Below are 284,730 nucleotides of genomic sequence, written 5' to 3' on the forward strand. Positions count from 1 at the left end.
TGGGGGCTTTTTGCTTCCTGTCCCTAGAGCTGAGTGAAGATAAGATATCTGATCTCTGTTGTTCCTGGGTGATAAAAGCTACAGTAAAGTTGAAGTGAAGTGTTCCTACCTGATGAAAAGTACCTTCCCTTACTGAGAAAATTAAATCAGAAGGGTGTAAGGGCTTGCCAGATCAAAAGATAGTGTTGATCTAAAGGCCTAAGGCAAATCCCAGTGCCTGCCCCAGCTGGGTTGGACTCAGTCATCAAGAGTTCAGTCCTTGGCCATCTAAACAGTATTTCATCTTATAAACCAACTGGGAGGATTAGTTCTATGTAGGTGTAGTCAGTGAGATTTGGGGAATTTTAGTCAGAGATACGCCAAGGCTTAGGGAGCATCAAGCAAATGAAGAATTTCCCATGAGGGAAATTTAGAAGGGGGAGGCTAGTGAGATTTCTTAGAGATAGGGAAACCCTGTTCTTTAATCCTCTCTTCCTAATCACTTTTTCCTTTTCATCAATACTGTCTTTAAGGCTTTATCACACTCTGGTCCCAAGTGAGTGAGGCCATCAGCCTTACTTCACTGAGGGGTACTGAGGGTTCAAATATACCTCAGTATATGAACATTATTTCAAGAGGTAGAAATAGAAATTCAGGTTCAGATATGTCTATATAGACATATAAATGCATACACATATTCATATGTGTTTTTATGTATTCTTTATTGACTGTTTCCCTTAAAAAGTCCTAATCTGTTGTTTCATTGTGCCACGTGTAAGGGTAGATTTAGGGTTGTTAGACTAAGCAGGGTGGAGTAAATCTAAAATTCACACATGGAAGTGACCATGGGTTTTCGAAGGCTCTTATGTAGAGTTTAATTTATAACAGGATCTACAAGGCTAGAAATCCCTAGAGGATGGACACTCTGGACCAACCTAGCTAAGTTTGGGAAGGCTTACTACCAAGCTGGTCACAAAGGAATGACATTTTTGGCAAGGTCATTCTCCAAGGCACTCTACTGTCTTGAAGAGTTATAATCTGGGTCAGTGGAGGGATAGACCATGTGAATTAAATTTCAGGCCCTTGAATTTTATTGAATATGAATATTAGAGCACTAACCATCAAATAATGCCCTTACTCTCTAGTTTTATTCTCAAAGGAGGCACAGGAATTTGATGGGGATGCGGGAAGTTATGTGGTGAGTTCTATACTTTAAGGAAAATCATATTAGCAGCTATTTGGAGGATGGATTGCCATAAGATAGAGTTGAAGTGGAATAGAAAACTATTAGAGAAAATTAGAATAGAGGTGGTTGATTGTTGTCCTCCATACTTGATGAGAAACAAAATGACATCACTGATGATGTCTTTGGAGCATAAACTGAATTCAAATGAGTCAGAGTTGCACAAAAGTCTTCAACTTCACTCTCTTCCAGTCATCTAAGTCTAGGGACAAGACAAAAGCCAAGACATCTAACGATGGCCCAGGATACAGTGGATGACCTTAGTTTCTTTGATGTTTGACCAAATCCTAAATGTTTCCATTGCTTTTATGACCACTGGAACAAAATATTCTCATCCACCCCTTCTACTGGGGGAAGTCTTCCCATGCCTCAGATAGACACCCCCCCCCCAACTCACCAACAGATTTGAGGCCTGTTGGTTATCCTCAACCACATTTAGCTTACCTGCCAAAAAAGTTTATTGGATGTGGCCTCTGTACATGCTACAGCTTCTTGGTGCCATTGGTGAGAGTTGGGTGAAAGGTGGAGTTGAAACATGAATGAGCAGTCTTGCCACCCACCAAAGGTGCTAGTCTTCCTGGAACACCCTATATGTCTCAGACAAGAGATGATGAGAACCTGAAATATCTAGAAAGATCCTACTACTGGACTCTCATGTTCAACCTAGCATGACTTTCATCACCAGATATTCAAATGCTTTTAAAATCAGAGCAAACCATGAAGACTGGGTACAAGAATAGATAGAACTCCATTTGCCTCAGTGGAGAGAATGTCCACACCAAAGTAATCCTAGGCCCTTGAAGTAGATGTATATAATTTTGTTTTATTCTTTGAGTGTAGGAATAATCCAAATGTGCTATTTCTTTGACACAGGGAAGTTCTTCTGTAACTTAGCCTCAGAGAATTGCCTGGAGCCCTGAGAGGCAAAATTATTTACTCACAGTCACACATCTAGTACGTGTCAGAGGGAGGACTTGAATGAATTCAGTCTTCCTAATCCCAAGACCAGTTTTTTTAACACTGGACCACATTGCCTCTCATACATCACATATTAATTAAAATAAAGCACAAATTTTAATAGTGTATTATAATAATAATCACAGAGTTGCTCATTCTGTTTTCTTAATATTGTGACAAAATACACTTTATAATCCAGCTAAGTTGGTCTTCTACCAACTTTTCTCTATACCTACCATTCCATCCCTATCTACCATGCTTTTCCAAAAGTTGTCTCTGCTATCTGGAATGCTCTCCCTCCTCCCCCTTGCCTCTTGGAATTCAACTCAACCAGCATACATTTATGGTCCTGAGATCAAAATCAGAGAAAGATAAAGCAGGGAATTTAAAAATATATATCTAATATTAGTCCCAATTGACAAAAAGTACACATTAAAAAAGAGGTGACTGCAACATATTTTGTTTGATTTCATTTCGTTATGTTTTAGAGTTACCAAGTATATATTTTTTTCACCTTCCTTCTAAGCCTCCTCCACTGAACAAAATAAATAAATGAATGAATAAAACTCTCATAACAAATATGCCTGGTCAAATAAAGCAAATACCCTCATTGGTCATGCCTAAAAATGTATGTTTCATTTTGCATTTTGAATCCAAGAGATAAGTAGCAGTTTAAAAAAATGTTAATGACCAAAGAAAATCAACTGCTTGATTACATAGGTCTAGGGGATATGATTGGGGATGTAGACTCTAAATTATCACCCTAATGCAAACTTCAACAACATGGAAATAGGTTCTGATCAAGGATACATGTAAAACCCAGTGGAATTGCATGTTGGCTATGAGAAGGGGTAGGGGAGGAAAGGGAGGGAAAGAATATGATTCTTATAACCAAAGAATAATGTTCTAAATTGACTAAGTACAATTTTCAAAATAAAAGGATCCATACTTAGTATAGACTCAAAGACAGAAAGTAAAGATTTTTTAAAAGAAATAAAGAAATAGAAACTATCATCATAAAGAAATTTAAAATAAGTAAATAAATAAATTGAGTAGAAAAAAAATGTTAATGTTTTACTCACTATGATCAAGCTGGATTTTTACCAAGATTTCAGGGTTAGTTCAATATTAGTAAAACTATAAACATAATGGACTATACTAATACAGAAAACAAAATCACATAATGGGATAAAGTCACATCAATAAAGGAAAAGACTTTTTTTTAACCAAAAGACTTTTTTTTAAACCCTTACTTTCTCTCTTAAAATCCATACTAAGTATCATGTTCAAGACAGAAGAGCTGTAATGGCTAGGCATTTCATGTAAATAGATTTACCCAGAGTCAGACAGTGTGAATTTTAGATTTTCTCCACCCTGATTAGTCTTTAAAATCCTAGCAACCAGGAATGTATACACCCCTACTTAAGGATTAAGTGTTGAGGAGGATGGCCTATGACAGACATGTGCTAGCAAGTGACAAATAAGAAACAACTGAAAGACCCCCTGGGCTGTCCTAAGTCAAACTTAAGCTACCATTGGTACATGTGAGATGCAGAAAGTTGTTCCTGGCCCTGGAACTGGAAAATAGCCTCTCTCTCTGTCTCTGGATATAAGTGCCTCTATTCCTGAATTTCCCAACTTTGTGCTCTACCTGGATCCTTGTGATAGTATCATCAGATAAAAGGACTTAAGGGAAGCAGTTTAGACTGTAAGGCCGGTCTTTAGGGGCATCAGCCTGAAGAGACAAGCCCAACTAGCTCTGAAAGTCAGAACTTTTCTTCCTCTTGCTGTCTACTGCTGTAAAGGTTAAAATTATGGTTGAGACTGAAAATCTAAATTTAAATGGTTGCCAGGGGAAATCCCAAATAATAAAATACCCAAGTCAGCTGGAATTTTTTATGGTGATTTAATTGATAGTGGAGGAGATTAAGGAGAAGGAAGAAGGAGAAGGAGTAGGTTTTTTTCTCTCCCTCTCCCCCCACCTGGATAGTATTGGGCAGGGAGATCAGGAAATAAGGAAGTAAGGTTTTAGAGTATGACGGAAGAAGAAGTCAGATGGAACTCCAGAAAAAGAAGGGCTAAACCCAGATGCCCGAACTGAATCAGCTCAAGGCAAACTCACCACCATCACTCCAAGATGTCAAAATACCTAGCACACTGCCAGCCAGAGTTGCCTCTCCAAGGAAAGAGGAAGAGACAGGAAGTGATGTGCCTTATATAGATGGTTTTACATAACTTTTCTGCGTCTCATTTTTACCAATGATTGCTTAGCTTGAATTAGGACAGCCCAGGGGTCTGTCTGCTTTTTCTGCACATGTCTGTTGCCTTTGCCTCAGATACTTAATCTTTGAGTTTGGTTCAGACCTTCCTAATCTTGTTAAACTAAGGAGGGTGGGGAAAATGTGGACTTCCCAAGACCTGATTCTGTTATTCCAAGTATCTCTATTGGTATTAATCATGAAATAGCTAAATCAAATCTTCTAAAGAACAGTCTGATTAGGGTGGAATAGTTTTAAAATTCACACTGCTAAGACTTTGAACTTAAGAAAGCTAGAACAGATATAGCATAGACAGGAATAAAAGAAACCCTCCACCAGCCTGTGAGGCCTGGCCTCAGCTCAAAAGCTGAGAGAGACTCAAACCTCATCTAGGGAAATCCCTCTTCCCTCTTCCCTGATAACTCCTCAATCCAAACTTGTTATTAAAATTTATCTTATTTTGACTATTGCAGTCAGATAACAGGACTAACATTTCAGGGAACATAGAAGGAGCTGAACCTCAGGACAGCCATTCAACTATAAAAGGTCCTTATTAGACCCCTGCTGGGTGACCTTGGTCTGGGGGGAGGCTTGTCCCTCAGGAGGGTCCATGTTTACCTGTTCTGGGGTATCTGCAACATCAATCTATAGAGAAGATGTCCCCTCAGGCTATCATAAGTAGCTCATTTCTCAGAAACCCCATTTTTCAAAATATAGCCTCTTGGCAGGGAGCATCTCTCTCCTTTTACCTCACTGGCAGCCATTTTCCCTCTCTCCCTTCAACTCCTCCATTCCCTGCTACAAAACCTTCCGTATCCCCTAGTCAATCCACCCATTTTCCCAATAAATATTACAAAGTGATGTAAAGAACGGTCTATATATTTCTCTCTCTCTCAGAGACATTGGTCTCTGTCAGCAGCGTGGGGAGCTCTGGGCAGTGTTTTGGCATTTGCGGCTTGCCGGTGAGGTGACTGGAGAAGCTCTGTAGCTTGGGTTAGATGAGGCATCTTCCCTGAGCAACCTGGATGAGTGGTTAGGCTGATTCCTCCTTTCCTTTACTTCCTAAAGCACTATCCTCTTAGGAGGTTCCTCATCTCAGAGTAGACCTCGTGACTGGAAGCTGAGCTAGTTTTAATCTTCTGAGGAGGCCTCATGGCTGAGTTCTCTGAACTTCCCTTGGCTTAGGCTAGGCCAGAGAAATCTTATATCCTTTTCTCTCTTCTTCTTCTTAATTTCTTCCCTCTATTGTAATTAAACCACCATAAAAATCCCAAACTGACTTGAGTATTTTATTAGGATTGAATTAATCCCTGTTGACCACTAGTATAATATATTCAGTCAATAACCCCTAATTTTACCCCTTTCAACAGCTAGGAAGGGTCCAATTTGAACCCAAGACCTCCCATTTCCAGGTTCTGCTCTTTATAGCCACCCCTCTTTTTGAAAGAATATTAAAATGCATAGAGACAAAAACTTTTCCTCAATATAGTAAGCTATCTATTTACTATCAAAATCTAGTATTATTTATAATAGAGACATGCCAGAGGACTTTCCAATAAGTGCAGAAGTAAAAAACAAGATGCTCACTATCACTGCTTTCATTGGATATAATTCTAGAGATGCCAGCTATAACAATAAGACAAAATCAATTAGAAGAACACACTTGGGCAAAGGGTAAATAAAGTATTTTTTCCTGTAAATGAAATGGTTGTTTAGTTAGAGAACCCTAGAGATTCAACAATGTAATTTGGTTGAAATAATAACTTCAGGAAAGTAGCAGGATATAAAATAAACTCACAAAATAATCCGTTTTACAGTATTTTGCCAATAAAACACAACAGGAAGAAATGGAAAAATAATCCCATTAAAACACCTACAGAAATTATAAGCATCTGGGTATCCATTCATCAAAATACAAATATAGGAATTGTTCAGCTAAAATATGTTATACCATTTACAGAAATTAAGAATGACAAGTAATTGGAGAGACATTAATTGTTCATAGCTGGACCATGTTGATATAATAAAAAATGACAGTGCTATCTAAATTAATTAAAAGATTTTACCCAGTACAAAACTAAAGAAGTTGCTACTTGGAACTTGTCAAAATAATAAAAGAAAAGTTATCTAGATAGGCAAAAAAAAAAGTGAAGAGTCTCAAGGGAAATTATTTTTTTCTAATGGGAAGAGTCTAACAGAAACAAGCCTCAAATGATACTACAAAGCAATGGTCATCAAAACTGTTTGGTACAGGTGTTTTTAAAAATAGACAAGCTGTTTGTGTAAAAGATGAGGTACATGGGACCCAGAAGGAATCAAAAGTAGAAGCCTAGTGTTTAATAAACCCAAGGGCACTGAGTAGTAGTAGTCTCTCGGTAACCGAGGATGACTATTGTCTTTGTGTGTTTTTGTGCACAAAGACACCTGTGCATGAAGATTTAAGTGGAAAAGTTGATGCACAGAGACAGTCCCACTCTCTCGGCGTTGGAAGCCTGGGTCCAGTGGCACGAAAAGTCGTTACACCTGGAGACTTCATCAGCTGCATTGGATGGCCGTGTTGTCCTTTGTGCTCCAACACGCCCTAAGCACTCCATGGTGCTTTGCTGCGTCACCATCTCAGCCGTTGAACCTTCTTATTGGTTTCTTCCATCTATTCAGCCGAAACAGTCTTCACATGCTGGGTGAGCAAAGCCTTAGTTCACCAGGGGTCGACAACGACCCGATGGCTACTCTCACAAGGTGTAGCCGGCCTGTCGAAGCTGTTGCCTGGGGTGTGGCCGCTGCCGCATGCTAGCAGCTACTAGGAGCCACAAGTGAGAGATGAGTGTCAGGTGAGGGTCAGAGGCTGGAGAGCTGCCCTAGGAGGGCACGACAAGCCCTCTATACCAAAGATATTACTCCTCCCTGAGCACCCCATACACCCCTGAGTGCACTGAGTACTGGTGTAAAGACTCACTATATGACAAAAACTACTGGGAAAATAGCCAGGCATCATAGTGCATAGAGTGTGTGTCCCAGAGTCAGGAAGGCTTATCATCTTGAGTTCAAATCTGGCCTCAGATACTTATAAGGTAGTTGACCCTGAGCAAATTGCTTACCATTGTTTGCCTTAGTTTCCTTATCTGTAAAATGAACTGGAGAAGGAAACAGCAAGCCACTCTAATATTTTTGTCAAAAAAACCCTAAATGAGGTCACTCGGTGTTGGAAACAACTGTACAACTGGGAAAACAGGCTGGCAAGAATTAAGTTTAGACCAACACCTTATACCATATACCATCTTTAACTCCAAAGTTATATAGGACCTCTATATTTAAAAATCATATCATAACTTAAAAAGGGAAGGAAATCTCTGTAACAGTTATGGAATAGGGGAAAGATCTTGACCAAACAAGTGTTAGAGGAGAGGTTGAAGGGATGTTTTTCTAATGCAATAGCTCACAAACTTACAATACTTATCAGGTCCTAGAAATTAGTCAGCTGGATTTAATTAGCTTTTAGAAGTGGGTAATTATAACAGTGGTATGGTTAGTACAAAATATCTCACCAGCAGTCTGTGACACATTTTTCTGCCAATACATCTTGTGAATTTTAAAATTATTCTACCCTAATCAGACCATTCTTTAGAAGGTGTGATTTAGCTATTTCCTGATCAGTAACAATGGAGATACTTGGAATAACAGAATCAAGTCTTGGAAACGCTACATTCTCCACCCTACTCAGTTTAACAAGATTTTGAAGGTCTACATCAAACTCGAGATTATCTGAGGAGATGGCCTTCAACAGACATGTGCAAAAAAAAAAAAAGGACAGACCTCTGGGCTGTCCTAAGTCAAGCAAGTCCTCATTGGTACAGATGATATAAATGATGTAAAAACGTCCATATAAGGCACGGTACTTCCTGGCCCCTCCTTTTTCCCTGGAGAGACGACTCTGGCTGGCAGTTGTGGGGTTTTCCTTAATGGACTTCCCTGACCAGCAGGGTCCCACAAGGGAAGGGGCTCACCTTTGTGATGGGACCCGAGGAGAGGTAGGAACCGAGAACCAGGGTGGAAATGAAAGACACCGACAAATCAGTGATTGGATAGGGCAGGCAACCCCTATGATTTTCCTTAAGGCGGAAAATGAGGATAATGGAATACAAGGTGGTTGAGGAGATTAAGATAGAGAATGCAGGCCGAGATGGTTACAGCCTCGGGGAAGGAGAAGGTCAAGAAGAGAGAGACATAGTCATAGAGGAGCCCAGTGGAGCTCCATGGAAGGGAGAAAGGCCAAGAGGAAGTTCATGGGATTGCCTCTGAATTTATTCATGTCCTGCTTGGGCGGTACTCCCAAGGACGTAGTAACCACATCACAAAGTATAGACAATTAAGATTGGGTGGCAAGGTGGAGGGAACACCTTTTGGGCGTGTAGGACATAACCACACTTTCCCGGTCAAGTCTCCGAACATGTTAATGGACTTGTGTTGGGCAATAGGTCTCGTGATCAGGTCAAGGTTACCTTCACAAAGCTTATCGGTAAAGCCTCATGCTTGGAGACACAGTAGTAATACAGTCATCTATATTTCATAGATGTGAATATGCTTGGGATGCTACATATCCCCCTTTTTTTTTTTTTTAATGAAAGGTGGTTGATATAGAATATTTCTGTCTGTTTCTGCAGCAACAGACAGGGGAGAGATAGCAAGGATAGATCAGTCAGCTGAAGGAAGTGAGTTAAGTATATTGTTAGTATCTTTAGAGAAAGGAAGAGCAAAAGACTGAAAGATAAGTCAATCCTCCTTGTTTAATGTAGCACTTTAATCAGAATCCATGTGCTCTTAGCAGCAGGTAATATTTGTCTTAATTTCCAATTATCTGGTGTAAAATTTGTTGCTATAGAGTTTTGATCAGCTCTGTAATGCTGAGAGCTTCCCATATTTTTGCATGCTATGGCACAATCTAGAAATCCTGCTTCTCCTTTGCAGGGGGCTCTCTGTAGCCTCCTTATTGCTGTTTTGGCTTGCAGAGTTCTGTGGGGGAGGGGGCGGGCTGCACTAGACAAGAAGCCTTAAAGGATGAATGTGGCTGAAGAAGACTGAAAGCTTCCGAGGAAGAGACTTCCTCTTGCATTTGGAAAGATCCTTCTACCTTATGATCGGGATGCTGAAATAGCTTTGCGTTTAACGCCCTTTGCCTCATTTCCCACGTTTTAAAAGGTAGAGGAGGGAGCAGTGAGCCAAACGCATTGAACGTCATGGCTTCTGCGCTTTTTAGAATGGAATCCTCCATAGTGAAAAGATTAGGAGAAAGTGTTAGACTTGCCCATGGCGCTCTCTCAGCCATCTGCCCTAAGAGATAGGTTTGAGCAGAGGCTTTTTCCTCCACAGGTGGAGGGACCTTCGGCATTCTGAGAATTAGGGTTAGACTGAGGCTTGGCTTTCCAGCACCTGTGATGCCTAAAGTCTGCACAGGTTGTGCCATCAAGGCCATCCTTGTAGTTTCCCAAGTATTCCAACTGACTTGTGATATTTTGTCTTTCTTTCTGATACTGCCTCGTTTTTTCTTTCTTTCTTTTTTTTTTTTTTTTACCAATCAGATCTCATAGCTGCACTTTGGGAACTCCCCTTGCTGGGAATTCAGATTTTGCTTCAGTGCCTATTTAAGCAATGTTTCAGAGATCTCAATACCTTTCTGTTCAATCAGAGACATTAACCATCTAAGGTGACTAGTATATGATGAGGCTTATGGACCCGTGGTTCTGAATAATTTCTTAAATTAAGAAATTGAAATAAAAGACGTTTCTTACCGTCAGAGGCCACCTGCAAGGTCACGCCTTTGTGATTCCGTACCTCAGTGATCGCTCCTCAAGTTGCACGTGCTTGAATGCCTGTGACAAAGGAATTTCGCTCCCAAATCCGGGGTGCCAAGTGTGGGGTTTTCCTTAATGGACTTCCCTGACCAGCAGGGTCCCACAAGGGAAGGGGCTCACCTTTGTGATGGGACCCGAGGAGAGGTAGGAACCGAGAACCAGGGTGGAAATGAAAGACACCGACAAATCAGTGATTGGATAGGGCAGGCAACCCCTATGATTTTCCTTAAGGCGGAAAATGAGGATAATGGAATACAAGGTGGTTGAGGAGATTAAGATAGAGAATGCAGGCCGAGATGGTTACAGCCTCGGGGAAGGAGAAGGTCAAGAAGAGAGAGACATAGTCATAGAGGAGCCCAGTGGAGCTCCATGGAAGGGAGAAAGGCCAAGAGGAAGTTCATGGGATTGCCTCTGAATTTATTCATGTCCTGCTTGGGCGGTACTCCCAAGGACGTAGTAACCACATCACAAAGTATAGACAATTAAGATTGGGTGGCAAGGTGGAGGGAACACCTTTTGGGCGTGTAGGACATAACCACACTTTCCCGGTCAAGTCTCCGAACATGTTAATGGACTTGTGTTGGGCAATAGGTCTCGTGATCAGGTCAAGGTTACCTTCACAAAGCTTATCGGTAAAGCCTCATGCTTGGAGACACAGTAGTAATACAGTCATCTATATTTCATAGATGTGAATATGCTTGGGATGCTACAGGCAGTGTACTAAGTGTTCCAACATCTTTGAGTATTGGGTGGTGAGTTTTGCCCTGGAGCTAATTTCAGGTTCTGGCATCTTAGCTAAGGCCTCTTTGGAAGTCAGGCTGATTCTTTCCTCCTCCACACTCAAAACCTTACTTTCTAGATCTCCTATCTTCCTGCCCGGTACTAGCCCTTTCCTTCCTCCTTCTTAAAATCTTCTCTCCTATATCAATTAAATCACCATAAAATTTGGCAACTGACCTGGGTATTTTATTATTTGGGATTTCCCTTGGCAACCACTTAAATTTAGATTTTTTTTTCAGTCTCAACCATAATTTCACCCTTTACAATCTAGCATTCCAGGAAAAACAGACTCAAGCTTAGATAAAATATATGACAAAGGAGTAACTCACAGCTTCTGGATGTCCTTCTTCTGGATCCTTAAGATGTTTTCTTTTAATATGGTGGAGCATTTCTGCTGGGCTCCTTGTAGAGCCCTGACCCTGCTTTTCAGCAACACACCCTATCTATCCTGACTTCTAGTGCAGACTTTGCTGTCAGCTGATCCCAGGACATTGCTAGAAAGGAAAATCAAAATCCAGAGAAAGAAAGAGGAAAAGAGACCAAGGCAAAGACTGAGAATGAGATTGTGATTTTTCTTACCCACAAGCCATTTTGGACCTCTCTCTTCTTTCTGCTACCAAATGTTCATTCTCTAGAATCATAATTCCAAACTAGCTTGATTTTTGGACAAAACCCACAATGAATAGGAGTCAACACAAACTTTTTTTTGTATGGCTTTATTTAATTTCATATAATTGCCTTTACACCTTCCAAAGGGAAAAAGGGTTTCTTTGAATTTTTTCTCTTTATTCTAAAATCTGGATTGTTGACTCAATAGGGAGGTTTAGACATGCTCACATCTGATTCGTACCTCTAAAAGACTGGTTCATCATTCTCACCTGACAACGATATCTAGTAGCAACTTTTCATTTATTTTAAATGGAATATTTAGTTCCTACCCTTGTAATTTTATACAATATTTATATGTGCTTCTCTGTGTAACTGTTACTTCTGTTCCCTAGAATATATTCTCCTTAAAGGCAGAGGCAGTTTCAGTTTTTAATCTTTGTATCCCTAGTGTTTTGTGCAATTCTCAGAATGTAGTAGACTCTTAGTAAACGGTTGTTAAATTGATCTGAACTAAATCGAATTGAAGATGTTCAAGGTCCAAAGCAAGTGATCTTCCATTTGAACTGTTTGCCTCGTGTTTCAAAATCTATCAGTTTCCGAAATGAAAAGCCCTACTTTATGGGGAGTAGGGTAATAATTCTATACTGTTTGAGAATGTAGAGCTTCTATTAACAACTTTCAAACAATGGAATAAGCCGGACCTATGTAGAATTGGTCTGATGAGGAAACATGCTACCACTAGATGGCAGGCTTTACCAAGTGATTTAACAAGTGGCTGCTTATTTGTCCAATCTTTTTCTTTCTTTCTTTCTTTCTTTCTTTCTTTCTTTCTTTCTTTCTTTCTTTCTTTCTTTCTTTCTTTCTTTCTTTCTTTCTTTCTTTCTTTCTTTCTTTCTTTCTTTCTTTCTTTCTTTCTTTCTTTCTTTCTTTCTTTCTTTCTTTCTCTCTCTCTCTCTCTCTCTTTCTTTCTTTCTTTCTTTCTTTCTTTCTTTCTTTCTTTCTTTCTTTCTGTCTCTCTGTCTGTTTTTCTATCTATCTATTTATCTATCCATCCATCCATCCATCCATCCATCTATCCATCCAACTATATATATATATATATATATATATATATATATCTGTCTGTCTGTTGTCTGTCTACCCATCTACCCATCTACCTACCTATCTTTCTGTCTATCTATCTATCTATCTATCTATCTATCTATCTATCTATCTGCCTGCCTATCTCTCTGTCTCTCTCTCTGTCAATATATATACACATATAATTTTGTAACATAATATATAATTTGTTATAAATATGTAATAAATTATAATAAATATGCTTATCCAAGAGAAACAAACTCTCACATTAACTATGTCCAAAAATCTGTCTCATACCCTAGGCCACAAAGGGTTTTAAGTGAGGAAGAGTCAGGATTCAAATCCAAAGCCTCCAACTCTCAGTCTACTTGTCTTCTTCCCACTGTGCCACACTGTGCTGAGAATAGAATGCATACCTCCAAATTTTTCCTTTTTGTTTGATAATATGATGTTTCAAAATTTCAGGCTTTAGAAGTTAGCCGTTTCTTAATTAACCAATTAAATAACTTTTTAAATAAGTTAGCAGGTCTTTGTATGTAAATTTGTATGAGACATCAAGAAATTACTTCTTTGAGTTTTTCTAAATTTATTCATGTATAAATTATTCCCATTGATCATTGAACATTTACATCAATAACTGTGTGGTAATTTCAGCCCCAGACTGAAATTTTCTATAACTCTATGTAAAAGTTTATGGATATCATTGAAATCCCAAACTAAACTTTTGAGAGAAACAAGCTCTGTGACTCCCTACTTAAAGAAAGACTATAAAGCGTATCAAAAAATCAAATATTTATTCATAAGTAATAACTCTACTAATAAAGTTTTTACTATGTTCCAGGCACTGTATTAGGAGTTGGGGAAGCAAATATTTTTAAAATGGCACTTGACTTTCATGTAATTGTTCAGTCACATTGTACTCTTTGGGACTCTATTTGAGACTTTCTTGGCGATTGGCCATTTCCTTCTCCAACTCATTTGACAGATGAGGAAACTGAAGCAAACAAGTGGAAGTGACTTGCCCAGTGGTTGGAGAATTTCAGGTCTTGCTACAACATGAGGAACTGTATTGCAGGGTCACGGCATTAGAAAGGTTGAGTGGGGCAGCTGGGTAGCTCAGTGGTTTGAGAACCAAGCCTAGAGATAGGAGGTCCTAGGTTCAAATCTGGCTTCATCCACTTCCTAGCTGTGTGACCCTGGGCAAGTCACTTGACCCCCATTGCCTAGCCCTTACCATTCTTCTGCCTTGGAGCCATTACACAGTATTGACTCGCACAGTATTGACTCCAAGACGGAAGGTAAGGATTTAAATAAAAATTTTTTTAAAAAGAGTTTAATAGTATTGAAGAAAAATATATAATAAATCTAGAAAGAGAGATTGGAGCCACATTATGAAGAACTTTCTTTTTTAATCCTTACCTTCTGTCTTAGAATCAATACTGTGTATTAGTTCCAAGGTAGAAGAGTGATAAGGGCTAAGCAATGGGGGTTAAGTGACTTGCCCAGGGTCACACAACTAAAGGAATTTAAATGCCAAGCAGAGGAGTTTTAGAGGTAATTAATAGCCCCTATAATTCAGTGAACAAGAGAAGAACATGGTCAAAAGTAAAATCAGAAAGTAAAAAAATCACTTTGTGTGTGAACAGATTGGAGAGCAGAGCTGTGTGTAAACCTTAAAATTTCTTAGACTTATGAATGTTGGAAATTTCCCCATTGGGAAATTTCATGCTGGAAAAAATTTCCTACTGATAGTAAGAACTCTATTGGAATGTGAAACCCCTTGGGATGGGAGGATCCTTCTCCTCCCTACTTAAGACTACTTTAGGACAGAAACCTTTTGCTAAACAATGGAAAGGGTTTTGACCTATGCTTAAGCATAGAACAGGAAGTTCTTTGAGTCATGATTGATTTTAGAATTGATACAATAGAGATACTTGGAATGACAGAACCAGGTCTTGGAAAATACAATCTCCACCCTACTTAGAGTAACAGGATTTAGGAAGGGCTGCAGCAAAGATCAAGATTTAATTATTTGAGAATATGACCTTCAACAGACATGTGCAAAGGGGCAGACCTCTGGGTGGTCCTGGGTTAAACTAGAGCCACCATTGGCACAGGGGAGACATGGACAGTGATTGGTAGATGTGAGAACTGAGGGGAGGGAACATAGATGGTTTCCTTAAAGATAGAGGGGTCTGAGGACAGAGGGAGGAGAGTTTTTTGCTCTGAGAGTTTTTGCTCTGAAGGAGTCTGGAGGTGGAGGCCCCTGAGACTGTTTCTCCATTTTGGTCACGTGAGTGATAGGGACTGATCTCTTTTCTTTGCCTCAGCTATCTAAGGACTTGGGCCTTTGGCCCAGCCTAAGGAGAGGGAGTATTTAAGTCCTATTCCCTTCTCTCGCCCTTTCTCTTTCTCTCTCTCTCTCTCTCTCTCTCTCTCTCTCTCTCTCTCTCTCTCTCTCTCTCTCTCTCTCATACCTTTCTTCCTCCTATTTGTAATTAAAAACTCCAAAAGGTTGACTGCTGACTTGAGTTTTCATTTAGGAATTACATAGCTGAATTCCTTGGTGACCTTAAATGAATATATATCAGTCTTTTAAAGTGATTTCAATATCACATGTGTTAGGCATAGAGACCAATTAGGAAGCTAATTCAATGATGCAGCAAGACATAATGAGGGCTATATCTAAGGAAGTAGTCAAGGGGGGAGGAAAGGAGGGAGGGAGGGAGAGAGGGAAGGAGAGAGAGAGAGAGAGAGAGAGAGAGAGAGAGAGAGAGAGAGAGAGAGAGAGAGAGAGAGAGAGAGAGAGAGAGAGAGAGAGAGAGAGAGAGAGGTGAAATTTACTCTGCATTCAGGGTTGAAGCCTTTCACCAATAATTCCTAATGAATGCATTTCAATTCACAGGTCAAAAATGAAGACATAACATTTAAGGTTTTATCTTCCACCACTCTGGTGAATGGTGTTCTTCCATTCTTAAGACAGAGTCTAGTTTCCCATATCTGTAAAGGTACTAGGAATCAGATCATAAAATGAAAAACTGAAGGAACCAGGGATTTTTTTTTAACCAAAGGATAACCTGGAAGAATATGATAGTTGTCTTCAAGTATTTGAAGATCTATCACCTGAAAATAGAAATGGACTTCTTCTGATTGGCCCCATCACTTTGACTCATTGAATCATAGCTCTAAAAATGGAAGGGACCTAAAAGGTCATCCAGTCCAACTTGAGTATTTGATAATTAAGAAAATTGACCCAGGGAGTTTAAGTGAAGTATGGAAGGTCACACAGGTGATAAGCAGCAAGAATAGAAAGGATTTTCAAAAACATACTATCCCAGGAATTCAGCATGTTTATTTGTAAGGAGGAAAAAAGACTTGATGAGAGAGCTAGGGCACCCTTAAGGTAGACTGTAAATATTTTAAGGTCTACCCTGTGTGAATCTTAAAACTGCTCAGACTCTACTTCACAAGATTTGATTAAGCTATTCCCCTATTGTAAAAATGGAGATACTTAATCAGGAATGTATTGAGAACTTTTAAAATTACTCCACCCTGCTCAGACAATGCCTTAGGGGAAGATAAAGTTGTAAACTCCTGATTGAACAATGAAAAGTCCCCAACTTATACTTATAGTGAAGTAAAAACCTTAAACTAGGTGGTCTATTTTTAGATCTAATACAAAAGGGTGCTAAGTACCTATAAAGGCTAAATTAGTACCTAAAAGGTCAAGCAACTTACAAAAGGCAAGCTTAACAAGAGGTGTGAAATACTCAGAGGTTTTTTTCTAACCAGAGAAGGTGAGGACCAAAAAAGATGAGAACTAAGAATGGGAAGTGCTGGGGAAAAGCATCTACTGTGATTGGTTGACGTGAAAATTTAGGGGAGGTGACATAAGAGAAAAATCTCTTTAAAAGGAAGCGAAGGAACAAGTTCAGGGCAATTGAATTCAGTTAAAATTTGAATTCAGTTTGGAGGCTAATTTCTGTTCCAAGTGGAAGAACCCAGCTTGAAGATGATCTTGTGAGTGATAAAGACTGACTCACTCTCCCTTAGGCTCAGGTCTAAGCCATTTTGGCCTAGGCCCTTTCCTACTGCTTGGCTACTCTCTCTCTCTTTCTCTCTCTCTCTTTCCCTTAATTACTTCATTTATATTAATTAAAATCTCCATAAAACCCAGCTGACTTGGGTATTTTCATATTTGGGAGTTTCCCCATGGCAACCACTTAATATTAGATTTTAAATCAAGACACTAAAAATTATCTTTACAGTTTGGCCAAAACCTTTACAGTTTTGGCAATTCACAGTCTTGGCAAAACCACATTTTTACGGTTACACCTGTGGAAGCAGTGGGGAAGCCTACTGTAGTTATAGTTGATAAAACAATGGACTTGGAATCAGCAAGACCCAGATTCAAATCCTTATATAACCCTGAGTAAGCCAATGAACCTCTCTTGGATTCACTTTACTCACATCTAACATGAGGATAACAACCCCTATAGTGCCATCCCAGAGCTATTGGGGTGATAAAATGAGATCATGTATAGAAAGTGCTTTATTAACATCAGTTATTATTTGGATTATTATCAGATTGATTTATTCTTTTTCAAAAGGCAGAAGTAGTGACAATAAGGATGATGTTACAGGGACAGGAATCTCAGCTCTGTTTACGAAGGAACTTCCAAACAACTAATGCTGACTTCAAATGGAATGAGCTGTCTGAGAAGGAAGTGAATTTCCCTGGGAATAAGCAGATGACCAGAAAAGGGAATTCATACTTCTGATGAGATAAACCATATGACCTCTGAAGCCCTTTCCAACTCTAAAATTCTATAAGTTGATAATTAAAAAAAAAATCTAAAGCTAACTGAAGCAGGTATAACATCTAAAGAATCATTATTACCAGTGTTTTCATCAAATTGATTTTTTAATTTTACATAACCTAAAGATTTATAGTATTAGACTAGATTTCATACAAGATCTAAAATGCTGGGCCCTAAATAATGGTGAGGGAATAGTTCTAACATTTTTAGCAGGTGGTTTGGTGATTAGTGAACCAGAATCTAAAAGACATGAGTTCAAATCCCAACTTGGACCCTGTGCCAGTAACCCTGAATAAACTACTTAACCTATCTCAGCCTGAGTTTCCTCATCACAAGGTTGTACAGATCAAAATACAAAAGCACTTTGCAAATGTTAAAGTACTATATGCATGCTGGCAATTAATATTTTCATTCAACTTCAAAATCACACCAAATTTTTAAGGAACATCAATGAATAATCCCAAAGATCTCAGGAACATCCCTAACTATCCCATTTTAAAGTGATTCCTCTCTCCTCTGCATTCCTAAAGCAATTGTTATCTGTGTAAGAATCACATTTTCAAGGCTTAGACTGGCTGACTCCTGATCACATGATGACTTCCTCAATTCCTGACCTTGAAAGAAATTCAACTTGCAAGGTTTTGAGTGACTTAGCTCCTGCTTGCAAGGCAACTGATCTCAATTTTTCTGGATTGTCATTTGGCAATTACTCTTATCACAATCTCAAAATTGGAGAGACTTCAGAAACTCATTCATACCTGAAAAGAATCCTGCCTATAACACACTTGACAAAAGGTTATCGGCCTTTGCTTTAAGACCAAAAGGAGGGGAGTTGTAGTAAGGGATTTTAGCAGGGGCAAGCTGACAGCAAGAAATCCTGCAAACCAACTTTCCACACAGAACCCCCAGGAGCTGAGGAACTGGACACACAGGCAGTTTCTGGGAGCAGTTGGTGGGCTCCTCTTTTTCTTTAGCAGTCAGGAGAGCCAAGAGGGTTTCTGTTTGGCATTTCTGGGGTGGACCCAGAGAGCCAGTGATTCCCTCTTCTTTGGCTTTCTTGATATTATTCCTGTCCTTGCTGCTGCTGTCAAGTGGATTTCAACAGAACTATTACCGGGACTACTGCTTGACTCAAAGAGGTTGTGAGATTCTTTGGCCCTTGTCCTTGTTCCTACCAAACCCCCCTAACCTTAATTACTACTTCAAGGATTTTGTTTAGAATAATTATAGTAGTTATAAGGGTTTTAATCTCTGTTTGGGTTGAGTTAGTTATTCCCTAATTCCCTTTCCTTCCTCCCTTTAGCTAAATAAACCTGTTATTTATATATATATTTAGTTTTGAACCCTTCTTTTAACCCACCAATTAAAGAATCCAGTATTTACCAAAGCAGTCTATTCCATTTTGGTATGTTAGTTATAATTTCTATGATTTGTTATTTGACACATTCATTTTTCTGCATACCATTACTTTGACACCATTTGGGTTATTTACTTTATTAATAATCATGTTTATATTTAATTTACTTATTAATAATTCCACTGTATACTAGATCTCCATGTCACTTCCTAGTCACCATTTCCAAACCATGCTACCTGTATTCTGGCCATCATACTGATCTTCTTCATCCCCATCCCATAAGAACCTAGAACTCTGACCCTAAAAATACCCTGGGATCTTACAGATCAGCTAAACCTTGCTAACATCCAGGTCTTTTCATCAACTCTCAGCTACTATTTGAAATTCATGCCATTACCCAAATCATACCTCACCCACTCCCCCTTCCATCGACCTTGAACACAGGGATTGCTTTCCTGTATTTGATTACTCAGCCCTGAGCACAGCAGCTGGAACATGTTAATATATGTTTTTAATTTCTTTCTTTTCATTGTAGTCTCTAGGATGCATTAACTCTGATTTCTTAAACATGTTTGGTTTCTTTGTGCCACATGAAGTGATCAGTTTTCACAAAGATGCTATTAGAAGCTAGTAAAGTGTCTTCTTTAAAAGTTCCATTCATTAATAACTAAATCAAATCAAGTTTACCAAGCAATTGCAATTTGTTGAGCTATGTAAATTCTTTCTTATCTTTCTGTTAAAGGTATTCAGCACTCAAAGAACATTATAGTCTTCTACTACTACTGTAGCTTCTTGATTAACCTCATTGAAATTTACCTATCTTTACTTTTAATAAATTAGTTACTATGCCATTAGATGCATAAACATTGTTTTTATTTTTTTATTAATGTAGCATAATGTAATTGCTTGTTTGTCATTTTAAAAAATATTATTGTTGCCTTATCTAAGATCATGTTTGTAACTCCCACTTTCTTTATATTTGCCTGAAACATTATAGAATTTTTTCTATCCTCTCATTTTCACTTTGTGTGAAAATCCATATGTTAAATACAATACTTGTATTCAGTCAATTGTGAGGTTTTGTTTTCTTATTTATTGCTATATTTCATTTCTTTTCATGAGGGAATCTCATTCATTCACATGTAAGGTTACAACTTTTACATTTGTATTTTCTCTCATTAATTATTTATATAACTACAGGCACATGAACATATAATAAATTGACCTCCTCTCATAAGTTAACTCTTGGTTTATGATATTTGTTATTTTTATTATGCAAGTTGAAATCTTATCTCCTTCCTTGATTCACCTTCTATCTCACTACCCTGCCCAATCCCAAGTATCTTGCATTATTTTTAGTGTTATTCTTTCTCTCTTTTGTTCATTTATTCCTTTGATAAGTGTAATGCAATTATCATCTCTCTTCTCCTCATCCATTTTTCTGTTTTAATAACATTAATTTGTAATGGTCCTTTCCAAGAAATGTTAGTTTTCTTCCCACCCATTTCTTAATTCTTAACATTTCTCTAGAATCTATTTCCAGGAATATTCTTCTCAATGGAGTCAGAAGGATACAGTAAGAAGTATTTGGTAATCAATTTGGGGGTTCTGGCTCTATTCTTTATCCTTTCCTTCTCTGATAACATCCTATCCTCCTTTGGTTTGCCCACTCTTCCAACCTATTTTCTGTCTTCCAATCTTGCCGTTAAAGTTGGCCTCTGCCATACTTGTGGAAGGAAAGTCTGGGCTGGACTTTTTTCTGTATTCTTAGGGTATTAAGTATTTTGTCATTCCAGGATCTTAGGAATAGACTGGAAGCCTACAGGCTTTCAGTGTTCCCAAAATTCCCAGTTTCCCAGGGCAAAGTCGAAATGCTGTCCCACTAGTCTGAACTTTATCATTTGGATTTGGATCTAGGCAAGAGTAAATTGCTGCTAGACTTCAGCCCATTTGCCAACCAGAATAATTATTGGTTCAAAGTAGTAAAATTGTAGGCTTCCCTTTGGTCTGGGACTCCTGCCTTGATTATTCCTTTGCAGACTGGGTTAGATACTGAAAATGAGACCCAATTTTGTGCCTGAGTCACATACCACCATTGCAGCTACAACTGGCTTTGGAAATTCTTTTTCTTGGTACATTGCCCAGGGCCTCCCTACTAGGAAACACCAAAGCTGTGTGACAAGGAAATCACTTTAAAAGACTGATATATATTAATTTAAGGTCACCAAGGACTCAAAGAAATTCCTGTTCTATGCTTAAGCATAGGTCAAAGCCCTTTCCATTGTTCAGCAAAAGGTTTCTGTCCTAAAGTAATCTTAAGAAGGGAGGAGGAGGAACCTCCCATGCCAATGGGGTTCACATTCCAATAGTCAAGACCCAGTATCAATAGGAAATTTTTCAAGTATGAAATTTCCCAATGGTGAAATTTCCAACATTTATAAGTCTAAGAAATTTTAAGGTTTACACAAGCAAAGCTATACATATTAATCACTGTGATCTTTTCTGGATTTCCCCATCAGAATTGTCTGGTACATTTTCTCTATCTATATGGAGGAGTTTGTGGAAGGGAGCCTACCACAATGCTTTTCTATCTCTCTGCTATCTTGGCTCTGCCTTCCACCCTCCTTTTAAATCTATGAACATTTATATTCTCTTTAAATGGAATATTCCCAAACACATAACCTTCCTACATCAATGGAGAGTCATGATCCAGTCTTGTCTAAGCTGATCACCTAAAGTGTGTGACAAGCCTTCTCTGGAACGATCCATTAAAAGATTCTTCCTTCGCCTTATTTAGAGTATGAAGTGATAGTCTCATGTTCTGTCCAATTGCTTCCATTCTGCTGACTATGCCCAATTCCCACTCTTCTTCCCTACCCATGTCATATCATCTGATGTCCTTACATCTTGATTCTTTGGTTAGCCTTGCTGATTGTTTTCCTTAAGAGCTCTATTTTATGCCCTTTTCAACAGATCATAGCTTTAGGCCAAAGATCATTGATTTAGAGCTAGAAGGGGCCTTAGAGATCAAGTTCAAACTACTAATTTTACAGAGGCCCAGAGATATTACTGCTTATCCAAGTCATTTTGAGAGGTCTCGGAGTTCAACTTAGCAGAGTGTACCTAACAATTTATACTCTTAATGACCTTTCTTTGGAAATGGAACTAAAGATTTGTTAACCATATGTAATTAAAATATATGTTGGTCAAATTGGAGGAAAATGTTCACAATTCACAATTTTCATTCATTCATGCACATTCATATATACAAAAAATTTTCCCCATCAAAACAGGTATGAACTCAAACAGGGGAATATTCTGCCTTGACAGCACCTATTGGTAAATCCACACCATTCAGGCAGAGAAGACATAGACATAAGAAACATGACCAAAGCTAAGAAGCTCATGTGGCAAATCTTCCAACGAACCCTTTGAATTTTTCCGTATTTGCTACAGTGCAGAAAGGATCCATTCATCAATATTCTCAACCATTTCCCACTCCAGGGTATAATTTCTAGCTAATGCAACATTAGAAAGTGGTAAATTCAGGATATCTGCAGTTTTCTGTGCCTAAAAAAAGGAACTACAGTATTTGGTTATGATATTGAAAAAGATGAGAAATTCAATTAAATTTTTATCAAAGGCTTCCTCTAAGGAACTCTAGAAGCAAAATTTGAACAGTCTTTTATAGGAAAAGAAATATTACATTATAAGGTACCTAAGACATCCTTTTGAAGGGTTTTGCCTATATGGAATCTAAACTAAATTTGTTGAGTAAAAGCTCATTGACACAGAGAAATAATACCTGGAAGAACTGTTTTTTCTATAGTGAAACTAATACCCAGATCAAATGTCATTTTCCCAAATGGTCAATAGTTGATTTGCTACCAACTTTTTCCTTTGACTCATCTGCTGACCTTCATACCTGATGTTCTTATAGATGATAGGATCAAAGAGATGTTAGGATCTGACCCACTGAGAAAACAGCCTTGAATAAATGTTGGACTCTGTCCCAGAAAGAAGCCACAAATAGTTCTCACAGAAGATGCTTCTGTTTAATGTAAGCTGCAAGTGTCTTATTTGGGACATATTCAAGGCTCACTCTGGAGTGTTTTTGTAAGCCTCTAGAGATGTTTCTCTTTTGCCTCTGGGAAATATATATCTTGACATATGGATATAATTGCCCAATAGAACTCTCTCTATAAAAGCTTGCTTCTTTGTCATAATAAATGGAGTTTATGCATAGTCACCATCTGGTCCTTCTTTTGTATCTCTCTCTCTCTCTCTCTCTCTCTCTCTCTCTCTCTCTCTCTCTCTCTCTCTCTCTCTCTCTCTCAGCATCAGAACCCTGATATCAACACATAGAAGAGTTCTTCTAAGATCTGAAATAATTGACCCTAATAAGGAGGAGGATGTTGAGACGTTGAGATACTGAGACTTATTTGATTCCTCAATAGCTCTCCATGAAGTTAGGCTGAGAACCTCCTTCACTGGGACAAATATGCTTTAAGTCTCCAAGACAGGTTGGTAAAAACAGAGATTTACTTTATAATAACAAAGGAGTAGGAAGTTAGGATTAAGGAAAAGGATTATCTAGTTCTAATGAAATTCTCACTAACCTCCTCCCTTCTACACTCTCATGGGAGTTTCTTCTATTATCATGATGCTCCCTAAACTCAGGCCTGCTGTGATATTGAAGTCACTTTAAAAGACTGATATATATTAATTTAAGGTCACCAAGGAATTCACTTATGTAATTCCTAAATGAAACACTCAAGTCAGCTGCCAAATTTTTATGGTGTTTTAATTATAACAGGGGGAAGAAAGTATTAGAGAAATAGAGAGAGAGAGAGAGAGAGAGAGAGAGAGAGAGAGAGAGAGAGAGAGAGAGAGAGAGAGAGAGAGAGAGAAGAAAAAAGGGAGAGAAGGAAAGAAGTTTAACTCAGAACCACTCTGGCTCAGGCTGAGCCAAAGAGGATGTTAAGGCCTTGGATAGCCAAGGCAGGGAAAGGGATCAGTCCTTATCACTCATGTGACCAATCTGAAGGACAGCAGTCTGCGGGGTTCCTCCAACCTCAAGCACCAGCCTCAAACTGACTCTAGCTCTCCTCACAGGAAGTCCCAAGAACTCCAGAGGCTGTTCTCTACCTCACTTCCTGCATCTCACATGTGCCAATGGTGGCTCTAGCTTGACATAGGACCACCCAGAGGTCTGTCCTTTTTTTGAACATGTCTGTTGAAGGTCATATTCTCAAATAATTAAATCTTGAGTTTGCTGCAGCCCTTCCTAATCTTGTTACAACTGAGTAGGGTGGAGAATGTAGTTTCCAAGACCTGATTCTGTTATTCCAAGTATCTCTATTGTTATTGATCAGGAAATAGCTAAATCCGATCTTCTAAAGGATGGTCTGAATAGGGTAGAGTAGTTTTGAAATTCCCACTGCCTCCAAATAGATTCCCCAAAAACCCTCCAGCTACACCTGGATCTAATTAATCCTCCCAGGTTGGTTTATAGTATGAAATGGGTGTTCAGGATATAGTCAGGATTGAACTCTCGATGGTTGGATTCAACCCAGCTGGGCCTGGCCAGAGTTGGATCAGACCCTCACCAACACTGGTGGTTAGACACAGGCTATATGCTGTAATAAATAATAAGGGACTATATTGATTGGTAATTGATAACTAAAGATCAGGCAGTTATTTTCTTTCTTTGTTCTTTCCCTCCTCCCTCTATACCTCCCTTCCTCCCTTCAGTCTCCCTCTTCCTCCTCTCCCCCCCTTCCTTCTTTTTTTCTTCTTCTAAGTCAACTCAGGGTGAATTTATGATGTCTCCAAGGAAAATACTTTTTCTCTTCTCTATCTTAAGTAAGGGGTTTATTTGGGGAAGACAGGAAAGGATAAAGAATGGAGGTAAGAGGGTTGGGGATTTCCCTAATACTACACTAAGTCTTGGTTGGAGGATGTTGGAATATAGTTCAATTGGGAGAAATGGCTGATAGGTCTGGAAGTTCAGTCACTATCATCACCAGAGCAAGTCAGAGAGATATCTGGACTATTGTCCTTTCTTCTGCCTTCAAAGTCACCAGGCCACCTCCAGCTTGAGTCTCCAAAGTCCAAGAAAGCAAAACTCCTTCTTTCTTCCCTGATTCAAGGCAACAAGATAACCAAGGTCCAGCCAGCAGTTGGCTTTGCCTCCAACTGTTTCTCCCAGTACCATTCCAAATAGAACATTCATTTGACTGACAGGTCATCAGCCTCCACTGCTTCTGTCTTTTGCATGCTTTCCCAATTTCTCTCTTCCACAATGTTCACTGATCTTTGGGTTAATCTCCACAGCAGACAGGAAATCTTAATTTTAGTTCAAAGTAGATTTTCTTCAAGCAGGAACAAGCCAAGATAAGGTATCTTATCTCTCTTCAGCTCTAGGGGACAGGAAGCTACTCCTGTCAGCTCAAAAAACAGGAAGTCCAGAGCTCTCTCGCTGGGCAGTTGGTGTCCAGTTGGTGCCAAATACCCTCTGAGTTCCAGAATCCAGAATTATTTAGTTCCTGGCCTGTGGCTTGCTCTCCTCTTGCAAAACTCTCTCTCTTACTTATTTCAACCCATTTCTCCTCTTTCCTTCTAATAGATCAAATGCTTTAATACAGATCTTGAGAACATATTCTCTTATCATTATTCCTTAGTCTATTTTGGAAAATGAAGACCATCTCTTCAAGCCTCAAACAGTATTCCATTGTATGTGGGTGTAGCTGTCTGGGATTAACAATTTTCACCAGAGCCACATCCGCACAGTAGTTTTTATATTCTTTTGGAAGAATTTGATTTAATTTTGCAGTGGAATTCAAGCTCTCTGATCAAATGAATCCTTTGACAAAATTAATTTAAATGTATCCAAAAGACAATTACTTATGGTAGAAAGATGAACCCTCCTGAAATGACTAAATTCTAGCAATGAATGTTTCCTACAGATCTCTGTTCTGATCATGGAATTTCTCTTGGAGTTGTTGGGCAACAAATACCATCAATCATTTCTGGATCCTTTCTAAAGCTACACTGTCTCTCTGGTAAGTGAGCATCTTCCAGAAGGATCAACCTATTAAGGAGGACTCAGGCAAGAATTTTGCCAGCAGTGACTAAGAGAGAGACATTCCCAACCCCTGACCATCACAGGACAGTATATTTCCTTTTCCTTTATAGAGGTGGACAATGGAGGCATTCTTGACAGAAGAGGAGCCTAATTGTATTCAAAACCACTTCTTCTGTTGAAAGTTTGACTAGAGAGGGATTAACTTTGCATGAGGTATAGTCAATGGCCTCAGCATTGATTGATGATGGTGTCTGTTGAGGACATAATGGAAATGTTCAACCTGTCTCTGTAGGATCATGTCCTTATTGCTAATTAGTGTGACTCTGTCAGGGCTCAGGATTTGAGATGTACCATAAGTCTTTGTTAGTTTTGTTTTCTTTTCATTTATTTTTTTCCAGATTACATGTCAAAACAATTTTTAATCATCATTTTCTAATATTTTGCAATCCATATTCTCTCCCTCCCTCCCACCTTTTCTCCCTTCCCAAGAAGCCAAGTAATATGATACAGGTTGTACATGTATTATCATATAATACATAGTTCCATATTCATCGTTGTGCTTACACTAAAGAAAAAAATAATGGAGAAAAGAAAGTGAAGAATAGCATGCTTCAATCTGCATTTGAACTGCATCAGTTCTTTTTATGGTGGTGGATAGATTTTTTTTTTCATCATGGAACCCTTGGAGTTGTCCTGGATCCTAACTTGTTGATTTATCAGTCATTCGCAGTTGATCATTGTACACTATTGTGGTTGTGTGCAACATTCTCTTGTTTCTGTTCCCTTCACTTTGCATCACTTAAAAGAAATCTTTACAGGTTGTGATTATTATGTTTGTCATTTCTTATGCCACAATAGTATTTCATTACAATCATATACTACAACTTACTCAGTCATTCCCCAATTCATGGTGCATTTTTCACCTGACTAAATATAGTTTTAATTTCCTTATCTGAAGACTGTCCGATCATATCCTTTGACCATTTGTCAAGTGGGGAATTCTTTGTATTCTTATACATGTGACTCAATTCTCTATATATTTGAGAAATTATACCTGTCAGAAGACACTAATTTTTTTCTCCAGTTTCTCTTTTCTTTTCAGATTTTGGTTGCATTGGTTTTGTTTGTGCAAACCCTCTTTAATTTAACATAGTCAAATATATTTTACATTTTGCAATGTTCTCTATGTCTTATTTGGACATAAATTATTCTAATATCCACTGATCTAACATGTTCTCTTAAATTGTTTATGGCACCACCCTTTATTTTTAAAAAACGTATCCATTTTGACTTTAGGTTTCTATGGTCATTTACTATCGCCTAATCTATTACATTGATCCAGTACTCCATTTCTTAACCAGCATCAGATTGTCAATGGTTGATACTACACCTTCCTTCATACTTTTTTTTCCACATTAATTCCCTTTAAATTCTTGGTTTCTTGTTCTTCCAGATTAGTTTTGTTATTTTTTTCTATCTCCATGAAATAATTTGGGGGTACACTATAAATCCTTGGCCCACAAATAGTCTTCAGGACATCAGAGAAGCACTTTATGTAGTTACTATCATCATAAAAATAAGTTTTCTCTCCCTTCAGAGATTTCTTACACAGCACTATTTTTTTATCTGATCCAGAACGTTTGCCAACATCAGGAATGGTTTGATTAAAAAGAAGGGGAAATTGGGAAGCTACTAAATGAAAAACTCTACAGGGTTTGCCAGCAGGATAGCTTCATCCATCTCTGGGGGAAAAAAAAAAGTGGTTTAAAAAGCAAAGTGTAAATGAAGATTAGAGAGACACAGGATTCTTGGCTCAGTAAGTATTTCACCCAGAAAAACATATTCAAGCCTATTCCTTGTACAATTCATTCCTGTGTCTTATTAACCCTCTCCCACTTTCCAGTCCATCTTGTTGAATTCTTCTCAGTTTTTCCCACCCTCTCAGAGAGGTACTTACAATAATTTGACTAGAAACTGGTTCTTTAAGATTAAATTATAAAGATAATAATTTTACGTAGAATTAGAAAATTGCACAAAATTTGTGCAATTTCTCTACAGAGAAAGAATACAGATGCTTGGTTTACCTAACCAATTAATTAGCAATTGAGGCAATTAATATTCCGTTAATAAGAAATTTTTTATCTGACTGGCACGGTCTACTTTTATCTTGATATTTGAAATCACACGAATAAGATCACAGTACTGTTGTCTGATATTTCACTACCAGCTCTATATGACAAAGAGATCAAAGAAAGAGAATAATTACTCTAATTCACAAAAAAAGTAGCTAGACTAGTAAGGTGTGAAATCAAGAGATTCGACCCACGCAATCATAGGCATCATAATCATCTACAATGCCAGAAAAATAGGTATTGTTATTATGCCCGTTTTATGAATGAGGAAACTGACACAGAGAGAGGTTACGAACTTGCCCAGGGTCATAACGTTATTAAGTGTCTAAGGTCAAATTTGAACTCAGTTCTTTAAGACTCATGGCCCAGCACTTTTTTTATTCACGTCCACCTAGACTGAAGGATAAGAAGATCGGGTCGGAACTATGGTGTAGGTGCTTAACTCTGTCCAGGTGAGCCCATCGAAGCATTTAGGGGAAATAGACTGGCATACGAGAAAGTGGCAGCTGGAGTTAGAGGATCTGAGAGGGAAAGTGAGTGGATATTGTGTTGGTTTTGGCAGAGAGGCCTTGAATCTAGTGGAGCAGAGAGAGGAAAAGCAAGTTATCAAATAATTCCAGAGGACGAGTGTTGATTTGAAGCTGCTGAGAAACAGAGTCCCTGGTGGTCTAGTGGCTAGGATTCGGCGCTTTCACCGCCGCGGCCCGGGTTCGATTCCCGGTCAGGGAAATCATTTTAGAAACAAACGACTCTTGATGGTCCTTGATGATCTCCCGCGTTATCCTCTTTCGCTCCTCGGCATCCTAATTGATTAGGGTACTTCCCAACAACCTTTCGGAAGTTTCTCGCTTCTGGGGCTGCCCTGGGTGGGCGAAAGGTAAGAAGGACAAGAAGAACTTTGGTCTAAATCATTAAGTCTCGACCTATAGAGCTGGATTCCATGTTATGAGGGGCATTGACACTGAGGCACCAGGTATAGTCATTCTCGGACACCGAGAGACTACCACTAGCTAGAACTAACCAGGAGGTAAGAAAGAGGGGGTAGGGGTGCGCGAGTCACCCTATCCAGAGAAAGAAAAAATGCGGTGCCCAGCCATCTCCGGGAAAAAGAACGTCCTCAGGGAGAGGGTTGAAATTAAGAGGATCTCTGTGGAGGCAAACAGACAAGATAAACGCAGGATCCACCAGGAAATAAGTGTATTAGTGCTATGCGGACTTCTGGGGACTGTGACACAAGGCTTAAGTCTTTGGGGGTTTTTTATGGCCAGAGAATATTTCAAACATAAAATATGTTTGTACATGTTCAAAACCAATTTCCATATTATTACTATTTGCAATAAAGTGAAATGATGAATATTTTCTGCAACTACCTCCCTTCTCACCCACTCTGTCACTCCAGAGACCCTGGGGTTCCATTACCCTACTGGAAGACTCAGTATATTTTTACACACCACTCCACCACCTTACCCCTATTCTTCCAACCTCGACCCTCCAAAAAGGAATAATTAAACAAGGGCTTTTTGACTGGTACCCAGTAGAGTGCTTGGCCTCCTCTAATTCCCCACCGGCAGACCCACTCCTGACTGACTCTAAACAGACAGGTCACTCTCTTGCCCAATGGAAGGTATGAGAGGAGTAAAAATAAGAATTCAAACATTCCAGAAGGGAGATGAAAATCTACCTAGATAGGGATTCCAATACTAGGCTGAAGATTCCGTATTTTATCCTAGAATCAATGGTTATTGTCCTTCTACTTAAAGAGGACTAAAATGAGATTACTATTTAGATTATGACCCATCAGATCAGTCAAAAGTCTCTACCACAGAAGGGGCATAAATAGGCCCTATAAACATTTGGCTGGACTCTATGCACAGGATAGCTTCTTGGAGCCACTGGTGAAAGCTGGGTGGTAGGAGGAGAATAGCCCTTAAAAAGGGGGGCTGGGCAGGCCCTCATTTCAGACATACTAGTCTTTCTTGAACATCCCACCTACTCCTGACAATTAACAGGAAGGAAACATGACTTCTCTACCAACCAGTCCCTCACCATCTCTATGTGGATCTTTACAGGCTCGCTAAACCTTGTTGAAAGTATCCAACATCTCAAATCCCTCCCCTAGTTGGGGAGAGACAAGGCCCTACAGTTACCTGTGAAGACTTTCCCTAGCAAAAAACCAGAGTAAAGTGGTGCCCACCCCAAGCATAAGTTCCATTCTCCTTCACTGTCTAATCTGGAACACGGAGCTGGGGGTCAGGGACCAATTAGGTAGGTTCTGAGACAGAGCAAATTAGAGAAACCCCTGCAAGGAATTATACTGTTCAGAGAAAGCTTTCCCAAATCTCAAAGCGAAGTACTCCCCCGGATGTTACCTCAAGAACACAAAGGAGACCAAAAACTATCCTGTAACTGCCAGGGTGGCTACTTTGGCTAAAAAACTAGATTTGCATGGGCCGGGAATCGAACCCGGGCCTCCCGCGTGGCAGGCGAGAATTCTACCACTGAACCACCCATGCAACACAAAGCTAACTCTCCCTGATTTCGCTGAACATATGGAGACTGCTGGTGAGCCAGAACCAAAGTTTTTAATTAAATTTTTTAATTCCCACTTACTTTAGGATTCTAACCTAGAAAAAATTTCCTTCTGCTTTGAATTTCCTCTCCAATCCTTCCCTTCACTTATCTTTCCACTACTAGTTCTCCTTCTACTCTCCTACACTTCTTCCTCTGGAAAAGTCCAGGAAATGGTCTAAAACTGATGTCTGAAGCTGTCTGGGCCGGAAGAGTCGAAGGAAACTGACGGATAAGAAGATAAGGACTATGGCTCCTGAGCTGAGTAAGAGAGAAGAAGTTTGAGGGAGACAGGGAAGGAGAAAAAAGTCTTCTAGGTTTGGGAAGCTCGGAGGCTGTGAGACCTAAGATGTCCCAAAGGAGACACTGGGAGCGGGGTGCAGCATGTATGGATATGAATATAGATGTGCATACATACATATACATGTACACAAGTGTATGGATATCCCAGGAATACAGAGACCCAGAAGTGACCCAATACCTTCCTCGTTAGTATAGTGGTAAGTATCCCCGCCTGTCACGCGGGAGACCGGGGTTCGATTCCCCGACGGGGAGGTTTAGTGATTTTGCGCACAGCCCCAGCTGGACATCCACAACTTCTCTGAGAGCAAAAGACAAAAAAAAAAGGGCAAAAGTGCTACAGCACTAGGAGGACAAGAGGCAAACTGAGATTTTCTGAAGTCTGCTTTGCTCTTGATCTGGCCACCCCTAAGTACTAGACGCTGGTACTCGTAGGACCCCAGACACCGGGTCCTCTTCTTGCTGGGTCCCTCGCCTCCCACGGAAAAGGAAGGCCGCGAAAGAGCCAGGACACTGTACCCGACGTCCCCAGACCAAGCCTGTTCGAGCAGGAGAGGAACCTGGGACTGCCAAGACCCAATTCTCCAAGCGCCGGTCTCAGACCAGGACAGCCCAGCCCTTTGCTCCCAAATGTCCACCCCACTGCCAGGCTCGGACCACACACCCGCTCGAGGTGGTAGGCAGCGTACCCAGAAACTCCACCTTATTCACTGGCTAACACTGAAGAATACAATCAATGCTTCCAGAAAGTGGGAAGAAGAAAACTCTGTGGCAGGAGTAAGGGGAAAGCCAAGAGAGCATTTGCAGGGACATAGAGGATTGCGGCAGGACATGCGGGAGGCAAGAGCTATGGCAACCCAACCTATAGAGGTCACAGGCTGGTTCGGTGGTACTTATGGACTTTGGCCCTGAAGTCAGGAGAACCGTGTGTGCTCTGGGCCTCCGGTGGGTTTTTGGTTCCTTAAGCAACCCTCAAAGCTGGCAGGCTCAGGCTGGCCTGCTGGCATGTTGCGCCAATGGTACAGTCGCCTCACCGACCTTGGCACCGATCTTGACCTACTTCACAAGCGAGAAACAATTCGGGGAATGCTGAGGAGGTGGGAGAGCTTTGAGAGAAATGGCTGGACTCGGAGAGCAACAGGCATCGATTTTGGCAGATAAGGCTGGAGCCGGGTCTGGACTGAAAGCTGAGAGCAAGGAGAGAGACTATGGAGGGGCCAAGAAGCGCTCTGGTGTGACCTAGACTACTGGCGGAAGAAGCTAATCAGATAGTTTAGGAACACCAAAAAGGCGTCTGCGTTGGTGGTAGAGTGGTTAACATAGCTGCCTTCCAAGCAGTTGACCCGGGTTCGATTCCCGGCTAACGCAACTATTTTCGCACAAAGCCACACATGACTGTTGCCTTTAGCCTGTGCCCTGCCATGTTACTAATTGGGGGGGTTGGGAAGGGGAGGGGGGGCGTCTCTGAACAAAGCTCTAAATCTAGAATCTAGAACTTTCCTCTTTTCCCGATGCACACTGAATCTCAAGTCCAGTACTTCCCTTCAACTGAGCAACAATGAAGTGCCTACTCTGAACAATAGCCCTTAGGGGACTGCAACTTTGGAAAGCAAACCGGAAAAAGTCTATCCCTCAATGAACTTTCATTCGAGACCTCTACAGTGATGGGAAAGAATGCATATTCACGAACTTCAAGGTATCTGGAATCTCTTCAATCAGGACACTCCCTCCAAAGACCGAGATACAATTTAAGTACAACGATTTAAACCTGACCATCCTCCGACATGTCCTTCCTGTCCCTCTATTCCAATAAGATTTCCACAGAGTATCGGTGCGTCCAGGTCATCTCTCACTTTTCCTTCCTGGCTCCTAATCCTCTGTCCCTTTTCAGTGCACTTAGAGTAAAACAAACAAAACATGAATACTCCCCGCCCCCCCAATGTATATGCAAATCTGGCTCTTTACATACCCCCCCCCCCAGATATTCCTAGAGAAGCCTGATAAATCCATTCTTTTGATTGTAATCAGTCTGTCAATCAGCAAACTTTTATTAAGTGCCTACTATGTGCTAGGCACTGTGCTAAGTGCAGAATCTACAAAGAACAGCAAAAGACAATCCCTGATCCCTAGTAGCCAATTGTCTAAAGGGGAAGACATGAAAATTATGTACAAAAGAGATACAGACCCGTAGTTCTAGGGGTATAAGGTGGAATATCTTACTCAGAGAAACAGTGTTATAGGGAAATCATATGGAAAGCAGGAAGTAGTAAAGCAGAGGCAGAGAGAATTCCAGAACCCTGGAGCCCCTGACTCTGCAGGGTCAGTTGGTGGGATTTGCTCTCTGGAGTAGGACACTGTGGATGTGACCTTTTCCTTCAAGCAAGTTTGACCTTCTGGGAAGTGGTTAAGGTTGGTTTTAAACACCACAGGTGGACTGTGTCAGTTAAATCATTACTCCCTTTCTTATTGGATCTATATCTGTTCCTGTGTGTTCCTGCTGCTGCTGTGATTTCTACTAGGACTCCTACCAGACACCAGAGGATAACTGTCCGTGAGAAGTCTCCCTCTTGAATCTGTGTATCTTCCAGTCTTCCCTTATTGTAATTACCAGCAAAGGGGGGAGGATTCTGGTTAGGATATTACAGATAGCTGGGATCTGTGGGTACAGATTCAGTGTAGATAACATCTATTCAAACCAATTGGATTTTGGTGGGAGGAATTAGTTTTAATACCTAGTTAGATTATCCCAATCCCCTTCCCTTACTTGTCCCAGTTTAAATAAACCCTGAGATACATCCGGGTGGTAACTTGTCAGTTTCTCTTTGAGAGCCTTTCCAAAAGGCTTCTGATAGCTGGCCTAAAAACAATACCATTTAAGTATCTGATAATCCACCTAACCCTATATTACTTATATACATATTTAGTTGTTGTTGTTGTTTTTCAACAAGGGGGTTAGTGTCAATACATCTCAGGCATGTGGAAGGAAGGAAGGTACAAGAATCCTGGAAAGGGAAGAAAGGGCTTTGGTAGAACTAAATTTGAAGTTGACCCCTGGGTGAGTCATTGCTCAACAATTTCAGTAGGACCATGAGGATCAGAAAGTGAGCATGAGTCAGATAATGCCAAAAAGTCTTTATTTGGTTATGTCAGGTAGAAGATACACACTTGTAAAAACACAAGGCAAAAATATTCCTTTAACAATCCCCGGGGACTTATAAGAAAGAATGCTATCCACATAAAGAGAAAAACTGTGGGAGTAGAAATGCAGAAGAAAAACATCATGTGATTTATCACTTATTTATATGGATTTTGTTTTAAAAGATTATTATAAAAATGAATAATATGGATATAGGTATCAAGTGATAACACATGTTAACTCAGTGGAATTGCTTGTCAGCACCATGAGGGAGGAGGTAATAAGAGAGGAAGAGAAAATGAATCATGTCAACTTGAAAAAATATTTAAAAATAAATAAATGTATTTTTGAAATAATCCTTTAATACACTGATATTTGACAGTATTCTGAAGCACTAGCAAGAATTGTTTTGTACATAGAACAATATCTCATACCTTATACCAAGGTCAAAATAGGTATATGATTTAGACATAAAGGGTGATACTGTAAGCAAATTAGGGGAGCATAGAATAATTCACCTGTCAGATCTATGGAAAAGGGAAGAATTGATGACCAAATGAGATATAAAACATGAGAAACATGAAATTAATAAATTTGATTATATTAAATTTAAGTTTTGGAATGAACAAAACCAATGTAACCAAGATTAGAAAGGAAACAACAAACAGGGGGAAAATTTTTGCAGCACATTTCTTTGATGAAGATCTCATTTCTCAACTACATCAAGAATTAAGTCAAATTTTATAAGAATATAAGTCATTCCCCAATTAACAAATGGTCAAAGGATATTAAAAAGTAGTTTTCAGATGAAGAAATCAAAGCTATAAATAATCATATGGAAAAAATGTTCTGAATCACTCTTGATTAGAAAAATGCAAATCAAAACAACTCTAAAGTATCATCTCACACCTATCAGAGTGGCCAGTATGACAATAAAGGAAAATGATAAATGCTGAAGATATGGCAAAATTGGGACACTGATGAATTGTTGGTAGTGTTGTGAGTTGATCCACTCATTCTGAAGGGCAATTTGGGACTATGCCTGGAAATTTGGAAAGGGCTATAAAAACTGTTCCACCCTTTGATACTATAATACTATTAATAGACCTGTATCTCAAAGAGAATTTTTTTAAAAGGGGTGGAGGAAGACCTACTTATACAAGAATATTTATAGCAGTATGTTTATACTCTTTTTGTAGTGGCAAAGAATTGGAAATTGAAGGAATGTCAATCAGTTGGGGAATGGATAAAAAAAATGTGATACATAATGGTGATGGAGATTTATTGTGCTATAAGAAATGATGATCAAGATGATTTCAGAAAAAAAAAAGATGGAAGGAGAAGCAGAACCAGGAGGACTTTGTACACAGTAATGGCAATATTGTATGATGAAAATTAATATTCTCAGCAATAATATAATAATACAGGACAATTTTGAAGAACTTATGACAAAAAATACTATCCACCTCCAAAGAAAGAACTGTTGGAGTCAGAATTCAAATCAAAGCATATTATTTTTCACTTTAATTTATTTGCATTTTTACTTTGGGGTTTTTGTTTTATATGAGTATTTGCTTATAACAATGACCAATTTGAAATTATTTACATGATAACACATGTATAACACAGATCAAATTGCTTACTATTGCTAGGAGAGGTGAGGGAAAAGAAAGAAGAAGACAATTTGGATCTTATAATTCAGAATAAGTATGCCAAAAAGTGTTATTACATGTACTTGGTAAAATAATATAGTTTAAAAAAAATTAGAGAACAGTTTACAAAATCACACGGAAAGCCAATTTTGATATCAGGTGGATATTGGGAATGGGTGGATGCAATTTATTTCAGAAACATATTTCCAGAACAAGATACTCTGCCCCCTCAAAGGAAGATGTGCGCATTTTTCCATCTTATAAAATGTAAAATAATGAAAGTTATTTCCATACCTGTGATAATACTTTACCATAATCCTCCACTTTGATAAAATTCCCTGGAAGTATTACATAACAGTAAAATGTAGTTCTTTAAAGCCACTAGTGGGAAATGTGGGATAAAATGATAGTTATGATCTCACTGATTTGTTTGATCCATTCTTTGGTCTCCTCCTAAAACCTTTGAGGGTTACAATTTTTAATTGGGCACAGGTGATTCAGAGATAAGAGATAAGTTAAGGGGAAAAGACTGTACAAAGAAGACTCCAAACGAAGACGACAAAATGCAAGAAAAGAAGAAATCTTGCTTTCTCATCAACCTGCATCCAAGTTAAGGGTCTTGGGAGGAGCTGTCTACTTCTGGGAAATGGTGGAAATTCTGGGTCAAAGACATCTGCCCTTGACCATTGGCCACAACTTGTCAGGTTTGATATACTTAAACTGAGAGACTTGCACTCTGAATCACCATCTCAGTATCCTTAAGCAGGTTATTTTTTTAGTTAATTACTAGGGTCCTTGTTCCTAGGGCATATTTCCAAAGATATCCAATAGATCTTTTCCAGGTTCCAAATCATTTCGATGTTGCTTAAAAGAACTATTAATGAAACTTAATATGATTTAGTAGAGCCTTAGAAGGGTCCAAACGTGGCTCCAAGAAACCAGGAAAAGCTGAGTAAATGAGGTTTCGGGTCAATGTTGTGTTGAATGAACAAGAGAATGACGTTTTTGACATGTTCCCTGGTGGTCTAGTGGTTAGGATTCGGCGCTCTCACCGCCGCGGCCCGGGTTCGATTCCCGGTCAGGGAACTCGTTTTGCTACCCTGCTTTCGCAACCCTTTTCAGCTGTCATGCCACCCACTCTCCGGCAAGTTCGAGATGCCTTCCAGCTCTGTTCAGCCTGGATCCAGGGTCTCTAGCCCAAAACTTTCCTTCAAATGAATTACAATTGAATGCCCACTTTGTGCAAAGTCTCTCCCTAGGCTACTGCACCTTTGGAATTCCAAATGGAAAGAGCCCCAACCTTCGTCTTCAAGGAGCTTTTATCCCGGTGAGAATCAATATTGGGAAAGAACTTAAACTTACGAATTAGAAAGAATCTGAGATCTCACCCATCCCCAAAGATGGAAATACAACTTCAGCCGGACCTACTCATCTATTGGCATTCCATCTCTTTCAATAAGATTTCAACAGAGCATCGAAGGCAACCAAATCTCTCCCTTTTCCATGTTGCATCCACTTTATTGTCCATTTTTCAATGCACTTACGGGAAAACAAAGCAAGGAAATGTGAATACAATTTTTTGCAATATGTCTACAAGCCTGATTCTCTACACAATCGCTAGACATCCAAAAACTCATGAATCATTCTTTTAGTTGTCTATTAATCAGTAAATATGTATTAAGTACCAACTCTATGTCAGACATTATGCTAAACTCAAGAGATATAAAGTCAGACAAAAGAAAATCCTTTCTCCAAAGGAACTATCAGTCTGTAGAGGGAGACTACTGGTAAACAACTTTGTACAATCAAAAATATACGGGCTATATTGGATAGTAGTCTGAGACTATGATTAAGAAATTAGGGAAGGCTTTTTGCAAATGGTGGGCCTTTAGCTGAGACTTCAGGAACGGTAGGGAAGTTAGAAGGCAGAGATAAGGAGGCAGAGTTCCAAGCAGAGATTCCCAGGGAAAATTCGGTGAGTAGGGGAGATGGGTAAGTGGAAGGGAGTGAAGTATAAATACTAAAAAGAGCAGAAGTGGCCAGGTTATGAAGACTTTAAAAGCAAAGCAGAGAATCGTATATGTGATCCTCTAGGGAGGTGATTGGCAACTCCTGGAGTTTACTGAATGAAAAGGGCAGAGATATGGTCAGACTTGGGTTTCACGTAGATCAGTTAAACAGTTTAGAGGAAATTGGATTGGAATGGAGAGAGAATTGAAGCCAGAAGATCAACCCGCAGATAAACAGGTTCCGTTGTTGTTCTTTCCTACTCGAAGAGGATCAAAATGGCATCACTACGTTGGGGTCAAAGTATGTGTATCTGACTGGCTCGTCCGACCAATATAAACTTGGAAGGCTCTACCTTAAGTCGGGCACAAATCTGAGTTTTCCCTAAAATAGTTCTTTAGGCAAACGCGTTTTGCATTCAAACAACGTGGCCAGACCCGTAGAGTTGCGCTCCTTTAATAGAATCAGAATGCTTGACAGTTCAACTCAAGAGAAGACCTCCGTGTCCTGCATTTTATCTTACCAGGTGAGCTTTGGACTCTTTCTAAGCCATTTTAAGTGGAAGTGAGGCAGCACACCAGGAGCAGCAGCATGGGTGGTTCAGTGGTAGAATTCTCGCCTGCCACGCGGGAGGCCCGGGTTCGATTCCCGGCCCATGCAAGTGCAACTTTTGAGAAGCACAACTGGTTTGCTTCTACAAGACCTACCTTGGCAGCATTTCCATACTTAGCTCGTCCTCAATGCTGGAGGAGAGCTAGGTGGAACTCACTTATTGGGCTGAGAACCAGAAAGACCAAATTATACAAGAAAATCCAGAGCGAGAAGTGCCCAGGCCTTTGGCAAAAGTTGGTCTTGCGCTGGTCTCTAGGAACACACTGCAGTGCAAGCTAGCGGAAAAGTACGCACGGGATGAGCTCGCTCCTCCTTTCTTGAGGTAAACAGGAGGCATGTTAGGAAGGTAGCACGGCCTGGTCTCCACAAGTGATTGTTTATGGGGAAGAGAAAGAATGAAAAGTTTAGGATGCATTATTAGCCTGGGTGCCTGGGGAATTGGTGGTACCCTAGAGTTAGGAAAAGAGGAAAATTTGAGGGGAAAGATCATGAGGATAGCTGGGACTTCCACTTCGAAGTTACATCGAATAGACGGAGATAAGAGACTAAAGGTGAGCAAAGAGGTTAGTGCTCAGTTAATCAAGGAAATAGCAGATAAGGAGACTGGAAGAAAGTTCCGCCTTGGGATTTGTGTCACGGGACAGGATATAGGGTTTTGTCAGTCTTCCCTTTTGTCAGTCTTCTATTCTCCGAGAGAGTTCGAATTTGTAGTTGTGCACATGCTCCAGGAAGAACAGTAAGACAGAACTTGAAAGAGAATCCATGAAGTTGGATTCTCTCAGGGTTGGAGCACTTTGATTTCTCACTCACAAAATGCTCCCATTCCCCTGTCCCCAGAGCCAAGGCCTAGGGCTGATGAAAAACTGGAGTATGGTGGCAACCATCCAAGGCATCAGTTCTGCTCTCCATCACTGTAGATCTGGAAAACTCCAGGTAGGGGCGAAATTGAGGACTGGGAGAGGAATGTTGGGGTCAGAATGTTGGGAGCAAAACCAGTTTTTGCCAGAGGTGTCTTTCCCAGCTGATCAAGAAACCAAGTATCCAGATTTTTTCCTTGCTTCTTTATGTAAGTGCGATTAGATAACGAATGCTAGAGGGCCAAGGAGATGATGGATCGAACGAGGTTGGGTACTTTTATCCCATGGATGGCAAGAGTCTAGCCTTTAGCTGTCCAAATGGTTAAAAGCGACTCATGCATGGGCCGGGAATCGAACCCGGGCCTCCCGCGTGGCAGGCGAGAATTCTACCACTGAACCACCCATGCAACACCTTGAGTAGGTTGTAGCTCTGCCCCTGATCTTGATAAACATGCAGAAGACAGAGTAGACTGAGACGAGTACCCAAATTTGGACATACTCGTTTCTTTTAACCTAGAATTTTTGCCATATTCCGTTTGCCTTCCTCTCTCCTAACTTTTCCTCTTCTTCCTCTCCTACATACCTACTTCCCCCTTCTCGTCCTCCTCCTATTGCTCTTAAATTTCCTCCTCCCGGAAAGTCGAAGAAATGTCCTGAAGTTGTCTTGGGGGAGAAGTCGAAGTAGGATTGGAGACGTTCAAGAGTGCGTTTCTCTACTATCTATCCTCTCGCAAGATCTAACTTGGTCCTCAGATGGGGCCGCCTCCTCCAGACATTCATAAAAACGCAAATTTGTATAGTCCCGATCTATGAGAGCAAGCGGATTGGGGAGAAACCGGGTTGTGTCAGTGCAGTCCGGGTCCTCTCGCAGGGCTTTGGTGGTGGGGAGACCAAGGGACCACAGTAGGAGGGACATAAAAGAGATACCATATGCTGTCAGGAGTGGGATTCGAACCCACGCCTCCAGGGGAGACTGCGACCTGAACGCAGCGCCTTAGACCGCTCGGCCATCCTGACCTTACGTTCAGTTTTATCCCTCCCCTCCTCTCCATCCTCCAATGATTGCAACTGTAATTCAATGATGAACCCGATACTTTGCGCATTCCACTCAGATCTTTCCAACAAGGCACCACCTTCTATATGCCCTACCCTCTTTCTCTGACACCAGCACTGGGCAAGCAAATCCACATGTCCATTCCATTCCTTCCATGCACGCTATATGCCTTTCAGCCCGATTTTCCAGGCGGACACACACTCACCAGCGGGGCCCAAAGACAAGCACGACTACGAAACACCCTCAATTGTCTTGACCCTTCCCCCGTCGGATCCGTTATTGCCTCCTTGACCTTCCCCACCGGCGTCCCCTACCCTCTCTCTTTGGGAAACACATGCAGCTCCTTCCCTCCAAGGTTGCTATCTTTCCAATAAGTACACTCCAGGTGCCTGCTGAGAGCCCAGAGTGGACTCACCTCCGCGACACTAGAACTGGGAATAAAAGAGCCAAGAGGGGACTGACAGCTAGGGTCCAGCGGAGGGGAGCGCCAGGCTAGCTGCTCAGAGAAGGAAAGAAATGGAGGACGGCTCTCACGCCGGGTCTAATGTCCCGAGGGAACTTCGGGCTTCTCCAGGAAACACATTCCAAATCTGGAGGGCACACCGGGGAATGGGTGTGCAACAGGCATACCAGCTGTGAACAGAGCTTATTCCTGGGGGACCTAGAGGATTTTCACCCGTGGACCTTGGGGGAGAGCATTCCCCCCAAAATGGGGGACTGGCAGGTAAGAATGAGGTTGGCATGGCACAAAGATCAGATCAACATAGCAGCGGAAGTGAAAATGAGCCAGGCTCAAAACGGAGCAGCGGATGCTATGTCCAAGAACTGCTCTGCCTTCCAGCTGCTCTATCCACCTCTACCCTTCGCCCACCAACCTTCGAGCGCTCCTTCCCACTGCACCACTCTTTCTTTCAAACCTATCTCCATACACCCACTTCCTTAATTCCCCTCCTCCAATTATTCTTCCTGCCCTATTTTCTCCCCTAACTCTCCCGCCCCCACCTTCTCCTCCATTCTACATCTCCCTTCGAAGGTCTTGTTAAAGAACAATTGCCAGTTTCTTAACGACTGTCGAGAAAGGAAAAGGGTTTTAACCCAGAATCTTCTCTCTCTCTCTCTCTCTCTCTCTCTCTCTCTCTCTCTCTCTCTCTCTCTCTCTCTCTCTCTCTCTCTCTCTCTCTCTCTCTCTCTCTCTCTCTCTGTCTCTGTCTCTGTTTCTCTGTGACTGTCTATCTGTCTTTCTGTCTCTCTGTCTCTCCTCTCTCTGTGTCTCCATCTCCCCTTCTGTCTGTCTCTCTCTGTCTCCTTGTCTGTCTGTCTCCCTCTCTCCCTCCCCGTCTCTCTCTCTGTCTCTCACTAATAAACCAATAAAAATCGACTTCGTTGGTTTTAATTAGATTTCGTTTTATACGTTCAAAAACCCTATCGTGGGGTGCACATAACTGCAGGAGACTTTCAGGGACACAGACCCACACAATCACATGCCGCACATACATGTAGAATTCTTTCCTTTAAAGAGAGATGTCTCTTTAATGTTGGGAAACGACAGGCGTCCTGGGGGAGAATGGAAGGAATGGGGGCAGGGCGGAGGTGACTCGCCTGTCCCGGTAGAGTTAGAGTGAGAGGAGCGAGCATTGGAGGTAGAGGAAGTGTTGGTTATCAGGGCTTGGAACACAAGGATTTCCCAAGGAAAGAAGTACACAAAGCTAGGGTGATCAGACCAAACTTTATTAGTGGATTTACTTACAGGATCTCCTATCATGTTCCCAAAATTAACCCCTTGCTAACATCTCTCATTTTGCTGAATTGACATTTTCTGGGTAATGGAAAACACTTGCAGGAACCACATCCCAGCCATTATGGCTGTGTCATGAAAAGACTTTCAGTCACCAAATAAAACTGACTGGCCTCTTTGATGCTGGACAAACTCTGTTTTTTCACTAAGAAAATTTTACCATTTTTAAAGCTATACCCTCTTTGCCTTGTCACAATCATATGTATGGGGGGATGACAGTGGATTGAAAGCCAGGCCTAGAGACTGAAGGTCCTAGGTTCAAATTTGGCCTCAGACCCTTCCTAGCTGTGTGACCCTGAGCAAGTCACTTAACCCCATTACCTAACCCTTACTACTCTTCTGCCTTGAAACCAATACATGGTATTGATTCTAAGACAGAAGGTAAGGGTTTTTAAAAAAACAAACAACTATCTATATCAAGGCTGTACTTTGGCATTTGGGGTTAGACTTGGGTAAGAGTCTTCCCCTTCATTCCATGACTTGTCCTTACCCTTCAACAGAATAAAACTTTAAAGCATCTTATGGGTACTTTAGTGTTATTCTCATGACCCATTTGAGTGGGTGGTCTACATACTTTATGAGGAACAGTAAGCATCAGGGCATTAGTCCTTGAGCTATTTTGCGGTTTTGTTTTTTACTGAAACTGCTTCAGAGACATGAGATGGAAAATGTCCTGAAACAAGCAGAATATGGTGGAAATAGTAAACAGGGTACTTAAATGTTCAACCAAGACAGAGATGGCTGCCAGCCTCCCACATATCATATTTGACAGTGAGAATATCCATGAGTTTCTTGCCTGTAATTGCAATCTTAAACTATTTAACTCATTATGCCCCTAACTGCACCTGAGACTCAATTAACCTGTAGAAAGGAGGATGAGGCCTTCCAGCTTTGAGAAATTCTGAAGCTATTCTGTCCAAGAAGTAAGGAGAGAATGACAGGTAGAAGGAGATGTGTGTTTGCAAAGCCATAGAGGCAAAAAAAGTCATCCAGCACCTTCCTCCTTAGTAAAGCTCCAAGTTTCCCTACCTATCACTCAGAAAACCAGGATTTGTTCACAAACTGGGCCTCTAAATCAGCTCCATTCCTAGCCAAAGTCCTCCATGCAGAGTCATCAAAGTGTATCCAAATGCAAAAGATGCGTTTTGGGCACTAAGGTGACTCCTCCTTGGAGATGGTGCCGAATGCACTTTCTGGAGGCCACCCAATGGCCATCCCCAGTTGCCCAATCACAGACCTTCCAGGCCCACAGGCGCCAAATATCTTTATCTCACACCAGTTGTAACCTCCGTCCAGTTTCCTTCCCCCTTATAGAGTTCCTTGCCTCTGACAGATAAGGAAGACCAGTCTAGAGCCAGGGTTCTATATGGGATCTCCCCAGGGAAGGCTTTTGGATGGCTCCCAGAGAGCCTGCTCAAGCAGGACTCCAGGCACTTGTATCAGGGTGAGGGCACTAAGGTCCTGGCATCAAGGAACTCAATCCACTGCCCAGAGTGGACTAGAGGAACTTGAGAGCTGGTGAGAGAGTACAGCTGAGGGCAGCTTCTTGTGCCGGCCTTAGCCAGAGAATCAATGGGGGAGACTCACTAGACCATGGGAGAAGACCATGGTGGTATAGTGGTGAACATAGCTGCCTTCCAAGCAGTTGATCCGGGTTCGATTACCCGACCAATGCATTTTTGATTTCACAGTTGCTCTTGAGTGACTTTTTCTACCTCCGGATCTTTCCCGATGTCAGTCTGGATGCTGAGTTTCAAACCCGAATTTCCACCTTGCTCCCCTTCCTTGAACAACAAAGTGCTTACAATGTGCAAGGTATTGGGTTAGATGTTAGCATCTGGGAATTTCATGCTGGAAGGCATTATGGGATAGAATGCATCCTTGTGCGTTACAAAGGAACTGGGATCTCACCCACAGTACATTTTCTTCAAAATTAAGCATCCAATGTAAGGTAGACCTGCCCATTCCTATCCACCTCCTCCAATAAGATTTCAATAGTACTTTCTATGCGCTTAGGATTCCTCACACTTTTCTCTCCTGGACCTAATGCCTGATTCATTTTCCGTGCACTTACAAAATAAAGGATGAAATGTGAATATATTTTTTGCATCTATGTATGGCCAGAATTGGTCTGTGCACACTCAACTGGCACACAAAGAGCCTTACAAAACCATTCTTTGGGTTATCATTAAATCAATCAATCAGTAAATATATATTAAGGTTCTACAAAGTGTCAAGTACTGTGTTAAGGTCAGGAGACAGAAAGGAAGAAGAACTTCTCTGTTCCCAAGGAACTAACAGCCTAATGGGGAGAAGGACCTGCAAACAAAGGAGCACATGGAGATGATCTAAGGAATGGTGTCGGGATATCAGCTAGCAAAGGGTTTTCCGTGGCTACCTCGTCCACAGAGTCTTGTACAATTTGGAAACCCGAAGGGAAGACACGTTGGTAGAGAAATGTCAGTGTTGCAGTTCTACCAAATCAAATGTTAGTGGTATGTGATGGTGACTGTAGTTCTTGTAATGCTCAACAGAAAACTGAACAGAGGGTTCTAGTAGTCTTTTTTGCCACCAATTTATGGCGAAGATACAGTCTAATGGGGGATCTCTCTATCCACTTCCAAAGAAAGAACCTTTGGCGTTGAATGGGTATGTATCAAAGCATGCATCTTTCACATCAGTGTATTTGTGGTTTTCTTTGGGGGTTTGGGTTTTGTATGAGTGTGCTCTTACAATAATGACCAATTTGGAAATGGAAATTTGCATAATGATAAAAATATATTATATTATATTAGAATAATATATAATAAAATTAAATTGAACATTTTTTAAAGATCCTATGGAACTTCTACATCGAGGATGATTAATAGGGACAGGACAGGAGGATTTTGCCTACATGCTTCACTCTGTTTCTCTTCCCCCCAAAAAAGAGAGTTAATATTTGTAGTTGCACATGTTTTAGAATGGAGAACAGTAAGACAGAATTTGGGGTGTTTGTGAATGGAATGGATTAGCTCTCGGTTTAACATACACAGGAAAGCAAGACTCCTCACCAGATGTACAAACTTCCCTCCTTCCGTGGCTCAGGGCCCAATCAAGCTCTTTCTGAGTTCCTCTTTCCATACTGATAGAACTGATGCTGTCTAGAAAAGAAGCCAGAGCAGCGCCAGTTCCGGGGAAGAAGCGGAGCAAAGGCCCCCAAGTATTTGCCCAGATCCTGAAGAGCAAAGGAAGGCATGGAGTAAAGAGGAGGCTGAAGACTACCGGATCAATAAAATACGAAGTGTGGTAGGCAATAACTATGGAATGAGGAGAGGTTCCGTCTAGGAAAGACGGCACGGAAGATAGGGGTTAGGGTTCCAAATTGTTATCGCTCTTATCTAGGTGCCTTGTTTAGCCCAGTGTTAGTATTTAAGGAAATGAGCCTGGGTGTGGGAGAGAAGCAGAAGGTTAGGTGAGAGTCTGTTGGGACTGAAGGTGGATGAGGAGGGGGAGAGGTTCAAGGAAGGAAGGAAGCAAACATGAATCCACTGAATCCATAGAACAGACTGAAAGGACAGTGGAAATTTGAAGAGGGTGAGTAGGCAGGGTGAACCTTAAGTGTCTATTCCCTGGTGGTCTAGTGGTTAGGATTCGGCGCTCTCACCGCCGCGGCCCGGGTTCGATTCCCGGTCAGGGAATATAGTTTTGCCATTTATCTAGTGGCCATCAACACCAATTTTCCATCACGCTTCGTTGCCTGGGCATAACAATAAATGCTCTTCTCCTTTCTTGCATTCTTTCATTTCTCCTGAACTAGACTCCAAGTCCCAAGAGTATAGGAAATTCTAGTAGTGTTGGTTTCATTCTACTAACCTTCATGAACTATCACTGGAAAATTCGGGGTTGCAGGTGGGAAGAGGAAAGTTGGAGGCAGAGCAGGTTGGGCAAGGGGAACTTTTTTGCCAGAGATCTTGACATTTCGATGCTCTGGAAGCACATGGGTCTATCTTGAACTAGGACCTCTTTCCTTGTTGTCCTGGACCCCAGAAGTCAGTATCTCTGCTGACTTTCTACAGTGAATGGGGGCTAAGAGGCAAAGAATGGTGGGTCAAGGTGGGAACTGTATTGCGGGTGGAGCTGTGAACTGATCCAAACATTTTGGAGGGCAGTTTGGAATTATGAAAAATGTATATCCTTTGATCCAATCACATCACTATTGAGTCTGTATCCTGGAGAGATAAAAAAAAAAAAGGGAGGGGGCAGGAGGAAGGACCTACTGGTACAAAAATATTTAGAGCTTCCCTTTTTGTGGTGACAAAGAATTGGAAAATGAGGGGATGTCTATCAATTGAAGAATGGTTGAACAATTTGTGGTATATTGTGGTGACGGAATACTATTGGACTATAAGGAATGATGAATAGGATGATTTCAGAAAGAGCTGGAAAGACTTAAGTGAACGGATGCAAAGTGAAATAAGCAGACCCAGGAAAACACTGTACACAGTAACAACAATATTTTGGAATAATCAACTATAATAGGCTTAGCTACTATGAGTGATACAATGATCCAGGACAATTCTAAGGGACTTACTTATGACAACGAATGCTAGAAAGAACTGTTGGAGTCATAATGCAGCTGAAAGCATACGATTTTTAAAAATTGTTTGGGTTTATATTTTGGGGTCTTGGTTTTATAAGATTACTCAGAAATAAGCAATGTGGAGATTTAAAAAAAGAAAAAATACCATGCATGGGCCGGGAATCCAACCCGGGCCTCCTGTGTGGCAGGCAAGAATTCTACCACTGAACCACCCATGCTAGATAGCAAGAAAAAAAAGAGGTCTTTCACTCAACTGCTATTCTATTTTATTACGCTTCCGATAGACCAAGTTTCCTGACTACATTTGATGTGCGTTTACCCTAACTTGAAAATGTTATCATTCTCCTTAGCATCCTCGCTGTTCTCTCTCCTAACGTTTCCTCCTCTTCCTCCTTGTCTTCCTCCTTCTACATACAAAAAGAGTACCTCCTCTTCCTCTTTCCCTTACTTCCCTTGCTGCTCCTACGCTTCCTCCCCCCCCCCCCCCCCCGTAAAGTTGAGTAAATGGCCAGAAGGTACATATTTGATGATGTATTGGTCGGGAGGATGGAAGGACGAGAGAAGTCCAAGAGAACATTTTTCTTCCAGTCTTCATTCTGGCAAAAACCCAACTTCTTCCACGGATTGGGTACCTCATTGTCTCCTCATCCATGCCGGTAGTATGAGATTGTATTTATGAAGGGTAGTGGGTTGTGGAGAAAGAGGTTTTTGTCCTTGGAGTTAGGAGGTCTCTCTTTTCCTTCAGTATCCGGACAAAAACTGTCAGGAGTGGGATTCGAACCCACGCCTCCAGGGGAGACTGCGACCTGAACGCAGCGCCTTAGACCGCTCGGCCATCCTGACTATACTCAGTAGCTTACCCCTCCCTCTTACCTGGCAATATCAGCCCCAATTTAACCACAAGCCCAGTTGTCCCAGTTTGCTTTATCTACTTCTTTTCTTGAATTCTAGCCTTCTCGCTCTGGTACGAACACTGTCTAAGAAAGCCTAAATTGTCAAGAACCATCCCTTCCACACGCGCTGCGTGCCTTCCTGCCAACCTCTCCAAGCCAATTCAAACACCCTCCGTCCCGGGCCAAAGACCCGCATCACAACAAACCGTCTTCAGCTAGCCTGACTCCTCCCCCACCCCCTGCTTTCCAAGTAGCCTATCAAAGCCCTTCCAATTGCCCAGGCTGTTCCGGAATATGCGAATACAAAGTCTATACAAAAACAAGATGAGAACAATATCAAAAAGGAGACAATGCTAAGAAACGGGCCGGTAGTGGGAGCTTCGAGAAAAAGAAAGGCTCGGAGGAAGTGAGGCAATGGCGTGACTTTCTGGATAGGTTGTTGAGCGTGGGGTCTGGAAGTATTGGGTTCCAATCCTCCTTCCGAGATCTCCGGGACAAAGTACTTAACCTGTCTCAGTCCCCTTACGTCGTTTAGAAAGTGAGGAGATGAGAGCGGATGACAATCTTTGGCTTCTAAGGACACTGTCTGCTCTGAAACTAAGAGTGGCCCCTAGTGTCTGGGAGGTGGCTCCTGAACTGAGCCTCGAAGACACTATAAATCTTTCCCATCTAAGTCAGGTACGGAGTTCCATCCAGAAATAGGTGGTCCTAGTTGGGAACTATTTATGCTATGCTGGAAAGGCCCATGTATGAATGTGGCCAGTTTGACAGCAATGGAGATGATGCAAATGGTAGGGGTAGGAATTCAAACCAGAAAGGGAGATGCCAAATTCTATTGGGATGGAATTCCATTGCCTAGCCAAGATTTCAGTATTTTATCGTATTATCAGTATAGAGTTCCTGAAGGTATTGGAATGTGTGTGGGGGGGGGGAGGACTCTAATTGGTCATATTTTAGGAACAACCATTAAGCAACTCAGCTGTAAACACAAATTGGAGAGGGAAGTGATCTGGCAGAGGCTATTACTATAGTCTAGGCAAGATGTTAGGATACCTTGAATATGAGTCTGAACTGGGATTCCTCCTCCACAAAATGGGACATGTAATGATAGGATAAAAGATTGTTCTCATGGGAATTGAAGGAAAGGGAAGGACCAAGGATGACTCAGAGGTTGTGAATCTGGATGACTTGGCAGGGAGAGGGGGGGAGGTTCTATGGACAGAATTGAGGAAGCTTAGAGGAGGATTGAGCCTCAGGGGAAGTAAAATGAGCTCAGTTTTGGACACATAGCCTTTAAGATGCTATGGGAATATCCAGGCAGAGATTTTTGTGCAGGCAAGTGGTTTAAAAAAAAATCACAACAAACCCAGATTGGAATTTGGGAAAGATTAAATCTGAATTGCTGTATTTACTAGTCATCTCCATTGAAATGATCCTGGGACCTGTGAATACTGAAATCCCCCCAAAAAGAGAATCCAGCCTAGAGCCTGGGTGTGGGGCATGCTGACACTTAGGGGACTAGCCAGAAGGAGAAAGTGGACTGACAAAGCCTACCATAAATGCTGTGAGTATGTGGTGCTATGTCTACAGGAAGTAAGGGACAGATGTAAAAAGCCACAGACTGAGACAGAGAAAGACACAGCGACAGAATGAAAAGAGGAGAGTCAAGCTAAGAAAGAAACAAAGTGAAAGGGACAGCTATTCTGACAAAGATAGATCCCAGGGTCCCAGAAAGCAATGGAAGAGAACGTGGCTCCACAAGTGGTGGTAAAAAGATCACCATTGCAGGAAGAATGAGACAAACACAGTTAGCTGATTGAGTAGTATGTTTAGAGGTCCTTGGTGGCTCTCAGAAGTGCAGTGTCAGTTCAGGTAAGAGCCCTGATATCAGATTACAGTGGGATTCCAAAATGAGCAGGAGATCAGGAAATAGAAGTAAACTAACCTAGATTATGTTGGCAAAGAATCTGTGAAAAGGGAGAGGTACAATTCCATAAAGTAATGGAATGTCAAGGGCAAGAGAAGTTTCCTTCAGAATGTACATGAAGTATCAAAAATTGAATGAAAGAAAAGTTGTTTATGGAGAGATTAAAGAATAAAGGGAATGATGAAGGCAACAAGTTCCCAGAAGAGATGAAAGGGCTTCAAGAGCATAAAAGGAGAGGAGAGCTTTGGTGGAAAGGTCTACCTCTTCTATCAAAGAATGGATCAAAGTAGGACAAAATGAGAGACAGAAAGAAATAAAAATTGTTTTAGGTGTGGAACAAAAAAGCAGAAGGACCTGGCTGGTGAGATGCTCTCTATAGTCAGTCTGAGGTCCTCTTTTGGGGAGAGCATGCTTCAGAGGATACAAAATGTCTGCAGAGACAAGGTCTGGCAGAGTAAAAGTAAGGTTTGTGACCAAGAAACAATCTTGAAGAAATAAAAATATGATAGAGCTGCAATAGGGAACCAATATATTTATGCAAAATTATAAAGTTGTTTTGGATCCAGTTTGAAACAAGGAGAGACAGAAAAGGATAATTATTTGGGGATGGGTAGAGTTTAAGGAATAATGGTGGTGTTAGGCAGGACTTGGCAAGGAGAAAGTATATCAACAAAAGGAGATGGGGCAATGGGTGGAAGGATTTAAGAGCAGTTGGTGGCATACTTCTGAATGATGCAACTTTAGTGTTAAGACTAGAAAGCTATGGAGAAAATAAGAGAATGGAAAGAGAAGGAAGAAGACATGGAATTTAGGTATGGAGAAGTCCAAATAAGGATGAGGAAGAATTTTAGTGAATCTGGAAGTTTTTTTCAAGTTTTCTAGAAGACCCTTTCAGCTCTTCCTTTTCTGGTAAAGAGTTAGATGGGATATCAAAACTATGGTTCAGCTTCACTTGCTTCAGAAAAACTCAAAAAAACTTGGAAGATAGGGGATTCCAATGTTTGTTCAACTTCAAGAATACCAATGAAGCTTTCCATATTACCAAGGGCATGTACAAGCAAAAACTATTATTTATGAATTGTGAATTCACAAACAAAAAACTATTGTGAATTGTGAAAGATGTTCTATTTGAGAAACAGTGTATTCCTTTACTTTTCTGAATATAGGATGGTGGAAGTGGGAATAGTAAGAAGTCAGTCCTAGGGCTGGTGAGAAACTAGCATTTCTAACTGCCCTACTATGTACCAGGCACTTTGCTAAAGAAAGAGAGAAAATACTAATCCCTAATTTCAAAAAGCTGGCCATCTAAAATGGGAGATTAGTAAACAAGTGGATGCAAAGAAATTATAAACAGTATAAATAATGGGACAGGACAAGACTAAGATTGAGAAAGATTTCTTGCAGAAGATGGGATGTTAGCTGAGACTTAAAGGAAACCAGAGAAGCTAGAAGGCAAAGAGTTTTAGACAAGAAGGACACCCAGTAAAAAAGATGTGAATATGGAGATAAAATGTCTTACTTAGAGATATAGCAAGGAAGCCAGTGTCTACATCTCAGGATATGTGAAGGGAATCCAGAATACTGAAATGGGAGGAAAAGGACTAGTTTTATTTTTTTATAAAAATAAAATATTTATTGAACTATATAAGGATAAATAAAGGATTTCTAATTCTAAGAGATTCTACATCCACCCAAATAAACTCCCTGGTTCCTCAAGGAACTGCTTCTCCTCTGTTTTACAGGCTATAGTACGCCTCCATGATCTGACTAACCCAAACTTATACTATCTAAATAAAAACTAGCACTATTATCCTCATAATTCTTAACTTCGCCTTCAAAGTATAAAATAGCAAAGGCTAGCTGGTTGAGTCTCAACAAAAATCAAGTTAGAACTCTGAGTCTTAACAGATTCAGAGTCCCAACCAAAGACTAGATTTTTCTTTGGTCTTGTCATAGTTAAATAATCTATAAAAACCACAAGTGATATTCAATAGTGTTTTCCAAGTTGGGAAAGGAAAACACTGAGCACCTTCAGGTGAAAGGGCCTAGTTTTAAAAGACTTTAGAAGCCAGTGGAATGTATGTCAGATGCCTGTAGCAACAGGAAACTACTAGAATTTACAAAATGAAAAAACAAAGATAAGGTCAAATTTGGGCTTTAGATAAACTAATTTTGGCTTTAGATAAATCATATAGCAGAGAAGAGGTTGGATGAGAGTAGACAAAGGCTTGAAACAGGGAGACCAATCAACAGCTATAAATGAGAAATGTTAGGAGGGTAGGTAAAAATGACTGCACTTAACAATTGATTGGTTATGGAAGAGGTAGAAAAAATTAGAGATGAGAGAGAGGAGTCCAGGATGATACCCCCTACCTAGGTTACTAGCCTGAGTAGTTAGGAAAGTAGTGGTCCCTTCTACAGTTTGGGAAAGGGGAGAGTTTGAAAGGGAACATCATGAGATTAGTTTTGGGCTTGGTAAGTTTAAGATGTCTTTGAGACTTCAGCTTCTAGGATGTCTAATAGGCAGTGGGAAATGAAAGACTGGAAGTTGGGAGAGAGGTTTGTGCTGTGCAACTAAATCTGAGAGTCATCCACCCAGGGAAGATATAAGTAAAGGAAGAAGCCCCCCACTCCTCAGCCTCTGCCTACTCCTCAACCTGCCCACCCCCACCCCCAAGAATTTGCAGTTAGTTGCAAATGCTCCAGTATAGAGAAGAGCAAGGCAGAATTTAGAGGATTGGAGGGGGATTTTCTCATGGCTGAACACATCGAAGAAAGCAAGAATCCTCTCTGAATGTGCTACCTCCCTCCCTCTGGGATCAGAGCCCAACGTTATTCCTGCCATACTGTTGGAACTGATACTGACTAGGAAAGAAAAGAAACGAGAAGCTAGAGCAGGCCACATTCCCAAGACAGAGGAAGAGTCTATGCAAAGGCATTCAGGTACCCGCAGATTCCCTGAAGAGAGAGGAAGGCATGGAGCAAAGAGGCAGCTGAGGTGACCCAATGAAACGTGTAAGATCGGCAGTAAGCAAGGTATAAAAAAGGTGAAATTCAGACTGGGGAAAGATTGACAGAGATCGTAGGGGTGTGGGTCCCAAATTCCTATTGTGTGTATAGATGCTTTAGTCTGGTGAGGAGAAATGGTGGAATTTAGAGGGAATCGGATCATCGTGTGGAGAGAGGTAGCGAGGATGGTGGGCGTCAGTTATGAATAAAGGAACAAAGACCAGATGAAAATCCAAAGACGCTCCTGAAAGAAGAAACTATTGTTTTACCAAGTAAATAGAGGACTCTGACTATCTCTCCCTGGTGGTCTAGTGGCTAGGATTCGGCGCTTTCACCGCCGCGGCCCGGGTTCGATTCCCGGTCAGGGAAGAAAATTTTGTTCCACTGGGCCACCCCTCACTCAACTGGCCTGCTCTCATCTGTATATGGTTCCTATTACCCTGTTTTTCCGCATTTCATTTATCCCAGGCTACCAATTTGGGAAAGAAAAGAAATAGGACTCATCCCAAGCATTCATTATACTCTCCGATACGATCCTGAAAATCCTAGTAGAGGGAAAAATGGGAGAAGTAGGATTTGCCAAGGAAGAGGGTTGGAAGTAGGGGAGAGTGAGCAAGATCGACTTTTGTAAGGGCCTTGGCTTGAGGTGCCCTGGAAGAAGCTTACAGACCTATTTTGTATTAGGACGGCTTTCATAGAGTCCATATAACGTCCTCAAGAGGGGTGAGTGACTAACATTAGCGACGTTCTATTTTTTTTTTTAACCCTCGCCTTCCATCTTGGACTCACTACTGTGTATTGGCTCCAAAGCAGAAGAGTGGTAAGGGCTAGGCAATGGGGGTTAAATGACTTGCCCAGGGTCATACAGCTGGAAAGTGTCTGTGGTCAAATTTGAACCTAGGACCTCCTGCCTCTAGCCTGGCTTTCAATTCACTGAGCCACCAGCTGCCCCCATTGGTGGCGTTTCTTAACGTTTCTTAATGGGACAGGCTACTCCCACATGGGGATGTTATTATCTAGAGAGAAAAAGTAGCAAGAGATAGCCTGAATACTTAGGACTGGACGTGAGTAAAAAATGTGCTTCTGAATGGATTGGAAATCCAGGTAGGGCCTCCTGAGTGTCAGGCGAGAATTTTATCATTGAATTACCCATCGAATGAGCATCGATGGCTTCTATTCTGCCTCTGATCTCGATGGACACAGTTCCGGTGAACTCTGGTTAAGTCACTTAACCTGTTCAGCTTAGTCTGTAAAATGAGATGAAGCAGGAAATGGCAAACCATTCCAGAATCTTTGCCAAAGGAAAAAAAAGCGGGAGAATACTGAAATGACTCAACAACAGCAAAATGTGTCAGATAGGTAGTCAGGGAGTGAGTGTGCTAAGCGTTGGGGATTCAAAGAAAAACAAAAGAAAATCCCTGCAACCCAGGAGCTAACAGTCTAATGAAGGGCACAGCAAGCAAACGACTGGGTACAAACCAGACAATGTGAGGAATGATGGAGGGGCATCCTTGGAACAAAGGGATCCAAATACTCTTCCAAGCATTCCTCTAGAATTTGGAGGTAAACAGGGGAGACTCCTCGGTGGGAAAGAATCCGTGTGTGTGTTCTATCATATGTTGATGAGTTGTGGTGGTTGTCGTAGTTCATATTGAAAATGTACAGGAACAAGGGAATGCGAAGCATCTGCAAAAACTGGAAGTTGTAATGTCCAAGGGAAGAAAGTAGGGCTTCCGGGGAGGACGGGGGATTGGGGAAATGAAGCCATTTTTTTAATGCTCAATTGTATTTTATTAATAGAATATTTATAAACAAAGCTTACGTTTTGTGATTTTAAAATACACACATTTTTAAAAAAATGCGTGGGGCACACTAAACCGTGGGACCTAAATAACCCCAAACGAGAAGCTGGTGGGAAAGAACGAAATATTTGTATAGAGAGATTTCTACCAAGCATCCACTGGTTTCTTTGTTAGTATACTGGTGACTATCTCCGCCTGTCACGCGGGAGACCGGGGTTCAATTCCCCAACGGGGAGGATTCCTTGTTCTTTGCACACACTCCAACTATCCTTTTTTCAGTGCTGGAGTTCCTGGTCCACGCAGTCTCTCCAAACGCAAAAAAATGCCTCTGTAACATCTGAAGAACCAGAATCAACCGCATCCCTTTCGTGGAATCCTTGTCTGAAAGCAAACTTTCAGGAGGCTGTAAACCAATGCTCTGCCCAACCCCAGTTATCCGCTTGTCGACCCTTCTCCAACTTTACGCGCCCAAAGATATTTCCATCTCGCACTCTTTGTAGCGGAGACCGCAAATTTGGCAGCCGAGACTCGCCCAATCCCTCATCAGCAATCGAAATCGAAATCAGAAATCTAAATAAAAATTGTTCCTATAAATTGTAATCCAAAGTTACAATTTTGATGCACTGAAAGTAAATGGGTAGAAAGAAAAGATTGATATTGCTTTCAAAGGTTATTTTTGATATTGATATTGCTTTCCAAATTAATATTGATATTGCTTTCCAAAGATCTAGCAGAGACTTCCCAACAGGATGCTGCTGTCTCCTGGTACACTTGCCCAAGGGCAAGTAAAACTCTTGAAGCTCTAGGGAGAGCTTCAAGGAAGAGTTTTGGTCCTCAGCCTGAGCCTCCTTTCCCAGAATGGACCTTCAAAACTGGGCCCAAAAGCAGGCATCTGGAGGTGACTGCCCTCCCAAGGCTCTAGACACGGGCTTACATGGCACCCCTGATGACAAAATAGTCACTTTTGGGGAGAGTGTCTCTGATTATTGTCTTTTTATCTTTCCTCCTTTGCTGTCTGCTCTTGACATATTGCTGGGAGATCTGTAACTGCTGTTCTGGAGATATGTTGGTTTTTTTTTTTTTAATTGTGTTTCAACAAAATATGTCACCCTGTGCTCTATGGCCACCTTGGCCAAAAGAGGGGAGCATCAAAGTAGCCTTGAAAAGAATGTCTGTTTCCATAAGACAACTTTCTATAAAGATGCACTGGACATATAATCGGCCTGTTTGCAGTAAAGAACAAATCAGGAGCCTGCAGTGAGGCAGAAGTCTTATTCACTGGCACCTGCCTTCAGTGTGTGCTGACTGACCTTGCTGAGCTATACATCACAAATTCTGCTCAAACCAACCTCAAGGTTGGCCATTGTTACCAAACATCTTGAAATATCCAGCTTGTGTGCTCCACCTGTCTTTCCAAGAAACTGACCATTCTTCAGTCCCAACTCTTCTCCAAATCACTTCTCATGATCTGTAAGATTAAATCATCCTGAGCCTCTTAGTTTGAGAGCCCTGTTGTACTCAGTACTTTGGTTCCTCTCACATGCATGTCCCACAATTTCCCTTTTAATGATCTCTTTGCTTCTTTTAACTCAACAAGGACTCCTCTTGATTTGAAGGCTAGGTTTTCTCAGTTGAATAGCTTCACTCTCCTGGATGTAACCAAAGGAGAAAGTATCCCTCCCCCAAATTGTCTTACTTTTCTTCATTATGGAGAGTGTGACTTCAAATTAAACTCTCTAGGGGGACATGGTGAAGATATTAGGCAACACCCACTGTCCTGTCCCATGTTACAAGCCTTCAAGACCAGCACCCTCTTCAGTCAAGTTTCATTCATTTGGACATGTCTTTTAGATTTTCTTATGCAGCACCTACCTCCATCCTAACCTCCAGTATCTTAGTTCCAAATATCTTATTAGACATTTTCTAATTAGACATCCCACAAACATCCTAAACTCACTATACCCCAAACTGATCTAATTATTTTTCCCCTTTCTCTAATCGTGGAAGATATCACCACTGTCCCAGATTCCCAGGTTGACAATCGAGGTGTAATTCTAGACTTTTCACTTTTTATTGCCCCAATAATAATGGAATCTAGTAATTTCTACCTTCCCAACATTTCTCCAGCATGCTTCCTTTTCTTAGTGAAATAGCTGCCATCTCAATGCAGATTCTCATCACCTCAAAGCTGGACATTTGCTTAGCCTCCTGATTAATGCCTCTGTTAAAGTCTTCATGGAAGTTATGGACAGGAATGCCAGAGGATGGGCAGGCCTGGCTTCAGTTGGATCTCCATCTTTGGAGGGAATGTCCTGATGGGTGAGAGACGGATCCTTTGGAGAGCGTAAGAATAAGTTGGTTCCCTCCAAAATAAAAGCTACTGAGATGTATAAGTAGAGGTTCTTTTCTGTTTCCCTCCCAAAGATGTAGACCTTTAAGACCGTATCTTGTATGTATCTATTAGGTACTCCATTGATGTTCAGCGAAAGTGGATTGAAGTGAATAAAAAAAGTGATTGATGAACATAATGGACTTCTTTACCAGCAGCAGTGCAATGATCCAGGACAATCCTGAAGGACTTATGAGAATGAAGGCTATTCATATCCAGAGGAAGATCAGTGGGAGTAGAAACACAAAAGAAAAACAATTGCTTGATCACATGGGTCAATGGGGATATGACTGGAGTTATAAACCCTAAATGATCACCCAAGTGCAAATATCAATAATATGGAAATAGGTCTTGACCATGATTTTTGTAATGCTGGAAAAATACTCCAATTTAATCAATTAAATACAATTTAGAAATTTTAAAAAAGTGATTGAAGTGAAATGAGTCGACCTGAAGTGTGGTGAAAGTGAGGTGGTATTTGTGGTTTGAGATCTAGCATGACTGGGACAAAGTAAAAGATTGACTGGGTTGTGAGAGGAAAGATGTAGCGCACCATTCTCGCCGGGATTGGGGAACAGAGCCAGAGGGATCCCACGAGACGCGAAATCAAGAGAGGGACGTAACCCAGGGCGGGCGCTGGAAAAGAGTCTTCCTTCGTGTGGGTAAGGAGACTGCAGAGTGACAGAGAAGGCTGTGTGGCGAAGGGAGAGAGGGGTGTAAAAAGTGCTGCATTGGCCGGGAATCGAACCCGGGTCAACTGCTTGGAAGGCAGCTATGTTCACCACTATACCACCAATGCCCGTTGGTTTGCTTCTCTTTCTCAGTCAAAACCCCAGGGAGAGTCTGGGGTCTCTCCAGCTCGTTGGCCAGCTGAGGGCCGGAACAAGAGCTCCGCCCGTAGCAGCATTCGCTCTCCGTCCCAGTCCACATTCGAGCCTGGCCCCTTGCTAGTCGCTCTCCTTGCCCACAACCTTCAGCCCACTAGACGCTTCCTACCACCTCTGCCAGATACTCTACCTGATGCTACCCCAGCTCAGTCGCATCTCTCACTGCCTTACCCGGGCAGTCCCAGCACCTAGTCTTCTAGCTTCCCGCTACCTCCCAGCACCATACCCTTCAACCTTTTTAGTCTAGGCAGTGGGTCAATGATGTCGCCCAAGTCAATGGTGCGGCTGTGGAAAAGAGAACACACTCACCCCGGAGGCAGTTGGTCAAGCCCGCCAGCTTTCGTTGGGGTTCTAGTATAATGTACCAAGAACGCTCCGGGAGGACGGAGCACACGTAAGGTCCCTTTTATTGTGGACTAAAGCCCACCGTCCCGCCAAGACGAGCCTGTAACTTTTGCTTGAGCTTCCAAGAAGCTTGAATTTGGCTCTGGCCAAAGAAGATGCTGTCAGTGGCTCTTCGTCGCCCAATATCACGAAAGCATTTTTTTCTTTAGTTTTTAGACATTATTTTATTTGGTCATTTTCATACATTATTCATTGGTATCACCTGTGTCTTTGCTCCGAACCCATTTCCTGGTTGCTGGTGTTTGCATTAGGGTGCTCATTTAGCATCTCTCCTCAATCATATCCCCTCAACAGCTGTAGTCAAGCAGTTGTCTTTCCTCGGTGTTTTTACTCCCACAGTTGTCCTCTGCTTAAAGATAGTGTTTTTTCTCATAGATCCCTACGGACTGAAAAGCATTTTTTTGAATGCAGAGTTTGGCTCCTGAGCTAAGAAGCCTGAACAATAGAAGTAAAGTTGCTGGTGTGTGCAAAAGTGTCAGCATTCTCCCCGTCGGGGAATTGAACCCCGGTCTCCCGCGTGACAGGCGGGGATACTCACCACTATACTAACGAGGAAGACTACAAAAGAGTGCTAATAGATTCTTCCCTTTACTTTTATCACCCTTTCTCCTAAACAATTATTTGTCAAATCCGGTTCCAGACTAAGGATATCCTGCATCACCTCAGTTCCCTCCACTCTCTTCCTAAGTGGATCGTGATTCAGACATCCCCAAGATATTCATCACCCCCACCCCCAATCCCTCTCCATCCTACACTTTCAGATTCTATTTGTTATCAGTTCTCCTTGGGCCACATTGGTACCTGGGCTTCTCGAACATAGTCAAAGAGCTCTGCTTGTGTCTGAGTCTAGACTGCACTCACTCCTTCAACTCAGATGGGAAAATTCCGAAGATGCCTTCCAAGCTCAGCTCCCCTGTCACTTGCTTGCTACAAGGGCACACTTATAGGATTTGAGATTCAGAGTTGGAAGTGTCATTAGAAGCCAAGGAGTCTTCATTCCGTTCAGCTGGACCACTCACTTTGAAAATGAGGGAAATGATACTGAGACTGGTCCTTTGCTTTGCGTCAGACTTCTGCACCTAATAAGTGTGTGAAGAAAGTCTGGAATCTAGGACTTACAAACGCCAAGTTCATTGGCCTTTTTAGCAAATTACCTTCTGGCTTCACCTACAGAATCCCGGGTCATCATCTGAAGCTTTCCACCTCCTCAACTACTAGATCATTTCCCATCACTCTCTTCCCCTTAACATTATTCTGGTTTTTCACCGTGCTTCGAATTCACTTGCTCCTCTACCTTTTGTTGCATTAAAAGGGCACAGACAGGCTTCTGCAAGTTATACCCGCATTAGAGGACATCTTCACCATCTCACAGTTGACAAAAAGATGTAGAGTATGAGATCTCTCCGTTGGACTTGGCTGTTGAATCTCCCAAGAGCTATGATAACTATCACAATTCAAACACAGTTGATTTGGTTTTTAACACAAACACTGACTCTCCTCCACCAAGGTATCTCCCCCAATTATCTCCAAATTCTACAGAAATGCTTGGAAATTAACCCTTCCCTCCTGTAGTAAGCAACGACTCCTTGCTGCAAAAATGATTGACAGGGACATGTGACACAGAATCACATGAGAGCCTGGGTCAAGATTCTAAGGTCCCAACTGAAACCAAACTTCTGGGTGAAGCTTTTGGAGTAGCTATGATTTCCATTTTTCTACAAGTTTTTTTTTTTTGGTCCCTTTTTGAGATACCAGCTTGAGAGGAGAAAAACTGCTTGAACTGGCTGCTGGCAGCTTGACTTGAAGACCAAAGAAGAACCATCACTTCTCTGCTGGACCTACTTTGGACTTTATCTCTGGGATCTTGGCTCATTTACTGGACTCTGTTTTGTGAGGTTCTGTTGGGGGGGGGGGACTTAACTAATTTAGCCTAGATAAGTTAGCCATTAGGATAGTATTAAGGGAATTTAGGTTTGGGGATAAGATTAAGAACTTTTCCTTCTCCTTTGTTACCCTCCTTCCTCTCCCGTTGCCTATCAATAAACTTAAAATATTTAGATATTTCCCTCTTGTCTCTTTCCCTTAAACAATCCCAAAATAAGACTCCAGAAGCCCCTCCATCACTCCTCAGCTGGTTTATACTTAGTTGTTTGCTTGTGGTCTCCTTCATCAGACTGTTAGAGATTTTTCTTGGCCTTTAAAAAATCAATTAATTTGTTTATATCACCCGCTTAGCACAGCACAAGGCATACAGTAGGTACTTGACATTTTATAGATTGACCGAAATGTTTACTGATTGAATGGATTCATCAGGCTCTATGTGTGCACATTCAGTATGCAACCTTCCAAAGCTGCGCATATGTAGATCTAAAATGGCATTTGCATTTTGTTCCTTAGTTCTTTCGGTCATCGTTTTATTTTAAGTGCATTTGCAGTAGGCAGGAAAAATTGGATTCAGAAGAGAAAAAGGTGAAGTGATCCAGCTGTATGGAATGCTCTGTTGAAATCTTATTGGAGAAGACACAGCAGGAAAGCTAGAGGATGAGCAAGGACAAATCTGATTTAAGCTGGATCTTCATATTTGGGTAAGATCCATATTCTTTGTGTTCGTTTGTTTGAATTTCATTTTATTATTATTTTTTTTTTAATTCACCATGGTTAAAAGATTCTTGTTGTCTCCCTCCACCTTTCCCTACCCTCTCTGGAGCTGACAAGCAATTTCACTAAGTTAAACGTAATATTATCACTCAAATCCTATTTCCATATTATTCGTTTTTGTAATAGAGTAATTTAAGAGCCATAATCTTTAGAGTTCTTGAGGATAAATTCTATCCCCATTGCCTGCCTATCCCCGCCAGAAGAAAAGCTCCTAGCACCAGTTGGCAGGGACTCTTTCTTGTTTGTCTGCCAAAGATGCAGCTACGAAAGACCATACCTTACACTTATTAGGCACGACGTTGTTTTCCAAATGAAATGACCTGAGATGAAGTTTTGAAACCCAGCATCCAGCCTGAGAACAGGAAAGTTTCAGGGCCTGCAATAGGACAGAGAGAGAGAGAGTCTAGCGCCCGGATTGGGGAACTTGCTCCGAGGGTCCCAAAGAGATGCAAAACCAAGAGAGACAGGGAAGTGTGTGGGCAGAGTCCTTCCTATCTGTGCGTAGAGATCCGCGATGTGCCAAAAGAAGAGAGCGTTGTAAAAGGCTGCTTCGTCTGCGAATTCAATTGCTTGGAAGGCAGTTATGCTCACCTCATACCACCGCCAATGTTGCCAAAGTCTCTACAAACGCAAAAGATGCCTCTGTAACCTCTGAAGAACCAGCATCAGCCGCATCCCTTCCGTGGAATCTTTGTCTGAAAGCAAACTTTCAGGAGGCTGTAAACCAATGCTCTGCCCAACCCCAGTTATCCGCTTGTCGACCCTTCTCCAACTTTACGCGCCCAAAAGATATTTCCATCTCGCACTCTTTGTAGCGGAGACCGCAAATTTGGCAGCCGAGACTCGCCCAATCCCTCATCAGCAATCGAAATTGAATCCGTTCGGGACTCCCTAGCTCTCCTCTCCAAGGAGCTCGCTCCATTGCCCAGTCTCCGACCCCAAGCACTCTCAACTGCAGTGGCCCCGTAACACTCAGTGCAACTCCCGCGGAAACGTGTGTGGACAGAGTCTGGCCAGAAAGGGGGCGGAAGAGAATTCTGCGTCAAGGCCAAGGAGGGGTGGCGCAGTTGATGTGGGCAAGGCCGTGGACGATTGGGACAGACCTCGAGAGACAAGAAATGTGGAAATCCAACTGACGGAGGTGACCAGCAGGACTCAGGAGCCCCGTCCTTGGTTCAATCCCCCAGGCTCTAGCTGAAGCTGCCCAGCTGTCCTGCCACTCTCCTCTATCAGGGTAGTTGAGCGGCTTCAGATAGCAGACGGGGTGGGTTTGGGGAAGTAACTTTGGCTACGACAGCGATTCGTGGCCCACCGAGAAACGCTCGTTGTCCTGGGAGGTGGCGGGAAACCAGCAGTTGAGGCGCTTGGACTACCCGGAGGCGAAACCTGTAGCTGAGCTGGCGCAGCATCAGACGGCGTAGCAGAAGTGGCGGGAAGTATCTGGTGGCTGAAGGTTGTGGGCAAGGAGAGCGACTAGCAAGGAGCCAGGAGGAGCTGTGAGTTGGCCTCCGCTCGAATGTGGACTGGGACGGAGAGCGAATGCTGCTACGGGCGGAGCTCTTGTTCTGGCCCTCAGCTGGCCGAAGAGCTGGAAAGACCTCGGAAACTCAACCTGGGGTTTCGACTGAGGGGCGGCAGGAGAGCAACGAGCATTGGTGGTATAGTGGTGAACATAGCTGCCTTCCAAGCAGTTGACCCGGGTTCGATTCCCGGCCAATGCAGTTCTTTTTACACCCAGAGTTTCTTCCCTGGCCACACAGCCTTCTCTGCCACTGCGGTCTACTTACCCACACGAAGGAAGACTTTTCCAGCGCTCGCCCTCTGTCGCGTCTCTCTCTTCATTTCGCGTCTCTTGGGATCCCTCTGGCTCTGTTCCCCAATCCGGGCGAGAGTGGCCCTCTATATCTTTCCTCCCGCAACCCAGGCAGCTTTCACGTTATCCGGGTCCCCGCTGGGTCCCCGACCACAAACTCCACCGTACTTTCACCGTACTTCACTTCAATCCACTTCACTTCGGTTGAAGGACGATGATATGTTCTCAATCTGTTCAAGGTACTTTCTTAAAGGGCTGCATCTTGGCGGGGCGGGGAGCGGGGGTTGGGGGTGGGACAGAAAAGAGCCCCGGCTTGCTGACAAGTGTCAGGAACTTTTATTCTGAAGGTGGCCGACAATGGTTTAGAACTTATCCTTAAGCTCTGCACAGGGTCTGCCGCTCACCCATCAGGACATTCTTTCCAAAAATGGAGATCCTTCTGAAGCCAGGTCTGCCCACCCTCTGGCATTCCTGTCCAGATCCTCCAGGAAGATTTCCACAGAGAGAGACCAATCAGGAGGCTGATACATCAGTCTAGCTTTGTGGTGATGAGGCCCTGAGGGAGGGGAGCTTTGTTACTGAGAAAAGGCGGCATATAGGAGAAATGTTAGGAATAGGTAGAAACGACCAGACTCCATAATTATTGATTATTCGGGGGTTAGGAGAATTGAGGAAAGGGAAAGGGGAAAGTATAGAATGAACCCTAGGTTGCCAGCCTGGGAGCCTGGGGCATTGGTGGTGTTCTCTAATATTAGGGAAAGGGGAAAGATACTGAGACCAGTTTTGCATATGGTGAGTTTCGAATGTCTACGAGATTTCTGCTTAGATGTCTAATTAGCATTTGGAGATGAGGGACTGGAGGTCAGGAGGAAGAACAGGTACCGTGCAGGAATGAATGGAACTTGCCTAAAGAGGGCCCCCAGTCTTGAGGGTTTGTAAAATGGGACAGGACGGTGGACTTGGCCTGAGTTCTTCACCATTCCCCCTGCAGCGTTTGGTTTGCAGTCACACACTCTCCATCGTGAAGAAAGGTAAATTGGTTTGAAGTATTTGGAGGTGGATATTCGCACTGTTGAGCACATCCAAAAGAGTAAGACTCCGTCCTTCCAGGGTTCAGGACCAAACAAGCTCTTTCTGAGTTACTCCTGCCATAAAGATGGAACTGATACTAGACAAGAAAAGAAACCGATAACCAGAGCATAAGCAAATGAATTGTTCCTTAGTCAAAGGAAGAGGCTGTGCAACGCCATGCAGGTATCTGCAGAGACCTTGAAGCAGAAAAAGAAAGAAGAGAAAAGCATAGCACAAGAGCCAAGGGGCACCTAAAAAGACCCTATAAACGGCAGTTACACTGGGTACAGGAAGCAAGGGGTGCAATGAGGAGAGACTCGGGTCCGAAAAAGTTAGAATAGGTAGAAGGTTGAGATTCTAAATTCGTATTGCGTTAAGTTCTCCGTTCAGGCGAGACTAGAGGACAGTAGCATTTATGGGAAAGGGCTATTGAGGGAGAGGAGCAGTGGGATAGGTGGGCGTGACTGGTGGTGACAAGAGAGCTGCAAGTGAGATTGGTCTAGTGGAGAGGCTAAACGTGAGCCTTAAGGGTCTCCAGGAGAAACTTAAACAGAACAAGGACCATGCGGAAGTCCATTGTTGTAGTGAACAAAAAAAGGGGGGCGGGGGGGGGGGGGGAGGAGAGAAGCACGATCTCCCTGGTGGTCTAGTGGTTAGGATTTGGCGCTCTCACCGCCGCAGACCGGTCAGGGAGTCCTGCTTTTATGAGATCCTATCACCGGTAACTACCAAGCCACATGAAGAAGAGCTCTTTCCCATGCTGCTCCAAACCTCCAGATTCAAACGATCCACTCACCTTAACTTGTTCTCTTACCTTGTGTCTTTATTTGCTTGGGCATCTCTACAAGACCAAGTGAGGAAGAAAATTCGATAGAGCAGCACCAGGCCTAATCATCTGTTTAGTCAGTCCAAACTGTCCATCTGGCAAACTGGTGGGGGAAAGTGCGGGAGTGGGGCAGAACAGAGTGAGCAAGAATAACTTCTGTCAGAGGTATTGCCCTGTAGGTGTCCAGGAAGGAGAGCTTTCCCAGCTGCCCAAGATCCCCCAAACCAAGGACTTTTCTGGCCTTCGAAAGGGTAAGAGGGTGGGGTGGCATGGGATACAGGAGGAAGGTGGGTACAATTGTTCCTGAACAGGTAGGCAAGATGTTTTTCCCTGGAAATTGCAAGCGTCCTATGAGGAGCTATCTAAAAAGGGTGGGCTAGAGACGACCAGGTATCTCAGGAGAAAATTTGTGCTTAATTTTTTTAAAGTATATGGATATTCTATTTCAGTTACCATTGGTTTCGTTTGGTAATTTGTTGCATTTCATTTTATGCACTTGGAAGTGTTATCCTGAGAAGGAAGGAGCCGATAGGCTGCTGACGCCTTTCAGAGGTGTCAAACAGGAACCCAGACACCCGCAGGAACTGACGCTAAGTAGCAGGCTTTCTTCTTGTGGCAATCAGTCTCTGATTGCGGGAAGGGCCGTAAGTCTTGTAGAGGCACGGGAGGAAAGGTAGGGATAGGTGCGGAGGTGGCGGGAGGGCTAGAATGAGAGAGCGAGAGTGGTGTGTGGAAAAGGGACTCTTTGTTTTGTCCAACTCCGGAGTGGGGGATGTTAAGAGTCCCTAAATTTCTCTGGCAAACCAAAGAAAAATGAGCGTGGATAAGTGTGTCGCAGGTCAGATGGAATATTGAAAGGTGTCTAGGCGGCTTCCTCGTTAGTATAGTGGTGAGTATCCCCGCCTGTCACGCGGGAGACCGGGGTTCAATTCCCCGACGGGGAGAATGCTGATATTTTTGCCCCTGCAATCCAAACCTGCTCCTCTCTTGGCTGCCCACTCAACTCCGGGCCCCAAAGTCTCTGGCATCTCAAAAGGGGCCACAGGGAAATGAGGCAGCTCAGTGTCACCCCCAGCACTTCCCCCAACTCCTTGCTAAACGCAATCTCTCCGGAAGTTTGTAGCCTGTGCAACACGCTCCCCTCCCCAAGGGATAGGTGAGCGTGGTTGGTAGTGACCGTGGAGGGGCAAGTCAGTGTAGTGGAGGGCAGAGACCAGATGTGGGTTCAATGCGTCCCCAGAAGAGTGAAAGGAGCTATCCAAACAGCCCCTGTCATGTGCTGAGTGAAGAAGTGATAGGCCTGTTCTTAAAATCCCTGGTGGTCTAGTGGTTAGGATTCGGCGCTCTCACCGCCGCGGCCCGGGTTCGATTCCCGGTCAGGGAATGTTATTTTTATACCATGGGTGATCACCATCACCTTCATCTCTTCGGGTAGTCTCACCAAGGCCCCAACACGGAAGGAAAGTAGTGTAGGAGTTTGCCAATTCGAATTAGCGGTCAAGTCGAATCAAATTATCTGCTTGGCAAATTCACCTGGGGGAGTGGAGGTGCAGGTCTTGGCGTGAAAGGCGAGGCGGATCCAAGAGGCTAACAACTTCTGTAAGAGGCTTTGTTCTTTACATGCCCTGGAAAGAGGATTTCCCCATGGCCAAGACCCCAGAGGCCTCTGAAAGGTAGTGGGGTAAGGAGAAAAGGGCTCACATGTAAAAATAAAATAAATAAATAAATAAACAAACAAACAAATATATATATATTATATATATATATATATATATATATATATATATACATATATATAGCATCTCTTTTTGTGGTGGCAAAGAATTAGAAACAGAAAATGTCCATCAATCAAGGAATGGCTGACAAAATTGTGATGTAAAATTGTAATGGAATACTATTGAATTGTAAGAAATCACTAAACAGGACGATTAAAACAAAAACAACAACAACGGGAATTATATGAACCTATTGGAAGTGAAGTAAGCAGAACCAGGAAAACATTGTACACAGTACTATCAATATTGTACAACAATCAGTTGTGAATGACTTAACTATCCACAATGCAAGGATCCATTAAAACCCCAAATGACTCAGGGAGAAAAAGGATATCCACTACCATAGAAGAAACGGATGAACTTCTTTTTTCTTTCTTTCTTTTTTTAATTAACCTATTTAGTCACTTTAGAACATCATTCCTTGGTTACAAGAATCATATTCTTTCTCTCCTTCCCCTCTTCCCATCTTTCCCGTAGCTGACCTGCAATTTCACTGGATATTATATGTGTCCTTGATCAGTACCTATTTCCATGTTGTTGGTGGTTGCATTAGGATGTTCATTTAGAGTCTACACCCCCCATCATATCCCCTCCGCCCATGTAATCAAGCAGTTGTTTTTCTTCTGTTTTTCTACTCCCACAGTTTTTCCTCTGAATGTGGATGTTTTTTTTCTCATTGATTTCCTCCAGGTTGTTCATGATCACTGCATTGCCACTAATGGAGAAGTCCATTGCATTCAATTGTGCCACAGTGTGTCAGTCTCTGTGTACAATGTTCTCTTGGCTCTGCTCCTCTCACTATGCATCAATTCCTGGAGGTGATTCCAGTTCCCTTGGAATTCCTCCAGTTTGTTATTCCTTTGAGCACAGAAACTGATGAAATTCTGAATGCAGATTTGAACATACCATTCTTGGAGGGTTTTTTTTCCCTTCTTGTATACGAGGTATGTCTTATTTCACGACGTGACAAATACGTAAAAAAGAAAAAGAAAGGTGGGAGGAGGGGGATAGTTTGGGCTGGCAGAAGAAAGGAGGATGAGGGTCTCTTCTGGAGGTACAAGTGTCCTGCTGGTGAGAGCTGTTCAAAAAGTGGGCACAGTCAACTCGAACAGCTTACGAAAGTACTCGTGCTCGTGCTAAAAAAAAAAGAAAAAAAAAAAAGAAAAGCTACCTGTTGCATGGGCCGGGAATCGAACCCGGGCCTCCCGCGTGGCAGGCGAGAATTCTACCACTGAACCACCCATGCAAGGATGAAAAGCTCATTTCCAACTGTCTCTCTGATCTACGTGGACGCGGGAAGATTTCTTGTAGACCTATGCCCAAAATTTGACAAAACACCTGTTGACTCTAATTTTCCATTTTGCCATTTTTCTAGGCTACTTCTCTCCTCTGCCTCCTAATTTCCCCCTTCTTCCTTTTCATCTTCTGTCTTCTCCCTACTCTTCCGTTCTCCTTTTTTCCCTCCCCTTCTTCCTCCTATTCCTTCTCTTCCTCCTCCTCCCCTACATTCTTCTCTTCTTACTCCTGCTACACAAACTCTTCTGAGAATGGCTCATAATAGCTACCCAAGTGCCACTTTCTCAGACACGGCTCCCCACTCGCTGCCTTCGTCCCGCTCCTCCTCCTCCCATATCCCCTCCTTCTGCTCTCCACTCCTCCATTTCGCCTCCCCCAAAGGCTCCCTCTTCAGCGAGACTATGACCAACTTTCTAAGAGAGTATCACGAAAAGAAGAGGATTTTATCCTAGTGTCTCTGATAAACGTAAGATTAAGCATATGGATATTCTATTTCAGTTACCATTGGTTTCGTTTGGTAATTTGTTGCATTTCATTTTATGCACTTGGAAGTGTTATCCTGAGAAGGAAGGAGCCGATAGGCTGCTGACGCCTTTCAGAGGTGTCAAACAGGAACCCAGACACCCGCAGGAACTGACGCTAAGTAGCAGGCTTTCTTCTTGTGGCAATCAGTCTCTGATTGCGGGAAGGGCCGTAAGTCTTGTAGAGGCACGGGAGGAAAGGTAGGGATAGGTGCGGAGGTGGCGGGAGGGCTAGAATGAGAGAGCGAGAGTGGTGTGTGGAAAAGGGACTCTTTGTTTTGTCCAACTCCGGAGTGGGGGATGTTAAGAGTCCCCAAATTTCTCTGGCAAACCAAAGAAAAATGAGCGTGGATAAGTGTGTCGCAGGTCAGATGGAATATTGAAAGGTGTCTGGGCGGCTTCCTCGTTAGTATAGTGGTGAGTATCCCCGCCTGTCACGCGGGAGACCGGGGTTCAATTCCCCGACGGGGAGAGTGTATGCATTTTTGCACCTGCAATCCAAACCTGCTCCTCTCTTGGCTGCCCACTCAACTCCGGGCCCCAAAGTCTCTGGCATCTCAAAAGGGGCCACGGGGAAATGAGGCAGCTCAGTGTCACCCCCAGCACTTCCCCCAACTCCTTGCTAAACGCAATCTCTCCGGAAGTTTGTAGCCTGTGCAACACGCTCCCCTCCCCAAGGGATAGGTGAGCGTGGTTGGTAGTGACCGTGGAGGGGCAAGTCAGTGTAGTGGAGGGCAGAGACCAGATGTGGGTTCAATGGGTCCCCAGAAGAGAATGAAGGGAGCTATCCAAACAGCTCCTGTCATGTGCTGAGTGAAGAAGTGATAGGTGAGTTCTTAAAATCCCTGGTGGTCTAGTGGTTAGGATTCGGCGCTCTCACCGCCGCGGCCCGGGTTCGATTCCCGGTCAGGGAATAACATGGTTTTTTATATTTTTCCGGGAGTCTCACCAAGGCCCCAGCACAGAAGGAAAATAGTGTATGAGATTGCCAGTTCTAATTAGCCGTCCAGTCGGATCAAAGTGTCTGCTTGCCAAACTCACGTGGGGGTGTAGAGGTGCAGTTCTCGGCTTGAAAGGCTAGGCGCATCCAGGAGGGTAACAACAACTTCTGCAAGAGGCTTTGTTCTTTAGATGCCCTGGAAAGAGGATTTCCCCATGGCCAAGACCCCAAGAGGCCTCTGAAAGGCAGTGGGGTAAGGAGAAAAGGGCTCACATGTAAAAAAAAAAAAAATATATATATATATATATATATATATATATATATATATAGTATCTCTTTTTGTGGTGGCAAAGAATTAGAAACAGAGAGTGTCCATCAATCAGGAAATGGCTGACAAAATTGTGATGTAAAATTGTAATGGAATACTATTGATTTGTAAGAAATTATTAAACGGGACGATTAAAAAAAAACAAACAAACCAATACCTGGACTTATATGAACCTATTGGAAGTGAAGTAAGCAGCACCAGGAGAACATTGTACACAGTAATATCAATGTTGTACAACAATCAGTAGTGAATGACTTGACTATCCACAATGCAAGGATCCAAGAAAAGCCCAAATGACTCAGGAATAAAAAGGATATCCACTGCCATAGAAGAAACTGATGAAATTCTGAATGCAGATTTGAACATACCATTCTTGGAGGGTTTTTTTTCCCTTCTTGTATACGAGGTGTGTCTTATTTCACAACATGACAAATACGTAAAAAAGAAAAAGAAAGGTGGGAGGAGGGGGATAGTTTGGGCTGGCAGAAGAAAGGAGGATGAGGGTCTCTTCTGGAGGTACAAGTGTCCTGCTGGTGAGAGCTGTTCAAAAAGTGGGCACAGTCAACTCGAACAGCTTACGAAAGTACTCGTGCTCGTGCTAAAAAAAAAAAAGAAAAAAAAAAAGAAAAGCTACCTGTTGCATGGGCCGGGAATCGAACCCGGGCCTCCCGCGTGGCAGGCGAGAATTCTACCACTGAACCACCCATGCAAGGATGAAAAGCTCATTTCCAACTGTCTCTCTGATCTACGTGGACGCGGGAAGATTTCTTGTAGACCTATGCCCAAAATTTGACAAAACACCTGTTGACTCTAATTTTCCATTTTGCCATTTTTCTAGGCTACTTCTCTCCTCTGCCTCCTAATTTCCCCCTTCTTCCTTTTCATCTTCTGTCTTCTCCCTACTCTTCCGTTCTCCTTTTTTCCCTCCCCTTTCTTCCTCCTATTCCTTCTCTTCCCTCTCCTCCCCTACATTCTTCTCTTCTTACTCCTGCTACACAAACTCTTCTGAGAATGGCTCATGATAGCTACCCAAGTGTGCATCTCTTTTCCAATTTAACATTTAAAAAATCAAATTTGATCCTCATCTGACCCACCGATTCTTCACACAACTTCCATGCAAAAGCATCCTTTTGTATGCTGGAATCTCTAAATAGGGGGGGAAGAGTTCAGTGTACATGAAGTTTGTGACTCGCCCTGTCTCGTGTGGAAATCAGGTAGCCAGAGAAGGGCATAAGTGCCAAACGGAAATTATGGATTGTCAGAAGTGGGATTCGAACCCACGCCTCCAGAGGAGACTGCGACCTGAACGCAGCGCCTTAGACCGCTCGGCCATCCTGACAATGCACACGCTTTTTTTCCTCCCTCCCTCCTCGTGACGGCAGCTGAAACACAACCACCTGCCCAGATTTCTTTATATAATCTTCTCTGCTCCTTCTAAGTGCTTTAATCTCGCACTCCCGAGCCAGCCAAGAAAGTGCACAGAGCCATCCTGTTACACACGTTATGCATCCTCCTGCCTGACTCTTCAATCAACACAAACACCCTTCTGAGGACCCCAAGAACCCACACCAAAACAAACCGCCCTCTCTTGATCCAATAGACACCTCCCGAGTCTCCCGCTGCCCGAACCTCCACGGCCCTGAACGTCCCCAGCTGCACTGCTGACCTCTCGGGCCTGACAATTTGGGGAACACTCAACTCACCCCCAAGGCCATTTTTTCTAGGGTCGCCCTCTTTCCAACAAGCAGGTCTCCACCGCCTGCTGGGAGCCAATCAATCTACGGTTCCCCCGACCTGAGGAAGTCAGGGCTGAAACCTAGGTGCTATCGGAGAGCGAGCTAAGAAATGGAGACCTGATCTCACCCGGAGAAAATACATTGCCAAAGCAGGCGGGCCTCTGGGGAGGCGCGGACCTAACCGAAATCAGAATACACCCAAGATTGGATGTGCAAGCGTCTCGTTGACTGCGAGCCCTGTGAGGCAAAGCTTAGGTCGAGGCGGCCGAGGAACTCAAGGAGGATTTCCATCCCCAGGGAGAGTGCTAGAGAGCATTCCAAAAGAGACGGTAAGGTCTGGCTTGGCACTGGACAATTGTTCTGACTTCTCGCCCCATCATCTTCCAGCCTAGCCACCACCAAGCTCCAGGCTCAGCTCCGTCACCGCAGCGCCCTTTCTCAGACACAGCTCCCCACCCGCCGCCTTCGTCCCCCTCCTCCTCCTCCCATATCCCCTCCTTCTGCTGTCCACCCCTCCATTTCGCCTCCCCCAAAGGCTCCCTCTTCATAGAGAATAGGACCAACTTTCTAAGAGGGTATCGTGAAAAGAGGAGGATTTTATCCTAGTGGCTCTGACCGTGGATATTTTTAAAAAGCCTGTGGAGAGCTCTGTTTAACACCATTCATTTCGTTGTAAACTTACTGCATTTCATTTTATGCCCTTGGAAGTGTTAACCTGAGAAGGAAGGAGCCCAGAGGCTGCTGGAGCCTTTCAGAGGTGTCAGACACGAACCAGACACACGCAGGAACTCACGCGAAGTTGCAGAATTTCTTCTTGTGGGAATCAGTCTCTGATTGCAGAAAAGGCTGTAAGTCTTGGAGGAAATGGAACGAGTCAGAGGTGTCGAGTCCCCAAACCGGAGTGACAAGCGACAGGGATGTGCGTGTATCTGTCCGTATGTTGAAGTCAGACATAGGCTTGAGAAGAGGTAGTGCTGCAGCTTCCTCGTTAGTATAGTGGTGAGTATCCCCGCCTGTCACGCGGGAGACCGGGGTTCAATTCCCGGACGGGGAGAATGCTGACACTTTTGCCCCTGCAATCCAAACCTGTTCCTCTCTTGGCTGCCCACTCAACTCCGGGCCCCATAGTCTCTCCGATCTCAAAAGAGGTCACCGGGAAATGAGGCAGCTCAGTGTCACTCTCAAAATTACCGGCCTCTGTAGTTGTCACAGGCTGCTCCTGAGCCTTTGTTCTTGTATAGGGCTCCGATGAAGGCATCTCTGAGTTCTGGGTGCATGTCTTCCTCTTCCCATATGCTGGTCAGCACTATGTGGAATGCCTGGAGCGCCTTTACATTTAAGGCCTTGTACACCTCGGTTGGGATCCTGTCTTTACCCGGTGCCTTGCCTGCACTCATTTGTTTAATGGCTTTTTGGACTTCCTCTATTGAAGGAGGGATGTCAAGTTGTTCAATGGTGCGGTTTGGGGGGATCTGGTCAAGGGTGCTTTACTGAAGAGGGTCGGTTGAGAAGCTGATTGAAGTGTTCTTTCCACCTGTTGCTGATGCCTTTTTTATCTTTTATGAGAGTGTCACCGTCAGAAGATAGCAATGGGGTGGTGGAGGATTTTAATGGCCCATAGACAGTGTTGAGGGCACTGAAAAATTGTGCTAAATGCAATCTTTCCGGAAGTTTGTAGCTTGTCCAACTCCCTCGCCTCCCCAAGGGATAGGTGAGCGTGGTTGGTAGTGACCGTGGAGGGCCAAGTAAGTGCAGTGGAGGGCAGAGACCAGATGTGGGTTCAGTGGGTCCCCAGAAGAGAATGAAGGGAGCTATCCAAATAGCCCCTGTCATGTGCTGAATGAACAAGTGATGTTATTGTTCGTATAGTCCCTGTTGGTCTAGTGGTTAGGATTCTGCGCTCTCACCGCTGTGGCCCAAACCCGGTCAGGGAATATTGCTTTTAGAACATTGGTGACCACCATCACCCTCATTTTTCACGGGAGTCTCACCAAGGCCCCAACATCGAAGAAATGTAAAGTAGGATATTGTCAGTTCTAATTAGCGGTCCAGTCCGATCAAATTATTTGTTTGGCAAACTCACGTGGGGGAGTTGAGGTGCAGATATTGGGTTAAACAGGAGGCGGATCCAAGAAATTAACAACAACTTCTGCAAGAGGCTTTGCTCCTTAGATAACAGGGGAAGAGGATTTCCCTGACTGCCAAGACCCCAAGAGGCCTCTGAAAGGTAGTTGGGTAAGGATAAAAGGGCTCATATGGAAGAAAAAAAAATATATATATATGTATATATATTTATAGCATCTCTTTTTGTGGTGGCAAAGAATTAGAAACAGAGAATGTCCATCAATCAGGAAATGGCTGACAAAATTGTGATGTAAAATTGTAATGGAATACTATTGATTTGTAAGAAATTATTAAACGGGACGATTAAAAAAAAACAAACAAACCAATGCCTGGACTTATATGAACCTATTGGAACTGAAGTAAGCAGCACCAGGAGAACAGTGTACACAGCAATATCAATATTGGACAACATTAAGTTGTGAGTTGTTACAAGGGAATCACTTTAAAAGACTGATATATATTAATTTAAGGTCGCCAAGGAATCAGCTATGTAATTCCTAAATGAAAAACTCAAGTCAGCCGTCAGCCTTTTTTGGAGTTTAATTACAATAGGAGCAAGAAAGGAATTAGAGATATAGAGAGAGAGAAAGGGGAGAGAAGGGAATAGGGCTTAAATACCCCTTCTGTTTAGGCTGGGCCAAAAGGCCCAAGCCCTTAGATAGCTGGGGCAAAGAAAAGAGATCAGTCCCTATTACTCACGTGTCCAAAATGGAGAAACAGTCTCAGAGGCCCCCACCTTCAGCTTCCTTCAGAGCAAGCTTCCTCAGAGCCCAGGAACCACACCGACCAAAAACTCAACCACCTCCCCCATCTCCAGACCCTCCTATCTTTAAGGACCCCATCTAAGTTGCCTCCCCTCAGTCCTCACATCTACCAATCACTCTTCATCAATTTCCCTGTCAATGGAGGCTCTCGCTTAACCCAGGACCGCCCAGAGGTTTCTGGCTTTTGCACATGTCTGTTGAAGGTCATATTTTTCAAATGATTAAATCTTTACTCCTTTGTTACAGCCCTTTCTAAATCCTGTTAACTTGAGTATGGTAGAGATTGGAATAATTAAATTTTGATCTAGGCTGCAGCCCTTACTCAATCCTATTAGGACTGAATAGGGTGGAGATTTATTCCAAGTATCTCCATTGTATCAATTCTAAAATCAATCAAGACTCAAAGAAATTCCTGTTCTATGCTTAAGCATAGGTCAAAGTCCTTTCCATTGTTCAGCAAGGGGTTTCTGTCCTAAAGTAATCTTAAGAAGGGAAGAGAAAGAACCTCCCATGCCAATGGGGTTCCCATTCCAATAGACTATCAGTAAGAAATTTTCCAAGTATGAAATATCCCAATGGTGAAATTACCAACATTTATAAGTCTAAGGAAATTTGAGGTTTACAGAGTGACTTAACTATCCACAATGCAAGGATCCAAGAAAAGCCCAAGTGACTCGGGGAGAAAAATAATATCCACTGCCATAGGAGAAACTGATGAAATTCTGAATTGTGATATGGAAATCACTTTAAAAGACTGATATATATTAATTTAAGGTCTCCAAGGAATTCAGCTATGTAATTCCTAAATGAAAACTCAAGTCAGCAGTCAACCTTTTATGGAGTTTTTAATTACAAACAGGAGGAAGAAAGGTATATGAGAGAGAGAGAGAGAGACAGAGAGAGACAGAGAGAGAGACAGAGACAGAGACAGAGACAGAGACAGAGAGACAGAGAGAGAGAAAGGGGAGAGAAGGGAATAGGGCTTAAATACCCCTTCTGCTTAGGCTGGGCCAAAGGCCCAAGCCCTTAGATAGCTGAAGAAAAGAGATCAGTCCCTATTACTCACGTGACCAAAATGGAGAAACAATCTCAAGGGCCTTCACCTCCAGCCTCCTTCAGAGCAAGCCCTCCTCTCATACCTCTCCAGGAGCTCTCCCTCCAGGACCTCTCTCCTCTCAGCCTCCTTCAGAGCAAAACCTCCTCAAGCAAAACCTCCTCCGACCTCAGACCCTGCTATCTTTAAGGAAACCATCTAAGTCCCCTCCCCACAGTTCTCACATCTACCAATCACTGTCCATGTCTCCCCTGTGCCAATGGTGGCTCTAGCTTAACCCAGGACCGCCCAGAGGTCTATGGCCTTTGCACATGTCTGTTGAAGGTCATATTCTCAAATAATTAAATCTTGATCTTTGCTGCAGCCCTTCCTAAATCCTGTTACTCTGAGTAGGGTGGAGATTGGAAGTTCCAAGACCTGGTTCTGTCATTCCAAGTATCTCTATTGTATCAATTCTAAAATCAATCATGACTCAAAGAACTTCCTGTTCTATGCTTAAGCATAGGTCAAAGCCCTTTCCATTGTTTAGCAAAAGGTTTCTGTCCTAAAGTAGTCTTAGGTAGGGAGGAGAAGGACCCTCCCTACCTAATGTTGGAAATGGGGAAATTTCCAACATTCATAAGTCTAAGAAATTTTAAGGTTTACGACCAGTTATTAAATCATTAATAGAACAGGGAATAATAATCCCTTGCAAATCTGAATACAACACGCCGATCCTGCCAATTTAAAAACCAAAAAGAGGGCCTGATGGCAAGCACCTCTATAGATTCGTACAGGATCTAAGGGCATTGAATAATTACGTTATAAAGAGACACTCTGTAGTTCCTAACATACATACTATTATCTCATCGATTCCTAGCACAGCTACATACTTTACAGTAGTAGACTTGTGTTCAGCTTTCTTCTCCATACCTATACATGAGAACTCCAGGCATATTTTTGCTTTCACCTGGAAGGGCTCACAATATACCTGGTGTTGGCTGCCGCAGGGTTATGTCGAAAGTCCGAGCTTATTTGAGCAAATTTTGAGCCAAGACACAGACAATATAACATTTAAAAATAGCAAATTAATCAAATATGTAGATGATCTACTCTTGGCTTCAACAGATGCAAAAACATGTCAAGAAGATAGCAAACACCTTCTTTTGGAATTGCACAAAAGAGGACATAAAATCTCTAAGGATAAAGTTCAATGGTGTCTCCAAAAAGTAGAATATTAGGGATTCATCTTGACTGTGGGTGCTTGTTATATTTCTCCAAAACGAATTGAGAATATTCAAAAATTGAGTGCTCCTACCACTAAGAAACAGCTGAGAGCAATTTTAGGAGCAACAGGGTTTTGCAGACAATGGATTCCTTGCTATGGGGAAATGACTAAACCCCTTATAGCATTAACAAAGGATTTGGTTCCTGAACCCCTCAAATTAGAGCCTGAATACTTGTCAGCTCTATCAGATCTAAAAAAGGCTATCATGTCTGCCCCTGCTCTAGGCATCCCAGATTACAACAAGCCATTTACTTTATATGTGCATGAGCGAAGAGGAGTAGCCTTTGGCGTGTTAACTCAGACTTTGGGACCTTCTCAGCGCCCAATTGCTTATTATTCTGCCCAACTAGACCCAGTAGCAGCAGGAGCACCTTACCATGCCTTAGAGGAGTAGCCTTAGAGGAGTAGCTGCTACAGCCTTACTAGTAACAAAAACAGTTGATTTAGTATTGGGATGTCCATTAACAATAATGTGCCCACATGAGATAGAAGCATTATTGATAAAACATAGAACACAGGCATTCTTGGATCAGAGAATTTCAAGGTATGAAATAACCTTATTAAATAGTGAAAATATTACCTTGAAACGCTGTTCAACTCTTAACCCTGCCACCTTGCTTCCAGATTTACTTACTTCAGGAGAACCATTACATAACTGTGAAACATTAGTGTCCATGGCAGAAAAGCCTCGAGATAATCTCTTGGACACTCCCTTAGACAATGCAGATCTGATCTTATTTACCGATGGTTCCTCTTTTATGAGGGATGGCATACATTACACTGGAGGTGCCGTAGTCTCAGAATTTGCCACTGAATGGTCAGCTTCACTACCTTCTAACATTAGCGCTCAAGGAGCAGAACTCATAGCTCTAAAACAAGCTTGTATAATTGCCAAGGATAAAAAGGCAACAATTTATACGGATTCTAGATATGCTTTTGGCATTTGTCACTCAGTCGGGATGCTATGGCTCCAGAGAGGATTTTTAATCTCAGCTGGAAAATCCATATCTAATGCAGAAATTATTAATGAAGTTCTTTCTGCTCTCAAACTGCCCAAAGCCCTAGCTGTAGTTCATTGCTCTGCCCTGTAACAATTAAAATTTAGGGGAAAGGGGGAGACTGAGGCTGTCAGAGACCATATTCGGGGACAACTTGACCTGAAACAAGATTTATGATCCTAGGGAAACTTAACAAACAAGTTACCTCCCAGGCGTCGCCAAGACCAACAGCCACAAAACATAACAATAACCATTCTTCATGTTCCCTCCTGGTACAAGCAGTCTTTAGTCACCACCACCACCCCCCCTTTACCTCAAGCATATATATTCTACCTTACACCTGCAATAAACGGAGCCTTGACACTACCAGATTGACTCTGTCTCTCTATTGCGTGCTTGGTCTCCCCCTCTCTCCCCCTATGGGTTCTTTTTAGGTGGCTGCTCCCCGAACCCCACCGTTGAAGTCCGGCAGGCCCGGATAGATGGCGCCTCAACGTGTTGGGATTTGAGTAAGACAGCTTACCGGACGACTGAGAAACAGATTCCGCGGACAAAGTAAACGGTAGAGGCTGAATGGACAGCCTTGAGATAAGGGTAAGTCGTCCCATCCCCCATAGGCATAAGAAGTTGAGAGTAATTACCCCAGAGTGACTGTATGTGACTGTGTGTAATAATTGTATGAATGAGATGGGGAAGACACTCTCAAAGGAAACTTTATTTGTTAAAGAATTAAAAAATAGTCTCAGGGAGAGAGGCATTAGGGTAAAAAAGAAAAATTTATTTAAGTTCTTCTGCTTCATAGAGGAACATTGCCCCTGGCTCATTCTACATGGCCCGGGAATTCACCCCCTTACTTGGAACAAAGTGGGTAAAGAATTGAATAGCCTAATAAAATCAGGCCAAGAGATCTCCGATGAATATTTTTCTTACTACGGACTAATCCGTGATATTCTTAAAGAAGCCGACACCAATAAACAGGTGTCCCACCTCCTTAGCTTAGCTGAAGAGGCTATCTTAGACCATAAAACAAAAATTGAGAAGGAGGAAATACCACCAGAAAAAGACAAACGCCCTCCTTCCCTCTTAGATGAACCAATTGAAAATTCCTCCCTTAGGGAACCCCTTGTCCCTTCCAAACCCCATCTTTATCCTGTTCTATATACAAACCCTGAATCAGAGAATATACTTAAACCCAATTATCAGACAGAGCCAGAAGAAGAGGCCGCCCGCTATCAGGACAGTAATCGCCTGGAAAACAGGCCCCCCCTGCAGTATAAAAACAAATCTTTCCCGCACGATCTCTGTGGCAGCCTCACTCCTCCTATTTTTTCCGTACTTCCTGGCTCTGAGAATCTTAAAGAGGCCACAAAACAACTCAGCCAGCAAGTTACTGAACTTAAAAATTTCCTAGGACTTCAAAAGGAGGTGCATACATTAACTAACCAATTACATGAGCTGCAAATAGATATTTTTCGGCCTCTGATTCCTAAGTCCAAGCCAACTCGATTAAAAGATAAGACCGCTCTTGCCTTCCCGGTTGTTACTAGGCAACAACAAGCTACTCAGATTCTACCCGAGGACACCCCCCTCCCCCCTTCTGAAGAATCCTCTGACTCTGAAGGAGCAGAAGAAAATGATACAGAGGGGAAAAATCCTAGAGGGGCTGATATCTCAACCCCACCACAATTCGGTAACCCGATCTATAAAAAATTAAAATTCAAACACATTAAAGACCTCCATTCAGCTGTTAAAAATTATGGCCTTAACGCTCCTTTTACACTCTCCATTCTGGAGGGGCTTGGAGGAGAAGGACACATACTCCCCTCTGAATGGTCCAAAGTAGTACAGTCCGTCCTCTCCAGGGGACAATTTTTAATTTGGAAGGCAGAATTCCTTGAAAGGGCAGAAAATCAGGCTAAACTTAACTTGAAAAATGCCCAGACAGCTACTTGGACGGTTGACAAAATCGTCGGCCGTGACCGCTTTGCATCAGAAAGCCAGCAAATGAGATTAACCCCTGGCTTGCTCATGCAAACTGCACAAGCGGCTATGGCTGCTTGGCGGGCAGTTCCTGCCGCTGGGTCAGTCACAGCACCCCTCTCAAAAATCCTCCAGGGACCCAATGAGCCATACGCTCAATTTGTTGCAAAACTTTTAGAAACTGCTGAAAGGGTCTTGGGCCAAGATGGAGCAGATAACCCGATGGTGAGACATTTGGCGATCGAAAATGCTAATTCTGCCTGTAAGGCTGCCCTAAGAGGAAAAGCAAGAGATCTTGATCTAGATGGAATGATCCGCTTATGCAATGATATTGATGCTTATGATCACAAAATAAACAAGTCCATCTCCCTAGCCATAGGGGCTGCCATCCAGGCTTCTCGCCCCAACACCCCCCGCAATTGCTTTAAATGTGGACAACTTGGTCATTTTGCACGTCAATGCCCTTCTGGACAAAATCCTAGGCAGGCACCCGCACCAATAATAGCCCCTCCCAAACCACCGCCTAGCATTTGCCCAAAGTGTAGGAAGGGCCGGCACTGGGCCCGAGACTGCCGATCCAGAACCACCTTTAATGGGCAGATATTTCCCCCGGTTCAGGGAAACGGGGTGCGGGGCTCCTTCGGGAGCCCCTGTCCAGCTCCCTTACTCGAGCCACAGCAGGTAGCGCAGGCTTGGACCTCTGTGCCTCCACCACCAGAATACTGACACCAGAGGAGGGCCCAATAATTCTCCCTACTGGCAAATTCGGACCACCACCCCCTGGTATGTTTTTCTTGGTCATAGGTAGAGCACTCACCACCCTGCAAGGTGTTGTAGTACATCCCACCCTTGTCGATAATGATTACACAGGAGAAATAAAAATCATCATAGAATCTCCACATGGCCCTGTTACCATCCCTGCAGGCAAACGCCTAGCCCAAGCACTCCCCCTCCCTATGATTGGCAATTTTCCAGCGGTAGCCCACACACGGGGCCCCTCCTCCCCAGGCTCCTCCAATATTCACTGGGTGCAGCAACTTACTGAGTCCCGACCCACACTCAAGTTGAAAATCGAAGGGAAAACCTTCACTGGATTACTAGATACAGGAGCGGATTCTACTGTTATTTCTCAGGCCCACTGGCCCCGCTCCTGGCCCCTTCAACCTTCATCTACCCATCTATCAGGAATAGGCCAAGTCCAAGACACCCTGCAGAGTTCTAAGATCCTTAATTGGCAAGATACTGAGGGCAATAGAGGCACCACACGCCCATATGTAGTTGCAGGGCTTCCTGTCAATCTCTGGGGCAGAGACATCCTAGCCCAAATGAGACTTCTCATGGTTAGCCCTAGTGACCCTGTCACCACCATGATGTTAAAATCTGGGTACCTTCCAGGAAAGGGCCTTGGAAAAAGGGAACAAGGCCTCCCCCACCCCATTTCCTTTCGACCCCATAAGGACAGGGAAGGTTTGGGGTTGCAAAGTTTTTCAAAAAATTTTTTCATAAGGGTCACTGATCCTCCTGCACTCCAGGCTGATAAAATTACATGGAAATCTGACTCCCCTGTCTGGATTGATCAGTGGCCCTTAACATCTGAGAAGGTTCAGGCTGCCATAACGCTGGTGCAGGAGCAACTTTCATTAGGGCACCTAGAACCCTCTAACTCCCCCTGGAACACACCCATTTTCGTTATCAAAAAGAAATCTGGGGGATGGAGGCTCTTGCAGGACCTAAGAGAGGTCAATAAAACTATGCTTCCCATGGGGGCTTTACAACCAGGCCTTCCATCTCCAACTGCCATCCCAAAAGGTTTTAGTAAAATAGTCATCGATATCAAGGACTGTTTCTTTTCCATTCCCCTTGACCCAGCCGACAGTCCCCGCTTTGCATTTTCCATTCCCATAGTTAATCACATTGGGCCCAACCCCCGTTTCGCATGGCGAGTCCTCCCACAAGGAATGGCCAACTCCCCGACCTTATGCCAAAAGTTTGTAGCTCAGTCCATTAACCCTGTAAGGACACAATTCCCTTCAGCTTACATCATTCATTATATGGACGACCTCCTGATAGCAGCTCCATCCTCCCACTTAACACAGACTATAGCTCAGACCATTGTATGTGCACTCCAGGCCCGCGGCTTCAGAATAGCCCCTGACAAGGTCCAGACCCAGTACCCCTTCAACTTCCTGGGATTCCGCCTTGAGCTTGACTCCTTATTTTCACATAAGGTTTCACTCACACGCTCCACTCTCAAAACCCTTAATGATTTCCAGAAACTTCTAGGGGACATTAATTGGCTACGCCCCTATCTACAACTTGCCAAGGCGGACCTTCGCCCTCTGGAAGACATCCTTCGAGGGGATGCTGACCCCTCCTCCCCTCGTTCCCTAACCCCAGCAGGTGAAGCTTCCCTTAAGAAAGTAGAACAAGCTATAGCTACACAGAACATTGGGTATTTTTCTCCCCACCTTCCCCTTTACCTTCTCATCTTTCCCACTGAATTCTCCCCCACGGGACTTCTATGGCAAGATCCCTCTCCCCTCATCTGGATCCACCTCCCTATGTATAACCGGAAGATTCTTGCCCCTTATCCTGACCTGATCGCCCGATTAGCAATGATGGGCATCCGTCTCTCCACCCGGCATTTCGGCCGCTCCCCTGACCATGTGGTTTCCCCCTATAACAAGGAGCAGCTTGACTGGCTCAAATCTCAAAATGATAATTGGGCTATACTCATCTCTACCTACCAGGGCATCTTGGACAACCACATGCCCAGTAATAAATTATTGCAGTTTTTCACCCTTACCCCCTTCATACTCACACGCCAAACCCGATCCTCGCCTATCCCGGGGGCACCCACGGTCTTTGTGGACGGCTCTAAAACTGGTCTTGCCGCCATAGTTATAAATAACCACCCCCGCTCTATCAAAACACCCTATGAGTCTGCACAGCTAGTAGAGCTTTATGCAGCTCTAACTGTCTTCCATTCCCTGCCTGATACCCCATTTAACCTCTATTCAGATAGCAGGTACGTTGTTCAATCTCTGCTCAGACTCGAGATTGTTCCCGCTGTTCAGCCAACAACCGCCACCTTTTCCCTTTTTTCCCAACTTCAACAAGCCATTAGACGACGGTCCTGTCCCTTTTTCACGGGTCACATACGTGCCCACTCAGGCCTCCCAGGCCCTTTGTCTTTCGGGAACGATCTTGCAGATCAACACACTCGTTTAGCAGCCTTGGTTGCCACAACTACCCCCCCTCCCCATCCCTCAACTGATCCCGTCTCTCTTGCAACAGAGGCACATAGACTTCACCACCTCAACTCTCAAACCCTTCGCTTGGCCTACAAAATTACCAGGGAACTGGCCAGGTCAATTGTTAAAGGTTGCAAGAATTGTGTTACTCTCTTGCCTGAACCCCATCTGGGGATCAACCCCCGAGGTCTTCTCCCCGGCCATCTATGGCAAATGGACGTTACTCACGTCCCTTCTTTTGCTAGACTCAAATATGTTCATGTCTCCATTGATACGTTTAGCGGCTTTCTTTTTGCATCTGCACAATCCGGCGAAGCCACAAAGCACGTTATCAAACATATGTTCCTTGCTATGTCCATGATGGGAAAACCCCTCTCCATCAAGACAGATAATGGCCCTGGCTACACCAGCCAGGCCTTTAAACAATTCTGTTCCCAGTTAGGCATAAAACACGTTACAGGTATCCCTTACAACCCACAAGGACAAGGTATTGTTGAACGTGCACACCAAACCCTCAAGAACACCCTCTTTAAACTTAAGACCCAAGAAACCCTTTACCCACTATGTGGCAACCAGACCCTGCTTCTTGCGCATGCACTTTTTGTTCTTAACTTCCTCACTCTGGATGCAGAGGGACGCTCTGCTGCTGATCGCCACTGGCATCCACACACCACATCTGATCTGGCAAAAGTTCTTTGGCGAGACCCACTTACAGGCCTTTGGCAAGGCCCTGACCCTGTCCTCACTTGGGGAAAAGGCTCAGCTTGTGTCTTTGATGCCAAAGCAAACAACGCCCGCTGGGTCCCATCACGATTAATCAAAACCACAAATATCCCCTCCCCTTAATCACCTTCCAGGGCCCATCCCTGAGAAAATCTTCTGTTCTCTTTCAGCTACTTCACAATGGAACAGATGGCGACAGTTCTGACAGTAACCCTCATCTGTATCCTGCTACCAGCCACCAGATCAGGAAGTCCACACATCCCCGTTCATCAAGTATGGGAGATTGTCAATCCAGTTAACCAAGCCGTTCTTGCCTCTGTCTCCAGTTCCCAGTGGCCGCGCCTTACATGGTTCCCCCAACTGACCATCGACCTTTGTGTCCTCGGTATCCCATACCAGTCATCAATGCACTATTGCGCCCCAAATGTGCCCGGTCTCCCGATTAAGGACTATTGGACCCAATATACCCAGTACCCTCTATACGGCTGCCCTGGGTTCGGCCAGCCAGACTACTGTGGGGGCCACTCATATGGATTCTGTGCCACATGGGGCTGTGTGACTTTTGGCACTGCTCATTGGATCACCAACAAAGACTTGATTACCATCGCCCAAAATCCCTCCGGCCCTCAGACCTGCTCCTTTAATCCCCCCAATTGTAATCCCCTTATTATCAAATTCACCAACAAGGGCAAAACAGATCCCCGTTGGACAGAAGGACTCACCTGGGGACTGCGCCTTTATAAAAGGGGCCCCGATGATGTCTTTCTTTTCACACTCCGACTGCGCGTGACCCCTATTACCAACTCTATGGGTCCTAATTTTGTTCTCACTGACCAACACAGCCCTTCATATCAGTTCCCCCAGCCCCCCCGACCCCTCTCCCCCACCCAATTCCCCTCCCTTACACTCCCACCTACCCCTATTCCCAAAATACCTCCTGGTACCACTGATAGACTCCTCAAACTCATTGAGAGCTCCTATTTGGTTTTGAATGCTACCGCCCCAAACCTTACAATCAGTTGTTGGCTATGTCTCCACTCGCAGCCCCCATACTATGAAGGAATCGCCTTTACCGATCACCCTTATAACACCTCTGCCCCTTCCCCTCGATGCGCCCGGTTCCCCCACCACTTCACCCTTGCTGAAGTCTCCGGAAAAGGCCTTTGCATAGGTCACCCCCCTTCCTCTCACTCACATCTTTGTAATGTTACCCTTCCCATCTCCCACTCCCCTTATTATCTAGAGGCCCCCAATAACACCTTTTGGGCCTGCAACACCGGCCTCACCCCCTGCATTTCCCTTCAGGTTTTTAATACCTCCTCAGAATTCTGTGTACTTATACAATTATGGCCCAGAATTACTTATCACACAGACACTGCTTTAGAAAAAATTTTGTCTCCGTCCCCTCGGGTTAAACGGGAACCCCTCTCTACTATTGCCATTATTCTAGGTATTGGTGGTCTTGCTGCCGGCATTGGTACCGGCACCACCGCTTACCTACAGACCCAACACCTCACAACTTTACATGCTGATATGACAACTGACATTGAGATCCTAGAAAAGTCTGTCTCTGCTTTAGCAAAATCCCTATCCTCCCTCTCAGAAGTTGTACTGCAGAACAGACGTGGCCTCGACCTACTTTTTTTAAAAGAAGGGGGATTATGTGTAGCCATTAAAGAAGAATGTTGCTTTTATGCTGACCACACAGGCATGGTCAGAAAATCAATGGCAAAATTAAGAGAACGCCTAGCCCTTAGAAAAAAGAAGGCCGAGGCCCAAGAAGGATGGTACAACAATCTTTTAAGAAAAACCCCTTGGCACTCTACTCTAATTCCCACAATAATAGCTCCCGTTATTATCATCCTCCTAATACTCACCTTTGGCCCTTGGGCTTTCCAACGCCTGACTGGATTTATTAAATCAAACATTGACTCAGCCCTTACTAAGTTCCCTACGGTCCAATACCATCGTATCGAAATAACAGATACTGACCGACCACACATCCCTACTGATCGTCTCCAATTTACTAGCAGGGCGGTAACCCAATGACGGGAATAGCACAGGTCCTTGACCCTTGATGGTCAAGCAACTCCCCCTGTGTAGCCTAAGACAGGGGCCGTCGCTGCGGTCCTGACTTAAAACCTTCCCTCTATAAAAAAGAAAGGGGGAATTGTCAGAGACCATATTCGGGGACAACTTGACCTGAAACAAGATTTATGATCCTAGGGAAACTTAACAAACAAGTTACCTCCCAGGCGTCGCCAAGACCAACAGCCACAAAACATAACAATAACCATTCTTCATGTTCCCTCCTGGTACAAGCAGTCTTTAGTCACCACCACCACCACCCCTTTACCTCAAGCATATATATTCTACCTTACACCTGCAATAAACGGAGCCTTGACACTACCAGATTGACTCTGTCTCTCTATTGCGTGCTTGGTCTCCCCCTCTCTCCCCCTATGGGTTCTTTTTAGGTGGCTGCTCCCCGAACCCCACCGTTGAAGTCCGGCAGGCCCGGATATGAGGCAGGAGCTGAAATTAGTTTCTCTCTGCAAGGAGTATTATATTTTTTAGAGGTTTATTGAAGATTAAGGATTAAAGAAAATAGAGGATAAGAGACACGTGTCCAGGCCATAGAGAGGCCTAGACACAAACTCACCTACATTATGAAAAAAAGCCACGCCTGCCCCAAAATGGAAGTCCAAGAGCCAAGAGAGCCCTCTCAAAAGCCTTTGAATCAGCTTAAATACCTTCTCGATCTCGGCCCAGGTGAGATTACAAGGCATTTTGGGGAAGTGGAGCAAAGGCTTGTGGGGATTGTAGTCCTGTATTGGAGTCTATTTTTTACAGCCCATATAGGTGGTTCTGACCCTGTCTCTAGAGGAAATGATCGAGCAGATGCCACTGCAAAGCTAGCAGCCATAGAAGGACCTGGATTAATTTTAACATTAACAACCACTGATAATTTAAATTTATCACTTTCCTATAATGAAAAGGAAGTGGAAAAATGGAAACAAAAATTTAAAGCAAAACAGATTAATGGAGTATGGGTGTCATCTGAAGGAAAACCCCTGCTCCCTAGAAGTTTCTATAACAAAATTTACCAATCTATTCATAAAAATGGTCATTTTGGCACCCAGGGCATTGTGGACTCTGTCAAGAGAGTATGGATAGCCCCTGGTATAACTACTGTAGCCTCTAAAGTATGTTCAGCCTGCTCCATTTGCCAGGCATATAACCAACATGCATATCGTGGAAAAGCCTTTGGGGGATGTCCTCTGGCTTACACACCTTTTGAACAATTACAGATAGATTTCATAACGATGCCAAAGGCTGGACGTTATAAATTTTGTCTAGTAATTGTAGGTCAACTAACCAGATGGCCGGAAGCATTTCCTACCATCTGAGCCACAGCAGATTTTGTTGCAAAGATACTTTTTTTTTTAAAATATATTTTATTTGATCATTTCCAAGCATTATTCCTTAAAGATCATTTTCTTTTCCTCCCCCCCACCCCCCATAGCCAACGCGTAAGTCCACTGGGCATTAGATGTTTTCTTGATTTGAACCCATTGCTTTGTTGATAGTATTTGCACTAGAGTGTAAAAAGGCAAGGAAATTCAGAAGTTTATTGAGAGAATTCTTTAGACTCCCATGTGGTCAGCCACAATGTGATATGGAAATCACTTTAAAAGATGATATATATTAATTTAAGGTCGCCAAGGAATTCAGCTATGTAATTCCTAAATGAAAACTCAAGTCAGCAGTCAACCTTTTATGGAGTTTTTAATTACAAACAGGAGGAAGAAAGGTATATGAGAGAGAGAGAGAGACAGAGACAGAGACAGAGACAGAGACAGAGAGACAGAGAGAGAGAAAGGGGAGAGAAGGGAATAGGGCTTAAATACCCCTTCTGCTTAGGCTGGGCCAAAGGCCCAAGCCCTTAGATAGCTGAGGCAAAGAAAAGAGATCAGTCCCTATTACTCACGTGACCAAAATGGAGAAACAGTCTCAGGGGCCTTCACCTCCAGCCTCCTTCAGAGCAAGCCCTCCTCTCATACCTCTCCAGGAGCTCTCCCTCCAGGACCTCTCTCCTCTCAGCCTCCTTCAGAGCAAAACCTCCTCAAGCAAAACTTCCTCCGACCTCAGACCCTGCTATCTTTAAGGAAACCATCTAAGTCCCCTCCCCACAGTTCTCACATCTACCAATCACTGTCCATGTCTCCCCTGTGCCAATGGTGGCTCTAGCTTAACCCAGGACCACCCAGAGGTCTATGGCCTTTGCACATGTCTGTTGAAGGTCATATTCTCAAATAATTAAATCTTGATCTTTGCTGCAGCCCTTCCTAAATCCTGTTACTCTGAGTAGGGTGGAGATTGGAAGTTCCAAGACCTGGTTCTGTCATTCCAAGTATCTCTATTGTATCAATTCTAAAATCAATCATGACTCAAAGAACTTCCTGTTCTATGCTTAAGCATAGGTCAAAGCCCTTTCCATTGTTTAGCAAAAGGTTTCTGTCCTAAAGTAGTCTTAAGAAGGGAGGAGAAGGATTCTCCCATGCCAAGGAGTTTCACATTCCAATAGAGTTCTTACTATCAGTAGGAAATTTTTCAAGTATGAAATTTCCCAATAGGGAAATTTCCAACATTCATAAGTCTAAGAAATTTTAAGGTTTACAGAATGCAGATATGAACATACCATTCTTGGAGGGTTTTTTTTTTCCTTCTTGTATATGAGATATGTCTTAGTTCACAACATGACAAATAGGTAAAAAAGAAAAAGAATGGTGGGGGAGGAGGATTGTTTTGTTTGGCAGAAGAAGGGAGGATGTGGGTCCTGCCTTGGTAAGGTGTACTCTCCTGGAGATCCAAGTGTTCTGGTGGTGAGAGCTGTTCAAAAAGTTGGTTGAGTTAACTTGAATAATTTAAGAAAAGTACTAAAAGTTACACATTGCATGGGCCGGGAATCGAACCCGGGCCTCCCGCGTGGCAGGCGAGAATTCTACCACTGAACCACCCATGCCACAATAAAGCTATTGATATTGGCTATATCTGACTTTTGTAGACCTATAGATTCTACTAGATTATAGCCCACAAAATTTCAATTTTTGTTATCCTCTTAAATTTTTTCCTTCTTTTCCATCTCCCTCCTCCATTATCTTGTTCCTTTTTTCTTTCCTTTTTTATTTACCCCTTCTCCTTCATCCTCCTCTTCCTGCTCCTTCTATTACTGCTATATCATCTTTTAAAGTGATTTCCATATCACATTGTGGCTGACCACATGGGAGTCTAAAGAATTCTCTCAATAAACTTCTGAATTTCCTTGCCTTTTTACTCTGCCTTCTCACCACTTAGTCCCTTTTAACAGCAAACTTGGCTTAAAGACTCAGCTGCTAGAACACATGAGTATAAAAAACTTTTTCTCTCTTCTCTTTTCTCCTTAAGTTAAATTGGAATCAGCAGTCTTTCTTTTTCTTCCCTTTAATCTTAAGGGACAGCTGGGTAGCTCAGTGGATTGAGAGCCAGGCCTACAGAGAGAAGGTCCTAGGTTCAAATCGGACCTCAGATACTTCCCAGCTGTGTGACTCTGATAGTTAGATAGAAAACAGCTGTTTTAAATCTCAGCAACAGGACCCTAAAGTCCTGGCTGGAAGAGCTGTTTCTAAATATCCTTTCCCTTAAGGAACAACTTCCTAGATTAGGAAAAAAAAAACCTGTGGAAAGTTTGTTGCTTTGCACTGCTCCCCACGTGTTTTGTGAAGACTGTTAGAGAAATAATTACTATATATATATATATATATATATATATATATATATATATATATATAATATATATATATATATATATAAATGAGTTCTACATTTTTTGACATTTATATGGCAGCTGAAGAATTAGGGGCATTGAGGAATGCAGGATACCTCCAAATTTTTATATTAATAGGTACTGTCATTTTTGTACTCCTCAATACTATATTTAGAGATGCTAAATAAAAAATATTGAGGATAAAATAGAAAATATTGAGGATAAAATGCAAACCCAATTAGAAGATCTAAAATGTTTCTTACAGGATCAATTGGCAAACACCCACTCTTCCAGAAACAGACCTGTTTCTGAACCTTTGAATGAGGAAATTTCCTTGCCTGAAATAGAGATGGAAAACACCTTCCCTATAGCCCAGTTAACAGACTGCTTCTCTCGTGCAGTGCAAATCTTGACTGAATTTAATCCCCAAAACCCTTCCCCTGTAATCCCAGTTTCTCATGTTCCCTCTCCTACAGAAAACCAAATTCCAATGCAAAGGAGATCTTGTCCTCCTAGAGAAACCTGTCCTTGTCAAACTGACCCACAGGTGCAAAATTCAACTAGAGGCCTGTTTCCTCTAAGAGAAGTACCTGAAATAGGACGAAATGGGGATGTGGTGACTTTAAGACATAGGATACCGTTTACTCCCCAAGAAATAAATGAATTTACACGAAATATCCCCACATATGAACAAGATCCTTTTCTAGTAGCAAAAAAGATGGGAGACATATTTTTTCAGTATAATCTGTCTTACAAGGATGTTGAGAACTTGCTACAGGCTTTTTTTAACTGAACGTGAAAAAAATAAAATAATTGCTCATGTCAACAAAACCCAGGGGCGTAATGCAGGACATTGGCCATCTCAGGATCCTGAATAGGACTATAACAATCCTGAGGATTATCTACAACTATACCGTTGTATAGATGTTGGAGTAGTTAATAATATTTGGAATGGTCCTTCCCATGAAGGTTGAGTTGCTCCAGTTCACTTGAAATTCTTGATATAAACTTTATCTCCTTGGTTCAGGTCATGCAGAGAAAAGTCTAATGGTCCAGCTTGTACTGCAGCTCCGGATTCATGAAGTTCACGTAGTTTGTGCTGTAACTCCTGTATATAGGAAGCAATAGTAATATCTCCCCCTAATAGCGATGTATAAGCCGGGGAGAAAGGCTTAGCCTGTATAGGTGGATGTCCAAAAAGCATCTCAAATGGTGAAATATGTAAGTCTCCTCTAGGCCTGCTTCTAAGATAAAATAGGGCCAGAGGGAGAATTTCAGACCATTTTAAATGGGTCTCAGTGCATAATTTGCCAATCATAGTCTTAAATTCTTTATTCATCCTCTCCACTTGGCCTGAGCTCTGGGGGTGATATGGAACATGGAATTTTGGAGTTATCCCCAAGCAAGAATATATTTGGTTTAAGACAGAATCAGTAAAATGACTCCCTCTATCGGAGTCAATATGTGCTGGCAAGCCAAAACGAGGAATAATCCTTTAAAAGTATCTTTGCTCATAGCTGCGCTCTTTGTGGTGGCCCAAAACTGGAAAACGAGGGGATGCCCATCAATTGGGGAATGGCTGAACAAACTGTGGTATATGTTGGTGATGGAGTACTATTGTGCTAAAAGGAATAATAAAGTGGAGAAGTTCCATGGAGACTGGAACAACCTCCAGGAAGTGATGCAGAGCGAGAGGAGCAGAACCAGGAGAACATTGTACACAGAGACTAATACACTGTGGTATAATCGAACGTAATGGACTTCTCCATTAGTGGCGGTGTAATGTCCCTGAACAACTTGCAGGGATCCAGGAGAAAAAAACACCATTCATAAGCAAAGGATAAACTATGGGAGTGGAAACACCGAGGAAAAGCAACTGCCTGAATACAGAGGTTGAGGGGACATGACAGAGGATAGACTCTAAATGAACACTCTAGTGCAAATACTATCAACAAAGCAATGGGTTCAAATCAAGAAAACATCTAATGCCCAGTGGACTTACGCGTTGGCTATGGGGGGTGGGGGGGAGGAAAAGAAAATGATCTTTAAGGAATAATGCTTGGAAATGATCAAATAAAATATATTTTAAAAAAAAAAGTATCTTTGCAACAAAATCTGCTGTGGCTCAGATGGTAGGAAATGCTTCCGGCCATCTGGTTAGTTGACCTACAATTACTAGACAAAATTTATAACGTCCAGCCTTTGGCATCGTTATGAAATCTATCTGTAATTGTTCAAAAGGTGTGTAAGCCAGAGGACATCCCCCAAAGGCTTTTCCACGATATGCATGTTGGTTATATGCCTGGCAAATGGAGCAGGCTGAACATACTTTAGAGGCTACAGTAGTTATACCAGGGGCTATCCATACTCTCTTGACAGAGTCCACAATGCCCTGGGTGCCAAAATGACCATTTTTATGAATAGATTGGTAAATTTTGTTATAGAAACTTCTAGGGAGCAGGGGTTTTCCTTCAGATGACACCCATACTCCATTAATCTGTTTTGCTTTAAATTTTTGTTTCCATTTTTCCACTTCCTTTTCATTATAGGAAAGTGATAAATTTAAATTATCAGTGGTTGTTAATGTTAAAATTAATCCAGGTCCTTCTATGGCTGCTAGCTTTGCAGTGGCATCTGCTCGATCATTTCCTCTAGAGACAGGGTCAGAACCACCTATATGGGCTGTAAAAAATAGACTCCAATACAGGACTACAATCCCCACAAGCCTTTGCTCCACTTCCCCAAAATGCCTTGTAATCTCACCTGGGCCGAGATCGAGAAGGTATTTAAGCTGATTCAAAGGCTTTTGAGAGGGCTCTCTTGGCTCTTGGACTTCCATTTTGGGGCAGGCGTGGCTTTTTTTCATAATGTAGGTGAGTTTGTGTCTAGGCCTCTCTATGGCCTGGACACGTGTCTCTTATCCTCTATTTTCTTTAATCCTTAATCTTCAATAAACCTCTAAAAAATATAATACTCCTTGCAGAGAGAAACTAATTTCAGCTCCTGCCTCAGTCTCCCCCTTTCCCCTAAATTTTAATTGTTACAGGGCAGAGCAATGAACTACAGCTAGGGCTTTGGGCAGTTTGAGAGCAGAAAGAACTTCATTAATAATTTCTGCATTAGATATGGATTTTCCAGCTGAGATTAAAAATCCTCTCTGGAGCCATAGCATCCCGACTGAGTGACAAATGCCAAAAGCATATCTAGAATCCGTATAAATTGTTGCCTTTTTATCCTTGGCAATTATACAAGCTTGTTTTAGAGCTATGAGTTCTGCTCCTTGAGCGCTAATGTTAGAAGGTAGTGAAGCTGACCATTCAGTGGCAAATTCTGAGACTACGGCACCTCCAGTGTAATGTATGCCATCCCTCATAAAAGAGGAACCATCGGTAAATAAGATCAGATCTGCATTGTCTAAGGGAGTGTCCAAGAGATTATCTCGAGGCTTTTCTGCCATGGACACTAATGTTTCACAGTTATGTAATGGTTCTCCTGAAGTAAGTAAATCTGGAAGCAAGGTGGCAGGGTTAAGAGTTGAACAGCGTTTCAAGGTAATATTTTCACTATTTAATAAGGTTATTTCATACCTTGAAATTCTCTGATCCAAGAATGCCTGTGTTCTATGTTTTATCAATAATGCTTCTATCTCATGTGGGCACATTATTGTTAATGGACATCCCAATACTAAATCAACTGTTTTTGTTACTAGTAAGGCTGTAGCAGCTACTCCTCTAAGGCTACTCCTCTAAGGCATGGTAAGGTGCTCCTGCTGCTACTGGGTCTAGTTGGGCAGAATAATAAGCAATTGGGCGCTGAGAAGGTCCCAAAGTCTGAGTTAACACGCCAAAGGCTACTCCTCTTCGCTCATGCACATATAAAGTAAATGGCTTGTTGTAATCTGGGATGCCTAGAGCAGGGGCAGACATGATAGCCTTTTTTAGATCTGATAGAGCTGACAAGTATTCAGGCTCTAATTTGAGGGGTTCAGGAACCAAATCCTTTGTTAATGCTATAAGGGGTTTAGTCATTTCCCCATAGCAAGGAATCCATTGTCTGCAAAACCCTGTTGCTCCTAAAATTGCTCTCAGCTGTTTCTTAGTGGTAGGAGCACTCAATTTTTGAATATTCTCAATTCGTTTTGGAGAAATATAACAAGCACCCACAGTCAAGATGAATCCCTAATATTCTACTTTTTGGAGACACCATTGAACTTTATCCTTAGAGATTTTATGTCCTCTTTTGTGCAATTCCAAAAGAAGGTGTTTGCTATCTTCTTGACATGTTTTTGCATCTGTTGAAGCCAAGAGTAGATCATCTACATATTTGATTAATTTGCTATTTTTAAATGTTATATTGTCTGTGTCTTGGCTCAAAATTTGCTCAAATAAGCTCGGACTTTCGACATAACCCTGCGGCAGCCAACACCAGGTATATTGTGAGCCCTTCCAGGTGAAAGCAAAAATATGCCTGGAGTTCTCATGTATAGGTATGGAGAAGAAAGCTGAACACAAGTCTACTACTGTAAAGTATGTAGCTGTGCTAGGAATCGATGAGATAATAGTATGTATGTTAGGAACTACAGAGTGTCTCTTTATAACGTAATTATTCAATGCCCTTAGATCCTGTACGAATCTATAGAGGTGCTTGCCATCAGGCCCTCTTTTTGGTTTTTAAATTGGCAGGATCGGCGTGTTGTATTCAGATTTGTAAGGGATTATTATTCCCTGTTCTATTAATGATTTAATAACTGGTCGTAAACCTTAAAATTTCTTAGACTTATGAATGTTGGAAATTTCCCCATTTCCAACATTAGGTAGGGAGGGTCCTTCTCCTCCCTACCTAAGACTACTTTAGGACAGAAACCTTTTGCTAAACAATGGAAAGGGCTTTGACCTATGCTTAAGCATAGAACAGGAAGTTCTTTGAGTCATGATTGATTTTAGAATTGATACAATAGAGATACTTGGAATGACAGAACCAGGTCTTGGAACTTCCAATCTCCACCCTACTCAGAGTAACAGGATTTAGGAAGGGCTGCAGCAAAGATCAAGATTTAATTATTTGAGAATATGACCTTCAACAGACATGTGCAAAGGCCATAGACCTCTGGGCGGTCCTGGGTTAAGCTAGAGCCACCATTGGCACAGGGGAGACATGGACAGTGATTGGTAGATGTGAGAACTGTGGGGAGGGGACTTAGATGGTTTCCTTAAAGATAGCAGGGTCTGAGGTCGGAGGAGGTTTTGCTTGAGGAGGTTTTGCTCTGAAGGAGGCTGAGAGGAGAGAGGTCCTGGAGGGAGAGCTCCTGGAGAGGTATGAGAGGAGGGCTTGCTCTGAAGGAGGCTGGAGGTGAAGGCCCTTGAGATTGTTTCTCCATTTTGGTCACGTGAGTAATAGGGACTGATCTCTTTTCTTCAGCTATCTAAGGGCTTGGGCCTTTGGCCCAGCCTAAGCAGAAGGGGTATTTAAGCCCTATTCCCTTCTCTCCCCTTTCTCTCTCTCTGTCTCTCTGTCTCTGTCTCTGTCTCTGTCTCTGTCTCTCTCTGTCTCTCTCTGTCTCTCTCTCTCTCTCTCATATACCTTTCTTCCTCCTGTTTGTAATTAAAAACTCCATAAAAGGTTGACTGCTGACTTGAGTTTTCATTTAGGAATTACATAGCTGAATTCCTTGGAGACCTTAAATTAATATATATCAGTCTTTTAAAGTGATTTCCATATCACAATTCAGAATTTCATCAGTTTCTCCTATGGCAGTGGATATTATTTTTCTCCCCGAGTCACTTGGGCTTTTCTTGGATCCTTGCATTGTGGATAGTTAAGTCACTCTGTAAACCTCAAATTTCCTTAGACTTATAAATGTTGGTAATTTCACCATTGGGATATTTCATACTTGGAAAATTTCTTACTGATAGTCTATTGGAATGGGAACCCCATTGGCATGGGAGGTTCTTTCTCTTCCCTTCTTAAGATTACTTTAGGACAGAAACCCCTTGCTGAACAATGGAAAGGACTTTGACCTATGCTTAAGCATAGAACAGGAATTTCTTTGAGTCTTGATTGATTTTAGAATTGATACAATGGAGATACTTGGAATAAATCTCCACCCTATTCAGTCCTAATAGGACTGAGTAAGGGCTGCAGCCTAGATCAAAATTTAATTATTCCAATCTCTACCATACTCAAGTTAACAGGATTTAGAAAGGGCTGTAACAAAGGAGTAAAGATTTAATCATTTGAAAAATATGACCTTCAACAGACATGTGCAAAAGCCAGAAACCTCTGGGCGGTCCTGGGTTAAGCGAGAGCCTCCATTGACAGGGAAATTGATGAAGAGTGATTGGTAGATGTGAGGACTGAGGGGAGGCAACTTAGATGGGGTCCTTAAAGATAGGAGGGTCTGGAGACGGGGGAGGTGGTTGAGTTTTTGGTCGGTGTGGTTCCTGGGCTCTGAGGAAGCTTGCTCTGAAGGAAGCTGAAGGTGGGGGCCTCTGAGACTGTTTCTCCATTTTGGACACGTGAGTAATAGGGACTGATCTCTTTTCTTTGCCCCAGCTATCTAAGGGCTTGGGCCTTTTGGCCCAGCCTAAACAGAAGGGGTATTTAAGCCCTATTCCCTTCTCTCCCCTTTCTCTCTCTCTATATCTCTAATTCCTTTCTTGCTCCTATTGTAATTAAACTCCAAAAAAGGCTGACGGCTGACTTGAGTTTTTCATTTAGGAATTACATAGCTGATTCCTTGGCGACCTTAAATTAATATATATCAGTCTTTTAAAGTGATTCCCTTGTAACAACTCACAACTTAATGTTGTCCAATATTGATATTGCTGTGTACACTGTTCTCCTGGTGCTGCTTACTTCAGTTCCAATAGGTTCATATAAGTCCAGGCATTGGTTTGTTTGTTTTTTTTTAATCGTCCCGTTTAATAATTTCTTACAAATCAATAGTATTCCATTACAATTTTACATCACAATTTTGTCAGCCATTTCCTGATTGATGGACATTCTCTGTTTCTAATTCTTTGCCACCACAAAAAGAGATGCTATAAATATATATACATATATATATATTTTTTTTTCTTCCATATGAGCCCTTTTATCCTTACCCAACTACCTTTCAGAGGCCTCTTGGGGTCTTGGCAGTCAGGGAAATCCTCTTCCCCTGTTATCTAAGGAGCAAAGCCTCTTGCAGAAGTTGTTGTTAATTTCTTGGATCCGCCTCCTGTTTAACCCAATATCTGCACCTCAACTCCCCCACGTGAGTTTGCCAAACAAATAATTTGATCGGACTGGACCGCTAATTAGAACTGACAATATCCTACTTTACATTTCTTCGATGTTGGGGCCTTGGTGAGACTCCCGTGAAAAATGAGGGTGATGGTGGTCACCAATGTTCTAAAAGCAATATTCCCTGACCGGGTTTGGGCCACAGCGGTGAGAGCGCAGAATCCTAACCACTAGACCAACAGGGACTATACGAACAATAACATCACTTGTTCATTCAGCACATGACAGGGGCTATTTGGATAGCTCCCTTCATTCTCTTCTGGGGACCCACTGAACCCACATCTGGTCTCTGCCCTCCACTGCACTTACTTGGCCCTCCACGGTCACTACCAACCACGCTCACCTATCCCTTGGGGAGGCGAGGGAGTTGGACAAGCTACAAACTTCCGGAAAGATTGCATTTAGCACAATTTTTCAGTGCCCTCAACACTGTCTATGGGCCATTAAAATCCTCCACCACCCCATTGCTATCTTCTGACGGTGACACTCTCATAAAAGATAAAAAAGGCATCAGCAACAGGTGGAAAGAACACTTCAATCAGCTTCTCAACCGACCCTCTTCAGTAAAGCACCCTTGACCAGATCCCCCCAAACCGCACCATTGAACAACTTGACATCCCTCCTTCAATAGAGGAAGTCCAAAAAGCCATTAAACAAATGAGTGCAGGCAAGGCACCGGGTAAAGACAGGATCCCAACCGAGGTGTACAAGGCCTTAAATGTAAAGGCGCTCCAGGCATTCCACATAGTGCTGACCAGCATATGGGAAGAGGAAGACATGCACCCAGAACTCAGAGATGCCTTCATCGGAGCCCTATACAAGAACAAAGGCTCAGGAGCAGCCTGTGACAACTACAGAGGCCGGTAATTTTGAGAGTGACACTGAGCTGCCTCATTTCCCGGTGACCTCTTTTGAGATCGGAGAGACTATGGGGCCCGGAGTTGAGTGGGCAGCCAAGAGAGGAACAGGTTTGGATTGCAGGGGCAAAAGTGTCAGCATTCTCCCCGTCGGGGAATTGAACCCCGGTCTCCCGCGTGACAGGCGGGGATACTCACCACTATACTAACGAGGAAGCTGCAGCACTACCTCTTCTCAAGCCTATGTCTGACTTCAACATACGGACAGATACACGCACATCCCTGTCGCTTGTCACTCCGGTTTGGGGACTCGACACCTCTGACTCGTTCCATTTCCTCCAAGACTTACAGCCTTTTCTGCAATCAGAGACTGATTCCCACAAGAAGAAATTCTGCAACTTCGCGTGAGTTCCTGCGTGTGTCTGGTTCGTGTCTGACACCTCTGAAAGGCTCCAGCAGCCTCTGGGCTCCTTCCTTCTCAGGTTAACACTTCCAAGGGCATAAAATGAAATGCAGTAAGTTTACAACGAAATGAATGGTGTTAAACAGAGCTCTCCACAGGCTTTTTAAAAATATCCACGGTCAGAGCCACTAGGATAAAATCCTCCTCTTTTCACGATACCCTCTTAGAAAGTTGGTCCTATTCTCTATGAAGAGGGAGCCTTTGGGGGAGGCGAAATGGAGGGGTGGACAGCAGAAGGAGGGGATATGGGAGGAGGAGGAGGGGGACGAAGGCGGCGGGTGGGGAGCTGTGTCTGAGAAAGGGCGCTGCGGTGACGGAGCTGAGCCTGGAGCTTGGTGGTGGCTAGGCTGGAAGATGATGGGGCGAGAAGTCAGAACAATTGTCCAGTGCCAAGCCAGACCTTACCGTCTCTTTTGGAATGCTCTCTAGCACTCTCCCTGGGGATGGAAATCCTCCTTGAGTTCCTCGGCCGCCTCGACCTAAGCTTTGCCTCACAGGGCTCGCAGTCAACGAGACGCTTGCACATCCAATCTTGGGTGTATTCTGATTTCGGTTAGGTCCGCGCCTCCCCAGAGGCCCGCCTGCTTTGGCAATGTATTTTCTCCGGGTGAGATCAGGTCTCCATTTCTTAGCTCGCTCTCCGATAGCACCTAGGTTTCAGCCCTGACTTCCTCAGGTCGGGGGAACCGTAGATTGATTGGCTCCCAGCAGGCGGTGGAGACCTGCTTGTTGGAAAGAGGGCGACCCTAGAAAAAATGGCCTTGGGGGTGAGTTGAGTGTTCCCCAAATTGTCAGGCCCGAGAGGTCAGCAGTGCAGCTGGGGACGTTCAGGGCCGTGGAGGTTCGGGCAGCGGGAGACTCGGGAGGTGTCTATTGGATCAAGAGAGGGCGGTTTGTTTTGGTGTGGGTTCTTGGGGTCCTCAGAAGGGTGTTTGTGTTGATTGAAGAGTCAGGCAGGAGGATGCATAACGTGTGTAACAGGATGGCTCTGTGCACTTTCTTGGCTGGCTCGGGAGTGCGAGATTAAAGCACTTAGAAGGAGCAGAGAAGATTATATAAAGAAATCTGGGCAGGTGGTTGTGTTTCAGCTGCCGTCACGAGGAGGGAGGGAGGAAAAAAAGCGTGTGCATTGTCAGGATGGCCGAGCGGTCTAAGGCGCTGCGTTCAGGTCGCAGTCTCCTCTGGAGGCGTGGGTTCGAATCCCACTTCTGACAATCCATAATTTCCGTTTGGCACTTATGCCCTTCTCTGGCTACCTGATTTCCACACGAGACAGGGCGAGTCACAAACTTCATGTACACTGAACTCTTCCCCCCCTATTTAGAGATTCCAGCATACAAAAGGATGCTTTTGCATGGAAGTTGTGTGAAGAATCGGTGGGTCAGATGAGGATCAAATTTGATTTTTTAAATGTTAAATTGGAAAAGAGATGCACACTTGGGTAGCTATCATGAGCCATTCTCAGAAGAGTTTGTGTAGCAGGAGTAAGAAGAGAAGAATGTAGGGGAGGAGAGGGAAGAGAAGGAATAGGAGGAAGAAAGGGGAGGGAAAAAAGGAGAACGGAAGAGTAGGGAGAAGACAGAAGATGAAAAGGAAGAAGGGGGAAATTAGGAGGCAGAGGAGAGAAGTAGCCTAGAAAAATGGCAAAATGGAAAATTAGAGTCAACAGGTGTTTTGTCAAATTTTGGGCATAGGTCTACAAGAAATCTTCCCGCGTCCACGTAGATCAGAGAGACAGTTGGAAACGAGCTTTTCATCCTTGCATGGGTGGTTCAGTGGTAGAATTCTCGCCTGCCACGCGGGAGGCCCGGGTTCGATTCCCGGCCCATGCAACAGGTAGCTTTTCTTTTTTTTTCTTTTTTTTTTTTAGCACGAGCACGAGTACTTTCGTAAGCTGTTCGAGTTGACTGTGCCCACTTTTTGAACAGCTCTCACCAGCAGGACACTTGTACCTCCAGAAGAGACCCTCATCCTCCTTTCTTCTGCCAGCCCAAACTATCCCCCTCCTCCCACCTTTCTTTTTCTTTTTTACGTATTTGTCATGTTGTGAAATAAGACACACCTCGTATACAAGAAGGGAAAAAAAACCCTCCAAGAATGGTATGTTCAAATCTGCATTCAGAATTTCATCAGTTTCTTCTATGGCAGTGGATATCCTTTTTATTCCTGAGTCATTTGGGCTTTTCTTGGATCCTTGCATTGTGGATAGTCAAGTCATTCACTACTGATTGTTGTACAACATTGATATTACTGTGTACAATGTTCTCCTGGTGCTGCTTACTTCACTTCCAATAGGTTCATATAAGTCCAGGTATTGGTTTGTTTGTTTTTTTTTAATCGTCCCGTTTAATAATTTCTTACAAATCAATAGTATTCCATTACAATTTTACATCACAATTTTGTCAGCCATTTCCTGATTGATGGACACTCTCTGTTTCTAATTCTTTGCCACCACAAAAAGAGATACTATAAATATATATATATATATATATATTTTTTTTTTTTTTTACATGTGAGCCCTTTTCTCCTTACCCCACTGCCTTTCAGAGGCCTCTTGGGGTCTTGGCCATGGGGAAATCCTCTTTCCAGGGCATCTAAAGAACAAAGCCTCTTGCAGAAGTTGTTGTTACCCTCCTGGATGCGCCTAGCCTTTCAAGCCGAGAACTGCACCTCTACACCCCCACGTGAGTTTGGCAAGCAGACACTTTGATCCGACTGGACGGCTAATTAGAACTGGCAATCTCATACACTATTTTCCTTCTGTAATGGGGCCTTGGTGAGACTCCCGGAAAAATATAAAAAACCATGTTGTTCCCTGACCGGGAATCGAACCCGGGCCGCGGCGGTGAGAGCGCCGAATCCTAACCACTAGACCACCAGGGATTTTAAGAACTCACCTATCACTTCTTCACTCAGCACATGACAGGAGCTGTTTGGATAGCTCCCTTCATTCTCTTCTGGGGACCCATTGAACCCACATCTGGTCTCTGCCCTCCACTACACTGACTTGCCCCTCCACGGTCACTACCAACCACGCTCACCTATCCCTTGGGGAGGGGAGCGTGTTGCACAGGCTACAAACTTCCGGAGAGATTGCGTTTAGCAAGGAGTTGGGGGAAGTGCTGGGGGTGACACTGAGCTGCCTCATTTCCCCGTGGCCCCTTTTGAGATGCCAGAGACTTTGGGGCCCGGAGTTGAGTGGGCAGCCAAGAGAGGAGCAGGTTTGGATTGCAGGTGCAAAAATGCATACACTCTCCCCGTCGGGGAATTGAACCCCGGTCTCCCGCGTGACAGGCGGGGATACTCACCACTATACTAACGAGGAAGCCGCCCAGACACCTTTCAATATTCCATCTGACCTGCGACACACTTATCCACGCTCATTTTTCTTTGGTTTGCCAGAGAAATTTGGGGACTCTTAACATCCCCCACTCCGGAGTTGGACAAAACAAAGAGTCCCTTTTCCACACACCACTCTCGCTCTCTCATTCTAGCCCTCCCGCCACCTCCGCACCTATCCCTACCTTTCCTCCCGTGCCTCTACAAGACTTACGGCCCTTCCCGCAATCAGAGACTGATTGCCACAAGAAGAAAGCCTGCTACTTAGCGTCAGTTCCTGCGGGTTTCTGGGTTCCTGTTTGACACCTCTGAAAGGCGTCAGCAGCCTATCGGCTCCTTCCTTCTCAGGATAACACTTCCAAGTGCATAAAATGAAATGCAACAAATTACCAAACGAAACCAATGGTAACTGAAATAGAATCTCCATATGCTTAATCTTACGTTTATCAGAGACACTAGGATAAAATCCTCTTCTTTTCGTGATACTCTCTTAGAAAGTTGGTCATAGTCTCGCTGAAGAGGGAGCCTTTGGGGGAGGCGAAATGGAGGAGTGGAGAGCAGAAGGAGGGGATATGGGAGGAGGAGGAGCGGGACGAAGGCAGCGAGTGGGGAGCCGTGTCTGAGAAAGTGGCACTTGGGTAGCTATTATGAGCCATTCTCAGAAGAGTTTGTGTAGCAGGAGTAAGAAGAGAAGAATGTAGGGGAGGAGGAGGAAGAGAAGGAATAGGAGGAAGAAGGGGAGGGAAAAAAGGAGAACGGAAGGGTAGGGAGAAGACAGAAGATGAAAAGGAAGAAGGGGGAAATTAGGAGGCAGAGGAGAGAAGTAGCCTAGAAAAATGGCAAAATGGAAAATTAGAGTCAACAGGTGTTTTGTCAAATTTTGGGCATAGGTCTACAAGAAATCTTCCCGCGTCCACGTAGATCAGAGAGACAGTTGGAAACGAGCTTTTCATCCTTGCATGGGTGGTTCAGTGGTAGAATTCTCGCCTGCCACGCGGGAGGCCCGGGTTCGATTCCCGGCCCATGCAACAGGTAGCTTTTCTTTTTTTTTTTTCTTTTTTTTTTTAGCACGAGCACGAGTACTTTCGTAAGCTGTTCGAGTTGACTGTGCCCACTTTTTGAACAGCTCTCACCAGCAGGACACTTGTACCTCCAGAAGAGACCCTCATCCTCCTTTCTTCTGCCAGCCCAAACTATCCCCCTCCTCCCACCTTTCTTTTTCTTTTTTACGTATTTGTCACGTCGTGAAATAAGACATACCTCGTATACAAGAAGGGAAAAAAAACCCTCCAAGAATGGTATGTTCAAATCTGCATTCAGAATTTCATCAGTTTCTGTGCTCAAAGGAATAACAAACTGGAGGAATTCCAAGGGAACTGGAATCACCTCCAGGAATTGATGCATAGTGAGAGGAGCAGAGCCAAGAGAACATTGTACACAGAGACTGACACACTGTGGCACAATTGAATGCAATGGACTTCTCCATTAGTGGCAATGCAGTGATCATGAACAACCTGGAGGAAATCAATGAGAAAAAAAACATCCACATTCAGAGGAAAAACTGTGGGAGTAGAAAAACAGAAGAAAAACAACTGCTTGATTACATGGGCGGAGGGGATATGATGGGGGGTGTAGACTCTAAATGAACATCCTAATGCAACCACCAACAACATGGAAATAGGTACTGATCAAGGACACATATAATATCCAGTGAAATTGCAGGTCAGCTACGGGAAAGATGGGAAGAGGGGAAGGAGAGAAAGAATATGATTCTTGTAACCAAGGAATAATGTTCTAAAGTGACTAAATAGGTTAATTAAAAAAAGAAAGAAAGAAAAAAGAAGTTCATCCGTTTCTTCTATGGTAGTGGATATCCTTTTTCTCCCTGAGTCATTTGGGGTTTTAATGGATCCTTGCATTGTGGATAGTTAAGTCATTCACAACTGATTGTTGTACAATATTGATAGTACTGTGTACAATGTTTTCCTGGTTCTGCTTACTTCACTTCCAATAGGTTCATATAATTCCCGTTGTTGTTGTTTTTGTTTTAATCGTCCTGTTTAGTGATTTCTTACAATTCAATAGTATTCCATTACAATTTTACATCACAATTTTGTCAGCCATTCCTTGATTGATGGACATTTTCTGTTTCTAATTCTTTGCCACCACAAAAAGAGATGCTATATATATATATATATATATATATATATATATATATATATATATAATATATATTTGTTTGTTTGTTTATTTATTTATTTATTTTATTTTTACATGTGAGCCCTTTTCTCCTTACCCCACTACCTTTCAGAGGCCTCTGGGGTCTTGGCCATGGGGAAATCCTCTTTCCAGGGCATCTAAAGAACAAAGCCTCTTACAGAAGTTGTTAGCCTCTTGGATCCGCCTCGCCTTTCACGCCAAGACCTGCACCTCCACTCCCCCAGGTGAATTTGCCAAGCAGATAATTTGATTCGACTTGACCGCTAATTCGAATTGGCAAACTCCTACACTACTTTCCTTCCGTGTTGGGGCCTTGGTGAGACTACGCGAAGAGATGAAGGTGATGGTGATCACCCATGGTATAAAAATAACATTCCCTGACCGGGAATCGAACCCGGGCCGCGGCGGTGAGAGCGCCGAATCCTAACCACTAGACCACCAGGGATTTTAAGAACTCACCTATCACTTCTTCACTCAGCACATGACAGGGGCTGTTTGGATAGCTCCTTTCACTCTTCTGGGGACGCATTGAACCCACATCTGGTCTCTGCCCTCCACTACACTGACTTGCCCCTCCACGGTCACTACCAACCACGCTCACCTATCCCTTGGGGAGGGGAGCGTGTTGCACAGGCTACAAACTTCCGGAGAGATTGCGTTTAGCAAGGAGTTGGGGGAAGTGCTGGGGGTGACACTGAGCTGCCTCATTTCCCTGTGGCCCCTTTTGAGATGCCAGAGACTTTGGGGCCCGGAGTTGAGTGGGCAGCCAAGAGAGGAGCAGGTTTGGATTGCAGGGGCAAAAATATCAGCATTCTCCCCGTCGGGGAATTGAACCCCGGTCTCCCGCGTGACAGGCGGGGATACTCACCACTATACTAACGAGGAAGCCGCCCAGACACCTTTCAATATTCCATCTGACCTGCGACACACTTATCCACGCTCATTTTTCTTTGGTTTGCCAGAGAAATTTAGGGACTCTTAACATCCCCCACTCCGGAGTTGGACAAAACAAAGAGTCCCTTTTCCACACACCACTCTCGCTCTCTCATTCTAGCCCTCCCGCCACCTCCGCACCTATCCCTACCTTTCCTCCCGTGCCTCTACAAGACTTACAGCCCTTCCCGCAATCAGAGACTGATTGCCACAAGAAGAAAGCCTGCTACTTAGCGTCAGTTCCTGCGGGTGTCTGGGTTCCTGTTTGACACCTCTGAAAGGCGTCAGCAGCCTATCGGCTCCTTCCTTCTCAGGATAACACTTCCAAGTGCATAAAATGAAATGCAACAAATTACCAAACGAAACCAATGGTAACTGAAATAGAATATCCATATACTTTAAAAAAATTAAGCACAAATTTTCTCCTGAGATACCTGGTCGTCTCTAGCCCACCCTTTTTAGATAGCTCCTCATAGGACGCTTGCAATTTCCAGGGAAAAACATCTTGCCTACCTGTTCAGGAACAATTGTACCCACCTTCCTCCTGTATCCCATGCCACCCCACCCTCTTACCCTTTCGAAGGCCAGAAAAGTCCTTGGTTTGGGGGATCTTGGGCAGCTGGGAAAGCTCTCCTTCCTGGACACCTACAGGGCAATACCTCTGACAGAAGTTATTCTTGCTCACTCTGTTCTGCCCCACTCCCGCACTTTCCCCCACCAGTTTGCCAGATGGACAGTTTGGACTGACTAAACAGATGATTAGGCCTGGTGCTGCTCTATCGAATTTTCTTCCTCACTTGGTCTTGTAGAGATGCCCAAGCAAATAAAGACACAAGGTAAGAGAACAAGTTAAGGTGAGTGGATCGTTTGAATCTGGAGGTTTGGAGCAGCATGGGAAAGAGCTCTTCTTCATGTGGCTTGGTAGTTACCGGTGATAGGATCTCATAAAAGCAGGACTCCCTGACCGGTCTGCGGCGGTGAGAGCGCCAAATCCTAACCACTAGACCACCAGGGAGATCGTGCTTCTCTCCTCCCCCCCCCCCCCCGCCCCCCTTTTTTTGTTCACTACAACAATGGACTTCCGCATGGTCCTTGTTCTGTTTAAGTTTCTCCTGGAGACCCTTAAGGCTCACGTTTAGCCTCTCCACTAGACCAATCTCACTTGCAGCTCTCTTGTCACCACCAGTCACGCCCACCTATCCCACTGCTCCTCTCCCTCAATAGCCCTTTCCCATAAATGCTACTGTCCTCTAGTCTCGCCTGAACGGAGAACTTAACGCAATACGAATTTAGAATCTCAACCTTCTACCTATTCTAACTTTTTCGGACCCGAGTCTCTCCTCATTGCACCCCTTGCTTCCTGTACCCAGTGTAACTGCCGTTTATAGGGTCTTTTTAGGTGCCCCTTGGCTCTTGTGCTATGCTTTTCTCTTCTTTCTTTTTCTGCTTCAAGGTCTCTGCAGATACCTGCATGGCGTTGCACAGCCTCTTCCTTTGACTAAGGAACAATTCATTTGCTTATGCTCTGGTTATCGGTTTCTTTTCTTGTCTAGTATCAGTTCCATCTTTATGGCAGGAGTAACTCAGAAAGAGCTTGTTTGGTCCTGAACCCTGGAAGGACGGAGTCTTACTCTTTTGGATGTGCTCAACAGTGCGAATATCCACCTCCAAATACTTCAAACCAATTTACCTTTCTTCACGATGGAGAGTGTGTGACTGCAAACCAAACGCTGCAGGGGGAATGGTGAAGAACTCAGGCCAAGTCCACCGTCCTGTCCCATTTTACAAACCCTCAAGACTGGGGGCCCTCTTTAGGCAAGTTCCATTCATTCCTGCACGGTACCTGTTCTTCCTCCTGACCTCCAGTCCCTCATCTCCAAATGCTAATTAGACATCTAAGCAGAAATCTCGTAGACATTCGAAACTCACCATATGCAAAACTGGTCTCAGTATCTTTCCCCTTTCCCTAATATTAGAGAACACCACCAATGCCCCAGGCTCCCAGGCTGGCAACCTAGGGTTCATTCTATACTTTCCCCTTTCCCTTTCCTCAATTCTCCTAACCCCCGAATAATCAATAATTATGGAGTCTGGTCGTTTCTACCTATTCCTAACATTTCTCCTATATGCCGCCTTTTCTCAGTAACAAAGCTCCCCTCCCTCAGGGCCTCATCACCACAAAGCTAGACTGATGTATCAGCCTCCTGATTGGTCTCTCTCTGTGGAAATCTTCCTGGAGGATCTGGACAGGAATGCCAGAGGGTGGGCAGACCTGGCTTCAGAAGGATCTCCATTTTTGGAAAGAATGTCCTGATGGGTGAGCGGCAGACCCTGTGCAGAGCTTAAGGATAAGTTCTAAACCATTGTCGGCCACCTTCAGAATAAAAGTTCCTGACACTTGTCAGCAAGCCGGGGCTCTTTTCTGTCCCACCCCCAACCCCCGCTCCCCGCCCCGCCAAGATGCAGCCCTTTAAGAAAGTACCTTGAACAGATTGAGAACATATCATCGTCCTTCAACCGAAGTGAAGTGGATTGAAGTGAAGTACGGTGAAAGTACGGTGGAGTTTGTGGTCGGGGACCCAGCGGGGACCCGGATAACGTGAAAGCTGCCTGGGTTGCGGGAGGAAAGATATAGAGGGCCACTCTCGCCCGGATTGGGGAACAGAGCCAGAGGGATCCCAAGAGACGCGAAATGAAGAGAGAGACGCGACAGAGGGCGAGCGCTGGAAAAGTCTTCCTTCGTGTGGGTAAGTAGACCGCAGTGGCAGAGAAGGCTGTGTGGCCAGGGAAGAAACTCTGGGTGTAAAAAGAACTGCATTGGCCGGGAATCGAACCCGGGTCAACTGCTTGGAAGGCAGCTATGTTCACCACTATACCACCAATGCTCGTTGCTCTCCTGCCGCCCCTCAGTCGAAACCCCAGGTTGAGTTTCCGAGGTCTTTCCAGCTCTTCGGCCAGCTGAGGGCCAGAACAAGAGCTCCGCCCGTAGCAGCATTCGCTCTCCGTCCCAGTCCACATTCGAGCGGAGGCCAACTCACAGCTCCTCCTGGCTCCTTGCTAGTCGCTCTCCTTGCCCACAACCTTCAGCCACCAGATACTTCCCGCCACTTCTGCTACGCCGTCTGATGCTGCGCCAGCTCAGCTACAGGTTTCGCCTCCGGGTAGTCCAAGCGCCTCAACTGCTGGTTTCCCGCCACCTCCCAGGACAACGAGCGTTTCTCGGTGGGCCACGAATCGCTGTCGTAGCCAAAGTTACTTCCCCAAACCCACCCCGTCTGCTATCTGAAGCCGCTCAACTACCCTGATAGAGGAGAGTGGCAGGACAGCTGGGCAGCTTCAGCTAGAGCCTGGGGGATTGAACCAAGGACGGGGCTCCTGAGTCCTGCTGGTCACCTCCGTCAGTTGGATTTCCACATTTCTTGTCTCTCGAGGTCTGTCCCAATCGTCCACGGCCTTGCCCACATCAACTGCGCCACCCCTCCTTGGCCTTGACGCAGAATTCTCTTCCGCCCCCTTTCTGGCCAGACTCTGTCCACACACGTTTCCGCGGGAGTTGCACTGAGTGTTACGGGGCCACTGCAGTTGAGAGTGCTTGGGGTCGGAGACTGGGCAATGGAGCGAGCTCCTTGGAGAGGAGAGCTAGGGAGTCCCGAACGGATTCAATTTCGATTGCTGATGAGGGATTGGGCGAGTCTCGGCTGCCAAATTTGCGGTCTCCGCTACAAAGAGTGCGAGATGGAAATATCTTTTGGGCGCGTAAAGTTGGAGAAGGGTCGACAAGCGGATAACTGGGGTTGGGCAGAGCATTGGTTTACAGCCTCCTGAAAGTTTGCTTTCAGACAAAGATTCCACGGAAGGGATGCGGCTGATGCTGGTTCTTCAGAGGTTACAGAGGCATCTTTTGCGTTTGTAGAGACTTTGGCAACATTGGCGGTGGTATGAGGTGAGCATAACTGCCTTCCAAGCAATTGAATTCGCAGACGAAGCAGCCTTTTACAACGCTCTCTTCTTTTGGCACATCGCGGATCTCTACGCACAGATAGGAAGGACTCTGCCCACACACTTCCCTGTCTCTCTTGGTTTTGCATCTCTTTGGGACCCTCGGAGCAAGTTCCCCAATCCGGGCGCTAGACTCTCTCTCTCTCTGTCCTATTGCAGGCCCTGAAACTTTCCTGTTCTCAGGCTGGATGCTGGGTTTCAAAACTTCATCTCAGGTCATTTCATTTGGAAAACAACGTCGTGCCTAATAAGTGTAAGGTATGGTCTTTCGTAGCTGCATCTTTGGCAGACAAACAAGAAAGAGTCCCTGCCAACTGGTGCTAGGAGCTTTTCTTCTGGCGGGGATAGGCAGGCAATGGGGATAGAATTTATCCTCAAGAACTCTAAAGATTATGGCTCTTAAATTACTCTATTACAAAAACGAATAATATGGAAATAGGATTTGAGTGATAATATTACGTTTAACTTAGTGAAATTGCTTGTCAGCTCCAGAGAGGGTAGGGAAAGGTGGAGGGAGACAACAAGAATCTTTTAACCATGGTGAATTAAAAAAAAAATAATAATAAAATGAAATTCAAACAAACGAACACAAAGAATATGGATCTTACCCAAATATGAAGATCCAGCTTAAATCAGATTTGTCCTTGCTCATCCTCTAGCTTTCCTGCTGTGTCTTCTCCAATAAGATTTCAACAGAGCATTCCATACAGCTGGATCACTTCACCTTTTTCTCTTCTGAATCCAATTTTTCCTGCCTACTGCAAATGCACTTAAAATAAAACGATGACCGAAAGAACTAAGGAACAAAATGCAAATGCCATTTTAGATCTACATATGCGCAGCTTTGGAAGGTTGCATACTGAATGTGCACACATAGAGCCTGATGAATCCATTCAATCAGTAAACATTTCGGTCAATCTATAAAATGTCAAGTACCTACTGTATGCCTTGTGCTGTGCTAAGCGGGTGATATAAACAAATTAATTGATTTTTTAAAGGCCAAGAAAAATCTCTAACAGTCTGATGAAGGAGACCACAAGCAAACAACTAAGTATAAACCAGCTGAGGAGTGATGGAGGGGCTTCTGGAGTCTTATTTTGGGATTGTTTAAGGGAAAGAGACAAGAGGGAAATATCTAAATATTTTAAGTTTATTGATAGGCAACGGGAGAGGAAGGAGGGTAACAAAGGAGAAGGAAAAGTTCTTAATCTTATCCCCAAACCTAAATTCCCTTAATACTATCCTAATGGCTAACTTATCTAGGCTAAATTAGTTAAGTCCCCCCCCCCCAACAGAACCTCACAAAACAGAGTCCAGTAAATGAGCCAAGATCCCAGAGATAAAGTCCAAAGTAGGTCCAGCAGAGAAGTGATGGTTCTTCTTTGGTCTTCAAGTCAAGCTGCCAGCAGCCAGTTCAAGCAGTTTTTCTCCTCTCAAGCTGGTATCTCAAAAAGGGACCAAAAAAAAAAAACTTGTAGAAAAATGGAAATCATAGCTACTCCAAAAGCTTCACCCAGAAGTTTGGTTTCAGTTGGGACCTTAGAATCTTGACCCAGGCTCTCATGTGATTCTGTGTCACATGTCCCTGTCAATCATTTTTGCAGCAAGGAGTCGTTGCTTACTACAGGAGGGAAGGGTTAATTTCCAAGCATTTCTGTAGAATTTGGAGATAATTGGGGGAGATACCTTGGTGGAGGAGAGTCAGTGTTTGTGTTAAAAACCAAATCAACTGTGTTTGAATTGTGATAGTTATCATAGCTCTTGGGAGATTCAACAGCCAAGTCCAACGGAGAGATCTCATACTCTACATCTTTTTGTCAACTGTGAGATGGTGAAGATGTCCTCTAATGCGGGTATAACTTGCAGAAGCCTGTCTGTGCCCTTTTAATGCAACAAAAGGTAGAGGAGCAAGTGAATTCGAAGCACGGTGAAAAACCAGAATAATGTTAAGGGGAAGAGAGTGATGGGAAATGATCTAGTAGTTGAGGAGGTGGAAAGCTTCAGATGATGACCCGGGATTCTGTAGGTGAAGCCAGAAGGTAATTTGCTAAAAAGGCCAATGAACTTGGCGTTTGTAAGTCCTAGATTCCAGACTTTCTTCACACACTTATTAGGTGCAGAAGTCTGACGCAAAGCAAAGGACCAGTCTCAGTATCATTTCCCTCATTTTCAAAGTGAGTGGTCCAGCTGAACGGAATGAAGACTCCTTGGCTTCTAATGACACTTCCAACTCTGAATCTCAAATCCTATAAGTGTGCCCTTGTAGCAAGCAAGTGACAGGGGAGCTGAGCTTGGAAGGCATCTTCGGAATTTTCCCATCTGAGTTGAAGGAGTGAGTGCAGTCTAGACTCAGACACAAGCAGAGCTCTTTGACTATGTTCGAGAAGCCCAGGTACCAATGTGGCCCAAGGAGAACTGATAACAAATAGAATCTGAAAGTGTAGGATGGAGAGGGATTGGGGGTGGGGGTGATGAATATCTTGGGGATGTCTGAATCACGATCCACTTAGGAAGAGAGTGGAGGGAACTGAGGTGATGCAGGATATCCTTAGTCTGGAACCGGATTTGACAAATAATTGTTTAGGAGAAAGGGTGATAAAAGTAAAGGGAAGAATCTATTAGCACTCTTTTGTAGTCTTCCTCGTTAGTATAGTGGTGAGTATCCCCGCCTGTCACGCGGGAGACCGGGGTTCAATTCCCCGACGGGGAGAATGCTGACACTTTTGCACACACCAGCAACTTTACTTCTATTGTTCAGGCTTCTTAGCTCAGGAGCCAAACTCTGCATTCAAAAAAATGCTTTTCAGTCCGTAGGGATCTATGAGAAAAAACACTATCTTTAAGCAGAGGACAACTGTGGGAGTAAAAACACCGAGGAAAGACAACTGCTTGACTACAGCTGTTGAGGGGATATGATTGAGGAGAGATGCTAAATGAGCACCCTAATGCAAACACCAGCAACCAGGAAATGGGTTCGGAGCAAAGACACAGGTGATACCAATGAATAATGTATGAAAATGACCAAATAAAATAATGTCTAAAAACTAAAGAAAAAAATGCTTTCGTGATATTGGGCGACGAAGAGCCACTGACAGCATCTTCTTTGGCCAGAGCCAAATTCAAGCTTCTTGGAAGCTCAAGCAAAAGTTACAGGCTCGTCTTGGCGGGACGGTGGGCTTTAGTCCACAATAAAAGGGACCTTACGTGTGCTCCGTCCTCCCGGAGCGTTCTTGGTACATTATACTAGAACCCCAACGAAAGCTGGCGGGCTTGACCAACTGCCTCCGGGGTGAGTGTGTTCTCTTTTCCACAGCCGCACCATTGACTTGGGCGACATCATTGACCCACTGCCTAGACTAAAAAGGTTGAAGGGTATGGTGCTGGGAGGTAGCGGGAAGCTAGAAGACTAGGTGCTGGGACTGCCCGGGTAAGGCAGTGAGAGATGCGACTGAGCTGGGGTAGCATCAGGTAGAGTATCTGGCAGAGGTGGTAGGAAGCGTCTAGTGGGCTGAAGGTTGTGGGCAAGGAGAGCGACTAGCAAGGGGCCAGGCTCGAATGTGGACTGGGACGGAGAGCGAATGCTGCTACGGGCGGAGCTCTTGTTCCGGCCCTCAGCTGGCCAACGAGCTGGAGAGACCCCAGACTCTCCCTGGGGTTTTGACTGAGAAAGAGAAGCAAACCAACGGGCATTGGTGGTATAGTGGTGAACATAGCTGCCTTCCAAGCAGTTGACCCGGGTTCGATTCCCGGCCAATGCAGCACTTTTTACACCCCTCTCTCCCTTCGCCACACAGCCTTCTCTGTCACTCTGCAGTCTCCTTACCCACACGAAGGAAGACTCTTTTCCAGCGCCCGCCCTGGGTTACGTCCCTCTCTTGATTTCGCGTCTCGTGGGATCCCTCTGGCTCTGTTCCCCAATCCCGGCGAGAATGGTGCGCTACATCTTTCCTCTCACAACCCAGTCAATCTTTTACTTTGTCCCAGTCATGCTAGATCTCAAACCACAAATACCACCTCACTTTCACCACACTTCAGGTCGACTCATTTCACTTCAATCACTTTTTTAAAATTTCTAAATTGTATTTAATTGATTAAATTGGAGTATTTTTCCAGCATTACAAAAATCATGGTCAAGACCTATTTCCATATTATTGATATTTGCACTTGGGTGATCATTTAGGGTTTATAACTCCAGTCATATCCCCATTGACCCATGTGATCAAGCAATTGTTTTTCTTTTGTGTTTCTACTCCCACTGATCTTCCTCTGGATATGAATAGCCTTCATTCTCATAAGTCCTTCAGGATTGTCCTGGATCATTGCACTGCTGCTGGTAAAGAAGTCCATTATGTTCATCAATCACTTTTTTTATTCACTTCAATCCACTTTCGCTGAACATCAATGGAGTACCTAATAGATACATACAAGATACGGTCTTAAAGGTCTACATCTTTGGGAGGGAAACAGAAAAGAACCTCTACTTATACATCTCAGTAGCTTTTATTTTGGAGGGAACCAACTTATTCTTACGCTCTCCAAAGGATCCGTCTCTCACCCATCAGGACATTCCCTCCAAAGATGGAGATCCAACTGAAGCCAGGCCTGCCCATCCTCTGGCATTCCTGTCCATAACTTCCATGAAGACTTTAACAGAGGCATTAATCAGGAGGCTAAGCAAATGTCCAGCTTTGAGGTGATGAGAATCTGCATTGAGATGGCAGCTATTTCACTAAGAAAAGGAAGCATGCTGGAGAAATGTTGGGAAGGTAGAAATTACTAGATTCCATTATTATTGGGGCAATAAAAAGTGAAAAGTCTAGAATTACACCTCGATTGTCAACCTGGGAATCTGGGACAGTGGTGATATCTTCCACGATTAGAGAAAGGGGAAAAATAATTAGATCAGTTTGGGGTATAGTGAGTTTAGGATGTTTGTGGGATGTCTAATTAGAAAATGTCTAATAAGATATTTGGAACTAAGATACTGGAGGTTAGGATGGAGGTAGGTGCTGCATAAGAAAATCTAAAAGACATGTCCAAATGAATGAAACTTGACTGAAGAGGGTGCTGGTCTTGAAGGCTTGTAACATGGGACAGGACAGTGGGTGTTGCCTAATATCTTCACCATGTCCCCCTAGAGAGTTTAATTTGAAGTCACACTCTCCATAATGAAGAAAAGTAAGACAATTTGGGGGAGGGATACTTTCTCCTTTGGTTACATCCAGGAGAGTGAAGCTGTCAACTGAGAAAACCTAGCCTTCAAATCAAGAGGAGTCCTTGTTGAGTTAAAAGAAGCAAAGAGATCATTAAAAGGGAAATTGTGGGACATGCATGTGAGAGGAACCAAAGTACTGAGTACAACAGGGCTCTCAAACTAAGAGGCTCAGGATGATTTAATCTTACAGATCATGAGAAGTGATTTGGAGAAGAGTTGGGACTGAAGAATGGTCAGTTTCTTGGAAAGACAGGTGGAGCACACAAGCTGGATATTTCAAGATGTTTGGTAACAATGGCCAACCTTGAGGTTGGTTTGAGCAGAATTTGTGATGTATAGCTCAGCAAGGTCAGTCAGCACACACTGAAGGCAGGTGCCAGTGAATAAGACTTCTGCCTCACTGCAGGCTCCTGATTTGTTCTTTACTGCAAACAGGCCGATTATATGTCCAGTGCATCTTTATAGAAAGTTGTCTTATGGAAACAGACATTCTTTTCAAGGCTACTTTGATGCTCCCCTCTTTTGGCCAAGGTGGCCATAGAGCACAGGGTGACATATTTTGTTGAAACACAATTAAAAAAAAAAAAAACCAACATATCTCCAGAACAGCAGTTACAGATCTCCCAGCAATATGTCAAGAGCAGACAGCAAAGGAGGAAAGATAAAAAGACAATAATCAGAGACACTCTCCCCAAAAGTGACTATTTTGTCATCAGGGGTGCCATGTAAGCCCGTGTCTAGAGCCTTGGGAGGGCAGTCACCTCCAGATGCCTGCTTTTGGGCCCAGTTTTGAAGGTCCACTCTGGGAAAGGAGGCTCAGGCTGAGGACCAAAACTCTTCCTTGAAGCTCTCCCTAGAGCTTCAAGAGTTTTACTTGCCCTTGGGCAAGTGTACCAGGAGACAGCAGCATCCTGTTGGGAAGTCTCTGCTAGATCTTTGGAAAGCAATATCAATATTAATTTGGAAAGCAATATCAATATCAAAAATAACCTTTGAAAGCAATATCAATCTTTTCTTTCTACCCATTTACTTTCAGTGCATCAAAATTGTAACTTTGGATTACAATTTATAGGAACAATTTTTAAGTAAGGAATAGAGTCTGTTCTGTAATAATGCTATGAAGACAACAGGAATTCAGTCAATGTTATCAAATAAATAAATAAATAACATATAATAAGAATATCTGGTTTATGTGCTGATAGGGACTTGATAGGGAAAGATCATCAATTTTCCCTTTGTAATTGTTATTTTGAAATTTGGAAGTCTTTTAGGGCATTAGGAAATTAATCCTTAAATCTAAAGGACAATAATATTTTGTGGGGAGATGCAGAATGTTGGGGGTTTTTTTGTAAGTCTTCATTCTACCAGAAGTAAATTGTAAAATGAAATGTGGAGGGGGAAGGGAAAGAAATCCTTAGATAAAAGATGCCTTTCAAAAATAAACTTGTTAAAAAAACAAGTAGAAAAAGGATTTAAAGAGTTAAAACAATACCTAAAATTGTTTCCTATGATTCCTGAGGGAGTTATTTGACTCAAAAACTGGTTTTGGAAGAAAAGAAGCAAATCCCTTTTCCCCATCATTCAGTCTAGGTTCAAACAATGCAAATAGGCTTTCTCCTAATTCCCATTATTAAATAAACTTTTCTCACAAGATAGAGTTTTAACTAGTTCCACAATTAAATAGAAAGGAAACTAAGGTAACCAGATTAAATCCCAAGGTGGAGTGTGGTTCACTAATTCCCATAATTAGCTGCCTGCTGTCCTAATCCTCTAAATTCATTACAATTTTCCCTTTTTTAGATTTGGGAAGTGCCCACAGATCACTTATCTATAAACTGAATCTATAAGTTTATCCCTCACCCCATATCTAATTATCAGAATTACATAAATTAGGTTATAGATGTAACTATTTAGAGGGTTTACAATGAACTACTTTTAAGAAAAAAAGATTTATTTCACACACAAAAATAAACACAAATGTAAACTAGATGTTGCTTGCAACCACTTGTTACTATTTTCATGAGTGGACATCTGAGAAGGACATTGGAAACTGAGGAAAAATGGGTAAATAAGAGACAGAGACAGAGACAGAGACAGAGAAAGGAAAGACTCAGGGACAAGGAGTTAAAAATCATGGGCTCTATCAGTCGTGCTCCTCTGATGGTATTGAGAGAGAGGATGCTACACATGTTCTCAAATTTTTACTGAAGAATAGTGGGAGGTAGCTAATGAACATGTGACATGAAATAGGTTTTAACATTGGTTCAATTTACAATCATGTAATCATAGAGGAGGAGGTTAATCAAACATGTGACTTGGTAAGAACTGTGGTCTAACAATGAGGTAGCTAATACCCTGTGGCAGCTGCCGCCCTGCCCAGGAATTCTTTTGACCTTTGGACTGAAGATTTGGAAATACAATGATCAATAAGTAACATGACCATGTGTCTGGCATATGAGTACTTAGGTTACAATATCAATACATCAATAATACTTTCAATATGAGAATATACCTGGGATGCTACTTAAACATAAACTCCATGAAACAAAAGACCAAATCAATATAATAACGATCGATTTTAACATCAACATTATCGAGTCTCCTTGTAATAAATCACTACTAAAATCCATTTAATTGACATAAAGGTCAGTGATAAGTAGAATTGGATTTCTAAATCTAACTCTTTACAAGCCAACTGAGGGAGGAAGGAGGAGGGGTAAGAGTAGGTCTTATTCTTTGCAATGGTCTAGAGCGTTTTCACCACAGTGGCTCAGCTTCAATTCCCTGTCAGGGAAGATTGCTTTTATGCAGGCTCAACAATCTAAAATTCAGTGCAGGTACCCCTGCCCTGCAGCCTGCCCCAGCTGCAAATGGTTCCCACTCCGTGCTGCCATTCACAATTGCTTCATCTGCTCTGGGCGCTAGCCAAGTACCTAGTGGGGAAGGGAAGCAGAGCAAACTCCAGTCGAGTCTCACAAACTGGTGATAGAAGGACGGAGTTAGGCAAGGCAGGGATAAGGGCCCGTAGCGGTAGACAAAGCAGAATAAAGTGGGCAAGAACTTTTTATCAGAATCCTTGTCCTCTAGATGTCTATAAAGGAGGGTTTTCCCCCACGTCCAAGACAGTAAAAGCAGGTCTTCTCTGGACGCTGCAAAGGAGAAAGGATAGGGTGGCAAGGTTTGGGGGGGGGGGGGGGGTAAAAGGTGAGAATGTCGTTCGTGGTGCTCTTTCCTGGAGATACATATGACCTCTGGAGATACGGCCCAAAAGGCGGAAAGGGACAGCCATAAACAGTAAAGTGCTTATATTAAAAGACTGCCGTTGCATGGGCCGGGAATCGAACCCGGGCCTCCCGCGTGGCAGGCGAGAATTCTACCACTGAACCACCCATGCAAAGAGCCCCTAACATTTTTCAGTTCTGTCTCTGATTTTTGCGAACACATGGAGACACTTCTGGTAGGTCATGATCTGAGCTCGAAATTTGATAGTTCATGTTCTCACCTTAACCTAAGATTTTGTCATCTTTCTTCATTACCTCTTCCTTCTCCCTCCCAAATTTTCCTCTTTTTCCTTTTCATCTTTCTCCTCTTACGGAGTACTCCCTCCTTTTCTCCTTCTGTATTGTCCTCATTCTCCCCCTCCTCCTCTTCGCCCTCATTCTTTTTCCTCTTCACTTACACCTTCTGTTCCCCTTCTACTGCTACTACACCACCTCCTCCGGGAAGGCCTTATGATTAAGCTAAAGCTAAGTGTCTGAGGCGATATTGTCGAGGACGTTCGAAAGTCCCCGCTGTCCATGTGTGCTTCTCTTGCAACATACTCTCCGCAAAAATCCATTTTGGTCCTCAGATGGGTCACTGTTACGGCGGACACCTTTCAGCTACACGCATACACTCAGAAGCTCCGCCAAAGAAAGTCAGCAACTGGAGAGGAGTCGGTATCCGTGGCCCAAGTCCTGGAATGGTCCTTAGCTTTTCCTGGCGTAGCGTTTAGGTAGCCAGAGAACCGTGGGACCATAGCGAAAGGTAAAAAAAAATTCGTCTGTCAGAAGTGGGATTCGAACCCACGCCTCCAGGGGAGACTGCGACCTGAACGCAGCGCCTTAGACCACTCGGCCATCCTGACTGAGCTGCGAGAGACCCTCTCGCTGCACTCTGGTAACCTAAGTCCTGACATAGTCAGTTTGCCTTACCCGGATTCTTTCATCTGCTCTAACTTCTCATTCTAGCACTCGCACTGACAACCCACCTATCCGGAGCCATCCTTCTGCACACGTTACGCGCGTTTGCCGCCCATCTCTCAACAAACACCCTCCGGTGGAGCTCAGGGACCTCCACTGCAACAAACTACTGTCATCTGAGCCGACCCCTCGCGAGCCTCCCGCTCCCCGGACCATCCCTAACTGTGTCCAAGATTCTCCTTCCTCTTTCTCATTGAGGAACACACTCACCTCACACCGGAGGACATTCTTTCTAAGACCTAACTCTTTCCAACAGACTAATGTCTCGAGAGTCTGCTGGAAGGAAACAATGCTTTCCTCCAAACTGGGGCAGAGACTGCGAGGAGGGAAGCGGAGGCTGACCCCTAGGCGCCAGTGGAGGAAGTGCCAGCCTAGAGGCCTTCAGAAGCCAGGAAATGGAGACTTGATCTCACGCTGCGTCCAAACTCCTGAGGAAAAATCCAAATTTGCCAAAGCAGGAGTGCCTCTGGGGAGCACCGGGCTAGCTGTGACCACGGGACACTGGGGAATTGGGTGTACAAGCATCATGTCTACTGTGAGCCCTGGGAAGCAAAGTTCAGAGAGGATTTCCATTCTGGAAGAGAGCGCTGGGGGAGAGCACTCCAAAAAGAGTAGAGGACTGGCGAGTAAGAATGGGTTTGACACCGAACAGGGACCAGATGAGCAATACAGCAGGAGGAAAATGGGTAGGAGGGAAGAGACCGACTCCAAGGAGGTGCCGATGCGGTCCCTGAGCAATCAGTTGTTCTGACATCAATTCATCCCATCACCCACCAACTTCCAGGATCAGCTCCCTCACCACAGCGCTCCTCAGACCAATCTCTCCCCTCGCCGCCATTGTCCCCTCCTCCTCCTGCTTTATTCCCTCCTTCTGCTCTCCAGTCCTCCATTTCAGCTCTTTAGGGGCTCCCTCTTCATCGAGAGTAACCGTCAGCTTTCTAGAGAAAGCCTCGTGAAAGGAGGAGGATTTATTTCATTCTAGTATCCCTGAACGTGGTTAATTTTTTAAAGCATATCGATAGCTCTGTTTAAATGTCATTCGTTTCGTTAGTAACGTATTACATTTCATTTTATTCACTTTAAATCCTGAAGAGTCCATAGGCTGCTGGAGCCTTTCAGAGGTGTCATACACGAACCAAGACACACGCTAACTCACGCTAAGTTGCAAGCTTTCTTCTCGCGGGAAGCAGTCTCTTTTAATTGCGGGGAAGACTGTAAGTCTTGTAGAGCACTGGACGAAAGGTAGGGATAGCTGCAGAGGTGGCGGGAGGGTAGGACAAGAAAGCCAGAGTGGTTTGTTCTGGTGAGGGAGAAAGGGCCTTTTGCAGTTTGTTAAGCTCCAGTGTCGGAGGTGTTGAGGCCCCAAACCAGGGGGAGGGATGCATGTCTCTCGGTCTCTCTGTGTGTTGGAAGCCAGACATAGGACTGAAAAAATGCTTCTTCTTGTCTTCCTCGTTAGTATAGTGGTGAGTATCCCCGCCTGTCACGCGGGAGACGGCCCCGACAGGAAGACCGTTACACTTTTTCACTCTCTATCCAAACCCGTTTCTTTCTCCAGGCTGCCACTCCGGGACGCCGAAGTCTTTCCAAACACAAAAGATGCCATTAGAGTGCTGGGCCCTTCAGTGCCACATGTAGCACTTTCCCAAAGTCAGTGCCATACAGAAGTCATTAGGAAACTTACCCCTTGCACCTTGCTCAGTTCCCACTCCCCCCCCCCCCCAGTCTCCCACAAGCCGAAACTCCCCCAACCTCAGGAGCCCAAGGGTTGGGCATTCATAGGAACAGGCTGCTTGGTTCCCATTGCCCAATCCGTGGTCTCTATACAAAAAAGCAAGCCACAGCACAGAGCCGAGACTCAGTGTCCGACCTCAGCAGGGGAAGTCTTGGAGATGCGCACAGAGTAAGCCTATTCTAGCTGGAGAGGGGCCGGCAGCTGCCTAAGCCCAGCCAGGAACCGGTCTAGGGCCAGGGCGCCTCAGCTTCTACGTCCAAGGAGTTTACTCACTGTCGTGAATTCACGCGCTCTTGCCTGCAAGTGGCACGCAGCCTACAGCCCCAGAACAGCAATGCCACTCAAAAGGAAAAGTGCGCCGACACAACCCTACCTGAAAGTGGCCTCAAGAGAACTCCATGGTAGGGACTAGGGAAGGGCTGCGAGTGTGTGGGAAAGGACCATACGTATAAGATTCGGGTAGGGCACGAGAGAGACGAGATGTGACAATCCAACTGACAGGCTGTAGGCTAATTCTGGAACGGTCGTTGGCTTTGTTATACAACACAAGAAACCCAGTCTTGACCCATTCCCAACGGACCCCACAGAAAGCCGGTGGGCTTGAGTTGGACTGTTTGTGGGATATATGCGGAAGCCCCTTCTCCTCAGCCTTGTTGCTGGATCGATGTTTGGCCTCCTAGACCGGATTCTCAATTGCGGATTGGGGGCTATGGTGGTGCGGCGCGGGAAGCCAGCAGTTGAAGGGTTGGGAAGAAAACTGGGTGAGATGTAGCTGAGCGGTGGCAAAGCCAGGCGGCGTCCCTGGCAGAAGTAACGAGAGCAAGGGAGAATCTGAAAGGTGCAGTCAACTGGCAAGAGGCTGGGGTCCGGGAAAGATAGGGATGGGAGTTTGGGATTCGACTGCCTATGTAGGTTCTTTGTTCAGAGGGGACAAGGAGGTGGTCTCCTTTAAGAGAATGGGCCGTTGTGGGAGAGAAGCAGCAGGGTATGTGAGTTTGATTGGCAGTGACAGTTGAGGTACAAGCGAAAGTGATCCAGGGGGGGAGGCCAGAAATAGATTCAGTGGAACACCGGAACAATGTAGACGGTCACTATTGTACTGAGTGAGGAAGTAAAGAAGTTGCGCGTGTGTTCCCTGGTGGTCTAGTGGTTAGGATTCGGCGCTCTCACCGCCGCGGCCCGGGTTCGATTCCCGGTCAGGGAACGTTATTTTTTGCACTTGGTGTAAATTTTTGGTGATGATCAACGTCATCGAGAATAGCAAATTCATTTCCGCTGAATTATCTTGCCAAGTTCCCAGTGGAAAGGAAACCGGAGTAGAACAACGCCAGTCCCAAGTATTGTAGTTCGGTTAGCCCAAATCTTTCGATTGACAAACAGGGTTCCAAGTTCCTTCGTGGAAGGTGAAGCAGAAAAAGGGTGGACGAGAATAACTTTTTGCCCTTCGATACAGCAATACCACTACTAGGTATGTATCCCAAAGAGATTTTTTTTCATTTTTTTTTATTTGAGCATTTCCAAACATTACTCACTGGAGACAAAGATCAGTTTCTTCCTCCCCCCAACCCCCCCCCCCCCCATCTCTCCCATAGCTGACGCGCTATTCCACTGGGTATCACATGTGTTCTTGATTCGAACCCATTTCCATGTTGTTGGTATTTGCATTAGAGTGTTCATTTAGAGTCTCTCCTTAGACATGTCCCCTCAACCCCTGTAGTCAAGCAGTTGCTTTTCCTCGGTGTTTTTACTCCCACAGTTTGTCCTCTGCTTGTGGATAGTGTTACAAAAGCAATGTAACTAAAATCAGAAGGGAAGCAACAAATTGGGAAACAATCTTCATAAAAACCTCTGACAAAGGTTTAATTACTCAAATTTACAAAGAGCTACATCAATTGTACAAAACAATCAAGCCATTCTCCAATTGATAAATGGGCAAGGGACATGAACAGGCAGTTTTCAGACAAAGAAATCAATACTACTAATAAGCACATGAAAAAAATGTTCTAAATCTCTTATAATCAGAGAGATGCAAATCAAAACAACTCTGAGGTATCACCTCACACCTAGCAGATTGGCTAACATGATAGCAAAGGAAAGTGGCAAGAGGGGATGTGGCAAAGTAGGGACATTAATTCATTGTTGGTGGAGTTGTGAATTGATCCCACCATTCTGGAGGGACTATGCCCAAAGAGCGCTAAGAGACTGTCTGCCCTTTGATCCAGCCATAGCACTGCTGGGTTTATACCCCAAAGAGATAATAAGGAAAAGACTTGTACAAGAATATTCATAGCTGTGCTCTTTGTGGCGGCCAAAAATTGGAAAATGAGGGGATGCCCTTCAATTGGAGAATGGCTAAACAAATCGTGGTATATGTTGGTGATGGAATACTATTGTGCTAAAACGAATAATAAAGTGGAGGAATTCCATGGAGACTGGAACAACATCCAGGAAGTGAGGCAGAGCAAGAGGAGCAGAACCAGGAAAACATTGTACACAGAGACTGATACACTCTGGTACAATCGAACATAATGGACTTCTCCATTAGTGTCAATACAATGTCCCTGAACAATCTGCAGGGATCTAGGAGAAAAACACTATCCAAAGAGATTTTTTAAAAGGAGAAAGACCTGTTACTACAAAAGTATTTATTGGAGCTATTTTTTTTTTACTTCTTACTATTTCTTTTTAAAATTTTATTAGTTTTGTCTTTATAAATATTTCAAGATTATTTTCTCATATGAGACATCTCTAGTAACAAAGCAAAAATTATGTAAAATTAATAATAGTGTTCACATCTGAAAGAACATGTAATATTTTACACCTCTATTATCTCTTTACTTTTTTTTTTTACCAATTACATGTAATAAATTTTCCAAAGTTATATGATCCAAATTGTCTCTCTCCTTTCTTCCCTCCTCACTCCCGAAGATGGCAAGCAATTCAATCTGGGCTATACATATATTATCAGGCAAAACATGTTTCCATATTGTTCATTTTTTTGAGTAACTAATCCTATAAAACCCAAACCTCAAAATATATACCCAAATAAACAAGGGGGAAATAATATGCTTTCTTTTTTTTTTAATTTCTGAAGCATTTATTAAGCATTTACTGCATGCAAAGCACTGGAGATACAAACAGAAAAAGTAAAATGAAAGTAAAAAGAAAAAAGTACATGATTTCAAGGATCTCTCTTTGTAATGAAGGAAGACAATATAAAATGGAAGATTTCCCCTATAAGTAAAATGGAAAGGTCTCAGAGTCCATAGGGTGCAATGGCAAGTTTTATTTAAACTCAGTTCTGTTAGATTTAAAATGGTTGAGGTCTTAAACTGTAGTGATTAAAATAGTGGAAGATATAAATTGTGATAGATATAAGAGAGGGTTTAACCGCAGAAATATGTTTCACTACTGTATCTTGGTTTTTAAATCAAATATAAGGTGGTCACCAGGGAAATATTCCCAATTATTCAAATACCAAGTCAACTGGGGGTTTATAGAGATTTTAATTAATACAAATGTGGAATTAAAGAAAAGAGAGAAAAAGGAAATAAGTATGAAGGGCCTTAAGCCAACATGGCCTAGACCTGAGTCTTAAGAGAGAGAGATCAGTCAGTCAGTCAGTCTTTTAACACTCACCACAAGGTCTGTCTAAGCAAGGATTCTAGTGACACCAGGCCAGCTCCATCTCAGCTGACTTCACCAGAGAGAGTTCCAAAGGGCCTCTCTCCAGAGCCTCCAGAGGGACAGAGTCCCCTCAGAGGAGCTCCAGCGATATCTCCTTAGAGATTGTCCTCCAAGAGCTTCCCTTCTCCAGAGCCTCTCTCAAGAGATTCTTCCCAAGCGATCCTCATCAGAGATCCTCATCAGAGATCCTCCAAAAGGATCCCTTCCAAAAGGATTTTTTCTCCTCAAGAGATTCTGCTTCTTATATAGGAGGTTTTTCTCCTATGTCACCTCCCCTAAGTCCTTACATCTACCAATCACTGTAGACGTTTTCCAAAGGACTGCCCATCTGAATTCTTGCTAAGTCAACAAATCTCCTCAGTAAATCTGAACCAGTGAAAACACAGCTGAGTCAACTAATCTCATTAAGAGAAGACTTGCCCCACCCTTTTAGGTACCTAGCATCTCATTGTATCAATTCTAAAAAACAGGCATGGCTCAAAGAACTCCTTGCCTTATTATAAGCATGGATCCAAGTACTTTCTTTGTTTAGCAAGTTTTCTCCCCTAAAGCAGTCTTAAGTAAGGGTGGAGTAGAGGTCCTCCCATAGCAAGGAGTTTTCTCATCAAAATGGGGAATGTTCCCAGTCTAATGGGGAAATTTTTAACATTCACAAGTCTGAGAAATTTCAAGGTTTACAGTTCCACAATAAAATTATATCAATTTCTGGTGCCCAGCTATTTGACAGTGCCAGAGACTAGGGGAAAAAGGACTTCCCTTTCTGAATCTTTGGGAGCTTTGACAGTGGCACTTGTAGGAATAGTTGCCAAGCTGCATCTCAACCAGAACTGCTTCCCAGGATGATGACTGAAACTGGATTAGAAGCATTGCTATAGACTTGGAAATATGCTCAGGGTACAAAAACATTAGAATTGAGGCCTGTCCTCAAGGAGCTTATTACCTGGTTGAAGATAATATAACTAACAAATATTAAATGGTTCTTTATCAAATACTGAACTGACTGCATGAGATGGGCTTCATATCCACAAAATTAGAGTTGTTAGGGACTTTTGTTACCATCTAGTATAAAACATACCCAAAAGAATTCCCAGAACAGTATTCCTAAAGATTTCTAGCCTGTGTCTGAGAACTTCTTTTTTTAATTAAAAATTTTTTTTATTGATTAATTAATTTAGAATATTTTTCCATGGTTACATGATTCATATTCTTCTCCCACACCTCCCTCACTCCTCCCAGAACCAAGGAGCAATTCCACTGGGTTTTACATGTATTATTGCTCAAAACCTATTTCCATTTTAGTCATATTTGCAATATTGTGATATTTTTCTGTGTTTCTGCTCCCACAGTTCTTTCTCTGACTATGGATAGCCTTCTTTCTCATAAGATCCTCTGGATCGTCCTTGATCATTGCTTTGCTACTAGTAGAAAAGTCCATTACATTCGATTGTGCCAAAGTGTATCAGTTTCTGTGTACAATGTTCTTCTGGTTCTACTCCTTTCATTCTGCATCAATTCCTGGAGATCATTCCAGTTCACATGGAAATCCTCCTGTTCATTATTCCTTTGAACACAATAGTACTTCATCACCAACAAATACCGAAATTTGTTCAGCCATTCCCTAATTGAGGGACGCCTTTTTATTTTCCAGGTTTGTTTGTTTGTTTTTCCACTACAAAGAGCAGGGCTGGAGTATTTTTGTTCAAGAATTTTTCCTTATTATCTTTTGGGGGTTCAAACCCAGAAGTGGTATGGCTGGATCAAAGGGCAGGCAGTCTTTTAAAGCTCTTTCTGCATAATTCTAAATTGCCTTCCAGGATGGTTGGATCAATTCACAACTCCACCAGCAATGTATTAGTAATCATATTCTTTCAAGTAATAGCAGCTATTTTTGTGGTGACCGAAGAACTGGAAATTGAGTGTATCTATTGGGAAATTGTTGACCAAGTTGTGTTATATGATTGTGATGGAATATTGCTGTACTACAAGAAATTATGTGAAGGATCATTTAAGAAAAACCTGGAAACACCTACATGACTTATGCAAAGTGAAGTGAGCAGAACCAGGAGGGCACTGTACACAATAACAGCAATATTATGTGATGAACTTTTCTGGATGATTTAGCTATTCCTAGAAATACAGAGAGCCATGAAAATGCTCAGGGATTCATGGTGGAAAATAATATTGATCTCCAGAGAAAGAACTGATGGAGTTTAAATGCAGACTGAGACGTACTATACTTCTATTTATTTCTTCAACTTTCTTTTGTTCACTTCTCTTTCACAAAAGGACTAATACAAAAAGATGTTTTACCCTGCCACCCATGTAAAATCTATATCAGATTGCTTGAGGTCTTAGAGAAGGGTGGAGGTAAGGAAGAGAGATTGAGAATTTGGCTTACTTTTTAAATGGTTAAAAACTTTTTTCATGTCATTGAGGGAAAAATATATATATATATATATTCATTGTTTTAAAGAATAACTTTTGCTAGTGATTTTATCCACTCCCTACATGGAATGGAAGGAGGTCTTTCTCACTTGTCTAATACTCAAGATCCAAGGGATTCCTTACCTCTGAATGGAAATGGGAGGGTTTGGGGAGCTTTGGCTTAGGAATGTGGGGATGATGATCATAACTGTGGAAGCCTTTCTGGAAGATTAAAGGCTCAAGTGGAAAGTTGTCCAAAAGGTAGCTCACAGTTCATTCTTACCGGAGTCCTAGTTGCATGGGCCGGAAATAGAACCTGGGCCTCCCTCGTGGCAGGCAAGAATTCTACCACTGAACCACCCATGCAAGCCGAATTGCTTTGACTATCTGTATCTCTGACTAGACACATGGAGACTTCTAGTGGGCCATGTCCAGCATTCAAAATTGGAAACATCTGTTCACTCCAACCCACAATTTCTGCCATCTTTCCTGACTGCCTCGCCCTCCTCTCTCCTAAACTTCCCTCTTCTTCCTTTTCATCTTCTTCCTCCATTCTGCTTTTCTTTCTCCCTCTCATTCCTTCATTTCCTCCTCTTCTCTTCCTTGTCTTCTTCCTTCTCGTTTTCCTATTACTCCTGCTACATCACCTCCTCCGGGAAAATCTTATAATTAAGGCAGGTATCGGAAACTTCCCAAATGTGCATTTCTCTTCCAATCTATCCTCTGGAAAAAGAATTGAGCCTCAAATAGGCCACTGTTCCACCACACAATCTTATGCACACACACAGAAGCTGGGCATATAAAGGCCGGTGAACTGGGTGAAGCGGTCTGCGTCCGTGGAGTCAGGGCCTGGGAAAATCACTCGATCTAACTGGCTTGGCACTCAGCAAAAGAACAATGAGAGGCAAAAACCGTCGGGAGTGGAATTCGAACGAAAACCTCCAGGGAAGACTTGATAGAAGCTCCTTGGCTCGCTCAGCTACTCAGACTATGCCCCAAAGTGTCCCCTCCTTCCCAGCCGACCACAACAGATGAAACACAACTACAGGTCTAGACTTCCCAGTTCACCTCACCTCGCTCTTTTCATGCGCTCTAAAATGTCACTTTGGCACCAGCACTATCTAAAAAAGTCCACCTGCTCAGAACTACCCGAGTAACAGGCCTTCCGGCTCGCCTCTCCGGGTACACACAAACATTCTCCTGCCTGGAGCAAAGGTCAGCACCGCAACAAACCAACCTCTCCGGATTCGACCTCTTCCGCACCTAGAGCTCTCCGCACTGAAGCCCCTCCGGCCTTTTCCACCTGGCTCCCGACTCCCTTCCCTTGCCTCCATCCCCACCCAGCACATTTGTGGAACACACACAGGCAGTCAACACCAAGGCCAATCAGAACAGGGCGGACCTCTTTCCAGCAGGCTGGTCCCCGCACCAGTTGAGAGCCAAGCATAAATTTCCCGGACAGTGAGAGACCACGCGAAGAAAAGGACTGACAGCTACGCGTCAGACGGAGGCGCTCCAAGCAAGGGAATTCAGGGTAGAGGCTCCAAGAAGCCACGAAATTTAGCCTGATCTCACGCTGAAAAAATCCGACTTCGCCTTAGGCACATTCTCAAAGTCAGAAGGCATCTAGGGAGGCGCGAACCTAACCGAAATCAGAATACACCCAAGATTGGATGTGCAAGCGTCTTGTTGACTGCGAGCCCTGGGAGGCAAAGCTTAGGTCCAGGGGGCCGAGGAACTTAAGGAGGATTTCCATCCCCAGAGAGAGTGCTAGGGAGCATTCCAAAAGAGACTGTAAGGCCTGGCTTGGCACTGGACAATTGTTCTGCCTTCTTCTCCCCATCATCCTCCAACCAAGCCACCACCAAGCTCCAGGCTCAGCTCCCTCACCATAGCCCCCTTTCTCAGACACGGCTCCCCACTCGCCGCCTTCGTCACCCTCCTCCTCCTCCTCCCATATCCCCTCCTTCTGCTGTCCACCCCTCCATTTCGCCTCCCCCAAAGGCTCCCTCTTCATAGAGAATAGGACCAACTTTCTAAGAGGGTATCGTGAAAAGAGGAGGATTTTATCCTAATGTCTCTGATAAGCATAAGACTAAGTATATAGATATTCTATTTTAGTTACCATTGGTTTCATTTGGTAATTTGTTGCATTTCATTTTATGCACTGGGAAGTGTTATCCTGAGAAGGAAGGAGCCGATAGGCTGCTGACGCCTTTCAGAGGTGTCAAACAGGAACCCAGACACCCTCAGGGACTGACGCTAAGTAGCAGGCTTTCTTCTTGTGGCAATCAGTCTCTGATTGCGGGAAGGGCCGTAAGTCTTGTAGAGGCACGGGAGGAAAGGTAGGGATAGGTGCGGAGGTGGCGGGAGGGCTAGAATGAGAGAGCGATAGTGGTGTGTGGAAAAGGGACTCTTTGTTTTGTCCAACTCCGGAGTGGGGGAATGCTAGGAGTCCCCAAACTTCTCTGGCGACTCAAAGAAAAATGAGCGGGGATAAGCGTAATAAGGGCGAGATAAAGTATTGATAGGTACTGAAACAGCTTCCTCGTTAGTATAGTGGTGAGTATCCCCGCCTGTCACGCGGGAGACCGGGGTTCAATTCCCCGACGGGGAGAATGCTAACGTTTTTGCACTCTACTCACCGCCGGGCCCCAAAGTCTCTCCGATCTAAAAAGGGCCACGGGGAAATCGGGCAGCTCAGTGTCACCGACAGGATTACACCCAACTCCTTGCTAAATGCAATCTCTCCGGAAGTTTGTAGCTTGTCCAACTCCCTCGCCTCCCCAGGGGATATGTGAGCGTGGTTGGTAGTGACTGTGGAGGGGCAAGTCAGTGTAGTGGAGGGCAGAGACCAGATGTATGTTCAGTAGGTCCCCAGAAAAGACTGAACAGAAAAGAACTATGGAGACAGCTCGTGTAGTGTGCGGAGAGAGGAAGTAATATCTCTGGATCCGCAGTCCCTGGTGTTATAGTGGTTAGGGTTCGGCGTTCTTACCGCTGCGGCTTGGGTTCGATTCCCGGTTAGGAAGTGTGGTTTTTATACCATTGGTGACCACCGTGATTCACCCTCATTTCTTCCGGTAGTCTCACCAAGGCCCCAACACCGAAGGAAAGGAGTGTAGTATAGATCGCCAGTTCTAATTAGCGGTCAAGTCGAATCAAACTATCTGCTTGCCAAACTCACGTGGGGGAGTGGAGGTGCAGTCTTGGCGTGAAAGGCGAGGCGGATCCAAGAGAGTAACAACAACTTCTGCAAGAGCCTTTGTTCTTTAGATGCTCCCGGAAAGAGGATTTCCCTGACGGTCAAGACCCCAAGAGGCCTCTGAAAGGTAGTGGGGTAAGGAGAAAAGGGCACACGTAAAAAATATATTTATAGCGTCTCTTTTTGTGGTGGCAAAGAATTAGAAACAGAGAGTATCCATCAATCGGAATGGCTGAAAAAATTGTGATGTAAAATTGTAATGGAATACTATTGAATCGTAAGAAATTATTAAACAGGACGATTAAAACAAAAACAACAACCTGGACTTATATGAACCTAAATGGAAGTGAAGCAAGCAGCACCAGGAGAACATTGTACACAGTAATATCAATATTGGACAGCAATCAGTGGTGAATGACAATGTTCGACAATGCAAGGATCCAAGAAAAGCCCAAGTGACTCAGGGAGAAAAAGGATATCCACTGCCATAGAAGAAACTGATGAAATTCTGAATGCAGATTTGAACATACCATTCTCGGAGAGGGTTTTTCTTGTATATGAGATATGTCTTATTTCACAACATGACAAATAGGTAAAAAAGAAAAGGAAAGCTGCGGGAGGGGGATCGTTTGGGCTGAAAGAAGGAGGAAGAATGAGGATCCTGCCTTAGTAAATTGTTCTCTCCTGGAGGTACAAGTGTCCTGCTGGTGAGAGCTGTTCAAAAAGTGGACACGGTTAACTTGAACAGCTTAGAAAAGTACTTGTGCTAAAAAGCTACCTGTTGCATGGGCCGGGAATCGAACCCGGGCCTCCCGCGTGGCAGGCGAGAATTCTACCACTGAACCACCCATGCAATACAGAGGAATTCATCCTCAACTGATTCTCTGATCTTCCTGGACGTGGGAAGATTTCTTGTAGGTTTATGCCCCAAATTCGACAAAACACCTATTGACTCTAACTTAAATTTTGCCAGTTTTCTTAGCTAACTTCTCTCCCCTGCCTCCTAATTTCCCCCTTCTTCCTTTTCATTTTCTTTCTTCTCCCTACTCCTCCATTCTCCTTTTTTCCCTCCTCTTCTTCGTCCTATTTCTTCTCTTCTTCCTCCTCCCCTACACTCTTCTTACTCTTTTCTCTTCCTCATCCTCCCCTATATTCTTCTCTTCTTACTCCTGCTAAAGCACCTCTTCTGAGAATGGCTTATGATAGCTAACGAAGTGTGTATATCTTTTTCAATTTATCCTCTGAAAAATAAAATTTGATGCTCAGATGGCCCACCGTTTCTTCACACAACCATCACGTAAATGCACCCATTTGGAACCTGGGCCTATAACACTTCCTGGTGTAGAACTCAGGTAGCCAGAGAAGGGTGGGGCTATAAGTGCCAAGCGAAAATTACAAATTGTCAGGAGTGGGATTCGAACCCACGCCTCCAGAGGAGACTGCGACCTGAACGCAGCGCCTTAGACCGCTCGGCCATCCTGACAAGGCACACGCTTTTTTTCCTCCCTCCCTCCTCGTGACATGAGCTGCAACACAACCACCTGCCCAGATTTCTTTATATAATCCTCTCTGCTCCTTCTAAGTGCTTTAATCTCGCACTCCCGAGCCAGCCAAGAAAGTGCACAGAGCCATCCTGTTACACACGTTATGCATCCTCCTGCCTGACTCTTCAATCAACACAAACACCCTTCTGAGGACCCCAAGAACCCACACCAAAACAAGCCGCCCTCTCTTGATCCAATAGACACCTCCCGAGTCTCCCGCTACCCGAACCTTCACGGCCCTGAACGTCCCCAGCTGCACTGCTGACCTCTCGGGCCTGACAATTTGGGGAACACTCAACTCGCCCCCAAGGCCATTTTTTCTAGGGTCGCCCTCTTTCCAACAAGCAGGTCTCCACCTCACGATACCTAAGAGGGTATCGTGAAAAGAGGAGGATTTTATCCTAGTGGCTCTGACCGTGGATATTTTTAAAAAGCCTGTGGAGAGCTCTGTTTAACACCATTCATTTCGTTGTAAACTTACTGCATTTCATTTTATGCCCTTGGAAGTGTTAACCTGAGAAGGAAGGAGCCCAGAGGCTGCTGGAGTCTTTCAGAGGTGTCAGACAGGAACCAGACACACGCAGGAACTCACGCGAAGTTGCAGAATTTCTTCTTGTGGGAATCAGTCTCTGATTGCAGAAAAGGCTGTAAGTCTTGGAGGAAATGGAACGAGTCAGAGGTGTCGAGTCCCCAAACCGGAGTGACAAGCGAAAGGGATGTGCGTGTATCTGTCCGTATGTTAAAGTCAGACAGGCTTGAGAAGAGGTAGTGCTGCAGCTTCCTCGTTAGTATAGTGGTGAGTATCCCCGCCTGTCACGCGGGAGACCGGGGTTCAATTCCCCGACGGGGAGAATGCTGACACTTTTGCCCCTGCAATCCAAACCTGTTCCTCTCTTGGCTGCCCACTCAACTCCGGGCCCCTACGTCTCTCCGAACTCAAAAGAGGCCACCGGGAAATCAGGCAGCTCAGTGTCACCCCCAGCACTTCCCCCAAGTTCTGACCAAATGCAGTCTCTCAGGAATCGCAGTTTGCCCAAATCCTGCTTCATAACTCCGCAGTCGCCCGGGAAGTGGCCCTCCACCAACCCCAAGCTCCCAGAGGCCGCTTGGTTTCCCAGTCGCCCAATCCGTCGTCCCCAGACCAAAAAGCACAGAGCCAGAGCTCGGTGCCCTACTTCAGCGGGGGTCAGTCTTTCAGCTGCTCCCACCGATCCTGCTCTAGCTGGGAGAGGTCCAGGGTCCCGGGGGTCTGTCTCAACCCAGGTGCCGCAGTTTCTGGATCCAAGGAATTTACCCCACTGGCCAATTCCTGAATGCACTTGCCCTTGCCTCTAGATGTCATGTAACCAGTATCTGAGGGAACTTACCAACTTCCTCGTTAGTATAGTGGTGAGTATCCCCGCCTGTCACGCGGGAGACCGGGTTCAATTCCCCGACGGGGAGAATTTACAATTTTTCTGCCCTCACTCCCCAATCCTACTCTTCTCGCTGCCGCCTCAATTCCAGACATCTAAGTCTCTTCAACTGTGGACACAGCCGGCCAGAAAATGGGCTCAGTATAACTCTGGGAACATTGCACAAACTAACAATAGTACTTTATGATGAACTATTGTGATTGACTTGGCTATTATCAGCAATACAAATAAATGATCCATAACAATCCTAAAGAATCCTTCATGAAAATTATCATCGAAAGAACTAATAGAGTCTGAATGCAGACTCAAGCATAGTATTTTTAGCTTTTTTAAATTTATTTTTTGAAAATGTCTTCAACATCTAAATGAACACCCTAATGCAAATACCAACAACATGGAAATGGGTTCGAATCAAGGACTAATGTGATACCCTGTGGAATCGCGCGTCGGCTATAGGGGGGAAGGGGGAGGAAAAGAAAATGATCTTTGTTTCCAACGAATGTTTGAAAATGACCAAATAAAATAAAAAAAAGAAAGAAAGAAAATGTCTTCAACAGAATGATTAAATCTGTCAAATTGCTTGTCTCAGGGAAAGCGCTTGGGGGTGAGAGCCTTTGGGATTCCAAATTGAAAAAAAACACAACTGTTAAAAACTGATTTTACATGTAATGGGGGGGGAATAAAATATTATTTTTAAAATGAGAGAGAACTGTGGAGTTGGGTAAAAAGGAGGGACAAGAATGGATGGGCAGGACCATGTAGGATTGGGGTAGAGCGCGAGGGCTGTCGAGATGGGGCAAGGGCAATTTCCAGAAGCCACGGGGCTTGTTCCGGAGCTGTCCTTGGCTTTGGTCCACAACACAAAAGATCAGTTCTTGGTCCATTCTCCTCCTTCCCCACCCCCACCCCAATTCCCCAGCCAGAAAGCTGGCAGGTCTGAGTTCACTTCACTTTGCAACAGATGATACAAGTCTTTCCATGTTTTTGTTTGTTTGTTTCTGAAATCGTTCTTTCCATCATTTCTTCTGGAGCAATAATATTCTATCCCATTCGTATTGCATAATTTATCTAGCCACTCTCCAAAGACTTGTATCATCTGTTGCAAAGTGAACTGAGCTCAAGGAGGAGAACAAGATATAGGACAACAAAAATGCTGTAAAGACAAATTACTTTGAAAGGTTTAGGACTTCTGATAAACATAATAACCAATCACAGTTATAGAAGAAGACTCATAATGAAAGATGCTACCTATTTCCAGTTAGAAAAGTAATGGACTAAGAATGTAGATTGGATTTTCTTTTTAATATCTGGCCAAAAGGAGAATTTGTTTTGCTTTACTATACAAGTTTGTTTAAAGGGTGTTGTCTTCCTAGCTTTCTCAATGGGGTGGGGATGATGAGAGGAAAAGAAGGAAGATATGCATGAAAATAAAGTAGAATAAATTTTAATCTTTTTAAAAAAGGATTAATAGTAGGGTGTGGAGCCAAAATGGCAGAATAAGGCACAAACTCCCTGAGCTCTCCCCAAACTGACCTCAAAACAACCATATTTAAAAACCTCAAAATGAATTCTGGAGTGGCAAAGTCAAAAAAGAAACAATTTTCCTGCCCAAGACAACTTGGAAGGTCTGCAGGAAACTTCTGTCTCACTGGGGAAGGAGAGGGGTACAGTGTAATGTAGGTGGCCTCTAGGTAAGACAGCAGCAGGCTTCCTCACAGAAAGCAGAGAGGTGGTTTGTTGTTTTTGTTGTTGTTGTTGTTGTTTTAATTGGTATCTTCTTCCACAATATGGCTAATATGGGGAAATGTTTTGCAAGCTTGCACATATATTACCTATATTAAAATTGTTTACTGCCTTGGGAAGGTATAATGGAGGAAGGAAGAGAATTTGGAATTCAAAATGTTGGAAAATATTAAAAATTGTTTTCACATATAATTGGTTAAGAAAACATATTACTAAAACAAAGAGTAGTCAACCCTGAAAAAAAAATAGAAAATAAAGAAGGAAACTAATTTTGAAATACTTAAGAACTCTGATCAATGAAATGACCAACTATGATTCCAGGAGACAATGATGAAGGATGATAAACATAGATAGTCAACCAACAAGCATATTTTATTTCAAGCATTGTGTAGCAGTCCACCTATAGCTATGGGCAAGGGAAACAGTATGTACAGAGTGGCTTAGAAGAGAGCATGCTCAGTCTTGCATGGCTGGGAAAGGCTCTGACCCTTGACCCCAGCTTCCCCCAGGTTAGGTGGGTAACAGGTTTCTTTGTGCTCACCTGGCAAAGAGAAACTACACCTATACCTTGTCATTAACCAATGATACTCATCCCTATGTATTGTGTACCTTTGTATACTAAAGAGATTAAATACAGGGTGCAGCAAGCTCCGCCTTCTCTTCTCTCTCTTCCTCACTTGGCTCTCAGCTCTCACTGATGCCTGGCCTCTGGCCAAGCTCCATCTTTGATTCCTTTCCTTATCTATCTCTCCCACCTGGGACCTGGCCTTCAGCCAGGCACTTTCTTTTCTCTATCATGTCTCTGACCTGTGTGGTATTTAATTTGGATCACTGGACGGGTACAAGCCTTCTGAGTAGTCCACTGATCGGAGTTTTTGCTGTGACTCCTTGATAATTAATAAGGCCTGGATTTCTGACTCATTCCTGCCACCTCATATCTCTAATTTGGCTCCTCGCGGCATATAGAACTTCTATCCTTCCTCTATCTTCCTATCTTGAGGCTTCTCGCTGGCTCAAGGAAGCTTCACATTGTAATAATGGTTTCAAAGTGCAGAATAAGGGGAAGCTTTGGGGGAATGAAGAATTCAGTTATTTGATTTGCTTGACTATGCATATATATAACATAAGAGTTTTCTTTTTCTTTTTAATGGAGGATGGTTTGAGGAGAGAAAATAAGTTAAATTTAATTTTTTTTTAAGGAAAAAATTTGACCTAGCAAAGGACCAATCAGATCAGTAGCCAAAAAGGGAAGAAATAGAGAGAGGAATGGGGAGATTGAAGATAGATATATATCCAGACTATGGACAGAGAGACATAAAGGCAAAGAAATAAAGAGACAGAGACTTAGAATGAGAAAGATTGCAGAGTCTTTGAGAATGTCAAAGACAGAATGAGAAAGAGAAAGACTGAGAGAGACAACGATAGTGAGAGAGAATAAAAAATAAGGGCATAAATAGATCACAGGTCTCCAGAAGATAATGAAGGAGAACATGTATAAGAAGAAAGCAGTAGAAAATATTATATGCAGAAACATTCCCAAGGAGGTAGAATAAAGACAAACCTACCAACTGATTGAGCAGTCAGTTAAGAAATCTGGTTGTCAGGGATCATGGGATACTTTATCTGTCAGATCTATGGATAAGGGAAGAACTTATGAACAAACAAAAGATAGAGAGCATTTCAACAGATAAAAATAAATAATGTAATTAAATTAAAATGAAGTTGCACATAAAAATGAATGTAACCAAGATTAGAAGGAATACAGGAAACTGGGAGGAGGTAGAATTTATACCAAGTATGTGACAAGGCCTCATTCCTCAACTATATAGAGAACTGAGTCAAATATATAAGAATACAATTCATTCCCCAGTCATAAATGGTAGAAGGATATGGACAGTTTTCAGATGAAGAAATAAAAACTATCTATAATCACAGGAAAAAATGTTCCAAATCACCATTGATTAGAGAAATGCAAATAGAATATCTATCAGATTGGTTAATATGACAGACATAAAAGGAAAATGATAAATATTGGAGGAAGTATAGGAAAATTAGGATACTAATGCAATGTCAATGGAGTTGGACACTGATCCAACCATCCTGGAAATCACTTTGGAATTATGCCCAAAGGGCTATAAAACTGTGGCTACCCTTTGATCCAGCAATACCACTTCTAATTCTGAGTTGCAAAGAGATTTTTTTCTAAAGTGAAAAGTACTTTTTTGTACAAAAATGTTTATAGCAGCTCTTTTTGTGTTGGCAAAGAACTGAAAATTGAGGGGATGCCCATCACTTGGAGTTGAATAAATTGTGGTATGTTATTGTAATAAAATACTATTTTACTATAATGATGACCAGGAGGATTTCAGAAAAACCTAGAAAAGATTTAAATATGAACCGATATAGAGTGAAGTGAGCAGAACCAGGAGAACAGTGTATGCAATAACAATACTATACCATGAACAACTGTGAATGATTTTGCTATACTCAGCAAATCAACAATGATCCAAGATAGTCTCAAAGGACTGATGATGAAAAATGCTATCCATCTCCAGAGAAAGAACTGATGGAGTCTAAATAAAGATCAAAGCATACCATTTTCCACTTCATGTTCTGGATGGGGTTTTTTGCTTAATATGTGGCTTCTTCCACAAGTTGAAAATGGGAATATATTTTATTTGAGAGCACATATATTACCTTTATCAAATTGCTTTCTATTTTAGAGAAGCAGGAAGGGAGGGGAGAATTTGTAAGTCAAAATGTCAGAAAATGAATGCTAAAAATTGTTTTTACATGTAATTCGGAAAAAATAAAACATTCCTGAAGAAATTTTTAAAAATATATATCTGGTTGTCTCAGAGAAAGTCGGGTCAGTCAAATGGCAGGGTATGGAGCCCGATAGCCAGTAAATTCAGAAGTGAATGGAAGGTAAGGAAATAGAAGCAACTAGCCATGACCACCCTTATGAGTTTGCCTATGAAAGGGAAATATGGAGTAGCTCCAAAATTTGATGAAGGGCCTGGGGCAAAAGAAGCTTGAATGTCTGTGGGTCCAGGAATGAGTCAGCGAATAACAAGAGGTTGAGAATGAAGGACACCAACTTCCAAAAGTAGATGAAATCAAGAGGAGAGTTTTATTGGGGGAATCACTTTTCCTATCAGAGAAAGAAGCAAGGTAAAAGAGAGTGGGAAAAGCCAGAAGGAAGAAGAGATGTTTTGAGATATAGAGTAGTGTCATAGAATAAATTGGTGCTGGATGCAAGAATGTTAAAGTCCATGTGAATGAAAAGTAGGATGTGAGGTCTTATAAGGGGAAAGGCTGCTGCAGGTGATGCAAGAAGTTTGAGGAGAGAAGACAAGGTCTGCCACAGTAGTAGTGAAGCCCCTCATAGAGGGACAACCCTAAAAGAATAAAAGGATTGTGGGACAGCGGTGGGAAATGAATTGAGAGCCCCTATCTCTATTTTGTAATTGTTCCAGTGGTCTGGTTTCCATAATATTCTTGAAGATCCTTCACTGAGTTGGGGAGAGAGGAAGAAAAAGGGTGTCCATTTAGGGAAGAAGCTGCAGTTTTCATCAAAAGAGGGAGTTAAGGGTGATGACAGTGCAGGGTTCAGTAAGTTAAGGCTGGGACTTGAAAAGAAATGACTGACTTTATGACAAAGGAGTTAGAGGAAAAGGAAGAAAAGGCATTAAGGACAACTTATGACACACTTTAGAACTGTTAAATTTTGGTGTGCAGCCTAGAAAGGTGCAGAGAAAAGACAAGAGTGTATATAGAAATGGGAAGGGAACAGGGAGAGATGGGGGGATGTAGGGAGATTAGTGGTGGAGACAGGTATGAAGAAGATTTTTAGGCAATCTGAGAGTTTTCATGGTCTCCAGAAGGCCTACACCTTCCTTTTCTGGTTATTGGCCAGAGGAACAATCAGAAAGATGGTTCAGTCTAATTTGATTCAAATGCCTCAATAAAATCTTGGGGGACATGGGATTCCAATGTGTAAAAAATAGACTCGAATACAGGACTACAATCCCCATGAGCCTTTGCTCCACTTCCCCAGAAGGCCTTGTAATCTCACCTGGGCCGAGATCGAGAAGATATTTAAGCAAAGGCTTTTGAAGGCTCTTGGCCTTTTTTGGACTTCCGTTTTTGGAGCAGAGGCGTCTCTTCCATGATGTGAGGTTATTTTGTCTAGGCCTCTGGCCTAGGCACATGTTTCTTACTTGTATATTCTTAATCTTTAACTTTAATAAACCTCTAAAAAATATATATTCCTTGCAAAGAGAAAATAATTTCTACCTGCCTCAGTCTCCCCCTCTCCCCTAAATTTTAATCTTTACAAATGTCTGATTTCACTTAAAGAATACCTAAGAAGCTTCCCTAGTTATCAAGGATATCTATAGGTGAGAAGCTACTGAGTGTGTTAAAGATGTCCCAATTAGGAAACAGTGCTTTCCTTTTCTGACAATGAAGTGGTGAAAATGGTAGTTTTGTTCAAAAAATGGGTCAACTTATATTTCTTAAAGCACCTACTACATATCAGGCACTGTGCTAAATGCCCTAAATACAAAGCAAGGCAAAACACTTCACACATACACAGAGAGAGAATTCTTGCTCTCAAATAGCAGATGGGGGAACAAAAGGGGAAAAAATAGCAGATGGTCTGATAGGAGAGATTCTCTGAAAACAACTGTGAACAAACAATTCATATACACGATAAATAGAAGGAAGACTCAGAGTGTAGACTTTTGTTACTAATGCAGACTTGAGAAAGGCTTCTTGCAAAATATTGGACATCAATCAACTGAGACTTGAGGGAAGCCACGGACCCTGGGAGGCAGAGATGAAGAAGCAGAGAGTTCCGGGCACAGGGGACATTCAGGGAAAAGATGTGAGTACAGAACTGGAATCTCTTACTGAAAGGAACAACAAGGAAGCCAGTATATTACTATATCTCAGGGCATATGTAAAGGAGTGAGGAGTAATAAGACAAAAAAAATCGGAAGGAGCTGAGTTATAAAAGACTTTAAAAGTCAGGACTGTATATTTGAGCCAGGAGGCAACAGGGAACCACTGGGGTTTATTGAATGAATAAGACATTGTCAGACTTGAGTTTTAGGAGGATCAATTTGCCAGCAAAGAAGAAATTAGAAAGGAGTGGAGAAAGACTTGATAGAAGAGACCCACCACTAAACAAATTGGGTTGTGGGGAGGGGAATTGGGTTGAGGGAGAGTGAAGAGTCTAGCACCATTGGTATCCTCTACAGTTAGAGAAAGGGGAGAGTGTGAGGGGAAACAGTGTGAGATCAGTTTTGGACATGGTGAAATTAAAATGTCTCTGAGACTTCTTTGAGGATGGCTAGTACCTAGTTGGAGATGAGATCCTGGACGTCTGCATAGAGGTTAGTGCTAGGTAAGTATCTGAGAGTCCTCTGCATAGGGATATTAACTGAAAAAATCAGGTCCCAGGATCTTGGAGTTTGTGCGGTGAGACAGCCAGGGATTTTGCTTAGGAAGCCCACCTCCCTATCCCTATCGAGTTTGGATGTGCAGTTGCACATACTCTAGAATAAAGAAAGGAAAAAGAGAATTTCGAGGCGGTTTCTTTCTCTCGTGTTTGAGCACATCCAGGAGAGCAAGACTCCTCTTTGAATGTGCCAGCTTCCACTCTTCCAGGACTCAGGGACTAAGCTACTTCTGAGTTACTCCTGCCATGCGGATGGAGCTGATACTAAGTAGAAGAAAAAAGGAACAGGCAGTCAGAGCAGAGCCAAGCAAGTTGATACCAAGCCAAAGGAAGAGGCTGGGCAAAGACATCCAGTATCCACAGAAGCCCCCAGAGGGCACAGGGCAGCTGAAGTAACCAATGAATGAAATGTGCAAGGGCAGTAGGAGGCAAGGAGTAGAATGAGGAGGTCAGTCTGGGAAAGCTGGCATGGGAGGTCGAGGTTTGGATTCTAGATTCTTGTCGTGTATGTAGGTGCTTTGTTCAGGAGAGGAAAGCCGGTGGTAGTAGCACTTAAGATCATCAGGGTGAGTGAGCATTTGTCTCCAGTGACGATGGAGAGGCAAAAGAGAGTGCTCTGGAGCAGAGGCCAGGCATAAATTCAATGGATCCCCCAAAAAGATGAAGAAAAGAGGATACAGGAAGTATGTATTGTGTTGAGTGAAGAAGGTAAAACACAAACTGCCGAGTTCCCTGGTGGTCTAGTGGCTAGGATTCGGCGCTTTCACCGCCGCGGCCCGGGTTCGATTCCCGGTCAGGGAAGTGTTATTTTGCGTCTTTGCTTCACAGCATCACTTTGTGTTAGTTCTTCCAGACCTTTCTACCAGTCCACATGTGGCTCCAAGTGGACTTTGCACCCTGTTCCCTTGCTGTATTTCTTCGTGTGTTCTGGCCAAACTTCCGAGTCCAGGGAACAGAAAGAAAACCAGAGTAGAGTAATACATGGGTTCCACTCCCTTGGACTGTCTATCTGGAAAACCGGGTGCCCTGTCATGGAGGAAGGTTGGAGGCAGAGCAGAGTGAGCAACATCGAACTTCCTAGAGGTCGTGGCCTTTGAAAACCTTAAATACGTGGATTCGCTTTATTTAGGAAATGTTTTCCTCTCTCAGGAGGAAAGGTCTTCTCTGGCTTCCTAAAGTTAGTTAGGTGTGGGTGGCAGGAGACTGGAGTGTCAAAATGGGGAATGAGGGTACAGACCTAGGGGGTGTAAGTGTCTTGCTGGGAGCTGTCCAAAAGTTGTGTCAGAAAGGGACTTGCACTAATATGCTAATAAGTATGGGCCGGGAATTGAACCGGGCAGGCCAGAATTCAACCATCAAATCACCCGTGCAAAAAATGGTATCTTCCCACTTGATTTCTCTGATCTTTTTTTTTTTTCTCTGATCTTGACAAACGTTAGGAGACTTCTGGTTGGACAGGTCCTACGCACAAAATTTGACACAGCATGCCCTCATCCTAACCTAGAATTTTTAGCTTCCTTCCTCACTATCTATCCTCTTTTGCATTCCTCTTCATTTTCGTCTTTTTCCTCCCCCTTTCTTTTCTCTTCTTCCTCACCTCACCTCCTTCTGTTCCTCCTCTTCCTCCTCACTGCTAATGCTACTCATCCTCTTCCATGAAAGTAGTTTCAATGGTCTAAAGGTAAGTATCTGAAGTTTACTGTTGGTGGGATTTAGTATTCATTTCAAAGAAAGTATTATGTCCAAGTGTATATTTCTCTTCCAATCTACCTTATGGTAAAAATCCAGCTTGGTCCCAAGATGAGGCTGGCTTCTCTGCACATCTGTAATACACCTGGTCACCATTCAAGGCCTATCTAGAAGGGAGTGATGCCCTTGGAGTGAGAGGTCAGGGAAAACCACCCCCTTTTCCTGGGCCAGGAGATTCTTGCACCAAACTGGGGGACAAAAGACAGTTGTCAGGAGTAGGATTTGAGACCACACCACCAGGGGAGACTGCTATCTCAATGCAGCTCAGTCATCCTGCCTGTACCACAAAACACTTCCTCTAAGGACGGCAGCCTGAACACAAACAAGTGCTTCGACCTCCTGGTTCAGAACTTTCTCTTCTTTCCAATAAATCACCCTCTTCAACAAGTCCTTCTCCCTCCAATTCAGGCACCAATACTGTTCAAGGAAGTCCACATGTCCAAAGCCATTCTTCACGAGGCTAGCCTTTCCGTTTGCCACCTGACACACAATCCCATCTGAGGGACCCTAACACCTACATCATAACAAATCACCCTCACCTGACCCAACTCCTCCTATGCATCTTGGTCCCACAACCACCACCAATTAGACCTTCTCCAGCTATATCTGACTCATTGCCTCCTCCCTTTGAGGAATACAGGCAGCTTAGCCCGGAACCATTCGTTCTATGGCTCCCTCCTTTCCAACAAGAAGGTCCCCAGTACCTGCTGAGAGCTTGGCTAATAGCTCCCATGACTGGTAGAGGTCAGGATGAAGGGAAGGCACTCATAGCCTAACACCTAGGCACTCAGCAGAATGGGCAGGAGCAGAGCACCTAAGAGAAGAAAGAAACAGGAGATCTGCTCTCAAGCCTAGTCCAGTCTCCTGGAGAAAACACTACTTTGCCTGATACAGGTTCCCAAAGCAGGAGGGGCTGGGTAGGGCACCAACTCTGCCATGACCAAGGCACCCTGGGGAATGGGTGTGCAAGTGTTGTGTGGATTGGGAGACCAGAGAGGCAAAGCTTAAACCCTGAGGGGGCTAGAAGCTCAGAGGGAATTTCCACACAGGGAGGGAGTACTTGGGTGGGGGGCAGAAGGATTTGGGGGCTGCAGGTAAAGATGAGTTTGGCAAGGAACTGAGCCCAAATCAGTAATGCAACTGAAGTGAAAATTAGGGAGGAAAAGAACCACGGATCAGAGCCACAGATGTGATCTTTCAGCATTCAGCTGATTTGCCTTCTATATACTCTACCTATCCATCCCTAGCTTATGAACCTCCAATCGAAGTTGCTTTTCCAGTCTCATCTCCCCACCAGCCACATTTCATCTCCCTCTCCCCCCTTCTCCTGTACCTACTTCTCCTCTTCTTCCCCTCCTCGTTTCACCCTCTCCTGGGCTTCTCACTTGATAGAAAGTGATGGCCAGTCTCCCGGAGAGTAACAAGAAAAGACAAGGGTTTTACCTTGATGTCCCTGAACGGAATTTTTAAAAGCATGCTGGATGGCTCCGTCTTAATACCATTGGTTTCATTGGTAATTTGTTGGATTTTATTTTGTGCCTTCCAAGACGTTATCCTGGAGTCCAAGGGCTGCTGGAGACTTTGAGTGGTCAGACATACCTACTGCAGCACAAGTCTAAGTTGAAGCATTTCTTCCTTTGGAAAGGTATCTTTTAAATTCCAGATAGTAATAAACTTACCGTAGGTCATGACCAAAGGTATGGTGGCTAAGGAGGTGGCTGAAGGGGCGGGAGGGGCAAGATTTGAGAGAGATTTAAGAAACTGTGATTTTCCTAAATATAAAGTCAAAGAAGGCCCAGACCAAAAGCCTGGAGAAAAGGAAAGTCTATGTAGAGAAGTCAGTAATTTGGAGAAATAGTATCTTCCTCGTTAGTATAGTGGTGAGTATCCCCGGCTGTCACGCGGGAGAAGGGGGGGGGTTCCCTGACGAGGAGGAAAGTTCATTTATAGTTCGGCCCTTCATCTACTGTGACAATTTACGAACTATTCCGTATGTTTTCCTCCTTCCTATCCATCTGACTTGCTCCTCTTTCTCCTTCGCCATGTCCTCCTCTTGATCATTTTCTCCAGTTATAGGTTTCCCTAGGAAATTTACCCAGATCATCTTATCTCATAAACTCCCAAGAATTTAAATGCCATCTCTAAAGATTCTCAAATCTACCTTTCCTACGTCAGTCTCTCTGTTTACCTCTAATCTGGCATCTCCAATTGCCTTTCAGAATCTCAAACTGGTTAGCTGAAATTCATTATGCCCCAAACAAAACACATAGTATTTCCCCCCTAAACCCTGATCCCCATGCTCCCCTCCCCCATCACTGTAGAGGCTAACACCATACTCCTAATCCTTCAGACTCATAACCTAGAAGCATCATCCTGGATTGCTCACTCTCTTTCCCACCTACCCTCACCCCCAAATCCACTCTTCCCAAGTCCTGTTCATTTCATCTTTGCAACACCTCTCAATTACATTCCCTTTTCTCCTCTGACTCTGCCATTATTCTTATTCAGGCCTTCATGACCTCAGCCTGGATTATTGCAATAACTTGGAGGAGGGTCTCTCTGCTTCAAGCCTCTCCCCATTCCAATCCATTCTCCATTGAGCCACTAACCTGACTTTTTCCTTAAAAAGGTCTGATCATGCCACCCCCAAAACTCAATAAACTCTAGTGGCTTCCCATTGCCTCTACCATGAAATACAAAATGCTCTGATTAACACTCGAAACCCCTCATAACCTAGCTCCCTCCTATCTTTCTAGTATTCTTTCGCCTTGCTTCTCAACATACTCTTGGATCCAATGACACTGGCTTCCTGACTCTTCCACCAAAAAGACACTCCAGGCTCTCAACTCCAGGCATTTGCTCTAGCATGCCTCTCTCTCTGATCCAACTATTGGACCTCCCTGGTTTTCTTTAAGACAACTATAGCTCCACCTTCTACAGGGAACTTCTCTACCTCCTCCCAATTCCAGTCATCTCCATCATATAATTATTTCCTATTTAGGCTGCTTTGTGTGTTTTTGTTTTCATGTGATCCGACTTGTTTAATTGTAGGCAACTGGAGGGCCAGGAGGACTGTCTTTGGCTTCTTTTTGTAGCCTTGGGGCTTAGCATAGTGTCTGGCACTTAATCTTTGTTGTTCGTGCTTCGTTTTCAAAGAAAGCCAATGACATAACGAGAGAAGTTCAGACTTTCAGGAGTTGGATTTTTAGTAAGTCAGAGTACAGCAACATCATTAGCCTTTCTCTCTTCCAGAGTCCTCAAAGTCCAGTGAGTGGCAAGACCAAAGTCCGGAAGTCTGGCAAACAGCCTGGGATTCGGTGATCTCCGCGTCTTCGCTGGCTTTCCACATTCTAAACGTTCCACAGTGCTTGCTTCAGCCGCCTTCGTGTCCATCGGAACAGATTCTCGGGCCACCCTTCCTGCGCAGTTTTCTGAGGCTTGGGATAGACATCCCCCTAGATCATCCACAGGTTTAAAGCCTGTCGGCTCCCCTCAGTCTGATTTGGCTGGTCTTCCACAGGTGAAATTGAGAGGCAGGGGGACACCACAGGTCGGTGAGCAATCCTGAAAAGGGCTCCGCGAACCATCTCATCAGAGGTGCTCGATTAATTCCCGCTGAACATCTCATACACCCCAGGGGGGTGCTTAATAGACGTTTGTTGGGTGATTGGGCTGCTACCTGCTCTCAAAGGCAAGTGGCGCACTCAGTTCCACTCCCGCTCCAACACTCGACTTCGTAACTGGACTGGGAAGTGGGCGAGAATACTACTTGGCAGGGGCAAGGGGAGCATCCCAAGGGCGAGGACCAGGCAGTAGAGGACTGAGGCCGAGCCCGCAGGAGGCAAGAGCTCTGACAACCCACCCACCCACCCCACAGAGGTCCTGGGCTAGTCCAGATGCGGTCGTGGCCTTTGACTAAGTAAGAGCACAAAAGACTCGCTTGTGATCTGTGCCTGCTTTCTTGGTCCATTGCCCCCAGACTTCCTGAACTGCTGGGCAAAACACTGCGAGGGGCAGTTCCGTGGAAGCCGGGATCCAAGGCGCTGGGACAACAGGCTTAATAGACGAGTAGCGGAGCAGAGGCAGCAACAGGCTTTATCTCCGACAGAAATGACAGGAACTGCGAGGGAGTGAAGGCCGAGGGGAAGAAGTCAGAGAAGACTCTGTCCAGGAGTCAGGAAGAGCTCTGGGCTGCCCTAGGTTCGAGTATGGAGCGAGCTAGGGGGTGGGCGAAGTCAGGTGCAGTAGGTTTCTGGTGCTGATCCTAGTTGGAGAGCCATCTGGGGAGCAACTGGGGCTCTCTTTGGGTCTAGGCAAAAGAAGGCACGGAAGCGATCCGCGTTGGTGGAATAGTGGTGAGCACAGTGGCTTGACCCGGGTTCAGGGCCCAGCCAAGTTCTTTCTGAATTACTCCTACCTTCCAGATGGAGGTGATCCTAAGAAAAGAAACAGGGAGGGGAAAGTCACCAAACAGATTGGTATTAAGCGGCAGGAAGAGGCTGCGTAAAGGCATCCAGGTACCTGCAGATATTCAGATGAGAGGGAAAAGCACGTGGTAGCAAGATGTTGAATGAGAGGTTCGATTTAGGAAAGATAGCAGGGGAAGGAAAGGTTTGGGATTCGAATTCTTGTTGTACAGACATACCTGTAGGTGCTTTTTCCGTTTAACCTTTATTTTCCATCTTAGAATCAATACTGTGTATTGGTTCCGAGGCAGAAGAGCGGAACGGAATGGGGGTTAAGTGACTCGTCCAGGGTCATACGGCTAAGAAACATGAGAGGTCACACATCTGAACCCAGGATCTCTCTTTTATAGGTCCGGCTCTCAATTGACTGAGGCACCTGTTTGCACCCAGGTGCTTTCTTCAAGTGAAATTAACGGTTGCTAGCATTTAGGGGAATGGGCCAGCTTTTGAGAGAGGAGCAGCTGGATAGGAGGGAGTTCCGTTCCCCCCGGCAAGTAAGTGGTTAGGGGACAGATCAAACAAAGAAACCATAGAGGACATTCGAGTAAAGTAGAAGACCAGTGTTGGGCTGGACAAGGAAAGGAACAAGTTAAAAAAGCAGCTCCCTGGTGGTCTAGTGGTTAGGATTCGGCGCTCTCACCGCCGCGGCCCGGGTTCGATTCCCGGTCAGGGAATGTGGCTTTTATGGGGCATTTCCGTGTTCAAGAAATGCGTACCTTCTTTCACGGCCGGCGGCATTTCTCCAAGTCTTGCTCCTTTCTTCTTGTTCTTTGTATCTCCCAGGATTTTTGCGGAAAGAAAACCAAAGTAGAGCAGCACCAGGCCCAAGTTACCTCAAATGATCCAAACGACCCCGCTGATAAACTGGTGCTGAGATAGAGACAGGGATCCAACGTTGAAGGCAAAGCAGAACAGAATGGACAAAAATAATTTTTGCCAGAGGCCTTGATCTTTAGGTGCCCAGGAAGGAGGACTTCCCTACTGTCATAGGTCCCAAGAGCTTCCCTGGCCTCTGCGAGGGAGGAGTTAGGTGGCAAAGCATTGCGGGGAAAAGTGAGGTTGATGGTCTTGACCAGGGAAGGTGCTATTTTCTGGGGACAAGCTGAAATTGTCCAAAAAATCAGAGCGGGAGACTCTTCAGGAGAGGACTTTGCTAAAAAAAAATAAGTTGCATGGGCCGGGAATCGAACCCGGGCCTCCCGCGTGGCAGGCGAGAATTCTACCACTGAACCACCCATGCACAACAGTTCAAGTTCTCAAGTACATTTCTGATATTGGTGTACAGATTTTGGTGGGAGAGGGAAGCGGTAGACCAAAGCCCCACATCTGATACAATATCTACTCACACTAACATAACCTTTGCGAACCTTCTACGGTTTTTCGCCCTTCTCCCTCCTAAACTTCTCTCTTCTTTTGCATCTTCATCCTCCTACATATTTCCCCTCCTCCACCCCTTTCACTTCTTCCTTCGCTCTTTCTCCCCATCTTTACCCTTTTCCTCCTGTTCCTCCTAGCGGTAGTCCACCACCACCACCTCCGGGAAAGTTGTAGGACGGATGTGAAGGTAAGTATCTTGAAGCTACATCGTAGAGGAATTTCAGAAGACCCAATCTCCTTGGGCCCATTTCTCTTCCAATCTACCCTCTGGCAAAAACCTAATCTAGTCCTCAGATGGGCGATGGTTTTCTTCACACAACCCTCATTCATAAGCAGACGCGTGGAAGTTCTGCCTATGGCTTAGGGAGAAGCTTGTGATCTCTGTGGAGTCTGGAGCTTGTGTCAAGGGAGAGGAACTCCCTTGCGTAGCACTCCGGACCGTGGGAGGCAGAAAAAGAACTTGTCAGGAGTGGGATTCGAACCCACGCCTCCAGGGGAGACTGCGACCTGAACGCAGCGCCTTAGACCGCTCGGCCATCCTGACGACGCTCCAAAGGGGTACCCCCTCCCTCCTCTCTGCTGACTTTAATTGCAACACAACTACACGAACTGACTTCCCAGCCCATTTTGTCCAGTTCCTTCCAAACTCTCTAACCTCTCAGTCTGGCACCAGCACTGTCTATGAAAGCCCAGAACCATCCTTCCATAAGAGCTGCGCACCTTCCAATTCGCCTCTCTAGGTCAACAGAAACACCCTACGACGGGGGCCCCAAGACGCAAAGCACAACAAATCCCCCTCACCTGGCCTGATCGCTTCCGCGCCTCCCCAGACGCGCACAGCCGCTGCCCAAGCCTTCCCCAACTGCTTCTCTGCCACACCCCGGGCTCATTTAGGAACACTCTCACCTCACCCCCGAGGCCTTTCTTTCTAGAGACACTCTCTTTCCAATAAGCTGGTCTCCGCATCTGCTGGGAGCCAAGCAATGATTCCCCTGACCCTGGGTCTGGGGATAAGAGTGGAGAGTAGCTCAGAGAAGGAAAGAAATAGCAACCTCGCGCAATATCCAGGGGGAAACAGGGCTTCGCCAGGGAATTGGTTCCAAAGCTGGAGGGCCTCCGGGGGAAGGCACAATCTTAGAGGCGACCAGGGCACCTTGTGACAGGGCAAACAAAAAGAGTGAGGGACTGGAGGGTAAGAAAGGGGCTGGCACGGCACAGGGACCGGATGAACATTGCAGCGGAAATGAACAAGAGATCAGCTTAAATCGGCAGTCGAAGCAGTCCTTGAGCAATCATCTGCTCCGCCTTCTCGCCCACCACCCACCTGCCCATCGCCCACCTACTTCCAGGCGCAGTTTCCTCACCGGAGCACTCCCTCAGCCACATCTCCCCAACTGCCGCCTTAGTCCTTGTATTCCTCCTCCCAAATCTCCCCGTCCTCCTCTTCGCTCCCTTACTTCAAGTTTTGAAAAAGGCAGGTTGATGGCTCTATTTCATTAACGTAGATTTCTTTGGATTTCAAAAACATCCTGAGGAGCCCATAATAAACTACTGGAGACTTTCACAGGGATCAAACCCCGCACGCACGCGCGCACAAGCCTAAATTGAATCTCGTGTTTCGGAAAGCCGTCTCTTTAATTCTGTAAAACGAGAGACATCTTGAAGAAGAAGAGACGAAAGGTGATATGGCTGCGGAGGTAGCTTGAGGGCTGAAGGAAGAGAATGAAAGGTCTTTGAGGCAGGCAAAACTAGTAGGAAACGAGGAAGGGCACTTTCTAGTTTATGAAGCTCAGAAACTGCGAGACCTGGGAAACCTCAACCAAGGAACAGGAGAGGAAAATAACGTCCAGAGAAAGGAATAAAGACAATGACAAGGGTAGGAACATCCTCCTCGTTAGTATAGTGGTGAGTATCCCCGCCTGTCACGCGGGAGACCGGGGTTCGATTCCCCGACGGGGAGAACTTCAATGTTTTTGCACCTGGATGCCAGTCGCCAGTCTCTCCAAATGCAAAAGACGCCGGTGTGGCATTAGAGTTCCAGGCGCAACATGCCATCCTTGGAATCCTTGCCTAATGCGAGCTCTTAGGAGGCCTCCTGCTTTCACTCTGGCCACCCCTAGTCACCTTCTTGCGATCCATTCTCCAACCTTAGGCGCCCAAGAGTATCTCCATTTCGCATTCGTGGTACCTTCTACCTCTAGATCCTCCTCTGGCAGGAGCCGGGACAAGAGCCAGCGCTGTGTTCCACTTTGGCAGAAGGTCTAGGTTCGAGGTGATGAGGACCTAAACTAGGATCGGTGGCTCTGTCACTGAGACAAGGGAGTCTGTAGGACAAACGTTGGGAGATAGAGGTGAGTGGATTTGAGAATGTATTTGTTTTTGATGAGGATGGGCAACAGCGATGAGAGAGTGAGGAATCCAGGATGACAACGAGGTTAGCAGCCCTCTACTCTCTACTAGGAGGGAAAGAGAAGGATTTGAAGGGAAAGATGTCGGCTTTGGACTCTGAGTTTAAGATGTCTATGGGAATTCTACTTCGAAGACGTCTAAAAGTCCGTTGGAGAGGAGAGACTAGAGGTTGACAGAGAGGTTAGAGATGTGGAAGTAAATCTGAGAACCATCCACATAGGAATGGTCATTGAAGAGAGAGTTCCCAGTGTTAGGGACTCGTGCACAGTGGGATAGGTCTTTGCTTTGTTTCTCGCCCCGTGTCCCGCTTTCCTCGGAACCTTTGTAGAATTTGGATCTGTAGTTGTTCATGCTCCAGAATAAGACAGAATTTAGAGGCGAATTTGGAGGTGGACTCTCGGTTAAACCCATACTGGAAAGCAAGACGGCTGTCTGAACATTCAACTCTCTCTCTTCTAGGGCTCAAAGACCCAGTTAGGCTCTTTCTGAGTTACTCCTGTCTCACCGATGGAGCTGGTTGTTGTTTTCCAGGTTTTTATGACCCGGTTTGGGATTTGGGGGCAAAGATCCCGGGATGACTTGCCATTTCCTTCCCCAGTTTATTTTACAGATGCGGAGTTTTCCACTGGGCTATCTAGCTAATACTGAACTAGGAAAGAATAGAAACAGAAAGCCAAAACAGTCAGGATTTTAAGACTAAAGAAGAGACATCCGGGTATTCCCCGAGGTCTGACGAGAGAAGGTCATGGTATAAGGGCCAACCCAGGCGACCGCAGTGCTAAAGGGTAGAAGGACAATATACGGAATGAGGAGAGATTTGTGCTTGGGAAAGGAGGCGGGCTAGGAGGAGATTTGGGTTTGAAAACCTCATAGGGTATGTTTAGGCGAGGTAAAGAGTGAGTCATTGTGGGACAGGGGCAGCAAGGTAGGCGGGCATCGATTGGTAGTTCCAATTAGTGAGCAGCGTTCAGTATGAGTGCTCCAGGACAGAAGCCACACTTGAATTCAATTCCCCAAAGAAAATTCAATACAGTATTTAAGGGTGTCGGATGTCCGGTAGTGTCTGTTGAGTGAAGAAGGAAAGACAAGACAACTGTGTTCCCTGGTGGTCTAGTGGTTAGGATTCGGCGCTTTCACCGCCGCGGCCCGGGTTCGATTCCCGGTCAGGGAAAGATTTTTTCTATATTGAGCCACCAATACCAAGCAAGTTCTTGAAACTACATTTATGCCCCTTCCGTCTTCTGTTGGTTCTTTGTCCTCCCCCCTCCCCCCCAGCTCCGCTCCCTAATTCCTATATAAAGTTTCCCGAGGACAGAAAGGATTGAGCGTGGAATGACGTCCACCGACTCGTCCTTTTCCCTAGTTTGCCTTGGGTGCCTCTCAACCTGAAAAGAGGTGGGGGAAGTAGAGACCCAAATATTAGGCCATCTGGAAGCCAAGATTAATATATATATATATATATATATATATATATATTTTTTTTTTTTTTTTTCACAATTAGGGATTTACTGTTCTCAGCCCAAGGAGGGAGTCCCACGGGGGTCTCCTCGAGTTAGCAGTGGCTGACGAATGTTAAAATGCTAAGGAGAGGGGGCAGCTGGGTGGCTCATTGGATTGAGAGTCAGACCTAGAGGGCCTAGGTTCAAATTTGACCTCAGACCTGTGTGACCCTGGGCAAGTCACTTGACCCCCATCGCCTAGCCCTTACCACTCTTCAGCCTTGGAGCCAATACACAGTAGTGACTCCAAGACGGAAGGTAAGGGTTAAAAAAAAAATGCTAAGGAGAGGATGTCAGTGCCGACAATGCTACTAGGGCGGCCCAGAGAGTTGTGCCTTTCAAGAAGTAGGTATGCATGGGCCGGGAATCGAACCCGGGCCTCCCGCGTGGCAGGCGAGAATTCTACCACTGAACCACCCATGCCAAACCTGTTGGTCTTTTAAAGACCCCCATCCCTAATCTCATTGAACTCCCGAAATCTTCCGGTGGGTCCAATTCAGATATTGTATTAAATGTGAGGAATCATTTTTTTTTAAATATTAAAAAAGGCAAAAACCAGTCCCTGCTGCCAAGGAGCTCATATCTGATCCGGGAGACAGCAGAACTATTCAGAACCAAGTTATATACAGGATAAACTGGGAAAAATCAACAGAGGAAAGGCACTCATATTGAGGGACTTTGGAAAAGGCTTCCTGCAAAGGGTAGCATTTTGGAAATTGAGAGGAGAAGGGAGAGTAGCAGTGTTTTGGATCCACTTGTCTTTTCGGAGTAGTGTGAGAAGTCATTTGACCTCTAGCCTATTTGAGGAGACCCCCCTACCCATCCTAAATCAATTATTTTACCTCTAAATTAAGTTTCCATCAGTATTATCTCATTGAATGTGGTTACTTAGGGGTAGTGATTATTTCTTTTTATATTACATATATATATTTATAGACTATATATTTAGTAGGTTAAAATAATCTGGTAAATCCTAATACATGATGTAATTAATTGGGATTAATTCATTAATTAATTAGGTTAAATAGCTGGAGAGATTCTCTCTACACTGGATTTGTTAAATCATGCCCTTGCCTGATTGAAGCACTCTGGGTCTATCCATATCTATCTCATCTATCTCCTATCTGTCCTGCATGGCACAGCATGCTCAAAAAGTCCCTGGTGGTTTTAGGATCCTCTTGGTCCTTAGTCCCTTCACTTGATTGACCTTCATTATGTGTTTTGATCCTGTCAGAGAAAGGGCTGGTAGCAGTCATACCTGCCTCTGTCTAATTTTAATCCAGCAAGAAGAATGTATATTTTGTTCTGTCCCTGTCTAGATCCTATATAAGTTGCTATTTGGGACATAAGGGTTATAAATGCTGTGCTCTGATCTGAGGGAAGTCTGGGATCCTATCTGTTGAAGGGGGTCAAGTCCCTGTAATCAATAAACAGATTTCTGCTTAGAGCTCTGCCCCAGTTGTTTTATTGCAAGTTGGACACATTTCTGGCACTACAGTGATCCTGTTTTGGTAAGAGGTGAGGGAGAATAGAGAGTGGGTAGTTAACCTTTTAATTAGTGTTGAAGCAGAATTTGGGGTTTCAAACAAACATCATTGAAAATTAAGTAAAGCCCAATGCCTAGCTGAATTGATTAGGCCTCTGGTGGTAGCTACTACCTACTGGTCAAGATGAAATAGCCTATGTAGGAATGTCATTGTACACTGAGAAGTATTAAAAGATAACTAACAATTTTTATTATACGACCACTTTCATGAAAACGATTTGGTACTGGTTGAGACAGAAGAGGGGATCAGTGGAATAGGCTTGGGGTAAATAACCTCAGCAAGACAGTGTATGATAAACCCAAAGAGCCCAGCTTTTGGGACAAAAAACCCACTATTTGACAAAAACTGCTTGGAAAATTGGAAAACAGTATGGGAGAGATGAGGTTTGGATCAACATCTCACACCATACACCAAGATAAATTCAGAATGGATGAATGACTTGAATATAAAGAAGGAAACTGTAAGTAAATTAGGTGAACATAGTTTACCTGTCAGATCTATGTTACAAAACCAACTTACAGTTGGATTTTAAAAATAATTTGCAATTGTTTAAATCTTGCTTATTTATAATACCTTTCAGTCCTTCAAGCTAAAGGCTATAAATGATTATGATCTAATATCAAAAATATATCTTTTATTTGTTTTCCATTTCCATTTGATAAACTCAGATTTTATTTATATTGGTAGTATTAACCTTGTAGTGTGTGTTCTCGAAGAGCTTTTATTCTAATAGGGGAGGTCACACTTATGATCCATTTAAGAATATGTCCCTTGAATTGGTGGGTCCTAGGTCCAGCCCTTCTATCCTGAGAAAGGATGGAGACATTGATCAGAAAGAGGAGACTCTTTGTTTAGTCCAGGAGAATACTTGAAGGAAAAGGCCAAAAAAAGGAACTGTGTAGTTGCTATTGTTGTTCATCCCAAAATTGTATGATAAAACATTTTTCCTTGTTCAAGAGTCCTGAACACGCTACCTAAAGTCATCTTGCAGTGGAGAGAATAAGGGACTTGTACCAGTTTGAACATATTTCTTTCCAGGCTAGAAATGGGCTGGATATTAGATGAAGGCTAAATTAATTTTTTTTTCTGAGTGCTTGTACCTAAATTGCATAGCACAGTATTTTTTTGTCTCTTTTAACACCAAACTGAAAACTTTGTGCAGACCATAAAAAATATATACATGTGTATATTTTCTTCTTATATATAAAATAACATTATTAATAGTAATATTAAATATAAAATATATTCTACATACATATCTAATCTAATCATCTAATATATACATATTCTAATCACCATGGCCTAGTAGAGGCTTTGGAAGAGCATTTAACAAATATTTGGTGAGCTGCATTGAATTGGTATCCACTTGGCAAAAATTTGAGCTTTGAACCCAAGAATTTGAGCAGTCTATAGCTCTTTTTTGAAACATGGTCCCTAAGCTCCCTTGAATGGTGGAAATATTTAGAGTACCTTCTTCAACCTGGAAAGATCTAGATACCCTACCTTTCAATATCTCAAACTGCCTAAAGTTTTGTCTCATTTTCCAATTACCTCTCCTTTCTCACCTCTTATCTGGGTTCTTCCTTCCTACTTTCACTTGAGGGACAGGCTGGGCTCTATGGCTGGGTGGAGATAAGAATTAATAGACATTTGTTTAACATTAAGATAAATCTTATCTCATTTAATGACCCAAGATCTATTAATTTCCAATCTAACCACCTTTCCTAAGTTCTCCTTTTTGAGTTTTCTGTAGCTTTGGTCACTGACCCATCTCTTTCTTGATTTCCTGTTTTTTTCTCAGAGCTGATCTTTCTTCTCAACCCCTTCTGCTGTTTTGTTTCCTTTCATCTGTCTTGGTCCTTTTTGATCTATCTTTTGATGATCTTATTGGCTGCCAGAGCTTTATTGCAGTTTCTATGTAGATAACATCCAAGTCAATTTATCAGTTTTCATTTTTCTCCTGAGTTTCACATGATCTCTCTCTGTCTCTCTCGTCTCGGGCACCAGCATCCTTGTCCTAATTTTTTTCACTGTCTTCAGTCTCTCTTCTCCAATCTTATCTTCTACCTAAATGCCTGTACAATCTTTCTGTAGTGCTTTGGTACTTCTCTTGCTTCTTACTGACTCCATGATAACATACCAAGTCCTGTTTGGCATTTTGAGCCTGTACAATCTGGTGCCAAACTATCTTCCTAGGCTGCTTTATTTCATTCTACAACTCCTTGGGCACTCCAACAGGCTTACTGGGACATTTACTGTTTCCAAAATTCCACCTTCTGCCATGTTTTTGCACAATTACCCCATCCTTGGAAAGCTCTCACTGCTCATCTCTGCTCCTGCTAAGTCCTTAGTTTTTCAGTAACTGCAGCTGTTTCCAATTCTTCAGGACCCCATTTGTGATTTTCTTGGCAAAGATGCTGGAGTGGTTTGCCGTTTCCTTCACCAGGGTCATTTCACAAATGAAGAAATAGAGGCAGACAGGGAAAGTGACTTGTACAGGATCACTTGGCTAGTAAGTGTCTGACACCAATTTGAATTCAGGAAGATGAGTCTTCTGGACTCCTGACCTGGCACTATCCACACCATCTTTTTGGGAACTTCTCCCCCCACCCCACCCCCATCTCCCCTATTTGGGCTCTTCTCTTAACTTTAACTGAACTTTGTAAATATTTTCTATTTCTCTATTCGTGTTATTATTCCCCTGGTGGAATAATCCTTCTTAAAGGTAGTGACGGGTGACGGATTCGATTTGTGTCTCTTCACCCCCAGTTCTGGCTTTGAGCACTTGGCACTTAGGTGCTTAATAAAGAATTATCTAATTGGATAAAATAAGAATGGGGGTGGGTGCAGGATTGCGGGCCGGCAGACAGGCGGGACTCTTCGTCAGTCTCAGACCCCGGGGCTGGGCCGGTGGGTGACACCCAGGAACAAAGTCTGTGCCTGGCGAGGAAGGAGTGGAGAGAAGGCGTGGAAAGAGGTTTCCCAGCATCCTCTTTTCTGGTCCTGCCTCTGCTGTTCCCCACCTCTACTAGGTCTTTGGAGGCTGTTGTTGTGGGAATGTCTCTGGAAGAAACACGCCCCCCCTTTTTTCTCTATCCATCACCCTCACTCCCACCCCTCTCCCGCTCCGCCAGTCCCTCACCCCCGCCAGTGGGGTCTGAGAAGTGGGGATCAGGAGGCTGAGATATTAGGAACATTCTCTGGCAGCGATCACAGCATAGCTCGCTGCTTGGGAACTATTTATATAGAACTTGATTCCCCCACCCTCTACGAATCATTCATCTAAGGAATTTCGAGAGGATTCTTTCGCCTGCGTTGGTGGTATAGTGGTGAGCATAGCTGCCTTCCAAGCAGTTGACCCGGGTTCGATTCCCGGCCAACGCAGCAAAAATTTTTTATGTATTTAAAGCCATAAAACGGTTTTAGAGACCTCCATCAAGACTTCAGGAACTGCGCTTGGCTTCCATTTTTTCTTCTTTTGCTCCCAGGAGAAATTTTAGAGAATTATCCCCATCGACTTCCTTTTCTCTAGTTTTTCTTCCTCTGCGTTCCTATTCTTCCCCTCCGCCCACTCTTCACCACCCAAACCTAGATCTGAGGGTCACACCTGTGCCTGCAACGACTCATCGGAGCTTCCTTTCCCTACTTTGAAAATGACCGGCTCATAGAAGAGAATCTCTAACATCCCCCAAAGCTCTGAGTCAAAATCAAACCATCTAGAGTATATCTTAACGGAGCAACTCCTTGAGCGTGCCTGGAGAGGACTGGAAGGGAGGAAGCCCAATAAATGCGAGGATGCATTCTCCCAGCAACTGCCTGCCTATCTGCTAAGCGACATTATCCACAACAGAAGAAAAGGGAGTATCGGCGATGCACAGCGAGAGGAAAAGAAGCACAGAAATCTGAGGAAACCAGAGAGGGATAAGCAGAAAAGAGAAAGGACTAGGAGAGTCCAGACTCTTTCTCCCGCCCAATTTGCTTTGTCCCTTCCCATTTCCCAAAGCTGTGACGCTAGACTTTTCTGGCTGGAATAACTGAGGTCCGGGGACCTCCTGCACCCCAGGCACGGGTTTCCCTTTCTTTTCCTCCTCACTCGGAACCCATCCTGCTGGTGCTTCAAACTTACACTGATTCTTTGTGGAATCTCGACTCTTGTCTACTTGGTCCAACTGGATCGATAGTGATCTCTTCTTGACTTTCTTTCATAGCCTCCTAAAAAAATTCCGCGGTGGGTAGCTCCCCTTCTCTCTACATCTCTCTGCTTCCTCGGATAGGTCGGGGAGCATGCCGGGTGTTCATTGGCTATTTCTCATTCTTGCTATCTGAGCAGTCCACTTCTTGTGGTCCTCGGTCTCTAATATGATGCCAGGTATCACTTTTCCTGCAAACTTATCCATTCCTAATGTCAACATGGAATCTAGAAACTCCAAACTTCTGGCCTAGTGGGATCTTGTGAACCCCAAATTTCAAGACTAGGTTGTAGGTTGGAGACCCCAAAGTTTGTACTTGTTCCCTTTTCCCAAGGAAATCCACCCTGAAGGGAATCCCAGCCTAGCAATTTCTGACTGAGTAGGGGACCCTCAGGGGAATGACAATCCTAGTTAGCTGGGACTAAGCATATGCTAAGAACCCTCTTTGTTTTAGTCTTACCTATTGTATCAGAGACCCTTTCCCAAGAAGATCCACACCTGGACCTGAACCACCCTTGAGTATTCATTGTAAGCAGCCCCTTTACGTACACCCTATCCTCTAGCTATGATTCCTTTCCAAAGCTTGATTGAATTCTGTCTGTGTAGCTTGAACACTCCCATTTTCCTTGTAGCTATAGTAATACCAAGCATCTTTCCCTGCCCCTGGATTCCCCAAATGGTATATAGGTTCCCCAAATTCTTTTGTTCCCTGGAGTCCTCATCTATTGTGGTGGCCCTCCCAGGGATAACATCCCCAGAATCCAGGGTTTATATCCTGAAAAAGTTGTGGCGCCTGACTCTGAGTAAAGAATTAAATACTGGACTTACCCCTATCCTGATCAAACACTTGGGTTTTTCTGACTATAATAGTTCTGTGTTATTTACAAGTTAACACAAGTTAACAGTAATATGTAGCCTGCTGGTACCCACCACACAATGATACTCTTCTGATGACCTAGGTGTCTCCTTGTTTGGAGATTGATTTGAGTGATACAAGCCATCAGTGGAAGAATTCTGAGTTTAAAAGATGAGCATCCGTCTCAGGGAGAAGCTTGGGTTCTTAAAAAGCCATTCAGTTCCTTCTTATCCAATTTAGTTCTGGGTCTCTCTTCTGGTCCATAGGGAGGCCTAAGATAAGAGCTAGGCAGAGAGCCAGACAGATAGATCCTTTATTTTATAATGGCCAATCACTTTCCCCCCTTAAGATGACAACATTTCAAGGAAGGGATTTTAGGGAGCTTTTAGTAAAATCCAGTTCATTTTCCTGAAGAAACTGAAACCCAGAGAGGAGAGTGGGAATTTGAATCCAGATCACTGTCCACAGACTCCAAATTTCAACTTAATTTTATAGTATTACACAGCCTTAATTCATTTGAAATTATGACTTTTACTTGAGTAAAGGTATGTCCCCTTAAGACCAACAAAGTAGAAGGCCTTAAAAGGAAAAAGCCAAGACACAGACCTGGGACCTAAAAGGGAACTGGGTGATTTCTTTTATTTCTTTGTATTTATTCTTTCTGGATTCCTGGGGAAGGGGTAACCTAGATAAAAAGATTCAAGTTACAAATTTTGTACTTCAAAATCAACCAAGGTTCCCCCTCAGGGAAGGAAACTAGTAGAAGTAGTCTGCTGACAAATTGTAAAAAACTGAAATTCACAGTTGCATCTGCAATCTCTTTCTTAGTTTTTCTGGTTATTAAAATGTTTTTATTTTTCATGTTTAATAGATTAATAGGGAAAAAACTAAAGAAAGTAGAGGTTAATTAAAGGAAATATTTGAAACTTGAAAAAAAGTAGTCTGGTGAGGAGTTGTGTATTTGGAGAGTTTAAAGATTGGCTACAGCTGAGAAAAGCTGGAGGGCATTCAGGTGTGGCTGATCTGATGGAGGCCCTCCCTAAAGATTGTTGTTCTGTGTCTTCCAACTCTTTGTGATTCTATGTGGGGGTTTCTTGCCAAAGTTACCTGAGTGTTTTGCCATTTTCTTCTCCAATTCATCTTGGAGATGAAGAAACTGAGGCAAACAGGGTTAAGTGACTTGCCTAGGGTCACACAGCTAGTGTGTGAAAACAGATGTGAACTTGGGAAAATGAGTCCAGGTTCAGCACTCTACCCACTGGATCACCTTTATTTAGCCCCCTCTAATGATTAAAGAATGTTGGCTATTTCATGGGACTTCCCTGCCATTCATAATCTCCTCTAGAAAATCAGAACTCCTCCCCTTGGGAAGATCAAACCATCCCTAATTGGACTAAGACTGGGACAGTTTCTTAACAGTCTTTAAATTAACTTGCCTTTTAAGGGGATGGACCAGGCTAAACTAGTTGGTGTTTACAGAAAACTGGTGTCTCAGGGGGTTAGCTGCAGGCTTGATAATATACTTTCCTTTCCATCAAGCCTTTTAAGATCATTCTGACTAGGACAGACCACATTCTTTTAGCTTAACTGAGAAATTATGCTTGTCAAAATAAAGAATGGGGTCTATTATAGAATAGAATCCGTCCTTCAATGATACAGAATAATGTGGATGCCCTCAGCCTTGAGGGGAGAAAACATCACTGAGCTCTGGGCACCCACCTCCTGGTCCAGAGGAGTTTGGGAGAGTGAGCCTTGGGCTACCTTTCCAGGTGTATCTCATGCTACTCCCTCAAAGTAGTCAACATTTCAGTCAAACTGGTCTTCTCTTCTTCTCTTGTCTTTTTGATCTGCCCTCTCTGGTCTCCAGAGATTTACTTATCTGGTCTTTAGTACCTGGAATAGGCTCCTCTCCACTTCAGGTTTCTGGCTTAGAATTCCCTTTGTTCCTTTGGGCTTTACTCAAGCTGCCCCCTCCAAGCTGTCCTTCCTCTCCTAGGCATGACCAAGTCAGAGTCATTATCTGCCCTTAATTTCTTAGAGGAAAGAATCAGATGATTCTTTGCAAAAGACATTTCTCATGTTGGAAAATGTCTGTATGCAGACCAAATACTGGATGTTGATCATTGTCCCCTTTCACCAAGCTGATGCAAATTTGGCTAAATCATTTGCCTGGGTCTACTAAGGATAGCTAATCCAGGCCATCCCAGGTGGTGTGTTGTATCCTAGGGCCAACCTGGAGTCAGTCCTGTTTTGATTTGTTTTTCTTTTCTTTTCCCATCTCTGCCCCACAGGAAGTCTCCTAAAGGCAATTCTAAACCTGTGTGCCTCACTGGGTCCATATGTTATGGAATGACAACTTGACCCTGAGATGTGAAGGGAATCAATCCTTTGTCACCTTTATAATTAAGATAAACAGAGTCAATGACCAGTTTAATAGTAACTAATCCATTGGGTCAATGGCCTCTCTCCATGCCCTAAGACCCTGAAGTAGGGCTTAGTAGCCTTAATACTGCTTTGGGGAAAACAAAGTTGGATAGATGAGGAAGACAACACAATTGGGAAGATAGCATCAAGGGGTGGCAATGACACAAATAGTTATTTTAAAGAAATTGGACACTAACAATGAAGGAATGTTCTTTGATTTATGGGACCTAATCACATCTTGAATAGCTTGTAAGGATTTTCTCTTCCTTAACTCTTCCTCTCCTCACCACCAACCAATATAGACTACCTCAAAAGGCCAAAAAACCCAAGATCAGATGAACAAAGGGACTCCACAGTAGGGTGCAGCATTGAAGGTAAGTGGGATTTGGTCATTTCCACACTCTAAAGGGGTAAAATAGCTCCTACCAAAACATGAGCTGATCAGCCCTCCCCCACCCCACCTACAGAGCCATAGTCAGAGCCAGCACTCTTTGAGGGGCAACTCTAGCTCCTTGGCAGCTGACTAAGAACACCAGAGACTTACCTCTGAGAGCAGCTAGACTTAAGACCCCAGCAGGCTGAAGAGTGAGGACCTTGGGCCTGAGTGATAGAGCCAAGAGGGGTGGCACATAGTAGAAGCCACAGAGATTCAAGACGTGGCCTCAGGAAAAAACTGAGCTCCTTAGCTCCACACACAGAGAGCCTTTCCTCCTCAGATTTCTGACTGGAAAGTGTAAAAATGAAGATTTTGAACCCTAGACTTCAATTCCCAGAAGTCCTTGGTCTTTCCCAGGATTCCCTATAATCTCACCTGAGTCTCCACCTAGACAAAATCACAATTAATATTTAACTGGCAGTTAACGCCTACCTCTCTCTCTTCCATTGCAATGACATAATAAGTAAACTAAGCTGGTAGTTCTGAATTGGCTAATCAGCCATGGGCACATGAGTTATTATTTTGTATTTTCTTTATTCCTCGAGTTCTAATAATCCTTAATAAACCTCATAAAATATAATAATATTTTTATTATTAGAGACTAATTTAATTTTTACAAAAGGGAAGGAAAAACCTGCATAGTAATGGCCAGCAGTGCCCAGGAAATACAACCTTCAACCCCCAAGAAGAACACAAGAAAGCCATTGACGCTGGATAATTTTTATGGAGAGAAAAAAAAATCCAGACTACAGAGAAGACAGCAGAAGATAACAAACAAGTAAATGTATCCAAACCTTCCAAAAAATGTAAATTGGACACAAGCTCTTGAAGAATTTAAATCTGAGATTATGAGAAAGATGGAAGTGTTTTGGCAAGAAAAGTGGGAAATAGTTCAAAAAGAAAAGAACAGTTTAAAAGACGGGAACTCCCAATTGGAAAAAGAAGCTCAGAAATCAAATGAAATGATAAACAAATTGGAGATCAAAATTAAACAGCTGGAAGTCACCAAAGCAAAAAAGAAAATCAAAAGATTATAGGGGAAAATCAGTCTTTAAAGACCCAAATTGGGCAATTAGAAGCCAATGATCTTGCAAGACAGCAAGAATTTTTGAATTTGGCTCTCCTCTGATTGTAACAATGAAGGTACGTAGAAGATTAAATTGTAATCCCCTGTATATTTTTAGATTTTAATCCCCAAAAATGTAAGCACAGTACATAAAGTTGAGTATGAGATCTACCCATTTTGGATTTTAACCACTAAAAGGTATGAACACCCATTTCATACATTGAGAGGGAGCTCTATGACCCACATTTTAAAGAGGGGGTAGTCCTGGAGTGGAGCATCGGCTGTGATTGGTAGACATAAAAATATAGGGGAAGTGGCACAAGAGAAAAAGGTCTTTAAAAGTGGAAACAGAGACATTGAGACTTGGAGTGGAGAGGGAGACTTGGAGTGAAGACTCACACTTGGAGTGGAATCTCCTGTAAGAAGCAGTTCTACTGGAGTTGAGGCTGATAAAGAATCTGTTGATTGAACTGACACTTGGTGAATATAAAGGCTGACTTCCTTTCTTTGGCCTTTCTGGAGGTGTCAACCTCTGAAAAGACTCATTGTCTTGAGACTCCTTTCCCCTGGCTGAGGCCTTTGAATTCCTATCTGGCTCAGAAGAAGCTGTAGCTCACTCAAGCACACTCTCTCCCTCTCCCTCTTCTTCTCTTTCTCTCTTCCTTAAATCTTCCCTCTATTGTAAAATAAACTAACATAAATTCCATTCTAACTTTAGTAATTCATTTTTGGGATTTAGTAATTAAATCCCTGGGGACCAATTAAATATATTCAGTCCAACCATAAATTTAACAAATTGAATACCTTGTAAGTAACCCAGAGTTAGGACTCCCTGGGGCTTAGAAGGGTTTATCAGGGAGATAACTATAAAAGGACTAACAAGGATAGACTTTTCAGAGATAAGTTAATTTGTAACTTTAAACTAACTTAGAGGAAAGACTTCACTCCTGAGCTTAACTCAGTAACATTTTTTTGCTGAGAATCTCCAGATAGCCTTTTCCATAATGTTAGATCAAATAAAACATCATTCAAAAAGAGACCATGATTGAATTACCTATGAATTGGCTTTGACACTTTCTGGGAACTAACCTTAGCCTCAGAATTGAATTTTAAAAGGACCATCCAGTCTAAATCCATTCTCTACCCCCTTAGCCTCTTGCTCAAACCTTTGTGATTCTTGTTCCCTCCTTCTTTGTTTTCCCAAAGATTATTTAACCTCTCCCCCTTTTTTTGGTATCATGTGGGAAACTCAAGTACTAACCCAGATTGCAAACTTTCTGAGATTAATAAAGACTTTTTGTTATTATAACTACTTTGTTAATTTTTTTTTCCAGGTAGACCTCAGGGATAGAGAAATGTGGCTTGAGCAATTAAAATGGGGCAGTAGGAGAGAATAGTCAATTACAGAATAGATATTATTAATTGATATAGAATAAATTTAACTTCCTCAGGTTAGAAATTGTAGTTTTACTTTTTTATTGCAGAAACTTTAGGCATTGTAAAAAATAGGCTTGAATACAGGACTACAATCCCCACAATTCCTTGCTCCACTTCCCCAGACTGCTTTGTAATCTCAAGCAATTCTGAGGTGGGCCGAGATTGAGGAAGGATTTAAGCTGATGGCAAAGTCTTTTGGTTCTTCTCTCTTTTTGGACTTCCATTTTGGAGCAGATGTGGCTCTTTCCATAATGTAGGTAAGGTCTTGTCTAGGCCTCTGGCCTAGGCATGTTTTCCTTATCCTGTATTTTCTTTAATCCTTAATTCTTAATAAACCTCTAAAAAATATAATACTCCTTGCAGAGAGAAACTAATTTCTACCTGCCTCAGTCTCCCCTAAATTTTAATCTTTACAGTTTGGCATAACCACTTCGGGAGAAAAAACTCTCAATCTTCTGATTTCTTTTGTGATCTTTAGTTAATCTTTAATAGCTAGTACCTAGAAAAAAAAATTTTTTTTGAGCCACATCTCTCTGGCCAAGGTTTTTTTACCCTCGCAAAGCTGCTACAGGCTCCGGACCTGTTGCATTTGCTGCCCACCCCACCCAGCTCAGCCCCATTGCTTCCTGCCTGCAGCCTACAGCCCCAATTGTCCTCACCTGGTACCTGGTCCCGGCCTTGCCCACCCTGGCAGCCGCTCCAGCTCCTGCTCCTAGCCTCTCACTGGCCCTGCCTGCCTGTGTTCCTGCCTGCAGCCATCTGCTGGCTGCTGCCTGCCTGTTTCTGCGCCCCAGACCCACAAGCACAACCCCAGCTGGCTCATCATCCAGATCCTTGGAGTAGATCACTCAGGACTCATTGAGGCCAGCTGGTAACAGTATTGGCCACGTGGGCAGAGGGGAGAGACGAGAGGGAAAGGAGACCGGGCAATTTTCCCTTAGGCTAAGCCTCCATGTGGATGGGGGTATTGACCACAGGGGGTTCATAGAAGGGGAGAGAGGAGAAGAAACAGATTTTTCAAACAGAAACTTAATAGCAATGGGCTGTTTAAAAGGATACCTTTTGACTCTTCTGGTAATTTCATTGACTTCACCTGCCTGTCAGGGAGCAGACTCAGCCCAAAGATTCAACTTCAACTTTAACTTTGAAGGGGCAAATGCGTGGCCCAGCGAACTAGGAGCCAGGCCCAGAGATGGGAGGTCTCTAGTTGAAATCTGGCCTGAGACACTTCATGGCCTTGTGGCAGATCGCTCAGACCCCATTGCCTAGCCCTTACCACTCTGCCTTCGGACAATAGACATTTAAATGGATAAGAACCCAAGGAACTTTGAAGAGACCAAAGGCTATATTCTAAGGCATTTCAGACTCCAATGGTTTATACAAATCTCTGTATTTCTATTGCATTTTGATATTTGCTTGCTTTAAGGTTTAACTTTGTGATTTTAAGTTCATATATTACTGGATTCAATATTATTCTGCTTGAACTGAAGGTTGATTGAATTTATTTTGAATGTACTTAGTTTTTAAAATTCTGTTTTTCCCCTATAACTATTGAACAAATATTATTGTGAATAAGCCCATATATGAAAAAACAGCTTTTTTCTATTTTGCTGAGGATAGATGGACTTCAGAACTGGTTATAATTGTATTAACAACTTTGGAAAATTTAATGTGCTAAATACCTCAAATGATTTTAAAGGTTTTTTTAAATATTATTTTTGTAATTTTTTTTAACAGTCTCTGGTTATTTTTGCCTGCCCCTACCACGAGGTAAGGCCCATTCTAGTAGCTGAAGTGAAATACATTTTATAAACCCCAACCTTCCCACATGTGAATGGAATTTGGGCAGTTAATCTCAGGGCATTTGTATCCCTATACGCCTCCAAAAAAGGAGCATCTTTTATTTATACTCTTCAGCTCACTACTTTACATGCACCAGAATGATATATAGATTTCTTGATTATATTCTTAACCCAAGATGAGTTTTACTTTGTTTTAAAAAATATGTTTAAATATGTAAACCTCAAAATTTCTCAGACTTATGAATGTTAGGGGTTTCCTCCATTGGGGAATCTTCTACTTAAAAAATTCCCTAGCAGATAGTGAGAAGTCTACTTCAATGTGAGGGCTCCTTGCCTTGGGAATATCCCTTCTCCACCCTACTTAGGACTGTTTTAGGACAGAGAGCTCCTTGAGAACAATGAAAAGTACTTTGATCCATGCTTATGGAAGGGACAGGAAGTCCTTTGAGTCATGACTGTTTTAGAATTGATACAATGGGATACTAAGTACCTATAAAGGTGGGGCAACTTGTAAACTACTTAAACCTAAAAGGGTGATAACTTATTCAGAGGTTTTTTCTTAATGAAATTTGTCGACACAGCAGCATTTTTTCTGACTTACTAAAGAGATTAATCTATTCAGCTGTGAATTCAAAATGGGCTGTCTTTTAGAAAAACTTCTACTGTGATTGGTAGATGTAAGGACTTAGGGGAGGTGACATAGGAGATTTTGCCCTTAAAAATAAGAGCTCAGGGAAGAGCTGAGGAGAGATTCTGAAACATTCAGATTGGAGAGACTCATTCTGAGGAGACTGATTCTGAAACATTCAGATGGAGGAGGGAGCTGGTGAAAGCAGCTGAGATGCTGCTGGCCTGGTGTCATTAGAAATCCTTACTTAGACAGATCTTATGGTGAGTTATAAAAAACTGACTGATTTCTCTTTTAAGACTCAGGTCTAGGCCATATTGGCTTGAGGCCCTTCATACTTATTCCTTTCTTACTCTCTCTCTCTTTCTTTGATTACTCATTGTATTGTTAATTAAAATCTCTATAAAACCCAATTGACTTGGGTATTTGAATAATTGGGAATATTTCCCTGGCGACCACCTTATATTTGATTTTAAAACCCAAGACACTGTAGTGAAACATATTTCTGGGGTCAAATTTACTCACCCTCTCTTATATCTATCACAACTTATATCTTCCACTATTTTAATCACTACAGTTTAAGACCTCAACCATTTTAAATCTCACAAATACCAAGGTTGAAAGATTTGCTATGATTGTAAAAAGTTGTGACAAATATCCATCAATTCATAGGCTTTTAAATGTCATACAACTTATGTGAAATATGACAGTGTGTTTGCTTGGTATTGTAATTAATTGGGCTATTGAGAATTTTGGGGATTTTGATACCTACATATTTGTACTACTGTATTTTTAAAAAAGGAAAAATTGTTAACCTTGTTCAATTCATTTGCCTCATACATATAGTGGAGCATGGCCAGATATTAAGAGGAAATGGATCTCATTTTTGGTGAGAAAGCCTTGAATTTTATATTTTCCTAACTGACACAGAGTGTCAATGATTATAAGCTACATTTTTTAATTTTTAAAGCTCTTTTATTATTATATTTTCTTGCATGTGCAATATACTATTTCAGTGTTTTTTTTTTAATTTTTCTCTCCTTTTTATATTTGAGGCACATGTCACCAGCATGAAGATTTTCTTTAACTTTTTGATTTTTCAGTACTACAAGTTTGAAATACATTTTTCAGAGCATGCCCAAAAGGCCTGTGACTATAAAAATGATGCCACTAATTATTTAAAAGTTATAGGACTTTGCTTATTCTGTCTGATTCCAGGACCAGATATACACAACAGAGCCATTGCACAGAGCCAAAGAAATGCCAATCCAGGATGGATTGATGCACTTCCAGGCCAATACAAAGGTCTTGAACCTAGTGTGAAGACTCGAAGTTACTATGTTTATCATTGCTAGACATAGGTTTTCCTTGTGTCAACACTCACTCTGAAAATACTCACAGACAAGTATCCCCAAAACCTTGGCTCCTATAATCTGGTCCCTTTTTTTTTCTGCCTCTCATAGTGTGGTACCTTTCTGTAGTCCTGGCTATTGACTGGGTAAATGCATCATTGCTTAGATCATTTTAATTGGGCCCTGATTCAAGGACCTGTTATAGATTTATTTTTCTTTTACTTGGAATTTTTACACATAAGACTTTGATAGTCTTTTCATCCAGAAATTTTTCTTTTTTCTTTTTTTTGGATTTTTCTGATATCTTTTAATATCTCTTGCCAATTGATTCATATACCTCATACCTCAGCCATGCATCCCTAAGTGATCCTGTTTTTTTAATCACCCTCTTAAAGGGGGGAATGTAAAAAATATCATTATTTAAATTGCAAAGTTTAAATTCCTTTTGAAAAGAATTTTAGGTAAAGAAGATGCTACCTCTCTGAACCCAGAAACTGAATTGTTGGAGAAGACATAATGAAGAAGCCTCCAGACCACAAGCTGCACAAAAATGAACTTTGGGTGTAGTTGATTGAACATTTATTTATATGTATACTTTCATGCCAAAGGGGACTGCCCCCTAACTGGCTTTCTGTCAATGTGTCCAGCAATTATTGGTCTTGTTCTTTTTTTCTCTTATCCTCAAATTATTGTAATCTTTAAATTGATTATGTTTTTATGATCCTTTGGGGAAGGACTTCTTCCCAGAGGATCAAACAGAGGAATGTAAAAAATAGACTCGAATACAAGACTACAATCCCCACAATTCCTTGCTCCACTTTCCCAGAATGCTTTGTAATCTCAAGCAATTCTGAGGTGGGCCGAGATTGAGGAAGGATTTAAGCTGATGGCAAAGGCTTTTGGTTCTTCTCTCATTTTGGACTTCCGTTTTGGAGCAGATGTGGCTCTTTCCATAATGTAGGTGAGGTCTTGTCTAGGCCTCTGGCCTAGGCATGTTTTCCTTATCTTGTATTTTCTTTAATCCTTAATCCTTAATAAACCTCTAAAAAAAATATAATACTCCTTGCAGAGAGAAACTAATTTCTTCCTGCCACAGTTTCCCCATATTCCTAAATTTTCATTATTACAGCATTTATGTAAAAAAGTGTGAAGCCATGGGTCCCGTGAAACTAGGTGTCTAGGCTGCTATTCTTCCTTCGGTGTAATTACTATTTCTAGTATCTAGTTTGGTAAGTTTACAAGAAACTTTCTCTCCTGTCTTTTTTAGTTTAAAATCCTTTAATTAGTTTCACAAACCAAAAAACAAATTTATCCTTAAGAGTTTTTGTTGGTCATATTACCACTCAGGTAAGGAATTAAACATTGATATCTCATTTTATTTTATTTTCTTAAGGCCTAAAAGATTTACTTATTCTCCTCTTTATGTGAGTTTAGAACTTCTTTTACTAGCAACTTTAGTTGCTATTTCACTCTTGTAGCTTGCCACCCACATTCTGTAAGCTCCCCAGCAAGAGAGACAACTCCAGGTGCCATACCTGTGTGCATTTTCACATATCTATATATGTATTTATATATTTAAAAAGGATGACTATTAGAAACAGTTAATATTGATTACTCTAATGATTTATTTAGTGTTTGTCCTGAGGCAGCTAAGGCTTAGTGGATAGTGAGCCAGGCCTGGAAAAGATAGAAAGGTCCTGGTTTCAAATATGACCTCAGATACTGCCTAGCTATATGACCCTGGACAAGTCACTTAACTTCAATTGCCCAGCCTTTATTGCTCCTTTGATTTTTTTTTAAACCCTTACCTTCCATCTTTTCCAGGCCTGGCTCACTATCCACTAAACCTTAGCTGCCTCAGGACAAACACTTACTAAATAAATCATTAGAATAATCAACCACTGAACTACCCAGCTATCCAGGTGCCCTCCCCCCCTTTTGATTTTACGACAGTAGGAAAGGGATATTTAAAAAAAAAGTTTAAAAAAAGGTTAGTTCTAATTGTAAGCCAGGTCTAACAGCTAAATTAAACTAATAAAAGCACTTCCTGATGTTGTGGAATGTTGAGGTGTACCCCTGGGGTTCAGGAAGGTTACCTTTTGCAAGAATGCAAGACTCCAAAACTTAAAAGTAAAGAGAGAGATTTATTAGTAATGTTGAATTTTTGGCCAGTAAGACAGCATGAGTGGAGCAACCTGAGAGGTTGCACCCCAAATGCCTCCATTCTGGAGTTTTAATATTCTACCCTAGAAAGGACAAGACTCTGGGGCAAGGGGTGGAGGGGAGGAGGTTAGCCCGAGGGCATGGGTGGTTCTCTGATTTGGAGGATGTAAGAATTGGGTGTGTCTCTTTGTCAGTCACAATTCCTTGGGGCAGTCAAAGCAGGGTAGTCTTCAAGGTCAGGTGTTTTGGGTTGGGAGTCTGGAGGGCCTAAGGGAGCAGAGGAATTTACCGGATAATAGTTTGCCTGAGTTTCCGGGTGTACAAAGCCCTGGACAATTTAAGATCCGGTTACTTAAGGAATCACCAAATGATCCACCATAATGTTAAAATAAGCTTTAGAATAAAAATGCATTTTAGAAGTAGGGATAGTTATTAGATTTATTTAGAGAGCCTAAGTTTTCATTCTCATCTCTGATAGGGAGAGAAGCCGCCCTTTATTCAAAAGAAACCAAGCTTCTAAAGCAACAAAGTCCTGCCTTCCAAAAAGACTGTCAAAAGCTTTCTCCAGCAGCTTCTGAAGTGAGGGGCATGAGGTCTAGTCCAAAAGTATTAAATTCAGTAGCTACCCCCCTTAGATCCTCCCTATTTTGCTCACTCCTCCTTAAGCCCAGCTTTTGCACCCTGCCAATGTTTCTCCTTTCTTGTAGAACTAGTCTTATTTTTGTCAAACTTCCCTGTACTTTTGAACTCTGTGGCAAAAACCCACAACTGTATTTTTTTTTTCATTTTTGTATTAAAAAATAAACGCCGGAGCCTACAAACTGGAAAGTCCTCTACCTTTGAAACCGGCTCTCTGGAGACTCTCTAGAGAGGGTGGGTCCAGGGGCTGACTCATCTGGTATGGAAAAGGAGGTAAAAGGCATCCGCCAATCAGGTGTGGAAAGCAGCTGTTTAAAATTCGTAACTGCTGACTCTTCTGCCTTTCAGTTTTGTACTTGGTTACTGAGGACTCTAGGATCCTTTTTATTGGTTAATTGCTAGACTTGCTAATAAATTGATCATTTTTGAAGTCTGAAACTGGGTCTCAGTTGATCTTTTTCAAAGATTTTTATCCAACCATTGGTACTGTGGGGCCCGAGTGAGGGACTCCTTCAGATGAACTTCCTAGAGCTCTCCCTTAAATTTTTCATCCGGGAACTTCCTCCTAGAGGGATGGAGAAGGACTCTGCCTGAGGCTTCCTAACCTTCTGAGCTATGGTAAGCCCCCCCATGGGAAAATCCTTGGGACACTTCATTGGCAGCAAGACCTTGGATTTATTATTATTATTTTTAAGAAAATTGTGTACTAACTTGATTAACTTTTCAAAAAAGAAAGTAAACTCTCAAAGCGGAAGTAAGACTCGGAACAAAACGCGTTAATACCCAGTAACTTCCTCTTTTAATTTCAATGCTAAAAGACGCTGCAGATGTAGAGCGTAGTTGGCCTTTTTGAAAGATATATATACTATATTTTAATTTTAAAGTACTGTAGCCCAGGTTCAGATTTTACTCAATTTATGGTCACTTTTTAAGGTAGGGGAATATTAGGAAAGCTTTTTAAGTAAGACTTAAAGAAAAATATTCTAACTAAAAAATATTTTTAATAAAAGAAGACTTCATAAGGGAATAATATTCTCATCAGGAAGCAGTATGTCTATCTATTTTTTTCTTTAAGCATATCATGCTGTCTGTGGCTGATAATTGTTTTTTTTTTCTCCCCAGGGAGCCCAAAGACAGGGTCTTCTATAGGTAGGAGACTATTAGAGGGGTAATAGGTAACTTATCCAGAGTATTGACCCTTGGAATTTGCTCCTCCTGTAAACAGAAAGGCTGCCCTAAAAAAGGACTCGCTGACTTCATGGAAACCCTCCTCTCTGCTAAGGAAAAGAGCCATCCTAAATAAAGGCTGCAGAAAAAAACGTGTCCCTCTGGGTCTTCCTAATCGGTCCTTACAAGGCATCCAGTGGAGCCCAGACCAGGCAGCTGATGCGCCCGGCTATCACTCGCCAGGGATTCCTTAAACGCGGAAACGATGAGATGCCCTGTCTGCCCCGAAAATCGGAACACATTTCAAAAGACTTCACCAGAGGAAAAAGCCACCCGTGGGTCGTCCTTTGTTCAGCAGTCCCCACCGGAGATCGAGTGCCCACGTTGGTCTAAAAAGGATATAGACGAACTGAGAAAAAACATCGCGCAATATTTACACGAAGAGAGAAACAAAGGCGAGACAAAAACAACCCCCCCAACACGGGCGATTCCGGTGCTCCCCCCTGTTCCGAGAGCTTCCAAAGTGCGGAAGTGTTCTTGCTGTCATCAGAAGGGCCATCTCGACGCGCAATGTCGCTTTAAAAGGAAGCCTGGTTTACGGGTCCGAAGGAAATGGAATAAAGCTAAGAAGCGCGGAGAGGTAGGAACCACTTGGATAATCCCGTCCCCTCTCCCTTTACATAGAGCATTTAGAGTATTAGATCCTGTATAGTTTATTAAATCCAGGAGCTTCTATTTAGGGGTTTGTTGGGACTTTGAAGGGTTAAGAAAGAATTAAGGAATGTTTTGATTTTTTTAAAGCTAGGAGTAAAGGAAGAATTTAACTTGGAAAATATTTATAACATACTAAATCCTTGGAAGGCTATTAAAAGGGTGCATTCTATTAAATAGGTTGTGGATATTTACCTACTTAGGCTTTGGAGTGGCTTAACACTGATCTATCACTGTAATGCAAATAGCATCTGGATGGAGCCATTCTTTGCTAGTTCCACTCACCCAGATCCCTTTGCCTTTTTACCCAAAAGAACAAAAAGTCCTCCAGTTTAAAGGTGATCCAGACTGTCCAGGTCGGATCTGTCTGATCTCAAACTCTAATTTGAGCTCAGAGAGGTTTCCTCTTACACTGCTGCCACCTTGTCTTTACCAACTCCCAAGGCGACAGAATTGAAATCAGGTTTGAGGCAAAAACCTGTACCTGGTTTCTGGCTGACTTTAAAAGGCCAGGTATTCAGGGTCCTTTGACAGATAGGAAAGGGAATTTTTGTTTACAGTCTACTGGATCAATTATTTCAATCTAAAACCTTTTTTCAGACTCTAATTTTACCAGTATTCAAGATCCTTCCTTCCTTCCTTCTCTCTCTCTCCCTCCCTCCCTCTCTCCCTTCCTTCCGTTTTTACTTCCTTCCTTCCTCAATATTCTCCCTCCTTGCTCACTAAGAAAGTTCCTCCTTTTTTTGCCCATTTAAGGAGAAATCTTGGCCTATAGCAGTGAACTTTTCACAACTGAAGAAAATTATTTTGTTGCATTTTGGAGAACCATCTTGTAGCTTATCAATGTAATATTTTCAAATGGTAATTTAAAGAAAATCCTTATCTTGTGTTTTAGAATCAATACTAAATATTTGTCTGAAAGCAGAAGAGCCATTAAGGGGTAAGCAGTTGGGGTTAGGTGATTTATCCAGGGTCACACAGCTAAGAAGTGCCTGAGGCTAGGTATGAATCAAGTTGCAACTTAAATGTTTCTTTATAAATGCTTTGACTGTCCCTGGTTTGATACTTTGCCTAAGATTATGCAGAGAGGAAATCCCTTTCACTTTAAAACTTCACTGCAATTTTATTCAGCTCTGTGGGCTTTTGAGAGTTAGTACCTTTTGCATTTTACTGTGTTTTGGATCCTCACTTGCCAGCAAGTACTTTTCTCTGACTGTACAAATGGGATACTTGGTATTAGGTAGTTTCATTTCAGATGATGTTTTAAGCAAGTTGAAGAAAGAAAGAGAAGTGTTGGAATCTGAAAGAAATGGACAACTTTAGGATTGAAAGCGAGAGAAAATGCAGTCAGTTTATACTAAAAGGGCGAAAAGAAGATTTTGAAGATAACCAGTTTTGGGAAGTTTTAAAAGAGAGGTTAAGTCAAGAAGTTGCTTAAAGCCATTTTTACTCAGCGCCAAGTTCCTAAGCCGTAACTGCTTGAGCCTCAGCATCAGAACTCCAGAAAATCCCACTGTCAAAGGCAGGGAAGGTTTCTGACACCTTGTGATCTAGTTTTTTTCAGATCCCCCTCCCCTTACTTGGTGTAATTTATTTTAAAGTAATATTTTGTATCAACAGCAAAAATAAAAAACCAACAATATTTCATTAGTAATGGTATTGTCTGATTTGGGGGGCTTCTGCCCCCCTCTCCCAACATCTAACTCTCAAGGCTGTTGCATAGATATATAATTATGACATTCCTAGCATTATGTTATCCTTAATTGTTTTCTTTATATTGTCAAGGTTTTCTGCCTAGGCATAGACATCAGCTCTTAACAGCCCTACTAACAATCTAAAGGGTTGCCCTTTGAGGAGGAAATAAGGTTACACTAATAGTGAGGCCAAAACACTTCTGGGTGGGGAAAAAAATCCTCTATCAGCCTCTCCAACTCAAACCCTGTGGTTCTTTCCTGATTGTCCTTTAGATTGGCATATAGATGATATAACCAGTCCTTTGTTACCTATTTCCTATTCTCAGAATAATCAGTAGCATCTACTTGTAGGGTTGTTGTAAAGCTCAAATACTTGCAATTTCCCATGCAGATTTTTGTTCTGTCTTTTCAATAAACTGTGACTATGGATAATGCTTTTCCAAAACAGATCCTGAGATTAAAAACTGCTCAGATTGGAAGAATGGCTACTTTCAAATGTGCTAATTTGCTGTTATTTGACTAACAAATTTTATTTCCTAGGAGTTAGACTACTGTAAACATTAAAATTAATCTCAATAATTAAAATATTATAATAAAAAGATTTATTAATTATCATTAGAAGTAAAGGAATAAAAAGGTAACAAAATAAAAAATAAAAAAACCATGTGCCCATGGCTAGTGAGCCTGTTCAAAATCCCTGCTTGCCACCACAGTCACAGAGAGGGACCAGCAATCCCATTGCCTAATATTCCCTGTCTATAGGAAGTTCATAACAACAGGAAGTCAGTGGGCTCCTGGGAAATGTAGTTTTTAGGATAACAGATTTCCAATTATACACTACTCAAAGACAATGAGATTGCTTAAGAACTGTCAGATAAGAAGTGGATTCTATTTTTAAGAATAATGCTGTAATTTTCTCTTAACAACTGTTAAGAAGAGAGTAATAAGATCTTACCAACCCTCCTGACAGCATTTTTATTCTTTTTTAATGTTTTTTTTTCCCCTGACAGCGTTTGAAGAAATTCTGATGAACTGCAATATGAGATTGAGGACCCAAGTACTACAGTTAAGGAACTGCAACCTCTCCCAGGCACTGGATGGAAGAATCCACTTTTGTATATAAGTTCATTGGAGAACATGAAAATTGTAAAACTGTACTTTTTTCCTAAAAAGGAAGTGTTACATCTTGGTAACAATCAAAACTGGATTTAAGACTTAATAGGAGCCAACAGTTTTCTTAAGGTTTTGAGTATGCTGCTGGTTTATTGGATTTATAAAAATTCAAGAATGTTGTATTCCTATTACTTGTCAGACTTGTCACACATTCAACCAACTGGAACATATGCATGTTGAGTTTATATGTATCCCTCACACTGGTCACTGCCTTCAGTCCTCATTGGGTTAAAGCTTTTACAGTTTTATTGGAAAACTTTAGCCATATACTTCTTGAATTCCATCTGCAGAGCACTCCAAGGGGGAAGTCACTTACCTAAATATTAAAACCTATCATATATAAAATTGCTTTAGGACGATTTGTACATGGCGAATTTTTTGCTTCTACCAGCCATATATTGACTGTGAAACTGTGAAAGAATTTAAACTGTTTTTGTTTATTTTAACTTAATCAATCAAGAACTTGGAATCTTCTTCCTTTCACACTTCATCATTAACCCTTAGTCCTAAAAGACCATGAGCACTGCCCCACCCATGGGGAGTGCTAAGCAAATTGGGATACTATGATTGGTTCCTAAGATGTAATAGACCAGCCCACAGTGAAAGGAACTAGAAACCAGAGACACAGGAAATGAGGTGGAAAAAACTGCTTATAAAAGCCAGACAAGGGAATTCTGAGTCGTATTGCTGCATTGGTGGCTCTTGCTGGATTACTTCTGCATTGGAGATTGATTCTGTGCTGGTAAGACTCTTTTCTGAAGAGGCTACTGTGACTACTGGTTGGAGATTGGGGCCTAAGGAAGCCTTTGTTGGAATTGAGCTGGATTTATATCAAGATTTAGGGAATTTAGCTAGGCAATATCTTCTACCTCCTTCCTACATTTCCCTCCCTTATGATCTCTACCTTGCTGTAATAAAGCTACTAACAGCCTTTTGACTTAAGAGTTAATTATAAATGGAAACCACAACAATATTTTTTAAATTCTTATATTTGTCAAACCCATTTTAATTATTACAAAAATATATTTTGATTACTTACCCTTGTACCACCCTAATTGATATCAAATTAAACCATAGTCTTAGTTTAACTTTTCAAATTATGCTGTAAATGTTTTATTGGCCCAAAACCACAATAATTCTATTTGGCCTTAATGTATAATGGATGAAGTTTTGCTATTTGAGGTGGGAATTTTTTAAATATACTTCTGAGCTTTTTAATTTCAGGCATGCTTACAAGATTGCAAACCCAATCCATTTTAGACTGAGGACTGCCATGTATTTGCCCATGGGAGAAAGTTGAGGGGATGACTGTGCAAAGGTGAAGGTAGATTCCCCTTGACTTGGTTTCCCATTGAGCTACTTTGTAAACTGAAAATTTTCCCATTAGGATTTTAATCCTGGCTTTTTGTACCCTACGAATATGGAGCTTTGGTATGATTTGCTCTTAACTATGACTGCCCTGGAATCAAAATAAAGCTAAGACAGGGTTTTACTTGTTATGGATTCTCTATAGCCCTCCTTAGCCTTTCATAGCAAATTTCTATAATAACTACTTAGAAGATTGGAAGTGTATATGAATTAAATCACGTCAGGTTATAAAATTGAACCATATTCTAAAGATTTAGGGAAAGTAATCAGTACTGAAACATTGGAGTCACATTCGTAGGATGTAGACAAAAAGATCTTCCATGATTTTCCTTTAGTTTGTAGTTTTATTTGCCTATATGATATAGGAATAGATTTAGCTAAGGAGGTGAGAAAATTTTGGGGTTTAGGACAGCAAGTGATTAATTGGGAAATAAATGAATCATACTGACTTGTAACTCAGTTCTGGAGCTAACTTGTAACTAAGTTCTGGAGAAACTTAGTTTCTCTTCAGTTATAGGTCTAGTTGAATTTCTGTTTTATTTTTTATTTTTTGGTGATGACACATTTTATTTATTTAAAAATTAAAAAAAAAGTTTTTTTCATGGTTATGATTTGTGTTTTCTCCTCATCCCTCTACCCTCCCAGAGCTAACAAGCAATTCTACTGGGTAATACATATACATATTCATATCCATTTCCATATTATTTATTTTTGTAAAAGAGCAGTCTTTTAAAACCAAAACCCCAAATCATATACCCACATAAACAAGTGATAAATCACATCTTCTGGATTTTTGCTCCCACAGTTTTCTCTAGATGTGGATAGTATTCTTTCTCATAAGTCCCTCAAAATTGTCCTGTATCCTTGCATTGCTTTTAGTAGCAAAGTCAATCACGTTTGATCATCCCACAATGTTATAATCTCTGTGTATAATGTTCTCCTGTTCCTGCTTATTTCACTCCACAACAGTTCATGGAGATCTTTCCAGTTCTTAAAGAAATCCATCAATTCACAATTCCATATAGTACAATAAATAGTATTCCATCACCATCAGATACCATAATTTTTCAGACAGTCCTCAATCCAGGGACCCCCCCCCCCATTTTCCAATTTTTAGCCACCATAAAGAGTACAGTTATGAATATTTTTGTACAAACAGGTCCTTGCCCAGGTTTTGTTTTGTTTTTAATCTCTTTGGGATATAAATCCAGTAGTGGTATTGCTGGATCAAAGGGCATGCTGAATTTCTGTTTTATAAGAAAACTTCATTCAAGTGTAGGAATTGGGGAAAAAAACTCATGTTGTTTGAACCTAGCCCTGTGAGACTATGAAACTGGACTACCTTTCCCTGTTGCATATAGACCCTGTAAAGGGGGGGGGGGGGTAATTATTAAAAGGTTGGGCTGGATTATTTAAGAATAGGGCTGCCAGGAATTTAATTTATTCCCAAGAGATTTATGTTTACCAATTACTGTTGAATCCTTGCTTTAGGTCTGACCAGGGGCAGTCAGTTTGATTCTGGTTTGTCACCCACTTACGCAAAGGTGGGTCACAGACCTCCCCTACTCAAGTGTGAATGGGGTGTTTACACCTTTGGTGATTAAATCTAAAAATGGGCAGGTGAATTAATTTAATATTCAAGGGGAGAGTTAAATTTAATCTTCACAACCCTTAATCAAGGACCCCAAGTTATGCTAACCAGAAACTCAGACTCCAAGATTGTTGCAAGGAATTTTCTCACAATCGTACATCTCCAGCAAGCTATAGATCTTATCTGAAAACCAGCCCTTACTGATCAATCAGTTACTATTTCCAAGTTCCTTTTGATGGTTTTCAGATAATTGGGGAGTGGGGCACCTCTTTTCCTGAATTCAAAGAATTGCACCTGTTTATTCTCACTCCCAACTTGAAAACTCCCCAATCCAATTAGAAGTCAGATTACCTAATGTTGTATTGGTTCTTTTCAATTAATTGACCTTATTTGATTGTTTTTATTGTATAAAACTCATCTCCTGAATTCAGGGCCCAGCACCTAAACTGTGGAAGGAACCCTACTCCCAGTTTGTTAGGTGATTGGCATGCATTCCTTAATAAATCAAAATGCTCAGAAGCTCGAACTTCTATTTCCTCTTTCATTGGCCACAGGGGAAATTAGAGGGAAATGTGACAAAGAATAAATATATAAAGAATGGCATTTTAAGAACTAATATACCAAATGCTCCTATTGTTTAAGTATGTTTTAGCAATACATTTTCACAATTGGATTAAAAAGACTTGCTATATTAAATTTCATAATTGTGAAGAGGGTGAAATCATTTATCTATATGAAGTATTGGGTAATTTTAAAGAGAAGCCCTCGTGTAAGTAAGATTCTTATCAGGTATCTAGAATTTAGGTAAAGATAGAAACAATGTGTGGTATGTGAAGAGCTGAAATTCTCTGGAGTTTCAGGTCATATTCTTATATCTCTTGTTAGTGAAACTAGATCTCTACGACTTAAAAAGGTCTTTTACTGTGTGAACTAATTATATAAAACCAAATTTAGAAGCTTGTATTAAATTGTCTTGAGTTTGCAAAAAGTTTCTGCATGTTCTTGAGGCCCTGAGAAGCAGATCTTGAAGGAAAAGTCAGTCCTGCCCTACGCTGAGTTCTGCTTGTTCCTGTTGCTTCTTGGGTCGGAAAATCTCAAAGAAGGTTGAAAAGAGCTTCACAGAGCAGAGGCTGTTGTACAAGCTGGACTTCTGGATTTTTTAATTAAACTTTCAATGGACCAGCAGAATGTTTTACTGCCAGCCAGCACTGAAGAAAGGACTGTTTGTGATAGCATACTCCATTTTTCTTAAGAAATGTAGTATGTGTTTTAACTTATAAACTCTTTTCTTCAACCTCTGTCATAGGCTATATATCTCTGGTGAGTGTTAGATTTATCATCATATTTTAAATTAAACAGAACCATGTTATGGGGTCCCTTGTTATTGCGGAACCCAGCCATGTTCTTGAGTCTCTGTTAATATTTCACAAGTAAAAAGTCATTAGGACCCTAAAGACATTGATATTAACAACTCTTCTAATTGTCTTTTGGTCTCGTCTGTACGGATAACAAAAATTAGAGGATGAATCAAGCCTCCTGTAGATATCTAGCTTTGCATCTCTAAACTTCCTGAATGCTGAAGACGTGTCAGTTTTGGCTCTTGGCTTCCATCTGGCAGTATTCTTTATGGAGAAGCTATGAATAGCTTCTCATTTTTACAAGTCTCTGGTGGCGTTTTCTGTTCTAGCTTGAATTCGTTTCTCAGGAAGATAAGACCTCTTCCTTTGATCTTATACAGTAAAAAAAAAATAGCCGTCTCCATGGTTTCTTGAATAGTGTCTCTGTCCTTCCTTTGGTTGGGGATCTTTTTAAGCTTTGTGTCATCTGTACATTTTATAAACACGCCCTTTGTGCCTGTGTACAGTTCTGGGATAAAAATGGTAAACACGGCCGGGCTGAGCGGAGATCCTTAGAACGTTACCCGGTAGATTTCCTTCAACATTCACAGAACTTGAAGTCGGAGAACCTGAATTTGGATCCCAATTCTGTCACTTTGAGACTTGGGGCATCTCCTTAAGCCTCTCTGCTTAACCTCTTTCCTGACTTTTTTTTTTCATCTATAAAATAAAGGGCTTAAACTAGATGATCTCTCAAGTCCTTTCTGAGTCTAGACTGAGGATCCGAGGTGACATCACACCGTCGGTGATGGTCCTTTATGTCATTCGCCCGGGAAGGGAGGCTGAGTTCAGAAGAAGGGCGAGGTCTGAGTTTCTCAAGAAACCTTTCCTCCGGAAGGAGACCGGAGTCACGGAAGTCTCCCGCGCAGGAGGCTCCAGAGTCGATGGTTTTTCTAAAGTGGAGCGTCAAAAGAGCTGGTCGCCACCTGGCGGGCAAAGGGAGAAAACGCTTCTGACACTTACCAGGCTCCAGCCCAGACCTTGCCACAGAGGAAAAATGAGAGCTGTAGGTCGGCCTGAGCGGAGCAGCACCTATCTATGGTTTAAAATGTTAATCCAGGCCACACATTTTTGGCCAACAGCTTACCTTCTGTAGTCTTTTAGCCTCACGTGGTGAAAGCCCATGCGGAATTTTTAACTTCAAAATTCTGTGAAAGAAAAAAAAAAGGCCTCATTTTGTGTTTTAGTCACCTGCCTGACACATTATTTTATTCATTTCCATTAAACGAAGTCTAAACTTTTCTACTGAAAATTTTTCTTCTGTGATAGAAGGCCAGAGTTCCTGTCCATGCTTCTGGAAATCTCTTCGACGAGTTATTTTGCAAAGTGGAGCCAAGAGCTAAAAGTCTATAGTCAAAAACACTCCACTCCAACCAATCCTCACCCCATCTCCCCCCCCCCCCCATTCAAAAAACTGGGGCTATCAACCTTTGGCGTTTTGAATGGATACAGTAGGAAGGACATACGGGCTTTCTTCCAAGTCTCCAACACAAGAATTACTTTTTTTTTTACTTAAAATCTTAATTTAATTAATTAATTTAGAATATTTTTCCATGGTTACATGACGTGATTCATGTGCTTTCCCTCTTCCCATCCCCCACCTCCCACAAGGAATGACTTCTTTCAGTGGTCTAGAAATTCTAGAAAAGTGACTTGCTTGACCCAGCCTTAGAAGCATGATGACTTGCCCGGATGCATACATATGAATTATCTAGGAAATCTATTTCAGGACCAATGGAGCCATGCTAACCCACATTGTGGATTTTTCAGGAGAAGATCCAGTTTGTATTCCATCCCAAGCAAAGACTATGTTTTTCTCTGCTAATACACTGTGAGTTCCTTTCTTTCATGTCCAGGGCTTAGCCTAGTGCCTAGCCCTAGACCAAAATGGGCTCTTAATAAATGCTTCTTGACCGGTTTCTCCCCCCCTCCACTCCCCAAAAGTACTTTATTTTTTTAAATGCTGTATTTTTATTCATTTTGTTAAACGTTTTCCAATTACAATTTTTTTTGTATTTTACTTATTTTACCAATGACATATAATAACAAATTTCCATATAAAAAAATCGAAGGATTCACGAATATGCGGGTCATCCTTACCTCCGGGTCGCACCATCCTTCCTGTTTTAAAGCATTTGGAAAGCCTCTGTGAACTCCCTAAATGTGCATTGATATTTTTATTATTGTGGACACTCATAGTCTTGGGTGGCACACTTAGGAGCCAATGGAGTTTGCTATTTAGTTTTTATTCTTTTCACTTCTAAACAAACCCATTAACAACAAACTTGGCAAGCTGAAAGCCACATCTTCACTATTTTCACCTTGAAGGCTCAACCTTTCTGCCTATCTTTGAGGATAAAGCAGTTCCATTTTCCACTCATTAAAGGGGAAAAAAAGTAAATATCTCCTAAAGCTAAGAAACTAATTCGAATTAACGAAGTTTGCAAATTTTACAGTCTTACCCTGGTGTGTCTGGAAGGCAGCAGATCCAGCCTTCTCATTCCGCAGAGGTCCGGGAGAGACGAGGGAGACGATTTTTCAGAATTTAATTTAACGCAGGAGCGAGGAAACGTTTTTCTTAAGAAATTAAAGCTTTTGAGTAGGAATGGAGAAAGCATCTTTCAGGTAAAGCTTCATAGGGAATTATGAGCACTGCTTTATCCGTTGGCGTTGGTGGTATAGTGGTGAGCATAGCTGCCTTCCAAGCAGTTGACCCGGGTTCGATTCCCGGCCAACGCACGCTTTTGGCGGGAACAATTATATATTTTTAAAAATTAAAAAAAAAAAAAGAAGAAATATATATATATTAAAACAGCAGCTTGTTATGCAGAAGCCTCTTCCACCCCAGTCTTGCTTTTTATTCAAGAGACGAACCTACCCGGATTGATGCTAGTTACTCCACCTTCTCTCTAGTTTTAGGGCAAGTCACATTCCACTGATAGAGAAATCGGCTTTGATCCTCTTCTAGCATCCATCCAACTCTTGCCTTTTCCCTCTGACCGAGCTACACCTAGTTCATTTCTAGGAGGGAATTCATTCCCTCATTCAGGAGGGAAAGGTTAGAAAGCGAGTTTGAAACTGGTTGGAGGGTCCACTAGGCGGGAAAGGGTCAGGGTAGCGTGTAGCTCTGGCGCAATGAAAAAACCCAGTGAACATTCAAGTTCTCCGAGGAAGAAGGATTGAACAACCAATCAAAATCCAAACAGACGCAAGCATTACGTCTTTTTTGAGTAACAATCATGAAGGAACAGGAAGAGGAAATAAGCAAGTCTTCCCTGGTGGTCTAGTGGTTAGGATTCGGCGCTCTCACCGCCGCGGCCCGGGTTCGATTCCCGGTCAGGGAAGCTGTTTTTTTTGTTTTTCCAGTTTTTAACCCGGGTTTTTGTATTTTGTATCCGTGGTGAAAGCGCAATAATTCACGAAAGGTACTTAACAGTATTCTGTTCTCGGATACTTCAGGGTGAAAAAGTGTCATCTCCAAACTATTTCTTTTCAGAACAATGATTTTAATTCTTTGTTAGTAACTGGAGGGAAGGGGGGTGGCGGGACAGAGAGGGGTTAGTATCTTATATTAGGAGGTGGGAGGAAAAGAAAATAGATGTTAATTTTTTAAACAGAGTAGTGGGGGTCGGCTACACCTGTGAAGTGGTGCATGGACTTTCAGATAAGGCCACACTAATATTTGCATTAATTTTTTACAAGTGGAATTTCACAAAGTGAAAGTAATATGTGAATATTTATAATGGCCGAACGAAATAGCGCAATAAAACATTAATAGAAATTAAATAAAATGAATATTTGTGATAAACACAAAACCAGTGTGAAAAACTCTTCTAATGCTTTTGAAGAAGCTGTTGGAAAACTTTGATACTGACTCCTCGTTAGTATAGTGGTGAGTATCCCCGCCTGTCACGCGGGAGACCGGGGTTCGATTCCCCGACGGGGAGACAAAAGTTATTTAATTCTTTTTTTTTAACCTTTTCCTCTCTGAGATAAAACTCTTCCCCGACGCCCAAGGGGGTCTACCCAGGCAACTAAATAAACACCTCCTCTATGAACTTAATGTATATTAGTATATGTATATATATACGAATATATACTAAAAAATACCGAGTATTGGTCTAGAATATGGGGGAGTGTCTTATGTCAGGGTTCCAAGAGGTCAAACAGGCATCCTTGACAGAAATTCACCAGGGTGGACTCAGAGCTCTAGGTAAACCTCCAGAGAAATTCAGGAGGAAGAGTCCCTTTCAGTAATGTGGAGAAAGAGTGGGGGTCGTAGTTCAAAGTCAATCCCTAAAATTAACCCGATTCCCGCAGGGGAGCAGGGAAAGGGGACCTGGATTTTATTAATGTTTAATTATTATTGATTATGGCTTCTAATCCTTAAATTTTAATTAATTAAAAAATTTTTTTTACTTTCTTTTCTATTCAAAACATCTCCTTCAAGGAAAAAAAAAAGCAAAGGCCCAGCGTCATAATCAAACGTTTGATTAGACTCCATTCACAGATGAGTACTGGGTTCACTTCTTTATAGATGCAGGCTAGTTATCCGCCCATGGCTTCGTTTCCCCTTTCCAGAAAGGATTTGAGGTCCCCTCGCCTCTGTTCCTGGAGCCCAAGAAGGCAATCCACAGGCGAAACTGAAGGGTAGGAATGTATGTTGGAGTCTCTTGGGATCCAAAATAGAGGCGAACGGCGGTAGATCACAGAGGCCTGGTGTCTGCCCCTGCCTTCTTCGGGGGAGTTCCTTGACCGGGGGCAAAATTCGTTGATACTGAGCCAGATTATCCATTTAAAGGCAGAGACAAAGTCCATAAAACAAGAGAAAACCGTGGAATTTAAATTTCGGGGAAAAGAAAAAAAAATACCGGTCTTGCATTGGCCGGGAATCGAACCCGGGCCTCCCGCGTGGCAGGCGAGAATTCTACCACTGAACCACCAATGCAGACAACGACAATGGGCCTTCTCAATCCTCTTTTCACTAAGCTTTTCTATGTCTCCCTTCAGCGATGCTGCTTACGGGTATATTTCTATATCAAGGGTCTGGGAATGTAGGCTGTTTCCACAAGAAAAAAATATTAAGATAAATTTTGAGAAGAAAGCTCATCGTCATTTCACCAAATACTACACTAATATTCGACTCGTGATTTCTTGATGACAGAGCTCAATTAAAACATCACCCTCTCGTTCTTTCTCTACTTGTCCCTTTTCCTCCCTTCTCACTGATTCCTTCTTCCACCGCCTCATCCTCACTTCCCCATCCTTCTTTGCTCCCCTCCCCAATTCCTTCCTCATTTTCCAAGGCTCATCCTCACCTTCCCCCTTCTTTTGCTCTCCTCTAACTCTTGCTTCCCCTTCCTCCCCAATTCCTTTTATCTTCTATTCCTTTCATTTTTCTCACTATCATTTGCTCCCCTCTCCACATCCTTTTCTCTTTCGCCCCCACCTCAATTTCTTTCTCTTGTCCTTCCTCCATCTTCACTTCCAATCCTCCATTTTTACTCCCGACACGTTCCTCTTCTGTTTTCCTCCCTCTTTCTCCTTTCCTCCCAACTTCCCAATTTCTTCCTGTCTTCCACAACCCTCACTTCCCAACTCCTCTTTTCGGCCCACTCGCCAATTCCTTCTTCTGTCCTCACCATCCTCACTTGACTCTCCTCTTTTGCTCACCTCCCTCAGTTACTTCTTGTCTCTCCCCATCCTCCCTTCCCTCTCCCTTTTTCTCCCCTCCACAATCTCCTTCCTTCTATTGCCATTCTCTTCTCATCTTTTTCATTACCTCCTCAGTTCCTACCTCTCTTCCTCCATCCTCACTTCTCGCCTCTTTTCCTCCACAATGAACCTACCGTCACTGCCGGTCTCCACTTCCATAATTCCTTCCACTTTTATCTTCCTCTGTTCTCTCCTCCACCCCTCCTTTTCTCTACCTCCCCAATTTCATGCTGTCTCTCCTCAGCCTCCCTTTCCTCTGGGTCTTTCCCTCCCCGTCCCCAATTTCTTCCTCTTCTGTCTTCCCTCCATCGGAGCTCCCTTCCCCGATCTTCTTTACCACCACCTTCTCCTCCCCCTCCTCTCCTGTCTCTCCTCCTCCCCGCCTCTTCCCAAGTTTGTTACCCAGAACCCTTACAGTTACCCTGACCCTAAATTCTAGGGTCCGAAGACTAAATGGGGCAAGGCTGAAATCTCCGGGCTAAAACCAATCTCAGGAAAAGCGGTCAATTTCTCCGCCTCCTTTCCTGACACATTCCCTCCTTGGGACCTTCTCCGTCTGACTCACGCCGCATCCCCACTCCAGAGAACAAAGGAGAACTTTCCCGAACCCCTAAAAAACAGGTCCTGCTACCCTGACATCAGAGGCGACTCACCAGCAGCACCCGCCTCCGCCCGCTTCTCCCAGGACACCCCCCACCCCCTCCCACCAGGAGCCAGAACCCTGGAGAACTTGCTAGAGGAGTCGAGGTCCCGGTCTGATTGGTCGGATGCAGGCGGAGGGGGTGGCTTATTCAAATAACGGGCCTCGCTCTGGGCTCTTCGGGAAGGCGCCAGAAGGTTCCTGGCAGGAGGAGGCGGGTCTGGGCAGCTGCATAAAAGGCGTGCCTTGAGCCGGGGCTGGCATATCCCAGCTGAGCATACACTGAGAATACGAGCGAGCTGCGAGCTAAGGTCACCGCAGAACCAGCCACCAGCCCATAGCCACGAGCCGAGATCAGAGCGAGATCCAGGACTCCAGAGGGCACAGCAGCACCGCCAGCACCGCCAGCACCGCCAGCACCGCCAGCACCTCCGTGTCTCCCGGCACCTGCAGCCCCCGCTTCTGTCCAGCCTCAGGAGAGAGAAGACAAGAGGTCCTCCAGAAGTCATGTCCGCCCCCAAGGGACCCGCCATCGGCATCGACCTGGGCACCACCTACTCCTGCGTGGGCGTGTTCCAGCACGGCAAGGTGGAGATCATCGCCAACGACCAGGGCAACCGCACCACGCCCAGCTACGTGGCCTTCACGGACACCGAGAGGCTGGTCGGGGATGCGGCCAAGAACCAGGTGGCCATGAACCCCCAGAACACCGTGTTCGATGCCAAGCGGCTGATCGGCCGCAAGTTCTCGGACGGCGTGGTCCAGGCAGATATGAAGCACTGGCCGTTCCAGGTGGTCAGCGAGGCCGGGAAGCCCCAGGTGCGAGTGTCCTACAAGGGGGAGAGCAAGGCCTTCTACCCGGAGGAGATCTCGTCCATGGTGCTGAGCAAGATGAAGGAGACGGCCGAGGCGTACCTGGGCCAGCCGGTCAGCAGCGCTGTCATCACGGTGCCCGCCTACTTCAACGACGCCCAGAGGCAGGCCACCAAGGATGCCGGGGCCATAGCCGGCCTCCACGTGCTGCGGATCATCAACGAGCCCACGGCGGCAGCCATCGCCTACGGGCTGGACAGGGCCGGCTCGTCGCGGGAGAGGAACGTGCTCATCTTCGATCTGGGCGGCGGCACCTTCGACGTGTCCATCCTCACCATCGACGGGGGCGTTTTTGAGGTGAAGGCCACGGCCGGGGACACCCACCTGGGCGGGGAGGACTTTGACAACCGCCTGGTGAACCACTTCGTGGAGGAGTTTAAGCGCAAGTTCAGGAAGGACATAAGCCAGAACAAGCGCGCCCTCAGGAGGCTCCGCACTGCCTGCGAACGGGCCAAGCGCACCCTGTCGTCCAGCAGCCAAGCCAGCCTGGAGATCGATTCCCTGTACGAGGGCACCGACTTCTACACCAGCATCACCCGCGCTCGCTTCGAGGAGCTCTGCTCAGACCTGTTCCGCGGAACCCTGGAGCCGGTGCAGAAAGCCCTGGGCGACGCCAAGATGGACAAGAGCCAGATCCACGACGTGGTGCTGGTGGGGGGCTCCACGCGGATCCCTAAAGTCCAGAAGCTGCTGCAGGACTTCTTCGATGGCAAGGAGCTGAACAAGAGCATCAACCCGGACGAAGCCGTGGCCTACGGGGCGGCGGTGCAGGCGGCCGTGCTGACGGGAGACAGCTCGCACAAGGTGCAGGATCTCCTGCTCCTCGACGTGACCCCGCTGTCCCTGGGTCTGGAGACAGCCGGCGGGGTGATGACGCCGCTCATCCAGAGGAACTCCACCATCCCCACCAGGCAGACCCAGACCTTCACCACCTATTCGGACAACCAGCCCGGGGTCCTGATCCAGGTCTACGAAGGGGAGAGGGCCATGACCCGCGACAATAACTTGCTGGGCACGTTTGAGCTGGGGGGCATCCCTCCTGCGCCCCGCGGCGTCCCCCGAGTGGAGGTGGCCTTCGACATCGATGCCAACGGCATCCTGAACGTCTCGGCCACCGACAAGAGCACCGGCAAGGCCAACCGCATCACCATCACCAATGACAAGGGCCGGCTGAGCAAGGAGCAGGTGCAGAGGATGCTGCAGGAGGCCGAGAAGTACAAGGCTGAGGACGAGGCTCAGCGGGACAGGGTGGCTGCCAAGAACGCCCTGGAGGCTTATGCCTTCCAGGTGAAGAGCGCCGTGCAGGAGGAGTCTCTCCAGGACAAGATCAAGGAGGAAGACAGAAGGAGGGTGCTGGACAAGTGCCAGGAAGTCCTCTCCTGGCTGGACGCCAACCAGCTGGCAGGCAAGGACGAGTATGAGCACCGCAGGAAGGAGCTCGAGCGCCTGTGTCACCCCATCATGGCCCAGCTCTACCAGGCACCGCCTTCACAGGGAGGGAGCAGCTGTGGGGCCCAGGCCCGGCATGCCAGCTCCACCTCTGGGCCCATCATTGAAGAGGTGGATTAAGGCACCTTGGCTGGCCAGCAAGCCCAAATGCTGCTCATGCCCCCCCAGACTCTGCTCTTTCCCCAACTCCTGTCACTGGGCAGCTCTCTTCCTACCAGCCCCCTCCCTGGGGTCAGCCACCCTTTGGCTTTGCCAGAGAACTCCACTCCTCTCTTCTCTTCTCTTCTCTTCTCTTCTCTTCTCTTCTCTTCTCTTCTCTTCTCTTCTCTTCTCTTCTCTTCTCTTCTCTTCTCTTCGGGACAAGCGGAAGACTGCTGTCTCTTCAGCTCCTTGTCCTATGACTGTAACCTGTATCTGCTTTGTTCTTTGCCTCTTGGAATTGTTTTTTATCAAAGACATTTGTATTATTTATTCAGAAAATGACAATAAACGATGAAAAGTAATTATCGGTTGCTCTCTGCTTCCAACTGTCAGTACAGTTGTCAGTACAGCAAGGGTAGAAGCACATCACAGTTTAAAAGCCATCCTTTAAAAATCAGTTGTTCCCCATGACTTCTGGTATTACATCATCTTCCTTTCCAAAGGTGCCTGTCTCTTCCCTAGTGAGCTCTCACTTTAAAGGGTGTTTCACAAGGAGAAGTTGGGACAGTTTAGCCAAACCAGGGAAGACTTCACCTCATTCATGAACTGTTTCACATCTAAGGTTCCCCAAACTCTGAAATGAAGGTAGGGCTCAGTAGAGCCCTTCAGGAGTCACAACTCATGCACTTATGAGTGAACATCTGCACATGTGGTTTCCTTCCTGGACCAAAGAGAAGGGGCCTTGGGGGAGGCAGGGCAGTGTCCTGGGGTTGGGATGAGAAGATCAAGTCACATCCCCTTCTTTGCAAGTGCAAGATGGTGGACCCTAGTCATTTCCACCCTGCTTCATCTGGAATTGCTCCTTCCCAGCCCTGGCCTGGTTTATCTTCCTCTGGGCTTACAACCCTGTTCAGACCCAGACTATAAGCAGTCTGAAAGGTAGAGAAGAACCCTCCCTCCCAACACACACACACACACACACATTCTATAGGTGACATCTGTTGTTTCTCCTCTGTACCCAGAGTTCTTCCTTTCATCTCTTAGTTCCTATGCTCAGGAATCCATTCTATGAAAACAAACAAAAAAAGTAGGGAGTAAAAGCAACTAAAATTAATGCCCCCTCCTGCAATATAATGATAAAATCCAGTACAAAGATTTAGAATTGGGAGGCAGGCAGGAGTTAGTGGAGAGTGCACCAGACCTGGAGATGGGAAGTCCTGGGTTCACACCCAGCCTCTGACACTTCCCACCTGTGGGATTCTGGGCAAGTCCCTGAATCCTGACTGCCTGGCCCTACCATTGACACTAAGACCAAAGTTAAGGGTTAAAAAAGAAGAGGAAGAAGATTTAGAATTGGAAGACACCTTATATACTATATAGTTTAACCCTTTCATTTTAGAAATGAAGAGCAAACTAGGCCCAGGATCACATACTTACTAAATTATAGCATAGTGAATGTGTGCCACAGGTCAGTTAAAGTCACAGGGTTCAGACATAATTTGTTCCTATTTCAAATATCACTTGGGTTGTATGGCTATGTACTGGGCAGAGGAGGGAGAAATCGTGAGGGTTTGCTTCATAAATCTTGAGAAATCAGTTCATCCTCACTAGAAAAAAAAAAATTGTTCCAGCAGGTCTAAAATTCTTGGGGCAGAGTGCATCAGTCAATCCCCCCATCCCACTTCAAGTATGGATGTAGGCTAGCCCAGCTTCCTCACCCAATGGAGGATTCCTCCCTGGAATCAGTGCTGGGCCCCTCCTGGCTGATCAGACTGTCACCTCTGTAGTGGCAGGAGGAGGAGGAGGAGGACAATGGCCTCAGGAATTGTGCTTTATCACTGCCTTTATCAGGGCCTTATAACTTTCAAAGCTGGATTTATTCATGATGTTTTGGTAAACAGATTGTTCCTGGTTCTGCTTACTTCAATCATCATCACTTCATAGTGGTCTTCCCAGCTTGGAAACTTGGTATATTCTGTTTCATTCATATGCCATCACTCATCAGTAGATAAGCAGGTTCTTGTTTTCCAGTTTTTTGCTACTATTAAAAAGATCCCGTAAATATTTTATCCTTCTGTGTCCTTTCTTTCATCTTTTTGGGTTATAGCCTGAAATCAGACATTATTCAAAGACTGCTGATAATGGGATGAGCAGAATTTGTAAACTATACTTTTTACAAAATTGGACACATGATTTTCTCATGTCTCCTCTGTTTGCCTGAATGAAAAGAAATATCTGCAATTTAGAACAATCTAGTTTAATATCAGATAAGCTTTAAATCAGATTTCTAGAAATATTTGTATCTACCTTCCCCCCCCTCCCCCCATCCTAGGAAAATGAGAGGTGAAGTTGTTGTACAGAGGTGTCACACTTGACGGGTGAATATAGCAACAACACTTCTGGGTTCAGCACAAAGCAGATTGAAACATAATTGGAAAATATGTAACAAAAGAACTAAAAATATAATAAAGTTGGCATTTCTTTGAAAACTAAGTTAACATACAGCCTGCAGGGATCCTTATGAAGAGATTTGTGTCTCTCCTTTCTATTTGAGTTTGGTGTAGTTGATAGAGTCAGGAAGACTGGAGTCCAAGAGCTCCCTCTGACACAGACCAGCTATTCCACCCTACACAAATCATTTAACATCCTAGTGCTCCTTGCAGCTAACTCTCTGTAAATTGCCAAGAAGGTGATGAAAGAATCAAGGAAGCATTTGCTTGGCACCTACTGTGTGCTGATGATAGAAAAAAGAAGTAAGACATTGTTTCCTCTCAAGGAGCTCACATGAAAATCACTGAGTCAACACATAGGGATAGTTTCAACTACAAGTCAGAGGAAAAGGGCCTCCAGGCCTTGGGGAACAGCAGAAAAGTGGTCATCAATGCCTCTTCTTTAATGTCATTTCCATTGAGAAAGTCGTTTATGAGCCATTTGGGAGGGCCAGGATTTTAGTGGCAAGAACATACCTGTCTGAGTCTGTAGTAGACTGAGAGGGGGCCACCAGGATGCTTCTCCTCCTTCCCTGATTTTGATCTCTTTTATTCTTGTTTTGCTTTACTTCTGCTCACTGTTCACTCTTCTGTTCACTATTCATCAGTTCATAGTGCTCTTCTGCATTCCTCCAGAATTGCCCCTTGTATGATTTCCATTTTCCCTTAAGAGGGGCTGAATCCCATCTTCTGTGGGAAGCCTGTTCAGGTCCCAGTGCTAGTGCCCTTCCTCCATCATTCCTGGGTATTTCACTCCCTTGTCTATCTTTTGCTTTCTTTTATATCCTTCCCTTCTGACTTAGAAACTCTTGGTTCCAAGGCAGAAGAGCAGTAAGAGCTTGGTACAAGCCTCAGAGTCACACACCTAGAACACATCTCAGGCCACATTTGAACCACAGGTCTACTGTCTCTAGACACAGCTCTCTGTCTCCTAAACAACCCAGCCTCCTCCCCACCCACCACCCACCCCATGCTGTATATAATCTCATTGACAGACTTTATACTTGAGTTTTATATTTTTCTCATGTGCTTGTTGTCATCCCCATTAGAATGTAAGTTCACTTTTAGTGAGGATGGTCTCATTCGTTCTGCTTTTACCTTCTGTACCCAGTACCACACATAGCAGTGCACCTAATAAATACTTGTGGTCTGGAATGCAAGCCAGCCCATTATCCATCAACCACTATTTAAATAGTAAATTCTCAGCATCATGACTATACACACACACACACACACACACACACACACACACACACACACACACACACACACACACAATGTGGCTTTCTGCTACACTCTGTTGAGGATAATAGAAATCACATTAAATTTGGCTTAACATTAACTTCAGAGAAAACAATAAGGCCTCCTGAGGACATTCAGGGCAACCCCAAGTGTGCGTCCTAACCATCCTAAGCAAGTGTGCATCCTGACCTAACTTAAGTCAACACACATTCATTCAATGAAATGAAATGAAACAGGAAACTGAAGAATGCAAAAGGACTTTGCAATGGGAACTTCCAAGTGATTGACAGGGACATGTGATGGAGAGTCACATGGGAGCCTGGGTCAAGATCTGGGTGAAGATTCCAAGGTCCCAACTGTCAATCTCATTCTCTCCTGAAGAAGGGTGTGGAGATGGGAGGTTTTCCATCTGTCTACCAGGTTTCTGGCCTTTGGGAGTTACCAGCTTGAGTGAGAGGGATCCTGCTTGGACTGGCTGCTAGCAGCTAGACAGAGGACTAAAGAACCACTTCTCTACTCGACCTGCTTTGGACATTTTCTTCTGAAGATCTTGGCTCATATACTGAACTCCATCTGTGAGATTTGTGTTTGGGAAAACTTAATGTATTTTAGCTTAAATAAGTTAGGTTTAAAATGGGTTCCTCGGAATTAGGTTTGGGGATTAATTATAATAAATTTCCCTTACCCTTTTAACCCTTTCTCTCTCAACCTTCCCCAAAATAAACCTGATTATTTATGTTTCCTTCTTGTTCTTTCCACTAACAAATGCCACTATATCAGCATCCTAACCATTCTAACCAAGTGTGCATCTTAACCTAACTTAAGTCAACACACATTCATTACATTCCTGCACAAATCATCAGAATTTCTATGACACCAATAAAATCAGGTGGAAGAAATAAAAAAGACAAATTCTGTTTAAAATGACTACAAAATGCATTTACTACCTAAAATTGGTCTACCTTCCATGATACACAAAAGAACTACATAAAGAGAACAACAACGTCCTTTGAGAAAAATAGACCAAAACCAGTGGGAAAAAGTTAATTCCTCGTGGATATGATGAGCCAATGTAATAACAATGACAATACTAATCTATTTACTAATTCAATGTCATACCAGTCAAACTACCAAAGGATTATTCCATAGAACCAGAAAAATAATGAAATTCATAGTAAGAGGGGAAAATGTCCAGAATGTTGAGAGAAAGAATGAAAAGAAATTTTATAATGAAATTATTTCCAGTTAAGGAGTCTAGCAATGCCTGGGTACAGATTAGGCACATAGTATAACAGAAGAAATTGTACCTAATTGTCTGCATATTGGATAAACCCGAAGACCCCAGCTACTTGAGTAGGAACTCACTATCTGACAAAAGCAGTTGGAAACATTGACAGAAATATAGAAGAAATTAGATTTTAAACCCATGGTTCACACTTATATAAAGGTCCTTCCATCTTTAATCCTGCCTCTTAGTCCACAAAAGATCAGCTCCAAATGAGTCTATGGCCTAGATATAAAATTAGAGAAACATTGATGGGTAGGAGAAAAGTTCATTATCAAACAAAGAAAAGAAAAGATCCCAGAAGATAAAATGGATAATTTTGGTTACATAAAATTAAAAAGATTTTGTACAAGCCAATTGACTAACACTAAGATGAAAAGGAAACAATCCATTGGGAGAAAAGCTTTTGCAATAAGTTTCTGCAATAAATGTCTCATAGGTAAGCTATACAAGGAATTAATTCAAATTTATAGGGAAAAGGACCATTCTTCAATTGATAAATAAATGGTTTAAGGATATGAATAGGCAGTTAGTTTTCCAGGGAAGAAACCCAGACTTACAACAAGTATATAAAAAAATGTTCCAACTCACTATTTAGAAAAATGCAAATTAAAGCAATTCTGAAGAGATTCTATTTCCTGAAAAGTAGCAAAGATGACTCCAAAATGACATATGTTGGATGGGCTGGTCCACCGTTGCCAGTGGACCCATGCAACCATTCTAGGTAGCAAGTTTGGAATTTATCAAAAAAAGTTTCAAAACTTTGCCTGCCCTTTGACCCAGCTAGGCCTACACTCAAAAGAGACCTAAGAAAGAAGGAAAGGTCCTTTTCATACCAAAATTTTGATAGTAACGCTTTTTGTGGTAACAAAGAATGAAATTAAGGTGATATTCATTAATTGAGGAATGGCTAAAGACTGTGGTATATGAATGTGAAGGAGTACTACCATGTGTATAAGAAAGGAGAAAATAGATGATTTCAAAAAGACCTGAAAGTGTTTATATAAAATAATATAGAGTGAAATGAGCAGAACCACAAAAATATTAAAACTTTACCTTAATATTATAAAAATGAATAATTTTGAAGACTTTTATGAACTGATTGGAAGGAAATGAGTATAAGAAGATAATAATTTTATATAATAACACTGTAAAAATAACATGAGAGAGGTGACAGATTTAGGATGCATGAGACAAATTTATTAGATATATAGCCATTGAAGGAATTTGTCTTCCTTGAGTATAGATTTGTTACAAGGATTCCATCCCCCCCCCACTTTTCATCTATCTATCCATCTATTGCTCTCCTTCCATCATTTATTTGGTTTTTTTTTTTTAAGCCTTAACTTTCCATCTTCGAATCAATACCATGTATTGCTTCCAAGGCAGAAGATCAATAAGATAATAACTCCTAGTTGGCCCCTTTCCCCACAAACTGTCAGTCTTGTTTCCTTTCCACAGTAGGCAATAGGGGTTAAGTGACTTCCCCATGGTCATAGGACCAGAATGTAGGTGAGGTCAAATTTGAATCCAGGTCCTTCTGTATTTAGGCCCTGACACCCAATCCATTAAGTCACTACCTACCCCCCTTATCATTTATTTCTATTTACCTATATGCATTTCTCCATTTATCCATCCATCTTTTGCTTTCTTTACCATCACACCACTACCACCATCATCATTATCCCTCTTTCCCTGCTCCCCTTCCTTCTTTCTCTTTCTCCTTTCCTTCCTTCTTTCCTCCCTACCTCTTCCTCTCTTCATCCCTACCTAATGTTTTTATCTGTCTGCCTATCTGCTCATTCACCTTTCACTCTTCCTCCCTCCATCATTATCAGCAGCAGCAGTAAAAGCATTTGTCCTTCTTTCTCTTCTCTTTCCCAATGCCTGTCTCTCATTCTCTCCCTCCCTCTCTTTCTATTTTCCTGTGTATTTATCTATCTTTTACTCTCCCTCTTTTCATCATTATTACCATCATCTCTCCCTCCTTCCTCCTCCTCTTCTCTGTCTCACTCAGTCTGTCTCTGTCTTACTCTCTCTCTCTCTCTGTCTCTCCCTTTCCAGCATTGTCTCTGTCACTGTGTCTCTGTCTGTCTGTCTGTCTCTTGTTTCTTTTTCCACAGTGAAGGAGGGGCCTGGGTAAATGAAAGAGAAGACATTTTTGTCCACTTAAAATATAGAGGAGGGTGCTGGGGCAGCTTCTATTGTGAAATGCTGTTTATGCTCTCAGATGATGTCACTGGAGCATTTGGTTTCCTGCCCTGTTTAACGTGTCTGTGATGGACCCCTCTGTGGGTGACCCAGGCAGATACACCCTCTGGATGAGCCATGCTGCAATGGTGAGGGCCCTGAACCCCTGGGGTGCTCATTCAAAGAAATCCCTCTGGCCTAAGACCCTGCCTGAGCATCCTCCTGCCAGCCTCTCACTTTGCCATCTAATTGAGGATGCCACAATTATTTTTCATTGCACAAGACTTTGCTCTAGAGCAAAAGACAAAGAATTCTTTTGGACACAAGACTGATTGAATGAATGAATGAATGAATGAATGACTCTCCCTAGGCCCTTCTGTGCATCCCTTCTGAAAACTGTTTGCACTCAGGGTTTTGCATGTCAGCTTCCTCTTAAGACTGTGAGCTCTAGAGGGCAGGGTTTGTCTTCTCCCATTTTATGTTTCCAAACCTCAGTGCCCAGCAGGACAAATACTAGGTGTTTAATGAATACTTATTGCTGTGCGAGTGACTGACCAAACTCCTGGGCTGGGCAGCCAGAATCCCCCAAACTTCACCAGGAGGCACACCAGGGACTCCCCCTACCAAGATGGGAGCTTTCCACCGCTGCAGAACGTTTTTCCCGGGTACACCAAGGTACACTTCGCAGTGAGGTTGCCAAGAGGAAACCGGTTTTTTTTTTTTTCCCTCAAAGTGAATGTTGTTAATGAAACAGAAGGAGGCATCTGGCTTGGGTTACCAAGGAAATAGGTCCTCAATTTTTTTTTTATTGTAAAAATTAAATTAAAAAAATCAATTTTAAAGTTTCGCTAAGAAAGGCTCATCTTCATCTCTCCAAACATTTCATTAACATTCTACTCATGTTTCCTAAATGGCAGATCTCACTTCCCGTTCTTTTTCACCCCACCTTTGCCTTTTTCCTTCCCCCTCACTGATTCTCTCCTCTACACCTGAATCCTCAGTTCCCCATCTTCTTTTGCTCCCCCTCCTTATTCTTCCTTTCCGCCCTCCTCCCCATTCCTGCCTTCTCTTTCCTCCATCATTTCTCACTATCCTTCTTAGCTCGCCCTCCTCACCTTTCTCTTCTAATTCCCACCTGAATTCCTACCCCTTCTGCCTTCCCCTGTCCTCAATTCCCCCCGCCCCTTTTCCTTTACCATCCCCAATTTCATCCCTTCTCTCCTCAGCCTCCCTTTCCTCTGGGTCTTTCCCTCCCCGTCCCCAATTTCTTCCTCTTCTGTCTTCCCTCCATCCTCCCTTCCCCGTTCTTCTTTACCACCATCTTCTCCTCCCCCTCCTCTCCTGTCTCTCCTCCTCCCCGCCTCTTCCCAAGGTTGTTACCCAGAACCCTTACAGTTACCCTGACCCTAAATTCTAGGGTCCGAAGACTAAATGGGGCAAGGCTGAAATCTCCGGGCTAAAACCAATCTCAGGAAAAGCGGTCAATTTCTCCGCCTCCTTTCCTGACACATTCCCTCCTTGGGACCTTCTCCGTCTGACTCACGCCGCATCCCCACTCCAGAGAACAAAGGAGAACTTTCCCGAACCCCTAAAAAACAGGTCCTGCTACCCTGACATCAGAGGCGACTCACCAGCAGCACCCGCCTCCGCCCGCTTCTCCCAGGACACCCCCCCCCCCCCCACTCCCACCAGGAGCCAGAACCCTGGAGAACTTGCTAGAGGAGTCGAGGTCCCGGTCTGATTGGTCGGATGCAGGCGGAGGGGGTGGCTTATTTAAATAACGGGCCTCGCTCTGGGCTCTTCGGGAAGGCGCCAGAAGGTTCCTGGCAGGAGGAGGCGGGTCTGGGCAGCTGCATAAAAGGCGTGCCTTGAGCCGGGGCTGGCATATCCCAGCTGAGCATACACTGAGAATACGAGCGAGCTGCGAGCTAAGGTCACCGCAGAACCAGCCACCAGCCCATAGCCACGAGCCGAGATCAGAGCGAGATCCAGGACTCCAGAGGGCACAGCAGCACCGCCAGCACCGCCAGCACCGCCAGCACCGCCAGCACCTCCGTGTCTCCCGGCACCTGCAGCCCCCGCTTCTGTCCAGCCTCAGGAGAGAGAAGACAAGAGGTCCTCCAGAAGTCATGTCCGCCCCCAAGGGACCCGCCATCGGCATCGACCTGGGCACCACCTACTCCTGCGTGGGCGTGTTCCAGCACGGCAAGGTGGAGATCATCGCCAACGACCAGGGCAACCGCACCACGCCCAGCTACGTGGCCTTCACGGACACCGAGAGGCTGGTCGGGGATGCGGCCAAGAACCAGGTGGCCATGAACCCCCAGAACACCGTGTTCGATGCCAAGCGGCTGATCGGCCGCAAGTTCTCGGACGGCGTGGTCCAGGCAGATATGAAGCACTGGCCGTTCCAGGTGGTCAGCGAGGCCGGGAAGCCCCAGGTGCGAGTGTCCTACAAGGGGGAGAGCAAGGCCTTCTACCCGGAGGAGATCTCGTCCATGGTGCTGAGCAAGATGAAGGAGACGGCCGAGGCGTACCTGGGCCAGCCGGTCAGCAGCGCTGTCATCACGGTGCCCGCCTACTTCAACGACGCCCAGAGGCAGGCCACCAAGGATGCCGGGGCCATAGCCGGCCTCCACGTGCTGCGGATCATCAACGAGCCCACGGCGGCAGCCATCGCCTACGGGCTGGACAGGGCCGGCTCGTCGCGGGAGAGGAACGTGCTCATCTTCGATCTGGGCGGCGGCACCTTCGACGTGTCCATCCTCACCATCGACGGGGGCGTTTTTGAGGTGAAGGCCACGGCCGGGGACACCCACCTGGGCGGGGAGGACTTTGACAACCGCCTGGTGAACCACTTCGTGGAGGAGTTTAAGCGCAAGTTCAGGAAGGACATAAGCCAGAACAAGCGCGCCCTCAGGAGGCTCCGCACTGCCTGCGAACGGGCCAAGCGCACCCTGTCGTCCAGCAGCCAAGCCAGCCTGGAGATCGATTCCCTGTACGAGGGCACCGACTTCTACACCAGCATCACCCGCGCTCGCTTCGAGGAGCTCTGCTCAGACCTGTTCCGCGGAACCCTGGAGCCGGTGCAGAAAGCCCTGGGCGACGCCAAGATGGACAAGAGCCAGATCCACGACGTGGTGCTGGTGGGGGGCTCCACGCGGATCCCTAAAGTCCAGAAGCTGCTGCAGGACTTCTTCGATGGCAAGGAGCTGAACAAGAGCATCAACCCGGACGAAGCCGTGGCCTACGGGGCGGCGGTGCAGGCGGCCGTGCTGACGGGAGACAGCTCGCACAAGGTGCAGGATCTCCTGCTCCTCGACGTGACCCCGCTGTCCCTGGGTCTGGAGACAGCCGGCGGGGTGATGACGCCGCTCATCCAGAGGAACTCCACCATCCCCACCAGGCAGACCCAGACCTTCACCACCTATTCGGACAACCAGCCCGGGGTCCTGATCCAGGTCTACGAAGGGGAGAGGGCCATGACCCGCGACAATAACTTGCTGGGCACGTTTGAGCTGGGGGGCATCCCTCCTGCGCCCCGCGGCGTCCCCCGAGTGGAGGTGGCCTTCGACATCGATGCCAACGGCATCCTGAACGTCTCGGCCACCGACAAGAGCACCGGCAAGGCCAACCGCATCACCATCACCAATGACAAGGGCCGGCTGAGCAAGGAGCAGGTGCAGAGGATGCTGCAGGAGGCCGAGAAGTACAAGGCTGAGGACGAGGCTCAGCGGGACAGGGTGGCTGCCAAGAACGCCCTGGAGGCTTATGCCTTCCAGGTGAAGAGCTCCGTGCAGGAGGAGTCTCTCCAGGACAAGATCAAGGAGGAAGACAGAAGGAGGGTGCTGGACAAGTGCCAGGAAGTCCTCTCCTGGCTGGACGCCAACCAGCTGGCAGGCAAGGACGAGTATGAGCACCGCAGGAAGGAGCTCGAGCGCCTGTGTCACCCAATCATGGCCCAGCTCTACCAGGCACCGCCTTCACAGGGAGGGAGCAGCTGTGGGGCCCAGGCCCGGCATGCCAGCTCCACCTCTGGGCCCACCATTGAAGAGGTGGATTAAGGCACCTTGGCTGGCCAGCAAGCCCAAATGCTGCTCATGCCCCCCCAGACTCTGCTCTTTCCCCAACTCCTGTCACTGGGCAGCTCTCTTCCTACCAGCCCCCTCCCTGGGGTCAGCCACCCTTTGGCTTTGCCAGAGAACTCCACTCCTCTCTTCTCTTCTCTTCTCTTCTCTTCTCTTCTCTTCTCTTCTCTTCTCTTCTCTTCTCTTCTCTTCTCTTCTCTTCGGGACAAGCGGAAGACTGCTGTCTCTTCAGCTCCTTGTCCTATGACTGTGACCTGTATCTGCTTTCTTCTTTGCCTCTTGGAATTGTTTTTTATCAAAGACATTTGTATTATTTATTCAGAAAATGACAATAAACGATGAAAAGTAATTATCGGTTGCTCTCTGCTTCCAACTGTCAGTACAGTTGTCAGTACAGCAAGGGTAGAAGCACATCACAGTTTAAAAGCCATCCTTTAAAAATCAGTTGTTCCCTATGACTTCTGGTGTTACATCATCTTCCTTTCCAAAGGTGCCTGTCTCTTCCCTAGTGAGCTCTCACTTTAAAGGGTGTTTCACAAGGAGAAGTTGGGACAGTTTAGCCAAACCAGGGAAGACTTCACCTCATTCATGAACTGTTTCACATCTAAGGTTCCCCAAACTCTGAAATGAAGGGAGGGCTCAGTAGAGCCCTTCAGGAGTCACAACTCATCCACTTATGAGTGAACATCTGCACATGTGGTTTCCTTCCTGGACCAAAGAGAAGGGACCTTGGGGGAGGCAGGGCAGTGTCCTGGGGTTGGGATGAGAAGATCAAGTCACATCCCCTTCTTTGCAAGTGCAAGATGGTGGACCCTAGTCATTTCCACCCTGCTTCATCTGGAATTGCTCCTTCCCAGCCCTGGCCTGGTTTATCTTCCTCTGGGCTTACAACCCTGTTCAGACCCAGACTATAAGCAGTCTGAAAGGTAGAGAAGAACCCTCCCTCCCAACACACACAGATTCTATAGGTGACATCTGTTGTTTCTCCTCTGTACCCAGAGTTCTTCCTTTCATCTCTTAGTTCCTATGCTCAGGAATCCATTCTATGAAAACAAACAAAAAAAGTAGGGAGTAAAAGCAACTAAAATTAATGCCCCCTCCTGCAATATAATGATAAAACCCAGTACAAAGATTTAGAATTGGGAGGCAGGCAGGAGTTAGTGGAGAGTGCACCAGACCTGGAGATGGGAAGTCCTGGGTTCACACCCAGCCTCTGACACTTCCCACCTGTGGGACTCTGGGCAAGTCCCTGAATCCTGACTGCCTGGCCCTACCATTGACACTAAGACCAAAGTTAGGGGTTAAAAAAGAAGAGGAAGAAGATTTAGAATTGGAAGACATCTTATATACTATATAGTTTAACCCTTTCATTTTAGAAATGAAGAGCAAACTAGGCCCAGGATCACATAGTTACTAAATTATAGCATAGTGAATGTGTGCCACAGGTCAGTTAAAGTCACAGGGTTCAGACATAATTTCTTCCTATTTCAAATATCACTTGGGTTGTATGGCTATGTACTGGGCAGAGGAGGGAGAAATCGTGAGGGTTTGCTTCATAAATCTTGAGAAATCAGTTCATCCTCACTAGAAAAAAAAAATTGTTCCAGCAGGTCTAAAATTCTTGGGGCAGAGTGCATCAGTCAATCCCCCCATCCCACTTCAAGTGTGGATGTAGGCTAGCCCAGCTTCCTCACCCAATGGAGGATTCCTCCCTGGAATCAGTGCTGGGCCCCTCCTGGCTGATCAGACTGTCACCTCTGTAGTGGCAGGAGGAGGAGGAGGAGGACAATGGCCTCAGGAATTGTGCTTTATCACTGCCTTCATCAGGGCCTTATAACTTTCAAAGCTGGATTTATTCATGATGTTTTGGTAAACAGATTGTTCCTGGTTCTGCTTACTTCAATCATCATCACTTCATAGTGGTCTTCCCAGCTTGGAAACTTGGTATATTCTGTTTCATTCATATGCCATCACTCATCAGTAGATAAGCAGGTTCTTGTTTTCCAGTTTTTTGCTACTATTAAAAAGATCCCGTAAATATTTTATCCTTCTGTGTCCTTTCTTTCATCTTTTTGGGTTATAGCCTGAAATCAGACATTATTCAAAGACTGCTGATAATGGGATGAGCAGAATTCGTAAACTATACTTTTTACAAAATTGGACACATGATTTTCTCATGTCTCCTCTATTTGCCTGAATGAAAAGAAATATCTGCAATTTAGAATAGTCTAGTTTAGTATCAAATAAGCTTTAAATCAGATTTCTAGAAATATTTGTATCTACCTTACCCCCTGCCCTTATCCTAAGGATATGAGAGGTGAAGTTGTGCCGATTTGTCATACCTGTGAAAAGTGAATCAAACTTTCTTTGTCTATCAATCAGCAACCTTTTAATTAACCAATCAAAAACCTTAAATGCTCCTACTTTACACTCAGTAAGAGAGTTTGCAAGTCACTTACTAAAGTAGGTGACAACTCCACAGCCACTGCCCTGCCCCTGGGCAGTGCTAGGCAAATTAAAATACTGTAATTGGCTTGATTAAAAGAAGGGACTGCAAGGGATGTGGAAAAAGAACTATAAAAAGTCCTGAACTTCCTGTCCAGGGGCCTTTTGACCTTGGCTCTTGGTCTGCTTCTTGGAGGACTGCTCCTGGATCTTCTCCTTTGGCCTTTGGTGTTGAAGGACTTTGCCTTAGGTAGATGAATAGCTGGCCTTCCTTTCCTGGCTTCCGGAGAGATTGGTTCCACAGAGGCCTTTCTTTCCTGGAGGAGGCTTCATTGATAGAACCCCTCCTGAAGATTCCTGGCTGAGGATTACTGGAAAATCCACATGGGGACACCAGATGTGGTGAAGCCCTTCTAGGCCTCAGCCCCACACTGGAGCAACACTTAGGATGATAAGCTAGATAATTCTCTACCTTCTTATATTTTCCCGCTTTCACTCTTTCTATCTCTTTGTAAATAAAGCTACTAATAGTTATTTTGACTTTAGTTATAATATCTTTAAATCAGCAACCACAATATTACTATAGAATTCTCATATTAGCATAAAACCTAAATTTTAAATTCTTACTCCTGACAGGTGTGAATGTTAAAAACTGTAAATGCCAAAACTGTTAAGGTTTTGGCCAAATTGTAAAGATAATTTTAGTGTTTTGACTTCAAATCTAAAATAAGTGGTCGCCATGGGAAATTCCCAAATATGAAAATACCCAAGTCAGCTGGGATTTATGGAGATTTTTAATTAATATAAATGAAGTAACTAAGGGAAGGAGAGAGAAAAAGAGAGAGAGAAAGAGAGAGAAAGAATAGCCAAGCAGTAGAAAAGGGCCTAGGCCAAAGGCCTGAGCCTAAGGGAGAGCAAATCAGTCTTTATCACTCACCACAAGATTGTCTCCAAGTTGGGTTCAATTGTGAACTCCATTCAAAATGTATTCACTTCAACTTCGAACTCCAACTAACTCCAAACTAAATTTAATTGCCCGAACTGACCTCTCCTTTTAAAGAAATTTTCTCTTATATCACCTCCCCTAAATTTTCACATCTACCAATTACGGTAGACACTTTTTCCCAGGACTGCCCATTTTAGTTCTCATCTTCTTTGTTCTCACCTTCTCTGGTTAGATTAAATCCTCTGAGTACTTAATACCTCTTTTATTAAGCTTGCCTCTTGTAAGTTGTTTGACCTTTTAGTGATTAATTTAACCTTTATAGGTACTTAACACCTTTTTGACTTGGATCTAAAAATAGACCACCTACCTTAAGGTTCTAGCTTTACTACAAGGTATGAGTTAGGGACTTTTCATTGTTCAATCAGGAGTTTGTAACTTTATCTTCCCCTAAGGCACTGTCTGAGTAGGGTGGAGTAATTTTAAAAGTTCTCAATACATTCCTGATTAAGTATCTTCATTGTTAAAAATGGAGAATAGCTTAATCAAATCTTTTAAAATAGAGTCTGAGTAGTTTTAAGATTCACAGAGGTGAGTGTAACAATATTTCTGTGCTCTGCACAAACCTGATTAAAATATAATTAGAAATATGTAACAACATAAATAAAAATATAATAAAGTTGGCATTTCTTTGAAAACTAAATTAATATATAGCCTGCAGGAATCCTTATGAAGAGATTTGTATCTCTCCTTTCTATTTGAGTTTGGTGTAGTTGATACAGAGCCAGGAAGACTGGAGTCTAAGAGCTCTCTCTGACACAGACCAGCTATTCCGCTCTACACAAATCATTTAACATCCTAGTGCTCCTTGCAGCTAACTCTCTGTAAATTGCCAAGAAGGTGATGAAAGAATGAAGGAAGCATTTGTTTAGCACCTACTGTGTGCTAAACACACAGAGAAAAAGAAGTAAGACATTGCCTCCTTTCAAGGAGCTCATGTTAGAATCACTCAATCAACACATAGGGATAGTTTCAACTATAAGTCAGAGGAAAAGGGCCTACAGCCCTTAGAGAACAGCAGAAAAGTTGTCATCAGTGACTCTTTAATGTCATTTCCATTGAGAAAGTCATTTATGAGCTATTTGAGAGGGCCAGAATTTTAGTGGCAAGAACATTCCTGTCTAAGTCTGTAGTAGACTGAAGCAGTTGAGAGAAAGGCCACCAGGCTGCTTCTCCTTCCCTAGGGTCTCTTCTCAAACTTAGATTTCTTTTATTCATATTTTGCTTTATTTCTGCTTATTTCTCTATGCACCCACTCATAGTGGTCTTCTTGATTTCCTCCAAAATTATCTTGGCCTCTCTCTCTCTCTCTCTCTCTCTCTCTCTCTCTCTCTCTCTCTCTCTCTCTCTCTCTCTCTCTCTCTCTCTCTCTCTCTCTCTCTCCCTCTCCCTCTCTCTCTCTGGCTAAAACTTCATCTTCTGTGGGAAGCCTTTACTGGTCTCAGTGCTGGTGCCCTCCCTCCATCATTACTGGGTATTTAACTCCCTTGTCTGTCTTTTCTTTTCTTTTAAATACTTTGGTAAGGCCTAGGTAATTCAGGTTTGGTGACTTGCCCCAGAATCACATAGCTAGCAAGCGTCTGAAGCCACATTTGAACTAAGGACCTACTGCCTCCAAGTCTAGCTCTCTGTCTTCTAAGCCAACTAGCTACACTCTTCTTGTAGATATTTTCACTTATATACTTGTGTTTTATAATTTTTTATATGTGCTTGTGGCCATCCCTATCAGAATGTAAGCTCACTTTCAGTGAGGATTGTCTCATTCTTTCTACTTACATCTTTAGAACCCAGTTCTACACATAGCAGTACACCTAAAAAATGCCTGTGGTTTGGAAAAAATCCAGCCTAACTCAACCCAACCAATTATCCAGATCAGAAGCACAATTCAAAAATTATTAGAGTAGGTCCTCCTCATCATGACTGGTATAAAATGTGTCTTTCTGCCAGTCTGCTGCAGAAAAGTGAAAGGGAATTTTTATTCTCTTTACCACAAGCACTGTCCTGTGGGCAGTGTCAGGCAAATTGGGAGGCTGTGATTGGTTCCTGTGAAGTGGAGAGAGACAGGAAGTGAGAAGAAACTTCATTTAAAAAATCAGCTCAAGGACTCTTGAGGAGGCATTTTTTTTTTTAGGAAGAATTCAACTGAATGAGTCTGGCTGAAGGAAGAGGCTTAGCTGGTGGGACCCTAGTTGAAGAGACTACTTGACTTCCATGTGGAAATAGGAACTTCTTCGGATAGGAGCTCTAGGATGTACAGACTAGGAAATATTTTCTACTCCCTCATAGATTTCCCTCCTTGTACTATATTTACATTAAATTAAATTATTAAGAGCTACTAACAACATTTTGACTTAAGTTAATTTTATGTGCCCCAACCACAATTCTTTATTTAACCATTATTATTTTTCTCAAACCAAATTTTTAACCTTTACATGTTAAATTTGTCTTTTAACTTATGCTTCAGAGAAAACAATAAGGCCTCCTAAGGACATTCAGGGCCACCCCAAGTATGCCCTAACCATCCAATTCATTACCACTGAAGTCAACAAATATTCATTTAATTTCTACACAAATCATCAGCACTTCTGATAATAATAATAATAATAAAACCACTGGAAGAAATTTTTAAGAAGTCAAATTTCTTTTCAAATGACTATAAAATAGACAAAGTACAGTGGTCTACCTTCCACAATACTCACAAGAAATAAAACTACAAACTGTTTTCAGAAAAATAGACTTAAGTCATTGGGAAAATGTTAATTATTCATTGGTAGAATGAGCCAATTTAATAACAATGACAATAATATCTAAATCAATTTACTTATTTGATGTGAAACCAATCAAACTACCAAAGGATTACTCTATAGCACTAAAATAAAATGACATTCATATCAAGAGGGGGAAATATATATTCAAAGTTGAGAAAAAATTAAAAGAAATATTTAAATGAAATTATTTTCAGTTAAGAGGTCTAGTAATGCCTGGGGTACAGATTAGGTTCACAGTATAACTGAAGGAATTGTACCTAGCAGCCTATACATATTGTATAAACCCAAAGACCTCAGCTACTTGAGTAGGAACTCACTATTTGGCAAAAGCTGTTGGAAACATTAGACAGAAATATGGAAGATATTAGGTTTAAAACTATATTTCACACCTTATATAAAGGTCTTCCCATCTTTAGATCTGTCTCTCAATTCACAAAAGATTAGCTCCAAGTGGGTCTTTGACAGACATAAAATTAGAGAACATAGCAGGAAATACCTATCAGACTAATGGGTAGGAGAAAAGCTCACCATCAAAGAACAGAGAACAGATATCTCAGAAGATAAAATGGATCACTTTGATTAGATAAAATTTAAGATTTTTGCACAAAACAATGGAATAAAATTAAGATTAAGGGGAAACAATTACTTGGGAGAAAAATCTTTGCAACAAGTTTTACTAATAAAGGCCTCATTTCCAAGATATATAAGGAATTAATTCAGATGTATGAGAAAAAGAGTCAATCTCTGATTGAGAAATGGTCTAAGGATATGAACAGGCATTAGTTCTCCGAGGAAGAAATACCAACCATATGAAAAATGTTCCAAGTCACTACTATTTAGAGAAATGTATATTAAAGCAATTCTGAGGAGATTGCACCTCATGAAAAGCGGCAAAGACGATTCCAAAATGAGAAATATTGGGTGGGCTATGGGAAAACAGGGGCATTGCTGCACTGCTGCTGGATACATACAACCATTCTAGATAGCAAATTTGGAATTAAATAGAAAAGAAAAAAAATGCCTGTCCTTTGACCCAGCTATTCCATTGCTAGGCCTTGACTCAAAAAGAGATGTCACAATTATTTTTCATTGCACTGGATTTAAAGCTGTAGAGCAAATGCCAAAACATCCTTTTTGACAGAAGGTATGAATAAAGGAACGAACGAACGAACGAATGAATGAATGAATTAAAGAATGAATGAATGGCTCTCCCCACCCCCTCCGGGGCATCCCTTCTGAATCGTGTTTGCACTCTAGTGTTTTGCTCGTTACCTTCTTCATTAGACTGAGCTTCTTGGGGGCAGGGCTTGTCTTCTCCTATTTCTTTGTCCCAGCACACAGCATGGCACTCAGTAGGTGTTTAGTAACCTGCGCAGCGAGAATTCCCCTCCAGAGACTACCTCCTGCCAAGCCAGGCGTTCCCAATTGGTGGGGTAGGTTTTCCCCAAATTCCCCTCGGTCCTTGCACCACTTCGCTATGAATGAGGAAAACGCTTTCTAAATAGAACGTCGTTATAGAAAGGGAAAGCGGCGTCCGGTTTGCACTTACCCAAGGAACGTGATGTTCGCGGAGCCTGCGGGTGATTTCTCCGGGGATTTCACTAAATCGTGAGAAATAAAAAACACATTTGTCAGAAGTGGGATTCGAACCCACGCCTCCAGGGGAGACTGCGACCTGAACGCAGCGCCTTAGACCGCTCGGCCATCCTGACTACGAGAACCTTAAGTCTTTCTTCTTCTACCGGAGACGATTGCAAACTGCAGTTGTTGCTGAAGATTCGCAGTACCGTAAATACCTGCTGTGAAACTCTTTTAACAATCTGCCTGTATTCAAAACGAAGGAAGGAGCCCCTTTGTTTGCGGGGCCTCTTGGGCTCTTTCTATCATTTATGGTAAGGGATCCACTATTGCAGAAAAGAGGCTCGCGGTCCAGAGCCCAGCGACCCCTGGAGGCCCGGCAGGCTCCAGTGCTCTGCTACTTCTCGGGTCTAAGGCCCCGGGCTCTCTGTACCCACGTGATCCTTTCCTAACGCCCTTCCGCCCCTCTCCAACCCCAACTCCCCCTTCCTGTACTGTCAGTCTGTGACTCAGGAATTTGCTTTTGCACATATTTCTCCTTTTTCCGCAAAAGCCTTCCCCTGGGTTAACCAGTCCCGTCAGTCTAGGGGCAGCTCAAACCCTGGTTTTTCCATGGTGCCTTCGAGGATTCTTCCAAAAGAAAGAGCTCTCTTTCTTTTTTGGGTAACCATAGAAAGGAGATTAGTGGATCCAGGCCACCCCAGAGAAGAATCTTTTTCACTGGAAAATGTCCCCAATCCCGTTTCTTATCAATCTCTGTGGTGCCGGAATGTTTCCTCTCCCTCTTCCTCCTTTCCAATCCGTTACCAAGTTTGGTCAATTCCACTTCCAGCACGCCTGACCTTTCCTCTCCCTCCCATCTTCCATCCCTTTTCTCTCCAATCTGATCAGCCTGCAGCTCCGCAAACCGTCTCAAGTCGAGGATTGACCTTGTGGGTCACGGCCTGGCTCCAGAAGCTTCAGGGGCTCCCTCTTGCCTCTGGGATAAAATGTAAACCCTGCCTAGTCTTCCCGGTGGGAAACGAATCTCTCTCCCTCTCCGTTCCAACTCACTTGCCTTTCACCCAACTCTCCCATCAACCTCTCTCTTGCCCATATAGAAAGCAAAATGATCCCTTCTCCTCTCCGCCTTCTGCTAGCATCTGACGGGAAGGCTGTCCTCCTCTTCTCTAAGTGCCCCCTCCCTGCTCTGATGGCCCTACCTTCTGACTCTTGGAGTAGAGTGCTCCTGGGGAGCCAGCTACGGGGTAGAAAGGAAGTCCCAGGAGGGCAGGGCCTGTTCCGTTACTGTCACTGCAATCCTAGCGCCGAGAACGGGACCTGCAGGGCGCATGGTGGGCGCTTAGGCATCTGAGTTTGTTGTCCATTTGGGGGACCAGCTAGGTGGCTAGTAAAAAGGTGAGGGAGGAAGACGGGCGAGGAATACAAGATCCTCCCTCCTGCCCCTGGAAAAGGGATGAGATTCTGTGGCCTCTTAGTTTGAAAATGACAAGACATTCAAAAGAAATCTCGAAACCCCAGCCAGGTCTGCGCCGATCACATCTAGACTTATTACCAACATTCCCGTCAGTTGCGTTGGTGGTATAGTGGTGAGCATAGCTGCCTTCCAAGCAGTTGACCCGGGTTCGATTCCCGGCCAACGCAATCTGCGTTTTGCATAGTTTTTAAAACGTTTAATTTTTTACATCCAAAATAGAAGTGATTTAAAATACTTTTATCTCATCTTAATGAAAGAAGAGAGGGAGAAGGAGTAAAGGACAGAGAAGGGGGATGTCGGGGATAGGGAGAGGAAGGGAAAAGAGGAGAGAAGGAGAAGGAGGGGGAGAAGAAAGGAGACCGAAAGGAGAGCATCCACAGCCTCCTTCGATTCAGTGCTGTGCCTTCTTTTCCAGCTCTGAAAGTTGTGTTATTGAACCAATTGCCTTTCTTTAGACCGCCCCTTCCAGCCCCTTCCAGCCTCTCCCCGTTTTCCTTCCCAGGGGAATGTGAGGGTCACCAGGTAGTAGGCAGAAGCTCCACTGTTTATGGTTCTACGCCTGGTCTTCCTAGCTAAAAACGTGGTCCTGATTTTTCTATCGATGTTAGAAAAATAAATATCAACCCTAAACTAAATTCAGAAACACACATAAAACCACAAAGTCCTTGTCAATTGTACAATTCTCTACAGGTAAGAAACTGCTTTCGTGTCTTCCTCGTTAGTATAGTGGTGAGTATCCCCGCCTGTCACGCGGGAGACCGGGGTTCGATTCCCCGACGGGGAGGCTGGAGGACTTTTTTTTTTTTTTAAAGAGATTTTTTTCATTATGCTGGGCTTGGCTGTCTCCCAACCTGTTAAGAAAAGTGTTTCTACTTATAAACGTACAAATTGCCACGCATAGTTAACCTGGAAATGTCCTTATAAGGTTAAGAAATGAGAAGGAGCAGAGACCCCTTTTGCACTGCAGGTGGTTAAACTTTCCAAAGAATCAAGGCACTGGAAAGACCCCTGATTGATCAAGCCACTTTATCCCAGGAATCCTAGAGGCCCTTTTACAGCTGAGAACAGCATCCCGTCTCACGTTCCCGCGGAAAATGTGGCTTGGTGTGCAGCTAACCTTGGGGCATCAAGACCCTAACCGAGCACCATTTTCTTCTCAGGCTGTAATAAAGAGATGGAGAAGAAATCTCTTTATCCCCTGGCCCCATTTCCAAGGTGGTACACTTCTTTTCTTAAAACAATACAAAACAAACATTTATTCATTTTTAAAACTTTTACAGTGGCTCCTGATTGCCCATTTGAGTAAATAGAAAATCCTCTGGCATTCAAAGCCCTTCATGACCTGCCCTCTACATCTTTCCAGTCTTCTTAACACCCTTCCTTCAATGTACTGAAATCCAGGGATCCCTGGCCTCCTGGCTGTTCCAGTCACTCAGTCATTCACTCTCTTGTCTGTCTCCATCTGTCCCTCTGTCCCTCTGTTCCTCTGTCTGTCTCTCTCTCTGTCTCTGTCTGTCTGTCTCTGTCTCTGTCTCTCTCTCCATCCATCCATCCCCCCCTCCATCTATCTATCCATCTATCTGTAATTTTTCTATCCATCATCTGTAGATCTGTCTATCTGTCTATCTATCTACCTCCCTACCTGTCTGCCTATCCATCTATCTACGAGTTTAATAAGTGGGTTTTTAAAAAATGCATTTTCATTGACTATACTCCTAACTTGGAATTCTTTCCCTCCTCATCTGCACCTCCTTTACCCTTGCTAAAATCTAGTCAAATTCCACCTACTGCCAGGAATCTTTCTTGGTCCCCCTTAATGTTAGTGTCTTCCTTCTGCAATGATCTCCAATTTATCCTGCACATGTTTTGTTTATACAAAATTGTTTGCATATTGTGTCCCCTATTAGATTGTAAGCTCCTTGACAGGAGACAGGGTTAGTTTTTGTGTTTGTCTTCTATGTCTCTAATGCACCAGTTTGACCTTGATTAGTTAATTTCTCTCAATTAATTTCACCAAGACTCAATTTTCTCATTTGTAAAATGGAATAGCTTCTGGCTCTAACTCTGTGATATCTGACAAATTCCAGCCTCTGCTTGTCTACCTCTAGTAAAGGCAAGTCTAGTACCTCCAGGATGCCAAAAGGCTAGCTGAAAACTGACTACTCAACACATTCCACTGCAATGGGATGGGTTTGGCATGCTGTTTGCAGTGCCCGGGTGTATTTTCAACAGACTAGAATTGGTTCCAATCTGTTTTGACACACAGAAGATATTTTGTCTGGGTCTGAACATATCTGTTGATTTTTTCTATTTGACACTCAAAACCTTCTTTTTGACTTTGAGGAGCACCCAGATGTAACCCAGATAAGGGTAGTATTTGTCATTTAGTTTCCAAGTTAAAGCCCTTCCACAGGCAGCAACAGTATTTTTCTTTATTGTTCTTGTGAAATGTATGTTTCACACCTTCACTCTTCCCTATCACCTCTGTGTGGGTTCTATGAATCCAAGTGGAATAGACTCATAAGTGATGATGCCATGCTCACTGATTTGGGGGATGAGGAAGATTTCTTTCTTTGACCTCTATCTTCTTTTCCCAGGGGCATCAGTTTATGCACAACACTGAAGTTATGTCTTTTCATTAAAGCATTCAATTGGCTTATGACTGTCTTCTCCAAAGTTATACCAGAAAGTAGATCTATCCCCTTTTTGGGGGGACGGTTTTTTTGGGGACAGTTTAGCTGTTGAAGGGGGTAAAAATAATTTTACAAATGAAACATTGAAAAAAAACAATTCAAGAAGGAACACAACTTAGATTTTTTTTTTTTTCAAATGCTTGAGGAGAGACACAAACTATTCTGAAAAAACTGAAAAGGGAACAGTGTTACTCAGAGGCTAAAGCTTTGACTGAAGATAGCAGTGGCTACAAGGAACTTTTTTTCCAATTAGCTCGCCCACAAAAACTTTTCACAGTTTTGAAGCCTCTAAATGAGGAATCATATATCAGATACCTGTTGGAGAATTATTGATGTCGTGCCTGAAAGAAAGATAAATATTTTTGATTTTCACACCATAAGTAGAGATGGGTCACTAAATCCAAAGAGGCCCTGATCTGAAGCATTAAGAGGTGTGGAAGAGAGAAGATAAGAAGTGGAGACCAAGCTGGAGACAGAATACTTAAGGCAATGGGATTATTGAATACAAATCACAAAAGTTGAAGACAGCTGATGGGCAGGCTTCACAGCTGATTCTGAGAGCTGTTTTTTGGAAGAAATAGTGTTGCTTTTAGGAAGTTCATTAGAAGACAGCAGAATATTTTTCAGTCTTAAGAACTGTCTGAATTTATTATACTTTAGTTCCATCTACAGCTTGAGAAAGTAAAAATCCCTCTAGGTGTCTGTATTGCTTTTTAATTTCCCTTACAGATTAAAAGAAAAGAAAGGAAAAATATGAAAAGAGGGTGTATAGCTTTTCTTTTTCTGGTAGCTATGATAATATATTGTTTTTAAAAGAGTGTAACACTTTCTCAGTACCCTGCCAAAAGTGGCTAGGTGCTAAAAGAATGTTGACACTGTTTCAATAGCCCAAGAATTGCAGCAAAGTGGCTTTGTGGTGACCAGAGAAGTAGTTTTGCCCAGCAGAAGACAAATGGTGTAGTCAGTTTCCTAAAAATATCAAGGACATCAAGGTCTACAATTAGCTCACCTTTGAATTCCAGGTGGTTAAGGCCTACCAGGTTTATATGTGTGTACCTACTTTCTTCTCTATTCTTCATAGATATTGTGTATATTAGTTGGGAGGGTATCACCCAGGTTTGTGGATGGACAATTGTATTTTAAGAGTTTTCCCTTTTTTAGTGTTCTTCCTTTTACTTTATTGTTTAATAAATGTTTCATGTTTGAGTATTCAATTATAACTAATTCATATAAACGTGAACCACATTGATAGAGGCTTAGGAGCTATTGTTATGAGATATAGGCATATATACCTCCCACCAGGATTGCCCCTAACACTCAAATAGAATGATATCCAATTCCCTCATCATGCTGAAGGCTTTCCTCTGGACATTTCATTTTCTTTCTAAAATATAGCCCCTAAAACTACACATATGGTAATAATATGGCTGAGCAGAACATAGTACAGAAGTACTTTTACCTCTCCAGTCCTTTATACTAGGCAACTTTTAATGCAATCAAAGATCTATCTAACCTTTTTGTACTGTTAAATTAACCTATTGACCACCCAAACTTCCAGGTCATTTTTTGCCTCCTCCATTAAAACTTTTCCTATATAAGCACAATGAAGTAGAACAAATGCTTAATCATATCTGGAAAATGTATAACTTATTCTACTTCTATAGTTGACTATCTCTCTACAGAGATATAGGACCCATATTTCATACTCAGTCTTATGATGTCATGCTAGAATACTTTATTGGTCAAAGGTATGAAGTCTTTTAATGTCATTTTTCTTCATATTTTGTGATAATTGTGTAAATGATTCATCTGGATCAACTCACTTTAATTTGAATCTATTCACATCTTTATATACCTAATTTCTTTGAAAGCGAAATATTTCCATACCATAATCACTGTGAATGTAATTTCTTTTTCCCCCCTTTCTTTATTTGACATCTTTGGATATATACTCAGTGGAGGGATTATTAGTCAAATGACAGGTACAATTTCTATATTGTTTTTAAGAATAATTCCAAATTATTTTCCAAAATGGGTGGATAAATTCAAGCTCAATGAACCAAAAGTTCATTATTGAGCTTGTCTTTCCTTAGATTCTATAAAACCTATCACATTTGTCTTTTGTCATCTTTGGCAGTTTAAAGGGCATTGATGCCTTTATTTGCATTTCTCTTAGTACTGATTTGGAGCATTATTTCAAATGTTGTTGATGGCTTCTTTTTTTTTTATTTTGAAATCTGTTCATATCTTTTGGCCACTTATCTATTGGGAAATTACTCTTGTTCTAAATGTTTATATCAATCCTCTATATAGCTTGGCTATCAGATAAGCTATATGAAATACATATAATATACAAAGATAAGCTCCAAATAGATACATGATTTGGACATAAAAGATCACATCATAAGCAAATAAGAGGAGCAAGGAAAAAATAACTTTTAGATCTGTTGCCTAAGAGAGGTTTCATAATTATGAACAAGCAATAGGAAGAATCACAGAAAAGAAAATGGATAATTCTGATTATCTAAAATTGAATTTTTTTGTGTAAACAAATCTAATGCAGTAAAAGAAGGGGAATGGGGTGGAATAGAATGGGGACCAGCTACTCTGGCATACTGGATAGAGTTCCAGCCCAAAATCTGGCCTCAGATACTTCTAGCTGTTCAACTTTGGGCAAGTCATTTAACCCTGTTTTACATAGCCCTTGCTCTTCTTTCCTAAAGTTCTCAGTAGTGCAAAAAAGAAGGGCAAAAAGAAGCAAAATGGGTACTTGGGAGGAAAATTTGCAGTAAATTTCTGTGATGAAGATCTATCCAACATATATCAGTAGTAGTTTAAATGTATGACTAAGCCATTCCCTAATGACCAAAGGACATGAATAGATAATTTTCAAAAAATGGAATTCAAACTATCAATAACTATTTGGAAAAAATGCTCAAGTCACTCACAATTAGGTAAATGCAGATTTAAGCAAATCAGGTTCCATTGCACACTTTCCAAAATGGCAAACACGACAAAGGAGGAAAACGCTGGAGGAACTTCTGAGTGAAAAGATAACTGTATATTTGCTGCTTTTATATAATTTATTGTGAAATCCAGCCATCTCATATAAACTTTTAGTTTATATCTGTAATTGGGATGCTGAAAAGGTTAATTCCGGTCCTTAATCAACTGTGATAAAATAAGAAAGAAGTTAACTGAACAGCTCCAGTTAACCCTGAAATGTTAAGTATCCAGCTTGATTGAATCCTGATTCCTGATAAAGATAAAAATCATATAGAGTTGGTATTTGCTTTTGTGTCAATAACAGAATGCTTGGATATATCTTTAAATCTCTTTTAGAGTCACTGATACTAAGATCAAAAAGCCTTTTCCTAGAGTCTTTGACTGAAAGTATTAGTTATAAGATCAATAAAATGCATGGACTTGGTACTCGAATTTAGCAAATATTAGCTAACATGCTTTGAACATTTGATTCTGTTAATCAAATGATCTATGTGAAGTGTAAAAAAAAAGCCTATAAGAATAACTGTGAACATACAAAATATGTCTTTGCCATAGGCTGGATATGGAGACACCCTCATCTCTGGGCTGGACTCAATCCACTGAGCCACCTAAAGGGCCCAGGTAGTTGAATATCTTGAATTGCTAAACCCTTTTTTCATTCCTATACACTTCCTTCCCTTATTTCCCTTGAGATAGAGAACTTTGCATTTTTTAGGATTCCTTCATGAGAACACGGGTCCAGTGAGAATTAATCACTCAATTTAGGTGAGAGTGATTGTTCAGATTCAGGGTCAAGTCTAGTTCCAAGAAAGAAGCAAAGTGGGCGGAAGAAAGAGAAAACAGAACCATCTTGGCCCGTACGGGGATCGAACCCGCGACCTTGGCGTTATTAGCACCACGCTCTAACCAACTGAGCTAACCGGCCATGCTGCACAGCTCTCTTTTGAAGAAAAAAATAAAAGTATCTAAAATAAACATTGTAAGGCATTTACAACTCCTCCCTTCAACGTACACATTCCTCACACACACATATTTCCTCAAGGTACAAATACCGCCCCTTCCCGCGCTTAGTCTCGCTGACCTGGCCCTTAGCCTAGTAGTCCCCAGCACTGCGATTCTTTCTTTTAACAAGCAGCTTCCGTTTCAAATGTGCTCTTCCGTTTTCCAGGTGACCATAAGCTCTTTGAAGTAAGGCAACTATGTATGCCCAGAGTAAAGGAGTCAAGCTGGAAGAGTCCAGATTTCTCTCTTTCCCTGGGTCCAGCACAGAGGACCCAACAGCTGCAAAGCTCCTTAGGGCACCTCCAGAAATGCTTAGAATCGTAGAAAACTTTATTTAGGGACCCATCCCAGTCTAAGCCCCCCCCATTTTGCAAATAAAGTTTAGAGATGAAGTCTTCTGGGCACGCTCATACAGCTTTGAATCGTCTGGGCATGGAGGCGGACTCTTTCAGAATGAAAATGTCTGAGTTTTTGGCTCCGGGTGGAACAAAGCAATCGCTCCCTCTACTAGGTCCAAGTGGTGGATTCTGGGTGGAGAGTGGCCAGCAGGTAGCGCTGCCGCCTAGCAAACAGTCAGGATCTAGTTGCATGTTCCTTAGGATTCAAGTCCGTAGTGGGGGTAAGGACGGAGGGAGCAGGAATGCTAAAAAGCCTATCGAGGAGCCACAGCAATCCCTAATGCAAGTCAGGACGTGGAAAACTGAATGCGACAGGCCAGCATATCAGTCTTTGCAAGTCTATCCTCCAACGTCGCCTCAGTCTTAAAGAACCCGGTCTGATTTTGAAACCAGGAACTGACATTATTTTGGAGAGATGAAGCAGGATCTCCATGAACTACCTCCTCATTATTTTAGACCTGGAAGGGACTTTGAAGACTATTTTACAGGTCTCTGGGGGTCCAGAGATTTTGAGTAACTCCTTCCCTCTTTTCCTTCCCATCTCAAATCACACAACTAGAATTGGATGACTGGAGCTTTTGACTTTGATCTAGCGAGTTTTCCCCCATCATACCATGCAGTATCTAAAACAGAAGTTAAGTGGGGGAGAAAGCACTAGGGTTTTTGGAGGCCCCAGGAAGGTCTTGGAAAATTATGGAAGAAGATTAGAGGGGAGGGAGGAGGTTGAGGATCTGGGAGTCTGGTTCTTTTCCGTTCCTAAAGCAGGTCTTGCCTTGAGCCTCTAGGTCTGAAGAATCACAGTCAGGAAATCTGTGATTTTGTAATGAAACTCAGAGAGAAGGGTATAATAATTACAATGAGCAATGAAAAAGATAATATTTACAAAGTGCTTTGCAAACCTTAAAGTGGTATATAAATGCTACTTAAACGTTAATACCAATATAATAGTTATTAAAATTAACTTCAATATTCATTAGATTCATATTATTAGTAGGAATTATTATCTTTCCCCCCACTAAGGTAGGAGTTATCACTCTGGGGTCCATTAAATTATTTTTGTCAAGAATTTAAGCTTAATTAATTAAAATATTTTTTCCATGGTTACACGGATCATGTTCTTTCCCTCCCCTCCTCCCACCCCTCTGCTGTAGCAATTCCACTGAGTTTTACATGTGTCATTGATCAAGACCTATTTCCATATTATTAAGATTTGCAGTAGGGTGATTATTTAGAGTCTACATCTCCAATCACATCCCCATTGAACCATGTGAACAAGGAAATATTTTTCTTCTGTGTTTCTACTCCCACAGTTCTTTCTCATAAGTCCCTCCGAATTGTCCTGGATCATTGTATTGCTGCTAGTAGAGAAGTCCATTACATTTGATTGTGCCACGGTGTATTAGTCTCTGTGTACAATGTTTTCCTGGTTCTGCTCCTTTCACTCTGCATCAATTCCTGGAGGTCATTCCAGTTCACATGGAATTCCTCCAGTTCATTATTCCTTTGAGCACAATAGTATTCCAGCACCAATATATACCACAATTTGTTCAGCCATTCCCCAATCGAAGGGCATCCCCTCATTTTCCAATTTTTTGCCACCACAAAGAGTGCAGATAGAAATATTTTTGTGCCAGTCTTTTTCCTTATTATCTCTTTGGGTATAAACACAGCAGTGGTATGGTTGGATCAAGGGGCAGACAGTCTTTTAACAACCTTTGGGCATAGTTCCAAATTGCCAACCAGAATGGTTGGATCAATTCACAACACCACCAGCAATGCATTAGTGTCCCAATTTTGCCACATCCCCTCCAACATTTATTACTTTCCTTTGCTGTCATATTAGCCAGTCTGCTAGGTGTGAGGTAGTACCTCAGAGTTGTTTTGATTTGCATTTCTCTGATTATGAGAGATTTAGAACACTTTTTCATGTGTTTATTGATAGTTTTGATTTCTTTATCTGAAAAATTGCCCATTTATATCCCTTGCCTATCTATCAATTGGGGGAATGGCTTGATTTTTTTTGTACAATTGATTTAGCTCCTTATAAATTTGAATAATTAGACCTTTGTCAGAGGTTTTTGTAATAAGGATTTTTTTCCCAATTTTTGCTTCCCCATGAAATTATTTTTAAAAATATATTGACTTCAAGGAAATGTGTTGTTTCAATAAATAAATTTTCTTTATAATCCTGTGTATTTTATCTTATACATTTTTTAAAAATCATTTTTCTCAAGAACAGTACATAGGTTTCACCAGACTGTTTTAGGGGTACAGGACACAAAAATGGTCCAGAACATCTGAACCCAGCTCTGGGCTTCAGGTAATTGTGGAAGATCCTGACTTCTAAAAAAGGATATATATATATATTATATAAGTATGTATTATAATATAATATAAATACATATATAGCCTTCCCCAAAGTAATTTACAGGGTCCCTTCTAGAAAGATACTCAATGCACAAAATTGAGTAGGTACAGGACAGCAACTTATTCACGCTATCACAAATAAAATGCTTAAAACACAAAGATTCCCACAATATCCTTGAATGATGCCTTGAAAGATAGCCTTGTGCTATGTGCTTTGTATGTGGAGGGATGGTACTTGTGATTGTCTGAGAAAATGCTGAGGCTTTTATACTAGCCAAAGGGCCACAGAGAGGAAACCTCTAGAGAGATGGTTAAGAGAGAGAGACAGAGCTTCAGACTGGTCCTATCTCATTCCTTGACCTCCAAAGCTTGTAATTCTAGAGGCTGCTAAGAGTAGAACTCCCCAGTGAAATTATTCTCTTTCCTGGTTTGAGCTGAGATCTTATCTCTCCCAACTGGAGTTCATTTGTTTTTATTTATTCCTTGGTATATTTTAATCTTTAGAACTCTAATTTCTGTTTGCTGTTTTGCTTAGATAAATTGGTTTATTATTACTCTTAGTAATTGTCTTTTGGGTAACTTTTTTTTTTCAGGGTTGAGAAAGGACAAAATTGATTAGGTGTAAGTGCAGACCAATCAGGGAAGTGGCTTTTGTTCTGAACCTTTCATATTTCCCTAACCTAGAGATATTTGAGCTATGGCAGAGAGAAATAAGTCTAGTTTAAAACTCTTCTTGGAGACTGGAGACATCCATCACCCATTATCAGTTGTCCTGGATCTTGCTTGCTCCCCTCTCCCAGGTAGGGTAGGTATGGCCCTTTTCCAACATTTTTATTGGTGGACAGACTATCTATCCATGCTACTCATAAGCCCTATCTGTTTATTTAGACAACCTCCTTATATACACTCATAAGCATGCTCTGAAAAACCATTGAGACGTGAAATAGTAACCCATAGCTTATGTAGCACTCCTTTTACCCATCATTCAGTCAAGTGTATGTAAGCTTGGAATGAGTCTGCTTACAGTCATGCATGATGGGAGGGTTTTTCTCCTTCCTCTGACTTCATGAATAGAGCCAAAATTGTCTGACCACATCTAGTAAGCTATGATGGCTAAGGATTTTTTTTCTGTGTGGTGACAAAAAGTTTTAAAATTGACTCCCAAGCTGGAACTTTGAGGATAGACTAAAGGGGCAATCAGTACCCCTCACACTTCTTCCTCTTGCCATCCTTGAAGAATAAAGCTGGCTCTCTGAGTACTGAAGTGTCAGATAAGTGTGTGTGTGTCTACATGGCTACAAGCAGTGAATTCATGACATTTTAGGCAGCAGTGTTTCTGGGATAAGGCCATCTTCCATTTGTGTCTTCTTTCTCTTGGTCCAGGGCATTTAATAGATCTCTAAAGGCAATGGGTCTCTTCTCCTGCCCAGGCACCCCACTGTCAGAATATTAACTACCAGAGCATTTGCAGTGGCCATAACAGCAAGAGCAGACTGGTTGAAAGAAAGGAAGAATAAAAAAAAGCACCCACTTGGCATTGGTTAGACTATGCTCTCAGTGGAGGTGAAGTGTAAAACCCATCATTTTATCCTTGCAAAGAAACTTTTACAAAGATCCCAATAAGACTTGCATATTAACTACTCAGTTAATTGTAATCATTATGTGACTCTTTATTATTTAGCATTCCCTTTTCTGTAGGGGAATAAATCTGGCTGTTCCATGCTTGATTTTTGTTTGTGCTTTGGATTTATGTGGGTGTGTTCTTTTTTAGTGTTCTTTCTTTTCTGCTGCCCTGCTGGGGAGGACCTCTTAGACTAAAGCTGAAAATGGAATTGTTCCTCAGGAATCTGAGCAGGGGGCTAGAATTGAAGTAAGACAATCTAATTTTTCCTACAAAGACAGAAAACTCTAGAGCCTTGGTGGCACAACTATAGCACACATGCCAGAGGGAAGAGGGCACACAGGCTGTTGTCCTAGCGCAGAGGTAGCTAGAGTTTATTACTAGAAAGCCAAAAAGAAATGGGGCCTGGCTGCTCCTCTCCTCCTCTCCATACAAGCCTGAAGACATTTCTCACATCACTGCCCTAGAGCAATAAAATCAGGGCAAACTATGCTTATGGACAAAGGAGAGGGATTAACAGTGGTTATTAGTATTAACTTGGAAATAAATACAGAACTTCTAAGTAGTCAGAAAACCCACTTTTTAATCAAATAAAGGGATAGACTCATTAATCTGGGCACCACACAGAGTCATACATCAAATTCCATACGGAACCAAAGGTTCTGAGACTCTGGGAACCATATCCCTGAGAAGACACAGCTCTTAGTGCCAACTCCAAAGAGATACTGGCCCTGAGAATCTCTTTATACCTTTGGGAAGCCTACAAAGTCTAACTACAAACCTTCCAAAACTCAACAGTTATGGCATTAGAAAATGGCCAGCTGTAACAAATTAAAGATAAAGGTCAAACTCAGGAACTGGGCTTCCTGAGAGGAAGCTTTCTTTCAACCAATAGAGAAGCCTCTATAACAAAAAGGTGTTTAACATTTAAATCAAAATAGGTGTGCTTAGTACTGGGGTTTCTCAAAAGTAAGGGTAAACTGAGTCATCCAAAAATTCACATTGACATTAGCTTCTATGGCTGCAGCCTAATGTTGCCTGGCTAACTCTTATTCTATGCAAAGAATATGTAAAACCTGAAATGCTTGGTAGTGTAGGACTGCTGGATGAGCACTTCATCTTCCCCTCTGTCATATCTTTTGGCAAATCAGGGGATGCCTTGGTTTCTGCCTCACCTTCTACTCAGAAAGTTTTTTCAGGGGTCATCTGCTGTTGGACAATCAGCACCCACACTCAAGAGAAACCCCTGAAGAATCTCTGCATGCTCAAAAAATGGGAGAAGAGTGTGTGACAGGTGAAGGTATTTTCTCCCTTGAAGGTCTGCATTGTAATGGGCAGCTCTGCATGCTCAGTTACTTAGTACTTCTCCTCTGCTCCCTAACCTCTTGTCTTGGAAAATGTATAGTTAGAATTTTGAACCCTTGGACTTCATCCCCCAGAAGTCCTTCAGTATTTCCCAGAATTCCTCGCCTCTCTCCACTGGACTGAGTTGTATTTAAGTTTGCTGTAACTCCTCCCTCTGTCTCTTCTCTTGAGACCCCAGCTGAGTTAGGTGTAAGTTTTATTTTAGTTATTATTTATTATTATAATTATATTGCCATATAATTATATTTATACATAATATAGAATTATAATAATTTATAGTTATTTATAATAAAGCTTTAAAAATATAAGTTATTGAATATTAATTTTAAAACCCACAAAACCAAGGGACCAGTAAGGGATTTCTGCTTCATCACAAAGGCAAAGTCTAAGTCCTTCAATGCTGAGCCTCTCCAGAAAAGGCCAGGAACCAGTCAGGAAATATTTGCCCACGCTCTTTAGAACCCATCAGAAAGGGCATGTATGAGCATTCTGTAAGGACTGGCATGATTGCTGGCTAGTCTCTCCATTATACACACATAGGAAGTTAATAAATGGTGATGTTCACCATCAAGGGAACTTGGCTCGGCTCTATAAGTGTTCTGCAGGGAGGACTCCAATCCAAGCCCCTGCTGAACCACTTTAATATAGGCCTTTAGATTTTGCAAAGTGCATTAAATACATTATCTCCGTTCTTCCACACAACTTTCTGAAGCAAATGTTACTTCAGAAGGTCCATTTTGCAGAAGCAGAAACTAGGTCTCAAGAGGGCAAATGACTTGTTCATGGTCACATTGCTAAGTTTTTGAGAGAGGATTCAAACTCAGATCTCTCTCCAATGCTGGGACTCTCTCAGTCCTATGACTGAGAGACTATGATCAGGAATCTATAAGGTGATACGAGTGTCCTAAGGAAGAGAGAAATCAACGTGAGTCTTGGAAAGTCTTACAATAGGTAAGCATTCAACGGAAATCAAGGAGGGCAGGGCGTGTAGGTGCCTGGGACAGTGTAGAGAAATGTGCAGGTCCTAATTAACAGCACCGTCTGTTAACTTCCTATGCATGTATAACGGAGAGACTGACCAGCCAAGTCCCAAGCCTTAGAGGATGTTCGTATTTGCCCTTCCTGTCGGGTTACACAGAGCACAGGAAGATATTTCCTGCCTTATTTTAATCCAACACGTGAAATTCTGGAAGCTTGTTTTCAGGCAAATGTGATTGAGAGGTTGGTTTTCTGTGATGATAAAATCTTCTCATTGACTGCTGAGCTAATAGGACTGTTGACTCAGGAGTGCTGAACTTGATCAATTCCTATACAAAAGGGATGGATGACACCATCTCTCAGGCTACCCGTATTATCTTGGGCAAGTCACTTAACCTTCTGCGTCTTGGTTTTCTCATCTGTAAATCAGGGACAATCATACTGATTAAATAGAAAATATGTGCAAAGTGCTTTGCAGATCTTCAACCACCATATAAAAATAGCTCCTCCCCGAGATTATCTTTTATTTGTGTTTCTTTCTACATGCTATATCTCTCCAGTGGAATATAATCTGAGTTGTTTCTCAGGTGTGTGAACCGGCTGTGAATCATTAATCAAAGTTAATGTGGCATAATGAGGGAGGAGAAGCAAGCAAGGCATTACCACTTTATCAGGGTTAGCTCTGAAGTTCTTTCATGAGACGTCCTGCTGGCCCTGAACAAAGGGCAATGTCTATATCTTGTATATGGAGATATTGGTAATTCTAGAACAAAGTTCTCAGTAAGGAGTAAAACTGGCAAGGCTTGGAGAGCACCCACTAGGTGACAAAACTGTTTGCTAAACTCTAAAGCACTAATTAAATTGTAATTATTTTTTCTCTGGTGGAAAGAAAACTATTTGGAGTCTGAAGACCTGGCTTCTAATCTTACTTCTGAGCCTTATGACCTTGGACAAGATCCAGTGCCTCAGTTTCCTTACCTGGTCTAGAGGGGGTTGGTCTAGATAACCTCTAGAACTGTGTTCCTATGATCTTATTTTATAACTCATAATCAGGTACAAAACCTCAGAATACTTTTTAGGTGCTTTCTCTCCCTCACTGCCCACATCCCATTTCTGTGAATTCTACTCCTATAATCCTTTTAAGGTGTGTCTCCTTTTTTCCATTCCTACTCTGCCTTAGTTCAAATACTCCACAAACAGCTTTTTAACTGCTCAGTTAAAGAAAGATTGTGCCTAAATCATCATCTTTCTATCTCCCTAAGGGCTTAGTGTGGGCTTACTAAATGGTTCACTAAGTAATCCATCTTCATCAGTTAAAAGAAATCTCATTTTCCTTGGACCTCCTATTCACTTGACAGAGCCATGCCATGTTGAAATAAAAACAAAACAAAACAATCTTAGGCTACATGCATTAAAAGAAACAGTGTCCAGAATGAGGGCAGAATTAGTCTATGCTACACTTGAATCTGGCTAGATTACATGTGGTATTTTTGTGCTTAGTGTTAGGTGGGTCATAATTGCGTTATAATTGTATCCCTGCCTTCTTTCATCTGATACCACACTTCTACCCATCTGGGAAGCAGATGGTATACAACTTTGTATCTCCAATACATAGTGTAGTCATTTAATTAAAGGTTTTTTGAACTGGACCATAGGATTATTTATAGGACCCATTCATATCCACTTTTATTAAAAAATTGATGGGGAAAAGTTTTTTTAAATAAAACATAAAACCAAAAATTGATTCTGGAATGACTAAACAAATTATGATATATAATTGTGATGGAAAACTACTGGGCCAGAAGAACAATGAATAGGTAAATTAAAAAAAAAACTTGGGAAGACAAACATGAAATAATGAAGAATTAAACATGTAGAACCAAGAGAACATTATATACCACTAAAGAATTAATATCTTAAGAGTAAATTGTGAATGTCTACCTCCAGAGAAAGACCTGATGAATAGAAATACAAAAGACACAATATATATATATTTGTATATGTGTTTAAAATGCTAACTGATAAATGTAAGTTTCCACATTGTTGCTCTTCTAGTGTTTAAATTCAATATAATCCGAGACAAATGAGTCTACATAGAAAACTGCCAGAGCTTTAGAATAAACATGTCCATTATGTTCTGATTAAGCATCAGGAGTTGCCATTTCAAAGTTTGTGTGTTAAAGACTCTTTCTTACTAGCCTGTAACATTATTTTACATTCTTGTAAAGTAAAGTTGTTTTTATACTTTGTTTTCCCTTCATGCTATCCTGCTAACTCATTTCAAGTTTAGGGGGAAATGACACATTTTAAACAAGAAAAAAATATATAAATATCTATTTTTAAATATCTATCTATCTATCTATCTATCTATCTATCTATCTATCTATCTATCTATCTATCTATCTATCTATCTATCTTTTGTTGGGTGATGATGTCTTCTCTGTGTGAAGGGGAAGGAAGGGCTGATATACCTGAGAAAAAATTCTATTTTAAAATTTTATTAATTAAAATCGATGATGATAATTATGTTTGGTGGATTGATAACCCATGCATATCCAAGTTCTTGCTTCAGTGAGCACTTTTATGTTCCAAATCCCAGCTTTGCTAATTAGATGAAGTCACTGGATCTCAGTTTTGTTATCTGTAAAATGAATGAAATTGACTTGCAAACACATACTATTGCAATAATAATGAGAGCTAACAGAGGTGGTCCTAAATTCAACTATCATCCGAGTCTCACTTCCTAGCTGCGTGACCCTGGATAAGTCACTTTTAACCCAATTTGACACTCGGTTTTCTCATCTTCAAAATGATCTGGAGAAGGAAATGGAAAACCACTCCAGTATCTTGGCGAAGAAAATCCCAAATGGGGTCCTGAAGCGCGGAACAGCAACAGAAGGAAGCATGGATAAAGTGCGTGAAAGTTTGGAGAGGCCGCCGCAGAGACGATCTCGCCACTACCCTGGGTGGGAAATGCTATTATTTCCTTAAAAGATGAGGCTGGTGATAAACAACCACCCAGAAGCCACACTGTGGAGTTAAAAAGGTCTATATCATAACCCACAGATGCGGAACGAGAAAAGGCGACTGTGAGAAGCTAAGCGAGAGGGGGGAAGGAAAGACAATGAATTGTAAAGGCTTCTAAGTTGGCGAAGACTCATTTAACTCTCAAATTTGCTTGGAGGACCCCGAGTCAACAAGTATTCATTAAAAACAAAAAGTGTTCATTAAACTCCTACTGTGCTCCAGGCACTACGCTAAGGTGTTCAGTCTTCTAATTGAAGATCGTAAAGATTCAAGTGTTGGAGGTGCCAATAGTTGGCACAGTTATCCTGTTCATGAAGAAGCTCTCTGGGTCTAAGAAAGGGGCTTCCCATCATCTGATCTCTTACACTGAGCGCGGTTGAGCAACCATAAGCCATACCAGTAGCCGCCAGGGGGCACCAGAGACGGCAGTAGAATCCCTATATTGCTACATTGAACAGAGGAAACTCCACCTTTAAATATAGAATCCACCGGAGTCTCTCCGCAGTGAGCTGAAGGATCAGGAAAAAAACACCTCACTGTCGTCTCTGTGGCGCAATCGGTTAGCGCGTTCGGCTGTTAACCGAAAGGTTGGTGGTTCGAGCCCACCCAGGGACGAGATGTTTTTCTGACTTTTGTTATATACTATATATAATAATATATTTATTATTACTATACTATTATACTATAGGTATAAAGCCTGTTAATGGTGGTAGTCCTCCTAAAGATAGAAGGGTTAATATAATAATAATGATTATAGAGGTGGATTTGTTTCATAGGGTTGATAATGATAATTTTGGTTGTTGATGAGTAATTAAGTGTAATAAATATAGTAATAGTTGTAGTGAAGTAAATTAATAAGTTGAGTATAGTAAGTGAAGGATAAATTATGATAATAATAATTATTCATCCTATGTGAGCAATTGATGAGTAGGCTAAGATTTTTTGTAAGTGTTTGATTTAATCCTCCTCAGCCCCCTAATAGTGTTGATAAAATACTTAAAATTGTTAGAACATATATGTTTAGTGAGGATGAAATTTGATACGTAATTGAGATAGGAGCAATTTTTTGTCATGTAAGAAGTATCATGCCAGATAGAAGTGGAATTCCTTGTGTAACTTCTGGGACTCAAAAGTGAAAAGGGGCTAATCCTAATTTGATTGCTAGGGCTAAGGTTATCAGTATTGAAGCTCATTGATTAGATATTTGGGTTATAGTTCATTGATAGTTGATGATGCATTACAAATAATAAAAAATATTAAAATTATTGAAACTGTAGCTTGAGTTATAAAATATTTAATAGCTGATTCTGTATTTTGTGTATGGTGAGGGTAAGTTATTAATGGAATAATAGCTAGTGTATTAATTTCTAATCCTATTCAGGCAGTTAATCAGTGGTTGCTAACTAGAGTTACTGAAGTTCCTGTTAATAAGCTGAGCGAAACAATGGTTAATACATATGGAGACATTAGTATGGGAAGGATGTAAACCAACATTTTCGAGGTATGGGCCCAATAGCTTATTTAGCTGACCTTACTAGAATGTGGTGTAAAGGAAACACATAGAATTTTGAGTTCTTAGATGTAGGTTCAATTCCTATTGTTCTAGAAATAAGGGGATTTAAACCCCTATAATTTATCCTATCAAGATAATTCTTTTGTCAGACATATTTCTTATATCTGTGGGGGAATACTTGATAATGCAATTGGAATAGAAATAAATAATAAACATAATGCTAGAATAATTGGTAGAACATTTTTTCCTAATAAATATATTAGTTGATCGTATCGAAATTGGGGGTATGATGCTCGTACTCATAAAAAGGCTGATGTTAATAATATTGTTTTTATTATAAAATTAATAGTGCTAATATGTGGAAAATTGTGGCTTAATGGTGGGCTAAAAAAAAAAAGGATGGTTGTTATACCATTTATTGCAATAATATTTGTATATTCTGCTAGAAAAAATATGGCAAATGGCCCTACAGCATATTCAACATTAAAACCTGATACTAATTCTGATTCTCCTTCTGTTAAATCAAAAGGAGCTCGGTTTGTTTTGGCTAGTGTGGAAATATACCATATTATAGTCAGTGGTCATGCAGCTATAATTAATCATATATTTTCTTGGGTAATTATTAAATTTTTTGAGGTAAAAGAGCCGTTAATTAATATAATTGAAAGTAAAATAATAGCTAATGTGACTTCATATGAAATTGTTTGGGCTACAGCTCATAAGGCTCCAATAAGAGCATATTTAGAATTTGATGCTCATCCTGACCATAAAATTGAATAAACGATAATCCTGATAGGGTTAAAATAAATAAAAGTCCTAGGTTTAAATCAATTAGGGTGTGGGGTATGGGTAGGGGTGTTCAGATGGTTAGAGCTAGGGCTAGGGCTAGAATTGGTGCAATAATAAATATTGAAATTGATGATGTTAGAGGTCGTAATGGTTCTTTTGTAAATAATTTAACGGGGTCTGCAAATGGTTGTAGAATACTGTAGGGTCCGATGACGTTTAGGCCTTTTCGAAATTGTATATAGCCTAGAACTTTTCTGTTCAATCAATGTTAAAAAAGCTACTGCTAATAAAATAGGAATAATGTAAATTAATAAGTTAATTAAGAACACATATTAAGGAGAGGGTTTGAACCTCTGATAATAAAGGCTTAAGTTTTATGCAATTACTTGCTCTGCCACCTTAATAACTCTTTTCTAGAGTAATAAAATTTTACATTAACTAATTAAGATATGTTTCATTAGTTAATTGTAAGGCTTGTTTATAATGTTGGCCTTAATTCTCTTGTCCTTTCGTACTGGGAGAAATAATTGTATAGATAGAAACCGACCTGGATTTCTCCAGTCTGAACTCAGATCACGAAGGACTTTAATCATTGAACAAACGAACCTTTAATAGCGGCTGCACGATTTGGGTGTCGTGATCCAACGTCGAGGTCGTAAATCCTAATTGTCGATATGGGCTCTTAAATAGGATTGCGCTGTTAGCCCTGGGGTAACTTGTTCTGTTGATCAAAATTTGGTTCAATTACTGGCTTATGGCACTTGGATTGGTTAATCTTAGTTATGTCATTCGGAGGTTTTCTTGTGCTCCGAGGTCACCCCAGCCAAAAATTCAACTTAAGGTTTCTATAAGTTTGAACCCTTAGGAGAATAAAGTATATTTATTTAAGTTGTAATTTTAAGCTCCACAGGGTCTTCTCGTCTTATATAATTATACCCGCCTCTGCACGGGTAGGTCAATTTCATTGATTGAGAAAAAGAGACAGTCAAACCCTCGTTTTGCCATTCATACAAATCTCTATTTAGGAGACAAGTGATTATGCTACCTTTGCACGGTGAGGATACCCCCGCCAGCTGTTGAAGTTAACTCACTGGGCAGGCAGTGCCTCTAATACTTAAAATGCTAGAGGTGATATTTTTGGTAAACAGGCGGGGTTTTGGATTGCCGAGTTCCTTTTATTCTTTTTAATTTGTCCTTGTAATGACGCATGCCTGTGTTGGATTAACAATAATTGAGGTAATTTATTGGTTAATATTTATAATTACTATTTTGTTAAGTGTTAGTGGATTATCCGTTGGCTAATTTAGGCTTATGCGAGAAGAATAAATTCTTATTACTGATTTTAGCATTATGTCTTCTATAATTAAATAGAATCATCCAATACTATAATAGGGGTTTTGATAATTTTATGGTATTAAATAAAATTTTGTATTTGAGCTTTAACGCTTTCTTAATTGGTGGCTGCTTTTAGGCCTACAATGGGGTTAAATTAGTCATTACCCTCTAATGGAGTCTGTCCACTAGATCAAATGAGTTGTCCCTCATTTGATTAACGATTAAGTTTAAGATATGCTTAAGTGATTAAAATGCTTTATATTAAACTTAAGGTTGAACTAAAATTCATATTTTGGATAACCAGCTATCATTAAGTTTGATAGGTTTTCACTTCTACTATAAAATCTTCTCACTATTTTGCTACATAGAGGAGTTGGTTCATAATTAACTGTTTTATAGTAGCTCACTTAATTTCGGGAAGGTAGGCGTAAGTTCTTTTTGTCGCAGTCAACTAGCTAAATCATTATGCAAAAGGTACAAGGTTTAATCTTTGCTTTTTTATGCTACTAATTGATCTTTCATTTTTCCCTTGCCGTGCTGTTGTTATTGCTCCTGTAATTTCTGTTCTATCTCCTATACTAAGAAAATTAAAATGATTTAAATAGGTTAATATATAATTAATTTAAAGTTTGTTAGGGCTATAATTAGCTCAAAATGGTCAGAATTAACTGAAATCTTTTAGGTGTAAGCTAAATGCTTTGTAAATTAAGCTACATTTTGATATTCCAAGTGTACTTTCCAGTACACTTACCATGTTACGACTTTTCTCCTCTTTGTTTAAATGAATTATTAGGTATATTAATAAATTGAGTTGAGGAGGGTGATGGGCAGTGTGTGCGGGCCCTATTGCCTAATTCAATTAAGCACTCTAGTCTTAATTTACTACTAAATCCTCCTTCGAGCACTTTAATTTCATAATGTGATTCGTTATTCTCTAAATTAGAGAATGTAGCCCATTTCTTTCCCTTTCATGTGCTACACCTTGACCAACGTTTTTATGGAAAGTAGTTTTGCTTACTTTTTGTTTTTTTTAAGGTGGGCTGATGATGGCGGTATATAGGCTGTATTGGCAAGACAGGTTTGGGTATATCGGAGTTTATCGATTATAGAACAGGCTCCTCTAGGTGGGTTTAGGGCACCTCCAAGTCCTTTGAGTTTTAAGCAATAGCTAATAGTTCTCTGGCGAATAGTTTTGTTATTTAACTATTTTAGTTTAGTCGTAAGTTTAAACTAACTAGTTTAGTTTACAACATAGTGGGGTATCTAATCCCAGTTTGTATCTTAGTTGTCGTGTGTCAGCTTTGTTAAAGTTATTTTAATAATTTATTTTAGTATTAACTAGAACATATTACAGTTTAGTTAAGTATTAATTTTATTTTAATATTTTTGCTTAAACACGTTTTACGGGGAAGATTTGTTAATTTGGGTTAATCATATGACCACGGTGGCTGGCATGAAATTAACAACCCTTGAAAATAATTATGATTTAGTCAAACTTTCGTTTATAGCTTAATTTTAATCACTGCTGTTTCCCTTGGGGGTGTGGTTAAACAAGGTGTAATTGGCTACTATTAGTGTACCGGATACCAGCTCCTCTTATCTTTTGATTAAATAATTTTGAGGGCATTCTCACAGGATAGCTGAAACTTGCATGTGTAGGTCTAATTAAAATTAACAATAAGACTAGGACCAAACCTTTTGTTTATGGGTTTATATTATAAACCATATAAGTATTTTCGGTGCTTTGCTTTAAATAAGCTAACTTTAGAACAAGGGTGATTTGATAAATATTTATAGAATAGAATGAATTTGTATACTATGTCAGTATTGATGTAAAATAAAAAAAATTTTTTTAAATATTTAATTTTTAATTTTTTAAAAATATTAATTCAAAAAATTAAATGGATCATGTAGTTTTTTGATAGCTTATACTCTATTTATACTCTTCCCTATTTAAGTGCTTGAAGTTATGTCTCCAATTTTGGGGTTTGACGGAAATAAGATATAACTTTTTTGTTAAGGGGGTAAGCAGGTTTTGTGAATATATACTTAAAATTATATTCATTAAATAAATATTATAAATATTACAAATTATTATAAATTATTTTAAATTCCTGCATTTGCGTCACCCGGGTGGAAATAATATAAGCATGTCTTCAAATCATTGATTTATATGCCAATTCAAAATTGATTAAACAATATACCTTTAATACTGCATATACACGTATGTGCATAATTTTAATAATATAATAATATGTCTAATAATCATTCATATAATTTACTCATTGAATTGGGTGAGCTCTAAGAACAGCATTAAATATTAGGTCCTAGATTCTATCGGTGTCTGAGGCGCCTGCCCATTGGATACGGCTCCCCCACAAAAAATCTACCCCCATGCCAGTCAGAATCAGTTATGCCGCATTATGGGCTGATTAGTAATCGTAACATCGTGATGCTTTATTTAATGGCAGTTTGGATGCAATGAACAACTTTATGACCCTGAAGTAACAACCAATAGCCAGTTTAAAGGAACTTAGGTATGTCACAATACATGCGTCTCCTCTGAAGGATTTAAAGCCTTTAGATGGCAGGATGGTGATCTCTCTTGAGGGGAGGATTGAGGTATTCCTGATGGTGATGATCTGCTAGAAAGATTAGGTCAGCTGATCCGGTGACCATGGATATAATGTATATGTCCATCTACATAATGTCTTATGTAAAATTATGATATATATTTAGGTTAAGGATATTCATGTATTAAATAATTTATAGTACTATAAATAAATTTATGTCTTTAGTATAATTATGAATTTAATGTATTTAGTAATATAATAGTATAATGTATATATATATGCTAGGGGTAAATAAATCCATGTACTATATACATAGACAAAAAATTTTTAAATATAAAATAATTCAATACTGACATAGTATACAAATTGTGGTTATCAGGAAGTAGTTTAAATAGAATGTCAGCTTTGGGTGCTGAGGTAGGGTTTTAGGCTTTCTTGAAATGTCTAAGGAAGGTATTTTTCCTTCGTTGCTGGCTTACAAAACCAGTATTTTTATTAAATTACTTGGACATATTTGTGGAAATTTTGGTTTGAGTATATAATCTTCAAAGATCCCTGCTAATAGTATAAAAATACTAATTAATGAAAAATATATAATTGAGGCTAGTTGGCCAATAATAATGAAGGGTTGTTCTACTAGTTGACCTCCAATTCATGTTAAGGTTAAAAGGTTGGCTGTCAGTAATCAGAATAAGATTTGTGAGATTGGTTGAAATATAAGACTTCGTTGTTTTGATGTATGGAGAAGTGGAATGATTAATAGGACTAGAATTGAAGCTAATAGGGCTAATATTCCTCCTAATTTATTTGGGATTGACCATAGAATTGTGTAGGCAAATAGAAAATATCATTCTGGTGTAATATGTGGAGGGGTGTTTAATGGATTAGCTGATGTGAAATTATCTGGGTCGCCTAATATATCTGGTGAAAATATTGCTAATGATACTAAAATAAGAATTATTAGGATTAATCCTAAGGCATCTTTAATAGTGTAGTAAGGATGGAAGGGATTTTATCTAAATCAGGATTAATTCCTGTTGGATTGTTTGATCCTGTTTCATGAAGAAATAAGAGGTGAACAATGACTAAAGTAAGCATAATAAAAGGTAAAATGAAGTGGAATGTAAAGAACCGGGTGAGTGTAGCTTTATCTTCCTCAAATTCATTCTACTAATGTGCTACCGATGTATGGAATGGCCAATAAAAAATTAGTAATGACTGTGGCACCTCAGAAGGATATTTGTCCTCATGGAAGAACATATCCTATGAATGCAGTGGCTATAACAGTAAGTAGAAGAATTACTCCAATATTTCAAGTAGGACCCATAATAGATTCCTCAACCTACGTGAAGAAATAAACATATAAAGAATATTGATGCTCCATTTGCATGTAAGTTTTGGATTAGTCAGCCATAGTTGACATCTTGACAAATATGGGCTACTGATGAAAAAGCAGTGAGGGTGTCTGATGTATAATGTATAGCTAGAAATAGTCCTGTTAGAATTTGGATAATTAGGCAGATGCCTAAAAGTGATCCAAAGTTTCATCAAGCTGAAATATTAGATGGTGCTGGTAAATCAATGAATGAATGATTAATAATTTTTATTAAAGGGTGAGTTTTTCGTAGGGTAGTCATTAATTTTTGTAGTTGAAACACAACAATGGTTTTTCATGCCATAGGTTATGGTTAAAATCCATGCTAAAATAACAAAAATGATAACAATTTTTATTATTTCTTTGCTTTGGATTTTTGGGTTTGTGGCATTTTCTTCTAAACCTTCTCCTGTTTATGGAGGATTAAGTTTAGTTGTAAGTGATGGTTTGGGTTGTACAATAGTGGTTAATTTGGAAGATTCTTTTTTAGGATTAGTAGTTTTTAAAATTTATTTAGGGGGAATATTAGTAGTTTTGGGTTATACTGCCGCTATAGCTATAGAAGAGTACCCTGAAACTTGAATTGGGAATATTGTAGTTTTTAGTATATTATTATTTGTTTTATTTATAGAGTTAATGTGATATTTTATGTCTGGTAATATATATGTAGATACTAATATTGAGTTAATTGATTTTGCTGTAACAAGTTGCATTGGACACGATTTTAGTGGTGTCTCATTATTGTATTGATGTGGGGGATGAGCTTTAGCCTTGTTAGGATGCATTTTATTTATTACTATTATTATACTATATAGTATAATATACTATTATACTATAAAAGTGAAAACGTTTAGGATTTGAGATTTACTATCAGTTATCCAGCTCTAATTTCACGATGCCATTAACCTTATTATGCCTTTTTGCCTGGTGTCTCTAGCTTTTGCAGATGGAATGTTCCCTCTTTTCATCTCGTGTTCAAGTTCACCCAAGACATTGGGTCTGTCTTGGAGTCCAACAATGATCCCTTCCAAACCCCTGAGAACGCACTGCATCTCCATCCCAGGGTGTGTGCTCTGTGGTTTTCAACAATTGATTTCTTGGCATCGAGAAGTTCATCGAAAGCATCCCTTGATTAAACTTGCAAAACCACACATATCTTTTTGGACATGTCCAAGATGGGTCTCAGTAGTGTGAGATTATGCATATTTGTTTTTTTAATTAATTAATTTAGAAAAATTTTCCTTGGTTACATGATTCATGTTCTTTCCTTCCCAGAGCCGATGAACAATTCCACTGGATTATACATGTAATCATTGTTCAAAACCAATTTCTATATTATTAATATTTGCAATAGAATGATCATTTAATGACTACGTTTTTGTTTTTTGTTGGTGGTGATTTTTTTCCAAATGTCAGATGGGAGAAAGGAAAAATGATAATTTAAAAACATTTTTATAACTAAAAAAACCCCAAAACCCAACACAATGAAAGCATCTCTTAGTGTAGACTGAAAATTGAATCCAGCTAAATTGCTAAGAAGGAACTAAAGAGTTCCCATTTATATATACATATACATATGTATATATAAATGTTTTTTTTTTAAGGCAAGGCAAGAAGCATTAAGTGCCTATTATGACTGACTTAAGCACAGGAGATACAAATGGGGGGGGGGGGAGATAGTCCCTGCCCTCAAGAAACTTACATTCTTTTTTTGAGTCACTCCCAGTTTTATTAATGTATTTACATTACATATATTCTTAGAACAAAGTAAAACAGTTAAGTAAAACATGCAATGTTTCAAATCTCTACTTTTTAAATGAATAAAAATCAACTTTCTTCCTTCCACCTTCCTCTCCTCCACCAGAAAAAAAAAGAAAAGAAAAACCTTATTCTAAAAAACTGTATTCTAAGTGAATGTTCAGTTACAAAGCTGTACAAGGAGAAATATCACTTGCTTGGGTAGTTTGTGAAATGGCTGGGGAATACTGCATCTATTGCCACAGGGTGTTGGTTTGTTGGTTGTGAGGCCAGGAACATAATGTTTTGGAAGCCTATTTGGACAAATCTATGATCATGTCGAAGTGAGTGCCCCCCAATGCTTATAACTTAACAATGATGTAGAAACTTGCCAATATGGGGCTTCACTGTATACCAGGTTTTTAAAAATATATATCTAATTCTGTATCACAGAGTTTTCACTATATCACAGGATTTTGTGGATCAATACTGTACTTGTACACAATGGAAATGCAGTATGCCACTACTGCTTGCACAGGTTTGCCAATTTGAGATTATACATGGCTGAGCACAAAGCAGGCATTTCTGCATTGGCTAATGGAATGAGAAGAGACCAACCACAGCACTGTGTTCTGTATCCTGGGCGTTGATTGGCTCAGTGTTTATAAGAATGTGGGAAAGGTTAATACCTGTGGGAAAGCTTTCTAGGAGAGTGGAAAGGGTTTATAAAGCCTTAAAATATCTATAAATAATAAAATAAATATGATGCCGCTACTTCCTGGATTTCCACCTGGGGGGGGGGTGTCTCTGGAACGTAACTCCCATAGGTGAGGGATCACTGTACTTTCCCTTTGAATGTGGATATTTGGGGATGCAGAAAGGGGCAAGAAAATCACATTTGTATAAGAAAATCTGGTAAGATCAGCTTGAAAATAAACAGTCTATCAGGTAAAATGATTGATGAGAGACATATAATGGACTAGCCTGAGGACCTGAGAAAGAACTGCCCCTCAGATTTGAAGATAGAGGAGCACTGGCTAAGTAAGGAAGTCTGTAGGGTATTGTGGTTCATTAGTTTATTTGCATGTAACTTTCAGATTTGTGAGGGTGATAACTGAGAATTTAGGTCAAATAACTGTTTGAGGATTATGGAAGGACTGTTCAGATCATATTTTACAGAAATCATAAGTCAGAGATGGCTGCCTACTTATGAGGAGATCCTGATTTGAGGCATAAAATGGGTACAAAGATTAGAGCAGAAAGACAGGATCAGATGAAGGGGAAAGAAGGGGAGGAAGTTGTATGCAAGAAGAGTAGCAGACAAAAGGGGGGGGTTTGAGGGGGGGGGGAGGCTGCTCACAGAAGACAGCTACAGAGGCTTAAAGGAACAATTGAGAGTTTTGGAGAAGTATCAGACCTGCAACTGTTGCTGACCGGAAAAGCAACTTGGCTTTGCTGAAAACTGATTGGGTGGTAAAAGGTAAGACCTGAGGCCCCCTCCTTCTTGGTGTGAGGAAATACAAGGCTCTTCTGAGTTGTAGCGGTCTCTGCAAATGTCATAAGTGGGACCAAATAATCTCTTTGAATTCTTTACAAGTAAAAGTCATATTCTCACACAATATTATGCCAGAGAAATAGGAGACCTCTAGATTCTTAGTTAAGTGGCTTCTTGTTCTTTTGTGTCTGGCTTTATATTGATGTGATCCTGGGAACTAGGTCCTTGTCCCTTTCCTTGTGACCGAGTCTTTGTCTTGTACCCCAGTTCCAGTAAGTATATGGAATCTTTGGCTTATTTTTCTTATGCCAGGTTGTTGAGAGCTATGATTTCCAAACTGATTTTTAAAAATTATCCTAAGGGGTAATGGGGTGGCTCAATGAATTGAGAGCCAAGACTAGAGATGGGAAGTTTTAGGTTCGACTCTGGCCTCAGATACTTCCTAGCTGTGTGACCCTGGGCAAGTCACTTACCCACCCCCTCAACCCCCCATTGCCTAGTCCTTACCACTCTTCTGCCTTGGAACCAATGCATAGTATTGATTCAAAGATGGAAGGTTAGGATTTATATATAAAGAGATTTAAGGAGATAGTCGGATCTATATTTTAGAATGGTTAATTCAGCAGCTACGTGGAGAATGAATGAAAGGGAGATTGATTGGGGGGGAAAGCAGAAAGACAAATTAGGAGAATATTCAACTCAGCTGAGAACTGATGAAGGCCCAAACTAGGGTGGTAGTCATATACTTAGAGAGGAGAAAAGTGGAGTTAGAATCTGCTACATATGACAACTAGTTGAATATGAGGAAAGGGAGAGAAAGAAGAGTCAAGATGACTCCCATGTTGTGACATCGAATAAAATAAAATAAAATAAAAAAAAGAAAATAAAAAAGAAAAGAAAAGAAAGATGGCGGTAACTTTAAAAGAAACAGAAAAGCTCAGAGAATAGTTTGAGAGGGAGAAATTGGATGACCTCCATTTTTGAACATATAACAAGGCACAGGATTTCAGAATGGGTATCAGGTGGGATGCTAGAGATTTAAAACCAGCCCAATGTGAGGCCACAGAGGTAGAGTGTGGAGCAGAGGTGTCTGTGCATAAGAGAGATTTGGAAACACGTCTTTTGATTTGATATGTTGATGTAGCCATGATGTATTGGGGTGAAAAGGTGTCATGTGTTTCCAAACTCATGTAGGAGTGTTGAAGAGCTATCTGGAGGTTTAATTGACTTGACCATACAGTTGGTGAACAGTACCTTAGAAAGGCTCCAAGATACAATTAGACACATTTGTCCTGGGCTATGGGAGCAGTAAGACTAGAAATGTTATCACTGGAGAAGGCAGGAGTGAAAAAACAAGTTGCGCCTGGGATCAGTTGTGGGTTACATGTCTTCTGAATCCTAATCTAGTTATTCTCCTTTCCTGAAAGCAGTACCTGAAACAGAGATCTCCTAAAGTCAATTAATTTGGCATCACTTATTCTATGTTGACTTCTTTTGATCATCATATTCTCTTCTAAGTTCTAAAAATTGTGTTTAGTAACTCATTCTAGAATTTTTTCCTGAAATCAAATATCAGATATTATTAGTCCACCTTCCTCTGTCTCTTTTGAACATCAGGATAGCATTTCTTCATTTTCAGGCTTTTAGCACTAATATCTCTAGCAATGGTGTGGTGCTATGACATGTGGGTGAGCACACCCTGTGTGGTATAACTGTCTCTTCACCTTGGACAATTCATCCTGTATGGCATAACCATCTCTGCATCCTGTGTATCTCCACCCTGTACAGAATAACTGTCTCTGCACCTACCCTCTGTTTGCTCTTCCCATCTGAGAAGAGTTTTAATTTCAAACCAAGTCCAGGAAAAAGAGAAGGAATGTTAGCCAACTTGGAACTGACTCCCTTTCTGATTTATTATTGATCCAGCTGTCTGTTCAAGTCAGCTAAACTTTTATATAGCCCCAGAACACTTATACATGGGTTTGGGAACACATGACACCCCTCCACCCCTAATATATCATGTCTATATTGATATATCAAATCATCTCTAAGCCCCCAGCAAAAGAACTTCTGGCAAAATACCAAAGCTATAAATCAATCTCTCTTCTCTCTCGGGTGTTCGTTTGTGGCATAATGCTGCATTTGAGCAAAGATATACATGAACTGGTAATGCAATGCTGAGCTACATTTATCATAATAGCCATAGTATAAGATAAAGTCAATTAGAAGGCAAACAAATTTTAATAAATCCATAAATCTTGGGAAATAGGCACATACTTTTTGTGTGTGTATGTGTGAGAGAGAGAGAGAGAGAAAGAGAGAAAGAGAGAGAAGAGAGAGAGAGAGAGAGAGAGAGAGAGAGAGAGAGAGAGAGAGAGAGAGAGAGAGAGAGAGAGAGAGAGAGAGAGAGAGAGAGAGAGAAAAGGGAAATGGAGAAATCACCACATTGGGACTATAGTTCAGGGGTATTTCAATGGTGTAGCAACTGATTAGTCATGCCTCATGTACCGTCTGCCTACAGTCAAGAACTGTTGCCTCTAGGTTACTTGTAGCTGTTTCTGTGCACTCAACCTTTCTCCAATTTCCCTGCTTCTTGTGGTATCTACTGTCCTTCTCTGACATCTTCATATACCTCTCTTTGATGGCCTTTCTTTTGTACAGTTTCTGGCATCCAAATTCTCTTAGGATGAGAGAGATTAGTTTGTCAGTCAAAATCTGATCTGGTATATCAGAGGATCTGGACCAACTATCTAGGGAAGTCAAGAAGGAGGAAATATTGAGAAACCTTATTATATTTTCTTCTAAATTCTAAAAAATTATATTTAGTAACTCATTCTAGAATTTTTATTTTCCTGGAATGGATATAAGAGTTATTAGTCCACCTTCCTTCTACTCTTTTGAACGATAACATTTCTTTATTTTCAGACTTTTAGCAGTAATATTTCTAGCAATAGTGTGGTGCAAGGACACGTGGGTCACCCTATGTGCCTCCATTCTATGTGGTATAACTATTTCTGTTATAGCTCAAACCAGCAAGTATCCATGTCCAGATTGTTAAAAATGGCATTACCAAGGCAATAATACTCCTGAGATTATTGAAAGTGATAATCTCATTGTAAATTCCAGCTCTTAGAATAGTACCCTGGTACTAACCAGTCTGGATTTGGACATTTTCACTTACTTAACCAATTAAATTTGTGGTGCTCATCTCCCAATCTGGTGAATCCCATAGGCCCCTTCTCCAAATAAAGGTTTTAAAAATGAATAAAGGAAATGTTAGGTTTCAGCGAGAGATGAGTAAAAATAAAGATGTTCTTTTTCCTCATCCAAGTTCATTGAAAAGAACATTTGAAACTGGAAGGCCTGTTGCTCAATTCTATCTCTAATGCTTGATACCTATGTGTCTTTGGGCAAGTTGCTTCTTTACTGGCTTTCAGTTTTTACATCTGTAAAGATACTGGATTAGGTGACTTTTTAAAAAAATGTTAATGGAAAATTTTATTTAATTAATTTAGAATATTTTCCCATGGTTATGTGATTCATGTTCTTTCCCTCTCCCCCCCCCCCCATAGCCAATTTGCAATTGCACTGAGTTTTACATGTGTCATTGATCATTTCTCTATTATTGATATTTACACCAGGATGATTGTTTAGAGTCTACATCCCCAATAATATCCCCATCAACCCATGTGATCAAGCAGTTGTTTTTCTTCTGTGTTTCTGCTCCCACAGTTCTTCCTCTGAATGTGGATAGTGTTCTTTCTCATAAGTCCCTCAGAATTTGGACTAGGTGACTTCTGAAGACTCTTCTACATCTAAATCTATGATCCTATTACAAGAAAAGGTTTTTTTCCCCCAGGGACCTCAAAGGTGAACTTGCATTTTCTTGGCTTAGGGAAAATTAGAAAGGTCAAATTGGGACTGGGAATTAGGGCTTGGAGCTGGAAGTCCTGAGTTAAAATCCAGACTTGGACACTTCCTAGCTGTATAACTCTGGTCAAGTCATTTAAACTTTGTTTGCTTCGGTTTCCTTATCTATGAAACGGAGATAATAATAGCACTTAGCTTCTAGAGTTGTTGTGAAGACCAAATGAGATAATAACTATAAAGCACTTAGCACAGTATCTTGCACATGGTAAATGCTACATAAAATTTAGCTATTATATTATTATTATTATTCCATAGTATTCTAATTAAGTTGCATAGACCAAAGTCAGTACCACTCTAGTCAATCTATTCCTGAGTAAAAATGACAGAAAATTATTATCAAGTGTTTTTTTTTTCCATCTTCAGATAGGCTGGGGTAAGGTTTTTATTTAGGGGCTCCTCTAAGGTTTCTCTGTTTCAGCATTTTTTTTTGCTTCTTTTCAGTTTCTGTTTTTATCTCTGTCTGTCCCTTGTCTCTCTCTTTCTCATTCATTCACTGCCTTCTTGTTGTTTTTTTCCCCCCTCTCCCTCTTTTTTCTATTTTAATTTTTGTCTGCTCAGCACTGGACCTTGAGGGGTTAGTCCCATGGAAAAAGGAAACTATTTGGGGATGCTTAAAAGCCCTGGAAAAGGATAATCACTCAAAGACCTTAGATTTATAGATAAAAGGGACTTTAGTGATCCTCAAATCTAATCCCTTCATCTAAGAGATTAGGAAAATGAGAAAAGAGAAGTTATGTGGCTTGTTGTATGGTCTATTACTGGGACTAAAGGAACTTCACAGAAGAATGATGTGAGCTGGCAATGACTGAAAGGAATAGGCTGTGTGTGTGTGTGTGTGTGTGTGTGTAAGATTAGACCTGTTAGTCTTGAGACCAATGTTCCCTGAAGGGAGAGTGTAGTTTATAGAATCTATGTATGGAAACTATTGTCATAAGATTAGGCCTGATGGATTGGTTAATATAACAGAAAAAAGAAATTATAAATGTTGGAGGGAGAGTGGGAAAATTGGGACACTAATGCACTGTTGGTGGAATTGTGATCTCATCCAACCATTCTCAAGAGCAATTTGGAATTATGTCCAAAGGATTATAAAACTGTGTATACCCTTTGAGCCAGCAATACCACTAGTAGACCTGTATCACATGGAGATTTTAAAAAGGGAGGAGGATCTATTTGCACAAAAATACTTATAGCAGATCTTTTTGTGGTGACAATGAACTGGAAATTGAGAGGATACCCATCATTAATGGGAGAATGGCCAAACAAGATATGGTATATGATTGCAATAGAATACTGTTGTTCTATAAGAAATGATGAGCAGGAGGATTTCAGAAAAACCCAGGAAGACTTACATAAACCTTTGCAAAGCAAAGTCAACAGAACCAGGAGACCATTGTACACAGTAACAGCAATACTGTAAAATGATCACTTGTGAATGATCTACCTAATTTCAGCAGTACAACGATCCAAGACAATTCCAAAGAACTCATGACAGAAAATGCTCTCCTCCTCCACAGAAAGAAGTGATAGAATCTGAATGCAGATTGAGGCATACTATATTTCATTTTGTTTTCTTTGTGCATTTTTAAAATGAATCTTTTCCCACAATATGACCAATGTGGAAATATGTTTTGCATGATTGCACATATATTACCTAGATCAAATTGTTTATCATCTTAAGGAGTGGGAAGGAGAAAGGAGGGAATTTGGAACTCAAAATTTTAGAAGATGAATGTTAAAAAATTATTTTTACATGTAATTGGGGAATATAAGAAATTTTTAAAAAGACAGAAAAAAAATGAGACCTGATGGTCTTGAGGCTGTCATGAAGGTCTCCCCTTAAGAGAAGCTATAAGATTATACAACATACTCATGGAAGAATACTAATAATATTTTTCTAATAAATATTAGTATATTTATGTGCCTGGAAATATTTTGTTCTACCTTAAGCTCATTTTTCTCCCTTATATGCAATTTCCCCAATTTTATCTACCACTTGTTTATTTTTCTCTCTGATATGTATCCCCCCAAAATAATATTTTGCTTGGGTTACTGATATGCAAATAGATCATCTCTAGGGGAATCACCCAAAATTAGACTATAAGAACTCCATTCTCAGAAAGGCACCTTGGAGTACACCTTCCCCTTCAAGTGGGAGCACAGATTCCTCTGGGAGTATGCTCTTTCTGCTAAATGGACCTGTGTCTCTGTGCTTCTGAACAAAACACTACTCTTACATGAGTTATACTCCATGTTAGTATATATGTGTCTTTTTTTTTTTAAACCCTTACCTTCGGTCTTGGAATCAATACTGTGTATTGGTATTGTTTCCAAGGCAGAAGAGCGGGAAGGGTTAAGCAATGGGGGTCAAGTGACTTGCCCAGGGTGACACAGCTGGGAAGTGTCTGAGGCCAGATTTGAACCAAGGATCTCCCGTCTCTAGGCCTGGCTCTCAATCCACTGAGCCACCCAGATGCCCCCTATATATGTGTCTTGAGTTGTATACTGAGTCCTTTTCTTCCTATCTCCTGCTCTCTCCTTCCCCATTTGTCAATAAAACTTTGCATTAGACTATAGTATTATTTTATATTTTATTGTCAACATAAAAATTCATTAAAAGTTATTTTCTTTCATTTGTCTGACCAATCTGCTGGCCTCTTTTTAGACATAAACTGGGTACCTGGACAAGGACTTAACTTATTAACAACTGCACTTACTTTGGGAGAATATGGCACAGTGAAACTAATCATAGAAAGCAAAGGTCAACAGCGAGCCCTACATCCTTTCAGAAGGTATTCCCTCATTCCAGAGGACTATCACAGAATAAAAGATCATGTGGCTGAACTTGTGGAGAAGTTCATTAAGACAACCTTCCTCCTTTTCCTATAACCTGTTGCCTCTTCAGGCTACATATTTCAAAATAATATTTGAATTATACTTTGTTCTGGAATTCTTGGTTCTAGTAGGATGAAGAATCCTTAGCAGCATTTCTTTATAATTTCAGAAATTAAGTCCTGATAGGAAACTTGTGTATCTAAATTCTGCCTTATTTTGGGATTTTGTCTTTGTGAGAGAATATTTTAAGTTGTGAATGGAAATGGTCTGTGTTAGAGACAGATTTTCAGAAGAAAGATAGGTTTTTGACCTTTTTGATTTTCTCTTTTTCTAAGCAAGGAAGGGAAGGAAGGAAATAAGCATTTAATAAGTGTCTAATATGTGCTAGGCCAAAATTTCATGTCCCATATCACCTCCAAAGTTCTGGGCAGGTGGAGAGACTAAACAGAGGAATCAAAACTATGGTTGGGAAATTATCCTGGAAACTCATTTGAAGTGGCCAGAGATTTTGCCTCTAGTGATATTCTATCTATACACTAGACCAAGAGGAGATGTGCCTCTTTCACCATATGAAATGTTATTTGGACATTCCCCATGGCAGGCAAAAAGTTTTAAAACAGCTTATGTATCTATGCTTGGAGAGGATCTTGCACTTACTGAATATATCACAGAGTTACAAAACAGGGTTAGAGAATTACAAGAAATGGAAATTTTTAACTCAAGGGGGTCCTTTAGATTATGCATTCAATTCAATAAAACCTGGGGATTCTGTTTACATAAAAATCTTTAATAGAACTAGCACAACACAACCATTATGGATAGGATCTTTCCATGTTGTTTTGACACACCATCAGCTATTTGTGTAGTAGAGAAAGAAACATGGATGCATTGCTTGCATGCAAAAAAAGCAGCAGTAGCAGAAGAGATTACATCAGACTACATGGCTTCAGTCAAAAAGATATCAGAAGAATGAAATGAAGACAGATCAAGACAAAGGAGAAGACAACATAGAAGAAACAAATGACAGCAAAAAGGACAATTGAACTGTAACAAACACATTGCAGAAAAAAAAATCAACATAGAGAAGAGGAACACAGACTGATTATGGACATGAACTATAAGATTTTTTTTTGCACCATTCTAATATTATACACTTTCATTATAGTTACAAACACTACATAGTAACGTCATGAAGACAGAAGACAATAGCAGAGGAGGTGACTTTAAAGATTTGGTAAGTATTCAATACAAAATAACATAGAGATATAGGACACATTTCTCACAAACTCTGCAATATCATAACCAGGTGATGACTATCCAAAGAAATAAATTAACATGGATAAATCATGTTGGGAAAATAATAATAATTGTAAACATTAAAATAATAAGATCTTATCTCACAGGAAGATGTGTTCCTAAGAGATAAAATCGAGAAAACATACTTAACTTTCTAAAGCTTAGACTATCTTAAAGGGAGAAATTCATTTTCCTCCTGCAACATGTAAATAGTTTGTACATAACATACACATAGATGTAGAAATTGCACAGATCTGTATATTGATATAGATGTGTACATAGTTAAATTAATACCAAGTTTTGATTTTATTAGTATAGTAAGTTGATTTTGAATTTTTTTAAACATTATTTTATTTGGTCATTTACAAACATTATTCATTGGAAACACTGATCTGATTTTGAATTTTAATGTAGTTAAGTTAGTTTTGGTTTTCTGTATTAACAATAGGATACGGTCTTAGCATAGTAAAATGTTTCATTTGAATTGTTCAAACAGGATTTGTAAAATGAAGTTTGCTTGAGTTTTGCATAGTTATTTTAGATATACTTTATTTTTTTGTAAAACATAAGTTAGTTTGTAACTGTATTTTTTTGTTTCAGAAGTTTTTCAAACTTTTGCATTTTGTATTTTCCATTTTGAATTTCTGTAATTGTATGTTTTGCACTTGCATTTCTGCAAATGTGTTTCATTGATTATTTGTTTTCATTGGAATTTTCCTTTTCTTTCATTTATATTCCTAGTACATAGATAAAGTGTAACAATAAAAATAGAATAAGATAAGCATAAAAGATTAATACTTTATTTTTTAGGAAATATAATAATGTTAGGTAATAGCTTTAGAATTACATAGAATAGCGAGCATATAGGAGAGATTTTTTTCATTTCTCCATATGCTCGAAGAGGGGAAATTATAAGGATGATATTCGAAAAATAAGTATTGCTTTATTATTAGTTTAGGGATAAGAAGTAAAGTGACTGGCTTGAGAAAAGAACTGGAGTTTGAAACAGAGCAGAGTTGATTTCAGATGTGACCATTATAACCATTTTTCTATGTCAATTACTCTCTCTGGTAGTTGGGGAATTGGTCTCTGGCAGTTGGCAGAGACACTCTCAAAAACTCTCTCTCAGGGCTGAAGGAGGTAACATCTTTGCCTCTCTCTGTCTGAGGGAAAGATCTGAAGGAGCTCAGTTCCCAACTTGGGAAACACTATTGAATATCTATTTTGTTTTTTTGTAGATTGTTTAACTCTGAGAAGACCAAAGAAAAACCTGGTCTTTGGTTGGGACTCTGGACAGACTCAGTCCTAACTTGATTCTTGTTGAGACTCAACCAGCTAGACTTTGCTATTTTATAATTTGAAAGCGAAGTTAAGATTTATAAGGATAATAGTAGTAGTTTTTATTTAGTATAAATTTGGGTTAGTCAGATCAGGGAGGAGTAGTGTAGCCTGTGAAACTATATTTTTTTAACCTATATTAAACAGTTTTTCGATCTATATTTTGTGTAGTTTGCCATCATTTTTTTATTTTTACACTGTGTGCTAGGCCCTAGGCTGTTGTTATAATTCATCCTTCATTATTGATTTTGTTTTATTGTTTCTTGATATTTCATGAAGTCATTAGCTTCTGTTTGCCCAATTCTAATTTTTAAAGACTGATTTTCTTCCATGACCTCCTTTTCCATTTAGTCCATTCTACTTTTCATGGAACTATTTTCTTCATTAGATTCTTTTACCTTCTTTTCAAGTAGGTGAATTCTGTGTTTTTTTTTTTTAACTATTCTCTTCATTGGATTTATGTGCCTCTTTTCCCAGTGAACTAAATTTGTTATTTAAGCTATTATTTTCTTTTTTCAATACTTTCATTTCATTTCATTTTTTTACCATTTTCCTTCTACCTCTCTTATTTGATTTTTGAGTTCATTTTTGAGCTCTTCTTGTCTGCAACCAAATCCCATTTTTCTTTGAAGTTTTGCATGTGGTTGCTTTGTTCTCAGTTTCCTACTGAATCTATGCCTTGCTCTTCTTTGTCTCCATAAAAATTTTTTATGGTTAGATGTTTCTTTTTCTGTTTGCTCATTTTCCCAGTTTTTTTTGTTGTTGTTGTTGTTTGATTTTTGCCTGAGGACTGGGAGTTCTGAAAATGGTTGATTCCATCTCTTCTACTAAATTGTAGGACTTAGAGCACTATGAGCTATTTTGCTCTGGAGCTAGGGGCTTCACAGCAGGCTTGAAAGGACAAGTGCTAGAGGCTTCAGGGCCTCACTGTGGGCTGGTGCCAGGGCTTGGGATTTCAAGAGGTGAATGTGGAGTACCTTGCTGTGTCCCACTATCCCAAAGTTGGTCCATGCTGAGGCTTGAACCTAGTGCAATAGGTGGGAGGTAGTCAGCCCTTCACTTCTCTATGTGCAGTTTTACTTCAAGTTCCCACTTATCTTGTGGAAATCAACTATATCTGCCTTCCTTTCAAGTTGTTTTCCATAGAGGAGCCCCCTCACTCTGTCTCCTTGTTGGTTTTGTGACTTCAGTCATTTTGAGGCAATATTTTAAGGTTGGTTTAAGAGGATTCTCAGAACAGTTCCAGCTTTAGTCACTACTAAGCCTCCATCTTGGCTCCACTGTCCCTTCCTTCATTTTTGAAGAAGACCAAGACCAATGATATCATGTGTGTGATGTCTTTACCTGAGTGTGAATTGGATCTGAGTGAGGCAGAATTGCACAAAGTGGTCAGCCTCATTCTCTCTTCAAGAGTAATTGAAGTCCAGTGGTAAGACAAAAGTCAAGATGACTGGTGATGCAGTAGATAAATTAGGGATTTAAAAAATCTGACCAAACTCTAAGTTCTCTGCAGTGCCTGCTTCATGTGTCTTCATGACTGTTGGAACAAATAACTCTATATAAATTTATTTGTGAGATGTGTCAAGGGGATCTTATCCCCCTCCCCCTCCTGGGTTACTGACAGGTTTGTCAACATTCTTTACATGCCAGAGTAATGTCCATGAACATCCATAAACGTCAATAAAAGAAAGTGGGTGGAGTCCACCTGGGTCTTTTGGCATAAACAGCTGGCTGGAAGAGAGAGGTGAGAGAGAGAAAAGATGCTGATAGAATAGAGACACATGGTCCGAGAACTTAGAGTAAGAAAGAGATTTAAATCTATGCTTACCTACCTTTTCTATTAATAAACTTTATGAAAAATAATAACTGGTAGATATATATTAACTTTAAATATAAAAGAGGAAGGTACCATTATGGTATCCATTTCATAGTTGAAGAAACTGTGGGAGGGGCTAAGTGACTTGTGTAGGGACAGCTATTAAGTTTCTGAGTCTCAATATGACCTCAAGTCTTCCTGACTACAAGTCCAACACTGTGTACTTTAGCAACAGCCTCTGAGGAGAGCTGCTTAGACTTGGAATAATAAACTAATTACAAATTATCTCTGCACATGTAAAACCCAGTGGAATAGCTCATTGACTATGGGAGGGGAGTGGGTGGAGGGGAGGGAAAGAACATGATTCATGTAACTATGGAAAAATATTCTAAATTAATTAATTAAATAAATAAACTAAAAAAAAATTGTCTCTGGCTGACTTGTGAACAGAGTGTAGTGTGCTGAATTTTTCTTCCCTCTAGAGACCTACAAGGAAGCATTAAAAAGGAGATAGGGTGATAAGAGAGGAGAATTAAGGTAGCATATATCTTTCCACATTGAGAGAGTAGCTGATTACTCTGAATAAGCTCAGTTCTTACATAGCATCAGATTCATCTGGTTTATATCCAAAGCCAAGATCACTGCCAGGTGAATCCTGCCTATGGACTGGGGTCATGAAGTCTTCTCCCTAAAAAACTCCTTGTATTTTGCTCCTCATGTCACTGATGTTGTGATGGCTGCAACACCTAGACTATATTCTAACTCTTGGATTTTGCTCTTAGTTGTTTTTTGTTATGTCTAACTCTTAGTGACCCTTTTTGGGATTTGTTTGACAAAGATTCTGGAATGGTGTGCCATTTCCTTCTTCAGTTCATTTTATAGATGAGGAAACTGAGGCAAACAAGGTCTTGCCCAGAGTCACACAGCTAGTGTCTGAGGTCAGATTAGAACACAGGAAAATGGGTCTTCCTGACTCCAGGCCTGGGACTCTATCTGTTTGGCTGACTTGGAGTAAAGAGAAATTGAGTTCAGATTTGATCTTGGGAAAAATCAACAAATGTTTGTCTCATTTTCCTCACTTGTAAAATGGGTATAATTCTTACCTCTCTAGGATTGTTGTGAGAATCAAATGAGATATTTGCAAAACACTTAGCATGGTGCCCAATCCATGCTATACATTAATAACTCTTTGTTCTTTTTCTTTACTTCTTTCCTATTTATTGGCAAACTTCTGTGAAAATTAAAATTAACATACTACAACTCAAGTATTATATTTGTAAAATTTGTTAAAATAAAAACTAGAGTTAAAAAGGAGCTAACTAACTCAAGCCGTGATCTTGAGAAAAGAAAAAACTGAGGGAGGAGTCCTAGAAAGTTATAAACAATAACGTAAAGATGCAAGTCAACGAAGGGAAAAGGATGCTGGGAAATACAAAAAGAATTCTGGGGAACATAGTTCAAAGGTAGAAAATTTCCACTTATACACTTCTCAAAGGAGTAGGATGTATTCATTGACTCTATTTCCTTGCCCCCTATATTCCTTAACATGCTAAAATCTGTCCATAATCCTCATCACCCTATGGAAATTGTGACATTATTGACCTGCAGTGTTAGGGGATGATATCTCATTTTGACAACAGTGATTATCACAGTGTCTTACACATAGGGATTATGAATAAATATTTATTGAATGAATGGATTAAAGGGGGAGGATGAGGATCTCCTTTGAAATGAGATGAGTATTGTGATCAAAGTCAAGCCAGGAGCATAGCAGTCTTGAGTAGGAGCCAGACAGTACAATTAATAAAATTATTTTTATTTTATAGTTGTTTGATTTAACTTACAATTTTTTATTGCTATATTTTGTCTTGATGTAGTAATCATTGTCCTCTCTTATGACAAAGAAAAGTAATCAAATAAAAATATCTCATGAGGACACCTTGTCTGACATGTATACACATTCTGTCCTTGTAGTCTCCCTCCTCTCCACTTAGGGGAGAAAGTATGGATATGCTCTTTTTTTCTGATGGATGAGGAATCCTCTTCTCTGAGTCTTGGAATACTCGCAGGAACCCTTGGTATGGTCTGTTATTTCTGCCTTTCTTTCCATAATTCTTTTATCTTTCATCTTTCCTCAAGTTCCCAGAATCAACAATCTTCCTAGACAGATATATAGTACCACCTTCAAAACCACCCATATAGTAGATAGATGCAGTCAAAGTCTTAAATTTGCTTATTTAATAAAATAGTAAAATTATTTCATATGTTTGCTGTCTTCTTCTGTGTTTAGATTACTGTGCATCTCTGAGTCATGAGCCCTGAGCAATTAGGAACTCAGCAATGAGAGTGGTGCTGGCTACAGCTGACTAATTTTGTCTGGATCTAACAGACACTTCCATCCTCTGAGGACAAAGAGAAATGATGGGGCAGGTTAAGGAAGAATCCTCAGCCCAGGGTTGACCACAGTGTCTCTCTGCTGCCCTCAGAAGCACATTAAGAATTAGGAGATGAGGATGTGGACAGATGAACTGGTTGCTGTCACACCCAAACCTTAATCTTTCCACAGGCTGATGAATCTTTTATCTTCTTTGCCATTTGGTTGCAGGAATCCTTCTCTTCTCTCTTTTAAGTGTGAAGTACAGACCAGTGTCCAATGAAAACAGAATTCCCATCACAAAGTAGAAAGGGATATGGTACCATATTTTAGAAGTGGATGAGTTTGGACCTATATTTGTAGAAGGTAGGAGGAATAACCATTAGAATAACAATGAATCAACAAATCAAATCAACAAATATCTACCAAGTACTCACTTTGTAAAGGAGAAAGAAAGAAAAGGAAATTATATGTCTTTGGGTCTGAGATTTAGGATGAATACTGTGAGTATCTCCGAGGGAAGACTGTTTGAACCCCTAAAGTGACTTAACTCTAAGGGACTCAGCCAAGACCTTTTATGAGTCTCTAATCTTCTCCTTCACTTCCATTGAACCTAAGGACTAATTGACTTTATCTTCAATCTAATCAAAATAATGAGGCAGAGTTTTTCATTGTTTTTTGGAAACTTAGTAGGCATCTGCAGCAGTTGGGGAAAATAATATTTCATAATTAGAGGTTCAACAAAATGGGGTTCTAGGGTTTCTGTTATGGAAACTAGTGTTCCTTTCACATTTGTGAAACTATTTATTTATTTATTTATTTAGAACCCTTATCTTCTCTCTTAGAATCAGTATAGCATATTGGTTCCAAGGCAGAAGAGTGGTAAGGGCTAGGCAATGGGAGTTAAGTGACTTGCCCTGGGTCACATAGCTAAGAAGTTTATGAGGCCAAATTTGAACCTAGAACCTCCTGTTTCTGGGCCTGGCTTTCAATCCACTGAGCCACCCAGCAGCCCCACAAAATTTTATTTTCATTCATTCATTCATTGTTTGTTCAATAGAAAGAGGTGGAATCACAGATTGCTCTGAGAAGACCAGAAAGAAAGGAGCCTTCAGAGGGAAAATATTTACTGAAGCAAAAATGGGTGAAATGTCTTCTTTCTAAGAAGCTAATTTAGATACCACTAGTAAGGGCTTTGAGGTTGGTAGTTTCAAAGTTCTAATAACAAGAATTATTTGGTGGGCTGTGGGACAGTTGTATATTGCCTATTTGTTGTATGTCTGAAAAAATGTGGTTTTTGGTTTTTCATCCAAAGACAGAGTCAAGTCATTTCACATGAAGATAGCCTTTGAAGTAGAAGAGATAGTAAAATAGAACAAAGATAGGAGAAGATAAAAGCGCAGCAGAGAAAGAAAATCAATGAAGAAAGTTGAGCCAAATGGATCCTGGTTAAATAGAAGGCTCAAAACTTAGACTTCTTGTTGATTCAGGAGCTAGATTTTGTGATATTTTACATTGGTCTTATACTATTACTATTATTTCTGAATCAAATTCCTTGATTTTTTTCATCCCAAAAGATATTTTCTTCTTCACCTTGTATAGTGGGAAGAGCTTCTTCCTGGGCCTGCAGGCTCAAAAGATGGACTCAGATTGATCTTTCTAGGGATTCAGGATTTCATCAGAGGTACCAGATACGAGGTTGTTTACTCCTGGTTATGAGGGGGTAAGTTGTTAGGATTCATACTAAAGTTACTATACTAGACCAAAGGATTGGGATCCTGGTTGAATCAGGGAGCATTGAACCTCACTGTTATAAAAGACAGAACGGGCTACATGGGAAGGAGAAGTTATTCCTATCAATGGAGATGTTTGGGAATCCAGAGTTTGGGGGTGAAAGGAGAGTTATAGCTTCTGTTTCTTTGCAGTCACATCTGAATGAATAATGCCCCACCTCCCAAGAAATCCTTTGTGGAACTTAGATACAAATAAAATAGTAAACCAAGGCAGGTAGATATTTTTCATCCTTTGTGCTGGTAGCAAGAAAGACAATTTACAGTGATCTAGAGTGCCCTACAACTATCATTAACCCTCTTCAGACCCATCCTCCAAAGTCCCCTTCCTTGAAAGCCCAACATCCTTCACACACACAGTATCTCTGGTGGGATGTATCTCACCTTGGACAGTAATTCTCACCACTGCTGAATTCTGCTTCCTATTTCCTATGGATGCAGAACAAAAATAATCTCCAGAGTCATTATGGTTCACGTGATTGATGGAAAAGCTGGAATTACGTGGCGAAAACTTCCTTCCTACACCATTTTGGTAGAAAGTGACTTTAGATATGTCTTTATTTTCCCAGCTGTGGCACTTCAGCACCATGGGCTCACCTTCCATATAGAATAATTTCAAGGTCTGGAGTAGCAGCCAGTCTGAAAAGATAAACAGGGACCAAGAATATATGAGGTCTCAATTCAAAGTAGAGCCTCAAGTCACTCTAGACTGGGATGGTGAGAGAGACCTATTTCCCTGATTAGTTCCCAGGACAAAGAAGGTCAGGCAGTGAGGTACCCTCAGTCAATAGTGGGAAGCTCTAAAAAAAAAACAACCCCCAAAACCTTATTGTCTCTAGAGACTTCTCAATTTAATAGGATCTTGATATAAACATCCATGTGAAAAAGTCATAGGATATCAAAAATATAGGAACAAATGCATCATGCTATCTCCTGACAGAGGGGAGATGGATTTAAGGTGTAGAATAATACCTAATTTTGGTAAACATGATTTGCTTTGCTTGACTATACATATTTGTTACAAGGATTGTGTTTTCCTTTTCTTTTTTTTTCATGGTGGGATTTGGGGGAAAGAGAGATATCAATAGTGTAGTCCAAAAAAGGAGAAAAGAAAGAAAAATGGTTACTGGGTCATTTTTTTAATGCATGGAAGAGAACAAAATGGAGTTCACAAAGAAATAGGATAGTTTTAAAGTAATAGAATGTCCACATCCAGAGGAAGAACTGTGGGAAAAGAAACACAGAAGAAAAACAACCACTTGATCACATGGGTCAGTGGGGCTATGACTGGGGAAGTGAACTCTAAAAGATCACTCTAGTGCATAATAATAAGGAAATGGGTTTTGATCAATGGCACATGTTAAACCCAGTGGAACTGTGCATCATATATGGGAGGAGGTGGGGGGAGGAGAGGGAAGGAACATGAGCCATAACCATGAAAAATTATTCTAAATCATCTAATTAAATAAAATTTAAAAAAAATTAAAAAAGAAAAGAAAACAAGTTCACACATCCCAGATTAAAACTCTTATATTTTCTCTCTGTGAAAAAAATAAAGTAATAAAAATTATTTTCTCATGGTTTTTTAAAGCAAGTTGTATATAATAGAGATGTGTGTTTTCAATTTTCATCTTTTTCTACTCTTTTCCACATATAAAAATGTTTACTTTGGGGGTGTTCATTAAACTCAGAATTAAAAAATAAAATTCACGCAAACCAAACAATATCCATTTGTACATTCTGGGGAATAAAAACTAGGATCTTTGATATCAAACTAAAATTTTAAATTCAATTCAACAAACATTTTAGTTAAGCACTTACGATGCTTAACTGGAGATAGGAAAGCACAAGTAAAACAGTTTCTGCCCTCATTATACTTATATTATACTGGAAGAAAACAACCTATATAGATAAGATACATACGAGGTAATTGTGGGGCAGGGCACCAACAATTAGGACAATTAGGAAAGGCCTCCTACAGGAGGTGGCATTTGAGGTCAATTTTAAAGAGAGTTGGGATTCCAAGAGGCAAAGGTAAGAGGAAGAACTTTCCAGAAATGCAAGACAACTGGTACCAAAACATGGAGGTAATAGCTGGCTGTCATGTATGGGTAACAGCAAGGAACTTTGGCTAGAATACAGAGTCTCTCAGGGGGAATAATATTAAATCAGTCTAGAAAGACAGGTTGGAGTCAGATCATGAAGGGCTTTCAATGCCAAGCAGAGAAGTTTTTACTTTATCCTATTGGCAACGAGAACTCACTGAAGCATCTTAAGCAGTAGACTGACATGTTCAGACCTATGCTTCAGGGTTATCAATGTGGTCTCTATGTGGAGGGTGAAATGGAGAGAGGAGAGACTGGAAGGAGGCATGGATACCAATGAAAAGGTCATTACAATAGTTTAATAGCTGAGGAGTTATGAGCTCCTGAACAAGGATGAAATGGTCATATGTGCAGATATGGAGATAGAAGCAGCAAGACTAGAGAGCTGGTTGGATACAAGAGATGAAGGAAAGGGATGTGGGCAGCTAGCTGGCTCAGTGGATAGAGTCATCCCTGGAGATGGGAGGTCCCAGATTCAAATCTGACTTCAGATTCTTAGCTGTGTAACCTTGGGCAAACAAACTGCTTAACACCATTTCCTCAATTCTAAGACAGAAGGTAAGGGTTTTAAAAAAAAAAGAGAGTCAAGAGATGACTCCTACATTGCAAACATAGGGCCTGCTTTTGCCAGAAGTAGGGAAGTGAGGAGGAGGGAGTTTAGGGGACAAAATGAGTGAGTTCAGTCAAGTTTGATTATGACACGTCTACACAGAGATGTCTGACAGGCAGCTAGAGAAGCAGCACTAGATCTCAGGAGAGAGTTGAGCCAGGAGGATGAGGTGGTCAACAGTGTGTAGTGCTATGGAGAGGTCAAGAGAAGGGGAAAAAAATTGGATTTAGCAACAAAGAGATCACAGGTCTAAGAGGAATCTTAGAGGTCATCTAACCCCATCCACCTCAATGAGAAAATTGAAGCCCAGGGAGGGTTGGATCACTTGCCCAAGGCTATAGAGTTTGTGAATTTCAGGGGGGAAGGATGAGCTCAGTTTTTCTATATCATTGCTAGACCTCATTGCATGGTACCATGTTAGATCATGGTAACTTTGGAGAAAGCAGTTTCTGTAAATGATGGAGCAGAAGTGAAACTGCAAGTATTTGAGAAACCATTGTGACATGAAGAAGTGTGGACAAGGGTCTTGCAAGAAAAGATTTTATCAGTCTCTTCTGTTTTTAACTTTGACCAGTTTTTTTGGTCATATCCCTTCCATGCTCATAAAGCAAACCTTATAACAAATCATTTTCTTTTTTTTAAAAAGAAGAAAAACTCAGCAAAAGCAATCAATACATCCCAAATATCTCACATTAAATGCAATGTTCCACACCCATGGATCTCTCAACCTTTGCAAAGAAGTGATAGGAGTGATAGAAGTGATAGTATTTTATTTGATCATTTCCATGCATTATTCATTAAAGACAAAGATCATTTTCTTTTCCTTCCCCCCACCCCCCGTAGCCGACGCGTGATTCCACTGGGTATCACATGTGTTCTTGATTCTGGGTTAAGGGATTTTTAAAAAATTACCTTCTTGAAATCAGTACTGTGCATTGGTTCCAAGGCAGAAGTGTGTTATGGGTTAAGCAACTGGGGGTTAAGTCATTTGGTCAGAGTGACATGGCTAGGAAGTGTCTGACACCAAATTTGAAACCAGAACCTCCCACATTTAGTCCTGCCTCTCTATTCATTGAGCCATATAGCTGTCCCTAGGGGAATTTTTTTGAGGTTGGATAGACTTAAGCAGGAGGGGAGCCCATGGATATATTGAAAGAGCGAGAGAGCGAGAGAGAGAGAGAGAGAGAGAGAGAGAGAGAGAGAGAGAGAGAGAGAGAGAGAGAGAGACAGACAGACAGACAGACAGACAGACAGACAGACAGAGACAGAGACAGACAGAGACAGAGACAGACAGAGACAGACAGAGACAGACAGACAGAGACAGAGACAGACGGAGACAGACAGACAGACAGACAGACAGAGACAGAGAGAGACACAGAGAGACACAGAGAGAGAGACAGAGAGAGACACAGAGAGAGACACACACACACACACACACAGAGAGAGAGAGAGAGAGAGAGAGAGAGAGAGAGAGAGAGAGAGAGAGAGAGAGAGAGAGAGAGAGAATGTCATAATTGATTTTCCAAATTCAGAGATTGCAGTGTGCAGTGGATAAGGACTGACCTTGGAGTTGTGGGGCACAGCAACAGAGAGAGAGAGAGAGAGAAGGGGGTGTGAGGTGATCAAGGGTACAAGCAGGATGGCTGATCTTGGGGCCACCTTCAGTGTTCTTTCCATTGAACTGCATTTTGCCTGCATAGAGATTTTAATTAAAGTCATGGAAGTGAATGAGTGTAATGAGAAAAGAGAAGGGGGGAAATATCATAGGAGGGTATCTACATTTAGAAGCTGGAAAAAGAAAGAGGTCAAAAGAAAGAGGCAGAGACAACATGATCAGAGAAGCAGGAGCAGAACCATCATCATGTACTCTCAAAGAAGTTAAGAGAAAGGAAAGGAATGTTCACCACTGTCAAATATTGCAGAGAAATTAAGAGAAGGACTGAGAAAAGGTGGATTTAACTAATGAGAATCCCTCGTAAACTTTAAGAGAGCAATTTCACTGGATTGTTGTAGACAAAAGTCAGATTGGAGAGGAATAAGTTGAGTGTACTATGTCCTTATGAAGAAAAAACAATACAGGGAGTATAGATTACTTTTCTGAAAAGTATGGTGGTAAAAGAAAAGTAAGTAGCAGACTAAGGAACAACATTTTAAGGTAGGCAAGAGTAGCCTATTTTTAGGATGAGCAGAAAGCTCTGATAGATAGTAAAGACACAAGAGATCCAGGGCCAGAGCTGAGAGGTCCTGGGTTCAAATTTGGCCAAGACATTGTATTGCTACTAAAATGGAAGATAAGGATTAAAAAAAAAAGATACAAGAGAAATGATGAGTAAGATCTCAAGGTGGAGGAATCAAGAGCACAGGTGGTGGGGCTAATTTTGAAAAGGAGGAGTTACTCAAGTGAGATAGGTATCTCATTTCTGATGGCCTTGATTTTCTTTTTTTTTGGAAAGTTGGCAAGGCAGGGCTCTTGTTCAATCAATCAGCAGGCATTTATTGAATGCCCGACTTGGGTCAGCTACCATATTTGACACAGGGGATACCTAGAAAAAAATTAAAGTCTCACCTTTAAAGTGTTCACTGTCTATTAAACAGATATTTTGCACATATAAATAAGCTTATGTGAAATACATGTAAGGGATGCTGTCCTTTTAAGAGTTGGACAATTTTATTTGTGGAAAGGAGAAAAATAGACATTTTTTAAAATAATCTTTACCATCCATCTTGGAATCAATACTGTGTATTGACTCCAAGGCAGAAGAGTGGTAAGGGCTAGGCAATGTGACTTGCCCAGGGTCACACAACTGAAAAGTGTTTGAGGTCAGATTTGAACCTAGGACCTCCCGTCTCTAGGCCTGACTCTCAATCCACTGAGCTACCCAGCTGTCCCCAAAATAGACATTTCTGAGAAGACTCAGAGAAAAGTACTTAGTGACAACAAAAATGTCTAGCGTCTTGTTTTCTAACACCTGCTTTACGTAAGAATTCTTGGAGGTTAAGTGGGAAAGCTGCACAAATTAATTTTTTAGTGAGTAGGGTTGAGGGATGGGGATGGTCATACTCCCCACACATATAAATAAAATGATTTTAATCAGAGAGAGCATTAGTAGCTGAGGTGGGGATGGGGGAATCAGGAAAGTTCATTTATATAATTTTTTTCCCTCAACTGGTCATCAGCATGTGAGTAGAAATGGAGTAAGTATATGGTGAAAGGAATCCAGGGTTGGAGGTTGGCTATGAATGGGCTGCTTAACTGCAGGGCCCCCCACTCACCTTCAAAAACTTCTAACCTCACAGGATCACTGAGGGCAGACTGGTCTGTTTGGCATTGGTACTTCCCACTGTACTTGGTAGTGTCAGCTCTGATGTTGTAGTCCTGGCTTTGGACTGGAATAATAGCGCCATTGTGGAGCCAACGGGTGGAGTTGTATCCAGGCGTGCCAGACCCGTTACATCTTAGAGTTACAAGGTCCTTCGTGAGTACACTGAACCATGGTGGGTGAAGGGTCACTATTGCCTTTGAGAGACTTGCTGGAGATGGAGAGAAGAGAAGGAAAGGTCAGCTCTAGAATACAATTGAGCTCCTGCTTATGATCATGGTCAGGAAAAGGAGTTTTGGGTACCATTTTGGGTACCATATTTGACTCAAGTGGGAACCTGCCCAGAAAAGCAGAGTGAAATCCTGCCGAGAGCAAGAAGTACTGATCCTGCTTTTTATTTAATAGAAAATTTTCAACAAATCGTAGTTGTTGGGCTTTAAGAATTCTGTAATTTTGAGAGAGGAGCAAACTCACCTGCTTTCCTGTCAGCAGAAACTATAAGGGAAAAGAGAGGAAAAGTCAGCAAAGGGCAGGAGAAAGCACAGTGTACCTCTAGCATGTTTCCCCTATGCTGTCCAAGAATTTCTATTTTAAGGGAAATGAAAGAACCTGCCATCCTTTAGTACTTTGTCCTGCTGTCCCCAACTCCTCTGTTTACTTTGCTGATAATAATAGCAACGTTTACATCATGCTGGCTATGTGCCAGGCACTGTGTTAAATGCTTTATAATTATTAACTCATTAGAGCCCCACAACAACTCTGCAAGTTGTTCAGATGAGGAAACTGAGGCAAATAGAAGTTAAATAGAAGTTAAAGTGGCCTTGGGCCACTCAGCTGGTTTTGAGTATCTGAGGCTGGTTTTGAACTGAAGCCTTTTTTTTATTTTTTTAAATTTTATTTAGTCAGTTTAGGGCATTATTCCTTGGTTACAAGAATCATATTTCTTCCCTCCGTCCCCTCCACCCACCTCTTCCTGTAGCTGATGCACAATTTCACTGGGTTTTACGTGTGTCCTTAATCAGAGCCTATTTCCATGTTGTTGATGTTTGCACTAGGGTGATCCTTTAGAGTCTATATCCCCAATTATATCCCCTTCAACCCATGTAATCAAGCAGTTATTTTTCTTCGGTGTTTCTGCTCTCATAGTTTTTCCTCTGAATGTGTTCTTTCTCATAGGTTCCTCCAAGTTGTTCAGGATCACTGCATTGCCACGAATGGAGAAATCCATTACATTCGATTGTACAACAGTGTATCATGAACTGATGCCTTCTTGATGTCAGGCCTAGCTCTATTCTCACTGAATCACCTATCTTGTCTTGATAGTGCCTACCTGCTGATGATCCTAGGAGCACCAAAGAGGAAAAAACCTCCATTGAATTTCAACCCAGAAGGTTAGAAATTCATAAAAGAAATAATATAAATTTAGAACTCTTTATTAGTTATTTTCTAGATATTAGTTATTATATATTAATCATTATACAGACTGTTTATTATATCCTAATATATTATTATACTAATTAGATATTGATTATCTTCTACTTCTATTGCCTTCTTTTACAGAGAAGAAAACTAAGATTGAGACATAGTAAAGATCACTGGATTTAGAGTTAGGAAATCATAGGTTCAAATTCTTTCAAGACACCTACAAATTATATGATTATCAGCATATTTCAACCTCTCTGAGATTCATTTTCTTTCTTTTGCAGAATAAGATAATAAAAGTCTCAAAATCCCAGGCTTACTGTGAGATTCATATGAAATAATGTATGTAAAGGACTTGGCAAACCTTAATATCTCCTATCAAGTAGAAGACATTATGACCCAAGGACTTCCAGTCTACCCTTCCTTTCCTTGGCCATGATGTCCTTTTCTCCATCCTCCCAAACCCTAAAAGAGACCAGTGTTCATATCTGGGCTTGGAAGAGGTCTCTGCTAGTCCCAGGATTCAAGACTATCCTCTACTTCTCTTATTCTGGATTATCTTGACTTACCCAGAAGCAGAAAAAGTGGCAGTAGCAACAGCTCCATTCTCCTGAGATGAAACAGACCAAAACAACTGAATTGCTTACTGTTGCCCAAGGACAGGATGTGAACTAACTGAGGTTTTTAGAATGAATTTAGAGGAAGGAAACCAACACTTTCCCCTCCCCCTCTCCATCTATCATCAGGTTCCTTTTCCCAGAACTAATTTCATTTCTATAGGCAGACGTCTCTAAGCCAGACCTTTGGGAAGTAAGACTTTAGTAGAATCTTAGAGAGCTGCCATCTTGGACCTGTCAATCAGCAGGGACTGGACCTCAACTTGAAGAAGTGCTACTGGGGATAATTTGACTTATTCCACATAGAAGGAATATAGGTAGGATTGACCAATTGGATCCTAGTCCTTTTGAGCATAAAAAGAATTCTAAGAAGGTCCTGAGTGGACTTCAGAGTTTGCATAGGTGTATTGTTCCCATCAGCTTACCACCTTTTGATTGACTGCTTAGCTAGAACTGAAGAATCAGATAATTGAGCCTGTTCCATCCCAATGCATTTATGGTGTTGCTGGGTTTTTTTTGCCTCTGTTGAGTGAGCCACCAGGTTCTGAAGTTCCATGATAGGTTCTGAAGACAGCCAACACCCATGAGGAATAAAGTGCTGAATGACTTGCTTGACCCAACAAAAAAGTGGATCAAAGGCAGCAGCCAATAGAGAATGGCAAGATTTGTCCATCTCTTATGCTTAATTAGGAAGCAAACTAGGTGGGGTGAATGCAATGTAAAAACGACTTCAAGATTCAATTCACTCTGCCCAGGGACCATGATAATATAGGGGAGAATGTACCCCTAGGTGTTAGAGGCAAATGTTTATACTTTGATTCTTGTTTGATCATCTCATAGCTCTTGTTATTGTTCAGTCCTGTCTAATTCTTCATACTACCCACAAGAGTGGTTTGCCTTATCCTTCTACAGCTTATTTTAGAGATGAAGAAACTGAGGCAAACAGGGTTAAGTGACTTGCCTAAGGTCACACAGGTAGGAAGTGACTGAGACAAGATTTGAACTCAGGAATATGAGTTTTCCTGACTCCATGTCTGGCACTCTATCCATGTACCACCCAGCTACTCTTCTCAGTAGCTATACCTTTATAAAAAATAATTGATGTTAATTGTTTAGATGAAACTGGAGTGGTATTGATGATAAAAGAAAGATAACTGTAATTTGTGATTGATATTAACTGTGGATATTTAAAATATAATATAACTGTGGATGTTTGAACTATAATAATGTAGAGTATAATTGGCAGGAATCAAAGTTGTCACAGTGGCCCATGGCTTCCATTTCAGCACTCCTGGCTGCCCTGATGAGATTGGTTAAAGAGAAGATGCCCAACCAGACATTCTAATGATGGAATCTTAAGGTTCGCACATCTTCCCTACATTTAGTGCTCATATGCAAACAAGCCTTTTTCTGGCTTGGACATCCTGCCCTCTTGTTCCTGTTAAACTGATCACAAGCCTTTCCCTGCTTGAACATGCTGCTCATGACTCTTCATCCCCTTTTTGTATTTTCAAAAAGGTCTATTCATAGCCTCTTAGGCTGGCAGTTTTGCTTTTTGGGAGGGGTTCAGCCCTACATGCATGCTAACTTTTCTTTCTCAATAAATCCTTCTGATTTAAATCATATTTGTCTCCAAAATTATTTTCCAATTTAACAAATGTAGGGGGAACACACTTGAACAGGGGCTTGTTGTTGACATGAAAAAGACATTGAACACCCCTGAGAGGGATTTTGTCCTGTGGGATCCAATATGGCAGTGAGGGTGAGTACTGGGATGACTCAGAACATATATGAGCTAACTATGCATTTGGAACATAATAGGGGTAGACTGGTCAGCGGGAGAGGGCAGTCCTTTGAACATGCACAGACATGGAAATTTACCAGGGAGTCAGTTTCTGATGTCAACACTAAAAAAAATTAATGGTCTATGTGGGCATAATATCTGATCTATTTAAACATTGTTATAAGCATCTCAATCAATAAAATACCTACTCTACTCACGACAGTCCTTCATTAAAATAAGCAGTTAATGGGAGAACATTGTACACAGTAAGAGTATTATTGGATGATGATCATCTGTGAAAACTTGGCTATTCTCAGCAATGCACTGATCTGGGATAATCCTGGAAGACTTACGATGGGGAATGCTCTCCATTCCCAGAGAAAGAACTGTTGGAGTCCTCTTTCACATCAGAGTATTTATGGTTTTATTTTGGAGTTTTGGTTTTGAATGAGTTTGCTTTTACAACAATAACCAATATGGAATTGTGTTTTACATAGCAATAAAACAACGGAAAAAATAAGCAGTTAAAAAAGAGTGAATTCATTTGTATGATTTTTAAAAGGATGTTGTTATTAGATCCTTAGTATTTCATTCTCCTCAGGGGGAAATGAAAATTTTTATTTTTAGACTTGTTTTAAATTTGAAAATTTTCATATAAGTACTGTCAACTTTATTTCTGGAAACCCCAAGTTTGACCCTGTCTTGAGAACTTGTCTTTGGGGAAGTCCCGGACTGACCTAGTCTCTGACTAAATAAACCTTAAAGTACTTAATGATCCCAATTTAGGTGGGACTAGTAGACAAACAAATCTTAAGGACCCTTTTTGTCTCATGTATGAAGTTTCTCCTATGGTATCAGAGACCTCTCCCAGATAGCCCAGCCCCTAGTGGGACCCATCCTTTTGTATCCATTGTAGTTTAGGACATTCCCTGATACCCCAGCCTCTGGTTGAAGTTCTTTCTCAAGCCTGCTTGTAACCAGTAAATGTACGTTTTCTGTCCTTAATTCTCCAAATGGTATATAAGACCAGTATGTTGTATTATTCTTTGGAAAATCATCTTTGATGATGGATTTCCCAGAGATACTGTGGCTCTGGGTGGCCACCGATTATAAAGGACTTGTTTCTTATCCTGATTAAAGATTTTGTTTTTATGACTACTTTAGTGGTTCTATGTTTTTCCAAGTTGACAGTACTCAGCATTTAAATAATGTGATGGTCATGTGAACATTTATTTTTCATATACTGCATTAATTCTTTTATTGGGATTCTGGAGTAGAAAGCTCCCAGTTTTTGTATATTATAGAGAATTACTATATAGTTCTGCATTTGGGGGTCTGGGTCAGAAATTCCATTTAGCCTACTGCTTTTTGCATTTTCCTTTTCTTAGGAATCCCCAGGAATGTCTTTTCTTTTAATAGAATTTGTGTAACAAATGAAGGAGACAAGGTTCTTTTCCAGTCTGTGCTTCTTGAGACATGGGAATGAGGAGGGTGGGTAGTCTGATGGGCCACCTTTTAATTAGATGTTTAGAAGTCTTAGGATATTCAAGGGAGAGGCTGAATACTGTGTTCTTAAAACTCTATTTATTGAGCTTCTTGATCAAGCTTCAGAGTCTCTGGTCATTGAGATGTAAGGCATAATTTTAGGGGTTTTTGACTGAAATATAAATTTAATTGGTCACTAGGGATTTAATTCAAAATCCCAAATAAAATGCTCAAGTCATTTTGGAAATTTTATGGTGGTTTAATTAATATAGAGGGAAGGAATTAAGAAGAAGAGAGAGGGAAAAGGAATTTCTCTGGCCTAGCCTGAGCCAAGGAGAGTTCAGAGACCTTCCAGCCACAAAGCCTCCTCTGAGATGAAGGGCCTCCTAGGAGGATGGCATTTCTAGAAAAACTAAAGGAGAAAAAAAAGAATCAGCCTAAACTCTGAGAGAGCTCAGTGATATGCCTCACCTGAATTAGGCTACTAAGCTTCTCCCAGTATTGTATCAAGGACACTCACCGCCAAACCTGGATAATATCTGCAGCCACTCCAAGAGGCCAAGATGCCCAGCACGCTGTCACTAGCCTCCTCTCTGCCACAAGAGCCAGAGCCCCCTCTCCACGAAAAGTGCCTGAGACAGGAAGTGATGTGAAATATATAAACCATTTTTTACATCACTTCCTGCATCTCACATGTACCAATGGTAGCTTAAGCTTGACTTAGGACAGCCCAGGGGGGTCTGTCAGTTGTTTCTGATTTGTTATTTGCTAGCACATGCCTGTCATAGGCCATCCTTCTCAACACTTAATCCTTAAGTAGGGGTGTAGACATTCCTGTTTTGTTAGACTAAGCAGGGTAGAGTAAATCTAAAATTTGGACCATCGATGGTCCATAAATTGGACCATCGACCAATGCCACTTTATTGGTTATGATGCTAGCCTAACCAATGAACTGCTATAATTAATAAATTGGTGTTTCTTACCTAAAATCAGTCTCTTGAGATACTTTTTTTGACATTATTTTTTTATTTGGTCAATTTCAAATATTATTCCTTGTTACAAAAATCATTTTCTATTCCTCCTTCCCCTCCCTCCCCCCCTCCCATAGCTGATGCGCAGTTCCACTGGGTATTGCATGCATTCTTGATCAGAACCCATTTCCATGTTGTTGGTATTTGCATCTTGAGATACTTTTAATCATAAAAGTTATCTGATATGTGCTTGAGCAAACATATTAAGAATATATTGTTTTATAATAGAATATTCAACTAGAATTTTATTTTTTTACTATTTATTTGGTGTATGAATATATGTACACACATTTGTTACTGTGTTATATAATGCTTTGTTACATTGTCAGGTCTATTAATTTTGGTAACCTCTGTTTTAGCTTTTGTATTTTTATACAAGAAGTTGTTCTGAGAACCCGTCTATTGTAGGTAAGATTTCCAGAAGGCCTAAATTATTACAGTCTACCTCAGACCTCCAAGACATGATGGACCAAGTAGAGAGGCTATGAGAAGTGGGTTGTCCATTTTTAGGGTCTCTTTTTCATTAATGGTGGAATTGCTTTGACCAAGAGGGGGAAATATGATATTATTTTCAGAGAATCTCCTTACTGACTTTACCAGAGTTGTTAAAACAAAAAACACAAAAAAGAAATAAAGACTGAAAGAACTTTGAATTGGTCTTGACTCTTTCCTAGGATTTAAACCTCCTTTGCTTAAAGCATTAAAATTAAAGAGGACAATCAAACCTAATGAATGGAGGCCAATCCCAGTTATCCTCACCCTTGTCTTTCCCAAATTTTTACTCAAGTAACCTGGCTGTTGCTATCTTTCAATCCAAGAGACTTTTTAATTACCCCCTTTCTGTAGTTTAGTAGAAGTTCCAGTGCTACAACTCTGTGTGGCTTCCTAAATTACCATACCACTCTGTGTGGTTTCCAAGATTATAATCTCCTTGCCCTGATTAAAGACCTATTATTATAACTACTTTGATAGTTCTGCTTTTTTTTTTTTAAGGTTGACATTGGCTATAATGACTTGTGCTCTGGATTAGCTCCTCACCAAACATGAATCCTACATGGATTGGCCACCACTCTATCTCTTCCCTGGCCATAGACCTCTTCTAGGTTTGGCTGGGTGGGTGAATTGAAATTTAGGTAGCGACTGCTACTGTTTCCAGTCTGGTTTGCTTTTCTGGTAGTGCTATTAAATTGGAAGAGGCTACAATGTATAGTACTTCTGATCCTCTCTTCCCATTCCCCCTTATTTATAACCCCATTTCCCTATGATGCTGCAATGGGGAGAAGCTGAGATACAATGATATGGTGACATATACCTATCAGATTGCTCTTATTATGAAAGTTGTCTATATCCTGGGCTGGTCCCCTCCTGTCCCAGCTCAACCTGTCAAGATATTTTCAATCTTGGCATTAAAAAAACCCTCAATTTTCTATTCCTGAGTTTTGTCTCATTAATTCAATCTAAAACCCAAACAAAGATTTTTCCTTTCAATAAGTGGATTGGTTATTGGGCTGGATCCTCACCAGGTACAATGTCCCTCTGAGGCAGGTCAATCCTCTGGACTCCCTGGGTTTACTGTTCAGTGTTCCACTACTTCCAGTCACTGGCTTAGTGAGGAGTTTTATTGCTCTTACTGCTATGATATAACAGGGCTCTTTTCATCTGGAATACTATTGTTCTCTTTCAGAAAGGGCAGAGACCCTCAGTCTAAGATCAGCAAAAATCCTTTCCTCTGATTCAGTCAGGACTCAGCTCTGAGGTTTGTCATTTTGTAAGCAGAAGGTGAGAAAGATTTAACTTCTATTCTGTCCTTCTCCCCAGTTCCCCTCATCTTCATTTATTGTGACATTTTTCAGATTCTAGTTGGAGTCACTAGCAAATGAATAAATAGAGACTGAGACATTAAAGCAGTTCTGGAGCAAATTCATTGTCTTTGAAAGCCTTTTTCATATGTCATTGAACTCTTCAAAGCCTCCAAGTCCCTTCTAAAGGAAAGAAGGTTTCATTTACACCTGAAAGAGCCTCTCCTTTACATTTCATTATTTATAATGTCAAGGAGTACGATGAGTAGAATTTTGGACCAGAAATCAGACTGGAAGAACTGGATTTAAATCCAACCTTACAATACTGTGTATTGGTTCCAAGGCAGAAGAGCGGTAAGGGCTAGGCAATGGGGGTCAAGTGATTTGCCCAGGGTCACACAGCTAGGAAGTGTCTGAGGCCAGATTTGAACCTAGGACCTCCCATCTCTAGGCCTGGCTCTCAATCCACTGCCCAGTTACCCCCCCCCCCGCCCCCCCACCCCCCCGCCCCCATGCAATTCTGCTTTTTAAAGAACTCTTCAGTGCATTTTTGTTCCTCCTTTACAATTTGGTCAACTCTGTGCCTTGCTCTGTCTTGTATCCATAATAATTTTGCTTGGTCAGGTGTTTTTTCTTTTTTTCTTTCTTTTTTGTTTTTTTGCTTGCTCTTTCTCCCATTTTTTTTCTTGACTTATTTTTATCTTATATGTGGGCTCTCTTCCTAGGGTAGAAGAGATTGGAACTTGAACTTCAGTATTTTCTTGCTGTTAGTTTCAGATCTAGTTCTGAATGTCTACAAGTTTCAATTCTTCTAAGGTGGTATGCTGGCCTGTGGGTAGAGATCTCTGAAAGCCACCTCCTACTCCAGATTCAGCATCTCTTAAGGCGTGCTGTTGGATTGCATAGCCAGGCACACTATTGAGGTTCAGGGTTGGCTCTCAGGGTCTCACCAGGGACCTTATCTTAGGCATGCACTAGCCAGGCAAACAAAGGCTGTTCCAGGGCTCAGAGCCTCATTGAGAGCTTGAGCTGGTGCTGGAAGCCTCACCAGGACCTCAGTGAAGGCTTGCACTGGCCAGGCACACAGGGATGTTATGTTGGGACTTGAAACTTTGAGGGTTGGGTACTGGGATGCTCTGCTTTTGGCTTAGGCAGGGTCTCAGAGTCTCACTGCTGGCCTGGGCCCAGGGTCAGAACCTTATACAGTGGGTGGTGGGTGGGTGGGTCTCACTGTTGGCCTCTGTTGTTGATATGGCTTTGTTGTGGACTGGACTTCCCTCTCACTCCAGGGAAAGAGACCTCCCTCCTTACCTTTAAAGTTGTCTTCCTTAAGACAATTGCCACATGACATTCCTTTGCTAGTTCTGCCATGCTAGTATTCATTTTGAAGCTTTATTTTAAGATTGGTTGGAGGAGATTTGAAGAGAGATTTGGCTGTTACTGTCTCTACTGTGCCATCTTGACTCTACCCATTATTATTTCCTTTTAAATAGTTATTAATTATTTTTATGATTTGCTTTTTGATTCATCATTATTTAGGGTCTTATTGCTAAGTCTCCATTTGGGGTCTGTCTCTTTTGTTTGTGGTCCCTGAACCAATTACTATTTTATTCCATTATTGTCTAAAATAGATGTATTAACAATTTTTGCCTTTTAAAATTTGTTTCTTATATTTTTTCAACCTAGTATATGGTCAGTATTTATAAATGTTTTATGTAGTTTTGCATATATATATATTTCATGGATATATATATATATATATATATATACATGTACACACACACACACACACACATATATATAATATATATCTTAAGTCTTTTAACTCGTTTCACCATCAATTTGTTCAGTTCCATATTTTGCCTTTTGTTTATCTTTGTTAGGCTTATCCAGTACTTAGAGAGTGATACTGAAATCACCTATCATTATTGTGCCACTCTCTATTTCTTCTTTTAGTTCAGATAATGTTTCCCTTATGAATTTAAAGACTTTAAGGTATTTGGAGAATATGAGATTATTGCTTCTATTGGTTTGTTTTTTAGGATTTCTTTCAGCACAATGTTGTTTCCTTATTTATTTCTATTTATCTTTTTAATACTTGTTTTTGTTTTGTCAAATATCATGATTGCAACTCTTGCTTTTTTTTTATTCACTTTATGCATAGTAAAATTTTTTTCCTATCCTTATTCCCTCAGTAATTTTGTGTATGTCTATCAGTTTTTTAAATGTGTTTTTTGTAAGTAACAGATTGTTAGGTTTTGCTTTCTTATCGAATCTGTCACTATTTTTCATTTTATTGAATTGCTTAATCCATTCACATTTAAAGTCATGAAAATGAGATTTATATTTTTCTCCATCTATCTCTAATATTGTTTTTTAAGTTATGATTCTCATTTCTTCCTACTATAAACATAGTACTTTGTACTTCAGTTACTTTACATTAGCCTTTTTTAAGGGGGCCTTTTCCCCCCTGACTCTTTTCTTCACTCTGATCCCCTTCTCTCATTTGTTGCCCCTTTGGGGTTTTGTTCAATGATTCCTTTTTCTATCTGATTGTATCTAAGTAGAGAATTCTTCCTCTTCCTCATTTTTGCTCAGTTAGTCAAATAGATTCCCTCCTCTTCTCCTCCCTTTCAACTAGTCTTGTTCATTAGCTTTTTGTTTCATTTTCATGGTCCTTTCCAAAAATTATGTCTCTCATCCTCTTCATTATCCATTCTCTCTTTCTGTCTAATCTAGACACTCATTTTCCTATTCATGATGTCTCTAATGATCTTGTCTCTATATTCCTTATATAATCAAAACTTCCAAAGTATTTATTCTAGACTTTATCTTCTAGGTAGTTTCCCCCACCGCCTTATAGACCTGTCTTCACTGATTCCTCTTTTTCATCATACTTTACTCTCAGAACGATGTCATTTGTAGGTGTCAAAGAGGACAGTGTCCCATGATAAGACCCTTTGATCACCACTTCCCTGATATGTAGCCCATGCCTGATCTATGTCCTCCTCTGGTTACTCATTTCCCCCATTTTCCCCAAAATTTCTTCCACACCTTCATGTCCCCCTAGGTACCAATTGCCCTCAGAGGTTTCAGTTCCTCCTCTTCTATGAGTTAGGATCATTGGACATTTCAAGCACCAAATCTCCATATTACAGCCTCTGTCCTCATTGCTCTTCATAACCTGTCCCTCTTTACTCCTAGAACATTCATTCATAGAACTGCCTTCCCACCATCAAAGCCAGGACTTCTTCCTTACCCCTCTCCTCTACACCCACTATTCTTTTGGTTCTTCTCTTATTGAGACCACAGGGGTCAACTTCCCCTCATTGTGAGCCCTTGATTTGACCTGGGGAATCACACATTTCTATCTATTTTCCTGCTTCACTTCCCCTCCCCTTTCATATATCTTCTTGTGTTGTGTAAGAATTTAAATTTAGGTTTTATGTTAAATATGAAAATTCTAAAATAATATTGTGGTCACTGCTTTAAAAATATTGCAGCTTCTTAAGTCAAAATGATTTTTAGAAACTTTATTAACAAAGAGGTGGAAAGAGTGAAAGTGGAAAAATGTAGATAAAGAGACAGAAAGTATTGCCTTGCTACCAATACCCTAAGTTTAATCCTAATGTCTCCAGACCTCAAATGCGAATCCGAAAGTGAATCTCACCAGAATCCAAAGTCCTAATTAGGAAGCATTTAAGAACCAAGAGGGGCTGATGAATCCACCCAGAACCTTCAATGTACATGAGGCTAAGATTGCCAAGAATCTCACCAGAACTCATACTGAAGGGAATATCCCACTGAAACGCAAAGGAACAGAGAGGGTCTCCTCCAAGGAGCAGAGAGGGTCTCCTCACCAAAGAACCAAGGAAGGAGTCTCTCCACTCACCACCACAGGATCCAAGGAAAGAGTCTCCTCCTCCAGTCTGGCTCACAAATACAGAGAGCATCAATCAGTCCTCAGGCTGACCTTTTTAAAGCAGTTTTCTCAATGTCACTTCTTGTTATTCCCCCACTTTACTGGTACCCATCTCAGTCTTTCAATTTGCCTAGCACTGCCCAAGGGGGAGGGGGCAGTAGCCTTTGGAGGTGTGAGCTTACTCTAGTAAGAGACTCATGAACTCTCTTACTTAGTGTCAAGAAGGGGTACTTTTAAGTTCTTGATTTGTTTAGCTAAAAATAGACAAGGGGAGAGATAATTCTATCTTCACAGTTGTTATGTAGTCCCCCCCCCAAAAAACAACAACAACAACAACAACAAAGAATCATTGATTCACCTGCAGGCAGGGTGTCATCAGGTTATGTCTATAATGCCCCCAGGCCTGCATCTTTGTTATTATCTCATTCAGACTTCTGGCTTGTCTCTTATTGATCTGTATTCATTTTGTTTCCTCTACTGTCTCTGGCTGCTGCATTTATTCAATCCTCCTGCCTTTCTCTTGTTTGGGTTGCTGAAGAAGCAAATAATCATTTCAATTATTTTCTTCCTAAGAATGTTTGAGATACTTTATTTTATTGAATATCCTTTTTTTTTTATTTAGGGTTCAATTCAGATTTGTAGAGTAGGCAACTCTGAGCTGCATCCTGAGATCCATTGCTCTTCAGGACACTTTACTCTCTCTCTCCTTTCTGAAGGGTTCAGAATAGTCTTTCATTTCCTTTCCTTTGTATTTGTTTCTCTGGATCACTTGCAGAACTTGTTTCTCAACTGAGTTATTAAAGTTAGCCACTATGTGTTTTGGAGTTTGCAGCCTTAATTGTTTTCTGGAAACAGAATCTGTAAATTCTTTCAATTAGTATTTAATTTCCTATGGTTGATATTTCTGGGCAGTTCTCTTCTATTATTTCCTGTATTATGGTGCTAAGGTGTTTAAACTTGTCTTCTGGGAGACATACGACCCTGAGGTTGTCTCTATATTCTGTCTTTGAGGTTGGTATATTTTCCTTGCAGAGTAAGCACATTTTGTTTGACTATTATTTTTGGCTTCTCTTCTAGGTTGTCTTTTATGTCTGTAAATTTGTATTTTCAATCTATCGTTCTCTCTTTTGTTTCTTTAGAGATTCTTGACATTGCAGACTCAGATTTTCTATTCTCTCCATTATTTTTGCTGTGCAAGTCACAAATTCTGCTTTCATGATTCTCATCTGACCCACTCAAACATCATGTTTTAATACCATCTTCTCATTATGCTCTGCAGATTCCTGTGTCTCATCAAATGTTGGATCATTTTCTGTATTTCTTCAAAGGTACCTGACCTCATTTATTAGATGTGGAGGTCCTATTTCCTCCTTTGTCAATGTTTTCACTGTTTATGTTCAAGGTCTTTGGGTTTTCTTCTTCCCACAATCTTTGTTAATTTTAATCTCTCCATCCTCACTTTATTTCCCACTCTTTCTTCTTTGATGGTTCTTCTTTGGGGGCTGGATCTCAAAGTATGTCAGTATCCCCCCACAATGGACAAATTCACATTCACCATCCTAGGTCTCAGTCCCAGGTGACTTTGGGGTGGGTCAGCACTAACCCCAGCTGGATGCTGAGCCCTTTTCCTCAGGCTTAGTACATTGCTGGATAGTCCCATTCTCCCTTCAGATCTACAACCCATTGTGTGCTGTTCTAATGTCCTCCTCTCCCTCTGATCCTCAGTTGTCTGGACCATACAGGACACTCAGACCTTTGCAGGGCTCATACCATGGGATTATCTGGTGCAGAGCTGTCTGTCTGTCAGAGACCCAAGCAGGCTTTGCACCTCAAGGGCTCTGTCACACTGGATGTCTGTTGCCATCCAAGCAAACTTTTACAGCCCAGAGCTGGGATCTCCATGGCACTGGAAAGAGGGAGGAGGACTGGAATGTGAGGTTGGGTTTTGTTGCAAGCCTAGACATTGGGCCAACTAATGTTGCTGGTAGTGTGGAAAGTGGGAAAAGGGTGCTGAGTGAGATCAGGGTAGGTGACAATTCATTTTTTTCTACCGTTTTTTGTGTTTTGGGTATCCTAGACCATGGAAACAGTGGAAATTGCTTTATCTTTGTTGCATAGTTTATGTTTTAGAGAGGTCCTAGAGGTAATGGGGATCAGAAAAAATGTTGAATCCTCTGTCTTATTGCTCAGTATCAGCTTTTTAAAGTAGTACACAGAACAGATCTTAATACTTCAAATGTAGCCTTCCCAGGGCATTTTACTTTCCAAATGCAACCAAAGATTGCCTGACACTGTTACTATCTTCACTGATGAATATTTCCTCATCTTTAAAATGAAGGGCTTATTTCCCTTTTAACTCTAGGTTTACAAATCATGAGATTTAATCATACCAAACTTGTTATCCATTAAAAACCCCAGATTTATATATAAATCTCTTATTCTCTACATGTGAAGTTGGATTTTTATTTTTATTTTTATTTCATTTATTTAAAAAAAAACACCTTTCCTTCCATCTGGATCCAAGGCAGAAGAGCAGTAAGGGCTGGGTCAGTGATGGCGAACCTCTTAGAGGGCCAGGTGATGTCCTCAGGCATGTGTGGAGAGAGGGAGAGGAGTAGTCTGGCTCTGAGGCTTCTGGCTTTCTAGTAACTATCTCTGGCAAACTCTGTACTGGGGTGATGGCAGGAGTACCTACAGAGAGGACTGACACATGTGCCATAGGTTCACCACCATGGGCTAGGCAATGGGGGTTAAATGACTTACAGCTAGGAAGTGCCTGAGGTCATATTTGAACCCAGGACCTCCTGTCTCTATGCCTGGCTCTCAATCCACTGAGCCACCCAGCTGCCCCCTGAAATTGGCTTTTTAAATCTAAATAAAAGAACTTATTTTAACTCTACTAAATTTTATGTTTTTAAATGTAGGCCTTCACTTTAGCTCCTATTTGAAATCACTATTCTATCTCTGCCTTTCCCAAAACACATGGTATAGGCTTCATCTTTATATTCTTCCAGGCTGCTTTATTCAGTCCAGACCACTAGCAAATATTCCTTTCTCTATATAGTCCAAAGACTAACCTCAGACCAACAATAAAAACAACTCCCTCTCTGCCCCAAATAAAGGAAGCAAAATAGAAAATCAGACAATGCAACTGAAACCACAACATGACCATGCAAATAAGAAGATCCTTGTGAATATGAGTAAGGGAGAAGAGGGAGAAAGTTGCTTATTTATATCCTCCAATCCAGATATCATAAAAGACAGGAAACTATAAGGCAGTCCAGCCAAACTGAACAGGCAATATTAGGCAGAGGCCACAGGGACTGGTGGCCTTTGCCAAAAACTACCCTCAATTTTTTTCCTTGGATTCTTGCTTAAGGGTTGTCTATTTCCTCAATAGATTCCCAGGGCTTCAATTCCATCTTCACCTTGGATTTCTGAAGATCAATTCTATTTTTGGCTTTCCTAAAAGTGTCCTTCCCAGGAAGGAAGAAACAAAAAAATATGCTTAAAATAAAAACATGAACTGAAATATTATAATAGGATCGAAGGGGTTTTAGGGAAGAAACATAGAGGGAACATGTAAATATTTTGATTTTATTAAACAAGGAAAGGAAAGGCAAAAAAAGGAAGGAGAGGAAAGGGAGAGATCCTCATTATTTTACCCTCTAAATTATAAGCTTTCTGACTAAATCTATTTTATTTCTAAGTACATCAAAGGCAAAGTCTTTAGGGATTAGTAATCTTACAACAGAGTCTTTTGGTGGGCAAAGTCCAAAATCCCAAGAGAAATATCAGAAGATGGTCTATTCTCAGGTTGGTCAACTTCTTCTATCTGTCCAGCAGAAAGAATGAAGACTGCCTTCTTTTCCACAGACAAAGATATCCCCAGGCTTGTAATTTGAATGATGGTTTCTCAAGCGTCCTTCATCCAGGTCCAGAGAGATTGTCAGTTGCTTAACTGTTTTTCTGCGATTCTATTCCACCAGCTTCAGGGAAAATTCAAATCCCATGCCCTCTCAATTACTCTTATGTCCTATTGTAACAGTACCAAGTATGAAATGAGCAATTTTGCTCCCATGTGAAAAAGAAAAAGGAATGCTAAGTGATAAAGAATCATAAAATGGTTACCACAAATGGAAAGCCCAGCACTCGATCCTTGGCTTCCTTTCTAGAGGTACTCATTAGTTATTTTTCATTTTACTTCCACTGCATATAACCCAATTGATGTTAAATAGACTTTTATTTCAATGGGAAACATTCCCCTGACTCTGACAGTCTGCTAAAACCTCTGTCATTGCTCCAGTTGCTCTGATGTCCAGGGAGGTTTGAGGGAGGAAACCCTGCCTGCCTTTTGAGATCTGAAAAGGTTCTGTGCCAAATGGAAGCATATACATATAAGATGTACACTCACTCTAGACACTGACTTCCCTAAGAAGGCATGGCCTCCAAGAGGTGAGGGGAAAGGCTTTCCTTCCCTTTCCCCCTTGCAGTTACTAAGAGAGTTATCCTGACTCTTCAAGGTTGAGAGGAAGAAATGGCTTGATGGTTGAGTATTGGATCCTTTGGTAGAACATAACCCTAGAATTCTGACTCAGCAATTGATTAAAAAATATTTATTGCCAAGAGGAATGAGGGTGGGACAAAGACCAGGTCCAAAAAGTCCTGAAGTCTGTGGAGGCAGGAGCTCAGCAGGAGGGTAAGAAGCCTTAGGGAAATCTAGACTGGGGTCTGGTGCAGAACTTCAGTGGGAGAAAGATTCTAGATCACTCTACCTAAGCACTCCCTCCAAACTAGGTACAGATTGATAAGATGAGAAAACCAAGGAAAACTCCAAACATCATTGTCTGAGAGATATTCAAGAGTATCTGAGGAGACACTTCTGAGGAAGATCGCAACACCACTAGTCCAGGTAAAGTTTCAGGAAAAAAATTGTTTTGGCCAGAATTACAAGAGTACCTAGGAGAACTAAAAGAGAGATACAAAGTGGAATAGTTAGGAATGAAAGAATGAAAAAGAGAATTGAGGGGCAGCTAGGTGGCTCAGTAGATAGAAAAACAGTCCTAGGTTCAAAGCTGACCCCAGATACTTTCTGGGAAAGTCACAACCTCAAATGTTGTACCCTTACTACTCATCTGCCTTAGAACTAATACTTAGTGTTAAATCTAAAATGGAAGGTAAAGATTTTTTTTGTTTTGGTAAGGGTTTTTTTTTAAATTAAATAAACATTTAAAAAATGGACACTTTAGAATAGATAATTTAAAATATCACTTCAAAATTGAACGCCATGAAAACGAGAACATTTTTTAAAATTAGAAAATGAGAGACAAGAAACATTAAAACAAATTTTAAAAACTAAAAAAAGAAGAAAATCTAAGAAATCTTAATCAAAACAACTGCTAAGGAAAACAGATCAAGGAGATATAATGGGGAAATTATTATACTTACTGAAAATTATGACCAAAAAAGGGAGTTTGTATAATATATTTGTAGAAATCATAAATGAAAACTGCCCAGAACTTTTGGAACCAGAAGACAACGTAAAAATAATTATAATTCATTAGTCTCTTCTTAAAGAAACTCTAAAATGAAACTTCACAGGAACATCATAGACAACTCCAGAGCTCTCACATCATAAAAATACAAGTGGTCAAAAAGAAAGCATTGAAATACCAAGGAACCAAAGTCAGGATCACACAGCATTTTATAGCTAACACTTCAAAAAAAGAGGAAAGCTTTGAAGTCAGCATATGAAAAAGGCAAAAGATAAAGGCATACACAAAGTACAATATATCTAGCAAGATTAACATAATTTAATAGAAGAAATTGTCTTTTAATATAATAGAGGATTTTCAAGCATTCCTTTTGTTTGTTTTTAAATTTTAAAATATTTGTACATGAGATGATTTTTGTACAATTATTTACACTATTTACAATAATAATGTCTTACACATATTATTATAGAATACATATTTTTATGTTCATCATGTTGTAAAAGAAGACATATATCTCTTACACTAGAAATACATTTATGGAGGAAATAAAGAATGGTTTGCTTCAATCTACATTCATATTCCATAAGTTCCTTCTATGGTGATAGATAACTTTTTTCTTCATGAGTTCCTTGGAATTGCCCTGGATTCTTGAATTGTTGATAATAGTTAAGCCATTCACAGTTGATCATCACACTTTATTGCTATTACTATGTACAAAATTCTCCTGGTTCTACTTACTTCACTTTGTTCATTTCGTATGACATTTCCAGGGTTTTGTGTGTGTGTGTGATTATCATGTTTGTCATTTCTCATGGCACAACAGTATTCCAATACAAACATATACAACTTGTTAAGCCATTGCCAGTTGATGGACATCCCTTCAGTTTTCAGTTCTTTCCTACCACAAAAAGAGCTGCTATAAATGTTTTTGTACAACTAGGTTTGTACAAACCTTTTGCCTTATCTTTGATCTTTTGGGGATATAGAACTAGTAGTGGTATTGCTGATCAAAGGGCACACAAAGTTTTATGTCCCTTTGGGCAAAAATGTTGTCTAGAATGGTTGTATCAGTTCACTGATCCACCAACAGTATATTAATGTCCTAATTTTCCCACATCTCTTTCAACATTTATCATTTTCCTTTTTTTGTCATATTATCCAATCTGATAGGTGTAAGGTGGTACCTCAGAGTTATTTTAATTTGAATTTCTCTAATTAGTAGTTATTTGAAGCATTTTTTCATATGACCAAAGATAGCTTTAATTTCTTTATCTGAGAATTGCCTGTTCAAATTCTTTGATCATTTGTCAATTGCTTATAATAACTCTAAAGCAGATATTGTCATCTCCATTTTACTGAGAAGTTAAACAGAAATGTTAAGCAATTTGTGCAGTTGTTCAACCAATAAAGTGTCTGAAATGAGAGTCAAACCCAAGTCTTGACTCTAAATGTAGTACCTTTACCATTGTACCATGAAGCCTTCCACTGGAAGCCATTTAAATTAATTTGAATTCTTCAGTTTAAATTTCATGATCCCCCCCCCCCCCACTTTCCTAGTCCCTCACCTTTTCCCATGATTTCATTGTTGCAACTGATGGACTTTTATCGTCAAGTTATTTTTGCCATTTGATTGGTCTAATTATGTAACTGAAAATTATTTTCTTTTTCTTTTTTTTTTGGTTATTCAAGAGCCTGAACAAATTTTCTAATGGTCATTAATGATTTCTTTTTCCTATTTAGAAAATAATCTCTCTATGTCCTTGGGCTATTTCTTTGTCAAGGAATGGGTTTTATTTTTATAGCTATCAATTCTTTGCAATTAGTAGATGTCAGATTTTTATCAGACATATTTCCTATAAAACCCATTTACTCCAGTTGGTTTCTTTTCCTTTTATTTTGAAAACATTCCTTTTGTTATATAAGATCTTTTTTTCTAATGACAAAATTTAACATCTAATAATTTTATTTGTTCAGTAGAGAAAATTTATTCTTTTTCAATAAAAGTTACTCTTTTATTTTAGTTTTTATGATGAAAAGGTCTTTAGATAAGTCTAATTAGAAAACTTGTAGTTTTTTAAATGTAGTTTATTTATTTAATTATAGCATATCAATAGAAATGTGGTTTTAAATTTCTTTAAAAAATAAACTGTGCTGGGATACAAGTTTCCCCAACTAGTTACATAAATTATGTTATATTAAATTAAGCCAGTTATATTAAATTAAAATAATGGTATCATTCCCCAATATGGATCTTTTGGGGTTTATCAAATACAAATCTCTATGCTCTGCTCTTGTCCATTTCTATATTCTTTATCTGTTCCACTGCTCTATTTTTCTATCTGATATGAGATAGTTTATGCAATTGTCTAAAGTTAGTAGATTTTGAAATCTGTCAAGTTCCCCTTGGTCAAAATTTGTTTTTGTAGTTCATCTTTAGCATTTTTTCCCATAAGAATTTTGTCATGGCTGTAAGTCAATAGGTTAGTCCATCGACATTTTGATTAAAATGTATTATGTTGGTAAATTATAAGGGGAAATTCTAAAATACAAGAATATTAGGGGCTATGCTGTAATTTGGGTTTATATTATTACCCCATTTTACAGGTGAAGAAACTGAGTTCAAGAAAAGTAAAGTGATTGGTCCAGAGTCACATAGTCAATAAGTGTCTGAGACTGTAGTCAAACTCAACTCTTCGTGACTTGAGACCCAGCACTTAGGGCTGTTTAGTACATAAAGGAGAAAATTCAGGGTGACATAACTGATATTGTCAGGTATTTGAAGATTTACCATGTGGGAGAGGAACTAGGCTTGTTCTATTTGGCTCCAAAAGATAAAATTAGAGCAAAGGAGTTGTTACAGAGAGGTAGTTTTTGTTATAATAAAAATGTCAAATTAAACACATACATACATATATGTACATATATTTCAACACATGTATACATATAAATGCATGTATGCATATTACTCAAGAAATTCCTCTAAGTCTCTGATATACTAATCTTAGGACAGAGACAGAATCAAGGTCCTAGGCTCCAGGACTTTGAGATTGTGTGTGTGTGTGTTGATTATGTATTGATTTCTTCACAGAATCTGTCTTTCTCTTCAGGAACCTGAGTAGAATCTGAAACTATATGTTTCTTGAAGCTGGAAGCCAGAAGACAAGGATTTCACTTCTCACAAACTCTCAACAACTCAGCCATTCACATAAGCACAGAGCACTGGATAATCAATTTCTCCCAGTGATGAGAGTTCTGCCTAAATGGACTTCGAAGCATTTATGAATGTTTAAATGCTATATAAATGTTTATCATCATCATCATCATCATCATCATCATCATCATCATTTATGGACAGCCCCTAAATCAGCCATCTCTTTGTCATGCCCAAGGAACCTCATCATCACGAAGTATCATCCTGCCTAACTACATTGGTCTTGGAAAGGGATCTTAGAGATTATCTAACCGAACCCTTTCATTTTATAGATGAGGAAACTGAGTCCTAGAAAGATGAAGTAATCTGTCCAAAAATAAACAGTAAATGGTGGAACTATGGTTGTCCTTGGTCTAGAGGCCAATCAGGAAACTAACTCTACTTTGTAACTCTTCTTTGCACATTTTTGCTATTTTCCCCTCCTTCCCATTTTAGTTTCTATAGGGAAATTATCCTTTTAAACTTTTAAGCTCTTGATAAATTTGTCAAGGAAGATTGTTAGCTTTTCCCATACCTTAGTCCCAAAAGCACACAATTTGAGAGTTGGAATGGTCTTCAAAGGCCATTGAGTCCAACCTATAAACCAAATGAATCCCCTCCATAATAGTATACTCAACAAATAGTCATCTATCCTTTAAGGACCTTCAAGGAGGGAGAATTCACCACTTCTTGAGGCAATCTATTGAACTTTTAGACACCTCTACTTGCCAGAAAGTTTTTAAAGACAGGAAACCCAAATTTACCTCTTTAGATCTCCCTACCATTGCTGCTGGTTTGACCCTTTGGGTTTAAATAGATCAAATTTAATTCCTCCTCCACCTGACAGCCCTTCATACATTTGAAGATAGTTCTTATGTTCCCTTCGAGTCTTTTTTTCTCCACATTAATCACCTCTACCTCCTTTAAATTATCTTCATATGCCATGAAAACAAGGTCCTTCACATCCCAGCTGCTTTCCTCTTGACTCTGTCTGGTTTGTCAATATCCTTCTTAAACTCTGAGGGCCAGAACTGAACTCAATAGTCCAGATAAATTCTGGTGAAGGCAGAATATAGTGAGATTATCATCTCTCCATTCCTTGAAGATATGATCCTTCTTAATAAAATCCAAGGAAGTAGCTTTTTGGTAGTCACATCACAATGCTAACATATTTGAGCTTGCAGTCCACTACACTTCTAAGATACTTTTCAAAACAACTGCTCTCTATTTATAAAGATAATTTTTTGTATCTCTATACAAGGGTTTACATTTATCCCTATGGAATTTCATCTTATTTGATTCAACTTAATATTCTTGCCTATTAAGATCCTTTTGCATGCTGATCTTGTCAACCATTAAGTTAGTTATTCCTTCCAACTTTATGCTATCTGAAAATCTGATGACCATACCATCTATGCCTTTATCTAAATCACTGATTAAAAAGTTGGGTGCTGAATCAGAACTCATTATGTATTCATTGGGTTCCCACAGGGGCAACTCAACTTCTTTCTACCCTGGCTGCATCCAAGAGAGGATGAACTCCTATGAGCCTTTGGGTGGCACAGGGACCTCTGTCCCTCTCTTACCCATAGCCGTTGTATACTTGGCCTTCTTAGCAAGCTTCTATTCCTTCCTTTGGTACATTGCTTTGTTGTTTCTTTTGTTTCTATTGTTCATATTATAATTTGCTGGCAACCAGTTCGGGTAAGGTACCAGCAACTTGTTGGATCTAACCCAACAATAAACTGGCCTGGAGTTGACACTATATCCTATAAGAAAGGATTCCTTCATCTCATGGCCATGCCACAATCAGAAATGAATGTGATAGAATAAAAGTTTTCTAACAATTGCTTTAAGTTTGAGTCCACTCTGCTAGGGAATGAGATGGAAGACAAGGGGAGTATAGCCCTGGAAGGAAGATTTGTTTTTTATTTCTGTTCTTCCCGTATGATCATAGTAAATATATTTTTTGTGGAAGCTAGTTAATGGGACATGTATCACTGGGTAAATTAATGATATTAGAGAGAGAACTAATTATGACTAGCAATGCATATTGGGAGAATCAGAGCAAAATTCATTGTTTCTGAGAAATACTCCTAGAACTTTGAGGGGGAGATGTCTCTGAGCCTTTCTCTGGGAATCCTGCTAGCTCGTGCATATGTGAGAGGGAGAGTTAAGTCCTGAGGATTACTATAAAGCCAATATAGAGAAGAAAGGAATATGCTACTTAGTGGTTAGAAGTGGTTATGATTGGAACTTCTCCAGATCCAAGGCTTAAGTAAATTTTTAGGGCTTGGGTAGAAAGACAGCAGTGACAGAATGGATTGGTTCATGCTAAATGACCCCTGGAGCCTCTTCTCTCCAGATAAAACCATTATACAACTGTGCCTACTAGCTTTGTGCTCAGCATTGTACTAGGTAGTCACAGTAGGGAAAATGCAAACTGAGATGATGGGATCATAAATTTAGAACTGAATGAGACCTCAGAGAGCACATTAGACATCCATTGTTCCTATTTTTCTTAAAAAGAAACTCAGAGCCAGAAAAAGAAGTGATTTGACCAAGGTCATATAGTTAGTAAGTGACATAATTAATATTCGAACCCATGCCTTCTGATTACAAATTCAGTGCTCTTTCCACTACAACCCTGAGTTTATAATATAATTGGCAAGGTAAAACTAATACATACACACACACACACACAGAGATAACTCAAAATATAGGATGTTATTGTAGGAAATAGGGACAAAATGAGTAGGTAATCCAACTTTCCCTCATTATGGGCTTTCTGAAAGATATCCCAGGTTCAATGCTTTTGGCTGGAATCAACAGCTCACAAGCACCCACCACGATTCCTTTTTCTGGATTACTGAGAAGTCATATTATTTTGAAACAAAAGGCATTTAAGTTAAACAGCAGAGCAAAACAAATGACAAGGAAATTCTACCCATATACATACAGGGATTTCTCATGAATCGCACATCATGATTATAAAGGGGATTCACATAGAAAAAAATATATATATATATGTGAAGAGGGCACAGGCATGGGAATCCTCATGGTCAAATGATATGCATTATCAGAGAAACTCATGCTTGCTAGATGTTTTGAGGGTGGTGCCCCTGTCAGAACCCTCCCTGCCTCTTTCCCACTACTGAAGAGCTTCAGGCATCAGATGGCTGGTCCACAAGATGTTACTAAACTATAGGCATATGGGTTGCACTGCAGGGCTATTCTTCCCACAACTCAGCCATCTATTTATAGGACCTCTTAGTCTAGGCTGCTCTCTCTCTTGTTCTGCCACCTATTGGTCTCCTAAGGAATTCTTGTTTTCTTTCCATTCTTGTGAAAAATTCTTTTTAGCACTTGATCTTAGGGGTTATCTAAAATTTTTTGTGCGCATGATTCAACCCATAAAGATACAGCCATCTGGTTAGTCAACAGGAAGCCCTCAGCCTAGGATACATTTGTCTTTCAAGTGCCTCGGATTCTAATTGAGCTGCCATTTAAAAGACAAACTCCCTTTGACTTTTCTTACACTACTTGTATCCCAGCAAATCTCTCCTTTTTCTTCCAACATTCCCATTCAGTTCTAGCCGGATGGAAAAAGGTTGAGTGATGCTAAATACATCTGTCCTAATTCTCTGTCAGTTCAGCCTACAAGTAGTTCATATTATACACACAGAAAAGCTACCACAAAAAGCATCAGAGCCCTAAAGGTTGGGGTAGTCAAGGAAGGTGTTTCCTTGATAGTCTTGGATTTGAGACACGTCTTAAAGTTTGGTGAATGATATACAGCTTTAATCACAACGGGAAAACATGAACATGTGGACCCAATACATCCCTGCCTTTCAGAATCAGATTGTTTGAAAATATCTGTTCTCAACCAATCAGAGAATAGTCATTAAGTAAGTGCCTGCTATGGGCCAGGCACACAATTGAAGACATTAGGCAAATCTGTATCTCCACATATTATGCCTTGGCTGATGTTTATGATCAAGAGATCATTGAATAAGATTATTTATTTCAAGGGATATTAAAGTATTTTAATCTGCCTCAACTGGAAACAATACATATGTCCAATGACTGGGGAATGGCTAAATATATTGTGGTCTAAGAATGTATTGGAATGTTATTGGACTATAAGGAATGACAAAATACAAAGAATATGAAAAAACTTGGAAAGCCTTACACAAAATCATGCAAACTGAACAAAGTAGAGTCAGAGAAACATACAAATTTCATCTATGTTTTTAAAAAAGGAACCAATTTTTTTTTAAATGAACGGAATAAACAGGAATCAAAAGGAGAAGGAAAGAAGTTATTCAAATTAGTTTGTCAAAAAAATTTGTTGGAGGAACATTTAGGAAAAAGTGAAGAGCAATGCAAGAAAATAAAAAAAGGAACTCTCAAATAGGAAAGGAGTTCCATAAACTCATGAAAGAAAATAATGTATGTGATAGAGACACAAATAGAGAGAGGACTTGCAGGAATTGTAAACCAAGATGCAAGAACCAGGGTTCCAACGGAATGTTCCCAGGAGTGGCAGTTGGGGGTTTGCTGGCCACACTGAGAAGAGAAACTTGGCTTTTGGACTTTGTCTCTGTCTCTCTGACTCTGAGTAGTTGAAGCTGATAAGAAAAAGAAACTTGGCTTTTGAGTTGGTGGTCTCTTGGAGAGAGTTGAGCTGGCCAGGAGAAACTGAGAGACTTTGAACTTTGTTTTTCTCTGGGGTTGAAGCTGAGAAAGGAGACAAGCCAGGCTGATTTTGTGAAGAAGAAGAAAGAAGATTTTGAACTGCTGTGGTCCTCCATCTCCCTAACTGTCTAAGAGTCACACTTGTGACTCCTCAAACCCTCAATTTTACCTCATTTAGATTAGGGAAATCCTCATCCCTCTTATCTCAGTTTCCCATCCTATTATCCCAATAAACCCCTTGACTTGAAAAAGGAAAATAAAAAGAGAATCTTTATAGTTTACTCAAGTAGGGAGGGAAGGAGCCAAAGGCTTCAAGAAGAACTGGGTGGAGAGGATTGGTTAAGGGAGGGAGTGAGGGAGGAAGGAAGTTAAGAAATAGATTGATCCATCAGCCATCAGTAGGGATCAATAGGCAAACCCCAGAGTATCCTCCAGTATCTATCTAGAGAAGTATCCCCTGTGTACCAGCATCCCTGTGTGGCAGCATCCCTCAACATTTCTCTGTTCTACCTCCATTACAAATAAGCAGCATCAGGTCCCCTCAGCAGTTTTCTCTAGTCACAGGCAGCCAGAGAACAGCAGTCATTGTAAGAAGAAACAGTTTCCCCTCAGTTTACCTTCTCTATTTCAATAAGTGATAGTTTCCTCAGTTTACTTATTCTATTTCATGTATTAAGAATTAAAATTGGGCAAAAACTAAAGATTTCCCAAGACAATAAGAAACAACAAAGCAAAATCAAAAGAATGAGCCAATAGAAGAAAGCTGAAACATCTTATTGGGAAAACAACTGACTTGGAAAATAGATCAAGGAGAAACAATATAAAATAGTTTGGCTCCTGAAAAGTTATGATAAAAAAAAGAATTTAGACATTATACTCTAATAAATCATCAAGAAAAACTGCCCAAGGGGAAAAATAGAAATGGAAAAAATCTACCAATCACGACCTCAAAGAGACCCAAAGATGAAAATGCATGGGAACATCATTGCTAACTTTCATAGCTCCCAGAATAAGCAGAAAACAAGCAACAAGAAAAAAGCAATTTTAATACTGTGAAGCTATAATCAAAATAACATAAGACCAAGGAGATGCAATATTAACAGAATGCAGGACATGGAACACAGCATTTCATAGAACAAAAGAACTGGGCTTAAAACTAAGAATAACATTTCCAGCAAAGATAAGTATAATTTTATATAAGGTAAAAAAATGGATGTTTAATGAACTAAAAGAACTTCAACTATTCCTGGGGCAAAATCCAGAACTCAGCAGAAAATTTGATGTATAAGAAGCATACAAAGGTAACAAAAAACTAATCATAAACAACCCAAAAGGTCAAGTCATTTGATTCCTGTATGGGAAAGTGTCATTGATGGCCCCTGGAAATGGCAACCTTGCCTGGGTATTTTGAAGGGGCATGTGTGAAGGGAAGACTTGAGGTTGAGATGAATGTAAGAGAATGAACAGAAATGCTAGTGGAATAGAATAAAAGGAAGTAGGATGAAATGGCTATCATATATGAAGGAGGAATGAATAGAGGAACTGCCACAGAGAGGGGCAAGAGGGAGTGGAGGGCTAATAGTACTAGAACTCTATGCTCATTAGATCTGGATAAAGAGAGAACATACTCAATTAGAAAGGGTAAAATGGTCTTAATGTACAGAGAAACAGGAGGGAAGGGGAATGGGATAAGGGAGAGATAAGGGAAGAGAGTACATAACAAGAGGAGCAGGGTACGATGAGGGGATAGGAAGGATCTCTTATGACAAGATAGAGGAGAGATTTTTAGAATTAACCTCATATCAAGAAGTAGGAGGGAGGGCATAGTTGTGGAAATAAGAAAGGGATTTTTGGAAAGATGGTTAGAATAAGGATTAAAAGGTAAGGGAGAAGGGGTAAAGGAATAAAATCCAATTTGGAACTGGAGGGAAAAGGGAGAGGATAAGGGAGGATTTTTAGGAAGGGATGTGAATTGGAGAGGTATTGGTCAAAGGAAATTGGACATATGAAGAGGGATATGGTAGAAAGGAAAAGAGAGACAAATAGGAGGAGCAGAGTAGGTAGAAATGCACAGCTAGTAACTGATATCGAGTATCATAGTTGACATTGAGTAAATACACACATGAGAAGAAAATGGATAGCAAAAAGTATAAAAAACTAGAACTTGACAATGTGTTGTTTACAAGAAACCCTGAAAATGAGATGCACACATAGAGTGAAGGTGAGGGGCTAGAGCAGAATATATTATGCCCAGATGATCCAGAGAAAGTGAGGTAGCAGTCATGAACTCTGATAGAATTGTGGCTAAAATGAATATGATTGGAAGGGACTGAACAAGATATATTGTTATTATGTTGGGAGGGGGGTTGTTAACAAAGGATAATAAAGCAGAATCAATATTAAACCTGTATACACCAAGTGTTATAGCACACAGATTTTTAAAGGAAAAACTAAATGAGATACAGGTAGAAATAAGTAACAAAATAATAATAGTTTAATTCTCTCCTCTCAGAATTAGATAAATCTAACCAGAAAATAAATAAGAAGTTAAGAAAATAAATAGAACCTTAAATAAGTTAAATGAGATAGATATCTGGAGACCACATACATCTGCATGAAATTAGTAGAAGATCTTAGCCTAAGCATACACAATTTAAGCATAGTTTCTGGTGGGATGTGTAATGATTAAAATAGTGGAGGACTTAAATTGTGACCGCAGAAAATATGGTTTCAAGACAGTGTCTTGTTTTAAATCAAATATAAGGTGGTCACCAGGGAAAAATTCCCAAATATTAAATATACCCAAGTCAGCTGGGTTTTATAGAGATTTTAAATATACAAATGAGGAATTAAAGAAAGGGAGAGAGAGAGAGAGAAAGGGAATAAATGAGAAAAAAGGCTAGGCCAGCATAGGCCAGCCTTAAGAGAGAGAGATCAGTCAGTCTTCAATCCACTCACCACAAGATTTGTCCCAAGCAAGATTCTAGTGTTCAGAGAGACACCAGTTCAGCCAGCTCCATCTCCAGAGAGAGGTTCTTTTGACAGTCCCTTCTCTCAGCTTTTCATCTCCTTTTAAAGGGAATTTTCTCCTATGTCACCTCCCCTAAGTCCTCACATCTACCAATCACAGTAGACGTTTTCCAAAGGACAGACCATTCTTTTTTTTTTTTTTTTGGAGTAGAGCATTTAAGAGTGGGATCTTATATTTTCTTTTTTTTTATTTAAACATTATTTTATTTGGTCGTTTTCATACATTATTCACTGGAAACAAAGATCATTTTCTTTTCCTCCCCTCCCCCCCATCCCCTGCCTTTCCCTCTCCCATAGCCAACGCATGATTCCACT

The 284,730-nt window shown here is 41.8% G+C and overlaps 3 protein-coding genes, 1 long non-coding RNA gene and 59 other non-coding genes across 63 annotated transcripts; 35 read left to right on the forward strand and 28 right to left on the reverse strand.

Moving 5' to 3' along the window:
* The first annotated feature begins 28,808 nt into the window (after positions 1-28,808).
* TRNAE-UUC (transfer RNA glutamic acid (anticodon UUC)) lies at positions 28,809-28,880 on the forward strand. Its single transcript has one exon. It is a non-coding gene; the product is annotated as a tRNA-Glu (tRNA).
* Positions 28,881-30,593: 1,713 nt separating this feature from the next.
* TRNAG-GCC (transfer RNA glycine (anticodon GCC)) lies at positions 30,594-30,664 on the reverse strand. Its single transcript has one exon. It is a non-coding gene; the product is annotated as a tRNA-Gly (tRNA).
* Positions 30,665-31,202: 538 nt separating this feature from the next.
* On the forward strand, positions 31,203-31,274 carry TRNAD-GUC (transfer RNA aspartic acid (anticodon GUC)). Its single transcript has one exon. It is a non-coding gene; the product is annotated as a tRNA-Asp (tRNA).
* Positions 31,275-32,315: 1,041 nt separating this feature from the next.
* On the forward strand, positions 32,316-32,387 carry TRNAG-UCC (transfer RNA glycine (anticodon UCC)). Its single transcript has one exon. It is a non-coding gene; the product is annotated as a tRNA-Gly (tRNA).
* Positions 32,388-36,821: 4,434 nt separating this feature from the next.
* TRNAE-CUC (transfer RNA glutamic acid (anticodon CUC)) lies at positions 36,822-36,893 on the forward strand. The gene has a single exon. It is a non-coding gene; the product is annotated as a tRNA-Glu (tRNA).
* A 1,510-nt stretch (positions 36,894-38,403) lies between these two features.
* On the forward strand, positions 38,404-38,474 carry TRNAG-GCC (transfer RNA glycine (anticodon GCC)). The gene has a single exon. It is a non-coding gene; the product is annotated as a tRNA-Gly (tRNA).
* Positions 38,475-39,619: 1,145 nt separating this feature from the next.
* Positions 39,620-39,690, reverse strand: TRNAG-GCC (transfer RNA glycine (anticodon GCC)). Its single transcript has one exon. It is a non-coding gene; the product is annotated as a tRNA-Gly (tRNA).
* A 527-nt stretch (positions 39,691-40,217) lies between these two features.
* Positions 40,218-40,300, reverse strand: TRNAL-CAG (transfer RNA leucine (anticodon CAG)). The gene has a single exon. It is a non-coding gene; the product is annotated as a tRNA-Leu (tRNA).
* Positions 40,301-45,740: 5,440 nt separating this feature from the next.
* Positions 45,741-45,812, forward strand: TRNAE-CUC (transfer RNA glutamic acid (anticodon CUC)). The gene has a single exon. It is a non-coding gene; the product is annotated as a tRNA-Glu (tRNA).
* A 1,049-nt stretch (positions 45,813-46,861) lies between these two features.
* TRNAG-GCC (transfer RNA glycine (anticodon GCC)) lies at positions 46,862-46,932 on the reverse strand. Its single transcript has one exon. It is a non-coding gene; the product is annotated as a tRNA-Gly (tRNA).
* A 542-nt stretch (positions 46,933-47,474) lies between these two features.
* On the reverse strand, positions 47,475-47,557 carry TRNAL-CAG (transfer RNA leucine (anticodon CAG)). The gene has a single exon. It is a non-coding gene; the product is annotated as a tRNA-Leu (tRNA).
* A 5,283-nt stretch (positions 47,558-52,840) lies between these two features.
* TRNAE-UUC (transfer RNA glutamic acid (anticodon UUC)) lies at positions 52,841-52,912 on the forward strand. Its single transcript has one exon. It is a non-coding gene; the product is annotated as a tRNA-Glu (tRNA).
* A 4,549-nt stretch (positions 52,913-57,461) lies between these two features.
* Positions 57,462-57,533, reverse strand: TRNAG-UCC (transfer RNA glycine (anticodon UCC)). Its single transcript has one exon. It is a non-coding gene; the product is annotated as a tRNA-Gly (tRNA).
* A 976-nt stretch (positions 57,534-58,509) lies between these two features.
* TRNAD-GUC (transfer RNA aspartic acid (anticodon GUC)) lies at positions 58,510-58,581 on the reverse strand. Its single transcript has one exon. It is a non-coding gene; the product is annotated as a tRNA-Asp (tRNA).
* A 3,752-nt stretch (positions 58,582-62,333) lies between these two features.
* On the forward strand, positions 62,334-62,405 carry TRNAG-UCC (transfer RNA glycine (anticodon UCC)). Its single transcript has one exon. It is a non-coding gene; the product is annotated as a tRNA-Gly (tRNA).
* A 2,861-nt stretch (positions 62,406-65,266) lies between these two features.
* Positions 65,267-65,338, forward strand: TRNAD-GUC (transfer RNA aspartic acid (anticodon GUC)). The gene has a single exon. It is a non-coding gene; the product is annotated as a tRNA-Asp (tRNA).
* A 368-nt stretch (positions 65,339-65,706) lies between these two features.
* On the forward strand, positions 65,707-65,778 carry TRNAE-CUC (transfer RNA glutamic acid (anticodon CUC)). The gene has a single exon. It is a non-coding gene; the product is annotated as a tRNA-Glu (tRNA).
* A 1,566-nt stretch (positions 65,779-67,344) lies between these two features.
* TRNAG-GCC (transfer RNA glycine (anticodon GCC)) lies at positions 67,345-67,415 on the reverse strand. Its single transcript has one exon. It is a non-coding gene; the product is annotated as a tRNA-Gly (tRNA).
* Positions 67,416-68,386: 971 nt separating this feature from the next.
* TRNAD-GUC (transfer RNA aspartic acid (anticodon GUC)) lies at positions 68,387-68,458 on the forward strand. Its single transcript has one exon. It is a non-coding gene; the product is annotated as a tRNA-Asp (tRNA).
* Positions 68,459-68,828: 370 nt separating this feature from the next.
* On the forward strand, positions 68,829-68,900 carry TRNAE-CUC (transfer RNA glutamic acid (anticodon CUC)). Its single transcript has one exon. It is a non-coding gene; the product is annotated as a tRNA-Glu (tRNA).
* Positions 68,901-69,892: 992 nt separating this feature from the next.
* Positions 69,893-69,963, reverse strand: TRNAG-GCC (transfer RNA glycine (anticodon GCC)). Its single transcript has one exon. It is a non-coding gene; the product is annotated as a tRNA-Gly (tRNA).
* A 547-nt stretch (positions 69,964-70,510) lies between these two features.
* Positions 70,511-70,593, reverse strand: TRNAL-CAG (transfer RNA leucine (anticodon CAG)). The gene has a single exon. It is a non-coding gene; the product is annotated as a tRNA-Leu (tRNA).
* A 1,379-nt stretch (positions 70,594-71,972) lies between these two features.
* TRNAD-GUC (transfer RNA aspartic acid (anticodon GUC)) lies at positions 71,973-72,044 on the forward strand. The gene has a single exon. It is a non-coding gene; the product is annotated as a tRNA-Asp (tRNA).
* Positions 72,045-88,109: 16,065 nt separating this feature from the next.
* Positions 88,110-88,180, reverse strand: TRNAG-GCC (transfer RNA glycine (anticodon GCC)). Its single transcript has one exon. It is a non-coding gene; the product is annotated as a tRNA-Gly (tRNA).
* A 9,064-nt stretch (positions 88,181-97,244) lies between these two features.
* Positions 97,245-97,316, reverse strand: TRNAD-GUC (transfer RNA aspartic acid (anticodon GUC)). Its single transcript has one exon. It is a non-coding gene; the product is annotated as a tRNA-Asp (tRNA).
* A 1,379-nt stretch (positions 97,317-98,695) lies between these two features.
* On the forward strand, positions 98,696-98,778 carry TRNAL-CAG (transfer RNA leucine (anticodon CAG)). Its single transcript has one exon. It is a non-coding gene; the product is annotated as a tRNA-Leu (tRNA).
* A 547-nt stretch (positions 98,779-99,325) lies between these two features.
* TRNAG-GCC (transfer RNA glycine (anticodon GCC)) lies at positions 99,326-99,396 on the forward strand. The gene has a single exon. It is a non-coding gene; the product is annotated as a tRNA-Gly (tRNA).
* Positions 99,397-100,375: 979 nt separating this feature from the next.
* Positions 100,376-100,447, reverse strand: TRNAE-CUC (transfer RNA glutamic acid (anticodon CUC)). Its single transcript has one exon. It is a non-coding gene; the product is annotated as a tRNA-Glu (tRNA).
* A 370-nt stretch (positions 100,448-100,817) lies between these two features.
* On the reverse strand, positions 100,818-100,889 carry TRNAD-GUC (transfer RNA aspartic acid (anticodon GUC)). The gene has a single exon. It is a non-coding gene; the product is annotated as a tRNA-Asp (tRNA).
* A 971-nt stretch (positions 100,890-101,860) lies between these two features.
* TRNAG-GCC (transfer RNA glycine (anticodon GCC)) lies at positions 101,861-101,931 on the forward strand. The gene has a single exon. It is a non-coding gene; the product is annotated as a tRNA-Gly (tRNA).
* Positions 101,932-103,496: 1,565 nt separating this feature from the next.
* Positions 103,497-103,568, reverse strand: TRNAE-CUC (transfer RNA glutamic acid (anticodon CUC)). The gene has a single exon. It is a non-coding gene; the product is annotated as a tRNA-Glu (tRNA).
* Positions 103,569-103,936: 368 nt separating this feature from the next.
* TRNAD-GUC (transfer RNA aspartic acid (anticodon GUC)) lies at positions 103,937-104,008 on the reverse strand. The gene has a single exon. It is a non-coding gene; the product is annotated as a tRNA-Asp (tRNA).
* Positions 104,009-106,869: 2,861 nt separating this feature from the next.
* TRNAG-UCC (transfer RNA glycine (anticodon UCC)) lies at positions 106,870-106,941 on the reverse strand. Its single transcript has one exon. It is a non-coding gene; the product is annotated as a tRNA-Gly (tRNA).
* Positions 106,942-110,693: 3,752 nt separating this feature from the next.
* Positions 110,694-110,765, forward strand: TRNAD-GUC (transfer RNA aspartic acid (anticodon GUC)). Its single transcript has one exon. It is a non-coding gene; the product is annotated as a tRNA-Asp (tRNA).
* A 976-nt stretch (positions 110,766-111,741) lies between these two features.
* On the forward strand, positions 111,742-111,813 carry TRNAG-UCC (transfer RNA glycine (anticodon UCC)). Its single transcript has one exon. It is a non-coding gene; the product is annotated as a tRNA-Gly (tRNA).
* A 4,780-nt stretch (positions 111,814-116,593) lies between these two features.
* Positions 116,594-116,664, reverse strand: TRNAG-GCC (transfer RNA glycine (anticodon GCC)). Its single transcript has one exon. It is a non-coding gene; the product is annotated as a tRNA-Gly (tRNA).
* A 649-nt stretch (positions 116,665-117,313) lies between these two features.
* On the reverse strand, positions 117,314-117,396 carry TRNAL-CAG (transfer RNA leucine (anticodon CAG)). Its single transcript has one exon. It is a non-coding gene; the product is annotated as a tRNA-Leu (tRNA).
* Positions 117,397-120,378: 2,982 nt separating this feature from the next.
* On the forward strand, positions 120,379-120,450 carry TRNAE-CUC (transfer RNA glutamic acid (anticodon CUC)). The gene has a single exon. It is a non-coding gene; the product is annotated as a tRNA-Glu (tRNA).
* Positions 120,451-127,902: 7,452 nt separating this feature from the next.
* Positions 127,903-127,974, forward strand: TRNAD-GUC (transfer RNA aspartic acid (anticodon GUC)). The gene has a single exon. It is a non-coding gene; the product is annotated as a tRNA-Asp (tRNA).
* A 1,370-nt stretch (positions 127,975-129,344) lies between these two features.
* TRNAG-GCC (transfer RNA glycine (anticodon GCC)) lies at positions 129,345-129,415 on the reverse strand. Its single transcript has one exon. It is a non-coding gene; the product is annotated as a tRNA-Gly (tRNA).
* Positions 129,416-129,962: 547 nt separating this feature from the next.
* Positions 129,963-130,045, reverse strand: TRNAL-CAG (transfer RNA leucine (anticodon CAG)). The gene has a single exon. It is a non-coding gene; the product is annotated as a tRNA-Leu (tRNA).
* Positions 130,046-130,885: 840 nt separating this feature from the next.
* On the forward strand, positions 130,886-130,957 carry TRNAD-GUC (transfer RNA aspartic acid (anticodon GUC)). Its single transcript has one exon. It is a non-coding gene; the product is annotated as a tRNA-Asp (tRNA).
* Positions 130,958-139,460: 8,503 nt separating this feature from the next.
* TRNAE-UUC (transfer RNA glutamic acid (anticodon UUC)) lies at positions 139,461-139,532 on the forward strand. Its single transcript has one exon. It is a non-coding gene; the product is annotated as a tRNA-Glu (tRNA).
* Positions 139,533-145,548: 6,016 nt separating this feature from the next.
* TRNAE-CUC (transfer RNA glutamic acid (anticodon CUC)) lies at positions 145,549-145,620 on the forward strand. Its single transcript has one exon. It is a non-coding gene; the product is annotated as a tRNA-Glu (tRNA).
* Positions 145,621-146,115: 495 nt separating this feature from the next.
* TRNAG-GCC (transfer RNA glycine (anticodon GCC)) lies at positions 146,116-146,186 on the reverse strand. The gene has a single exon. It is a non-coding gene; the product is annotated as a tRNA-Gly (tRNA).
* A 598-nt stretch (positions 146,187-146,784) lies between these two features.
* TRNAL-CAG (transfer RNA leucine (anticodon CAG)) lies at positions 146,785-146,867 on the reverse strand. The gene has a single exon. It is a non-coding gene; the product is annotated as a tRNA-Leu (tRNA).
* A 1,344-nt stretch (positions 146,868-148,211) lies between these two features.
* Positions 148,212-148,283, forward strand: TRNAD-GUC (transfer RNA aspartic acid (anticodon GUC)). The gene has a single exon. It is a non-coding gene; the product is annotated as a tRNA-Asp (tRNA).
* Positions 148,284-149,831: 1,548 nt separating this feature from the next.
* On the forward strand, positions 149,832-149,903 carry TRNAE-UUC (transfer RNA glutamic acid (anticodon UUC)). Its single transcript has one exon. It is a non-coding gene; the product is annotated as a tRNA-Glu (tRNA).
* A 680-nt stretch (positions 149,904-150,583) lies between these two features.
* TRNAG-GCC (transfer RNA glycine (anticodon GCC)) lies at positions 150,584-150,654 on the reverse strand. Its single transcript has one exon. It is a non-coding gene; the product is annotated as a tRNA-Gly (tRNA).
* A 4,436-nt stretch (positions 150,655-155,090) lies between these two features.
* On the forward strand, positions 155,091-155,162 carry TRNAG-UCC (transfer RNA glycine (anticodon UCC)). Its single transcript has one exon. It is a non-coding gene; the product is annotated as a tRNA-Gly (tRNA).
* Positions 155,163-162,307: 7,145 nt separating this feature from the next.
* Positions 162,308-175,492, forward strand: LOC130457084 (uncharacterized). Its single transcript, XR_008916084.1, has 3 exons — positions 162,308-169,389; positions 169,894-170,578; positions 173,354-175,492. It is a non-coding gene; the product is annotated as an uncharacterized LOC130457084 (long non-coding RNA).
* A 5,047-nt stretch (positions 175,493-180,539) lies between these two features.
* On the forward strand, positions 180,540-180,611 carry TRNAG-UCC (transfer RNA glycine (anticodon UCC)). Its single transcript has one exon. It is a non-coding gene; the product is annotated as a tRNA-Gly (tRNA).
* A 533-nt stretch (positions 180,612-181,144) lies between these two features.
* TRNAE-CUC (transfer RNA glutamic acid (anticodon CUC)) lies at positions 181,145-181,216 on the forward strand. Its single transcript has one exon. It is a non-coding gene; the product is annotated as a tRNA-Glu (tRNA).
* A 531-nt stretch (positions 181,217-181,747) lies between these two features.
* TRNAD-GUC (transfer RNA aspartic acid (anticodon GUC)) lies at positions 181,748-181,819 on the forward strand. The gene has a single exon. It is a non-coding gene; the product is annotated as a tRNA-Asp (tRNA).
* A 930-nt stretch (positions 181,820-182,749) lies between these two features.
* On the reverse strand, positions 182,750-182,820 carry TRNAG-GCC (transfer RNA glycine (anticodon GCC)). Its single transcript has one exon. It is a non-coding gene; the product is annotated as a tRNA-Gly (tRNA).
* A 1,623-nt stretch (positions 182,821-184,443) lies between these two features.
* LOC100015032 (heat shock 70 kDa protein 6-like) lies at positions 184,444-187,046 on the forward strand. Its single transcript, XM_001369188.5, has one exon. It carries the CDS (start codon positions 184,735-184,737, stop codon positions 186,667-186,669), a length of 1,935 nt encoding a protein of 644 aa, XP_001369225.2. The 5' UTR covers positions 184,444-184,734; the 3' UTR covers positions 186,670-187,046.
* An 8,686-nt stretch (positions 187,047-195,732) lies between these two features.
* LOC100011711 (heat shock 70 kDa protein 6-like) lies at positions 195,733-198,333 on the forward strand. The gene has a single exon (XM_001362913.4). The coding sequence runs from the start codon at positions 196,026-196,028 to the stop codon at positions 197,958-197,960; it is 1,935 nt and encodes a 644-aa protein (XP_001362950.1). The 5' UTR covers positions 195,733-196,025; the 3' UTR covers positions 197,961-198,333.
* A 7,496-nt stretch (positions 198,334-205,829) lies between these two features.
* On the reverse strand, positions 205,830-205,912 carry TRNAL-CAG (transfer RNA leucine (anticodon CAG)). Its single transcript has one exon. It is a non-coding gene; the product is annotated as a tRNA-Leu (tRNA).
* Positions 205,913-207,350: 1,438 nt separating this feature from the next.
* On the forward strand, positions 207,351-207,422 carry TRNAG-UCC (transfer RNA glycine (anticodon UCC)). The gene has a single exon. It is a non-coding gene; the product is annotated as a tRNA-Gly (tRNA).
* Positions 207,423-207,967: 545 nt separating this feature from the next.
* On the forward strand, positions 207,968-208,039 carry TRNAD-GUC (transfer RNA aspartic acid (anticodon GUC)). The gene has a single exon. It is a non-coding gene; the product is annotated as a tRNA-Asp (tRNA).
* A 5,766-nt stretch (positions 208,040-213,805) lies between these two features.
* On the reverse strand, positions 213,806-213,879 carry TRNAI-AAU (transfer RNA isoleucine (anticodon AAU)). Its single transcript has one exon. It is a non-coding gene; the product is annotated as a tRNA-Ile (tRNA).
* A 10,374-nt stretch (positions 213,880-224,253) lies between these two features.
* Positions 224,254-224,327, forward strand: TRNAN-GUU (transfer RNA asparagine (anticodon GUU)). The gene has a single exon. It is a non-coding gene; the product is annotated as a tRNA-Asn (tRNA).
* Positions 224,328-247,547: 23,220 nt separating this feature from the next.
* Positions 247,548-258,168, reverse strand: LOC100015157 (low affinity immunoglobulin gamma Fc region receptor III-like). Its single transcript, XM_016429911.2, has 5 exons — positions 257,935-258,168; positions 256,418-256,438; positions 255,897-256,154; positions 250,293-250,547; positions 247,548-248,469 (listed from the first exon to the last, which is right to left on the reverse strand). The coding sequence occupies exons 1-5, from the start codon at positions 257,969-257,971 to the stop codon at positions 248,324-248,326; spliced, it is 717 nt and encodes a 238-aa protein (XP_016285397.1). The 5' UTR covers positions 257,972-258,168; the 3' UTR covers positions 247,548-248,323.
* Positions 258,169-284,730: the final 26,562 nt, after the last annotated feature.

This window comes from Monodelphis domestica, chromosome 2 (genome assembly GCF_027887165.1).
Source record: "Monodelphis domestica isolate mMonDom1 chromosome 2, mMonDom1.pri, whole genome shotgun sequence".
NCBI lineage: Eukaryota > Metazoa > Chordata > Mammalia > Didelphimorphia > Didelphidae > Monodelphis > Monodelphis domestica.

Excerpts from the sequence above, each read along its gene's own strand:
- LOC100011711 (XM_001362913.4), top strand. The coding sequence starts at position 196,026 with ATGTCCGCCCCCAAGGGACCCGCCATCGGCATCGACCTGGGCACCACC.
- LOC100015032 (XM_001369188.5), top strand. The coding sequence starts at position 184,735 with ATGTCCGCCCCCAAGGGACCCGCCATCGGCATCGACCTGGGCACCACC.
- LOC100015157 (XM_016429911.2), bottom strand. The coding sequence starts at position 257,971 with ATGGAGCTGTTGCTACTGCCACTTTTTCTGCTTCTGG. Across the intron at positions 256,439-257,934 it reads GCCACTTTTTCTGCTTCTGG|TTTCTGCTGACAGGAAAGCA; the intron begins GTAAGTCAAGAT and ends TTTCCCTTATAG. Across the intron at positions 256,155-256,417 it reads TTCTGCTGACAGGAAAGCAG|CAAGTCTCTCAAAGGCAATA; the intron begins GTGAGTTTGCTC and ends CTCCATCTCCAG.